The sequence below is a fragment of the Balaenoptera acutorostrata genome, chromosome 1, assembly GCF_949987535.1.
Source record: "Balaenoptera acutorostrata chromosome 1, mBalAcu1.1, whole genome shotgun sequence".
Lineage (NCBI taxonomy): Eukaryota > Metazoa > Chordata > Mammalia > Artiodactyla > Balaenopteridae > Balaenoptera > Balaenoptera acutorostrata.
In genome coordinates this window covers 161386326-161626620 of record NC_080064.1, presented here as the reverse complement: position 1 = coordinate 161626620, position 240295 = coordinate 161386326, and the positions used below count along the sequence as shown (strand labels likewise).

Below are 240295 nucleotides of genomic sequence, written 5' to 3'. Positions count from 1 at the left end.
TTGAGGGGTTCAACAGCAGACCAGATGAAGTAGAAGGATGAATCAATGAGCTGGAAGACAAAGCAATGAAAATCACCCAGAGCAGGAAAATGAAAAAGAATTTTAGAAAGTGAAGATACTTGAGTACCTCGGGTCCAACATCAGGTGGAATAACATTTGCATTAGAGTGATCTCAGAAAGAGAAGACAGAGAGGAAGGGCCAGAAAAATAATTTGAAGAAATAATGGTTGAAAACTTCCCTAATCTAGGGAATGAAATAGATATCCAGGTCCAGGAAGTCCAGAGAGTTCCAAGTAAGATGAGCCCAAAGAGAACCACACCAAGACACATTATAGTTAAAATGGTAAAAGTTAAAGGTAAAGAGAGAATCTTAAAGGCAGCAAGAGAAAAACAACTTAGAATGTATAAGGGAAACCCCATAAAGCTGTTAGTAGAATTTTCAACAGAAATTTTATGGGCCAGAAGGGAGTGGCATGACATAATCAAGGTGCTGAAAAGAAAAACTTTCCAGCCAAGAATTCTCAACCTGACAAGGTTATCATTCAGAATTGAAGAAGAGATTAAGAGTTTTCCAGATAAGCAAACGCTAAAGGTGTTCATCACCACTAAACTGGCCCTACAAGAAATGTTAAAGGAAATTCTCTAAGCTGGAAAGAAAAGGCACTAATTAATAATAAGAAAACATACAAAAGTAAAAATCTCACTAGAAAGGTAAATATACAGGAAAGATAGTAGATCAACCACTTACAAAGCAGGTATAAAGGTTGAAAGACAAAAGTAGTAAAATTAACTAAAATTACAATAATTAGTTAATAATTAGTCTGACCACAATGACCACTATGAAACTAGAAATCAATTACAAGAAGAAAACTGGAAAAACCACAAAAATGTAGAGCTTAAACAACCAGTGAGTCATTGAAGAAATCAAAAGAGAAATTGAAAAATACCTGGAGACGAATGAAAACAGAGATACAATGTGCCAAAATCTATGGAATGCAGCAAAAGCAGTTGAAGAGAGAAGTACATAGCATTACAGGCCTACCTCAAGAAACAAACAAACAAACAAAAAAACCTCTCAAATAAACAATCTAACTTTACACCTAAAGTAACTGGAAAAGGAAGAACAAATGAAGCCCAAAGTCAGTAGAAGGAAGGAGCAGATCAGAGCAGAAATAAATGAAATAAATACTAAAGAGACAAGAGATCAGTGAAACTAAGATCTGGTTCTTTGAGAAGATTAAAAAAAATAGAAAATAGAAGATAAAAAATATTGAAAAGCCTTTTGTTAGACTAACCAAGAAAAAAGAGAAAGGGCTCAAATAAATAAAATCAGAAATGAAAGAGGAGAAATTGCAGTTGCTACTGCAGAAATACAAAGGATCATAAGAGAATACTGTGAACAATTATACACCAAAAAATTGGACAGCATAGAAAAAAAGGGACCAATTCCTAGAAACATGCAATCTACCAAGATTGAATCATGAAGAAATATAAAACCTGAAGACTGATTACAGTAGTCAAAAACCTCCCAACAAACAAAATTCTGGGACCAGACAGCTTCCCTGGTGAATTTTTCCAAACATTCAAAGATTTAATACTTATCCTTCTCAAACTCTTCCAAAAAAAAATCAAAGAGGAGGGAATGCTTCCACACTCACTTTATAAGGCCAGCATTACCTTGATACCAAAAACCAGATAAGGGCATCACACACACACAAAAATTACAGGCCAATATCCTTGATAAGTATAGATGGAAAAATCCTCAACAAAATATTAGGAAACCAAATTCAATAATACATTAAAAGGATCATACACCCCATGATCAAGTGGGATTTCTTCCAGAGATACAAGGGTGATTCAACATCTGCAAATTGATCAACATGATACACCACATTAATAAAATGAGAGATAAAAATTATACGATCATCTCAATAGATGCAGAAAAAGTATTTGATAAAATCATAACATCTGTTTATGATAAAAACTCTCAACAAAATGTGTATGGAGGGAACGTACCTCAACAAACAAAGGCCATATATGACAAACCGAGAGATAACATCATATTCAATGATGAAAAAGCTGAAAGCTTTTCCTCTAAGATCAGGAACAAGACAAGGATGGATGTCCACTCTACCAATTTTATTCAACATAGTGTTGAAAGTCCTAGCCACAGCAGTTAGGCAAGAAAAATAAATAAAAGTCATCCAAATCAGAAAGGAAGAAGCAGAACTATCATTATTTGCAGATGATATGATGCTATATATAGAAAACCCTAAAGATTCTACCAAAAAACTCTTTGAACTAATAAATGAATTCAGCTAAGTTTCAGGATACAAAATCAATATAGAGAAATCTGTGGCATTTCTATCAGAAAGATAATTTAAGAAAACCCCATTTAAAATTGTAGCAATAAGGATAAAATACCTAGGAAGAAATTTAACCAAGGAGGTGAAATACCTGTACACTGAAAACTATGAGACACTGATGAAAGAAATTTAAGAAGACACAAATGAATGGAAAGATACACTGTGCTCATGGATTGGAAGAATTAATATTGTTAAAATGTCCATACTACCCAAAGCAATCTATAGATTCAATGCAATCCCTATCAAAATTCCAATGGCATATTTCACAAAACTAGAACAAATAATTCTAAAGTTTGTGCAGAAACAGAAAAGATCCTGAATGGCCAAAACAATCTTGAGAAAGAAGAACAAAGCTGGAGGTATCATGCTCCCTGATTTCAAGCTATACTACAAAGCTATAGTAATCAAAACAGTATGATACTGGCACAAAAACAGACACACTGATGAGTGGAACAGAATTGATAGCCCTGAAGTAAACCCACACATATAAGAACAATTAATTTATGACAGAGGTGCAAAGAACATACAATGGAGAAAGGACAGTCTCTTTGATAAGTGGTGTTGAGAAAACTGGATTGCCACATGGAAAAGAATGAAACTAGACTACTGTCTTACACCAAACACAAAAATCAACTCAAATTGAATTAAAGACTTAAATGTAGGCCTAAAACAGTAAAATTCCTAGTAGGAAACATAGGCAGTAACCTCATTGTCATCAGTCTTAACAATATTCCTGTGGACTGGACTCCAAGGGCAAGAGAAACAACAGTAAAAATAAACAAATGGGACTACATCAAACTAAAAAGCTTCTGCACAGTGAAGGAAACAATTATCAAAACAAAAAGACAACCTACTAAATGGGAGAAAATGTTTGCAAATCATGTATCTGATAAGGGTTAATATCCAAAATATATAAAGAACTCATAAAACTCAACAACAATGAAACAATCCAATTAAAAAATGGGCAGAGACACTGAATAGAGACATACCCAAAGAAAACATACAGATGGCCAATAAGCACATGAAAAGATGTTCATCAGTACTGATTATTATGGACATGCAAATCAAAACCACAATGAGATATCGCCTCACACTAGTTAGAATGGTTAGTATCAAAAAGACAAGAAATAGCAAGTGTTGGAGAGGATGTGTTGATGGGAATGTAAACTGGTGCAGCCACGATCGAAAACATTTTAGAGATTCTTCAAAAAATTAAGAAAACTACCATACAATCCAGCAATTCCACTCTGGGGATTTATTCAAAGAAAATGAAAACAATAATTCAAAAACATATATGCACTCCTATGTTCATTGCGGCATTATTAACAATAGTCAAGATATGAAAGCAGCCTAAGTGTCCATCCATGGATGAATGGATAAAGAAAATGTGGTATGTATACCCAATGGACTACTGCTCAGCCATGAAAAGGAATGAAATCTTGCCATTTGTGACAACATGGATGGACCTGGAGAGTATCATGCTAAGTGAAATAAGTCAGAAGGAAAAAGACAAATACCATATGATTTCACTCATCTGTGGTATCCAAAACAAAGCAAAACAAAACAAACGAACAAACTCATAGATACAGAGAACAGATCAGTGGTTACCAGAGGGAAAGGGGGTTAGGGGGTGGGCAGAAGGGGTGAAAGGGGTCAATTTTATGGTGACGGATGTGATCACTTTGTAGTGTATACAGATTTCGAATTATGATGCTGTACACCTGACACTAGATAATTAAAAAATGTATTGCTTTGAAATTACCTTTTCTAAAAAGATAATAATTGGGTCAAAAGGTTTTTTCTTCAATGGCTGGATGATAGGTTAAATTATTAAATTTCAGATTTTAGCTTTGCAGTAGAATTTCACAGGAATTCAGTTATTTCACGCCCCACCCCCACTTTTTCCTTACTGCACAAGAATACGATGCCCCAAAGCAACAGTATCTGAGAATACAGAATAGGCCACTCTGTACATGTGCCTATGAGATATGAACTCATTAAAAATACCAGACCCACAAAACAGTGAAAAAAAATTTTTTATGGGAACACCCACGGCAGTGAATGAAAAACTTATGTTAATGCTGTTCTAAGAATGAAACTTGTAGCTTATAAACTTCTTTAAAAAAAAAAAAAGAAGAAGATAGTGCGATAAGGACCTGGAAATATGAAAGTTCCCATGGAAACAATCATTTACCCGCCATGCAAATATTCCATGTGTATGAGAGTAGATATGTGTAGAAACGAGGGCTGACCCATATTAAGTTGGAGCATTGGAGTGTTGCTGTAAGTGCTTTATGTGTAAACCCTACCACAATGAAGTGAAGTAAGGACTGTTTTTTCTTGGGGCACAGAGAGAGAATCAGAAGATCAGGAAGCTAGCTAGCAGTGGAGCCAGAATCAGAACCCTGGCCCTCACCCTAACCTCTACACTGTATGCCCTTCTGAGCAAGTGCAACATAATTATAGTCAGAGAGAAACACCTGTGGACCAGAGAGCAGGACAGGATTTTAAACATTTCTAGTTTTGCTTCATCTTAGCATTCTGATGTTTTTCACATTTGTAACCTTAATGCAATTAAAAGCAGGAGATGGTAATCAACCAATTCTTATGAAGGAAGGAAGGACTTAAAATAAGTACTTTGAGAGCCGAAAGGGAGTTCACTTCCACGGTGTGATAACGGGATGCAGTTACTGGATCACTCAGCACTGACACAGGAACACGAAACTGCGCCATAACGTTATTTATTTTTGAAATTTTATCACAAATAATTTGTAAAGTTAAACATAGGAAGAGGCTTTTCCAATGGAAATTTGCAAAAATAGTCACACTTAATAACTTACCCAATTTGGAATTTCTTCTTCATCCTCAACATAATATAGATATTATATTAAAATTTTTTTAAAGAATGTGCTTTGTTGAAACTTTAAAAAATGTGTGGGGTTTTAAAAGTTTTATCTTTTTCTGTTTTGCTAAAATTGAGCCTGGCATTTTTAACTTCAAAGGAAATTTGTTTTTCCGAAAGGTCTAAGTGAGGGGAGATAGCTCTACAGTACAAGTCTGATGATGGATGGTTTGCTGTGAGTGCTGACTCTGCATGTAGTGTATCAGTAATAATGTTGTGCATTGACTTCTTATTTTAAAAAATTATTTATTTATTTATTTTTGGCTGTGTTGGGTCTTCACTGCTGCACGCGGGCTTTCTCTAGTTGCGGCAAGTGGGGGCTACTCTTCGTTGCAGTGCACGGGCTTCTCATTGTGGTATCTTCCCTCGTTGTGGAGCACAGGCTCTAGGCGCATGGGCTTCAGTAGTTGTGGCACGCAGGCTCAGTAGTTCTGGCTCGCGGGCTCTAGAGCGCAGGCTCAGTAGTTGTGGTGCACAGGCTTAGTTGCTCCGCGGCATGTGGGATCTTCCCAGACCAGGGCTCGAACCCGTGTCCCCTGCATTGGCAGGCGGATTCTTAACCACTGTGCCACCAGGGAAGTCCTGTGCATTGACTTCTTTACTGATGTTATCAGCAGGGTAGGAATCCTCAGCCCACTAAAATTCCAGCCGCCACATCCAGCAGGCTTATCCTACTGTGGATATCACATGGTGTCTTTTCACTCAAAGCCACCCACACACAGGGCTGGAGTAGAATCTCGACAACCATGGGTGGCTTTGTCTGTGTGCTCAGCAAACACTTCTGTCCGCAGGAACCTTACAAAGGTGCCTTTGTCTGCCTGCCTGGGTCTCTGCATGGTCCCAGTTCAGGGCAAAGTTATGAGCCGTTCTCCCTTCTGTATGGATTGGTGCTCCTTCTTCAAGTCTTGGTTTGAGGCACGCCTTCCCTGACCTTCCTGACCAGATGAAATGCCCTGCCATGCCCTCTCATAGCCACTTTAGAGCACCAGCCCCTCTCCTTGGTGGTATGTGTCCATTGCAGGGCTACTCTTGGCAGCTCTGTGATTAACAAAGACCTCTACCAGTAAGTTCCATGAGAGAATGGGCTTGCCTGTTTTTGTCACTATCATTCACTAATGTTTCTCCAGTGCCTGGCATGGTGCCTGGCATGCTGTAGGCACTTGGCAAGTATTTGTTGAATGAATGAAATAAATGGTTGGCTGCACCTAAAATTCAGTATCTAACCACAGCTGAGCCCCCATGGGTGAGCATCAATCATTCTCTATGTCTATATGCACCTCCTGCAGCAATGATTTCCAATCTTTCTTACTTGACTCAATGCCCAAATTTGGCCCGCTCACTCTTTGTTCCTGTTCTCAGCCCCTACGTTTTAGACAATATCAAGTGTTATCAAAGCAAGCTTCGTCACCTTCCCCTTCCTCTGGACCTTCACCCATTTTCCTCTTCCTTTGTGACCCAGAGCAGAAATTGTCCCCATCCCTTGCCAAAGCCAACTTTCCCCGTACCCTGATCCTGCCCCTCCATCTTCCCCCAGGCCACTGCTCCAACCTGCATCCCCTATCTCGACTCTTCTCTCTTTTTCCAACTCCTTCCTCTCACCTTACAGCCATGCTCAGGTGACTCCCATCTTCCCAATACGTTGGCCCTTGGTGGTTTAGCTCTCGAGCACCGCTGTCCAACGGAACTTTCTGCAGTGGGGGAAATACTCTGTATCTCTGCTGTCACATATGGAGGCTACTACCACATGTGGCTATTGAGCACTTGAAATATGGCTAGTGTGACTGATACATGAAACTTTAATTTTATTTAGTTTTAATTAAATTTAACATTAAAATACACACATGTGGCTAGCGGCCTCCATATTGGATCCCACAGCTCTAAAGTGTAAGTTCCAAAATCATATTGTTTAGGTTAAAATAAATTACAGTTGTACCACCTCCTAACCATATGGCCTTGAGAAAGCTACTTAAGTACTAAACTTTTTCATCTAAAATTATGCTAATGGTACTATAGTATAGAGTTGTTATGAATAAGATAATTCATGGTATTACATTTAGTGCAAAGTGTATATACTCAAAATGTATTTGTTTTTGTCATCACCATCATCTTCACTGTTATCCAATCCTATTGAGACTGCTTTTTCAAGCTTCAGGTCAGATGCTTTAATGACCAACAAAATCAGTTCAGTGGGTCTTGACTAGCATTTTTTTAGAGAAATAGACCAGACTACAATAAGAAATATCAGTGCTTCTCATGCAGTAGAAATAGGTATTAATTCGTGAAACATTTGTTTCTATATACGAGTGCATTGTGTACCAGGCAATGAAGTAAAATACATTTCTCACCATGAGTTGCATAAAAAGAGTTGTGTTTCTCTAGAAGTGCTGCTTCCGAGTTGAGAAGGTCAAGACTGATATACCAGAGGCCAGATCCACTGGCCTCTTCTCAACCTTATGTGGATTTCTCAGTCCTATTTGGCACTGAGGTCCACCTTCTGTTTGATTTTCTTTCCTCTATTGACCTTTACTCTTTCCCATCCAGTATTTCTTTGAGGGCTACTTGCATCAAAATAACTCCAGGAGGGTAGGGACATATGGTAGTCAGCCTCCAAGTTGCCCCTCCACCCTGATTTTGTCTCCTGTCACTTCTGTGAACTCTCCTCTCACAGTAAATAGGACTCACCTATGTAACCAATAGGATTTTGCAGAAATGACAAATGTGACTTCTGAGGCTGGGTCATAAAAGATATTGTGGTCTCCGCCTTGCTCTCTTGGATCACCTGCTCTAGGGGAAGCTGGCTGCCACTTGATGAGGACACTCATCTTGGAATCAGAGCCTCAGGCCCAGAGAAGTCTTCAGATTTCTGGCTTACAACTTGACTGCAGCCTTGCGAGAGGCCTCGAGCCACCCAGCTGAGCTGCTCACAGATTCTTGATATCCAGAAACCATGAGATCAAAAATGTTGCTGTGTTAAGATGTGAAATTTGGGGGTTATCTGTCATGCATCAATAGATAATGAAGGGAGTGTTCTCTTTAGATCGTATGTTCCTACTGAATCTGGTTTTCTGGGGAGGTGTCTAGGAATCTTCATGAATGTCTCTGGGTGATTCTTTGACCCTCTAGAGTTTAAGAACCACTGCTCTTTTTTTTACTGACTGCCCTCCCTCTTCCTTCCATCCCTCCATTCCTTCCTTCCCCTACAGTACAGTTCCCAAAAGCTCTGTCCAGGGCCTCTTCTCTTTTTATTGTGCACTCCCCAAGCAAGTACATCTATTCTGTGGCTTCAACAGACAGACTTGGAGCAACCCGTGGACCTACTTCTTCCACACCGAGCCCTCTTCAAAGCTCCTAAGCCCTATTTTCCAACTGCCTGCCTGATATCTGCATGTGTGTTTCCCTCCAGCAAGTCAAACTCAGTATGTTCAACCTTGAATTCATAACCATCCTCATGAAACCTTTTCATTTGTGTTCCCTATTTTTGATAGTAATTTATAGCTTAGTCTCCTAGGCTCTAAATCTTGATATCATCCTTGCATCCTCTTTTTCCTTACCCTCAACACATCCGAAGATCTGACAGTCCTCCTCTTCAGTCCTCCATTCTCCCATGGCCACTGCCACCACTCTGGTTCACACGTCATTACCCCTTACCTGGCCTGTTGTGATGCCTGCTCCATTGCTTTCTCATTCTCCTCTTTCCCCACAACCTCTTCCATTCCAACCTTCAATCCACAACCTCTCCATTGTCTTTTGAATAAAGTTTAAACTCCTTGGTGTGTCATGTAAGGTCTCTAACAGTGAGGACCTAACAGGATGTTCTATGTTTATTATTAATAGCCATCTCCTACCTCACCCCTAAACACACATACTCTCTCGGCACAAGACGTTATCCATAATTTCCCAAACATGCCTTGAAGTGGTCTATATCTTTTCTCATACTATTATGACCCCTAGAGAATTAAAATTCTCCTTTGAGAATAAAAAAAAAATCATACTGTAAAGCCCATTGCAAAATTTATTTGTGGTGCAGTTGCAATGGTAGATGTAGTTCATGTCTGCACCCTCTCATCCCAGTCCCCAAACCAGGTCAGGAGAAGGCAGGGGGAGAGTGTGGGTGCAAACCCCATTGAGCTTGCAGCTACTTTGTTGCCTTCGGACATGAAAAAGGCATTTTCAGCTTCCTGTGGGTCTTCACCTGCTTTAGCTACACAGGTTGTACTTTTGTGAAAAGACGCACTCATTATTCATTTATTGAGCTCATAAGCATTTATTAACCCTGTCCTAGCATCATGGTGGATATCAAAGTTAAGACCTAGTTCCTGCTCTTTGTCAACTCTGGTAGAGAGTAGCAATTGCCAGAAGATACTAAAATATCAGGGGACTTCACAGGTAAAGGAAATCACCTCTGGGTTGGAAGGATGGGGAGTGGGGATAAGTTATTGCCTACCTTCCTCTCCTTGAATGTAAGCTCCAGAAGGGCAGGCATCTTTGTTTTGTTCAAGTCTATATTTCCAGTAGCTAGATCAGCAACCTACACAGAGTAGGACCCAAAATATATTTGTTGAATGAATGGGTGACTGAATAAAAACTTTTACGTAGAAAAAGTGTAGGTTCAGGTTCATAACTGTGAACTTCTTAAAGGCTGAGATGATAGCCATTTGCATTTTTATGGATTTGCATTGTGTTCAGCATACCTTAGGCACTCAATTAGTGCTGGATGAATGTCGAGTGATTCCATAGTGAGGTTTGTTTTCTCCCACCCCTTCCCTGGTGTCATTAAGTGTTAGCCTTCCAAAGAAAATATTTATGCTAAGTTGACAGTGGTTTTAAAGGTAAGAGTCTTTAAGAAACCAAGGAAAAAAGGCAAGGTGAAAGAAGATGAGACAAGATAAAAAGGTCAGGAAAATAACATTTTTAATGTAATTAACTACTGAAAGTGTTCCTGAAAGCACTGGTTTACCTTTACCTAAGAGTCAACTGAAATGGAAAATCTGACTATATGTGACGTTGTTAAACCATTTCATTAGCAACACTTCTTTGATTTAATCCAAGAACCAAATATTGCTATATAGAGGTCAAAGCTTAAAGTTAGTGAAGACTTATCCAATTCAGAAATAAATAAAAAGGCCAAAGGCCCAGAGAATGTTTATGCTGCTGTTCTTTTTCCCCCCCAGTGATCTAAATTTAACTAACTGAAATTATATTCTAAGTATCAGATATTTATGCCAGGCTCTTAAGTGGCAGCTAATTTGCATACTGAAATTACTTGAGACTTGTTTTAGTGAGAAGCCCATTGGGTGCAGAAATAATTGCTGGGGAAGAATCAAAAGCAAGAGAACATGATGGTCTTTGCCCTGAAGCAGCTTACCATGTAAGCAGGAGAAACAGATATTAAGAAAGCGGGGGCTGGGGGGGTGGGGGGTGGGGGGTGGGGGGAGGGAAGAAGTAAAGCAATATTTGAGTTCAGATTCATTTACAGCCTTTTGGCGCAGCCTGCTAGTTGGCCATTGAAATCTGAGCTTTCCTTCTTCAGAAATGGTTGTCCCTGGGACTACATTTCCCAGCTCCCTTTGCATCTATGTGAGACTATGTGACTAGTTGGCCATGTGACCTCATTCTGGCCAATGGAATGTGGGCAGAAAAGATATGGACCACTTTTAGGCCTGGACCTTATGCCTTACCCTCCTTCTTCTATGGGCTGATATAACTTTTTTTTTTTTTAATTGTACTGTCTTTTCCCAGTTTTGAAGCCCTGAATAAGAGGCTGGTCAGTCAGTTTCCCTTCTTAAACAGCCAATTAAGTCCACATCCCAAACCACTTCATTGTTGGGCCCTAACACTCTGGGGCCACGAAACATATACCCTAATTGCCCCAGAGCCAGGTACCGGACAACTAGGGATAACCCCTATGCCCAGAGCCCTGCCCCCAAATTATTCAACTTAGCCAATCCACAGGAAGACCATGAAACCTAGCTAACCCCACCCGGCTTGCCATAAATCAGCTGCCCCCTAGAGCCCCAGCCTGCTGTTACTCTGTTCCTGGGTACAATCCCCTGTGTGGCCCTGCCTAGCAACCTTCTCTTGTTCAGAGCTCTAAGAATCAAAGAATTTTGCCTTTCATTTATCCAAGTGTCATTGTGTTGGGTCTCACCATCTTTAAATCTTATAAAACAGCTGAAATGGCAGTGATCACAGATTCTTGGAAACTATGTTGATGATGACAAAGTTGCCTTCTGTCTGGTCCTGAATGTCTTCCTCTAACTCTCCCATCCCTGCCCCACCGTCAGTGCCCTGCACTGTCCTAAGAGAAAGGAACTTCTCTTATGTTGTTACTTGTTTTGGCTTATCGGTTATGTCAGTCTAGCCTACTATAATTATTATAGGAAAACAACCAACCCATTGCTAGGGATATAGTATGAAATGAGGAAGCCTCCAGAGAAAGACAAGGGAAGCCAGTATCTCAATAATCTCTATGAGGAGGGGAGCTCAGCGTTGATCTTTTACAAAATGGCAAACTAGTTTTGCAGTTAGTCCTTACAGGACATCCCTCCACTCCTGTCCAAGGAAATGCTTCAGTCAAAAGATGCCTTATGTAGATAGATCTCCATTATCTCTAGTTTCAAAAAATATACCATCAGTGCACAGTATTCTCAAAGTTAACTTCATGTCCTTAGGCCCCAGGTTCATTCCGACCTTTTCCTCTTCTATGTTTATCTTTTTCCCCTCCTATCTTTTCCTTTGCCTTGCAAATTAATTTCTAACTATCTAAGCATTACATAATAGTATTCTCAACAAAATTATATACAAATAAATGAATAATGAAAGTAAAATATAAATTATAGAAATAAAACTATTCTTTGATTAATCCTCCCCAACAATTCCATCTGCTCTCACCAACCCAGATGCAACCCCACTGTCTTCTGTGCATGGTTTCAGGCATTTTCCCTTTTTATTCACATTAGTTGATAGAAAATCTATGGTATTGTTTTTCCATAAATCATGTCTTACTGTCCATTCTGTCCCACAATTTGCTTCTTTCACCCAACAATGTTTTGGAGAGCTCTCCATGGTCCTACATGGAGATCTAGTTTATACCTAATGACTACATACTGTTCCTTAGTGTGACTGTACCACAATTCATTTAGTCATTCCATTATTCAGGGTGTCTCCAATTTTCCACCATTACATAAATATCTTCAGTGAACATCCTGGGACATGCTTGCCTGAGTACTTACTCAGTGCTGGGTGCTCTTCAGGTGCTTTCTAGGAGATCCCATTTAAGCCTCTCAGCAGTTGTATGAGGTAGGTACTGACATCATCTTTGCTTAGTGGGTGAAGTGTTTGAGGTGAACTTGCCAGGGCTTCTTTAGGGGTAATAATGAGTGGTGTGTTTGCAGGGCAGTTTACCCTCCTCTAAGTGTAGCATGTGTTAAGGACACCAAAGGCTTTGTTTTAATCAGATACAGTAAGACATGTAGATATGGAAATGACAGTCAGGAAAGAGGTGTTTTTCTTTATACTCACAATTCCCTAGAAGCAGGAGGCATGGCAAATCATGCAGGGCCACTTGGGGAAGCACCAGAACCGGTCAGGGGGCAGAGGGAGTGAGGGGTGCAGTGGGGAATGTGTGGTTTTCATGGGAAGGAATGGGTGAGGTGGGTAAACAAGTTTATAATAGGCTAGTTTGAATAATTTCAGTGGGCTCTGAGGCATAGGGGCTGTCCGTAGTTGTCTGGTACCTGGCGCTGGGGTGATTATGGCAGGGGAATAGTGACTCTAAGTGTGAGAGACCATAAAGGAGGTAGTGGGGTGTGTGGGCTCTAGTTTACTATCTCTAGGAATTGCTTAGCCCTGGGGAGGGCAGTCTCTCCAGGGTCAACAATGCCCCAGGTGTCAAAGCATCAGAATACAGAAAATAAAAGACATGGTTAATACATAGCAATTTGCACTCCTACCAGCAGAATATGGGAATTCCCTTCTCCCTGCATCATCACCAAACACTTGATGTTATCAGACTTATATTTGTAGTCCATCTGATAGGGGAAAACAGTGTCTGTTGTTTTCATTGGCATGTTCTCATTAATTAGTGATGTTGAGTACCTTTCATGTATCCTTGGTCCAATGGTGAATAGTCCATTCCTGGCTCCTGTCTCCAGTTTATTTCCACTCCTCCACAGTCTTCTCTCTTTTTCTTCAGACACAAACCAAACGTCCCTCCATGACTTTCCAAGCCTTTCTCAGTATGGCACAGGTGCTTTTTGGAATTTTTACTTCTTGGCGTCTCCCAACTTGTCTTCTAAATTCTACACTTGGTCTCTTTCCCCACCCCCTCCTTCCTGGTCTTTACAGAAGCTGCTCCCTCTGCCTGGAAACTCACTGCACCTTCTCTTCCTTTTCTTCCCTTTATACACACACACGTGCGTGCGTGCATGCACACACAGACACACACACACACTTCTACTCATACAACATATGAAGTCACCCCCAGGATCCTTTTCCAGCACACTCCATCCTATCTGCTTTACAATCTTAGCACTTAGCCCATGACCCTGTAATTGCAGATTTACTTTTCTACTCTCTCCATAGGTTATAAACTGGTTGAAGACAAAGATTGGGTCTTTTATATTTTTGTATCCTCCACACCTAGTACAATGACTGAAACATGTCAAGTACCTGAGAATACACCTTGAATGGAGGAAGAATGGGTGAGAGGTGACTGAATGAGCACTTTTTAAAATTTAAGTATAGTTGATTTACAATCTCTCAGGTGTACAGCAAAGTGATTCAGCTATACATATACACATATATATATTCTTTTTCAGATTATTTCCCATTATAGATTATTACAAGATATGGAATATAGTTCCCTGTGCTATACAGTAGGTCCTTGTTGTTTATCTATTTTACATATAGTAGTGTGTATCTGATAATTCCAAAATCCTATTTTGTCCCTCCCACCTTTGGTTATCATAAGTTTGTTTTCTATGTCTGTGAGCCTATTTCTGTTTTGTAAATAAGTTCATTTGTATCATTTTTTTAGATTCCACATATAAGCGATATCATATATTTGTCTTTCTCTGACTGACTTCACTTAATATGATAATCTCTAGTTGGACCTATGGCAGGGGGACAGTGCTGGCATGGTACCAGCATGGTACCAGCATGTTGCTGCAAATGGCATTATTTCATTCTTTTTTATGGCTGTGTAATATTCCACCGTATATATATATATATATATATATATATATATATATATATATACACACACATATATATACATATGTATATATATATGTATATATATATATATGTATATATATATATATATGTATATATACGACACATCTTCTTTATCCATTCATTTGTGGATCGACATTTAGGTTGCTTCCATGTCTTGCCTATTGTAAATAGTGCTGCTATGAACGTTGGGGTACATGTATCCTTTTGGAATTAGAGTTGTTGTCTTTTCCAGATATATGCCCAGGAGTGGGATTGCTGGATCATATAGTAACTCTATTTCCAAATGAGCACTTTTATCCTGTTCCACACTCCAGCCTTGGAAGTGTGTCTCCTCACTGAGTGTGTTATCCATCCAGGGCAGAGGTGGTGGGTGGATCATATGCTTTGACAATTCTAGATCTGTACTCAAACCCAGCATCTAGTGCAATGCTAACCTATGTTCTAGCATGTTCTGAGCTCATTAAATGGGTTGTGGTTGATTCTATGTTTTCCTGGATGCGCAGGATTGAGGAAACCCAGAGAGAAGAGAGAAGAATATCAACTGACTTCAGTCTGGTTTTCAATGCCAGGGCAAGATTGGTGGGGAAGGTCTCCTTTCCTTCTGCTATTAATCAGTTAATTCAGAAAATAATTCTTGATTGCTCTACTGTGTTCCAGGCTCTATGTTTAGCAATAGGTGGAACAAGTAGAGAAACACTTGCTCCCAGAGAACTCACAATCTACTCAGAGGCACAGTACCAGTCTGCTAAGTGCAAGCACGTTGGGATGAATGAAAAGGTGTGGACTGTGGGAGGTGCTTCGTGGAGATAATGTTTAGACGCTGAGGGTTGATAGGACTGTGAAGCAGTGTGCCTTCAAAGCTGGCATTCTGGGGTTCAGGGGTGCAGGAGCTGAGAGGTGCTCAAGAGGAAGGATGAAAGGGCCACAGAGCGCAGAGTGGTAGAGTGTGGTTGATGCCATGCTGGACATAAATTCTTTCAGACACTTCCTGTTCAAGTGCCATCGTGTCCTTTCTCTGCTCACAAACCTCCAATGGCTTCTCTTCTCACCCTGAGTAAAAACCAGATCCCTGCCAATGCCTCTAAGGTCCACCTCAGTAGGAGACCTCTCTGACCTCAGCCCCCCTAGTTGTCTGCATCACTTACTCACTCCAGCCTCATTGACATCCTTCCTGTTTCCTGTACACAACAGGCATGCTCCTGCCTCAGGGACATTGCATCTGTTCTCCCTTTGCCTGGAAATGCTTTTCTCTTAGAAAACTGCATAGCTCTCTCCTTCAGGTTTTTACTTAAATGTTACCTTCCCAGTAAGGGCTTCCCTGCCTACTTTATCAAAAATTTAAGCCTTGATCTTTGCACAGCACATGTGATAGACTGCCAGTTTCCCCTGACCCCTTCAGTCCACTCTCTTCTTGCTTCTGGTCACCTGGTTGCCCCATAAAGACTACATTTCCCAGCTTCCCTTGCAGCTAGATATGGTCATGTGACTAGGTTCTCACTAATGATAGGTGAGAGAGCTAATTTTTGTGTAACTTCTGCCTCCCTTGCCTGAAAGGAAATTGTTTGCCTTAGATTCCCTTTTCTTATCACTTTCCCTCAGACTGGACCCCAGACAGATCAGTGACCCAGCTTCTGTCCCACACATGAAGACAGTATCTTAGAGGATGGCAGAATAATGAGGTAGAAGGAATCTGGGTCCCTGAATGACCCTATGGAGCAGAGATGCCCCATCCACCTAGAATAGTAAGACATTCACATAAGGGAGAGATAAACTTCTATTTAAATTACTGAATATTTGGATCACTTGGTTATAACGACTCTGCCTATGCTCTAACCTACACATCTCCTCTATAAATTCCCTGATTCATTATTCTGCCTAGTACTTCACACCATCTAACACTCCCAATGTTTTCTTCTTTTGTTTATCATGTATTCCTTAAGTAGACTGTGAGTTCTTCCAGGGCAGGGGGTTTAGCATCTTTGCTCACTACTGCATCTCCAGCACCCAGTACAGTGCCCAGTTCATAGTAGGTGCTCAATGAATATATTTGGAATGAAATGTTATTGTCCACTGAAAATGAAATCAAAGGCTATGCCATGAAGACAGAGCTTCAGTAAGTTTTGAAAAAGAATCCTAGGGCAAGGTGGGGGGCAGTAAGAGGATGGGAGAGGGGAGGGGAAATGAGTGAAAACAGTGAGGAATGTCATTCATGGAGGGTTGAGAGAAGCATGGAGTCCGAGGAGGGGTGGAGTTTTTAATCAGGTCAGAGAAGCCCCTCAGCTCTCCTGTGTTTGGGAGGGAGACTCTGGAGGCTTTGCTTCAGCATGTCTCCCCACTGGTATTGGTTTTGGCATTGACTTCTATAAGAAAGAGGAAGAAAGATTAAGTTTTTGCCCATTTAGCAGGAAGTAAGTCATGCTCTCTCCTGCATTCCATCTACCCTTATTCTCGTCCTCTTGAGAAAAATCTACATCCTATATTCAGGATAACTTACCTAGAATCCTTGAGGTGGAAGGTGTTCATAGCAATAGCTGTGATGTATTGGGAAAACCATTAGGATGGAACTGAACTGCTTTAGATTTAATCTGATGCCTCCACTGGCTGGGTGGTCGTGAGTAAATGGATTGAACTCCTTTGTCTTTAGCATCCTCGCCTGTAAAATGAGTGTAACACTGGACACTGAATTGTGTCCCCCCCCCCCCCCCCCCCCAACCTCCAGTACCTCAGAATGTGACTGTATTTCAAGACGGGGCCTTTAAAGAGGGAATAAAGTTAAAATGGGCTTGTTAGAGTGGTCTCTAATCCGATATAACTGGTGTCCTTATAAAAAAGATTAGGACACACACACACACACACACACAGAGGGAGACACCAGACACTTGCACACGCAGAGGGATGACCATGTGAGCACACAGCAAGATGGTGGCCATCTGCAAGCCAAGGAGAGCAGCCTTAGAAGAAACCAAACCTGCTGATACCTTAATCTCGGACTTTTGGCCTCCAGAACTGTGAGAAAATAAATCTTTGTGGTTTTATGACACCTAGTGTGTGATATTTTGTTATGACAGCCCTAGAAACTAATACATGAGATAATGTGGAAAGCTAACAGAATGGTGTGCTGTACCTGCCCTCCAAATGCTTGTCTTCTGACGTTGCATTAATAGAAGCAAATTATTTAACATACAGGATGTGCCAGTCCTGCCGTGTGCTGGTCGGAACCCACGGAGTGAGTGTGGAATCCCCTTCTGGAAACGAACTCTGCTTGCTGGGGGGTGGGTGGCCATGGGGAAACTGGGTCCCATCCAGAGAAAGGCTACAAGGCTGGTGAGGAGTCTAAGCACTGCCACACTGTGCGAAGTAGCTAAGTTTAACCCGGAGAAAGGAAGAGTTAAGGGGACGTAAAGCCATCTCCAAATGAGTAAAGCTCTGTCTTAAGGAAGAGGAATCCCATTTAGCTGTGTGGGCCCAGATGGGAGAGCCGGAACCAGTGTGTAAAAGTTTCAGGGAGGTAGGTTTCAGTTCAGTACAAAGAGGGCTTTTCTAAGAGAGCTGAGGGCAAACATTACAGGCTTCCTCAAGTATTCCATGAGGCTGCATGACCACTTAGCAGAAATGTCGGGGGGCGGGGGTACTCAAGCACAGGTCCTGTGTTTGCACCAGATAAACTTGGATGTTTCTTTCAATTCTTTTATTCTCTGTACGACTGGATTGTATTTATCAGCTGGAGAACAGGTCTCAATAGTGCTTAGACATATCTCTTATGATTGTAAAGACATACACATGGTCAACAAATGTTTTTGAGTTTGTTGATTTGACGGCTTATTAGAAAGCTTTAGAAAATTTACTGAGAAAAACAATTACATAAATATTCAAACTCTAGAGGTCAGTCATAGGACCTTGGAAGCGTGGGTACCCAACTAAGATTCTGGAGCCCCAAAGCACAAGCTTTAGCAGAAACGAACTTGTGCTAGTCAAAAATCTTGAACTTATTCTATGCAAAGCTGCCATCTCAGTTTTACAAAGCAAAAACAAATAAAGAGAAAAAATGCTGAGTTAGATTTATCTACTAAAAGTTAATCTATCCTGACAGAATTTGTTAAAATTACTCCCAGTAAGAGTCGACACAGTAAAAGCTGTAATTTCCTGACTACCATCAGTATGTGAGATTTGGGGAAAGCCGATGGAAGCAGAAGATGATTTGGTGGCGGCATCCGAAACGTGGTTTTCATATCCACAAATTGCTACAGAATAATGGGGTGCCGCTGGTTCTAAAGTGCCGCCTGCCTGCAACACCTCATTAGCTCACACCCCTTAACTACCGTGGCTGGGACGTAGGCCCTCGGAGCCAGGCAGGCCGAGGAAGGCCAGCCTTGCGCAGGGCCAGCGGGCGGCCAGAACCAGTGGGGAGTGAGTTGCACCCTTCTGCGGGCTGGGCTCGGGCACCAAAAGGCACAGAGAGACAACACCGACGAGGCAAACTCTCTCCACCGGGGGCTGGGAGGGCAAACACCCTCGACCCCCTTGGGTTCCGATCCACGACCCCAGAAGCCCCCCACCCCACCGCCGCCCCCTCCTCCGTACTCAACCTTCTGCAGCTGCACCGAGGACCCTCCCTCTCCCCGCAAGGAGAGCGCGCGCCGGGCGGACGTTCGGAGGGGCCAGCGCATCTCCCAGACAGGCTAAGAGTCCTCCCGCATAACGCCTGTGGCTCGCAAAAGGGCAAATATCAAGGGAGCGGGGGAGGGGGAAGAGTGTCATTCGGGCTCTGAGGGGACACGCAGAGCCTTGGTGGGACGTGGTGAGGTGCGGAGAGCTAAACGCAGGAAAGGAAGACTTTGGCAATTGGCCGTCCCCCCCCCCCGCCCACGTGAACCCCGTCGGTGGTGAGGGTCTTGGGGTGGGGACCGGCCGCCCTGTGCACTCTTGTCCCACGGGTTGGAGCCGCCACCGCGGCAGCAGCCTAAAGCGGAGCCCTCTCCCGCGCCGTGCCGCGCTCTGGGGGCACCGGAGGACGCGCGGAGGCCGCGGCGGCCACCCGGAGTCGCGCGCAGCGCATGCGGAGACCGCCGTCCTGCGCCAGGAAAGGGGCGACCCGGCCCTAGGCCTGTGCCGACACGTGCAGGCGCGCGGGCTTCCGATTGGTTGCGGCGGCGGAGGGTCCCTTCCCCCTCCCCGCGCTCGCGGGGCCCCTTCCCCAGCCGCGGCGCTGGCTGGGTCTGCGGAGGCGCGTGCCCGCCTCGTGCGTGTCCGGGCTGCGTGCCTCCGCCCCGCCCCCGCCCCCTCCCTCTCTCCGCGCCGCCGCCGCGCGCTCGGGAGCTCAGGTAGCGGGCGCGCGGGTGCCTTCTCGGGGGACTGTGGCCGGACTGTCGTCCTCCCGCCTCCCCGCAACTCCAGCACGCGTCCGCTCCCGGAGCCTGGGGAGGGAGAGCGCGGGCGCGGGGAGCTGGAGCCGGGCGCCGCCGCCGCCGCCGCCCCCTCCCCCTCCCTTTCTCCGCGACGCCGCCGCGCGCTCGGGAGCTCAGGTAGCGGGCGCGCGGGTACCTCCTCGGGGGCGCGCGACCGGACTGTCGTCCTTCCCCCCGCAACTCCCTCACGCGTCCGCTCCGGAGCCTGGGGAGGGAGAGCGCAGGCGCGGGGAGCTGGAGCCGGGCGCCGCCGGCGCCGCCGCTGCCGCCGCCGCCGCCGAGGCTTAACGTCTCGCTCGCTCGCGCAGCGGCGGCAGCAGAGGTCGCGCACAGATGCGGGTTAGACTGGCGGGGGGAGGAGGCGGAGGAGGGAAGGAAGCTGCATGCATGAGACCCACAGGTAAGACCGAGAGCCCCGGAAGGGGCTTTCCATTCCGGGGAGGCGCTCGCAGGCCGAGGAGGGGGAGTTGGTGCCTGGCTCTGCTCCCCGAGGGAGGAATTTTTTGACAGCGCAGAGAAATCTCACTGGGGACTGGGCAGTAGGACCCATCCCGATCCTGGGGAAAACCAGAGAAGTAGCTGGGGGGATCCGGTGCCACCTCGTGAGATTCCTAAGAGTGAAATGTATAGGCCCGGGGAAAAGTGTTTTTTCAGCCCCGAGAGGCTGGAGGGCTTTAGACTTTCCTGTCGTGGTCACAGCCGCTGAATCCGGGGGACCGGCGCGGAGCCAATGTGCGCTAACCCCTGCCCTCCCTCCCCTCCTCCATCGCTCCCGCACGCGCAGCATCCCGCGGCGGCTGTTACTCAGTGTAGCCCGCGCTGGGGAGAAGCGGGGGGAGCTCGCCGTGGGAAAGGGGGCGGGGGCCGCGCGGGGGAGGAATGGGGAAGGAGCAGGGGAAGCCGGGGGTCCCGGTCCCAGGGCGGAGGAGGGGGAGCGTGGCCCCCGGCGCCCCGGCAGCCTGGGGTATCGTCGTGTTCGCTCCTGGTTGCAGACTCTTGCAAGCCGGATGCCCTCTGTGGATGAAAGATGTATCATGGAATGAACCCGAGCCATGGAGATGGATTTCTAGAGCAGCAGCAGCCTCAGTCCCCCCAGAGACTCTTTTGGCCGTGATCCTGTGGTTTCAGCTGGCGCTGTGCTTCGGCCCTGCACAGCTCACGGGCGGTGAGTGACCCCGCCGTGGCGGGGAGGGCCTGGGACGGCAGGGAAGGGGCGCCTGGCTGTCAGGATAGCCTTGCCACTCCGCCCCCCCCTACACCCCAGACTTCTGGGGTACCCGAGAATCCGAGGAGCCCCTGTGTCCCAGCCTGAGACCACCCTTCCTCAAAACCCCTGGAGTTCCCAGAAAATTCCTCTGTGGAGCCTGTATAGATTCACACGCCCACATTCTGTCTGGAGCTTCCCACCAGCCGCCCATCCTGGCTTCTCTGAAGGAAAGACAATAAGCCTGGCCCATTATTCTCACTTTGGTCAAAAGAGAGAGAGAGAGAGAGAAAGAAAGAAAGTGGTGTATTTGTGGCGAACGTGTGTTTGTGGACCTTTGACCCTGGTCTGTGCCCTCAGCAGGCAGAGGTCAGTTTTCAGCTTCTGGATTTAGGCCAGAGTTGCAAGAACCACCTTTGTGAATGTGAAGGGTCTGGAAATGTGACCAGACTGGCTGCAGGACAGCTTTATTTGAAAGTTAACTTTCTCTTTGCCTTGGGAGGTGGTGTGTTCAGGCATGCCCGTGCATGTTGGCGGTGGGGAGGGGATGCAGAGGTGTTCCTTCAGATGTGTTTCTGGAGAACTGCTTGGCTTATCCAGGTCTGAGGTACAGGGGGAATAAAGTCGAGTGCTTTTCTGTGAAGTGGAAGTTAGCTGAAATCAAATTCAGAGCCTCAGTCCTCAGGGGCGGCTGATCTCTGATGCATTCGGTTCTGGTGGGGGGAGGGCTGTCTTTTGGTTGTGGTGGAGGAAGATGGATGGCATTCCTGTCTGGATTTCAGAGCCTGAGGGTCTTTCTGCCACCACTGCCCTTTGCTGTCCATTCCAGACTTCCTGTGAGAGCTTGCTGATGTGGGCATATTAAGAGGACAGAATCATGTTTCTGGAGCTGAAAAACTGTTAATCTACAAATAAATTATAATTGGTGGAAAAGCAGGTATTGATTGATACAAGTAAACCATTTTAGTGTTTTAAAATATTGCCGTTTTAGAGAATTCAAAGGTGAAGATGGAAATAATGGGTGAAAAATTAGTAGAGGTGGGGAGGGCACTACCAAGTTGGGCTTTAACACAGAGGAATCAATAACCCAGGTGTTGCACTTAGAGGTCTGAGAGATGCCAGGAGTCTAAACGAGCTTCCTGTGATGTCCATATTTATCGGAATTAGTGCGAAAACACTCACTTTGGGTGGGGGACCCGGTTTTGGTTTTTCAACAAGGGGTAACTTTTTTGGTGCTCCCTTTTTTTACAGAAATGTCTCTGAGGCAGGTGTCCTCTTCATCGAGGACAAGGTCAAGTGGGATGCCAGGCCAGCACCTGTGTGGCCTGCCAGGGCTCTGGTCACAGCCTCTGTCCGCCCGTGAGCTTTAGCTCCACTTGGAGGGTGAGTGGGACCAGGTGGGCAGGACAGCCTCGAGCAGGGCCTGGTCATCACCTCCCCTCTTCTCTTTTCTTGCCTCCAGCTCTAGCTGTCATTTCCTTAAACCAGGTGCACGTGATTCTCCATCCTCTCTGTTCCTTTCTCCAGTGTAGATGGCAGGTTAGTCTGGGTTCATCTGTGTGTGTCTTGACTGTTGTTATTGGAAGTGTGAGGTCTGAGCACAGCCTGGACTTGGTTGGCCCTTGGTTCTGCCATTTGTGTTTACAGAGCATCCCCCCACTCAAGGATCTCAGAGCTCAGTACACAGCACAGCCCCCTCAGTCTCACATTAGTCACCCGTGCGGTTGTACAACACGTCTTTCGCTCCCCTCTTCCGAGAGGCAAAGATATCAACAAAAAGATCCAGGGCCTTAAAGGAGGCGGGACGAGGGTCGCCTATCACCTCTCCCTTCTTAGTTCCCACAGGCCGCAGAAAGGCTGGCCATCAGCTTTGTGTCATCTGGAACTCCCTCAGGCTGAGTGTGATTTCTGGAAGATGATTTATCATTTCAGAAGTCTTCCATGAATAAACAATTTGGGTGGAAAAGGGTGGTGGAGGTTGCTCTATGGAGTTCACTGTACAGAGATTTCTTTCTTCGGAAAGAAATCCACGTGGAGGCTACAGGATGGTTTCATTAAAGCAAATCCCTTTTAATTCTAGACCAGTGCTTCTAAAATTTTAATGTACTTACGAATCACTTGGGATCTTGCAAAACGGCAGATTCTGGTTCAGCTGGTCTGGGGTGAGCCTGAGAGTCTCCGTTCCCAACAAGCTCACAAGCGATGCAGTTGCTACTGGTCCCAGGACCACACTTTGATTAGCAATGCTTTCGACGACGAATTCCTTAGAACAAGTTGGTTCTGACTCCAGACTTTCTACCATCTCTCCCAAATACCCAAATACAAATGGCCTGTGAAGAGGCAGAAGTCTCACCCAAGTGTCTAATCTTTAGGTGACACACAGAACTGAAACTCAGCCCTCAGAGAGTGCTCTTTTTTTTTTTTCCAACCATGAAAAGGTGCCTATTTAATAGACACTGTTCTGAAATGTGGATTTTCATTTTTGATTGCTTTCAATGGAAAAGGAACATGACAATAGCAAGATATAATAGTCCCAGCTAGGAGGAAAAACTAGAAGGGCATGTGCCCAATACAAGAGTTACAGAAAAAGCCTGAACGTGAAAGGGAAAAATTGAGAAAATGATCAGATGAAGAAAAGGGGGGAAAAGAACTCTGTCAAAAACGAAATGCTTTCTCCTAGAAAGCCAGAGGTTCCATTCAATTCTCGGAGCCCTAAGGGAGCTTTAATGAGCCTGAGTTGGCCTGAGGTGACTTTTGGATGGCTCTTTCCCGGTTGCCGTTTATATCTTAGGACAGAGGGCCCACATTTGGGGCCACTAAAACCATGTACCGTGAGAGGAGTAACATCAGGTTTATAGGGAGACACAGGGCCTCGCTGTTCCCAGAATCTGCACGCAGCACAGCTTCGGCTGCTTCTCTCTTCTTCCCTCGCAGTATGTGTTCCCTGAGATGGTTTTTGGGTATTTGAGGGCTGCCCGGAGTGGTCCACCCAGGCTCAGAGGAAGAGAGCTAAGAGTTTGCTTTATATTTAGGTCCTTGAAGGCGAACTCATTAGTACAACCTTATAGTATCAGGAACACCGGCCACGCTCTGCTACTTGACAGCTTTGGGGCTTTGGGCATTGGAAGCCTCAGTTTTCTCATCCATAAAATGAGGATGGTGCTGCCTAACTTCCGGGGTTGCTGTGAGGGATGGGAGTCGTGAACACACTCAGTAAATGTAGACAGTAGTGAGCAGGGAGCTAACCAATCAGGAAGGAGCTAACCTTCCCGGCCTTTGTTTTATTCATTCAGTAAAACCTGTGACAAGCACTGCTGTATATAATGTTCTTTTTCCCTCGAAGAACCCTTCCTCCCTCTCTATTTTTTTGCCCAGTGAACACATTTCTCTTTCAGACCCAACTTAAAATGCCATCATCTCTCTCATATTTCATTTCCCCCCTGCACTAGGTATAACTCTTTGTCCTAGTGTCATCTCATCCACTAGAGCATAAGCCCATTGAAGGCAAGAACCTTGACTTTATTTATTTTCATGTCCCAGGCACCCAACACAGCATCTGACACACGGAAGATGCTCAGCTAATGCTGACTGACAGCAAGAAAAAACATTCCCAAATTGCTGCCACACCGTTTAGAAAATAATTACCATGGGCGGTTACAAAAGGACTGCAAGAGTGTCATGGCGATTGAGGCCACTTCCACTTGGGGGAGGCCTGGGAGGTTGGAGGAGAACTCAGGAAAGGTTCTAGAGAAGAGGTGGCACTTAGGATGAGATCTGAGGGAGGGAGTGGTTGGAGCATCTCAGGGGAGAGGCACCTTGTGCAGAGGTGTGGAGGTGGTGACGTCATTGAACTGTTCAGGGAGATAGAACAGTCTGGATCATCTAGAACATGGTAGGCCTGCAGGGAACCAGGAGGTAAGGAGGAGGAATAGATTGGGACCCAATTGTAAGCCCCGGTGAGGATTCTGAGTGTCGCACAGCAGGCAGTGGGAATCACTGAAGGGTTTAGAGCAGGAACGTAATATCATCTGAGCTATGCTCCGTTTCCTTTCTCTGCTTCCAAGTCTCTGACCCAGGGCACTCCCCGTTGGGCTGCCCTGTCTGCACATCAGAGGTGTGGCACTGGTACCGCTGGCTTAGGCTCCTGGAGCTCTTGTTTGGGCCATGTGGCCGTAGCATTGAGCTGTGTGCCAGCAGGCAGGAACAAATGCTGTCTGCCCAGCTCACTGATTTGGAGGTGCCAGTCTCTTGGAGTTTGAGAAAGATTTCTTACGTGGTAGAGCGTAAGCTTCTCCTGCAGTGTTATGTCTAAAAGCCACAGTTTCAACCTGTACTTAATTCCGTCTGTAAACAAAAGTCCCAGCGCCTGAAATTATAAAGCATGTTTCTTCAACAAAAGGCCACTCTAATATAAACAGCATGGAAATGCTTTTGATTTATCCCCGAGGTGAAATCGGAAAGCTTTGGGAGACAGGAGAAGGATTTCATACCACAAGTAGCGAATCTCTCATCTCAGAGGCCTGAAGTGGCAAGTTGGAGAGAGAGTCAGTGGTTCTTTAATTCCTGAGAGTAACGAAGAGTGTAGGTGAAGATTGCTCTGCAGTAAATATTGATTAGATACGTGAAGAAAAGCACCCATGTGACACTTTCCCTGGTGTCAGAGGCATATTTCAAAAGCTTCCAAAAGGCCACGGAGACTTGCCCTTAGCTGGGAAGCTCTGGTACAGCTTGAGAGCCCTGCGTTCTTTATAGGGGTGATAGATCAAGTTCAGTCTCTGCTGTTAAATAGCTACGTGGCTTTGGGCAAGTTGTGTAACTTCTCCTGAGCTCAATTCCTTCCACATCACTAACATTCTTTAATTCTGTGATTATAGGAATTTGATGGGTTCTGAACAATGTGGGTAAAAGGCAGCTCTGTTTTTTCCATCTATGCATCCATCTTTTGAGAGTGTCTGTTGCATGCCCTGGGGATATGAAGATAAGGGAATGTAGTCCTTGATCCTTAGGAAACTGACAAGTAAGGGCTGGTTTCTTCTCGAAAGTTTGAATGCAGAAGGTTGCATCAAACTGTTTTCTTCATGTACATTTTAAATTCAATTGAAAATTTAGTGTTATTTATTGATACTGAAGAGGAAGGTGATTTTTCCAGACTTCTTCTTTTATCCTTGTCTTATTTTGCAAGCTCATTTGGTGTTTGATAATTGAAACAACCACACTTAGTAACAATATGTCTAAAGAGGTCATTGGGATCATTGTCTCTGAATTGAGGGAAAGAAAGGGGCGGAAAAATAGGTTTTCTAATGTGTTTATAAACACAGTTGCATTTCGCCAAAACCAACCACAGCACTTAGGACAGATGCATCCGGTGTATATTCTCGTGGATCAGATACAACATTTTGTTGATTTATTGGTCCATTCTCACAAGAACAAACTGTCAACTGTTGCTAACCATGGAAGATTGGAAAAAGATGGGACAAGTTTTATTTATTTTATTTTATTTTTGGGGGGGGGACAAGTTTTAAATTGGCCAGCACCTGAGTGATTTATAAAAATTTGTCAATTGTTGTAACAATACTAATGGCAAACCTTTAGACAGTGCTTCCTCTGTGCCAATGCTCTTCTCCACATTTACATATATTAACTCATTTAATCCTCATGACAGCTCTACGAAGTAGGAAATATTATTGCTCAGGGTCACCCCGATAGTAAGGCATGGTGACCCATATTATCCTTTTAATTGTCAACTTTCTCCATAGGCATGGCAATGCTAATCTCTAAATGCATTTGTTTGCTTTTTGTATTTCAACCCAAATATTTCTCTTTAAGCCACAGTTATCAAATATTTTGGAACTGATTGTGTCATTTAAAGCTTCTGTTTCCTTATTTATTTTCATTTTGGATGATCTGTCCATTGGTGTAAGTGAAGTGTTAAAGTCCCCCACTATTATTGTGTTACTGTCGATTTCCTCTTTTATAGCTGTTAGCAGTTGCCTTATGTATTGAGGTGCTCCTATGTTGGGTGCATATATATTTATAATTGTTATATCTTCTTCTTGGATTGATCCCTGGATCATTATGTAGTGTCCTTCCTTGTCTCTTGTAACATTCTTTATTTTAAAGTCTATTTTATCTGATATGAGTATAGCTACTCCAGCTTTCTTTTGATTTCCATTTGCATGGAATATCTTTTTCCATCCCCTCACTTTCAGTCTGTATGTGTCCCTAGGTCTGAAGTGGGTCTCTTGTAGACAGCATATATATGGGTCTTGTTTTTGTATCCATTCAGCCAGTCTATGTCTTTTGGTTGGGGCATTTAATCCATTCACGTTTAAGGTAATTATCGATATGTATGTTCCTATGACCATTTTCTTAATTGTTTTGGGTTTGTTTTTGTAGGTCCTTTTCTTCTCTTGTGTTTCCCACTTAGAGAAGTTCCTTTAGCATTTGTTGTAGAGCTGGTTTGGTGGTGCTGAATTCTCTTAGCTTTTGCTTGTCTGTAAAGCTTTTGATTTCTCCATCAAATCTAAATGAGATCCTTGCTGGGTAGAGTAATCTTGGTTGTAGGTTCTTCCCTTTCATCACTTTAAGTATTTCATGCCACTCCCTTCTGGCTTGCAGCGTTTCTGCTGAGAAATCAGCTGTTAACCTTATGGTGGTTCCCTTGTATGTTATTTGTTGTTTTTCCCTTGCTGCTTTCAATAATTTTTCTTTGTCTTTAATTTTTGCCACTTTGATTACTATGTGTCTCGGCGTGTTTCTCCTTGGGTTTATTCTGTATGGGACTCTCTGTGCTTCCTGGACTTGGGTGGCTATTTCCTTTCCCATGTTAGGGAAGTTTTCGATTATAATCTCTTCAAATATTTTCTCTGGTCCTTTCTCTCTCTCTTCTCCTTCTGGGACCCCTATAATGCGAATGTTGCTGCGTTTAATGTTGTCCCAGAGGTCTCTTAGGCTGTCTTCATTTCTTTTCATTCTTTTTTCTTTAGTCTGTTCTGCAGCAGTGAATTCCACCATTCTGTCTTCCAGGTCACTTATCCGTTCTTCTGCCTCAGTTATTCTGCTATTGATTCCTTCTAGTGTAGTTTTCATTTCAGTTATTGTATTGGTCATCTCTGTTTGTTTGTTCTTTAATTCTTCTAGGTCTTTGTTAATCATTTCTTGCATCTTCTCAATCTTTGCCTCCACTCTTATTCCGAGGTCCTGGATCATCTTCACTATCATTATTCTGAATTCTTTTTCTGGAAGGTTGCCTATCTCCACTTCATTTAGTTGTTTTTCTGGGGTTTTTTCTTGTTCCTTCATCTGGTACATAGCCCTCTGACTTTTCATCTTCTCTGTCTTTCTGTAACTGTGGTTTTTGGTCCATAGGCTGCAGGATTGTAGTTTTTCTTGCTTCTGTTCTCTGCCCTCTGGTGGTTGAGGCTATCTAAGAGGCTTGATGGGAGGCTCTGGTGGTGGGTAGAGCTGACTGTTGCTGTGGCGGTCAGAGCTCAGTAAAAACGCCGCGTTTGTTAATCGAAGCCGTCCTGAGTCAGTGGGCTCTGTAGAAAGCCCGTGTTCGTAAAATGCCAGTTCAGTTGGCAACTCGGTTTCACCGGGTCGACAGTTGACTCATTTGATGTATCGCTCAACGAACTTAGTTTCACCCCAATTTTTGACCGTTTTTTATAACTGAATGCTCCTCCTGTCTTGCCTTCCAAAGAGTGTTAGTTTCCGCCTACAGTTTAACCATAGCAACCCCCGGGGCCCTGGTCCTACTCTCAATAAAGAGCTGTGGCTGTGTCTTGAATGAGACTCGAGGACACATCACCCCTCCACTTCCTCATCAGTAAATTAGGTACCGAACTCCTCCCTCCCACCTCTGAGGCGCTGGGATTCAGCAACTCGCTTTTCTCGCCTGTTTCTCTCTTCCACGGCAGGAGTTTCCAGGTTTCCCTACTTTAGCCAACAACAACGCATAAAGCACGATTTTCTCATACAAACTTGAGAGTCACAAAGTGAAGTACCACGGTCTTGATTTGATGAAGATGATAACGATAGTTAACATTTGGCAAACACTATGCGCCCGCCCCCGTTCCAAGTGAGGTACTCATTTAACCCTCGGGAACAAAATCCTCAGAAACCTTCATTTTACAGATTTTACAGAAGCTAAGTAACGTTCCCAAGGTCACATGATTGCTCAGGGGTGTGGCCAGGATTTGATCCCTGATTGTGTGGATCCCCAAAGGCACCTTATTGTGATCATCAGAAAATAAAGGTAGAAGTCAAATTTGGTTGGAAGTGGCATAGTGTATCAGGATTTTCTTTTTTTAAGGAGGAGCAATTTTTTGATGTGGATTTTAAAATACTTTCCCTTCATTCAACATTGATTAGTCCCTCCTACATGCCAGGCACCCGTGTGTGAAAAATAGTCCTGCCCTCAGTGACCTCAGGCACGGTGAGAAAACAAAGGCTTAGAAAGCCCAATAGTCTGAGGTCACACTGCTGCAAAGTACTTAAACCTGAAATTCAAACCTAGATCTATTAACCCCAAGTAGATGCTGGGGTAAAGAGCTTGGTTTTCTTCCCAGAAACATGAGAGCCATTGAATGTTGTGAAGTTAAGGAGTCACTATCAGGTGGTTTGTAGTGAGGTCACGCTTGAGAATAAGTAGGACTGATGGAAGCAACAAAACCCATTAAGAGACTTTATATTCATCTAAGAGAGGAGTGAGGGTTCAAACTAAAGGCAGTGGCAGAGATTGGAGTGGAGGGAAAGGATCTGAGGTCATTTGGGAGGTAGAATAGAAGTGCTCAGTGACTAGATATGGAGCGGGAAGGGGAAAAGAGAAGCAAAAATGGCTGCTAGGGTTCTGGCTTAGGGAACTATGTAGAGTGTGGTTACTTTTTCTTAGATAGTGCAGGAAAAGGAAGAGGTTTGGGAAGGAAGATCATTTTGGCTTCTGTTAAGCGGAACATGGAAATGGAGCTCTCTGGTTGAAAGTAAGCCTCTGCAGGCTAAGTCCATTTTGTGATATCCCAACTTATGTTTTCAAAAATAACACATTAAATCAATTTAAAAATGTGATTGGGGAAATTCCCTAATGTTGACAGCTAAGAATATCACATTTTTCATGGAGCAACTTGGAATCTATGGTTTTAGTAAATGAGGCATCCTATGTAAAATAAAACTGGTAAATGAGAGCTCTACCCACCACCAGAGCCTCCCATCAAGCCTCTTAGATAGCCTCAACCACCAGAGGGCAGACAGCAGAAGCAAGAAAAACTACAATCCTGCAGCCTGTGGACCAAGAAACACAGTTAGAGAAAGATAGACAAGATGAAAAGGCAGAGGGCTATGTACCAGATGAAGGAACAAGAAAAACCCCCAGAAAAACAACTAAATGAAATGGAGATAGGCAACTGCCGCAGACCGGCTGCAGAAAGCTAGAAGTTCCTGGCGGTGAGGGGTAAGGAACTGAAAAGCACCAGTATGGGGTCAGAAGGGCCAAGACAACTGATGGTTGCAAGGCAAGTTTATTCAAAGAGCATGAATGTATATATAGGTTTAGTACGGAACCAATATCAGACAATACATCAGTAAACCTTGTATTTCCACATAATTCCGTGCCACTATCTATGCGCCACTATCTATGCACCACTATCTATGCACCACTATCTATGCGTCAGCATGCCTTATGGGCCATTCTTTGGAGATACAGACTTCCCCCTCAGGGCAGCACGTCCTTCTTCTGGGGAACAACCAGGGGCTCTTAGATGCAGAGCAGGCACCTGGAGCGAAACTAGCCGCAAGCCATTTTCCTTTTTTACGCTCAATACCGCAGCGTCAGGAGTGCATACCAAGAGAAGTTCTCCGGAAAGCAGAAAGCTGAATAAGCTTACAGCTTGGGGGCCACCACAACAAATGACACTCATAGTTGGCTCTTTCTGCATGTTTCTGACCCTCTGTTCTGGGGCAGCTCACTCTGGTGGGTCCTTCAGGGGAGGAGCTTGCCATGTGGTCACAGTCTTCAGCGTTGGGCTGAGAACTCTTAGACAGTAGAGCCCGTGGTGTCTGATTAGCTCTGCCCAGCCTCATGAGGAGAAGGGCCTGGCCTGCGTCTCCTGATGTTCCAAAGATGGCTCTCCTGAGGACAAAGCAGGACGGGCTGGAGGGCAGATGCCACTGGTAGAAAGAGCTGTGGCCAGAAGGGGTTTTGCATAGTAATCCAGTACTTGGTCCATTTTCATTCTCCTGCCGTTCAGAGGCCTGGCCCCCGGGTCTGCTTTCACTGTGCTGTTAGTGTCACAGAAACAATACTTTGAGTAAGGAAGAGAGAGCTACAAAGGCACAAAGATCTTTCATATTTGCTTTACACATGCCCTCCCCTGAGCTACCTGCAGACAGGTTGAATATGGGGATCTCTCAGAGCAGGTGCAATAGCAGACAAGGATAGATGGGGAAAGAGAGGGAGGGAGGGAGGAGGGGAGGGAGGGAAGGAGAGGAATGAAAAGTCCCGCTTCTGAGAAAAGAGTTCTTTACAGCCAGATCAAACACAAAACTAGAGGAGCAGCAAACAGGACGATTTTTATTCTCATTCAACTCTCACAGGAGATAGGAACGCACATGCTAAAACAGCATTTGCCGGTGTAAGAGCTCACAGTTTTCCACAAAGTCTTTACCCGACAGGATTGTGCAGTTGAGTTGATCTACAAGTGGTTCATAAAGAGCTCCCCCCTCACCCCGCCACACACACGGAAAAGCCAAGTTTCATAACGCCATGACCCTGATCCCTGAAAAGCCCCCTGGAGGCTGACCGTCAGGCCTCCTGCCTGAAGGTGGTTCATCCCAGGGCGGCTGCAGGCTGCACGCGGGCTCAGTGTGCTCTGGCCACAGGCGGCTGTCCAAGCCCATGCAGCTGCTCTCCTCCCCGCCCAGGTGGGGGGACCCTCCAGGCCACCTGGGGTAGCGCTCCCTCTTGGGGACCCTAAGCATCCAACAGAACCGGAGGGGCCTGTGCTGGGCAACCAGCTGGCTGGAGGGAGGGCATAGCTGGTGTTCTGTCATGGTCTTCCTTGGCCCTTTGTTCTCCCAGCTCAAAGCTTTCGTGATGGAGAAGCCGTCCCCATCTTTAGGGGGAGATCTGGTCATTAGAGCCCGGGAGGAGGAAGCCCTTCGCTTCCTGCGGACCTTGCAGCTTTGATGTCACTTAGGTTTCTGTTGAACACCTGGATTTGGATGCAGTTGGAGGAGTGCACTTAGGGATTGGAAGTCATCCAGGAATTTCAAGCAATCAGATGCACCCGGAATGTCAGTAGTTTAAATCAAGGTTTGACAAATTACAGCTCATGGGCTAATCCAGCCCTCGTCCTATTTTTATACGGCCAGCAAGCTAAGAGTGGTTTCTATATTTTTAAAAAGTTGTAAAACAAACAAACAAGAATATGCAAGAGAGACATATATGACCTGCATAGCCTAAAATACTTACTATGTGTCCTTATGTGATTTACAGAATCAGCTTGCCAGCCCCTGGTAAATGAAGGAGCTAGAGATGATAAAACGTCTAAAGTTCACGAGGAAAGGTAAAGACAGTGAATCCCTGGTGGCAAACATTCACCTTCACTGGAGAATGACACTAGCTGAGCAGGCGCGTGGCTCCCCGCTCACCTGACGGTGCCCGGCCTGCTTATTATAGGGTGACGAGGGCGAAGTTTCCTAGATGGAAACTGCACAACACGGAGGGATGTGATGGATAGTTTTATGTCGACTTGGCTGGGGCATGGTACCCAGATATTTGGTCAGTCGTAGCTGGATGTTGCTGTGATGTCATATTTCAGATGAGATTAACATTTAAACCAGGAGACTTTGAGAAAAGCAGATTGCCCGCCATAATCTGGTTGCATCTCATCCAATTAGTTGAAGGCCTTAAGAGAAAAAAGATTGACCAGCCCCCCCACCCCCCGGGGGAAAAGGGAATTCTGCAGCAGACGGTGTTTGGATGGTCTTTCAGCATCTCCAGCCCACCAACCCACCCTGCTGATTTTAGGCTGCCTAGCCTCTGCCATCACATGAATCCTTAAAATAACTCTCTCTCTCTCTGTCTCACACAAACACGCACACACATACACGCACATACCTACTCGTGTGTGTGTGTGTGTGTGTGTGTGTGTGTGTATTCTATTTCTCTGGAGAACCCTGACTACTACCAGGGGGCTGACCTATATACAAATCTTGATAAAAAACGCTCTCTGGTTACAAGCAAGGCCTCGGTGAGACTTGTTCCCATGGTACAAGTCCATCGAGGTCAATAAACAGCCCCAAATGTCTGCAAGTCAAACTAGACTCTGCTTTTTCTGTGTTTCCTAAGACTCCGCATGGGGCTGAAGACACACAGAAGTCAGGCTCCTGGCGGCCGCAACACTCTCTGCCCAGGGCTCCCCCCGCCCCGTTCTTTGGACACATCGCCAAGGCTCTGGAAGAGTACTCAGGGCAGGGCTCATATATGAGGGTCCCAAGGTTGGCGGCGGCCCTCTGGCTCTGATCACCAACTTTCCTCCCACTTAGGAGGTAGTGCAGTGATGGAGACAAAACAGGGCTGGGCTGTCCTAGCTCAGGAGCCCGAAAGGAGACTCTGAGGCCGAGCTTAGCAAGCAGGAGTTTTCCTGGGCAGTGCTCTTGGGGCCAACACCTTTGCTGGGCGAGTGCGGGAAGCAGGGCTGGGCGGAGGGAGCAGGTGAGCCTCGATGCCACCCCGCAGAGGCATCCGGCAATCCTGCGGGGAGCTGTGCCGCTGGGAAGCCCTTCAGAGTTGTTCCCGTTACAGAGAGGGGGTCAGGCCTTCCTACCCACTCAGTGACCACTCGTCTCTCTCCCCAGCGAGGCTGCCCAGGAAGAGGATGTGGTCTTGGCTGCAGGCAATTCCCAGAGAGGACTGAGCTGTGAGCCAGAAGGTGTTGGGAGAACGGGAGACTCTGTCCTGGAGGGGAGTCTGAAGGAGGCAGCCGGCATTCACTACAGTGAGCTCAGCAAATAGCTTCCCAGTGGAGCCACCTTCCTTATCTGCAGCTCCACTTTCCCTGGGCTTCACCAACCTATGCAGACAGATGGGGTCCTAGCAGCGGAAACAGCCTGAATTTGCAGCACCTCCCTCAAATGAACGTAACTCAGATGCCTCCAGGTCTTACCCGCTGGCGTCTGTCAATGTCACATCTGTAGCACTGACCAAACCCACCATTTGTTTGATGAGCAGAGATTCCAGTGTTTGGGGCGGCAGATGAACTCTCCAGTCATTCCCTCTAGAAGCCCCTGGCAGAGTGGGCAGGGGAGAAGGTTTCACATACGATAGAACCACTGCCTCTATCTCCGGTCCAACCCTCCTTCTGTTCTGTGCAGTCTCTTACTGAGCTGCCCATGGGCTTCTAGCCATGCCTACTCATGCCCAATGCCTGGGCCACTTCTGACCATCTCACCCTCTTCCACCCCACCTCTGGCCAGCAGGAAATTTCCATCCTTGCCCTTCTCCTGACCAGCTGCTTCAGAAGGGTTGCTGGGTTTCAAGTGACAGCTCTCTCATTGATGTCCCAGCCGGTCACCTTCCTGGATCACAGGGTCTTGGGGGGGGGGGGGGGCGGGGGGCGTGGTCAGGCCAGCCTCAGGTCATATCTGGAATGTGTACACACATCTCAGGCCCTGCTGCCAAGGCTGATCCACGCTGCTGGACCTTTGCTACGGCCACTGTGACTTCCTCACCGAAGGCTCACTCCATCTTCCAAGTCACCCAACTTTGGGGAACCCATTCCATCAGATCGTTCTCTATGTCTGAACCCTGATTATGAGCTGGCTTTAAGTTTTTCCCACTAGACTCTTAGGATGTGTCTGAACATTTATTTTTCTGTCCAGAACTTTCCAAGAGAGTCGAGAAGCTTCCTCTCATTTCTTGACAATTGAAAAGTACCCACTCATGGCAAGCAGGGGAACTCTGAGGGGTTTTGCTATTTAATTCCAGAACCATACTAAGAGAATCATGACAACGTAGCCCAAAATGACAGCACACAAGACAACTGGTGTCCTTTCAAGGTCTGTTTGACAAAGGGATAGAAGAAATGCTTTGGAAATGCACATTTAAAAGTGTCCCACCTAGGGACTTCCCTGGCGGTCCAATGGTTATGACTCCATGCTTCCACTGCAGGGGGCACAGTTTCTATCCCTGGTCAGGGAACTAAGATCCCACATCCCATATGCCGCGTGGCGTGGCCAAAAAAAAAAAAGTGTCCCACCTACACTTGGATGATGGCCCAGCTCCACTGGTCACCCTCAGCATGATCTAGACTGGGATGACCACAGCTGTGTGGGTCAGAAGAGCTGGATTCTTACTCTGGCTTATCCTTTCTTTGCTGTGTGCACCTGTCCTACCTGGGCCTCAACTTTCTCATTTGTAAAATGGAGATACGGCAGCCTTGACTACCAGAGTGTAACCTTGGATGTCAAGTGAGGTGATGTCTGTGAAGAAATTTGTCAGGTATGAGTTACACAGATGTGGAGACCAAGATGGCTGTGAAACTCACTGCCTTCATCAAGAATGCCTGGGCCGAGGAGCCGGAACTGTCCCATCCTTCACCATTTGGGCCTCGCTATAATTCTGCCCACACTCGGCCCCTACACCATGTACAATGTCTTGGTCAACCAGGCCACACCCTACAGCCACACACAGCTCCTCCGAGATGATGGGAACGTGCTCAGTTACCCCCAGGACACCAAGGCCCAGCTTGGAGTGGAAGGAGGAAGTGTGAGCACCCCGTCCTCAGTGGCCCCCAATAAAAATGTGAAAACGGAATAAATAAATAAATTACACACAGAAAACAAACTAGTGAATATAACAAAAAAGAAACAGACTCACAGATACAGAGAAGAAACTAGTGGTTATTGGTGGGGAGAGGCAAGGGGGGGAGGGACAAGATAGGGGTAGGGGATTATGAGGTACAAACTACTGTGTATAAAGTAAGTAAGCTACAAAGATATATTGCGCAACACAGGGAATATAGCCAATATTTTATAATAACTATAAATGGACTATAACGTTTAAAAATTGTGAATCGCTTTGTTATATACCTGAAACTTACATAATACTGTACATCATACCTCAATTAAAAAAACGGGCTTCCCTGGTGGCGCAGTGGTTGAGAGTCTGCCTGCCAATGCAGGGGACATGGGTTTGAGCCCTGGTCTGGGAAGATCCCACATGCCGCGGAGCAACTAGGCCCGTGAGCCACAACTACTGAGCCTGCACGTCTGGAGCTTGTGCTCCGCAACAAGAGAGGCCGCGATAGTGAGAGGCCCGCACACCGCGATGAAGAGTGGCCCCCGCTTGCCACAACTAGAGAAAGCCCTCGCACAGAAACAAAGACCCAACATAGCAATCAATCAATCAATCAATCTTTAAAAAAAACAGAAAAGAGAATGTAAGTTCAATGACGATAAGGACATTTTACCCTTTACATATCTTTGTATTCTTTGAGCCTGGTAACTACCCTGCACATAGTAGAAACTCAAATACATTCATTGAGTGAAAGAAAGAAAGAAATTACACAAAGGTGGGGTCCACTTTCCAGCTTCGTGGTCTAGCAGCTGCAGCCACACTGGGAGGTCACTACCACACGCTGTTTATTCTCTATTCTTGAGTCCACACGTGTGGCCCTCAGCCAGAGGCAAGATGTGTACGAGCTGTATCAACACAGCCCCTCCCCGATAGGTTCCCAGATGCCCTGGTCGGGGCTGGGAGAAGACGTAGGTTTTGAAAAATCGCCTCAATAAGTTCCACCATGACCCCCCACCTCCCAAGTTAAGCCCCCCAGGCTCAACTCCTTCAAAGAACCCACTGAGGATCAAAGGCCCTGGAATTCCCGACACCTTTAGCTCATTCAGAGCAAGAAGTTCACCAGACCTTCTTGAACTGTAAGCGATGTCAGACACAGCACCCTCCCCTGTGTTTTCCTAATGTGGGTCCTCACTCCCCAGCTCATTCGCTGGCTGCCTGGCCCATCTGGAGAGGTCTGGGGTGCAGCAAATGGTTTCCAAATGTCTGAATTTAATGAGACACATCTTTTCTAAAGCCATTCTAGAAAGAGATAGTGGCTTCCAGTGGGAGGTAAAGAGACCCCCTGGAAGCCATTAATCTTCCCACGTCTTAGGGCATGCTAGGCAAGCAGTTTGGAAGGAGGTCAAACCCAACTGAGGACCCAGGGAGGCTCACTTTGGGGTGAGCCTGGCAAGTCGACTCTCTAAGAATGTGTACCTCAGCTGCCACCAAGGCCACTGCTGGATCCCAGCTTGGGAGGGGAGAGGAGACAGGGATAAGAGTGGTGACACTCTCTCAGCGTGTTCTGCACCCCAGGCCCAGCCCTGTCCAAGCTCCACCTCATCCAGTCCTCACAACAACCCGATGAGGTAGGTTCTTTTTTTTTTTTTTTTTTTAATTAATTTATTTATTATTTATTTTTGGCTGTGTTAGGTCTTTGTTGCTGCACGCGGGCTTTCCTTAGATGTGGCAAGCGGGGGCTACTCTTCATTGTGGTGCGCAGGCTTCTCATTGTGGTGTCTTCTCTTGTTGCAGAGCACGGGCTCTAGGCAAGTGGGCTCACTAGTTGTGGCTCGCGGGCTCAGTAGTTGTGATGCACGGGCTTAGTTGCTCCGCGGCATATGAGATCTTCCCGGACCAGGGCTCGAACCCGTGTCCCCTGCATTGGCACGCAGATCCTTAACCTCTGCGCCACCAGGGAAGTCCCCCAATGAGGTAGATTCTTTATTAGCCCACTTTACAGATTGGGAAGCCAAGGCTCAGGGGAGGTAACTGAAGCCAATAGCCAACAAGTGTCAGGACTAGGATTTGACCCTTGCTGTCCAACCACTATGTTATGCCCCCAGAGTGAGGTTGAGGCATTGTTTCTCAGAGGAAAACTGAATGATCCCCCAGATGAGAACTCAGAAAAAGGCCTTCCTTTAGGCTTAGCAGGCGTGGGGTGAGTGGCATGGGAGTGGGCTGGGGATGTGGGGAGGAATGGGAGCACCCAGACCTGAGACAGCCCTTGGCACCTGCCTGGGCTTTCCATTTGGTGGTGAAGTCTCTGCTGCCATCCCCAGAGCTGCCCAGCCTCCCTTTCCTTGGCCTCTTCCTGTCCATCTTTTCCTCAGGGTGGGGGGTGCCCCACAGTTCAGAGCACAGCCGAGCTGGTCCTCTGGCCTCGGCATCCCATCTCTTCTGCTCTCCTCCTTTCTCCAGGAGGAGGAAATGCCCATTTTACCTGAACACACTTGGGCATTGAGCCTCTTAGGAGCTGTCTGCGGGAGCTGCAACCTGAAACGTGAAGCATGGGAAAGGCTGGTCCCCCACCCTGCCTCACACAGCTGCAAGTCAGTAGGAGGCCTGCTTGAGACAAGCAGCACTTTGTCATTTATTTTTCCTTTCCTCTTTTTTTTAAACACTTATATTCCATAATAGCTGGTATTCCTCAGTGTTTACTCTCATCATTATAAAGCCCTTATTCCTTAAATGTTTGCTTAACATTTTTTGCAGAGCAAAGGAGAAAGCTCCATGGGCCTCTGCAAACAGCTGCTTCCCAAAGACAAGGGAGGAAAATACCCAAAGCAATGATGAGGTAAAAGGGTCCGTGAGCCCTGGGAGGTTCTCCTGGCAGTCCGAGGGCTGCGGCTCATTGCCAAGGCCATCATATGGCTGCCTTTAGAGCCCACTCACTGACCAGTCTCTGGGGCCCATGAAGGCCACGGAGGTTATGACAAAAAAGTCATCTCGGAACTTCCCTGGAGGTCTGGTGGTTAAGACTCCACGCTTCTGGACTTCCCTGGTGGTGCAGTGGTTAAGAATCCACCTGTGAATGCAGGGAACACGGGTTTGATCCCTGGTCCAGGAAGATCCCACATGCTGTGGAGCAGCTAAGCCCATGCACCACAACTACTGAGCCCGCGAGCCACAACTACTGAGCCCGTGTGCCACAACTACTGAAGCCCCTGCACCTAGACCCCGTGCTCCGCAACAAGAAAAGCCACTGCAATGAGAAGCCCGCGCACCGCAACGAAGAGTAGCCCCCACGCACCGCAACTAGAGAAAGCCCGCGCACAGCAACAAAGACCCAACGCAGTCAAATTAATTAATTAATTATTTTTAAAAAAGGACTCCGTGCTTCCACTGCAGGGGGCACGGGCTTGATCCCTGGTTGGGGAACTAAGATCTCGCATGTTATGTGGCGTGGCCAAAAGAGAAAAAAGAAAAAGAAAAAAGAAAAGGGGAGAAAACAGTTTCCAATTTATTAAAAAAAAAAGAAAAAAAGAAAAAGAAAAAAGGTCATCTCACCTTCCACCCAGAAGCATTCAGTGGGGTGTCCCCACAGTGCTAGAACAGTTCAAATGATCCACACCCCAGTGGGGCCTCTGAGTTCAGGCCCCAGCAGGGTAGAAGTTTCTTTGGGGAGCTCTGAGACCAGGATTGGCTCCAGAATAGCCAGATAGCACCCCCAGCCAGGCATCTCCAGCGACTTCTTGGCAGGTCAACGTCATGGTCTCTCCTGTGGCCCCTTCTCCTTGAATTAACGCCTTAAATTTTCAAAATGCCTTGTGATTTTCAAAACACTTTCACACACATTTTTTATTTGATCCTCACATTACCCTGGAGGAAGGCACCTGGCAGATGAGTAACTGAAGCATTGGAAGCTTAATGGCTTGCCTAAGGTCACTTCGTGTTATGGACTGAATGTCTGTGTCCCCTTCCCTCAAATTCATATGAGGAAGCCCTACCCTCCAATGTTAGGTATTTGGACATGGGTCTTTGGAAGTTATTACATTTAGATGAGCTCATGAGGGTGGGGTCCTCATGATGCGATTCGTGCCCTTATAAGAAAAGGTACCACAGAGTTTGTTTTCACTTTCTCCCACCATGTTCATGCTCACACACACAGGGAAGAGGTCATATGAGCACACAGCAGGATGGCGGCCATCTGCAACCCAAGGAGAGAGCTCTCACCAGAAGCTGACCATGCTGACACCTTGATTTTGGACTTCCAGCCTCCAGACTGTGAGAAATAAATGTCTGCTGTTTAAGCCATCCAGCCCATGGCATTTTGCTACAGCAGCCCGAGCAAGGAATACATACACTTGGCTTCTAAGATCCTGTTGGAACACCAAGGTCTATGGCCTCAGCACCTCTCAGTGAATGGTCCCATTCTCCAGCTCCTAATCCCAGAAAACTGGATGCCATCCTGATTCCTCCCCTCCAGTCACCTCCAACCCACCATTCTACCCTAAATATCTCTGCAGCCCAACCCTGACACTCTGTCCCTATAGCCACTGCCTCCATTCAGGTCTTTATTTCTCACTTGGATGAATGTAATGCCCTCCTCCCCATTCTCCACCTGGCATGCAGAACACACACACCTGGTTATGATTCTCCCCCAAGTCACCTTTTAGTGATCCCCCACGGCCTTCAGGGTCAAGCCCAAGCCCCTGGCACCTTCAGGGCCCTCATGGGTCACCTGATTCCTTCTGAGCAGGCATGCTGCTCCCAGGGCTGGGCATGGCACCTAGCTCCAGCCCACCACCCCTCAAAACCCTGCTGGATGACTCCTAGCCACCCCTCAAGATTAAACTCAGCCTCACCTCTTCTGGGAAGCCTTCCCAGAGTCCCCCAGTCTCAGTCAGGGGCTCCCAAAGCCCCAGGTGCCTCCTCTTATCATGAAGCTGCTCCTCCTGGGATATTCCTGTGTGCCGATCCTCTTTCCCTCCCACTGGACTCTGAGTTCCATGGGACACAGGACTGAGGTCTAACCTCCATATTACCTGGCTCTGGCTTAGGATACAGTTTTTGAGGGACTGAATAGGTCCAAGGACTTCAGTTGGATTCCTGAGATGCAGACTCTGTTTAGGATAGGATTTTAGAATTCCTTCTCCAAGTCTGTTATCTTCACTCTGTCTGGCTCTAAACCTGGCTTCTTTGAATAAGTGCCCATGCTGATTCCAGCCAGACTTCCCAGCTCCCAACTGCCTCATTGTCACCTCCACCCACACCCACCCACCTCCAGGGGTGAAACGGTACACAAAGGCAGAACCAGGTGCCACCTGAGAAACAGTCCTGAAGATACGTCCCAGGCATCTGCTAGTTAAAGGACATCCAGCCTCCTGGAGGAGGGGACAGAGACAAGGGATAAAATACAACTGTTTTGCCTGTTTGGGGGTTGGTGGGGGTGGGTAGTGTATACTTGCTTCTGTGGTGACTGTATGCGGGTAAATGGACAAGGTCTGTCATCTGTTTAGGGACCTGTTTTGTATTCTCCCAACCCTACACCCATTTTTCTTTTCTTTTTTGAATGTACTTTTTTTTTTTTTTTTAAACCAAGGTTGTAGAATTCCAAATTTTTTTTCAACCTTGGAACCTGAAGTAGAATGTCCTCAAGTGGACGGATTTTAGTCCTTAGAGAGTCAGTGTGTGTGTTGCTGCTTATTTAAATACAGTTCAGTTGGAGCCCCAAGAGTGCCAAGGTCCTCCCTATGCCTTCCAGATGCCCTTCTTCTTCCTAAAACCAGGAGAGGTGAGCACCTGAGCAGGGAATCTCAGGTGACTTAATTTAGTTCACCAGTGCCTACTCTGAAGTGCTGGGTGTCCGTTCTTGAAGAAACAAACTCACTGGAAGGGCATGTTTTCTTATTATATACTAATAACTTCTTATACTAATTTGTACCAGAAGTTCCTTGATTGTGACTTATGCCAAGTAATTATGAAGTTTTTTTTTTTTTTCTCAGTATTGCATGAAGGCTACCAAGTTGGAACAGGCAAGTCCTGGATGTGAAAGCTTTAATTTATCTACCTCATTCATGTGTTATTTTTGTAGCTATAGTCTCTATTTTCTTATTTGATGACTGCTGAAGGATTCCTAGGCCCTGTCATAAACCTAAGAGTTAACGTATTGGTGGGAGCCGCTGGAAGTTCAAGATGTTGTTGTGATTCTTTTTTTCTTAATTCCCCTTTTGTATATGTGATATTAAACAGACGATGAGGCGTTACTCTTGAGGATTTAACAAGGAAGGAGAAAGAAAGACCCACATTTCTGGGTGAAGTCTTTGCCCCTCTATGTGGAGAAGTCGATTGCGACTGTTCTCAAGTCTGTCTCTCGGTAATTGCACCTGACTTTAGGACCCCCCCAAAAATTTTTTTTGCTTTGCCAAGTTGTGCCTTTCCTTCTGGAATTGTAAGTGAACACAATAATAGTGCCTGTTTACACTGTGAAGTGGATATTGTTACAGAAAACACACCAGAGGCTTTCTCACTTGTTAAGCTAATAATGCCTTCTGAATGTATGATCTATGGAGAAACCCCTGTAGTTTTTACCTGCTGATGCTGTCTGTTGGAGAATAAATTTTGGATGGTTCTTTTTTTCACACAAAAGAAAAAAAAAAAAAAAAAAGGCTCAGGCCCCTTGGTCCTAGGGGCCTGAGCTGACCCCTAGGACCAAGGAAGTGGTGCAGGTGGCCGTGTCAGAGGCTGTGAGCCCTACTTGTGGTTCTACTCTACTCCGCGGAGTCGAGGCTGGGAAGCATCTGTGTAGGCGGGGTCTCCCTTTCCCAGTCTCCCGAGCATCTTGGAGGGGCCTGTGGCTGGCTTCTCACCTACAGAATGTGGTCGAAGTGGGGTTCATGGCTTCCAGGCCCAGCCCCTACCAGCCTCCTGCGGGACCCTCCACTTCCTTGGGGCTTCCTGGGAGCTGTCCTTGCAGGATGGCAGCGTTACCCTCAGCCCAGGCCCTGAATGGGACTCGACTCCCCTCCCGCCACTGCCAGCTGCACTTCATGTGAGCAAAACAGAAACTCCTTTTGCATTAAGCCCCCGAGATCTGGGGCTTATCTGCCATTCACGCAGTGGGAAAGCCAGAGCCAGGCAGAGAAAAGGGCTCGTGGGATCAGCCAGAGCTCCTGGAAGGAATCAGAGTCTGCATAAGAGCCAGTGGGTGGGTGACTCTGGGGTGGGCATACCTGGTCCAGGTCCTGCCTCTACCGTTTACCGGAAGGATGTGCTTGGGCCAGTCGCTTGCCCTCTCTGGGCCTCAGTTTTCCTCTGTAACATGGGGATTAGTCTTAGTACACACCTCAGAAGGTTGTTCCAGAGGATGCTGTTGGAGACTCACCCTGCCCCTCCTTCCCAAGCTGGGCTGCTATCAGCTTCCAGCTGTACCCTTCTCTGTCCCCCTTCAGCCACCTCCTCACCCGGAGATTCCTTCGAGGTTATACCCCTACTCCCCACCCGGGGTCGGGGAGAGTCAATCTGAAAAACATTGAGGAGAACAAAGCCCTTGCCTTCAAGCAGCAACTCTGTGATGTCAGAGCTTCTGTGGTATCAGGCTGCGGTTACACTCCAGCAAGACCGCCCCCCGGTTTCCCCTCTTCCCCTGCCCCATCCTTGCTTCCCTCACATCTACGATAGTGCCCACTCATTAAGTCACCTGCCTAAGAATCCTCATCTCAAATCTGCGTCTGGTCAACCCTCTCTAAAACAGTTGTGAGATTATGCGGGTCAGACAGTGCCTGGCATATGGCAGGATCTTACGAGAAGGGAGCGAGCGTGATTACTATTCCTGCCAGAGCCAGTGCTGGTAGGGCCAGCCCACGGCTGCAGCGCCACGGCCTCAGGCTATGACGGCACTAAAATGCACCGCCTGCCCTGCACTGAGCTCACCCCACCAGGCCCAGAGGAGGTAATTCAAGCAGAGAAGCTGAGTTTGTACACAGCTCACAGCCCCCAGTGCGAGGGGTCGGTGAAATACTACCCATGGCAGCTCTCTTGTGAATATAGAGCTCTGATTGTTCCAAGCAACCAGAACATTCCTTTGTAATAAATAAGCTGTCAGCAAGAAGGAACAGAAAGTCTGGAAACCTGGATGACCGGGGACAAAGCTGATCTTATGAATAGGCAATCAAGTATGATTTGAGAGACGCCAAAAATCTCAACTTTCTAAACTCACAGCTTGTCCCAAAGCCCCTGCCCTCCCCAACCAAGGTTCCTGAAATGCCCCCATTCAAAATGCATTCCTTAGAGTTTTGAGCACAGGTTTAGAGTCAAATGGACTTTGGGGGTCTGTGACCCACAAGAGAAGAAGTGTCAAATTCAAGCCTACGTCTTAAGCAGAGCACGACTGGGTATCAGAAGTCTCCAGGTGGTGCCGGGCGGCCGGTGCCTCCTCCAGGTGCGCATCACACTTCAGTGGCTTTGTTCCATGAAAACGATCAACTGCCAAGTTCACAGACACAGAAAATAGAATGGTGGCTGCAGGGACTGGGGGAGGGGAGAGTGAGGCGTCGTTTAATGGGTACAGGGTTTCAGTGTGGGACGTGAAAGAGTTCTGCGGATGGATGGTGGTGATAGTTGTACAACAATGTGAATGCATTTAATGCCACTGAACTGTACCCTTAAAAATGGTTAAGATAATAAATTTTAGGTTATGTACGTTTTTCCACAATAAAAAACGAAAACAAAAAACCACTACAATCAGCCAAAGACAAAGGTAGCTTTGATGCTCACTGTGCCGGAAAGGTTGAAGGGCCCTGGCCCCAAGCTCCCAAAGGCCTTGAGAGGCAGCACCTGAACCAGGTGCTGGGCCAGGCCTGCCTCCCCAGGGCGTGTGCAGTGCAGGGTGGGGGGCCGGGACAGAGCAACAAGTGGGGAGGGGAACACAAGCCCTGCGCTCCCGGAGAGCATCGGGAAACCCTTCCACACCTCCCACGTTTCAGATGAAACAAGGCAGATGGGCGGCGGGGTGAAAAGGAGAGGCTCTGGGGGCTCGGCTTCCTGATTCTCTGCAAGGACCACTGAGCATAGCGCCCGTGGGTAGGTCCCGGCCAGGCGGGCTCTGATAGTCAATCAATGAACAAGCATTTCCGGGGCTGCACCAGGGCACTGGGGATGCAAGGATGAGTGAGAGCCTCTGTCCTGCCCTGGATCCCAGCGGGAAGCCCGAGAGGTGAACGGGCAGGTTCAGCCCTGTGTGGTGGGGATTCGGGTGAGGGAGCCATTCAGGGTAGGGGTGTGTTGAAGGAGTTGGGGAGAGCATTTGAAGGGAATTGGGGGCCAGGGAGTAGGCTCCCAGGTCAGGGAGGAAATCCATGCAGACCTCTCACGTTCTCTCCACCCCGCTCCTCATTTGTCTGGGGTCCTGCTGACAGACTACAAGCTAAGGGAAAGACAGACTGAGGCCTTGATGGTCCACATGGTTGCCCCCTTAAGAATTCGCCACATTATTACTAAGACCGACCTGGCAAGAAAATGAAAGCTCTCTTGGGGCCAGGTGGGCATGGGGGACAAATTCCCCATACAACGAAAAACGTGTCCTGGGTGCCCTCCACCCTCACCCCCCCTCCGCCATGACAGAGGGACAGAGGGTGGCCGTGAATGATGCCGAGCAGTGTGCCTTTGTTTCTGCGGCATGTGGTTTCCAGGGAGACCAGGGTCACTGCCTACGGGTAAACACCCACCCACACAGCTTGAGAACGGGATGTATCCTCTGAGCCCTCCTGCGATGGAGGCCTCAACTACTTATATCCATAATTGTGTCCCCATGGGGATTTCAAGTGATGCTCTGACCCAGACATCCAAAGGATAGCAATGGACGCTTCTGGAGACGAGAAGCCTCCTGCCCTGCATCACGTCCTAGGCCCTGCTCTCTCTGTCTGTCTGTCTCTCTCAACCATCTCTCGGCTGGTTCTGAAGTTAGGCAGGGAAGAGAGAAGGGTTACACCCTGACGCCCTGGAACCTTCCTCACGGCTCCTGTTGTGTATCTTCCTTTCCCAGGGGGGTCCTGGTGTGTGACTTTCAGGACCACGGGGGAAGGATGTGATCTCTCCTTCTGAAACTGCTGACTTTAGCCTGACTCCTCTGGCTATGAGTCCAACCCTAGGGAAGGTGGGGGGAAGGGGAGCGGGGGTGGAGAAATGAGGGGCGAGGCGGTTGTCGTGCATTTATTGCACATCTGTGAGCACTGCACACGCTCCTTCATCCTCACGCCACCCTGGAGGCTGGGGGTGTGCACCCTTGTTACTGACTGCAAGGAAACCCACACGCAGGGCATCCCTTGACCACATCCTCACCGCTGGGAAGTCGGGGGCAGGGCCCTGCTCAGGTCTGGCTGAGTTCAAAGCTCTTAACTCGCTAAAATATACTGTCCCCTTAGACGGGGAAGGACCTTCTGTGAACACCTAGCAGAAACCAAATTCAAATAGTTTTGGGGGTGTTTTGTTTTTCAGTAAACATAACACCCCGCTGCCTTGTGGAGACCAGACAGACGCCCCTCCGGGTCTCCCAGTCTAGTAGACACGCTAGTCTGTGTGTCCTCTCTCTGTCTCTCTGTCTCTTTCTCTCCCTGTCTCTCTCTCTGTGTGCCTCCTTCTCCCTGTATCACTCTGTCTCTGTCTTTCTCTATTTCCATCCCTCCCTCCCTTCCCTATTCACCCTCATCAAGTTTGATTTCCCCAGTAGACAGCTTTCCAGCTGTAATAATATAGTCCATCTTCTGGAGCTTAAGGCACTTTTACATATTATCTCATTTGTCTTCACAGCATCTCTGTAAGGTGAAGGCTTGACAGAAATAGTGAAACAAGAAACGAGAGCTATAAAAGAACTTACACAGTGTTCTGTACCAAAGCAGGGAGGTGCTGGGGGTCCATGAGAATACCCACTGGGCCTGGCATATGAGGCTTCATCGCCACCTGCATCGAACTCCTCCAACAAGCCAGGAAGTGGGTCATTTTAAGAACAGAAGATGTGCTATGGAATCAACGTGAAGGAAGGAATTAGCTCCGCCTGGAGCATACTCTCTGAAATGACCATGTGACATTTGTGCTCAGCCTTCAAGGATGGGTAGGATTTTTCTAGGTCAACTACAGGAAGAACAAGAATGATCTGGAACAGAGAGGTGCCAGTGTCCTGGCTCGTTTGGGCTTGTGGGACTGGATAACCAGGTACCTGATGTGGGCAGTGGAATAAAGATGAGATTCCAGAGGCCACGGTGATTTTTCCTTGGGCCAATGCTGTGAGTGTACCAAGGGGTTTAGGACACAGTCCTGCCCACTTGGAGCTTATAACCTAATTGGGGAAATAAGATCAGTAGGCATTGAACCATTGAAGCCATTGCCTTAGAGGATGCAGCTCTAAGTCCAATTGAAATAACATTCCAAAGAAAGGAAAGATCACGTATGGGCAAGGTAAGTCCAAGAAGTCATCACAGGAGAGGGAGGAGGTGAACTGGGGGGAAAGGGAAGTATTTAGGGAGGCAAAGAGGAGAGGGACCTGTGGGGAAGCCAGAGGGAAGGTCGGGGTGGGAGCCCGTTAGGCCTCTGTCCTCTCAGCGTCACATTTGTCCCCAGACCACCCCCCTTTCCCATCACCCTGCCCCGCATGATCCTGACTTGATCCACGGGTTGATACTTCGGGGGGAAATATAATGGGTCATTATATCGCTCTCTTTTTTACGTGAAAAGTTTACCACAGCTCCTTTTTTGGTGGAAAGTAAGTAAATCAAGGGGCAAGGGGTATCCAGTTCCCTGAGGGGGAGGATGGAAATGTTGTCAGCCCCTGAACTGGATTTTCTGCCTGCCTAGTCCTTTCCATTGGCAAATTCATGTCCCAGCTTTCTTTCTCATGCCTGGAACCTCTAGAGAGACACTGGCTGGCCCAAGGGACTCTAGGAAGATTGAAGCATATTGGTCCTCAACAATCAGTTTTTGAACGAATGAGTGAGTGAATGAATGAATGAATGAGAACCCGAACTCCCTTTCCTTTCCCTTCCATCACCCATCACAGGCAGCTCACCAGGGTCCTGTGTCTGATATTTGTCATTCCTTGGTATCTGCGGGGGACTGGTTCCAGGAACCCCACAGATACCAAAATCCACGGATGCTCAAGTCCCTTATATAAAATGGTGTGGTATTTGCATAAAACCTACACATCCTCCTGCATACTTTAAATCATCTCTAGATTACTTATAATACCTACTACAACATAAATGCTACATAAATAGATGATCCAAGCAGCAAATTCAAGTTTTGCTTTTTGGAACTTTCTGGTATAAACACATTATCCCATTTAACCCCGTAACAACCCTATGAGGTAGCCATTTCAAAGATAAGGAAACCAAGAAAGCTAAGTGATGCAGCAAGTTCACACAGCAACTGAATGAATGAAGGAGAAGATGAATGGACACTAAGAAAGCAGGTGGGATCTTAGTTTCCTGACCAGGAATCGAACCCACGGCCCTTGCATAGGAAGCTTGGAGTCTTAACCACTGGACCACCAGGGAAGTCCCATCACATTTCTTTAAATAAATAAATAAATACTAATATAAAAGAAAAAGAAAAAAAAACCTTACCTAACATAATAGGATAACATACATAAATTGCCCAATTGTCCAAAACAGTCTTACTCAAAAAATACTAGCTTCCTTCCCTATCTATAAAATAGAACTATTTTATAGATGCAGTCTTGCCTGCCTCTCCCTACCTTACAGGGGTTGGGTGCCAGTGAGACGAGGTATCAAATATGAAGACATTCTGTGACCTATATCTCTATGGGACACAGCTTCCCCCCATCATTCTCCTGGGCAAAGTGCGACGTTGATTTCCCAGCACTCGCTGGCCTCCCGTGGCATGTGTCAATGACTTAGGACCCAGCATGATGATTTTGCCAGTTGGCTCCAAAGCAGACAGGTCAGTGAGGCCTCTGACATCTTACACTCTCATCTGCCTGATGGTAAGTGAGCTGCCTCTAGCTCCAAGTAAAGCTCAGGAGAGTGGACGGACCACCTCCGTGCCCTTCGGGGAAGGACTAGGCCCCGGGAAGGCAGCCCAGAAGACCAGATGTCAGAGCGCAGAGTCCATGAACCAGACGGGTGCAGAAGGGAAAGCCTCTCTAAAGACCAGCGCCCCTACCAGAGACGGCTGGAGGCTGAGCTTCCCAGGAGCCCGCGGTGGAAGGGAGGCTCTGAGCAGAGCATGCGTCTCACCCGGTGCTGCGGCCCCTGGGGAAGCTGGGGTCCAGGGACAGGTCCTGGGAGGCTGATGAACACCTAAGATGGCCCAGGTGTGAAGACAGGGCCACGCTTGGGGGCTGTTGAACAGGATGGTGGACGGGGTGGGTGGCTGGATGGGAAGGAGATTGGGCCCAAAGTGCAGAGCAGGAACCAGAAAGCCAGAGGGCGTAAGGCCAGAGGCGGAGCAAGCTCAGAGATCTGCACCCACCTCCTGACCTTCCTGATCCTCTTTCTGACAGCCAGCCCCACAACCAGACAAAGGCACTCACCCTCCCCTCTTAGCCCCATTTCCACATTAGAAAGCCCGAAAAAACATCAATTATCTGCTTCCGTTTTAGAAAGTCTTTAAATAATTAACGATTATGGGATGGCTTTGAACTCCTAAGATAGGAGCTGCTATGGTAATATTATTATTGTTTTGAAAAATAATATGTCTCCAATCACTAGCTGTTGCTAAAGGGTCTGTTATCTTACCCTTGGGGGTAGCTGTTTGCAAGCTGATTAATTAGAACTCCATTTTTCAGACTTTTTAATTTAGATGTTAATAAATTCAATACTTTTATCCATTTGTTGTCCCAAATAAGATCCTTTGGGAATAACTTCTCATTTACGATAGTGACCTGGGCAAGACGGCTCATAAAACTGTATTAAGAATGCCTGGGGCTTCCCTGGTGGCGCAGTGGTTGGGAGTCTGCCTGCCGGTGCAGGGGACGCGGGTTCGGGCCCTGGTCTGGGAGGATCCCACATGCCGCGGAGCGACTACGCCCGTGAGCCACAATTGCTGAGCCTGCGCGTCTGGAGCCTGTGCTCCGCAGCAAGAGAGGTCGCTACGGTGAGAGACCCGCGCACCGTGATGAGGGGTGGCCCCCGCTTGCCGCGGCTGGGGAAAGCCCTCGCACAGAGGCGAGGACTCAACACAGCCATAAATGAATAATAAATAAATAAATGAATAAATTTAAAAAAAAATTAAAAAAAAAAAAGAATGCCTTCAAGAAACGATGAAAATTGCATTATGAATATACAGTCCTCTTGCAGGCCTCCAAATTACTAGACCCAAGACACAGCCCAAACTCCACCATTAAGTTGAATTAATATTCCTGTAAGAACCGTAATCCTTACACAGTCTGATTTTCTGTTTAATTTCTCAACCCAAGCATACTGACTTTTCCATTTAATTGACTTTGCCTCAATCTTTACCCAAAGGAAAAATAAGATACAGAAGCAGAGAGAAAATGACTTCGATTGCGTCTCTCTGCCCTTCCGCTCAGAGGCTGCCCCACTCCACGCTCTGGGCTGAAAGGCAGCCCACCTGGAAGGAGAGACACGGCCCTCGTCCATCAGGGGACCTGGGGACCTGCACAGGGGGCAGGGAAGAGCCCATGTGACATTGGGCACCCTTTCTCAAGATGAAGGTGCCTGGAGATGGCACCCAGGACAAGGGGTGGTCAGAGATTTGCGGGAAGAGAGGGCTTCAGCCCATCCAGGAGGGCCAGCTCCCAGCCCTGATGGAAACGACAACCAGCAGCCTCTCTGGGTCTCGGGGCTCTGTCTTGGGGCTGCACAGCAACACAGAACTGCTCTAGATATTTACCGCAGGGTGTAACCTTTCTCAAAAAGCCCCGCTGAAGAGAACCCCACCCGTCCTCTGGGCATCACGGTCCAGCCCCCAACTCTGCAGGGGGCCACAGCCTGGTCCCTGCACTCCCCGTCTCTCCCACCCTCCCCTCTTCTCTGCCCTGCTCCTCTCTGTCACCTGGCCTCTGCTTCCCTTTCCTCCCTCACCTGCTCCCACTCACCCTGCGGGCTCTCCTCGAAGTCTTGTTTCACACTCCCAGTAGACCGTCATCGCCGAAACAATAGTAAAGATTCACCCATCACCCCTCAGTTACTTCAGGGTGATCAGAGGCAGTGGAACGACCCCCAAACCACATCTGGAATGTGGGAGGATGGTTTCATAAGCTGTATAGTCCCAGCCGCGCCTCTGTTAGCTGCTATTCGAACGAACCTCGTTCCGCGAGCGCGGTCCCTGGCGTGAGGTGGGCGCTGTGTGGGAATGAGCAGGGTTGCGGTGACACACGCCTGTCCCCCCATGGAGTGCCACAGTGGCGGGCAGGTCTGGAGACGGCTCTGCCCGGCTAAGCCTTTCCTCACGGCTAGCTTCACTGGGGAGGCAAAAATGGCACCAACAGACCCAGGATGGGTGGATGGAAACATTTCCCTTCAGGAGGGAGCAGCCTGGGCTTCCCTGGTGGCGCAGTGGTTGAGAATCTGCCTGCTAATGCAGGGGACACGGGTTCGAGCCCTGGTCCGGGAAGATCCCACATGCCACAGAGCAACTAGGCCCGTGAGCCACAACTACTGAGCCTGCGCGTCTGGAGCCTGTGCTCCGCAACAAGAGAGGCCGCGATAGTGAGAGGCCCGCGCACCGCGATGAAGAGTGGCCCCCGCTCGCCACAACTAGAGAAAGCCCTAGCACAGAAACGAAGACCCAACACAGCCAAAACTAAATAAATAAAGTAGTTATTAATTAAAAAAAAAAAAAAAAGAGGGAGCAGCCTAATCGGACCATAAGCTGGGAAGAGAGGTGAGAAAAGAAATCCCCCTGGATCCAAACACAGAACAAGCAGTCGGTGTGCGTGGAACAGGCAGCTCTGAACCCCAGTCACGGGGTAGCTTCCCTCCCGCTGTGTGTGCAGGGCCTGCTTCCTCGTGTCTGGGTGAACCGGTAACACCTATGTCCCACGGCCACCCCCTTACAGCGCCCCCATCATGTCACACCGGGGGCCCACCCTCTGTGCTCACCTGCCTCCCGTCTCCCTTCTGTTACCGACCCAGGTCCTTGGACTCTTCAATCACTAGAAATCGGTAAGAGTCCTGATAAGAAATCCAGGTAAGGCGGTACTGGGAGCAAAAACAAGTAACAGGTGCCCTCGCCCGCTCCCTGAGGAGGGTGCCAGCTGGCTCCTTAGACGGAGTTACGACAGATGCAGGTCCCTGGGTTGGGCAGGAGGCAGAGCTTAGGTGGCCTGCCCACCCCCTTGGCGGCGCTGTGTGCAGGGACCATGCACAGTCCCCTGCTTTCGCTCCTGGCACTCAGAAGTGACAGTTGGTTTGTGGCCTTTTTGTATCTTATTGCTTATTGTTGCCCCAACTGCGCATACCTGCAGTTACTTTTAGTTTCTTTGTATTTTGTTGCTGGAGGAGACGTTTGTCCAGGTGCAAGCACTCTGGTAAAGGGTCCCAGGTCTCAGGGCCCAGGGCCTGTCTCCCTTCCACTCCCACAACGTTCTCAACTGTATCCACAGAATCTGACCCAGGGTGGGAAGAGTTCATTTATGTTTTTCCCCCCGTCACCAAAGCAGAGAGGAGCCTGGTTGCACCAAGGTGAGAGGAGGTACATCAAGGGGTTAAGCCTGAAACCTGGCCCTGCCACCTTCCAGCCATGTGACCATGGGTGAGATACCTCCTCTATACCTCAGTGTTCCCCTCTATAAAATGGGGCTAAAAACAATGGATTGCTTTTGTACAGATTAAATGACTTAATATGTATAAATTGCTTAGAACATTGTCTGCACACAGCAAGTTCCATGTAGGTGTTTGCAATTATTGTTAATAAGATGTTTAACCCCTTGAGGGTAGGGACTGTACTACTTTATCCCCAGATGTACTGCATCCCCAGATCTCCATCCAGTTTGTGGAACATAACAGCAAAATCATCTGGCGGAAAGGCATGGGAGAGAAACGAAGTTAGACTCAAGTCCCAGCTGTGTGATCTTGGATGAGTTATACGTTACAATGACATTCATTTTCGTGAAAAGCTTGCAAGTCTGATACGAGGATTGGAATGATGTTCATAAAACCCTTATTAGCATAGTGCCTGGTGCTTCAGGACACTGGATAAATTGGTGGCCGTAATCTTTGTTATTATTGTTGAATAAATGAGCACAGAGTGAGCTGCAGTCCCTCCAAGGATGGAATTACATCAGTAAATCTTCAGGAAACCTGCATCCCCATGGGCGGGTCCAGCTATATAAATTGTGGGGTCCAGTGCAAAATGTAAAGGTAGGGCGCCTTGTCCAAAAATGATTCAGTATTTCAAGATGGCGACAGCAGAGCATTGCACCAAATATGGACCCTCCTTAGGGCACAGGAGTCATGCCCATGGGACCTGACCAGGACTAGTTTCAGCCGAAGGGACCAAGGCCTTCTTATTTTGTAATCAAGAGTCTCGGCCCAGAGAATTCGGGGGCCTCATGTCACTTCTCTTTTGGATCACTCAGCAGGGCGAGGCTGAGAGCTCAGAGCTCCCAAGGCCAGGCCAACTGTCCTCAATAACTATCAGTTCCCAGCAGGGGCCCGAGCACTCCCTCCTGCAGCTGAGACCCCAGATCGCAAAAAGTGAATGACTCAAGGCCATCCCTTATCTTTGATTAAGTGTGGACAAAAAAATGTACATGGTACCTGCAGCGGATTGAATTACTGGCCCTAATCTCTCACCGCCCCTGCCCGCCCCCACCCACCTCCCCCCGCCTCCCCCCACAATCCCCGCCAGCGTATTGACCTCCACAGTAAGCTGGGTGCACCTCACTGCCCCTTGACTTTCGGCACGTCCATGTTACTTGCTTTGGTCAATGGGAACAGCTGGGCTTGCCCTCTGGCACACCTGCCTGTCACCATGGGAAGAACACAGCCTGCGTGGCCCCTGTCTCAAGGAAGAGGAGAGACACGTAAAGCAGACCTGGACCCACCTCGCAGTCTGCAGTCAAGCCCAGCTAAACGCACCCGAGATCAGCTGAACCCATCCAACCTGTAGACCCATAAGCGAGAAATATATACTCCTTGTTTTGGGCCAGTAAGCTTGGGGTATTTTGTTAAGCAGAGTCACTGTGGCAATAGCTGGTTGATATAGTACCTTGCAACCCAAAGAAACTGTCACTCATCCCCCAGACACTTATTGAATGGCTATAATGTACCAGGCACAACTTCTGGGGGTTTGAAAATGAAACACACACACACACGCACACATACACACACACATACACACATCCTCCACCCACAGTCAAGTAACCATTTAGAGGAGAGAGCAAATCTGTGTAACCATTACATGGAGTGAGCAACTCTATTTTTATCTCCCAGTTTTATGCAAACGTATTCCTGGAAGCCCATTTTCCCATGGCAGGCCCCATGGCTCTCCTGGTCACTCCTGCATAATACAAGAGTTCTCCAGTCCTCACAATCACAAGTCTTGGTTTAATAATTAAAATTCCAGCCCAGAGGAATAGTCAAGACTCCACTCTTGATCCAAGCTGGAGACCCCTCCCTCCACTCCCAGATCTCACGCCTTGGAGGCAGCGAGGCTGGCTGGGTGGATGTGGTCACGGTCTTCTCTAGCCCCCCAACCATGGGCTTCTACTCCTCCTGTCCAGCTTTAGACCCACTGGAACTGGACTGAGGTGGGGGAAAGAGAAACAAGGAGCGGAGAGCAGAAAGTTCTCCCGTGACTGGCACTGCTGGGTGATCTAGCACCAACTTCCTCTTACGTGCGGGAAGATTCTTGTCTCATGTGCGTTTATGAGGGCACATCTGGAGACACCCTCAAAACTGGGGCTCTCTGGCCATCAGTTCCCTTGACCTGTGTCAAAGTACCTCTATTCATGTTGGTTCCTTACTCTTTCCTCAGCCTCTAAGCTATCAGTGATCCCTCCAGCTCCTTTCAGCTGTATCTCTCTGACCCTCCAGGTGACCCTCTAGGACAGGTCCTAAGATGGCCCACACTAACCCTCTCTCACACATGGTCCAAAGTGGTCCATGGGCATCACCCTGCACCCTTTGACCTGACAGATGCCAGGAGAGCAGGCCAATCCCAGTGTGGCAGAAACTTCTGCCTTGCTCCTCCCCTTATTTTTATGTAGCAAAAGCAAGTATACAAAAGTACCTTCCCAGGAGTGCAGAAAGGCTACTGATCTGATCTTATATGCTAAACTTAAGTTTTAAAAAGTGTGTGTGTCTATGTGTGTGTGTGTGTGTGTGTGTGTGTGTGTGTGTGTGTGAGAGAGAGAGACAGAGATTCCACAAACTGAGAGCAGCATAAAGAGAGCAAAGGCTTGGATTTTAGTATATTTTAAAAAAAGATTTCACTTTAGTTTTAACAGAAGCATTTAAAAAAAAAAAAGCAATTTTGAAGTGAAGATTAAGACAGGTGAAATTTCAGTTCTGATTTGGCTTTAATTCCAGCTCTGACCCCGGTTATGAGGACTAGGTCATGGTATCAAAAACACATTTTTACTTTTATCAAGGCAGAAATGAGACTTTAATCTTTATATTCTCTTTGGCTTTACCCCCTCCCCATCCCACGCTCCATGTTGCTGCCGTGCCCAGTCTCCCTGAACCCGGGTATATAGACCAGCACGCTGGTATCACAGCATCTTTTACTTCTACCTCCAAACACTGCATGGCACGCTTACTGTTATGAAATTTAAAAGCATTTCAGTGAATTCGTGTTTTGCTAATCCCTCTCTGAAAAGCCAAGATACTCCTTGCAATTATTTAAAGCACCCTCCGGGTATCACGGAAACCAGAGCTGTGAATCATCACTGCAAAGTAACCTCCTCTGGCATTTGCTGGGGAGAGAGAATAACGTCAGCCCCTACCAATTCTAAGCCTCAGCTTAAGACTGAACACATAATCGTATAGCAATTGTTTCCACCACTGGAAATGCTGTTACTCATAGTTATTTAAAGTTACTGTCTTCACAAAGGTCACCAAAGCCCCTTTACTGTGACAAGTTCCTCTGTAAGCTGACATTTCTACTTAGATACACAACTGGACCCACAAATTTATCACTGACTTTTCCTCACCAGAGAGCCGCAGAAGGAGTTGGTTGACTTCTCTTGATCGTTATTATGGAACGTCTGTACGATAACAAAATATGGGCTTAACAAATTTCTTAATTCAGGGAGAACTTGGGCAGAATTCTCTGAAATAATGGGCGGTTTGGAGTCAGAGTGACATAGCCTTTTATGCTGTTGCGATTCATAACGCTATCATTTTTATTTTGAAATAATTCTTTCAAAGGTAGTCAACTGGGGGACTAAACTATCCTGATTCTATTCCAGGAAGCAATGTTGAGTGCGGGCTTTGAAGGCTCTGGATACATTTGTGAACTTGTGCAAGTGTTTTTACCTCTCTCTGCCCCAGATCTCCCTATCTTTGAATTAAGGATAATAATATCTGATTCCTGGGTTAGAACGATGGGTCTCAACCGGGGAAGACGGGCATGATTTTGCCCCCCAAGAGGACATCCGGCGATGTGTGAAGACATTTTTGTTTGTTACAACTCAAGGATGCTAATAGGTAGAAACCAAGGATGTTGGTAAATACCCTACAAGGAATAGGACAGGCCCCATAACAAAAGATTATCTGGTTCCAAACATCAATTGCGTCAAGACTGAGAAACCCTGGGTTAGAATAATGCTATTTTAAATCTGTGAATATGTATGTCTGTGTACGTGTGTGTGTGGATAAATGTAAATGATATAATATATATTGATTATTTTTAAAAGTTAATCTGTGGACACTTCAACAAATCTTAGTTTTGTTTCTTTCTAAAACCCTTCATAACACTTTCCTTCCAAAAAAGTTTTCATACACTGTTTAGGCAAATTCTGGCTGTTTCCACCGCTACAACTTCCAATGTCTTACCGTCTTTTAGCATATTCTATTTCTATTTTTTTTGCTTTTTCTAAAAACCTTATAGATATGATTACAATCCAAATGCAAATCAGCTATCCACACAATCAAATTCTCATCTTTCTTTTAGACGTAGTGACCCTTGTGGAGGTATCTCTTAAAGAATACACTCCAGCTCACCTATTTAACTAGTTTTGACTTAATTTGGGGTGCTTTATTAGCAAACAGTGTAAGACAAAGTAGCTGGTATAATACAGAGTGATGTTTAAATTAGTTTACAATTTGCTTGGCCTCATCTAGAACTGCAGTGAACAAAGCCATTCAGAAATGTCAGCTGTGTTCCCAAGCACTGTAACAAATTGTCGCCTGAACGCTGCACACCTAATGACTTCAAATTAGCTTCACTGCGATATCGCCTGACAGTTCGTTACGACTGTTAGCAACATAGCTGGCGTATCATGACCAATAAATTGGTTTCAGTGTGGGCTGGGAAAGGGACTGCCATCAATTTGATTAAAGAAATTACTGTAGCATTCAAGGCATAAAGACAAACTAGTTTAAGGAGACAGAAATAAGTTCACTGTACCAAAGAAACACGGCTCATTGTCCAAAAATTTGTTTGTAAACTATTTGAAGATCAAAGCTCAAACAAACAATAATTCAAGTAGACTACTACAATTCTTAAACCTTGTGATCAGGTATATGTTCACTGATCTAAGGACAGGTCTGGAGAGAAAAATAATTGGATACTTTAAAATACTACTTTTGGGACTTCCCTGGGGGTGCAGTGGATAAGACTCTGCACTCCCGATGCAGGGGGCCCGGGTTCGATCCCTGGTCAGGGAACTAGATCCCAAACGCATGCTGCAACTAAGAGTTCGCATGCCACAACTAAGGAGCCCGCCTGCCACAACTAAGACCCAGTGCAATCAAATAAATAAATAAATAAATATTAAAAAATAAAAACCTGAAATACTACTTTTAAGGCACCATATGAGAATATTTACAATGTCAATTGAACATTTATTTTCATAATTTATGTATAAATTCATGGTAAATATCTAATTGTAAACCAAAGCAATATGCAAATATGAAAAACAATTCAGTATAAATCGCCACTACGAACAACAAAATAAGTGATTTTTAAAAGGAAAAAAGGTATCTAGACTACTCCTGACAAAAACTTTTTTTTATTACGATATTATAGCTTTATTTAGAGTTTAGGAAGCTAAGATAGAGTAAGTTCAGGAAGTTGTCCCATTGGCAGGCCAGGCAGGACTTATACCCAGGCTGTCTGCCTTAAAGCCCCCAATTCATAAACATTTATTTAAAGTGAAAAGAAAAAAACAGCAGTATTTCCTTAGGAGAAAACTCGGACTTTTTAAAAGAATAAGGAAATATTTTAACAAGTTATATTCTCTTTATCTTAGGTTGGCAATAGTACCTTCATATGCGAAAAAATAATTAACAAGCATTCAAGATGGTACAGTTATAAAAATGGCATATGATTCTATTAGGACCAAGAAAGCACTAAATTAAGTATGACAAAAACAAATGTAAAGGTTTAAAAAAATCCTAATGAACGGGAATTCCCCGGTGGCCCAGTGGTTGAGACTCTGCGCTTTCACTGCCGATGGTTTGGGTTCAATCCCTGGTTGGGGAACTAAGTTCTCACAAGCCGTGCAGTGTGGCCAAGAACAATCAATTAATTAAAAAAAATACAAATAAAAAAAGTAAATTAAAATAAATAAATAAAATTTAAAAATCCTAATGAGAAAATTGTGAATTTGCCTAAATCAACATACAAAGCCTAGGGAATTAATGGCAAACTTTTCTTTTTCATTTCAGAAAAGGTACCTGGAATATGCTTCGCCCATCCAATGATAACCACCAATTCTCGATCGGCCAAGTCGCACAGTGTAGTGAGGGCTTTGATGTCACTGTCGGGAACAGTAGGGTCAGGCATGGCATAGATCTTCTCCGGTTCAGCCACCAATAAATGTGAGACAATCTTGTTATCTGCAGAATCAGACCAGAGCACAACAAGATCACTAGTAGTATCATCCCTCTTTCGCACGTTCTAAACTAGGTGGTATTTTGAGCAAAAACAAAAAACAAAACAAAAAAATCCCTCAAACACCTATAATCAACCCCAAATATTCCATTTACGGTTCAACATATATATACTAAACAGTGTTCTGGAAAACCCATAGCAGTTGTAATAGTTCTTTGTTTCTTCTTGGCTTTATCTGCCTTTGCTGGAATGAAGCATCTGTCCTGCAATGAAATTTTTTATAGCAAACAGATAAGAGAAGTTAGATGCTTTCTGGGTCTGCTCTTTGATTCTTAGGTGGGATCTGGGGAAGCAGATTAAATAGCATACAACAGCTTTAAAATAAATATCCATATAAACCATTGAAATATAGAACATAATGTAGGAGGCAAAGAACTCCTACTGCCCGTAGACATAATGGGCATGAAAGTCATTAACTGTCCTAATTCCTTTAAAGAGGAGCAAAGGTCAGAGCCCTTCTGCCGGGGTGAATTACTGACTGTATAACTCTGTCTCAGTGGGATGCATTCAATATGAATGTCTTGCCTTTCTCCCCCTCCCCACATACCCAGCCCATCTTCCAAATATAGCCAATGTCAGTTTCCAGAAAAATACTCCAACTTAAATGTGACCGTATTTCCACTTTGGAGCATCTAATACTTTAATCCTCTATTTTCATCTGTTGTCTTTAGCTCATTCTCTGGCTCAGATTTATCTGTCTGAAATTTGTGATATATGTTTTTAAAATCCTTCATAAAATAAACACTAGAGACAAATGGAAAGCATCACATCAAATGTGTTTTATCACTCAGGGCCATGTGAGAGTTTATGGAAGGGGTTATAAAGCCTTGCTAACGGAATGATTTTTCTTGTTGGCCCCATTTTCAATTTCTACATGTAGCTTTAGATTTGATACTTTCTTCTAAGTGAGGAAATACAAATAGGTAAGAATAAACTCAGATATTTCAACGTCTGTGTCCTATTACTCTAGAAAACTGGGGTATTAAATGGGATCTTTGTGAGCCAAGTCAAAGGTTCCTCTACGTTTACTAGACCATTTGCCTTTCCCTATACATTTTTAACTTTTTTAACTTAAAATGAAAAGACTTCATATACCTTAGAATTGAAAACATAGTTCTTTTTTTGTCTGCTGTAACAACATAACAAGGATACTTATCCAAGCTATAATTAGTAATTTTTTGATAGAGTTTAAAATTTTTACTACTATGACTGCCACATGACTTCTGTTCACTTCAAATTATCAACAGATAACCATTCAATGGCAGTAATATTCAATTATTATCAAATTAAAAATACAGATTTGGGAGGAAGTATTCCCAAATATCATATTTTCTAGAAAAGAAATTAAAATCAAATAGAGATTCTTTTTTTTTTTAATTTGTAGGATCTGAAGAGAATGACATTTGTTTCTCGTATATGCTATCGAAACAACACCCTGTTTTTTAGCTACGCTTGGAAAAGTTTCCACTTTCATTGCTCTGACAATGCAGCAAAACCTGTCAGCAACTACTAGATCCTCAGGATTAGAAGAAAATGCAGTAATAAAGGGTACAAAAATGTAACGGAAGGAAATCGTGATTCGAGTTCTTTTAGTACAGGGAAAATGCAACCTGTTTTACCCAAGCCACTGGATACTTGACTGGAGGGGGTCAGAGAAATTTGGTGGAAGCTTAGAAATTCCTATCATTCAGAAAATGGAATAGCCGGCAGCACTGTTTCTAGGTGAATCTTATTTAATGTTTCCCTAATTAGAATCAATAGAACCCAATTTTCATTCTTGGGCTTTTGTAGTACACAAACAATCAGTCAGGCTCCAGAAATCTCCCCCAGACACTTTCTGAGCAAAGCCCATGCCTAGTCTCTGACAGGATCTGAAAATTAAGTTTTATAAATGTTTGTTACCAAAATACACTAATTGGATAGACTAAGGAAAATTAACACAGAGGCCTTAAGATAATGAGTAATGATTTATTAGGAGTCCTCTTTTATCTCAGACAAATGGAGCTCATTGAAATTGCTGTAATCTTCTTAAAGGTACTTGACAAGCCTCTTCCCCTTTTCTCAGGTTTCCGCCGAAAACCATAGATGTTTCTTTATCCATCCTGTGGACTTACGAATGGGCTGGTGCTCATTTTTCTCTCGGTAGAGGATATCATCAATGGTGTCAGTCGACTTCGTATAAAATGAATGAGAAATGGCCAGTCTGGATATTAGTGAATCCAGGAAAACGAAACCTCTAATGAAATTAAACATGAGTGTTTATTGCATTTTATTGTATTATCAGAAAGTTTTTTTATTCTAATGTGCAAAATCTGCTTAATGCAGTCCTAGATTGTATTTGCAGAATGCCAAACAGCTTATGCAGGCTGAGGAGAAGACGCCAGATTGGACAATTGAAGGTATAATCAACATAATGTTTTTTGGAAAGGCAAAAGGAAACCATGCCATATGTTCACTTAAGCTTTAATTTTATGTAAAACTGGTTGTTTTTTCCTTTGACATAGCTAAAATGTCCTTTCATTTACAGTTCAGGGTCTGTTTTACGTATTTAACAGATGCCCATATGCTCACACGGATGATGCATAACAGCGACCCCTCCTGGAGAATCTGAATGAGAAGAGGACACTTTTGTTCTTCCCTTGAAAGCAGATCAGAAATTACCCATGTCTTTTCTAGAACTGCTATAGCTGCAACTTCCTCTGGTGAGGGCTGGTTGTGTCTTCTGAGACAGAGACAGCTAAATGTGAGAATTGTTTCCACCAAAGCACTTTCAGTGCCTCGTATAAACTCTATGCATAAACATCCTAAAATGTTAGCCCTTTTGCACTACAGCCATGAACTGATTTTTCAGAAACTGGAACACAGTTAACTGCCTCAGTCTATATTCTAGCTCTTTTTAGCTAATGACAAAGAGAATGGGGTTTGCATTTTAGCTACATACCTACCATCGTTTCAAATTGCAGCCGGGCATTATCAAACCATGGGCTTTTAAAAAAACACTTCATAATGCCCATAAGGGCATCTGAAATGGAACTACCAACCTATGCTTGTTATCAGTAGGGCCCCTCCTTGTTTTAATCTATTGCTAGCGAGTGCGTTAACCTTCTATAGCTCTAAATTAATGAGGCTCCTAATGTATTTTCATTGGGAGGTTGAACAAACTCATTTAGCTAGTGAAAACTACAAAAATCACTTTCTTGTGAAATCTGAAACTAACAGCTCCAATGAACTAATGATCATGGTACGATCCATTTTATGTACCTCTGAAAATAACCTGTAAATGTAAAATTCGCACTATATAAGCTATGCCTTGGTATGCTTACGCTTCCACAAAATGACTAGGTGAAAAAAGGTAGAGGGGGAGAAAACCATAGGAAAAAAAGTTAATTAGCTGAGTTGTTGTTGCCCTGCAAAGGAAATCCTTGGGAATAAAGCCACATCTCCCCACCCCCGCCAACAAAGAGAAGTCTCGTTGGAGTCAGTAGGGATGGGCACGCCAAAACTGATGTACCTAGAGCCAGCTGGGAGGATGTCATGTGCTGGAAAGCCAGACATGTCTGCTGTACTTACATGGCTTTTTGGCTGGCTGAACCAACTGAGGGTTCAGGTACGGGCTGTTCTCCGCATCTATTCTGCGCTTGTACTTCTGCCGACCTCCACGTACTCTGTCAAGACGCACTCCTGTGGGGAAAGACAGGCACTTCCTTACTGTTGAGGTAACTATCTTTGAGACCAATCAAATACATACAGAGTATCATCCAAGGGTGCTAGGTAAACAGAGAGTAGATTGCAGAAGGGTCCAGTGGAAGTAGAGGAATGTAAAAAAGTGATGGCTAAACCAAGACTGCCACAGGTTGGAAACCAAACCTGGCAGAGATGACCAAGCTGAAAGACATTTATGCAAGGCCATCAGAGTCACCTACATACCAAAGGAAAGGTAGCTTTCCTTGAGAATTAATACAAAGAAACTGGAATTTGGTGCTAACACAGTTTCTCAAATTAAAGACATTGGCAATGTGTATCCTCTTCATCAGTCACCCCTGAAAGCTCAATGTGTGGGCTTGAGTAGATCAGTAGACCCAGAGCTGTTCAATCCACCCCGGTCTATCAGAGGACTCCACGTGGACCTGTGGAACTGAATTGAGTTGAAAACCCCTACATGTTGTAGAGAGCTGGAACCCCACTACACAAGATGAGACGCAAGCATCGTTCCCTGTTCTAAGTCAACATGTCTCAGAAGGAGCATGTTCCTTACATTCTGGCACACGTTTGTATTTTCCTTCAAATGAAAGAAAACTGAGAGCAGGTCTGGACTGAACGCAGGTCAGAAGGAGGAGATTCCTGAAAGAATTCAGGAGGCTAGGATGGTGAAGGAGGGATTTGTTAGGAGGGCAGAGATGAAGCGTGAAGCTAGAAAGTAGGCAAAAGTAGACTGGCATTTAGTAATACTTTTTCCTCATGAGTGATGGACTGGGTCAAGATTCAGGGAGGTTTTGCTGGCAGTGGATCTATAACATTAAGGAAAGGGGCAAAAGGGAAAGAAAGGGATTAAAAAGAAAGAAATGTTTCATTTACATGGGGCAGTGGGGAGGGTGCTTGTTAATAACGTGGTTTCCGGTCTGTAATTGTAAAGTTTAGGACAGAAACTTATAAATCTTTATCAAATAAAGAGAAGATTACTTGGGAGTAAGAGAGAGATGAGATTCGCTTTGTGGTCTTATATTGTACCTTAATTGATAAGACAGTATTAACATTATCCATTAATAAATTCACAACCAAGTAATTCATTGTACATATTTTGGTATTTCTCAAACTGTTCAGAAGATAGATTTGGTTTAACAGTATCCTCAGTATTGTTATTTTACTGAAGGCCCTCTCAGAGCCTTTAACATGCAACTAACTCTCAAATAAAACTCTCAGAGGGAGATACAGCCTATGCAATGTTTTGCAAACCAATTTAACCAAGGATCCTGTTTTGGGAACATTTGTTAATATCACGTGGAACAGGTGAGTTGTGGTGTAACTGAATTATACGAAACAGTTTGGGAAAGGCTGATATATTTCTATGTGAATCCTGAAGGTGAATATATACTCATATGTTAAAGATGACTATCAATCCATGAGCTAAAGAAAAACATAACTTTTCATATTATCTTAATACTACTACTTTAAGAGTTGATTTCCTTTTAGTGATGCACACAAACATACACTTGGTTCTAGATAAACCCTGAAATGTCAAACTGAAACATCAGAGCAGAGTTTAAGTGATATCAGGAGACAACTTCAAGAGCAAGTAAGTAGGTTTAGACAAACAAATATCAAAAAACAAAGAGCTTAGGTACAGTCTCTAAGTATTCAATGAAAATAGAGTGCTTGTGAGTCATGAAGAAACATTTCTTGACTGCTGCTTTTAGAGCAATTTTGCGCCTAGAGTTCCATTCCTTCATTTATCTAATTTCTAATGTTCTATTTTTATTGTGTCTATATTTAATTTACTAAAGTTTAACACCTTCCCCCTTTTCCCCCCCTTTAGTCATGTTTTGTCTTTTTTCATTTCTTTCTTTCTCCAAGATATTTTTCCAGTTTATATAATGTGGTCGCATTTTGTCTGTTCATCTGAGATCCATTCAAATTTGTTTCATCATAAGAATTTAAAATTTTTCATTATAAGAGTTTAGAAAATTAAAAGCATATATAACTAAAAGTGGTATCATAACACGTTTGGCATCCAGCTCCAGCGCAATGTGAACATTAATGTGATATGATTAGTGGTGTGAAGAGAAGGCAGGATGAAACAAACAGAGAGAGAGAAAGACAATGACAGACGAAGGCTAAAAAAAGGAGGAAACATTTAAAAATAACTCTGAAATTGTTAGAACCAAGAAAGCCTGACATACACACACTACTATATATAAAACAGATAATCGGGCTTCCCTGGTGGCGCAGTGGTTGAGAATCTGCCTGCCAATGCAGGGGACACGGGTTCGGGCCCTGGTCTGGGAAGATCCCACATGCCACGGAGCAACTGGGCCCGTGAGCCACAATTGCTGAGCCTGTGTGTCTGGAACCTGTGCTCCGCAACGAGAGGCCGCGATAGTGAGGGACCCGCACACGGCGATGAAGAGTGGTCCCCGCTTGCCACAACTAGAGAAAGCCCTCGCACAGAAATGAAGACCCAACACAGCCATAAATAAATAAAATAAAATAAATAATAATAATAATAAAAAATTAAAAAAAAAAAAAACAGATAATCAACAAGGACCTACTGTACAGCACAGGAAACTCTACTCAGTACTTTGTAATGATCTGTATGAGAAAAGAATCTAAAAAAGAGTGGATATATGTATATGCATAACTGACTTACTTTGCTGTACCACAGAACTAATTCAACACTGTAAATCAACTATACTCCAATAAAAATTTTAAAAATTAAAAAAAAAAAAAAAAAAAACCAAGAAAGCTCACAGAATGCATCTCAATTAGGTTTGTAGACTCCAAAATTTGCTTTTGGTGTCTGTCAGGGCATGAGTTCACCATGAGCAATATAGCCTCGCATGCCCAAATACTGAACAATACACTACGTATTTTCCAACACAGGAGTCAGAGCTGGTGAGTTTCTGACAATGGATTTCGTCCATCCTGAAGGCCTAAGGAAGAGGATCGTGGCTGAAAGATTGGATTCAAGGTCTTGGCTGGAAACAATTCTGACACAGTTATATCACACTAAAGCCACCAATCAGCTTAGCCAACTGGCCCAAGTTTATGGGAGAAGTGCAACACTGAAAACTAGTTATTAAACATCATGAAGAAAAAAATACCTATACTTGATTGACAGAATTTTTATTATGCATTATGGGATATTTTTTGTATTTGTAGGAATAGATCCTTTAAATACTGTGAAATAATTTTATTACTGTGCATTTCATTTCAACTTTGAACAATGAATTACTGAAATATTCATATTATTTTTACGTGCTCCTCCAAAATCTAAAGGAGTGTTCTCACTCTTACGTTCATTCTCGCTTTCTCTTTCTCCTTTTCCCTCTTCTTCTCGCTTTCTTCCCTCCCCCTCACCTCCTTTCAGTGTGTGGGTAGATAAACTACTATCTATCCATCCATCCATCCATACCATCTACATATCTATCCAGTTTCTAAATATTCAAGTACTTTTTTACCAAAGCCATCATTTAACGCTTTCTTTACTTCCTAAAATAAAGATCAGTTGGACAAAGCATTCTTTTATGATTTATAACTTTATGTATATGGTATTCAGTAGATGACTGTAGAGGGAAAAAATTAGATATTAATACTACATAATTAATAATTAATACAATTATGTAGCAAAAGTTGATGGGCAGTCAATATACAGAAAAATTGTTCCTGCCAAGTTTAGATAACAATTAATGGTAAAAATTTCCAGAGTCGATGTATTTTAAAAGATCATAATAACTTTTATGTGAAATTTTTATTCCCATTTTAGGGGGTTAAAAGTAGGCAAATATCAACAATTTCAAGTAAAAAATATTTATACTGCTTTTAATCTCTTTTCAAAATCTGGAAAATCTTCTTTTTATGCATCTTCTAGTGATATGATGATAATGATAATGATTTAGTTTAGCTGACTTCATACTCAGTGAAATGTCTCAACTCAAATCCTAGTAACACACCTGCAACTACTTCTACATCATACTAAAATTATTCATCAATTTATTCAGTTCTGTTGGAGAAAAAACATAGTTAGTAAAACCAGTTTTTTTTTTCCCCCAAGGACAATCATATAACACGGAAATACACAAGTGACATAGGTCTCAAAGTTAAATCAGCCCAAACTATGTGTTCAAACATGTGGACCCAGCTTCTTTATTTGTGCATCTTTGAAAATAAACAGATGTATTCATCTGAGTCATAATAATATATGCACTGAAACTTTAATAATTGTATTTTAAAGAGTCTGATAAAACAATACTATACAGATATCATTAAGAAGTCTATTTTCACATATATACACTACTATGTATAAAATAGATAACTAATGAGAACCTACTCTATAGCACAGGGAACTCTACTTGGTGCTCTGTGGTGACCTAAATGGGAAGGAAATCCAAAAAAGAGGGGATATATGTATATGTATGGCTGATTCCCTTTGCTGTACAGCAGAAACTGACACAGCAGTGTAAAGCAGTTATACGCCAATAAATAAATAAATAAGTCTATTTTCAGTATATTTCTAGTTTTAAAGTTTTTCCAGAAAAATGTTTCCAACTGTAATAATATGATAATTTATTCCTAAATATTATATGAAGAACATGGAAAAAAGCAAGGCATAGTTTGCAAATCAGAATGGTTTCTTTCTGGCTCTTTCATTAACAAGCTCTGTAAATTTTGTTGAGTTCCTTAACCTGTTTGCTTTTCCAAATATAAGATGGATATTAAGACAATAACCTCCCTGGTGTTTTGCTTTAATGATCCAATTATATTAATATAAGGTACTAATATATTTGGATATTATACTAATATACTAATATACTTGGATATTATACAAATGCATTATTAAATATCTTATAAACCTTAAAATCCCAAGGAAATTGCCATTATATCATTATTTTGTTGAAATATTACTATATTATTTATTGAAATATATTTTGCATCGTGATCATTTATTGAAAATCTACCCCCATGGAGTGTGACAGTCTACCCTGCCTCAATTCTGTAGGTAAACACATTTGAGGTATGATTGAATGGTAAGATAATACAAAGGATAAAACCGAAATAATGACATTATTTGATGTCTAAGTGATTACAGAAATATTTGGTATCCCATTCTATTTGCTGCTCATCCCTGTCACTAATAATATCATTTAGAGTTTATTTTAGAACAGATACAGAAACTAACCCAAAGTCTATGAAAAAGAAAAATGCTATCTCTGAGTTTAGCTAGAAACACACAATACAAAGTTAAGTAGAGAATTGATAATTATCCAATTAACCTAATACATTTCATTTAAAAGTCTCTATTTTCAGCAGAAACAAACAAAAAACAACAACAGTATTTACCATCAGGACCTGGAAAATCCAGATTTGCCATAAACAAACATCAATCTAATCCAAATATTTCCACTTACAATGGCAAAGCCTGTCTCTCTACATCTTTACAATCTTAAATACAAACAATTTCTGTTTGGACTCCACTTGTAAACCATTTTTGAAAAAGTTTAAAAAGAAGATTTCTCCCAGTAAATAAGATACCCACAATGTTCAATGTTTGACAGGATTTGAAGTTAATTAAGGCAACTGGATTTTCTATTCATGTGGAGACTGCCATTACCCCTTTCGTTTTTTAAATAAAAAATTTTAATAGTTGACATTACCTACCAAACAGAACGTTTCACATCGCTTTTTCTATCAAATACTGCATGTGCCTACATTGCCACAAGGGAATCACAAATCTCATAAGTTGTCAGAATTTACAAAATTGAGGAAGCAGGAATAGGGCAAGAAGGAAAAAAACAAAACAACAAAAACCGCTATGAGGCACATAAATGCCAAAAGAAGTAAAACAGTTCAGCACAAGGCCTTCTTAGGTCAGCTAATTTTAAGTCTACATTTTATGCCCAAATGCAAATTTTTACAATATTATATAGTCCAAAGACAAAAGTATTTTTCACATTTTTAATAGCACAAAGTCATTTCATAGGATAATAAAAGATCTCCCCTTCAGAGAATTACACAAGGCCATCCTAGCCTACTTCGCTATATTAAAGACAAGCCTTTTTATAACGTTGTTCTTAAACAAAGGTTTGCTAAAAACGTTAATTACATAGACCACTGGAATACTTAAGAAAGATGCAAATAGTCATATTAAAGTAATGATAATTTTTTAAAAGATAGTGAAATAATATTTTAAAAGATTAGTGACTTTAATGACTACTAAGTAAATGGTTGGATTATTTAAATGTTATCCAACACGACTTGTAATTGAGGATGAGGAGCATCCTGGGAAAGTAAAACTTATGCCGCAAGAAGGTGAAGAGGGTGGGAACGTTGTCCTCCACGATGTCTCTGGTACTGCGGTTCCCTTTGCTGCGGAAGGGAATCCGGCTCTTTCCGTTCAGGAAAAGAAGTACCTAGAAACGCCCTTGAATTTGCCCGAGATTTCTGTGAGGGAACCATCATAAACAGAGGGTGGAGAAAATCCCTTTGAGGGGCTGTAGGAAAGGAAGCAAAGGCAGATCGGCAGAATCAAGACACAGCGGCGAGAATTTTAGTGGCAGCCTGTGATGGGATTCTTCCTCGTAACAGCATCCTTACAGAGAGTACCAGCTTTACCTACAGTATTTGTGCATATTTATAGGTACCCCAGTAAAGGGATGAGTGAAAATTATTTGTACATTGACGCAAATACTCCAGGGAGAATCTAACCATATTAAATTCTGGAGGATCATGAGAGACAATAAAACACACCAAGCCCTAGTTATCTTCTCTTACTATTATTGCCCTTTCTCAAAATAGACAGTGATACTGTTCAACATGGCTTCATGATTTCGTTCCTTTCTTCCTATCTCAGCAAACTTTTGACTCCTGATATCTGCATCTCCTGAACAAGCAATGTCTTCATTGATAGTGGAATGACTTAATCTCTGTATGAAGTGTCTTGGAATCAACCAAAACACCCATTGGTTATTGAGAGCTGCTTCTATTCCAGGCAATGGGTTAATTGTTTTACGTACATGAACACATTTAACACTTACAGCAATCCTATGAAGCAGGTGCTATTATTATCCCATTTTACAAATGAGAAAACTGGAACTGGGAAGAGGCTGAGCCAGGAGTGGCAGCTGGAGACCACGGCTGCAGAGCCCACGTTCTCAAGCACTATGTTTATACTGCTTCTCTGTCATCAAATTCTATTTTTGGGAAAGAGCATGTGGTATAGACTCCAAAAGCAGAAGCACGGGCAGATAAAACCCAATTACTGTGGTAAACAATACTCGCACCCTGATAGGGGGTGCATGCAAAGAGCAAGGCAGAATGATGAACTAGCACGAGGAGAGAGGAATACTTTTACTCCGCTGAAGGGCTAGGCATTTTGCATCTATGACTCTATAAAGCGTCTCCACTTAGAAGAAGTTTATAGCTATGAGACTGTGGGCAAACCAAAAATGATAAAAAAGATTCAGTCAGTCTGCTTTTCTCTTGAGGCAGGGACCCAGAGATATTCATTTCCTCGCTCCCTGTTCCTCTTTAAAATGCCACTGAAAGAAAACAAGGACTGTTTTGCCAGGGCCATGGAGGCAAAGCAACATTCTGGCTGAGTTTTACAGTTTAGAAGGAGACCCCGATGGCGGCTTTTCAGTTAGACACCTTGACGAATGGTTACATTTACTTCTGCTGAAATAGCATGACAACAATTCAGGAACTTTGGAAATAGCTTGGTTGCATGTGGAAGCACTGTAAGATCTGCTGAAATAAAAGGGAAAAATCACACAGGGAGAGAAAATGCATATCCATTAGGCGGGCTTTTTTTTTTTTTTTTTTTTTAACTGAGTCCTCAGTCACTAAAAGAGATAAAAGCCAGGACTCACATTAAAGCTTCCTTGCTCTACAGATGAATTAACAATTAGCAAAGGGAAGTCTTTCATTTTGGTCTCTTGGTAGCTATCTGGACTATTAAACATGTGAGGCTTGCACAGGAAATTACAAAGGCTTCCCTCTGTTTCAGATTCAAGCTGCATCCAAAATATATTTGTAGGTTTCTGTGCACAGGACATAGCCACAAAGAAGTCCCTCCTTCTTTTTTTTCAAGGTGTGATTCACTGCTCTTGGCTGGTTCTGAGGCATATGTGCTAAATTTATAATCTGGCTGAGAGCCGAAATCAAAATCATAGAAATCTGAAAAAGACATAGTTTACAAAATATTTTGCAGGGAAAATATTATTCCACCAGGGGTCCAGTTGCTTCATCTGAAGCATGGAGCCCTAATCTATGACACATACAAGTACCAATTAGGTCATCTGCAACAGGTGACAAGTTTTAATTGAATGTCTTCTGTCTGCAATTCTGACAAAAGGTGAATAGAAATAAATGGGTCTTGGCAAGACGGCTCTGAGCCTTACAATACCCAATATCTCATTATTTTTAAACAGCTATCTATAAACTGATGCTGACAAGCCTTGAACCTTTTATTTCTGCTCAAGATGAGGTGGCTGTGAAGGGGGAAAAAAAAAAAAAGGAAAGAAAAAGGGGCATCCAGAACATTACATTAAACATGCAATACCTACCATTATCACTTCCCCAATGTAATTAAAGGAAATCTCCTATTCAAAAGGCACTATTTCTTACTTTGCTTGATGTCAGAGAGAAAGAGAAAGAGAGCGAGCGAGCGAGTTTGCTTGGCCTGTATTTGCTAAACATAGAGACTGCCTTTAAAGAAAAAAATGAAAATCTTCCCTTTCTTTCTCTTTTGCCTGTTAAAAATTTCATAAACTATTGAAAGAGATACTGCGGTGACTTAAACCTATCTGAACTCTATTTTGTCTGGTTACTATTTAATACTGGTGACTCTTCCCTTTATCCTTTTCGAAATTGCCTTCTCATGTGAATAAAGTCGTGAATTAGTGGGTAAAGACATGAAATGTGGTTGCACATCACCATCAGGAAAAGTGATTCTACTAATTCACAATTAAATGTGACACTGGCAGCAATAAGTTTAACACAATAATAACAGTAATAACGGTGCATAGCACCCCATGGGGATGCTCTGTAAACAGAAGCACAAATATTATTTATGCAAAATTCAATGCCCTGTAAAAATGAATTAAAAATGAAATCAACCAGGCTGGTTTATAAGTTGTGGGTTGAAAGTCATAGTCACTGTGTTTCATCCAATGGAGAGGAATACAGTGGAGTCTAGTGAACAAAAAAAACCACACGTGGATTTCAAAGAGAATATAAGTTGTGGGAGAAAAAAAAAAGGAAATAGGTGACAGAGAAAGATGGTGGTGAGTCTGGAGGTCATTTGGTTTTAGCATGTGTGATTCTAGATCACGTGGGCAACCAAAGTAGAGTTCAGCTCAAAAGAGAAGCTTATGGTCACTTTAGTAGGGGAAAACTTTAAGCCCTGGCCAATTTGTTAGGAACTCAGCACAGTTAATAAAAATGCATTACCAGACTCAAGCAGAAATTCCAAGAGCCAATTCTAAGATACCAAAGTGACACATGGTGTTTAATGAATATTTTTCTGGTGATTATGATTTTGCAAAGTTGAGACTGGAAATAAAGTAAATCTAGCAGAAAGAACATATGTCTGGGTCATGTGAAAAAAAGAATTGTACCAAAAACACAAAATACATAGGAAAAAAAAAATCAGTTCAATAGAGATCAAATGTTAACATAACATTAATGTATACACGCCCAAATCTCATATCAGTGAGAAATTTTCTTGTGACACTGTGACGTTTATTTCTTATTTCTTGTGACACCGGCAGCAATAAGTTTAATACAATAATAATAGTAATAACAATGCACAGCACTCCATGGGGATTCTGTGTGTAAACAGAAGCACAAAGAATATTTATGCAAAATTCAATGCCCTGTAAAAATGAATTAAATATGAAATTAAGCTGGTATTCAAGTAGCTGGAATGAGAGCCATAGTCACTGCATTACATTCAATGGAGAGGAACACAGTGGAGTCCAGTGGCCTCCCTGTAAGGTTTTAGTGGAGTAAACAAGAAATGCCATGGACTGAATGTTTGTGTTCTCCCAAAATTCATATGTTGAAACTGAATCCCCAATGGGATAGTATTTGGAGGTGAGGCCTTGGGGGTGATTAGGTTATGAAGGTGCAGCCCTCATGATGGGCTTAGTGCCCTTATAAAGGAGTTCCCAGAGAGCTCCCAGGCCCTTCCCAGCACGTGAGGACAACAAGAAGCCTATCTATCAACCAGGAAACCCTCACTGAACACTGAATCTGCCAGTGCCTTGATCTTGGACTTCTCAGCCTCTAGAACCCTGAGAAATAAATTTCTCTTCTTTATAAGCCACCCAGTCTATGGTATTCTGTTATAGTAGCCCAAATGGAATATAACAAGAAGAAGTGAAGGAACATTAAAAAAAAAAAAGACTCAGCCATAAAAAAGAATGAAATAAGGCCATGTGCAGCAACATGGATGGACCTAGAGATGATCATACTAAATGAAGTAAGTCAGAAAGAGAACGACAAATACCATATGATATCACTTACATGTGGAATCTAAAATACAACACAAATGAACATATCTACGAAACAAAAACAGACTCACAGACATAGAGAACAGACTTGTGGCTGTCAAGGGGGAGGAGGGCAGGAGGGAAGCATTGGGAGTTTGGGATGAGCAGATGAAAACTACTGTATGCAGGATGGATAAACAACAAGGTCCTACTGTACAGCACAGGGAACTATATTCAATATCCTGTGATAAATCATGTTAGAAAAGAATATGAAAAAGAATATGTATATATGTATAACTGAATCATTTTGCTGTACAGCAGAAATTAATACGACATTGTAAATCAGCTATACTTCAATAAATTTTTTTTAAAAAGGAGGAAGTTTAGAGAGATACTCTACAATGGGTTGATTCAAGGTCTAATATGAAATAAAGAAAATACAATGGTTTCCACCCCCTTCTCATCCAAATCTATATACCATCGCTAACCTCCATTCATCTGCCAACTGTGCTGCTAAGTATTTGTGAGGAAAGTTAATGGAGAAAAAGGAAAGGAAACCAAGAGAGAGCATGAGAGCCTGGTCTAAGCCTTGTAGAAATGCAGACATGGAGAACACGCATGGCGGATTCAGAACGCACTGCCAGCTGCCTCGAGTCCACAAGAGCACATTTTCAAGCCAATTAAAATCCAGTTTTCCTCCCCCAAAGTTGACAAATCAGACTGTTGGGGAATTTAAGACCTCGTGAGAAAAACTAGGGTAGAATAATCATGAGTGGCAGTGATCATAAAAAAGCACTTACACATAAATGATATATTCACTAAAATTAAAGACAAATATGAAAAGACTATCAATGACAGACACACTAATTAAGTCATGTTTCCTGTGCAATTAATTTCCATTTATCATCCTTTGATCTCTTGAATATTTCTAGGATCTTCCTTCTAGCTGGTTTCAGCAAGATGACTGTAAATTCAGTTTGAGTTGCTGTAGATAATAGGCATATGAAAAGACTTTTTTAGAAACATCTGGTTTTTAAACCAAACGTTTAATGACACTCTTATGTTACTACTCTGAGCATCTTGGTTTTAATACGGTGCTACTCCAGGTTCATGTTTAATTGATATATAATGTTGAAGATTTGGTGGAGAGTTATACATAAGTAAATGTAAACATATCAAGATTTTCAGTCAAGGAAAATAACAATTAGGAAAGTGCTTATTCTGAGGCCAAAAAAGAAAATTGTACATTTAAGTGCTGTGGCAAGGTGAGGTCCATAGGCTGTACTTTTATTCTTAAATTAGGATGTGTGAAGAGTGTGTAAAAAAGAAAACACCAATGACATTTCTAGATGCCAAACAGAGTGGGTCTTGGCTGAGGAAAGCCTGTATCTGTACCAGGTCATAAATTTCCTGAAAGACTTCCCTGTGTGTAGCTGTTACAGGAGGGGCTCGCTGGGAGGTACTGCCAGGATGCTCACAATGGTCCACAAGGCCAGGAAGAATCTTGAAATCCTAAAGGCGCCAAGAAAAGAAAAACACGCTTTTCCAGCCACAAGGCGGCTCAAGGCTAGATGGTGGGAGTAAGTCTCTAAGTGTCACTGCCTCAGAGAGAAGGAGGCAGAATTTCCCACGAAAATCTCCTTGCAGTATTCCAAACCACATTTTCTTACTCCTTCCTGCCAACAGGCTTGCTCTCTATTTTTAAAACGTAATCTGGGTTAGGGACCTCCCTGGTGGCGCAGTGGTTAAGAATCCGCCTGCCAATGCAGGGAACACGGGTTCGAGCCCTGGTCCGGGAAAATCCCACATGCTGCGGAGCAACAAAGCCCGTGCGCCACAACTACTGAGCCTGTGCTCTAGAGCCCGTGTGCCACAACTACTGAAGCCCGCGCACCTAGAGCCCGTGTTCCGCAGCAAGAGAAGCCACCGCAATGAGAAGCCCACGCACCGCAACGAAGAGTAGCCCCGCTTGCCGCAACTAGAGAAAAGCCTGCGCACAGCAACGAAGACCCAATGCAGCCAAAAAAAAAAAAAAAAAAAAATATATATATATATATATATATATATATATATATATATATATATATATATATAAACGTAATCTGGGTTAAACTCAAACTTCCAAATATTTTATTTATTATGTATATTCATAATTCCACCACAAAAGTTGAGGGTTGAGGGCATGGTGAGAAATGACACTCTAACGGAAATAGCTTCAAAGGATCAAAATACAGCCAGATGATTTTGACGTATATTTTAATTGCCTGTTGCTTTGTCATGGCCCATGCAGTATACGTCACATGCCTGCCACATAGTAGATACTCAAAAATATTGAGTAAGTGAATAAATCAATTTACAACATGCTTTATAGCCATGTACTAATCAGGTTTTTTTTTGTTTTCATTTGTTTTTCTTTTGATATTTCTAAATCTAGAATGTATACACAGAAGGATATGGACCTCTTGTCAATTCTCTCAGTAATTCTTGCTTATCGTGTCTTTCTTAATGTACTAGTATATTGTAACTTTAGAAAGGTATAGAGAGCTTCAAGGTGACAAAACAGCATGAAGCACTGAAAAAAAAGAGCGTTGCTGAAAGGTAGGACATACGAATTTAATTTTTCAATATTCATCCTGGTAGCGTAAGAGGAAACAGCATTTGATTTGCTGGGAAAACCTCAAATAGATATTAAGAAAAATTTACTAATCAGAATTATATTTAGATACTAATTATTGAGCAAGCAAGACCAAGGTCCCTATACTTGGGAAATTTGATAAATGGAGAAAACCATTCTCTTTCCTAGACACTTTGATTACTCTTCTGCCTGGAAGCAGATGAATGAGTTTGATCACGTGTTAAGCTCTCTTCCAGTTCTAAGATTCTATGAATGAAATGGTGTACTTAAAAAGATGGAATTGACCCACAGATTCAGAGTACAACAACTGCCTTGGCAGTGGGAAACATCAACATACTTCATATCTTAAATCAGGAAGACCAAAGCCAAATGGATAGCATTAATGAACCAGAAGAGCAGAAAGCTTTCTGGCACAGGCCTCAGCCTTTCTCTCACACTGACCTTGGCCAAATGCATTTCCTTTTGTTCTTGACAACAATACAGCAAATAAAGCGCCCATGTTTGAAAAACGCTTCTAACTTATTACTGCATTAGGAAAAGATCAATGCCTGTTGCAGATGGCTGTGGAGACTGAAGGATGGAAAATTAGGAACAGCTTTAGATTTGTGGGCATTTTACAACATAGAGACTAGATTATGCTAAGGAGAGGAGAATATGACCTAATAATGGAGATTTTGAAAACAAGCAATGAGTAGCTAATACCTATGCTGTTACTTAACTGAATTTCATCTGGAGTTTCAAAATAAAAAGGCTAAATAGGATCAGATTTCAGTAAATATACCACAAAATAATGTTTCATCTCAACATCTATAGTCACCCTTTTTTTCAGAAATTACAGTATATATATAATGTAAATATGCACACATATACATAAACACATAGATATAGAACTAGATAAACACACACAAATTCTAAACCAATGATACATTTTTCAGTTTCTGTATTTTCCTGATAATGATTTGTCTGGCCAAATGATTCTGTAAGAATTATTTATTTGCAAGATTTTTCCATCCAAAGAAAACCCATGTTACATGAGTTTATACTGATATTTATACCAGGAGTTGCAAATTCAAACAACTACTGCAATGTCAAGTGAATAAGTGAAATGGACTGTGTGTTTAAAAAGTTGGTAGCTATTTAGAAATTATCCTTTTATTTTATTTAGGCCTTCATTATATAAGAGCATAACCTAATTGCATAATTGCTTAAGTTGTTCTATATGCTATACTTTGAAATTCTATTTTAAAAATGCTATTATCCACAGACATAGAAAACAAACTTATGGTTGCCAAAGGGGAAAGGAGGTGGAGGGATAGATTAGGAGTTTGGGATTGACATACACGCACTACTGTATATAAAATAAATAACCAACAAGGACCTACTGTATAGCACAGGGAACTCTACTCAGTATTTTGTGATAACCTGTAAGGGAAAATAATCTGAAAAAGAATATTTATAAACGTATGTGTATAACTGAATCAGTTTGCTATACACCTGAAACTAACATAACATTGTAAACCAATTATACTTCAATAAAAAAATAAAATTAAAAAATGCTATTTAGTAGGGTTTTAGGTAAAATAATGTATAAAGATATTAGGATTCTCATTAGAAATCATTTCAAACAAGAGTAAAAAATGAATCATCGATGCCCACACATAGCACCTGTCAGTTAAGAATGTTGACATGTTTTGATCCACACAAGCCCCCTTAAAGAATCTTGCTTAAATAAGCACAAGTCTCCATTGTGTTTTACAGTAAATGGCAGCAGAGGCTTTCTTGAAATTCATCCATTATGTTTACTAAATATCTTGACTTTTTGAAGGAACATCTTTCTGCCTAGTGAAATCTGTTGGAACCTGCAAAGTCAATTCTTGTAATACAATTGTTGTGTCTTGATTGTCACTAAGATTACACCAAATTAACCATCACTGGGAATTAGCTGACAAAGAACCACTCTTTTGTTGGCCTAGACCCTTCCTCCCCCAGCTTTTTGCGTTATATGGAAGAGAAGGTCTTTGACATGGCAAAAGAGTAAGATGTTGCTGAATGCTTTTTGGAACCGTCCTAGGAGGAATTTGGTTTTAACAGCGTTTTCTTTGGGTTGGTAGGCCATGGAGTACAATGGACCAGAAGATGCTGTTGATGGCCGGAGGCGGTGGGTGTGGCTGGGAGATGGCCAAGACAGTGTTACTATCAAAGATATTATGAGAAAAGAAAGGGAAAGAAATTGAACTTGAGAAGACTCTTGAGTGTTTTAAAAATAAAACCTATACGTTTAAAAGAAGGTGGTCAGGGGACTTCCCTAGTGGTCCAGTGGTTAAGACTTCGCCTTCCAATGCAGGCGGTGCGGGTTCCATCCCTGGTAGGGGAGCTAAGATCCCACGTGCCTCGCAGCCAAAAAACCAAAGCATAAAACAGAAGCAATAGGATAACAAGTTCAATAAAGACTTTAAAAATGGTCCACATCAAAAAAAAAAAAAAAAAATTAAAAAAAAATAAATACAAGAAGGTGGTAACAATCACGTTTCCATTAACTGTTTAAGAACATGCAAGCACATTATGGAACTTTCCATGAGCCAAATAACATAGTACATGGGGCAAAAAAGTGAGTCTTTACACAGGCCATGACATACACTGGACAGCCAACAGTAACATACCATTAAAGCCAGAATCAGTAAAAATATAAACCTATTCATGATAGGGGAAAGTCAAATCTGTATACCTGCTGAACTAAATGGTTATATCATAATTCCTACAATACCATACCACTCGAACAACGGGGGCCTCTGACAGAGAGGTAAGGGCTTCTTCTAACTCTGTGTATTTCAGAAACTCACTTTTACAAGCTTCTTATCTCTGCTGCCAACAAGAGAACTGGATAGGAATCCCCTGGAAGCTGTCATCCCAGTGACCTAATCAGTCAAGAAAGTTGCTGTTGGGCAGCAATGACCTCCCACCCTGCCCACTATCCACAGGGGCTTCCTGCTAAGCCCTCAGGGTCCCTACTGGCCAAGGAAATGGAAGACCTTGAAACTGAAGCCAAGTCATGACATGGCAGGTCAAGAAAGCACAGCAATAATAAAGAATATCCTTTAATGTCATAATAACATTTCCATCACAATGCTGAGACTGGAAAAAAGTACAATACTTAGATTTAAAAGAAAGTTTTGGATAGTCATATATCTTGGTTTACTCATGCCTTTAGCCATGTCCTAAGGGAGATAGTCAACACAGTCAAGAATTTATGTGATTTTGGGGGAGGAAACATAGAAAAGTCACTCTTCTCATCATTCTTCCTTACTTCTCTCATCTGGCCACCCAATTTAATTTTATATGTGTATTCATACACACACATACACATATATACACATGTATGTATTATGTAGATATGTATAGGACCGATCAGAACTTTCTAAAATAAATGATATATTTTGCAAATCAAGGTACTTTGTTGTTAAAACATATTATAAATGGGAGAAACATAAATGCATTAGTAAGCTCTTCTGAGCATTTTTTTTTTTTTTTTTTGCTGTGTGGCATGTGGGATCTTAGTTCCCCGACCAGGGATCGAACTCATGCCCCCTGCATTGGAAGCATGGAGTCTTAACCACTGGACCACCAGGGAAGTCCCTCTTCTGAGCATTTCTTGCCTGGCCACTACTGGAATTATTCCACAGATTTCAAATAATTTTCCAGCCATGATAAAAAATTTGCATATTTTTAAAATGCTTACATTACTTCATGTACTTTACTCGCTACTTATAAAATCAAGGAAAATAACAAAAGTACTGTTTAGTATTAAGATGGGAAAAAAATAGAGCTCAGCTCAGTAATTCTTGGCACATCTTCCATAATGTGATGTGCTTTTTAACTGCTGAGGGTATGATTCAAGAATATCAGCATTGGGCTTCCCTGGTGGCGCAGTGGTTGAGAATCCGCCTGCCAATGCAGGGGACACGGGTTCAAGCCCTGGTCTGGGAAGATCCCACATGCCACGGAGCAACTAGGCCCGTGAGCCACAGCTACTGAGCCTGCGCATCTGGAGCCTGTGCTCCGCAACAAGAGAGGCCGTGACAGTGAGAGGCCCGCGCATGGCGATGAAGAGTGGCCCCCACTTGCCGCAGCTAGAGAAAGCCCTCGCACAGAAACGAAGACCCGACACAGCCACACACACACACACACAAAAAAAATAATAAAAAAAAAAAAAAAAAAAAAAGAATATCAGCATTTAATGGAGTGGTTTTAAGACCAGGTGTATGCTGAATACTTGAAAGACCTCAAGGTACCAAACATACTCAGTAAATGTTCATTGTTAACAAGAATGAAACTAAAAATAACTGCAATTATTTTAATTATTGTTCTAATAAAATGACAGTTCATTCATCTATTAACACGTATTCAGTCAAAAATTGAGATAAATTTAAAAAGTTAAACAGGATACAGAAGGGGTCTGGTACCAAGGTAAAAAGAAATCATCTACAGAAAATACTGCTTGGTATTTTCTATGTTTCCCTGTTGCTTATTATGGATTTTTTTTTCAAGATTGAGATACACTTAAAGAAAATGGGGAAATTAAAAATATGGCATGGACTCTGTAAATCTAAACTGCCACATTTAGTAAACTGCTAATGTGTACTGAATTTTCATGTGAAGTTTTTAGCATAGGATTACACCAAACATTGTACTGTCTCTAAATTTGAATCTTATGTTGCCTATTTAAGAGAACATGGTGGACAAGTCTGGATTTAGAATATAAAATTATAAAATTTCTCTTGAAATCAAGGACTTAAGCACAGAATAAAGGAGTAAATACATCCTAAGATAGTCCCCGAAAAAATGCAGGAGGAAATCTGATCTTTGAGAAAAAATACTTTCAAAAGTGGGATGTTAACAATTTCAAATAATGTCAAAATAAATGTTTGCAAACAGTTATTCATAATCTTAAAAGTATCACCATAACATGTTGCTACTAGATAATGCAACATAAATAGAAATAGAGGACCAATTATATAAATTTTATCAATCCAGTGACTGAATCCAATGAACACACATAAAAATAAAGCTATTTTATATTTTAAAAATTATTTTACTTTTTCAAGAAATTCCAGTAAGTAACAATATTCTACTTTTCATATAATGAAATGTGAATATATACAAAGGATAATTCAGAACCACAGTAATAATTCCTTACACTGAAAATTCAAATCTTTACAACTTTCCCACTTTCCTATATGGCATAAGTATAGTTTCTGAAGCTACCTGGGTTTCAGCTTCTTTAGCAAAACAAGCTTTAGCACAATCTTTCAAGATTCTGGAATAAAAATTGCTTTTAAAACATTTGAAAAGAAGAACTTTGAAAGATATTTTTGTCATGGATGAAATAGCTGTGGTTTTGAAAACCAATAATCAATGTTTTCTTTTAAAGCAAAATAATGGCAAAGTTAAAAGGTACATTAACTTTGGCCATTAGAGGGATGTGTTAATTATTTTTAAAATATAATACCTAATAATGATACAACTATTAAGTCAAATCATAAAGCACTCTCCGTCAACTTCTAATTGTCCAAGGAAGCTAATAGCCTAAGTAACTTTTGGGTTTCCAAAACCTTCCTTTATTAGCACTTTTGTAACACTTGAGACATTTTATCCTACTTACAACTTCTACATCTGCTGTCCAAACAATGCCCATATGATGATTGAAAGTTTAACAAATAGTATAATATTATTGATATTTCAATATGGATTAGGTATTATAAATCTCATATAGATAGCAAACTGGCAATGGAAGTAAAATAACTATATATTTAATGTAAACAATTCAGACATGCATTCCATGGAATTCTGAGCAAGAAAATCATTTTTGAAAAATTATAATGAATTCCACAATCTATAATTTTGCTTCAAATCAATGCTTTGGATCAAACTGAAACTACATTCAGGAACTCTAATGCATTTAGTAATAGACAGACAATCTACACCTCAGTTGCAGTGTCCCCACTCTGAAATTTTAAAAGAAAGCAGTAGCAATTTTACTGTAATCTGATAAAGAAGCATTTGGACCTTTGGGGAAGGAGTTAATGAATTATAGATCTGAAACCAAGTTCCATGGATTCACTGTGGACTTTTATTCTAATAGTTAAAGTACATGTCTATCAAATTGCTTATGAGGACAAATTTATGGAAAATAAGCAAGAGTAGAGCTTTGTTCTTATTAAGAAACATGAATATGTATGTAATTTTCGCCAGACTAAATTAACCCAAAAATGAATGAATAAAAAAAAAATAAGGACAATAATTGTCACCAGAGAAGGCTTGCTTCCCTTCCTGCTCTTACAAAAGCATTTATGTTTAGAGTTTCAAAAAAGAACTCATATTTTTCGAATAAAACTATTTGGAAAGAGACAAAAGAAAAGGAATCTGCGAGGAAACCTTTACAGAGCAAGAAACATGCACAGTGTTACCCCCTTAGTAATAAACCTTTTTGAAGCAGGGGTAGCCTGTAGGCTTGTTATGAACGTAATACATGATAATTAGTGTTCGTGCAAGCAGTATACTATTGCTGAGGTGTGTCGATTTCCTAAGCATGACTCTATTTACAAAGGTTACATTGAGCCATTAAGCCAAATTTTACATTAAACATCTTTTGAAACTTCAGGAACTCTGAATAGAGTAAAATCCCATTTTAGCAGCAACAGTACCAATATGAAATGAGTATGAAATATATCATAGATAGTTGTGCAAATCCCTCCCCGTCTTTGTGGGCATGTTTACAGGTGTTCTCCCTGGCGAATGCTCAATTACCAATTCATCTGAACCAATATCAATACATAAATGGATTATACCTGTGATTTTACCTTTATTTTCAATCTAATGGTTTAATTTGATGTCCGCTAATCATTAGGGATTTTAGAATGTAAAATCAGTACAATTTGACTTTAGCAAACTTGCAAATTATACTATTCTTCTCTTTCTTATCTTCTCGGGCTACTGTTTCTTCTATAACCTTTTAATATGTGAAGACCTGAGAGCGAGGAACTAATATATCAAACAACAACAACAAAATCCAGGCAATCTGGTTCATTTCTATTAATAAATTTATTACTATGATTTAACTCTGGCATTGCCTTATATAAAATAGAAATAAATAGCTATTATTTTAATACCTTTATGTTCCAGACATTTCAAATATATCAATCAACTCTACCTCAAAGACTCTGGAATACAGTAAGTAAAAACACCCAAGTGAATTAATGTCTACAAAGCACTTTCACGTAGATCATCTCATTTAACTCATAACTCAGTGTTGTAAACATACGATTAATATTATTATTAATAATAATATTTCAGGCTCAGAGGAGATAAGCAACTTGTGATCAAGATCTTGGACCTATTTTTCTAATTCCAAGTGTTCTTTATACTCTTGTATATATATCTCCATTTTCCACAACTCTAGCAAATTTATAAAAAATAAGAAGAAATAGAAAAAAGAAAATAATAATAGCAGATAATTTACTCATTGATCTCCCCACCCCTTTGCCCCCCAAACAAGCACTTTGAGTATCTCCTGGGCCCTTCTCTGAGAACTTGCAGTCGATGGGAACAAAGTGAAGGGCAGGAATCTATCTACAGGACATGAAGTGTGTTATCACCAAGGTTCACGACTGAGGTTGTGGCAGGGAAAGAGAAGACAGAGTCAAAGGAAGAGCCAAAATTTAGATCCTAAAGGAAAGGAAAACACTGCTCTTGGCCAAAATGGGGAAGCCGGAAGAGGGAATCAGTTTCTAAACAAAGATAAGAAGTATGGTGTCATACTTGTCAAGTTTCAGATGATTTGGGGAAATCCAAGGTACATCACACGGAACCCCAAACTGAAGTGCAAGTGAGAACGCAGACCTGGTGCTGTAAACTTGAGCCACAATGCAGACACGTGAAAATATAAATGTAGATTTGTTTTTCAGAAAGTACAGAATGGAAGGGCTAGGACCTATCTTGGAAACTTCTCATAAATATAGTAGAGAAACAGTAAGTGAAACCAGAGAAGGAAACAAAGAATGGGTGATTTCAAAAGCAGGAGGGGTAAAATTGGTGACAACTGTACCATGTTAACCAAGGGAGAGCAAACCATTTAAGAAGTGTGATTTGTAAAAGTTTAGCAAAAAGAGTGGAGATGGTAAAATTGAAGACATTATATAATATCAACTTAAGGAACACATGGCAACATAACTATAAGTTATGATAAAATTGAGTATCTTAAAAACAGTGTGAATGTATATACTCTTCTAGATATTTTTTAATCAACCCTGATGAAAATATATGCAGTATCACAGATTCTTATCTAAACCAAAATCCTCCTAAAGGTAATCATTATTAATAGTATGATTAATATATAATTATATTATAATGCATCATATCAAATGGGAAACTATTATATCCTATCATACTGCTCTATTTGCGTCTGTGTGTGGGTGTGTTTAAAGGTGATGTTTAGTGTTTGTAGCATATCTTTGCATTTTCTTTAACACACTGTAAAAAAAAAAAGGAGTAGCTCAGAGTCAAAGGAGTAAATACCAACACAGTTAAACTATAGGAATTTTAACAGTCTTACATCTTGTAGAAAAGCCACAAAGCTCCATGCTAGCAACACTTCTAAAGTCCGCAGTATGGGACTGGATTAATTTTGCTCTTTCTGTTATTTTTTATTAAATCTCAAAAACCCCAATTTCATATGAAATTTCACTCTAGAGTACTTTGATGTACTCTGAAAGTTATGAACTTAAAGAACTGTAAAATCCACACTGATTCGGATGTTGTTTATGTTAAGGATGGGCAAAAGAATTTCGATAAACACATAAAAAGGAGTTCAAACTGGCTTCTTTCCTCTCTGGAGTAAGGAAATAAGAAGACTCCTGCAATCTTACACCACGTTAAACTGTGTTTCACTTACAAAGATCATCGATATGTTTTCTGGGCTGAAGATTCTGTTACAGACTTTTGGAGAAAATGAAAGCAGAGGGCAGTAGATTGGTTCTAATGATGAAAATCCAAGATTGAATAGTATTCTGCGATTTCAAGTCTTTAAACAGATACAGTATTGTCTGATCCCTCAATAGGGAGCATGGAAGAGTAATAGGAAAACTAGAAACCCAACTTCATTTTACCCACGAGAGTACAGGTCACAGACAGCGTCTCCATCAGACTCATATTCAGTAACTAGGGATGGGCTGACAGCATACGTTCATTCTATTGTCTCTTAAAGCTTATGATGCTTTATTGACACACTACTCTTTAAGGCTTAAGCTTTATTGACACATGACCACTACCATGTGGTAAAGTGATATTCCTTTTATACAAACACTCAAACAACAACTGTGGTACCACAGAAAGATATTGTGTCTTTGTCCCCATTCCTGACACACAGCTCCTAAAATCTCTGGAACTGTCTGAGTGATAAATAAGGGTGACAGGAGCCTCTTTGGTTCTAATGGGGCAACTCTTCATGACCCCTAGATTGCTTCAGGATGGGGGCGTGTTGGTCAGAAAGACCAAACCTCGATTAGAAGCTTGGAACTTTCAACCACACCCCCTACACACAACCTCCAGGTAGGGGAGGGCGGCTAGAGATAGAATTCATTGCCAGCGGCCCGTAATTCAATCAGTCATGCTTATTTAATGGAGACCTCCATAAAATACCCTAAACAATGGGACAGAGTTTGGAGAGCTTCCAACCTGGTGAACATCAAGGTGCTGGGAGGACAGAGCACCCAGAGAGGGCATGGAAGTTCTGAAACCCTGCCCATCCCTTGCCCTATGTATATTTCCATTTGCTGTTCCTCAGTGTATCCTTTATAAGAACCTAAAAATAGTAAGTGAAGTTCCGTCCTGAGTTCCATGAGCCATTCCAGCAAATTAGTGAACCTGAGGAGGGTCATGGGAATCATGGGAATCTGTGTGCTGCTTTTTGGCTTATGAAGCACTACACCTACCTTACCTCACCTGATTCTCATATCCACTCTGAGAGACAGGTATTGTGGTTTCCCATTTTACAAATGAGGAAACTGAGGCAGATTCAATCCATTACAAGGTTTGTGGATTCCAGTGACACTCCTACCTCAGTACCACACGGCTGCCTTCCTTACATACAAGGGACTGTCTGCATTCCAGCATTATTAAAAAAAAGAAGAAGAAATCAATTAGACAAAGAGCTGCCACTGAAATAAGTTGGTATTGTTCAGATTGCTCAGTCTGAATGAATAACAGTCACTATGCCATCTCAATTAACGTAGGCAAGGCTGCAGTCATCTATCTTCTTTTCCATTGTTGCTTAGCTTTTTGACTAAAATGGTCAGTCCTCTATTGTTAACTGTGATTGTTTTTAAAGAAGTGAAAAGAGAGAGATTAACCAAGATGGCGGAGTAGAAGGACGTGCACTCACTCCCTCTTGCGAGAGCTCCAGAATCACAACTGGCTGCTGGACAATCATTGACAGGAAGACCCTGGACTTCACCAAGGAGGATACCCCATGTCCAAGGACAGAGGAGAAGCCACAGTGAGACGGTAGGAGGGGCGCAATCAGAGTAAAATCAAATCCCATAACTGCTGGGTGGGTGACTCACAGACTGGCGAACACTTATACCACAGAAGTCCACCCACTGGAGTGAAGGTTCTGAGCCCCACGTCAGGCTTCCCAACCTGGGGGTCCGGCAACGGGAGGAGGAATTCCTAGAGAATCAGACTTTGAAGTCTAGTGGGAATTGATTGCAGGACTGTGACAGGACTGGGGGAAACAGAGACCCCACTCTTGGAGGGCACACACAAAGTAATGTGTGCATCGGGACCCAGGGGAAGGAGCAGTGACCCTGGGGGAGACTGAACCAGACGTACCTGCTGGTGTTGGGGGGGTCTCCTGCCGAGGCAAGTGGTGGCTCTGTTTCACCGTGGGGATAAGGACACTGGCAGCAGAGGTCCTGGGAAGTTCTCCTTGGCGTGAGCCCTCCCAGAGTCTGCCATTAACCCCACCAAAGAGCACCGGTAGGCTCCAGTGTTGGGTTGCCTCAGGCAAAACAACCAACAGGGAGGGAACCCAGCCCCACCCATCAACAGTCAAGTGGATTAAGGTTTTACTGAGCTCTGACCGCCACAGCAACAGGGAGGGAACCCAGCCCCACCCATCAACAGTCAAGAGGATTAAGGTTTTACTGAGCTCTGACCGCCACAGCAACAGTCAGCTCTACCCACCACCAGAGCCTCCCATCAAGCCTCTTAGATAGCCTCAACCACCAGAGGGCAGACAACAGAAGCAAGAAAAACTACAATCCTGCAGCCTGTGGTCCAAAAACCACAGTTACAGAAAGACAGAGAAGATGAAAAGGCAGAGGGCTATGTACCAGATGAAGGAACAAGAAAAAACCCCAGAAAAACAACTAAATGAAGTGGAGATAGGCAACCTTCCAGAAAAAGAATTCAGAATAATGATAGTGAAGATGATCCAGGACCTCGGAATAAGAATGGAGGCAAAGATTGAGAAGATGCAAGAAATGATTAACAAAGACCTAGAAGAATTAAAGAACAAACAAACAGAGATGACCAATACAATAACTGAAATGAAAACTACACTAGAAGGAATCAATAGCAGAATAACTGAGGCAGAAGAACGGATAAGTGACCTGGAAGACAGAATGGTGGAATTCACTGCTGCAGAACAGACTAAAGAAAAAAGAATGAAAAGAAATGAAGACAGCCTAAGAGACCTCTGGGACAACATTAAACGCAACAACATTCGCATTATAGGGGTCCCAGAAGGAGAAGAGAGAGAGAAAGGACCAGAGAAAATATTTGAAGAGATTATAGTCGAAAACTTCCCTAACATGGGAAAGGAAATAGCCACCCAAGTCCAGGAAGCGCAGAGAGTCCCATACAGAATAAACCCAAGGAGAAACACGCCGAGACACATAGTAATCAAAGTGGCAAAAATTAAAGACAAAGAAAAATTACTGAAAGCAGCAAGGGAAAAACGACAAATAACATACAAGGGAACTCCCATAAGGTTAACAGCTGATTTCTCAGCAGAAACTCTGCAAGCCAGAAGGGAGTGGCATGATATACTTAAAGTGATGAAAGGGAAGAACCTACAACCAAGATTACTCTACCCGGCAAGGATCTCATTCAGATTCGATGGAGAAATCAAAAGCTTTACAGACAAGCAAAAGCTAAGAGAATTCAGCACCACCAAACCAGCTCTACAACAAATGCTAAAGGAACTTCTCTAAGTGGGAAACACATGAGAAGAAAAGGACCTACAAAAACAAACCCAAAACAATTAAGAAAATGGTCAGGGCTTCCCTGGTGGCGCAGTGGTTGAGAGTCTGCCTGCTAATGCAGGGGACACGGGTTCGAGCCCTGGCCTGGGAAGATCCCACATGCCGCGAAGCGGCTGGGCCCGTGAGCCACAACTGCTGAGCCTGCGCGTCTGGAGCCTGTGCTCCGCGGCGAGAGAGGCCGCGGCGGTGAGAGGCCCGCGCATCGCGATGAAGGGTGGCCCCCGCTTGCCACAACTGGAGAAAGCCCTCGCACAGAAACGAAGACCCAACACAGCCAAAATCAATCAATCAATCAATCAATCAATCATACGCATCTGATTCAAGATCCTCATTAAAAAAAAAAAAAAAAAAGAAAATGGTCATAGGAACATACATATCGATAATTACCTTAAATGTGAATGGATTAAATGCCCCAACCAAAAGACATAGACTGGCTGAATGGATACAAAAACAAGACCCATATATATGCTGTCTACAAGAGACCCACTTCAGACCTAGGGACACATACAGACTGAAAGTGAGGGGATGGAAAAAGATATTCCATGCAAATGGAAATCAAAAGAAAGCTGGAGTAGCTATACTCATATCAGATAAAATAGACTTGAAAATAAAGAATGTTACAAGAGACAAGAAAGGACACTACATAATGATCCAGGGATCAATCCAAGAAGAAGATATAACAATTATAAATATATATGCACCCAACATAGGAGCACCTCAATACATAAGGCAACTGCTAACAGCTATAAAAGACGAAATCGACAGTAACACAATAATAGTGGGGGACTTTAACACCTCACTTACACCAATGGACAGATCATCCAAAATGAAAATAAATAAGGAAACAGAAGCTTTAAATGACACAATAGACCAGATAGATTTAATTGATATATATAGGACATTCCATCCAAAAACGGCAGATTACACGTTCTTCTCAAGTGCGCACGGAACATTCTCCAGGATAGATCACATCTTGGGTCACAAATCAAGCCTCAGTAAATTTAAGAAAATTGAAATCATATCAAGCATCTTTTCTGACCACAACACTATGAGATTAGAAATGAATTACAGGGAAAAAAACGTAAAAAAGACAAACACATGGAGGCTAAACAATACGTTACTAAATAACCAAGAGATCACTGAAGAAATCAAACAGGAAATAAAAAAATACCTAGAGACAAATGACAATGAAAACACGACGACCCAAAACCTATGGGATGCAGCAAAAGCGGTTCTAAGAGGGAAGTTTATAGCTATACAAGCCTACCTAAAGAAACAAGAAAAATCTCAAGTAAACAATCTAACCTTACACCTAAAGAAACTAGAGAAAGAAGAACAAACAAAACCCAAAGTTAGCAGAAGGAAAGAAATCATAAAGATCAGAGCAGAAATAAATGAAATAGAAACAAAGAAAACAATAGCAAAGATCAATAAAACTAAAAGTTGGTTCTTTGAGAAGATAAACAAAATTGATAAGCCATTAGCCAGACTCATCAAGAAAAAGAGGGAGAGGACTCAAATCAATAAAATCAGAAACGAAAAAGGAGAAGTTACAACAGACACCGCAGAAATACAAAACATCCTAAGAGACTACTACAAGCAACTTTATGCCAATAAAATGGACAACCTGGAAGAAATGGACAAATTCTTAGAAAGGTATAAACTTCCAAGACTGAATAAGGAAGAAACAGAAAATATCAACAGACCAATCACAAGTAATGAAATTGAAACTGTGATTAAAAATCTTCCAACAAACAAAAGTCCAGGACCAGATGGCTTCACAGGTGAATTCTATCAAACATTTAGAGAAGAGCTGACACCCATCCTTCTCAAACTCTTCCAAAAAATTGCAGAAGAAGGAACACTCCCAAACTCATTCTATGAGGCCACCATCACCCTGATACCAAAACCAGACAAAGACACTACAAAAAAAGAAAATTACAGACCAATATCACTGATGAATATAGATGCAAAAATCCTCAACAAAATACTAGCAAACAGAATCCAACAACACATTAAAAGGATCATACACCACGATCAAGTGGGATTTATCCCAGGGATGCAAGGATTCTTCAATATATGCAAATCAATCAATGTGATACACCATATTAACAAATTGAAGAAGAAAAACCATATGATCATCTCAATAGATGCAGAAAAAGCTTTTGACAAAATTCAACACCCATTTCTGATAAAAACTCTCCAGAAAGTGGGCATAGAGGGAACCTACCTCAACATAATAAAGGCCATATATGACAAACCCACAGCAAACATCATTCTCAATGGTGAAAAACTGAAAGCATTTCCTCTAAGATCAGGAACGAGACAAGGATGTCCACTCTCACCACTATTATTCAACATAGTTCTGGAAGTCCTAGCCACGGCAATCAGAGAAGAAAAAGAAATAAAAGGAATCCAAATTGGAAAAGAAGAAGTAAAACTGTCACTGTTTGCGGATGACATGATACTATACATAGAGAATCCTAAAACTGCCACCAGAAAACTGCTAGAGCTAATTAATGAATATGGTAAAGTTGCAGGTTACAAAATTAATGCACAGAAATCTCTTGCATTCCTATACACTAATGATGAAAAATCTGAAAGAGAAATTATGGAAACACTCCCATTTACCACTGCAACAAAAAAAATAAAATACCTAGGAATAAACCTACCTAGGGAGACAAAAGACCTGTATGCAGAAAACTATAAGACACTGATGAAAGAAATTAAAGATGATACCAACAGATGGAGAGATATACCATGTTCTTGGATTGGAAGAATCAACATTGTGAAAATGAGTATACTACCCAAAGCAATCTACAGATTCAATGCAATCCCTATCAAATTACCAATGGCATTTTTTACGGAGCTAGAACAAATCATCTTAAAATTTGTATGGAGACACAAAAGACCCCGAATAGCCAAAGCAGTCTTGAGGCAAAAAAATGGAGCTGGAGGAATCAGACTCCCTGACTTCAGACTATACTACAAAGCTACAGTAATCAAGACAATATGGTACTGGCACAAAAACAGAAACATAGATCAATGGAACAAGATAGAAAGCCCAGAGATTAACCCACGCACCTATGGTCAACTAATCTATGACAAAGGAGGCAAAGATATACAATGGAGAAAAGACAGTCTCTTCAATAAGTGGTGCTGGGAAAACTGGACAGCTACATGTAAAAGAATGAAATTAGAATACTCCCTAACACCATACACAAAAATAAACTCAAAATGGATTAGAGACCTAAATATAAGACTGGACACTATAAAACTCTTAGAGGAAAACATAGGAAGAACACTCTTTGACATAAATCACAGCAAGATCTTTTTTGATCCACCTCCTAGAGTAATGGAAATAAAAACAAAAATAAACAAGTGGGACCTAATGAAACTACAAAGCTTTTGCACAGCAAAGGAAACCATAAACAAGACAAAAAGACAACCCTCAGAATGGCAGAAAATATTTGCAAATGAATCAACTGACAAAGGATTAATCTCCAAAATATATAAACAGCTCATTCAGCTCAATATCAAAGAAACAAACACCCCAATCCAAAACTGGGCAGAAGACCTAAATAGACATTTCTCCAAAGAAGACATACAGACGGCCACGAAGCACATGAAAAGATGCACAACATCACTAATTATTAGAGAAATGCAAATCAAAACTACAATGAGGTATCACCTCACTCCTGTTAGAATGGGCATCATCAGAAAATCTACAAACAACAAATGCTGGAGAGGGTGTGGAGAAAAGGGAACCCTCTTGCACTGTTGGTGGGAATGTAAATTGATACAGCCACTATGGAGAACAATATGGAGGTTCCTTAAAAAACTAAAAATAGAATTACCATATGACCCAGCAATCCCACTACTGGGCATATACCCAGAGAAAACCGTAATTCAAAAAGACACATGCACCCGAATGTTCATTGCAGCACTATTTACAATAGCCAGGTCATGGAAGCAACCTAAATGCCCATCAACAGACGAATGGATAAAGAAGTTGTGGTACATATATACAATGGAATATTACTCAGCCATAAAAAGGAACGAAATTGAGTCATTTGTTGAGACGTGGATGGATCTAGAGACTGTCATACAGAGTGAAGTAAGTCAGAAAGAGAATAACAAATATCGTATATTAATGCATGTATGTGGAACCTAGAAAAATGGTACAGATGAGCCAGTTTGCAGGGCAGAAGTTGAGACACAGATGTAGAGAATGGACATATGGACACCAAGGGGGGAAACTGCAGTGAGGTGGGGATGGTGGTGTGCTGAATTGGGCGATTGGGATTGACATGTATACACTGATGTGTATAAAACTGATGCCTAATAAGAACCTGCAGTATAAAAAAACAAACAAAACAACTAATACTAAACTTTCATTGGGTTATTTGTATGGAAATATGTTAATATAAATGTTTCAGACATTACATGAAATTTCTAAAAATCTTATATTTGTATTTGTATGGAAATATGTATGGAAATATGTTAATATAAATGTTTCAGACATTACATGAAATTTCTAAAAATCTTATATTTGTATTTGTATGGAAATATGTATGGAAATATGTTAATATAAATGTTTCAGACATTACAGGAAACTTCTAAAAATCTTATATGTTCTGGTATAAGGTTATAAGTAATAATCCTAGTTATTACTTTAAAATGTATATCTCAGAAATAACTAATTTTCTTGTCAACTGTATTATTATGAACTTTCATCAAATCTTTAACCATGGTCATTTTTAAGTCTTCTGTCATTTACAGACAGTTCTGGGTGTACTCTGATGATTTTGCAAGTATGTTCCTATAAAAGGGTTTCATCTTCAAGAAATTCATGGAAAAGACTCTGACAAGTACAGGTTTCTGGTAACTGACTGTACTGCTGAACTGAATGAATAAGCATTTTCAGAACTCTAATGAAAAACTGATGAACTCATAAAAGTGCTAACAAAAGATCAAGATGAAAAAAAAAATTAATTACATGGGACTGAGTGAACTGATGAGGATGAGTATAATTTTTGTGACTTTCTGTCTGAATTAAAAAAAAAAAAATCCCACAAGGACTCAGAGGCAAAGAATATACAAATCAATTTTCACTGCAAAGTAAAGGAGCTGTTACAGTGGAGGATTACTGGACTGAATGTCAATATTATGACATAGTATGAGTGTGTTTCATGTTTGGTAATTGCAATCATTGTTGCTTTTGTTGTGGTCATCCATGTACAATGCTTGGTGTCAGTCTATTTATCTCTTGTAAAAATAAAATACAGTGTGTGTGTGTGGAAAAAAAAAAAAAAAAAAAGAAGTGAAAAGAAAAAAAAAAAAGAAAATGAACAAAATCAATTATAGTTGTGGGTGAATTCCATATACATGAGGCCCAACTTTACAGTTTCAATTAAATGGAAATACAGGCCCATTGTTTTAAAAGCATTAAAAGACAATTCTAACACTGACACTGGCCCTCACCCACACCCCAACCTTGTCTTCTTAAACTAGAACACCTATGACAACCAAGCCCAACACTGCCTAGAAGACTGGATACTGATAATGGCCAACTGTAAATAACTATCTGCATTTTAATTATTCCTCTAAAAAGTCAACTAAGTACAAGTCAACCACTTTGTACATTTCTATAAAGTATGGAAATTATCTAGTTTAAAGCAACTTGATAGAGTTCACAGATGTGAAATCGAAAGTAACTATGTATAAGTCTGAGTAAATTCCCAGTGAATAATTCAAAGATTTATTCTACTCACACTGACTGAATCTCAATAGGAGTTCGAATCCTGAAACACAAGGGAAACCTCTTAAAATTGGTGTAAGGAAGCACTTCATGGGAGTGGCATTGTGACTTTAAAGTTATGGAACTGGATCCAATCCCAGCTCCATCACTTCCCAGATGTGTGATCTTCATCTCTTTTGGGGCCTTATCTAGCTCATTTGTAAAATGGGGATAAAGCCAGTATGTATCTCCCAGACACATGATGACACAATGAGATGATGAGTCTCTGGTAGAAGACACGTCAGCCATTGTTAGTACTCACATGTGCATTACAAATACACTTTACTATCCTTCAGACTTTTAGTTTTTCAACTTTTAGCTAGAAATTAATGCCTTTTAGGGACAATAATATTACTTATACATTTTTGAATACTCTTTTAAGTAGGAATATTTTGAGGATAGCAAAATGTCCACGAAAATCTACTTGCTCAATGGTTCCATCAGTCCTATTATGCGGCCAGCCGTCCAGTCAAGAGGGAAGACCTTGGGCAAACTGTCTTCCATCACGCCCGCCTTTCAAGACTGGTCCTCTCCCTCCATCACACCAGCTGACCAGAGCGTTCAGTATCCTGGAACCAACTAATGAAATCTGATCACTCAGTTCACAAGAAAGTGAAGTGGAAAAAAATGACTGGTTTTAGCTTGAATCACAGCTCTACCACTTTCTTGTTGTGTGATCTTTGCGCAATTCATGATCACCTTTTAGTATCTTTTTTTCCTCTCCTGTAGAGTTAAGAGTGAGGAATTAGAAAAACAGCATCTCTAAAAAGCCTAGCACAGTACCGGGCACATAGTAGGTGCTCAGTAAATATTCTTTCTCTATGGCCTTCATCTAACTCTTTCCTAGGAAGAATGAACATAGCATGTAAAGGAAACAATTGCAAGGCAAAAAAAAAAGAGTCTTTATTGGTGGAATTTCAGGACTCAGTAGTATCTTGGTAGAGAAGCTATTTTGAGACCTGGGGCATTTTTAGCATCTGTCACATCACAATAGGCAACCACTTAATCTGAGCTGCAGAGAGTAGACTATGGCTAGAGGTGATGTTTCCATAAACTCCTCTAGGAAAAATCCTGCAAGTACTTGTGTGAGAGTGAGAAATCTATCTCCCCTCTTTCTAAGAAAGATGAGAGGGACATTGTTTTCTAGGCAAATGTTTGAAAAGAGAAAACTAGTATGATTAGAACAAAACAGTATGTAGCACAGTAAACAATGTTTAATGATAGAAAACATGGCTTTTTTTCCAAGGTTGATATTATTACTTGGGAAGGCTTACTTGATGTCTAAAATTCTCATGGCACTCAGCTCTCATTACTTTAGGAACTCAGGTTAGCTCAAAAATGACAGGGCCATGATACCTATAGAAAGAGGAAACTCCAATTCGGCACAATTGCTAGTCTAACATAAGCAATCATAATTGGCCTTATTTATTTTTTCACCTGATAAAATACATTCTGAAAATCTGTGGAGAAGCATGTATAGTAAGCACCTGTTTATTTCAGAAAACTAAATTTCAAATAATTTAAAAAACAAACTGCTAGTATCAAATGTCAAATGCATAAAATGTCAATTTCTTGGGAAGGGTGCAGCACAGATTTCATTTCTGTTATGCTTTTAGTACCTTTCCTCTATTTCTGGAGACAAATAAATTTTGAGAGAGCCTAATTAGCTGTCTGTTCAGGTACAACTCAGTGAAAAAGCAGACGGCATTCCTGGCCGTTTTTCCCCCAACTTCAAATTTCTTAGAATGCTGAATTTCTGCTTAAACTGCCTCAAAGCCCTTGAGATCAAGTGACGATTTTATTTTCTGCAACACCAGATTATGAAAACAATTATACAAAGCATCAATAGCATTTCTTCTCCACATAATTTTGGTAGAAACATGGGAGGACATTAAAAAAAAATCTGTAACAAGTTAAGCGTTTTAGTAGTGTAGGGGAAAGACAAGGGTTTGTTGCCATGTTTCATAGGCATTATTTTGACGCACGCCGCCCAAAGCCAATTCAAAGAGCAATCAGGGATTACCCGCAGCTCCGTTTTCTCTGGAGAAGAACACACGTTCTTACATTGCTTCCAACCTTTACAAGCCCCATCCCTGGGGTCAACTGACTCACGGAGAAAGTCAGATGAGGAACAACATAAAACACGATTACTGCTCTAGTTTTCCCTAAATGCTCTAGGTAGCCGTCACTTTACCCTGTGTACACCGCATTCCACTACTGCCCAAAGTAATAAAGACTTCTGTCACCGTGAGAGCTTTTCATCTTCAGAGCTCCTTTCTCCTCTCCTGATAAGACTGCCAACTCCACTCTCAGTAAATGAGCTCATGTGAACACTTTATTTTCAGTGCGTGAAAACAAGGGCCACTGCCCAGATTCAGAGATGGAGGGGGTGGTGCTCGGTCTTCAAAGTCAGATGAGGATGTTTGAAAGGGATTGAAACTGACCTAGGCAGCCTCCCTTGGAATAAGGAAGTTAAAGCTGAGCCATTATGTTCCTCCACTAGCCTCGCTTCTATTTTACAATGAAGTAAGATTTGGGCGGGAAGGGAGGGAGGGGGACAGAGCAGCTACCTCGAAACCGATTTCTGTTTGTGAACATTAAACATTTGCATTCACTTTGGCCAACACCACTAGCCAATATCAATGCCTCCGCAAGTATATGTGAGCTGAACGTGTGGCACAGATGGCTAAACCGTCACAATGCAGTCAATTCCGAAATAAGTGAATCGCAGCTTAGGCTTCCTCGTCCAAACAGTAACTAAATTTAATTTTTTTGCAATCAGTGGCATATGTTTGCATCTGTGTACAATGTGACTTGGGCCAAATCTGATATGGCCATGGCATCCTGAGTACTAAGGCTATATAATTCCTAGGGTTAAACGTATTGCAAATACCAGAGGGGTACATGTTAACTAATTAAGAATATACATGGCTTTTTTGGTCCCTTGGATATCTACCATGTTTGTATAAAGGTAAGAGCTGCTGACCAGCGGGAAGAGCTTCACTGATGTATTTCTAAAATGTTTAAACTTACCCCATCTAAGAATAATAATAATATTTCTAAAACTTTTAAACTTGCCCCATCTAAGAATAATATGTGGAACACATTTAATTTCCTATTTTTTCTAAAAGGGATTGGCTTTATCTGTCTGCCTCATTATATTCACCCAATTCAATGTATTCAAATACGTAAAAAGTACTTATTATGTGCCAGGCTCTGAGGCAGGTATACAGATAAATAATTACAGCTGTGTAATGTTTGTTTTCTAATAAAAGCATGAACTAGACCCTAGAAGGAACATAAGGAAGAAAAGTTCTCTGGGGAAGTCAAGGAAGGTACTTGCGCATAACTACATGCGTCCCACAAATAGGTAATATGGCATTCATGGAAGCGCCAATAAAAATCTCTTGAGTCACATGAATGGGAACTTCTCTCCATAGAACATGCAACTGAAAGCCCTAAAATAAATTGTTCATATTGAAAACCCACAGTATAAAACCTGAAGACAACAATTAGAAGCAACCACGAGCAATGAATTCTCCAGTGACCGGCATCTCGTTTAAATGGTGAATTGAGGTGGCTGGGTGTCTAGCCAAATCATTTTCACGTTCTTCATTTTCTTGGGTAGGGTGTTTTGCTCAACATCTGTGCCCCACAGTAAGCTAGCGAAATAGGCTTTCTTCCTCAATGGCCAAAATCTGATCCAGGTTCCAATGGAAAAAAAGAGGCCTCATACAGTCCGGGGCCTGGATCTCCTTCCAAGCTAGACCCTTAAAGCCCCTATCACTTTCCTGTAATTCACTGAGTGGATCAGTCAAAAAGAACTAATTCAATGACTACTGTGTGCAAAGAAGAACTCATGGCATGTAAACTTTCTGACACAAAGTTTTTAAGCTATAGTTAAAAGAGACAAAATATAATAATAATATGACAACAATTAAAATAGAGGAAATAATATGACAACAATTAAAAAGCCAACAAATATGACAACAATTAAAAAGCCAAAAAATAGTCAATGCTGAAAATAATATGTTATAAGCTAAATCTTTGAGTGCTATGGAGATTTGGGAATTTAGGAGAGAGTGATGAATATAGTGATATGGGGTTAAGAAAGGAAGACTAGGGCTTCCCTGGTGGCGCAGTGGTTGAGAATCTGCCTGCCGGTGCAGGGGACACAGGTTCGAGCCCTGGTCTGGGAAGATCCCACATGCCGCGGAGCAACTAGGCCCGTGAGCCACAACTACTGAGCCTGCGCGTCTGGAGCCTGTGCTCCGCAAGAAAAGAGGCCGCGACAGTGAGAGGCCCGCGCACCGCGATGAAGAGTGGCCCCTGCTTGCCGCAACTAGAGAAAGCCCTTGCACAGAAACGAAGACCCAACACAGCCAAAAAAAAAAAAAGTAAATAAATAAATAAATAAATAAAATTTAAAAAAAAAGAAAAGAAAGGAAGACTACCCGAAGGAGACTGATTCTGAACCAGGTCATGAAGGAAGCGTTGGGGAACTAAACATATTATGTTTATTATAATGGTTCCCAGTGACTTCTTTCTGATTGATTTTATAAGAAAACCACAATCAAAGGTTTTTAATACCGAAAAGAAAAATAAGAGATAAAGTATATGCAAGCTAGTATTGGTTCATTAGTCATTTTTAAAGAAAGAAAGAGCACATTAGAACTTACATGGTCTTAACATCTCACAACAAGAAAGAGAACTTTACATGGTGTACTTTCCTTACAATTTCTTAAAACTTTGCTATTTACAAATTCTAATATAATTAATGGGGAGTGTTTATAATGCTTAATGCTGAAAATCCTCTGATCTAACTCATTTTTAAAATGAATTATTGCACTTAACAAGGAAACAAAAAATCCTTTCGATTTTTCCCCACATGCTACAGTTCTCCAAGTATTCCATATTTTCAGCTATTATCCCTTTCTTACAAAGAGCCCACTTAATAATGTTCACTCTAACAACCTCATTTATTTTCCAGAAAATTAACTCAGTTTCAACCCTGATTAATGATTTCATCTAAATGAATCAAATTAAAAATTGAAAATTATATTTCAAAAGCCAAAGAAAAAAAAATTGACCATTTCCAGTTAACAAATGATCCTTTCAAATATTAAAAGATGACCATGAAGAGTGCGTGATAGTAATGAAATCTGGCTCGGGTCTGCTGCTTATCTGGAGTTCATAGAGGAGGAGAATTAAAGGAAAAAAAAGAAAGAAGAAGAAAGAAAAGGGAAAGGTACCCTACGCATTTTTAACACTGAAATCCCTTGGGAATCCAAACTGACTTCTGCTTAGGCTTTGCCTGTAATCAGTGTACCAAAATTATATGAGCATTTCCCTCTTAATTAAAACTGGTTGGGCTGAAGATGCCCCTCAAGCAGAAGGGGGATTAGGAAGTCACACACACACTAATAGTCCCTGCTAACAAAACCTAACTCGTGAAAGAACGCTTCATACTACACTGTCTTCTCTATGAGGCAGAAGAAGCCCATAAGGAAAACAAGCAACTAATTAGGGAGAAACTTCTCCGTTATTTTAAAAAAGCTACCTTGGGCCAGGGATTAAGGAGGAGGGAATAAATGGGTGAAACACAGAAGTTTTTAGGGCAGTGAAACTATTCTGTGTGATCCTGGAATGGTAGATAAACCCAGAGAACACTAAGCATGAACCCCAATGTCAATATGAACTTTGGGTGATCGTGATGTGTCAGTGTGTGTCAGTGTAGGTCTATCGTAACAAATATATAACTCCTGTGCCAGGTGTTGATAGTGGGGGAGGGAATATATGGGAACTCTGTGCCTTCCACTCAATTTTGCTGTGAACCTCAAACTACTTTAAAAAAAATAATGTCTATTTAAAAAAAAAAAAGAAAAGATAGAATTCTCTCCACAAAATCTACTTTTGGGGTCTATGGGATTACTGACTTTACCCCAAGTCCTGTGAAAGAACTTTAGAATAAAGGATCATGTCACTTTCAGCTAGATTTCCTTATTTAATTCAATTGTTTAAATGTATGCACATCGAGAGTAACCAACACAGAACGAACGGCCTTCAAGCAGGTGTCAGAAAACAGAACGGAGGCGTTCTGCTTGTACACAGGATGCATCCTGTTTCTTTGACGGATATATTCACTTCAAGCTCTCCCTTCGGAGCGCAGATTGTTAAAGACAGAATAGCCTCTCAAATGATGAGGGAGAAAAAGCTGCTTCTGCATCCCTCCCCAATTCTCCGCTGGGAGTTGACTCGCGGAGGTCGTTAAGGGCTTCGCAGAGGCCTCCCAAGCCGGCCAGCGGAGGCGGGAGAAGGGAGGCGGGATGAGGGATGAGGGATGAGGGATGAGGGATGAGGGATGTGGGATGCGGGTCGAGGGACACGGCGGCTGCAGATGCGGGCGGGGGATGCTCGGCTCCGACTGCCAGCTCGGCCTCCCGCCCCCCCTCGCGGCCCCCCGGCCCCCCGCAGGCTGTCGGCCCGCCCCAGATGGGCGCGGGGCCAGGGGCTCTGCTGGGTGGAGGGGCCGCCCTGGGAAGGAGCCCTGGCCGGCAGCCCGCGCACCCCGCCGCCGCCCTGGGGCCTCCCCTCCGCACACGTGCCCCGCCTCCGTCCGGGGCGCCTCGGAGCCACCGCATCGGGAGCCAACCTTAGAGGCAAAACACAAACGCAGAACAGGGAAGGCGAGGATCTCCCAGAAACCTGGAGACCAAAACTATACGGAACACATCTCGAGTGTTATGGGGAAACAAGGGGATCTGTGACTGAAAACATTTACTAAACAGTATTCATTCTCATGACTTGTTTGGGTTCGGACAGAGAAACACGACTTCAAATGGAATAAGCAAGGATGGACTTTTATTTAGGGCAAGAATGTGGTGGGTTTGGGAGTTACAGGTTTACTGCAAGTTAGCACTTCGCAGCCGCTTTCTCTTCAGTGGCTTGTTTCCCATGTCCCTTGTCATAGCTGTTGTGCCCACACCCCCCGTGCCCCCAGGTTGGAAAATTATTTCATTAATCACCACAACAGGAGGCAGATATTACTACCTACAATTTAGAAGGGAAAATAAAGACACAGAAAGAAGTGACTTGCGTCATGACCCACCCCCCCCAAAAAAGTATCGTGTTATATGGCCCCTTAACTATTAGGAATCTGCCAGACTTTCTGTAGCAGACTTCATAAAATTCTAGAAAAATTTTCAGTACCCCGCATAATTTTAAAAACTGAAATCTATTCAAAGCCCTTACAACTGAAACGGGCCCTTGGGAGATTACTAAAATGCCTTCATTTAACAAAGAAATAAATGAAGGCTCAAAATGGGTGAATGACTTGCCTAAGGTCACACAGCTAGTAAGTAAACATAAGATAAACATGTATGAAAATGTCTGAATCAGTCCTAGTCTTTTTGCGTTCTGCTTAAACTCCTGGTGCTTTCAAATAGAGTAATTGTTTAACACACAGTGAAGGCTACAATCTGCGTTAGCACAGAAAGTGCTGGCTTGAATGAGCCTTTGACATCTGTAGGGATTTCATAATGATTAGTGGAAAGGATGAGGAGGGCCTGGCTATGCCTGGCTATGCCAAGAGGAATGTGATTCCTTTTCCATTACATTTTCCCGAGGAGTCTAAACGTTCTCAGACCCTACCTAGCTTGTCGTGAGCCTGCCAAGGCTTGTGACTATTCTAGGTACATACCAGCTTTTGTGATGAAACATAATGCAAAAAATAAAATTTGGCTTGTGAAAGCAAATATTCTTCAACACCAAATATAATCTTTGCACTTTTCAAACAAGAAGGCTGGGATAAGAAAATCAGAGCTAGGGCCAACTATAACAGGTGCTAATAAAATTTTTCCATGAACCATTGTGTCCGACTAATCCCTACCCTGACCTGGAACACTTTGGCCATTTTAATGCCAGGCCTCTCTGGGTTATCTATTCCAGGTTAAACGTTCCCAAGTGGATTGCTGATTCAGTGCAATGGAGAGAAGTTCTGCAGGGATTATTCTAAAACTGTGCAAGAATTTCTCTGACAGTCTAGATGAACCAAGTTTTCAAAATGATGATCCAATGAATTACCTAGCTGAGTAACATCTTCCCAGCTTAACAGGACACTGAAATGATTTCCTCATGTTCAAGGTTCAGGAAATAAATGTAAACTTGCTGTAAATTTAAATTTGTCTTTAGTAACTGATCAATAATCTGACATTGTTTTCATTGTATACATGAAGAAAATGAAGACAAAATAATTTTTCAGCTGTATCATAATGGTGTTAAACTACATCTATATAGCACGAAAGAAAACAATAGGTGGAGATAATCTTTAATTTGGTTGCTACAGATAGCAAAATCTGATAATAAAGATTTCAAAGCATTATCTTTTTGAATTACTGAATTTAGCCACTATCTATATTAATCAGAATAAGCACATTAATGTCTTGCTTTTATATTTGATATCACTTAAAATCCCATTTTAATCATTGTGTATACTGAATGACATTTTTAAAGGAAATTAATCTATGTAGTTCTTAAATATCATTTAATTTTCATTAATAGTTCCTCTTGTTCATTTTTCACACTAAACTCCTCTGCTTACTTTAACATGTAACTCAAAGCCCACATTCTACACAAACTTTTTCAAAATGTATCTTATTCATCCATTCTCCAAAAGACTGACACAATCCATGAATCGACCCTAATTTTCACTGAAGTAGTTTGCAAATATTTGTTATAACTTTATTTACCTATCTGCTTTATCTGGTTTGACTACTTGCCGGATGAAGATAGATTTCTATTTAATCCTCACCATAAAAAGACACTATTGAATGCTAAGGAGCCTGTGAATACTCCACAAAAGATCACCGGCTGCAAATCAGTTTAAGTCACAGACATATAAGAAATGAAACGCAAGCACAGTGATTCAGCGATCTCAGTCATTTTCAAACGATTCTATAAAACGCTGAGATTTCCAATAAAGAAAACAGAAAATTCTTTAATTTATGCCATAACATTCTGGTTACAAATTCTACCACCCAGTGAGGAAATGAGGATGTGACATTAAGAGAAATAATGCATATAAAGGAGGAAATTGTTGTTCTACTTTTGTCAGAGTCCAGATGGGAAGACAGAAACCATACTAGGCATTTCAACAGGGAGAATTTAATATGAGAAACTGGTTCAAAGGGTGTTGGAGAACTGCAAGAGCAAAAATAGGGCAGAGATCCTAACTGCAGGAAGCTTCTGGAAACTGTGGGAGCACAAGGAAGATTCAGTACTATCAGAATCTGGAAGCCCAGCAAAGAGGTCCCCACTGGACTAAGACTCAGACCTCTGAGCTTATGCTAATGGGGCTTGAGCGGGAGTGCCAGAAAGAGCTAGAAACGGAGCCAACTGTCAATGCCAGGACAAAGGGTCTTTGATGGGATGGCACTGTCAGGAAAAAGTCAACAGGAAGCAAACATAAAGATCCAATTTCTTCTCTCTCCTCCTGCCTAGAATCCCAGCCACCACATCACACACACAAAAAAGAGTGGGCTTAGAGCTGAGAGACAATAGCTTGATAAAGGGCACTAGGCTTAAGCAGGCTTTCATAACTGGATCATCAACCTCATCTCTAAGAAACAGTAAGCTTTCTATAGAAGTGCATCCTGGGGCATTAGAAAGGGATCGGGTCACTTGCATGAGCCAATAATCCGTTTCTAATACCTAGCGTTCACCCGCTAACTTCCGCATTTACACTGTTTTCCATGACCTGTATCACCTAAAATATTTAGCTGTTGCTCCTTGATCTAAACCATTACTCTTGACCTTTTCACTTTAAAAAGGCAAATTATATCGCTGTTTGTCACCAAAGACACAGTAGTGTTTCTGTGCAGGATAACTACATCTTTGGAATATACTGAAACCCTACCCCTGTGGCCTTAGGGCTGCTTTGGCTTGTTACCAGGAGGACAGGTGGATGGAAGGGCGGGGGGAGATGCCTGTATGTGAGGGGCAGATGCATATGTGTGTACAAGGAGGCCGCTATTGTAAAGAGAAGCACGGCACAAAACTAGGCCAAAAAAAACGTAACCAAGAAACAAAGCTCAAACAGGAACTTGATAAAGAAGTTACTTGTTCTTTTCTTCTTCTTCTTCTTTTTCTTTTTTTTCCCATTAACGTTTTTGGTCAGATCCTTAATGTTATATGAAAACAGAACTATTGCCTGTGAACCAATTTACTAAACAAATAGCAGCTGTAGTAAAACATCTGTTTGGGAAAGAGGAAATATAAACTCATAAAATCAAATGAAGGCAATGCGATTCGTACTTTCACAAATATGTGAATGTTGGACATATGGTGCAGTTTGCAAAAGATTATCAATCATTCTATTAAAAAACAAAGTGCAAAACAGGTATTACTGTGATTTCCACACAACATAATAGCCAGTATCTGAATAAGATTTTAGAAAATGGTATATGAATAATTCTCAGGAATGAGAGGCACCATTCCCATCTCCCTTGCAAAAGAAGTGTTTAAAATGAAAGATAGCATTATATCTAAAAACATTTCTATATATCTATACTGTCACCAAAAGTGGAAAGATTGGTATAATATAAGTAACATAATAAGTAACGTAATATGAAGACTAAATAAAATAATAATAACAATAGGAACGAAAAATCGTATGTGGAACTTGGGAAAGGCATTTGCTAGATTATGCACAGACTTGCCCTCTAGTTCATTAGGGTCAAAGCGATTTGCTTTCTGAGATCAATCATTAGAGGACCTCTACTAAAAATTTCAATGAAACTATGAAAAAGAAAAGTAAGGGAAAGACTGGGTTTCATCCTTATGTACCCAGCCTGGAAGAAAAGCACAAATCAATAAAGAGAGCTTAGATTAAAAAAATGAAACAAAACAAAACACAAAAACATCTTCTGAAGAAGTTGCTGTTATTTTCATAGGAAGGGAAAAGCTGATCTTCTGGTTTGTTTGTACCGCTTTGCTGCCCCTGCTCTCCTTCCTTCTCTTTGATTCACAGAGTTTAAGTTAAAACCAAAGAAAGACATAATACATCCGAAACCAAAATCACATCACTAGTGTATAGCAGATCTGAGAGTGGTAATAAATGTCAGAGCTGTAAAAGCAAAGGCAAGCAGCTAGGTTCCTTTTTTTTTTCTTCCTTTCTTTCCATACTTAAAAGTGAAATACCTAGCTGTTATCTTGGTGCCTGCAGAGCCTCCCCATTGTAGATTCAATAATACAAGAGGCTTCTTATCAGCAGCTGGGGTGACTGATTGGAGCTGTGATATGTTTAGACAATGCACTGTATTTAACTGAATTTACAGATGCCCCAACTCAGGCGTGGTAGTAAACGCCAGAGACTAATAGGAAATTAAACATGTACAATGGACTAACTCCATTTGCTCTCACAGTGTAATGTGTTTAGTTAACTTACTCATAGTCACACTTTATCTTTTTCTCTATGGATTCCCTGGGATATGTTTCAAATTGGCCAGAGGTTAAATCTTCTTTTCAATTTTTTTGTTACCATTTTATTGCCGCTTTCCCTTATTATGGGGCCCTCTTTCTCTTGCAGAGATAAGCTAAACAAGATGACCCTCAGTCCTCCCCCACCGACCCAATTATCAGATAGTCAGCAAGGAATGCCAGGTTACAGGATTCCATAATATTAATATTAATATAACATGAGAGGAACAAAAATCAGTCACTTATTTGAAAGCAATGGTGTATTTAACTCATTTGAAATTTAAATGTGAATTTTAATGTACCTGGTATGTAACACATACATACAGAGTGGGAGCAGCATGCCCAGGCCATTCGGAGAATTGTTTTAACTCTTCATTGTTTCATAGATTTGCTCACAAAAACAGCTGCAAGTAGACATGTGTCTACGTGCACGCACAGCCCAACTGTTGAGGGGGAAGGAAGAGTTGTCACAGTGCTCTAGTACTTTCCATCTGGTTAACAGAGAAAGAGGATTTATCGTTAGATAAATCCACAGATGGTTCTGTAGATCTTCTTTGAAAGAGGTTGTTCAGAGAGAACCCTCTCGTTATACGAGAGCCACTGAATCCATAATGGTTTTGTTGTCCTTAGGAAACCGTAAAGAATTTCTACATTCATGAAAGCATGTTACCTAGAGAGCATAAAGGAAATCTCTAGTCTATTCTGATCACATGTGGACTCCTGAGAGGGTTCAAGATAGTCCCATCTCAACGCTGACCACATCCCCACCTGCCCATGACCCTGACCTTGAGAAAAGTGGAGTTACATACTGAAAAAACTGGCGACAAAGGTTGACATGAGGCTACATCATGGTGACCTCTGATTCACTTGTTTATATTTATTATGCGGACAAGCAAAAACATTTTTTTGCATCAGTCTTTCTTACAAAGCCAAGAAGTAAGGAAATCTAGAGCAAACACGATGGTCTGGAAAGGTGGACAGAGTGGATGGTTTCCTGGCAATTTACATGCTTCAAAATCTAAAGAATGAAACTGGACAGAAAGAAGGTACAACATAAACCCTATGTGTACATATTCACACCTACTTCTGAAAGACCAACCCCTGGACCCTACCACTGAGCAGCCCCATTCTGATATACAGGAGACCCAAGCCAGTGACCGTGGCCTTCATTTTACATCATCTTCTCCATTCTCTATTTCCGCAATAGCCCTTATTACTGAGTGCACAAACTATTTTATCAGAATCTTGCATCTAATGAGACGTATAAATATTTAAACAAAATGGAAAAGAAACATGTGACTATGATGATCAAATGCTAAGTGCCTGAATATCAGAGTCCTTTCAATCAATTTTTAAATCGGCTTTTTTTAAAGCAAGGATGGAACCAGATGAAGACACTAAAACCACACATATCCACACAAAACCACTATAACCCCGGCTTATAGAATTAATCATCCCAAAGCATTACTACCCCCATGCCCAGATCCAAACTTAGCTCTGTGGAAAGAGCAAAATGGCATGGAGTACTAATGTCATTTGAAAATCAAGTAATAATCAAATAACCATTACTCAGTAAAACAGACTTCATAGTATTATGAACTGAGCAGTCCAATAAATGTTACTTCTCTTAATCAGTTCTGATTGGTATTTGCTATAGGAGACACAGACAAATCTTTGACCAATCTTTAATTAGTATCACTGATGAAATATTTATTCTTTTAATTTGAATTTAGAAACCCAATAAAGCCATGTTTGCATCTTTTATCAACTTAAATATTATCCTCCTTTATTGCTTTTGTCATGACTGCAGATTCTGAAAATGTTCTCCCGAAACAATGCATATTTCACATATGCATAGTTGCCCTGGTCTCATTGTTTTTAGGGCAAATATTTAATATAGGCATTCAGGTCATAAATTCATTTCAGTCCTCTTTCTGAGGGGATCATGCAGTAGATTTCCTCTAAGTGTCAAGAGAGAAAAGGAAGATATTTTTAGACATCCGAAGACCTTCTTAGGGAATCATAGATTCACCAAATCGTACCTAATCCTCCCTGGAGTTCCGGGGGTTCAATTCACAGAAACGGTGGGGCTGGACAACATTACCGGGCCCTTGTGTCTAGGGCCCAGACACTGAACTCAGAAGCCAGTGTTCTATATTTGGTTCTACAACCGATGGGCTGCCACCTTTAGCTTAACCCGTCTCCCAACCACAGACACAGTTACACAGTTCCCAAGTCTGATGGTTCAATGGGGATTGGAGCTCATTTAAAATAGCAGAAATCACCAAGCATATTATTAAAATCTAATGAAGCAATCAGATTGCACCTTGTTCCAAGAACACCTTTACCAATTTCCTCTAGTCCACAAAACACCTCTGAAATTAGTAATATCCAGAATACTCTAGGAAACAAAACAAAACAAAACACAGGAGGGACTGTATCTTCTGAGAGTTACACAAACAAATAACATAGATGTCCTCTGTATTGCTCAGAGGAATTTGCAGGACTGGAATATCTCCCCTAGTTATTGGTTTTGAATTTTCTTTCACCTTCTCTCTTGCATTCTAGAATCTCCAATGAAAGCTACCTCTTTGTGACAAATCTATTACAAATGGGTGTTTGTAATGTGTAGAACATCAGATGTTCAAACAAGCTGTGCTTTTTCATCTATTACATGTACTTGATAGCACCATCTACTCTGCTACCTAGAAGTTTCAGGTACACTTACTCCTGAGATTATTATGCATGAGATTATCAACTTTTTCTCAGAAACTGGGTCATACTAGCTTTTGTTTGCTATTGTATATTTAAAACCCAGCACAATGCCTGGCACATAAACATCAAATGAGGAGAACACAGATCTTTTCTCAAGGAAGCCAACACTTAGTGTGTACTTGTCTCTAGGGAACCTTTGATGGCGTCTACCTGGGAGACTGCGCTTCGTCCTTGACACAGCTTCTGCTGCAGAGTCCTGACCTCCAGGTGGGTGCAGACTCTGATACTCCTACATTCTTACTTCTATCCAGAAACCACAAAAACAACAACTGAGGTTTTCATGTTTCCGCAAGATCTGTTTTGTGAAAAAATGCCGAGTAGGATCCCTAACGCTTTTAATCAGGTTCAATAAAACAGAATACTCTGGGATTCAGGACATAATCTTCACTGAAATCCATTTTAGAAGTAACAAGCCTACTCTTTTCTTAAAATAATCTGCCATGAAAAGATAGGAGACACAAATATAAAAATAACCTTATTATTGATACACTAGCTAACGTGTATGTTGTGTATGCTGCCATTTCCTGTCCAAATCTTCATTAGTCGCTAATACTGTCAAACAAAATCTGGGCCCACAATTCTATTTGGTGGTGGCTGTCAGGTTATATTTTGCACATTTCAGTATTATTTAAAAGTACTTTTCCATATTTAGTATATGATGGCTTACTGTACCTTTCCACCGGCATTTATCACCTCTCAAGATTGATCAGTCTCCACGAAAGTGAAGTTCACTGTCACAGAAGGGCCTAGCCCTCATTTATTTCCCTGTACAGTATTTGGTACAGAGCGGAATGTACAATAGTAGATGTGCCTTCAATGTAAAGGTCACACACTTAGAAATAGAAATATAAGTTATTAAAATAGACTTATAATCTTTAAAAACATCAAGTGCCCTTAAAGTCTACATAATTGTACAAAATTCAATGTGTATATTTTCTTTTGCTCCAGGTTCCAAAATGATCCTAAAGATGCTGCCGTCTCCCAAACCAGAATTCCAGTTGTTGGCAGGATTCACCATTGAGTTTAGAAAACTACAGGCTTACAGATCCCCATCAACCAACTTTATCCTTGCCTAATTTACCCATCTCTGTAGTAAGTTAAGTCAATGTAGCTTATGGGGCCTTGAAGGCATTTAAAGGATATTTAGAGGAGTATTTTTTTTTTCTTCATTTGATTTAGCTACAGCACGATAAGACCATGTTAATTTGTTTTTCTTCTGCATCTCCTTACTAATGATTAGGACAGGCTCTAAACATGAATGCTGGAGAGAGAGGTGTGCTGTAAGTGCCTAAAGCGGTGAATTTGGTTCCCACCACCCCATGTTCAGCTCTGCCACTTACTATCTATGTGACTTTGGGCAGGATACCCAAACACTCTATCTCTAAGGATATGAGGATAATAAGTGCTGCTGAAATACACACACACACACACACACACACACACAATCTGTTTACAGTACTGAGTACTTATCAGGTGCAAAGCATTGTCTTAAGATCTTTACATTTACTAACTTATTCCTTACACCAATCCTATGAGGAAAAAAGCAAAGGCAACAGAGCACATAGTGGCTAAGTAAATGCCCAGGTTTTCTCAAACAAAAGTGGTAGAACTGGGATCTAGCTGTTTTACTGCCTCTGAGGGATATAACTAAGATTATAAAAAGCATCTAGGACCAAGTTTGGCACACAGTAGGTCCTTAATATAAATGGTAGGGTCTTCTTTCTCTCTGTCTCTCTCTTCCTTGTGTTTCCTTGTCACAGAAATCAATCGCCAGATTGTCTTAGACGAGCCTGAAGGATAAATTCAACTGGTATAAAGAGCCTAGCCTAGTCACTAGAGATAAAATCTCATGAGTAGGGGCTTCCCTGGTGGTGCAGTGGTCGAGAGTCCACCTGCCAATGCAGGGGACACGGGTTCGAGCCCTGGTCTGGGAGGATCCCACATGCCGCGGAGCAACTAGGCCCGTGAGCCACAACTGCTGAGCCTGCGCGTCTGGAGCCTGTGCTCCGTAGCAGGTGAGGCCGCGATGGTGAGAGGCCCGCGCACCGCGATGAAGAGTGGCCCCCGCTTGCCGCAGCTGGAGGAAGCCCTCGCACAGAAACAAAGACCCAACACAGCCAAATAAATAAATAAATAAATAATAATTAAAAGGTGCTAATAATTAAAAAAAAAAAAAAAAAATCTCATGAGTATATATAAATATTAAGCCTACTAACAAATATAATGCACCTATAAACACACACACACACACACACACACACACACGCACACAATTCAAGTTAAGCCTCCAAAGAAACTTCCTGGAATAACCCTTGCCAATGAGTTTATCATCAATACTGATGGAAAATGGACTCAGGTCACAAACACTATGCTGGGTTTAGGGGCAGGAAGAGAGGAGGTCAGACAAGAATAAAACTTATTGCCTGCCTTCAAGGGCCCAGAATCCACTGGGGGACTCTTTTTAATAACTCACTGTAATATATTTTGTACTACACTAGAGGTATGTAAAAAAAAAAAAAAAAAACCTATGGGAATGTAGAGCAAGAAACAATTAATTCTGCCAGAGGATTCAGGAAGTCTTCACAAAATGGAAGTGATTTCTTTGAGATGTGTTGAATTTCTCTAGGCAAAGACACAGGTGAGAAGGGCACTCCAGGTTGAGAGAATGAATAAGCAGAGACACGGAGGCATGGAGAGCCTGCGACGTGCCAGCAGTCGTGAGAAGAGCGGGGTGGCTAAAACATACCGCAGCTGAAGGAGGCCAGGGAGGTCAACTGGGTTCTAAGTGTGAATGGCCGCTTAGACAACTGGTAGGGGGTTTGGACTTTATCCTGTGCAGTGCGAAAGTCCGGAACAGAAGGCACCGTAGACACATAGACCAATGGAGATTACTTCATAGCCTGGGTGATAAAGGAAAACAATCTATACTAAAGTAGAAGCAAGGGGAGACTTCCCTGGTGGTCCAGTGGTTAAGACTCTGCGCTTCCACTGCAGGGGGCAGGGGTTTGATCCCCGGTCAGGGAACTAAGATCCCTCATGCCCCATGGCTCAGACAAAAAAATAAAAAAATACAGTGGCAAGGGGGGATGAGTAGAAAGAGATGCAGTCAAAGGATCTTCTGTAGGTAGAATCCACTAGGCTTAGTAACTGAAGAGATGGAGGGGTTAGAAAAAGACGAATGCCAGGAGGTGTCTGATGACAGTAGTCTATAAACTTGATGCTCTGAATATTTACTCTTGCTTGAAAAGAAAGGAAGGGAGAAGGAAGGAAGGGAAGAAGGAAAGTAGGAAGGACTTGCCTTTGAGGAACTGATGCAATTCTAAGGTGCTGTAAAATGGAAGCAGAAGAGTAGACATCCTGAGTTACAGTAAAGGGCACCTAAGGGCACTTGTTGGTGGCCCTACATCACTTCCCAAAATACATACACAATGTAACACAACACCCTTTATCTTCTTTTCTCCATTCCTCTTTCTTCTACCTCCTTCTTCTCCTTCCCTCTTTCCCTTCCCTCTTCTGTGTAGTCTGTCCTAGGCCCAAATACATCAGCAGAGCTTAGCTCTACAAGGTGGGAAGAATCCATAATACTCTGCTCTCTCGTTTCCCTCACACTAACATTAGTGTCACAACCACAATTTACTTGACACTCCTCAGAATCCCATTATAAAAATTCAGGTTCTTCCAAAACTGCTTTGTGGGACTTATTGAACCTAAAAGCTCAGCTATGTTTACCCCTGAGCCTGCGGCCTCAAAGTGGAATAACTTAATAAATGGACGCGGCAGAGACACCTTTATGCTTCCTATGCAAATACTGCTTAGAAAAGCCATTAATGGGAATTATGGAAGGAGAAAGCCAACTAAATACATGGGCCAGAATAAGCAGGATGACTCAGTTGGCCTTCAGGGCCCTTCTCCTCTGCTGGTAATTTTATTAGAACCATTGCCAGTGAAGAAATTTGGAGCTTTTCGAATTGAACTGTAAATTGTTCCTGCTTTCCATGGGATCCTAAAGCAATTTCAGGGGGAATTTTTCTTTGGTTTGTGGAGTGATTCCCTGTGGACTGGGGGAAGTCTTTTGGAAATTTCTGGGTTACTCCTGGGGATTTTTCCCAAAATGGATTCTTCTTTAGAAATAGTTTGGTTATTAATTTTTAAAAATATTGGAAACTTTTTGTATAAAAATGTGTAGCATGTCCCCAAGTTTCTGTTTACAGGAGTCATAAAAACACTATTATAATGGTAATATCTTATAATGGTGGAAACGTTTATACTCATGGTTATAAAACCCTGTATTACTGCTTTGATCTCTGCAGTAAGAAGTTATTGTTTTAAAAACAAGACACTGAATGTGTTTTTGACAATTCTTCATTACCCAATTTATTTTTGGCAGAAGTGCTATAAAGTGTTTCCTTTTTATTTATAAAAATATATTATTTGTGATTCTGGGAAAAAGACTATGAAATGACATGGAAAGCACCTTAAAATGTTTGTCTGTGAGACCACTTAAAGGCTCATAAAAACTATTTTGATGTAACGTTTATTGTGTTCTATCATCACGTCATTCATTTTATTTAAAAGTGCATGCCTCTTTCCACATCCCAATTTTAACAAAATCATCTTTTACTGTTCACATCATGCTCAGAAAACTTCAGGTGGCATTAATAATGCCGCCCATTCACACCTGAAACTAACACAATATTGTAAATCAACTGTGGTTTAATAAAAATAATAAAATAATGCTGACCGTTCACAGTGGCAATATAAAAAAACTCCTTTAACCTTCTCCTCTGTTGTTTCTCTTGCAGCCAAAGTTCCAACACTAACAACAACAAAATGTTGTTTAAAAGATGATAGATATGGGGAATGACACTCGATACTTTGTAATAACCTATAAGAGAATCTGAAAAAGAATATATATACACACACATATATATGTAAAATTGAATCACTTTGCTATACGCCCGAAACTAACACGACATGGTAAATCAACTATACTTCGATTAAAAAATAAATTTAAAAAAAAGATGATAGATATGAATGGGAGAATTGTTTTTCGTTTTCTAAGAACGATATCTCATTACACTCATAAGCTTTCATTTCATTGTTAGCCTCTTAACCCAAATAGGTTTCCTTTTGCTATTTTCCCTGCTCTGTCACAAGTTTCCCAAGAGAGTCTTTTCTTGGTTTGCAACTCCTGTACAGTAAAATATCACTTCTGGTGTCTCCACAGGGCCACAATGTCCAGGCTACACGAAATTTGAAGTCCTTTCTCCCTGACTCCACACCCTGCTTTACAAAAACACACCATTTGCAGATCAAAGAGAGACGATTTATGCTTTCATCCAGCTGACGGACAATTAAATTAAAACAGATCAGCAGTGCAGTGCACGGGCAGGTGGCTCCCACCACCACTGTCGGCCTCAGAGCGATTAAATTGTGGCGGAGATGGAGGGTCTTCCGCTCCCATTCCCGCACTTACAGATCAAACGGTGACAAATGAGATGTTACCGCTCTTGTAAAGCAGGGCGACAATCTGTCAAAATCCAACATAATTTGTGACCCTCTGTGACATCCTCTTTCTCTCTTTTTTTTTTTTTTTTGACATTTGAATACAGTGATTGTACTTGAGTCAAGTCCATTTAAGTGAATATAGTCAATTCTATCTAAAGGAATACAGCCTGTTAGCGCCAACATGGTAGCTGAATATGTATCTGGTGAGTACTCCAGCGACCCTTTGTGTTAAGTGCATACCATTAACAATGAATTCTGATTTTTTCCAAGTTATATAATTTGATGTCTTGACAGCCCAGACACTTAAAGCACTACTATTTGTTTTAAATGGCTTTATTTTATTGTTTAAATGTCAGTATCAAAATAAAGTAATGCATACAGCCTTGTCAGTTCTAGTACAGGGGGAAGTATTCCCGTTGAGGAGAGTCTTGAAAGAGTTTGTTCTAAAAATGGACTCAAAAGTCAATTGCAATGTCTCTTGGCTGAATCCTTAAATGACTCATGAAACATATTTATACCACATTTTCTGTTTAGCTGGTGCATTTAATAAGGCACTGAAGCATAAACAGCAAAGGGAGCATAGCATCTTAACTTACTGAAGTTGACATCATTGCCAGGTTAAAAAAAAAAAAAATTACTGACTATGGAAAATGACTGAGGGATGTTTGATAGAACCCACAGCCCAGATAAATGAACAGACCTCTCCGTGGGCTTTAATTGTAACATCTGCTGAATTATTATAGGTGGCTTAGTCTTAAAGGAAGAAAATAAAAGATTCAAGGCACTGATGGAGGATAGTTTCCAATATTTTTAACTACTAGAATGACAGGGAGAATTGATTCTCTCACCCCTCTACTCCATTCAGACCTGTTTGGGGTTTACGAGCCTGTCACATTTCGGAAAAGCCGTTGACTTTCTACGTCAAAGTGGCTAAAGACTTTTCCCAAAAGACTTCTGTTGACCACAAACTTTTAGGCAGGGTAATGCCAACCTTCAGGGAAATCACTCTGAAATAACTTTGTTTACAAAGAATAAAAGTATATCTAGACTCTTTGAGCACTTTTTTTTTAGGGTTATACTTTAAGGTTCTCGGGCATAAAATGTTTTTCTGCTGTGTAGCTCACTCTGTGATCTGCCAAAGTGGGTGGGCTCAAGTTATTCTGCTCATCCTGGTTTATTTCCTTACCTCTGGACTTGTTTGCCCACATTTTAAAGTAACTGTCCAGCTTGATTACAAGCCCTGTTGATGACTTGGCTTCAGAAACCCAGCTGGCTAAAGAGTAGACCCCAGTTTATGGGATTTCAGAGTAATGAGCTGAGACAGAAACTTCACCTCCATTTTTGGCACACGGCATTGTGATATACACTAATCTACCCTTATTATGATGGACCTTTATATCCTCTCTAGGTTTTAATGCCTGTCATCACTCTATTGTTACCCAGATGAGGAAAGGGAGAATATGAGCCTCAAGACCTACAGACCTTGTCTATTAAAGCCAGGGTCTCAAGCCAGTCTGAACACATAAGAAGAGCCATGGATTTACTTTCTACAGCCAGGAAAAGGCATTTCACCCCCGAAAAGGGATCCAGCATCTATGGCCAGCAGCTCTACTGTGTCAGGAGTTACTAGAGGGTCGCTGCAGTGGATGATCACAGAAGAAAGTCTACAGTAAGTCCCCTACACACGAACCTTCAAGTTGCGAACTTTCAAAGATGTGAACGTGCATTCGCATGTCTAATCACGTATGGCGTGAGTGAAACTGCAGCTTGCCCTCTGTCTCCTATCGTTGACGATCCTTCAGCTCTACCATCTCCCACCTTCTCTCCCTCCTCCAGTCAGTAACTCTTCTTGCCTGTTCACTCGATGCCAGCCCCTATATGCCAGCTGTTGTATCAATACTGTGTTATTGTACTTTTCAAGGTACTGTACTGTACTGTAAGATTAAAAATGTTTTCTTTATTTCTTGTGTTTGTTTGTCTTTTATGTATTATTTGTGTGAAAAGTATTATAAACCTATTACAGTAAGGTACTATACAGCCAATTGTGATACCTGTTGGGTACCTAGGCTAACTTTGTTGGACTTATGAACAAATTGGACTTACAAACGCGCTCTAGGAAAGGAACTCGTTCATATGTAGGGGACTTACTGTATTGGGGTTTGGCTCCACTACTGTGTGTCTGTAGATTTCTAGACTGTAACTCCCACAGAGTTACCCTAACCTGCTGTGTGAGTGGCTTTTGTTATCACTGAAAGCCTACCAACAGGTTGGTAGTTAATATCGTGCTTAGTGAAATAAGCCAGACAGAGAAAGACAAACACTATCATGTCACTTATACGTGGGATCTAAAAAAACAATACAAATGAATGTATATGCAAAACAGAAACAGACTCACAGATAGAATAACCCAGTCGTTATGAAAGAGGAGAGGGAAGGGGGAGGGGCAAATTAGGGGTATGGGATGAAGAGATACAAACTACTGTGTATAAAATAGTTAAGTGACAAGGATATACTGTATAGCACAGGGAATTATAGCCATTATGTTGTAAAAACTTTTAATGGAGTATAATCTGTAAAAATACCAAATCACCATAGTGTACACATGAAACTAACATAATATTGTAAATCACCTATACTTCAGTTTTTATAAAAGTATGTTCTTCTCTGAACCAGTTGGAAAATGGGTATAAAAAAATAGAAAATGCAGGTTTGCCAAATGTCCTCTTCACAGTAATCCTTCCCAAGTCAAAAAATGCCACGTGAAAAATTTTAGAAAGATTGACTTTTATTTTCCCCTTCATCCCATCTAGCACTTTCTCCATATTGTTTATAAATGCAAATAGGTTAGAATTGTACCTATTGTGATTGACAAACAGCAGTCATTGGGGTGGCCAACTGGCCTGCATTTGTTAACAGATTACTTCTACTCCTGTGAGTTCTGTCTGGCTCCTGGGTCTGCAAAGGCCTTTGCTGATTTTATAACCTGCCACAAAGCAACGAGCTGATCTCTATTCCTCACTTTCCTCTCTCTTCTCTCACTTTCCTGCTTTTGATGTAGATTCTCTATTAGACACAGGGGATATAAAGCAGGTTTTCACCTTTGCCTGGAAGTAAGCACAAGGGGAGGAAAGAGGAAGGTGGCAGAAATATTCTGAACTTTAAAATCTTCCCTCTACCTCCAAGATGAGGATAAATGTCCCCCAAAGATTCCCTGAGATACACGCACAGACAGCTCTCCCCCCACAGGGATCTCCTGGCACCTCAGGGCTTTTTTGTTTTTTTTTCTTTTTCTTCTTTTGATGGAATATAAGACTCTCAGTGTATGTAGAGATCTTTTCAAGCAAGACTACTGTTCTGTATCTGTCAAATGACATCTTTATAAGATAAAACTCATCTGATCTGTTTCTTTTCAACGTCTTCAATGTTTGCTATAATATGTTAATTATATGTGAACTTTCCTACCTCTAACAATTTCTCAGACTTTCCTTAGCTAAAGCTCGCATCTTCCCATGTAACTTTTCCAGCAACAGAACACAAGTGCATCTGAGTGGCTGATGTTGACCAAACTGGAGACCACTTGAGAATGTCACTAAAAGAACAGTGGCTGAAGCTTATAAATAGGTGACACTATTGATAAAGCATCAACAAAATGCTTCATGCTGTGAAACATAAAGCCCAAGCAGTCATATTGTTAAAAACCTGTTCCTGTGTCTAATGTCTACATAAATAGCATGAACGCAATCTCATGAGCTGCTTTGTTTGGTCTCAAGCTAATGACAGGCGCAGGAGAGGAAACTTTTCCTACTAATTGCTGGTCTGCTTTAAAAACAACAACAACAAAACAAAAAAAACAAAAAAAACTTCCGGGGTGTAGGAGACTTACAATGTGAGCAAACATAATATCACAGAGCGGAATTCAAAAGAATGCCAATTATTTGAACATTCAGCAATGATCACATATTGTGGTCCTTAAGTTTAGACCAATAACATTTTGATAACAAAAATGCTCAACTCTTGGCCTTAACCTCACCCGGCACTTGTTGCTACTGAAAGATTAAGGTTATCTCTCTATGTAAGTAACCCACATTTATGTCCAAAATTATACTATAAAGCAGGAGACTTCTTGGCTAGAATAAAATGGTTTTTAACATCAATTTATTAGTACTCTGAAAATGCAGGTCCCTTTCCCTCAGCTGAATGACTAATGCATTACAAGATTCTGTGATACCCAAACCATTGACTGTGAGAAAGATTTAAGTTCAAATCAACATGCATTTATTCTTTGGTATAGCAATATGGAAGGCTGATGGCATGAATATTTTACAGTAATGTTTCAATATTAAAATCCCCATATTGAGATTCTGGAGTAGCATACAAATTATATTTAACTATCAAAAAATTCATTGAAGTACTTATTAGAGTATCAGTAATAATAGTCATTAAAATTTTATGATCACTTAAAAAAGAGCACTAAATAAAGACAGTTTAGCAAATGCCCTATTTACATATTTTAACAAGACTTACATAGTAATATCAAAATCACATTGAATGTGAGAGTAAAATTAAACTTGCCCTCAAAAGAACAGATACATTATGGATCTACCCTGATAAATTTGCTTGTTTTCCCAATAGTGGGGTGAGTTGCACTCATTCATTCACTCTGCCTTTTTGGACCAGCTGGGATATTACACAAAATATGACCAAGGGTCAGGGGTTCAATCTATGAATTAAGGACAGAATTAACTAAAGAGGCTGTATAGGAATTGAGTCTGCAACCTTAGCCTCCTTTAGCACCAAGTCTGATTTTGCTCGGCTAAACACTTACACATGGACATCACCTGATTTACATATATGTAAGTAAAGAATATGTATATAACTTCTCCCACATATATATGTATATATATAGGTGGCTCACTTTCATTTAAAACCTTTTAGAATATTTATGCAAGTTCAAGTCCTTAAGCATTTTGATATATAAAATATGAAGCTGATTTTTCACAGCATTTTAGAAAGCTGATGAAAATCATTTTCAAAACTATGGGCCCTCACACTTTGCACCTCGATCCAGTGTAGACCATAAAACTAAAATATTAGTGGGATTTGCTTTCTTTACCTTACATGTGTAAGGTTAAGTGTGATCACTGTAAATTCAACGCACTTGAGTAAACAGTAGGCCAGCAGAAATTCTCAAGGAGAGATATATGTAGGTACTCAGGAAAGATGGGTGGCCTGGGGTCAACAACCAAGTCTGCTGAGAGTAGCCGTGCCATTGACACAGGTCACTTTGGTTTCCTTGGGACGAGTGATTTACTGGCAAACACATTCAGTAGAACCCGTTAGGATCTATCAGAATTTGAGGCTCATGGTGGCCAATTCATTTGACAAGACATGCAGCACCACAAAATCCAATGAGGAATAAATAGGCCACGCCATATATGAGTCCTTAGCTATTTTCCTTGTTTTCCTGTCTAGTGACTTTACAAAATGTCTAACACTATCAAATCAGAAAAGTGAAAGACTTCCTAATATCATACCGTTCTGATTGTGTGTGTGTGTATACACATGCTCATGTGTATGAGAGAGGAAGATAATTATAGAAATTATAGATTCTTATAATCAGAAATTTATAGAAAATATGAAATACAAAATGTCAAGTGATGCATTCTGAAGTATTATCTAAAGAAAAAAAGAAAAAATATCAGAACTTTTTGGGACCGCCTTCATTCTATGGTGGTAACAAATTCATCAAAAAGCCCATGATCACCATTGTTCCTGTTTCCCTTCTTCAAAGAAATAGGAATTAAGGTCTCTCACTGTCATTGGCTGCCAAATAAGTTTCATGCACCTTATATGGCAGCTATATTAGCTTTAGAGGTAGGACATTAACTTTTTCCTGCAAGAGTCTAGCTAATGCCAAGCAGGAGTTCTGTATTCTGAAAGGCATGACTGGTGACAGAGGACAAAAGACCACAAACAATAATTTGCGATGTATTTGGGCCCTTCTTCTGAAGTATCTTCAGCTTCCCAATGATCTTTTTTGAGCTTAATATCAAAATTCAATTACATCTTTCACGACACAGAGTGGTTTGTTTAGTTGAAGAGTTAAAAGATACCCAGAATGACCTGATAACTGAATAATCCACAGAGAACACCCAATACATGTGGCTAGCAGAGAGTCAAATTTAACTCACAATATCTAGTCAGTAAAATACCTAAAAATGTTTTTAAACTGAAAAGCTCATTCAATTTGAATTAGAGAAACCTTGAATACGTAACACTGACTCAAGAAGATCCAAAGCATACAACCTTCTTCATTTCATGGTCCTTCCCAACGTTTCAAAAATTAAAGAATAAGCCCTTTTGATATTGAAAAAGCTCTTCATACATGTAGAATTGGTTTTTTTCATATAATTAGGAATGCTCTACTCTATAGTAACAGATGGTAGAATATAGTCTTTAAAAGCCTGGGCTGGGAAGTCAATTTCTGGTTTGAATCCCAGCCCTGTAATGTACCCATGTGATTCTGAACAATTTACTTAATATCTTTGTTCCCCAATTTTCTCATCTACAAAATGGGTTAAAAATAGCACCTAATCCTTAGTGTAATTTTGAGGATGAAATGACTTAATATACATAAAGCTCTAATTGTAAACCATCACTATTTAATACATTTTAGATCAGCCCATCACAGAGCCAATTTGCCAGTTTAAATGCTATGCTGCCCCCAGAAAGTCCTACTCAGTCTTTTATATTCATTCATTCAATTGTTCTTATTCTCAAAGAGTTTGGACAAGGACACACCACCAAGCTAATGTCGAACCAAGAAAAAGAACTAATGAGGCCTACTCTTGACAGTAAGTGTGTACTTTGGTGGGGTGGAGTAATTACTTAAATAATATAAGTCAATCCTTCCTTCACTAATTCTAATTCATTCACATTACGCTCTGGCACAAAGTGAATAAGGAGTTTAATCACTTATATGTGACCTAGGAAAATGTTGACAGTGTTTGACCTCAAGGACAAAAAATATAAATATTTACAAGAATGTACACTTTTATAAGATAGTTATCTCCTCTCATCCATGGTCCTTTGATCTGTGACTATAGTTACCATTTGGAACATCTACTGAAATATCCTCCATTTTCAGAAAATAGTTCAAGGCAGAGCAGTATTTTGAATGATGCAGAAAAGAGGACTGATCTTTAAACACGTTTGGCTCACCAATCTGAAATCTGCTATTCCTTGAGATAGTATCAATATTGACATGAAGTTTGGACACCAGATGTCAAGATGCAGGGTGTTTTCCAATGAAGACTCCCATCTTATTTTGCTTTTACATCAGCCAATGAATATGGATTAGACTGGAAGCAGCCCTGGATATGTATCCACAGCAGAAACTCACTGTAAGTGGCATATAAGTGAGATTTATGTATAAAATTTTGCATACTTATTCTAGTCTAAAGCACTCAAAGCACTAACCTTGACCTACCCTATCCAGTTGGGCAAAAATCCAATGTATTATTCGATTTCAATAATTTTCTTTTCTTTAAGTTTCATTGGAAAAGTATGCCTGCCTACCTCATATAGTACTAAAAGATACATCCTAGTGATATGTGCTTAAAAGGCTTGACAAAGAGGTACAATATTGAGGGCCACATACAGTAATTATTCCATACATCCAATCAAATATACCATTGGTCGCAGCCTTGTGTGTTGTTACCAGGTGAGGGGAAAGGAGATGCAGAAGGACCTTAGCCCACACGTCCAGGTAATGTTATGATAAAGCCACGCCCCTTAGAAAAAAGGCTTCCCTCAGATAGTTCTCATCTCTAGTCAACACCTGAAGTTCTCAACAATGCCATTCCCTCATTGTCCTCTTGAGGAAGCAGAATGTCTCATTATTAATCAAGCCATTTGGGGCCAGGTCACCAACCACAGAAGACAAAATTTCACTCTCCCAAGTCATCTTGGCTCTGTTGTTCAGAAATAGAGATTGATGGCACACAAGGATTAATCAATTGCAGTGGACGGCTCCACTGATTTTTCTGATGAAGTGATTATTACTCCTTCCAATAATATTCCCAAATCCCGTCAGGCTCTGAGGGGGGTGAACTCTGCCTCTGAAATGCTTCTCAAGTCCATCTCTTTCTAGGCCTACTGCCATCACTCTCGTGTGGATCCTCACTGTTCGACCCTTGAAAAATCCACAGTGATGTGCTGACTAGATTCCATGCCTTCCCTCCATCCACGCTTCTCCCTTAAACACATCACTTCTCTTAAGGCACAGAAGCCTTAATTGATGTCGACTGTCTACAGGATACAGTGCACGTATTTGGCCTGGAATTCTAGCAACACCTTCCACGATCTGGGCCTTATCAACTCCATCCTCATCTCCAAATTCTGCCTTTCCCAAAACTTGATTTGAGCCAGAATGATACTTACCGTACCCTGAAAATCACTTAGACCTGTGACTTAAGTGACACCTGTATATAACTGGCCACAGTTACTCTTCTGTGGAAGGTCTTTCCTCTTGACTTCTGAAGTTCTAAGAATTAACATTTCTTTAAGAATGGGAGAAAGTCCACTTCTAAAAGATTTCTTAAAACACTCTGGTCATCTTTAATTAGTTAGGAACTCAACTCTGATAACTAGTGTCTGGCTTATTTATACAGGACCTCTTCTATGCTCCTGAGAATTGTTATATTTCCTTTTAGGTGTTCTTTGATCCTTCTCAACTAGATCAACAGCCCTTTAGGGGCACAGACCCTATACCTGAAATTCCCTGAACATATTAAAGTGATCTATACATAATGGAAAATTTGTTCACTATGATATTAAGAGAAATGTGTGTTTCTCCCTTCTATTAAATAGCTCTGATGGAACACAAAGAAAAAATATGTATATTTATAATATACAATTATATATAAATATAATATAAATGTAAGAAATTATATAATACATAGTTTTATTTATAAAATATATAAATATATTTATATATTTACATATATTATTCCCATAAAATAGTGCACACAATCATTTCCTTAGTAGGCCATGCTTTTTATTGGTGTTTGCATCTTGTAAGCTCAATTTATAAGGTCAGACTTTTCCTGAAGAAGAAATTTAGATGCATATGAATCACTCTGATTACAGGTTTCTCTTTTTCAATATGCTCTACATTGATTTGAGCCTTTTGAAGTCTCAAAATAAATAAATTACTAGTATATTTGAAAGGAATTTCCGTATTTCTAGATGAGATTGGCACTTTTAAAGATATGTAAACTAATCTAAATCCCTCCTGTAGAAGATAGCATTTTAACAATATTATTCTTTTTTTTTTCCTAGGAGTTCAAAACATTAACTTTCATAGTCACAGTTCAATGCAACTTATGACTAAACTTGACATCCATCAAAATCAATTAACTCTACCTTTTAAGAACAGGGAACAGGGCAGATTTTGTTTGCAGCATTATATAGATTAACATTACCCACATAGATGATATCATTATTATCTAGCTAAATTCCTACATCCTATGAGCAATACATCCATACAATGAGGCCAGAAAGTACTAATGTAAAAGATTCCCTGCCCCTGTTCTTCTGACAGAGCAGGAAAGGTGCCAGGGACAAAGCTCTGCTATTGAGTGTCTAAGGAAATTGAAGAGTTACTTTACCAACTTTGGAAGGTACAGGGAAGGAAGCAAGACATCTGAAAACTAGTCAGATGCTTACAAATCCTTACAAGGATAACCTTACAAGGGTCACTAGACCGTATAGTTCTGAAAAGGTACCCATGTCTCATTAACAGACAGAAAGATGCTAAAGTTAATAGTAACTCAATATGACAAATATATTGAGGATCTGCTAGGATCTCTGCATGCTGGGATGGCCATAAATAACTTTTGTGTGCATGTATAGCAAAATGCACAGAAACACAAACAAATATGTAACAAAGGCAGTATATAACAAAGGCAGGTCTACATAGAGAGTATACATTTATTGTGCTCAAGGGTGTATATCCACGTGGTCAAATGTACTGTGCTAGCAGGAGCATCATTTATAAATCAAACTCTACTAGCCAAGTCCATATTCCCAGACTACTATTATTTGCAAAAGATCTGAAACACTCTCCCTTTCCCCAAAATACGCGAGGTCAATATAGTTTCCACTAAGACCTAGAAAACAGCCCAGAGAGATATAAAAACCCCATGAGTGACCACCAAAGGCCAGCCTTGGTCTCTTTCTCCCATAAATCATAGGCAATAGGGTGCTAAGCACTAACAATCTAAAGAGGAATAAATTCCTAGAACCATGAATAGAAACTTGCCTTTGCTCATTTCTAGCAATACTGTGAGTTTCTGTTCCTGTGTTCACTTATCGTTGCAAAGATGAAAAAGTATTCAGATACTTAACAGTGTCTAATAATAGGAGACAGTTTAGAACAGAAATAATTCCAGACCTCTAAGAAACCTGTCAAAATTTCCCAGAAGTAAGAAACAATGACTTACAGTAGACTCTGGCCATGACCCTGGGGTCTAAGTGCTAACTCTAAAAAAGTGCCATGAGATATTTGATGGCAGGTGATCAAGACATTATTTTTCGCCCTATCTGGAGCAGATAATATACTCTGAAATGAATATTCGGCATACCCGCCTTCAATACCACGTGGAAATTCACACAGAGACACAAGAAAAAAATGACATTCTTTTTCAAGGCTCTACTTGAATCCATACAAGACCCAACCTTCATCTTTAGGCTACTGTTCTCAAGTTAATAACTCGGTCCCTGAAATTCTTACCCAGACTCCAGCCTTGTGGTTTTAACTGCTGTGAGTCATTTTGATTTGGATACCCCAATATTACCTGAAACCCAGCATATCTGAACTCAACTCATGCTGAATCCATGTTCAGTACTTATGAGAGGGCTCGGATCACAGGTCAGAGAAAGCACCCAACACATATGCGTTTGGTGGATTATTTCTTCTCATACCAGTTTCCATTCCACATGTCCCAATTCCGTTTTTTTCCACCCACTGGTTTCCTACTTTGCTTCTGTGAAATAACTGAGTCTTACTGAGTTGTTCCCCACCTTCCCCCCGCCCAACTCTCATTCAAACACTCACCAAATCCCTCCATCCTTTCTTCACAAACTCTGTCAGAACTGCCTCTCTGCACACACTACAACCCTCAACCAGACGCTGTGCACCTTATACCTGGGCCGATGGAACTGTCTCCCAGCCTAGCACAATTGACATCTGTCTCTTTCCCCTCTCATCTGATCTGACTACTTCTACAGGATTAGAATTCATAAAAATAATAGCTTTGGTCCTTTTTTAGGAACACATACTGGCTCCCCGCTGTTTGTTAACATTAATTCTAAACTACCTCAGCTGTCTCTCAACGTCTCTCTAAACCGAGCCCACCCTACCTATCAATCCTTATCACATAGAGAATGTCCCCACAGCATCCTTTGGTCACTTTGGTCCTAACTACACTTAGGCAAACTCTGTACTGTGGTTTTATAGGCAAAAAAAAAAAAAAAAAAATCTATATTAACATTTGTTCTCTATATGAGGTTCATACTTACCATACCATCTTGCTTCTGATTTTTTCACCTGAGAACATCATGCTTCCCTAAACAAAATTCTGGGTTGCTAGAGATGGTAATATCAGAGGCAATATTCTCTAACGATTAAGATCTGAACTCTGGAGTGGACTTCTCAGGTTCAAATCCCCGCTCCTGTAATTAAAAGTTACGTGACCTCCGGGAAAGCCTTTTAACTTCTGTATCTCAGTATTCTCATGTGTGAAATGAAGACAATAACACCTACTTTATAAGGTTGTTGCAAGAATCAAATGAGCATACACACACACACACACACACACACACGTACACACACACATACACACATACACACACACACATACGTACACACAGACACACACATACACACACACATACATACACACAAACATACATACAGAGTGCTCAGAAGAGTACATGAATGACATGGTTAATAACTCAATTATTTTTTGTTATTATTACATTTCTTGTAGCCACTATTCTACCTTCCCCTCCCTTCCTCCCTTAATGTCAAGATGGGGGGACATCTGTCCATGCTCCTTACTTCTGTTTCACCCATTCCATGCAATCCTCAAAGTGCCACTACCTGATTCCTGCCCACACCATTCTAATAAAACTGCTCTTGCCCAGTTCAGCTTTGACCTCTTTGTTATCAAGCCCAAAAGTACTTTTCAGTTCTTTTAATTGAACATTCAATGGCTTTTCACTTTTTTTGACCACTCCCTCCTTAAGCCTCCACTTCCTTGGCCTCTGTGATGCCACATTCTCCTGGATTTCCCTCCCACCTCTCTGATCTTCTTAATTTCCTATAGATTCCCCTTCCCCTCTCCTTGACTTAGTATCAGCAACCCCAGGATTCTGTCCTGAACTCACTCTTCTGTTTTAAAGAAATTTCCCCACAGCTTCCATTATCATCTGTACCCTGACAGCTCCCAGAATCTCATCTTCAGCCCAGATGAAGATCCATTCTGCCTCCTGGATGTCTTTGCTCATCCATCCCACCTCAAATCAGCATGGCAAAAGCTATATGCATCCCTCTCCCACTTCATCCCCAAGTACTGCTCCTCATCTTGGGTTCTCTAGTGCAGCACCACTGACCCAGTGGCCTAAGTCAGAGATGCCTGTGTAGGTCCCTGCCTGGCATCCCTCTCATCACGTTCTGTCCACTGCGTTACCTTCCTCCTCCAGATTCTGTTCTCTTCTCTCCCAACAGGACTGATCTCTGATTTCACTCTGTCATTGTTTCTACCCGGGATTACTGCAGCAGATTCCTAACTAATATCTTTGCAACTGGCCTTGCCCTTGGCCACACTATATATAGTTCGACGATCTTTCTAAAACTGGAAATCTAATCATATCAGCCCCCAGGTTAAACCCTTCACTTTGTTTCCCTACTGTCTGGATAAAATGGAAACTCTTTAGAGACAATCTTTCTTTATTTTTAATTAAAAAAATTTTTTTTTATTTTTTGAGGATTTTCTTTTCTTATTGACATATAGTTGCTGTACAATATTATATAAGTTACAGGTATATAATATAATTATTTGCAAATTTTAAAGGTTATACTCCAATTATGGTTATCATAAAATATTGGCTATATTCCCCATGTTGCACAATATACCACTGAAGCTTATTTTATACCTAATAGTTTGCACCTCTTACTCCCCTACCCCTCTTTTGCCCCTCCTGCCTTCTGTCTCCCCACTGGTAGCCATTAGTTTGTTCTCTATAGCTGTAAGTCTGCTTCTTTTTGGTTATATTCACTAGTTTGTTGTATTTTTGAGATTCCACACACAAGTGCTATCATACAGTATTTGTCTTTCTCTGTCTGACTCATTTCACTTAGCATAATGCCCTCCAAGTCCATCCATGTTGCTGCAAATGGCAAAATTTTGTCCTCTTTTTAATGGCTGAGTGGTATTCCATTGTATATAGGTACCATATCTTCTTTATCCATTCATCTGTTGATGGACACTTAGGTTGCTTCCCTATCTTGGCAATTAAAAATAAGGCTGCTATGTACACGGGGGTGTACATATCTTTTTGAATTAGTGTTTTTTTAGGGATATACTCTTTAGGGTCAATCTTCAGCAGGACCCAGCTTGTCTTGCCAGCCTCATCTCTCATCATTCCCTTCTGAGATCCTAAACTGAACTACACGTGGTCCCATAAAGGTGCCGTTCTCCTTCATAGATTCTACTTCCTCTCTTTGGAGTTCTCTCACATCCCCTTCTCTGCTTCCCTAACTCCTCCTTGTCCTTTAGGGTGAGATATGGGTGTCACCTCTGCAATAAGCCCTCCCTAATTTTCCAAGATTAAATCAGGCCATCCTTCTTGGTGTTTTGTTTGCACATTCTGCATACATACAATATCCCAATTCTTGTTGTCTTATTCCTTGCTGTCCATATAGACTGAACTCTTTGGGGACAGGATTCATGCCTTATTCATCTTATCCCCAGAACTCAACAGAGCAACTGGTACCTAGTAGCTAATAAACATGTATTTATTAAATGAATGAATGAATGAAACTAGCTGCAGTTCTCAATGCATAATGGGCATCGTTATCATATTTTTGGTCTAAAAAATGTTTAAATTCATGACTAGCTTGCTGATAATGTCATGTCTCAAGGAAAGAGGTAATATTATGGGAATTAACAGTGCCATTCTTTACATTAAAGAAGCGCTGTTGGTAGAAATATTGGTGGGTGTGGAAGTGAAAGAAATCTCAAGAATAAGTGGTCATGTAATCTTGCAGTTTACAATAGTGAAAGAGGCAATGCACAGCCATGTACCTTAAACTCTAAGATATGTATATATAGACATAGATGTAAAAAAATTCAGAGAGATAATTATGTCATATTAAGAACTACAAAACTGCCCATACAACTTGACCCAGTTTTCCCTTCCTCATGGAATCATCTTAAAAGAAATGATGCAAAAGAAGAAAAATGCAGGACTTCCCTGTTAGTGCAGTGGTTAAGACTCCGTGCTCCCAATGTAGGGGGCCCGGGTTCGATCCCTGGTCAAGGAACTAGATCCCACATATGTGTATGTGTGTATGTATGTGTGTGTATGTGTGTGTATGTATGTGTGTGTCACATGCCACAATTTAGGAGCCCATGTGCCACAACTAAGGAGCCTGCAAGCCACAACTAAGGAGCACATCTGCCACAACTAAGACCTGGTGCAACCAAATAAATATTTTTTAAAAAAAGAAAAAAAGAAGAAAAAAATGCTATAAAGTTACATAGGATGATCACATATATAATGGAGGGAAAACAACAAATGACCCTCATGAAGCAAATAATTAGGTGAATGATAACACTGATTTTTTAATGACATGGCATTTAAGAATGCTACAGAAGTATATGTAAGAAATAATGTATGCACTATGATTATAACTATGAAATATATGTGTGACTAAAGGGATCACAGAGAAATAAAAATAAAAATTGTATTTGCTCTAAATTTGCTTTCAAAATGGAAAAATTGAAAGATTAAAAACAGAGCTGACTCCAATAAGAAAGTCAGGCTTTAGAGAATTAATTAGCCTTTACATTCTTCTTATAAATTGCTAACAATCTCAAAAGGGAAGAAAAGAATATGGTATCTTCAGAACCCAACGCGGCTAACAGTAATGTAAAGCTACCATTTATTGAACTTCTGCTATACACTAAATCCTTTGAAACATTTTCTCTTTAGTTCTTACAATTACTTTACAAAGTAGGTACTATTATTTCCATTTTATAGATGAGGAATTTGAGTCTCCGAGAGGCTAAATGGCTTATTCAAGGCTCAAAGCTACTAAGTGGTACAGTCAAAAGTCAGACCCAAGTACACTTTGGTTCTAGCCCAGAAACTTTCTAATACGCCATCCCCACTGCAGGCCATTCTTTCACAAATTTAAATTTTAAAAAAACAAACACAAAAACAAATAGAAGTAAAAGAAGAGAAAAATGGAAAAAAAAAATCAAAAAGAAATTATAAATAAGAAACACATACTCCCAAGCTAGCCAAGGCTTATAAAGGATGTCCAAGTACCAAATATCTTTTAGTTTGTTTTCATTGTCTTGCTTTCCATTTGCTCAGGAATGATGGTTATAGTAAGTATGCACTTATTTCCCAACGGCTGGTACCAGCCACTTATATTTCAAGCATCCACTAGTGTGTGAATCTTGGGGAAGAGGAGAATCCCAACTCCCAACATAGGACAATTAAAACTCCAGACAATTTGCTAACCTGAACCCCAGCAGTAGGGGGTGGGTACATGCTCAGCCAATCAGAACCCCTGCCTGATCTCCTAATAGGGAATATGATTCAAAGAAGGGACTGCTGAGAAGTCACTCCAGGGCCAGTGCAGCAGCTTCCAGTACCTGGTGCGAGCAGCTCCTGTGGTGGCCACAGCAGCGTCCTTTAGGGGATGTTCCCGGACATGAACTTGGCTGTGGTCCAGTCACTCCACTGCCCATTTCCTGAGCCTGTTTCTCTAGCATTCCCATTGACTGTTGAGCTACCGATTTCCCTGCCTATGTATATTCCTTTTCGGTTTAAGTTCACTAAAGTCTATTTCTGTCGATCGCAACCAAGTGCCCTGGCTGGTAAAATAATGTAACAGGAACAGATGACCAAGTGACAGTAAACTATATTGCTGTTGCTTTTGTGTTTGTTTGTTTGTTTGCTTTTGCCTGTTTCCTCCATCAAACAAAATGCTCCTCTAACCAGGGCAGGGTGAAACTGAATACACCACAAAATAAAATAATAAGAGAGCATTTACACACTTTAATAAAAGTCAAAATGCTAGACCCAAGGAGATCACAACCAGACTACCAGGAAAGGGTCCTTATGAAACTAACGATGCAGCTTCTTTAATCTTTGAGAAACCAGGGAACTAGAAGCACCCCATCTATAGATGTGAACATGTCTAGACTCTCCAGAAAGGGGAAACAGAGGATTTTAGAAGCTACAGATCCTGATGTGTATCCCTTACTAAATTTTAGAGAGAATTAGGTTCAAGGCCCTATAAGCAACCACATGCACACTCAACCACACAATATAAACAGTAGTTGCCTTTGGGTGGTGAATTTTTTTTCCTCCTCCTATTCTGCACTATCCACATTCATTTCCTATAATGAACAGTTAATCCTTTTAAAATGGAAAAATACCCAAAAAACAAACTTAAAGGTCAAATCATGTCCTACCATGAAAAACCTCATACCCTTCTTTGATGGGGTTACTCTCCTAGTAGGTGACAGGAATTCCACAGACACCTTGACAGTGCTTTCAACAAAATACTTAACAAAATCACCATGAAAATCCTGTGGACAAGACAGAAACGTGTGGGGTGGATGATAGTAAATATAGGAGAGTTTGTGCTGAATGACATTAGAGTTAGGTGAACTCACAGCTGGATGTACTATCATACTCAAATTATGTGTATTAATGAATTGGTGTCAATTTACAAGGAAGGAGAACTCCAGAGGTGGACTGGGAATTTTTATGGTGAGTCCTACTCAATGTTAGTTACAATGGCGTGAAGACAAAGATCGCAAATTTATTATAGTATTTACAGGTGAGCCAAAGAAGATGTGTATAGGTTATACAGGATGACAAAGTGATTCTATAAGATCCAATTCAAGATGATATTTTTCAAAAAATCTAATAAGGCTAGAAGTAAAATTCACGATTAGGCTGAAAAGTCAGTTAAGTACTAAAGGCTAAGGGAATCAAAACTAGATAATGATTTATGAAAAAACACCTGAGGATTAGAGCTGACAAGAAGGTTAACAGTATCAGTGGTCTGGGAAGAGCTTCTATAATATCCAAGGGATCCAACAGATCTGGTGGTCAGTATTTAGTCGTAAAACATCAGCACTACAGGTCTGAGAACCATACTTTTAAGAAGACGCTTATGATTATTTTTACTTATTAAGTAAAAAATAATTTCAAAAAAAGCAACCAGAATGATAAGGGGCCTGAAAATTATTTTAGGGAAGAATTAAAGATACTTAGCCTGGAAAAGTGTGAAGGAGGGAAAAGGAAGCACTTTCACATGCATGAAAGTATCAATATAAACTTCTGTGTGATTCCACAAGGCAAAAGCAGTGATAATCAGCTGATGCTCAAGAGAGGCGGTAAAAGAGCTACTAATATTGAGACAGAGTCAGGGCAAGGAGAGACAGGTAGCCTGTAGCTAAAGCAATAATGCTGTACCATAAGTTTATTCCATGAAGCTAAGCTTTCTTCTTCCATATCTTTGTGCCCAGTGACCCGGCTAGAGCCTAAAACACTTAAAGCATGAGAAAGGCAGTGCGTTTGTGGCCACTAATATATATTGAAGGTCAAGGAAATCCTCAAGAGTAGATTTTCTAACCCATTTCCAAGGCACTGGTTCCCAGAACTGGGATATTACATTGGGTTTTCATGGTATGATTTCATATAGAACGACTTGTTCCTTGTGGATGCCACTAAGAACTAAAATGTCTCTAATCCATACAAAAATAACTAGTTTGTGGCTATGGATTTTAAAACTGGAAGTCCCTTCATTCCCAGGTGCCATTCTTTTTTATTCACAAACATCCTGATCACTCATAATGCTTCCTCTTTTACCACTTCCCTCTACCTCTAGCTGCCATGCAACCTTACCCCCACATTCCCTTCCTTTCCATGCTGGTCACATTGTGGCTGGTCCTCGCTTTCTCAGATGCCAACTCAGCTTGTCTACACATCCCACTCCTGCTTAGTTCTCCTTCTACTCTGCTCCATCTAGTGGAATGCTTTTCTTTACAGCACAGTGCCAGCTTTAAGAAGAACGAACTCAACTTTGCTGTGAAGGGTTAAGAAATAAATGTAGGAAGCAATATCTATATAAAGGTATGAAAGCTTTTATTTTGGTTAGGTAACTTATGTTTTCCCAAATCCCTGGACAGAAACCTAGAATTCTGACAACACGTTTACTTGAAGAAAGTGGAAATGTTCAGTATAGTAACGGCATAAGCATTACGGTCAATGAGGGCTATCCTGTCAAGAAATAAAAGACAGGCAAATGACTATTTTCTCTAGTATGGAAGCTTCGTTAGTACAGTTTTGTTCAATCTAAATTATTATTTGATAATTGTGAGATATGCTCTACGGATCAAGAAGGTTTTTTTTCCTTATACTGGGTGATAAAGTTTAAAATATTAGGGAAATGAAAACTGTCCTATGTTTTCTTTTATATTTACAGAATAGAAGGTGTGCCTGGAATTATGTGAAAATTTCATCACATTAGCATGAGTATGATTCTCTGGAAAACATATTATATATTCCTGTGGGAGGATAATTATTTTACAATGTTCATAGAATATGAACTTTACTATAAACCTAGAGCCTGATGGTATACTTTCTTCAGATATACTGATTAATCTGCATACGATATCCTTATGATTAGAATAATGGACTTTTAGAGTTGGAAAGGATCTTAGAGTCTAGTGCCACAAATGTTAATCCGTGCCCTTTCTACACTCACAGGGACCACTCTGTGAATACAAATAATCCATTGAGCCTGACAGGATCAGATCTTAAGGACTCAAGCTACAAGCCAATTTGGAATAGGCTCTGATAACTTTTGGAGTTGAGAAGCACATGAATGAGCATGAGCTTGAGTATTACCATCATATGAATAAAAATTCCTACTTTTGAATTTGATTGGGTAAAGATCACAGAAATAAACAGAATAAAGGACATGAACAAAATGCAACCTTAAAAGTGACAGCAAGGCTAGGCAACACCACTGGCTCATTCCTTCATTCCCCAAGATGTAGCTACCGAGTTCTTTCTGAAACATACATCTAATCCTATGCAAAACAAGGACCAAACCTTCAAAAACTCATTAACTTCAGTCAAAGTCTAAAATCATTAACGAGATTTCAAGATCCTTCAATATCAAGACCTTGACTCCATCTTCAACATGACTAGCCTGCCTCTGTACTGGCCATGAGCCTTTAGCCATACTTAGCAACTTTCACTTCCTCCAAAGAGCAAAACTCTCTCAAGGCCTCTGAGCTTTTGCATCAATGGACTCTCTACGTGGAGCTCTGTTCTCCTGTCCCCTATCTTTCACCAGGTGCGCATTACTCTGATATCATCTTATATATCACTTTTTTCAACAACCCGAAACTGGATCAGATACTCCACCCACGTGCTCCCATGCCCCCTTGCTGCCACCAACCCTCCTTCCCACCACCAACCCTCCTTCCCACCACCAGCCCTCCTTCCCACCACCAACCCTCCTTCCCACCACCAACCCTCCTTCCCCCCACCGGCTAGACAGTAAAGTCCTTCACCTCCTGTTCACTGTTGGTCCTCATCACCTAGAATCCTGCTTGAAACAACAGAGGCAGTTAATACACCATTGTTAAGCGGGTCAATGAATAAACGAAGGAATGAAACTAAGACACCAGGGAAACATTGGCACATAAACCAATGAGCTGACAGTGGGCATTTCAGGGTTCTGTTTTCTTAAATATAAAAATAGGAAAAAAAGGTATCTTTTCCCAAACATGTTTGGATGCCAAATAATTTTGCTCATCGGGTATGTATGGATATAAGATAGCACTGTGAGAAGCAAATTTAAGACATAGTGAGTTAAGTCAGAATGGAGTAACTCTGGGAGGGAAGTAAAATTCCCCTATGGGACTTATTACCTCCAAGAGCTAAGTCACCCCCTGGGGAGAATTTGGTTCTTATATAAGAATGCTAATTTTTTTTTCACCAGAGCAGAGTCTAATCAAGTGTGTAAATGCTGCAATACACCAAGCCGCAGAAGAGAATTAATGTTCCTCTTGTGGGTGGGTTCCTGAAATGTCTTACCACCAGGAAGTAACACAGGCACTGAACAGAAACAGAGATCATTAGAAACAGTTATACAAAACTTATGAAGAGAAAGACCCTTGCTTTATGTGAACGTAAGAATTTGATCCTCTTTTTTTTTTTGGTGCCCTTAAAGTAGAGACTTAGGTAAAATACCAAGTCATACCCACATTCACAGGGCTCAAAGTAAGAAAAAAAGTCAGTTTACAATTCCTTTGGTTGTCTCTTGTTGTATTCGAACACTACGTGAATAATAGTATCTTAGATACTCTAGTGAGTTCATTCTTCCCTTGCTTAAAAAAAAAAAAGAAAAAGGTCACACATACCCACAAAAATGAAAAATCTGACACCACTATTATAAGCAAAATCCTGGTGAAGTGGTGAATGGTGAAGTCACTGGAAATATTGGGGAAATAACTTGACTTTTAAGCACATATTGTTTTATCGTGAAGTCAGAAGCAGATGACAAACGAGACGAGCGCTGTGAAAAACGATTTGCTTCATTCTCTGTGATCAGAGAGGGTCTCTTTCATTCTCTGTGATCAGAGAGCCTTGGATGTCCCAAATCACAATCATAATTTATCAGCTTGAATTATTCTTCCAACACAGAACGATCACTGAATTATAGTAAGACTTCAGAAGTTCTGTCCACCTGCTGATCAAATTTCATTTTTGGCCTTTTTTTTAACTGTTAGTAAAACTAACACACACACACACACACACACACACACTTAAACCTTATAGGAAACGGCTTTCACCTCTGCCAAATTTCAGCTGGGAACAAATTTTTATGGCCAGCTAATAAACCTGCTGAAAACAGGGCTTGATAATGAAAACCCTCCCGAGCCCTTAACCACAGTGTGCGCGGCTATAATAAAAAGAATTAATGCAGTCAATTTGTACTAGTGTTCTCAGAACAAAAAACCCTATTTCAACCACAGCCTTTTCAACAGCTGATTGGCAGCCCTGCCCATTTCCCCTCTGCAGTGTTGTCAGGAGTCTTCAACATGATAATGAGCCTGTCACCATATTCAAATAGCCCTGTGACAGCAAGTTTTGTGAGTGTGACGTCCACTGCAAAGGGTCTGTCAAAAAGCACCTTTCAGAAAATGAAAAGAGAATGCTTTCCTGATGATAAAACTAATTTCTCCATAGATAAACGAGTGAGATTTTTCATCAGATTTTGTCAGTGTTGTGTTGTGATGCATTTATCCCTTCAAATGTTCCTGTTTTCCTTTTTTTTAAAAATATACCTAGATTTAGATTTGTCAGTGACGGGGAAAAAAAAAATGATGATGAAACACAACTTTGGTTCCAGGAAGCTGAGTCCATCAGGTTACCACAGAGGGGGAAAAGGGGAAAAGGAGAAAAAAAAAATGGATGCTTTTTCTAAAATGTTAAAAATTGGAAAGAAGAGGGCTTCCCTGGTGGCGCAGTGGTTGAGAATCTGCCTGCTAATGCAGGGGACACGGGTTCGAGCCCTGGTCTGGGAGGATCCCACATGCCACGGAGCAGCTGGGCCCGTGAGCCACAATTGCTGAGCCTGCGCGTCTGGAGCCTGTGCCCCGCGACGGGAGGGGCCGCGATAGAGAAAGGCCCGCGCACCGCGATGAAGAGCGGTCCCCGCACCGCGATGAAGAGTGGCCCCCGCTTGCCGCAACTGGAGAAAGCCCTCGCACGAACCGAAGACCCAACACAGCCAAAAATAAATAAATAAATAAATAAATAAATAAATAAATAAGAAAAATCCTTAAAAAAAAAAAAAAAAAAAATTGGAAAGAAGAGTGAGAGGCTAACTGGTTTCCAGTTGCCTAGTTGGCTTCCAAATTCTGTAGGCCTCCCTCACTGAGGCCAGTTGTCTCCCCAGAAACACCCACAGGAGATTGCACTGTTCCAAATGTCTCCCAAATTCTGTAGGCCTCCCTCACTGAGGCCAGTTGTCTCCCCAGAAACACCCACAGGAGATTGCACTGTTCCAACTGTCTCCCACAGAGAGATTGTCTCTCAGTGACTTCCTCTGTGAGAATCTGTGACTTCACAGCAGAGAGAAAGCTCCTACTTCAAGATCTGAGGGTTAGATTACTTGGTACATTGTGTTGGCTTGCCAACAACTGGGAAAATGTGTTTTCATCACACTTGAACACATTAAGTAATTTGGTGTGTGACAAACATGTTAAAAAGTATTATTGTTGTGGAAAAAGCCGTTTTTCTTCAGTTATGAAGAATGATTTTATAAAGAGCCCAGGCCTCTAGTGCATTATTTAACTTCCTGCTATTTTACCCCCCAACCTAGACCAAATCTCAGTGTGTTCAGCATTAAGACAAAACTCTAACTCAGGTATTTTCTCAGAAGGGGTTGGTACATATATATGTATATGTGTAGGTATATTAATGTGTATATAAAATACATGCCCCCTATATATACAGTGTATGTATATAAAGCACATAAACATACATATGTATATATATTATACATGTATAAAATCCGTGCACCATACATACATATTGGGTGTATAGAAAATGCATACACATACATATATATGTATTATATACATACATAATGCAAATATGTACACATGCACATATATACACACACGAAGTAGAAAGAATGTCAAGCTGTTACTCTTTGTGAGACACTAACAAGTGTCTCAGATTTTAATAAAATTCACACACTTGTACCCAAGAAAAACAGGATGGCTCTCTGGCTTTGATAGTGGAAGAAGTATAAAGAAGATGGGGATGAGGAAGCAGGGGTACAAGAAGCCAGCAGAGAACTGTCATTCTCTTACTCCTGAGGTGCCCTGAACACCACCTTTAGCAAATAAACACATGCAGGAGGTCCCGAAGTCTTCGAAGAAAGAAAACCGATGTCAGAATTTAAATCCAACACCTACTTCATCTCAGGCTCTGTGACAGTAAAAGAACCTTATAGAAAAAACATATACTCTGCCCAGTAAACTACCATATGATTTAATTCCTTAATATTCTTATATTGAACTATTTTCAAACATTTAAAAAAGATATTACAATACACACATAACCACATGTTTCACTAGTCTGACTTTAGCTGATGGTTTACTGATACAAGTCCCATTTTTAAAGCAATGTTTCCTTTCAATCCTCTGATCTCATGGCCACTTATGTATCTAGATGTGATGAGAGCATTTGTGAAACCCTTTGGCTATTCAAAAGCAGTGGAGTCAGTGGAATTCTCATTCTCTCAGTTTCAAGTGAATACAGTCCTAGTTATGTCTCGATTTGGTTGAGATCTGAATATGCCAAAAAGGTCTACTAATTAAGGAAGCTGACAACTTCATGTTTTTATATGTATCATATATATATATATATATATATATATATATACACACACACACACACACACACACACACACACACATATGTCAGCTTACACGACTAGAGAATTTTCCTAATTAAAAGTTAACACGTTTTGGTGTGTGAGTTGGTGAGGGAGGGTAGAAACTTAATCTTTGCATAGAGGTTATTCTAAATACACCAGGATGATCAAAATTAAAAATACAAATTAGAGGTATTTAAGAAAACAAAATAACATGATTCACCTTTACTAGTCAACAGATAGGGAAGCTGAAATTATTAAAGAGTTTCTAGTTTTTAAAGCCCAGAGTAAGAAAAAGAGGCAAAGGGGAAATGTGGGTGGAGTAGGGGATGGGGTCTCCCCAGTACGTGTAAAAGCAACTCCTGAAAGAAGATAAAAGTAACTCATGAAGGATCAGCCACAAATCTGACTGATCTTAAGTTCATCAGCTGGACGGAACTATTATAAAGCCGATAAATAGAGCTGTAGACAGCTGGCCGTGTGTAATACCCTGCCTCTTTGCCTAAATGTTTAAACCATGATTTACTTGGGATTTAAAAAAAAAAAAAAAAATGAAATCTCAAACTCAGCTCTCCCCCAACATACAAAGCAAATTCCAGAATCTTGAAGACTTTTATCGTCTCTGAAAGTCATTGTCACGACCCTAATCCCCTCATTAAAGCTAAAGAAAGGCTGGGATGGCATTAAAATGAATGCAGACGATTTGCAGCAATCTCCTGCTCTCACCACCTCCAAATGAAGGCAGGCACACTGCATAATCCAGGCAGCAAGAGCTCCTGACAGGTGGATGATTTATGCTCATAGTCAGAAGAATCGGAGGGCCTGCAGAGGAGACAGCATGAGCTAGGCGGTGGCGAGACAGATGCTCTCAGTGGGCTTGCGGGGGCTGGCAGGTTCCAGCTAGTTCAGGTGCAACCTGGACACTTTAAGGGCTGAACTCTGATTGCCTAGATTCCAACACTCTGATGTGCTATTTGCAATATGATACGCAATGTACACAGTGAATAAACGGTCAACTGCAGGCAGGCACTGTATACACGCATGTACCCCTTCCGTGCATAGATGTTATGGACACAGGCCCCAGCACATAAGAGAAAGGAAACCCATTTTTTTGTCAAACGATTATTCTAGTGCAGATGTAAATGTTATGAAGCGCAAGGATCTTTAGTCCTGAAAATGTTTAGCCCAGGTAGGGTAAGCGGAGAGTGACAAGATTCCCTAACAATTAGATCAATATTAAAGATTGCACAGCGGGATTAGGAGAAACACACCTCAGCAGAAAACCGACATTCCTGTCAATTATATTAATTATTTTTCAGATACATGACATGCCTTCATGACATTTCCTTCTGAGAAGACATTTGAATATTTGAGAGGAAAATGAATAAGGGGTGGATAAAAGGAAGGATCCCTAAAGGGTTGAACTGCTTTGAAATCAATCTTTAGAACAGTTTTTTCAGAATTTCTCTCAATAGCCCCAAACAATAACAATCTGGTAAAGATTATGGTATTGGTTAAAAGGGTAGATAAACCTAATTATAGCTATCGACGACAAATTACGGCCACTCCGATATCTAATAGAAGGTATTAGCCAGCATTTGACTGGTCAGCAGTAACCCACCAATGGCTGGAGAAATTCACTCCATAGATCTACACGGAACTGTATAGATCACTGTTTTCCTGCTCAGCCCAGTATCTCTGAGGCCCAGAGCTCCAGGCATCAGTGAAAGGGCTAAGTACCCAAATGGACAAGCTTCGGGTTATCTTGGATGAATGCGACTTTACTTTTAACTCCTAATACTGCAGGGTCAAAGGTAGAACTGCCAATGAGAATTAAAGACACAGCCATCCCTTTAATTAGATAACAGTATTCAAAGACTGGTAAATTCCCAAGAAGCCACTTTGCAAAGCAAGAGTTACAGTGTTCTCCTGGGGGGTAAGGGGGAAGGTGGGCACTGGGCTTTTTTCACCTCTGCACCACTAAAAGAGAAATTTTTAAAAGAACAAAATGGAATACATTGTAAGTAATTCAAAGTGCCTCCAGACTTCACAGTTCTCCCGAGAGAAAAAACTCAAACAATTTGAAGTCTTCACAAACTGCATCCAAATCCTTTTTCTAACTTCATTAAGCTCCGGTGCTTAAAAATCGTTCATAGCAAGTACTTTAATTAGAGACGAGCCAGTGCAGGAAGCACTGGACAGGCAGTGCATCCGCCCAGTAATAACACTGCCTGGGGTGGCAGTTTCTTACTCAACGATGCAGCTTAGTAAAGGGACAAACCAGGGGCTGATACCTTTCCTCCTCCCCCAAAAGGAAACTGGGGATGTGGGTAGGCGGGCGACAGAGAGAGATTCAAATGTCGTTCTGGCCTCATCAGTATTCCACCAGGTTACCATTGTACGTACAGAGAAAGAATGGAAAATGTATTGAAGAAAGCAAGTTTTAAGAGAAGCAGAGAACTAAGTCATCTGTACTGTGTAAGCCTATTTTTCCATTTTTGTTTCCCTTCTTTCCTCTCTCCTCCCTGCTTTCTCTTTGTTTTCTCTTTTTCTCCACGCCAAACCTTCCAACCCCCATACTCTGGGACCAAAACCATTGCCACGAGATTTGCAGTATATAGGTACAAAACCAGCATTAAAGCTGTGGGTGCTATATAGAACTCTGAGCTGCTGCCGTTGATGGGATGTTCCAAGGTCAATAAAGGGTGGAAAGGAGGTAGGGAAAGGGGAAGGAGGGGAGAACATTCCTATGCAGGAGTAATTTATACTCTCTACTTTCCCTGCTGGAATAATGGCTTTGAGGCAGAACTTGGGAAGACAAGTAAAGAACTTGCAGGCTCCCAGCGACCTGCAGCCTTAAACCCAAGTTATTTAGAGACCTAAAACCACAAAAACAACAAACCTAAAACAGCACAGTTTTGAAGGGATGGCATGATTGTTAAAGCTCGAGGTGGAGGCGAAAGCCCTTTCTTCACTAATGACTCACATACTGTTTACCCTGAAAAGCTAGAAGTGAACGAACACATTAGCATGTCCAAAAATAACTGTAGATGCCATAAATTACACTCTGGAAAAAGTTAGCCATGATCTGGATGAGAAGTGATTCCATGGCTGCAAGGTCATTCGTTTCTGGTCCATGACAGACTTGTGTGCTGTTCTCCCACAATCCACAGAGGGGTCTCTGTAATTCTGGCAGGTTCTGCCGACCCTGCCTGTCACCTTCAGATCTCATACCCACAGGGGAGGGTCTGGGGCTGGAGTCACACAGAGCATTACTGAGGACCTCTGACCCCAGTAAGTCATGGAAAGCAGCAGTGTGAAGACAACTCAAACCTGCTGTGAACGCAGCACTTGGTCATTTGGAAGGGAAAAAAATTCCAGGAAGATGACATTTGAGACCTAGCAAAACAGATCTGTTTTGGGTTTAGCTAGGCAGTGTCCTGAACGCTTAGACAACACAATAATAGTGATGATAATGATACTGATAACAGCTGACATTAACCAAGGGCTGATATTTATCAGACGGGGTGCTAAGTATTTTAAACTTGTTATCTTATTTAATCCTCACAGCAAACTCCATAGGGAAGGCATTATTATTATGATCATTGTTTTATAGATGAAGAAACCGAGGCTGGAGACATTAAGAAACTTGTGAGTAATCAGCCGCCTAACAACTCAAGGCTGCCTATCAGAAAATTCTATGATCTTAACACGCTATGTCGAACGATGTGTTTATAATACAATTCCAAACGTATTCTCTTTATGTTGCCCATATATGAAACCCGTGCCTTTTTTAAGATATCACACTACCTAATGGAATTTTGCAACGTTAGACACTAAGGATTCAGCATTTTCCACTCTACTTTCCTCAGCCTAGAATTTCTTTAAAATATCCAGCCATGAAGAAAAAGGAAAGTGAAAATAAAGCAAAAGAATGAGGTATAGGTACCTTAGCAGGTCACATGAGAAGACTTTTTATCTGTGATCTCTCTCACTGTGATGGAGGGGAGGCATAGGAAAGGCCCTGCAACTAACCTCTGCTTCCCTGGCCCATTAGCTGTTTTCCAATGTGCAAATGACTCTGGTCTCCCAGGACCGTTTAAGAGTTCAGCCGACTTCAGCATTCACTCCTTCTGGGTTTCCAGTTAAAATCAATGCATTAACTGCAGTTGCTAGTGAGATTCTGTAACTGCAAGTTAAGTCAGAAAGGTGAGGAAGGGAAGAATTCCCAGCTTTATAAGCTTAGGAACTTCCAAAGAGGCCAGTTCCCGAGTGGCATTAAAATAGAAGTAGAATTACCTGTAAAAGCTGGGGGATTTTGTTCTTTTCTACCTTAAAAAAAGTTTTGATAGATTTTCTCTGCTGGAGCACATAACCAAATAGTTAAAGATTTGTGAGATAATCAGGAGATTCTCTAGCTAATATTTCCTAGGCACACAGAGTTTGAATTGAATCGCTGTTCCGTTTACTTTGTCACCATTAGTGGAGCTTTATTTTTCTACACCATCCCCTCCAGATTCTAATTAATGACTTCTCCGGAGACCTACAGACATATATGAAATCGTTGAGAAATACATTTGTTCACAGACCACAAATTTGGACCTGTTGACTGCAGAGCAGGAAAGTGATGCTACCAACAGAAAATGAAATCATCAGACAGTGACCTGGACTGCCTCTTGGGCACAGATGCTAGGCACCGGCAGTCTCTTCCGCTAAACGATAGCCCGTGACAGCCTACCTGGAAAGGGTGTAGTTCAGAAATACCAGCGGTTCCAACATGAGTCAAACCATTTCTAAGAAAAGGTAGAAACAGTCTACATGGAAACATTAAGAAATAATCCTGTGGTCCTACAGAGAGCAACATCTACAGAAATCAGAAAACAGTCCTGTGATTGCATAGACCTCTTATTTTAGAGTATCTATAACAAGGAATGATTCTGGAATTCTAATAGTTCTGGCACCAAAACCGTTCGCTGAAATCAAGGTCTCCTTGCTCACAAAAGGAAGTAATAGCAGAGAACGGTGGCTTCCATGTGCCAGAAATAATATTTCGCCTCAACACTCTGGTAAGATCAACTAATTAAGAGAAAAACCAAAAGACTTCATTATGAATATCAGTAGAGCAATGGGCTTCAGCATCTAAGAAATCAGGAACAAATTCTGGCTTTGCCATTTACTAGTTGTACCACCTTAGGCAAGTTATTTATATGAGTTATTTAAAATGGGTCTTATATAGAAAACAAACTTATGGTTACCAAAGGGGAAAGGGGTAGGGGATAAATTAGGAGTTTGGGATTAAGAGATACATACTACTATATATAAAATAGATAAACAGTAAGGATCTACTATACAGCACAGAGAGCTACATTCAATATCTTGTAATAAACTGTAATGGAAAAGAAGCCGAAAAAGTATATATATGTATAACTTAATATTTTGCTGTACACCTGAAACTAACACAATATTGTAAATCAACTATACTTCAATTTAAAAAATAGGTCTTACTTTTCTCATTTATATTCATTAACATATGAAATGTCTATGGGCAAGACAGGTGAAAAACAATGGTATTTCTCATCTTCTTTTCTTTTTTTTTTTTGAGACAGGATATATCTATTGCTGTATCATCAGGGTATTCAATATAAATTCAGTACAACGTGACTTCTGAAATACTCTTCTGTCATGGTCACACACATATAAAGGAAAATGTAGAAATGACTTATATATGATGATAGCCCAGGAATTGTTTCTAAAATCATTATTTATGACAAAATTATTTCTATATTCAAGTTTTAATAATGGAACTCAAAGCCTACTAAAGTAGACTGAAAAAGAAGAAATAATTCATCAGTTATATGTTACTGAGCAACTACTATGTGATCGTTGTTATGTTAGGTGCCATGGTCGACTCAAATATAGACAGATAGAGTCCCTGTTCTGAAGCTGTTTATGCTTTGCTCTATGGTAAATACTAAGTGACAAATAGAATAAAAACAATTAATATTGATATTAACACAATATTTTCTGATTTCTTATTTGTTTACTAGGCACTTTGCCAAAGAATATTACAACTATTACCTCATTTAAACCTCAAAACAACCCTCTGAGGCAGTGAGAATTACAACCCCCCATTTTACAGATAAGGCTTAAAAATTCGGGTAAAGCAACTTGTTTGAGATAAGTAATAATAATAAGCAAGTACGTAATAAAGTTTGGATTGAACTCAGATTCTATGTCTGCACTGTCCAGTAAGTTGGTCACCAGCCACATGGGGCTATTTAATTTAACTAAAATTAAGTAACATTAAACATTCAATTCTTCTTTTGCATTAGACACGTTACAAGGGCTCGATCCACAGTCACAGACCCCATCTGATCTGAGACACAGAGCTTTTCATCTTTACACTCTACTTCCCTACATGAAATTAAAATGCTAAGTTGTATGAAACAACATAAAGGCTGGTAAAATTCAGAAGGGAGAAAAATCTATATAATTGTAAATAATCAGGCTTATGATTATTGATGATGGATCATAAATTCCATGAGGGCAGAAACTTGTCTGTCATGTTCACTTTTTTAACCCTGGCATTAATAAAGTGATTGGTATGGAGTCATGCCTCAAAAATATTCATTGAACGGGTGGATAAAAAGTGGATGAATAAATGTTTGAAGATGGGTTTGGCGAATATGTATGATTTTGGTCCATAAGTTGCTAGAAAGCAGCTTCCAGAGGAATAACCCGACCCCAACTCTAGATGTTATAATGAACAGGCTGTATTTCTTGGACAGCACATAGAAATATTTACACCGATTAGACCATAAGGCCAGAATCCACATTCCTTCCAAATATTTCCAAATTATGCATGAATTGATAATAACCTAAGACTGGCTAAGGTCAGAGTAATTGCCACTTAATTGGCTTCAAATATACTAATGATTATGATAATGTTGATACTGAAGAGACTTAATAGGCCTGGAGATAAATGTCTAAGGGAGCAAGGGGTGAATCCGGGGGAGGGGGGGTGGGATAGGGAGGGGATAATTATGGAGGTCATAAGCTTGGAAACCACCAAATGGCAACTCACTATGGTGGTGAAGAAACTTCGCTTTTAGAAGAAATTTTGGAACAAAAGAATGTTCAAAAGGTGGGGCAGGGGGTGGGCAGAGGAAGGAAGAGGAAGTTGTATGCCCCAAAAAAGTCAGGTATGAGGGAAAAGTTTAATTGGGGGAAATTAACTGGACATAGAAAAGCCACTACATAAGGGCTCAGGAGGCCACAAGGAAAACACTTGTAGCTGAGAACTGAGAGGCAGGCCGGGCAAAATGAACTTCACTTCCTAAGTGGGTAACGTGCTGGCTGGAACTGAGAAACAGAACCAGAAATCAGTACCGAGCTAAGCAGAAACACATGCTAAGTGAAACAAGGTAATGCAAATGATCTCATTCTTACATAGTCTACTCCTTCAATTCCCCACATCCCAAATACACCTAAAAAATGCTAATCCAACAGCCCAGGCATCTAAAGCTAGGACTACGCAGCCTATGTAGAAAAGACTTCACAGTTGAAAATGTAATCGTTGAGAATAATAGGGAAGGGATTATGACTTTAGATACACATCATTTTTGGAGAGACAGGTTAACCCAAGGGCAATCACTAAGAAACCCTCCCTTTGGGTTCTGACATCGGGCCCATGATATCCCGACCGCCGTGTAGAAGCAGGGGCTCTTACAATTGGGGCTTTAAGAGTGGAAATCCTAACACTCCTGTCAAAGGTCTCTATAAAGCTTCCTGCTTCCAAAATCATTTCCATGTGCTTCTCTTTTAATGGCATGATTCACAGTCACGTCAATATTAAAAAGCATATAAGCTGAAGTCAGGTAAAAACAAAATGAGGATGTGGATACTCAGCTGAGCTCCACCGCACCTGGCAAGCAGCTTCGAAGGCGCCTGGGCTGTGCTGTCTGCCCGGGGAAGGCTGGGTGGGAGTGGCAGGGCTCTGATAGTTGTTCTCGTGGCCACAAAGCCACACTGGCTCTCAAACAGCACAATCTGCCATTCACTTAAGTCTGGTTTGCCAGGAAGCCCAAGGATGGACTCCCCACCAGTACCATCAGGCTCAGGGAATTTGGCTAGCACCAGGCACCCCAGACTTCTGCCAGCTAATTGGCTTTGGGGAAGCCGCTGACCTACTCTCCACTGAGTGGGTTTTGTGAACCTGGAACCCAGCCTGCCGCTCATCATTGATCAACCTTGGCCAAGCCAGCTGGCTTATTCCTTTGCAGACAGCTTGCCTCAGGGAAGCTGGTTGGTGGCTCGACAACCTACTAAGAGAGAGAGACGCAAAACTCCAGAACAATCTCTCAAGAAATAGCCAGTGCTCGATTTCTTTCGAGGGAGACTTCAAAGTGAACGAAATCATGTCTGATGCCTTGGATAACACAGAGGGAGCAGAATTCTGCGTAGCCTCAACAAGCACGGTAACTAACACGTTAGGAATGGTGCCCAAAGGAAATAAAACCATGGAGCTCTTCATTAAACGGGTCTTATTCAAATATATACCAGAATTCCTTTACATTAAATTTAAGCACAATGTCATGAACAACAGGGTCACGTTGATATATGCGGGGATTGGTGGAAAGGAACAAAAATCTGTTGTCTGGAGGCTGGTGGGGAAAAATTCCACATCCAACAGAGTCCCATATGGCAGGGACCTCCCCTCCCCACTTACCATGCTGTCACTAGACTTCTCGTGTAAGAGCAAATGTTGAAGCAGGTTCTTTCCCCCTTGGGGCAAAATCCATTGGGGATTTTTAATAATCCAAAAGGTATAAAAATTGGTAGCATATTAGATAAATGCTGGCTTCCTATTTCAAATTCACAAATGGAAATGACAAATGAGGACAATCAAATAAATGATTAACTATTAATAGTATTCCCATTAAAGCACGAGGAAGGGAGCTAAGAGAACCGTTCCTTATAATTGCAATCTTTCTGTCCTCTCTCACACTAAGGTGGCGAGCAAGGATAGATGTATTCAGTTCCAATAATTCTCAGTGCTGTGTTTGGTAAGTTCACATGAGAGAATCTCTCCACTTCATTTCTAATGTAATTGTTATTTTCAAAAAACATATAAATATAAAATGGTTCCAGAGAACCAAAGGTCCACAGGGAATACGTGATAGACTAAGACTCACGTGGGTTAGATACAGAGTCATGGACAAATCTTTAAAACATTAGTATTTCAATTTTCCCCATTTATAAAACAGATAAGATTGTAATATCCCAGAGGTCCACTATGGCCACATCCTCAAAACAACTGAGGCAGATGGTATTCAAAGTCAGTGACTCAGATTCACTGCTCTCTACAAAAGCAAAACTTATAAGGAATTTGGTTCTGAACTTCACTTAACTAAAAACTGGAGCCAGAGAGTAAAACTATGTCACGAAACAAAACGTTCCTCTCTGCTCCAATTGGGATTTAAATAAGATGTCACACACTGCTTGACCCCCGAAATCGGGTTCCCAGGAACTGAACAGCTTAAGTGTTACTGATGTTTATTCACACAGTTTATAACTTTATTCCAAAGTTTATGTTGAGATCTCAAGAATCTCATAGTGCGAAGTCACCATGAAAGATCTTCTAGTCTAATCCCCACATGACACTTGAAATTGTTCTCTACATCATCTCTCATAGTGATGGGAAACTTAACTGCCTTTCGACACAGTTCATTCTCTTTCCGGACATGAAGTGAAGAACTCAAAGCGATCAAGTGAGCCCTGGTTCGGAAAAAAACTGGTTTATTTAAGTAATCTTTTAAGAGCTCAGTATCTCATAATACCCATAGCTGCTGAAGAATCCCAAGCTAAATATATAGTAGAATATTCCTACTGTATTAAACAAATACAGAACATAAGCAGTAGAGCCAGAACGCCTGCTCTAAAATCCAGACTCCATCATGCATTGTGAGAACTTTGGCAAGTAACATAATCTCTCTAAGCTTTTCTTTCCTCTGTGAAATGGGGAAATACCCACCTCTGGAGGTCACCATAAGGATTAACAAAAAAAAAATAAAAATCCAACTAAAGCACATAGTACATAGCCTAATGCACATTGAGCTCTCACGAATAAGTGTTATTACTCCTACCCTCAAAATCTTTGCTATTCATTTTAAGACTATTCAGGCTTTCATACCAACAAAGCATGACAAAAAAAAAACCCCAAAAAAGTCACCATCTGGTAGTGCAGTACCTGTACACGAAATAAGTCTTCGTGGCACCTTAAGTATATTCCCAACAGCTTAATGTCAAGACAGAGCTCACGAAAACAGTGCTCTTTGCTATTGCTTACATTATACCTTGAGAGTTTTAATACTCTGCATTAATGAGGGAGCTTCTTAGGATAATATTACAACAGAGAGTGCAAGAAATACCAGTGAGGTCAATGCAGTTCTATTAACTGTCATCTAACAGAGAAATATTTTCCTTGAATACCATTAAAGCTTTCTCCTTTTCTTTGTTCTCCTTTTTGAAGGCAGTAGGAACCCAAATTTCCCTACCAATAATTTCTGTTTTCAACTTGGTAGCATAATGATATTAGACTTGGGGGAAAAAAAATTCACCTTGGCAATGTCTTCTTCAGAGGTTTTTACAAAAGATATTTTGCTAGGATAAATTGCACTAAGCAGGTTCTTTAAGTAAGCAAAAACAAATCTGTTTGTTAATAAATGGGCTGAGTAGTTTTTGTATTTTTTAAAGAGAATCTACCTGGAAAAATGCTACAGCCTTTAAATGAACATTTTATTAAAATGGAAGATATGAAACAGAAGGGTAATTAGGTAAGTAAGTTGCTCTTTGCTGCTTCTGCTGATAGGGTAAACCCAGAAGACTCTCAGAGTTCCCACTGCCATATATAAATCAAAACACAAGCTGGAGTTGCAGCAAAACAGTTCTGGGATAATTTTTCTTTATAACCTGGGGGCTCAAGACAACTGATTGGAGAGATGTAATGGCAGCTAAATGAATAAATGCATAATCTGTGCTCTGTCTCATATGTATGTATATATGTGTACACACACACACACACACACAATGCCTTCTCCAAACTAAAAAGTAGAAGTAGGAAGTATACACTATGGATTATGATAAGATAGCTCAGAATAAATAGGGTCTCTGCACAAAGAATCCTCTACTGCGGAGGGATCCTCTATACTCCTATCATTTTTTCCACTCAAAGATTCCCTAAATATGAGGTAGGTCTTATTAATCGATGAGAGAGAGCAAAAGATGAGGGCCTTCCCTTCTACACAGACTGGCAATGCTCGATGGATTTTAAATGATTTGGCAAGCCAAAAGATTTAAGCAGGGCATAGATGGCATGAGCCTTTTAAGGTACTAGAGAACCAAGAAATGAAAATGAAAGATCATTCTAGATCTTCATACTTTTTCAGGTTAATTTCTTTCCCAGGGACCTATCTAGAAACAGACACTAACTCAGCTTGACCAAAATGAACGGACCTGAATGCATTGTTCTATGCAGTATCTTTTTTTTAAATTAATTAATTAATTAATTTTATTTTTGGCTGCGTTGGGTCTTCGTTGCTGCGTGTGGGATTTCTCTAGTTGCGGTGAGCAGGGGCTTCTCTTGTTGTGGAGCACAGGCTCTAGGCACCTGGGCTTCAGTAGTTGTGGCACATGGGCTCAGTAGTTGTGGCTCACAGGCTCTAGAGCACAGGCTCAGTAGTTGTGGTGCACAGGCTTAGTTGTTCCATGGCACGTGGGACCTTCCCGGACCAGGCCTCAAACCTGTGTCCCCTGCATTGGCAGGCAGATTCTTAACCACTGTGCCACCAGGCAAGTCCCTCTATGCAGTATCTTTAACCTTGCCATTCTCACCTCCACAGCTCCTGATACACAATGCCTTCTCCAACTCACTCTATGCGCAATATTCTAGCTGCTCAGTTATCCTGTAAAGACCTTTCCCGGGCCGATCCCCACCATTATCTGTATCTGCAGTGGCCTCATTAAACTCCAGGTGAAAAGTCTGGTTTCCCCATTCAGAATCCTAAGGAAAAGCCCCTTCCTTAGGAACGCCATTTATGCATGTATCTTAGGCACAAACCCCTTGTTAAGCCCACAAGTTCTGCTGCTTCCTGGGAGTGCCAGCACTGTTTCCCATTTTCTCCACCCTTAAATGAATATTTCGGGCCACTACTGGCCTGCTATACTGAGATGGTGGGCAATCGACCCACAGCTGGAGCAGGAAAGACCCCTTTATGGGCCAAGCCTGCAACATGGCTTGATAGAGCTACAGGAGGAGCCTGAGAATATGACATACCTGACTTTCATCTCACTCCCACTGATATGCAATGGGACCTTGGGTAAGTTACTAAAACTCTCTGAACCTGGAGTTCTTCATCTGATTAATGAGAATCTGACACCCAGGGTCCCACTATTTTCCTCACAGTGAGTATTAAGGTGATAATAAAACCGTAATATCCTGTGCCTTTCCACACTGAATAACATTTCAAATGCTGATTCCCAACCACTGCTTTGACTTTACCCTGAACAGGAAGACTCACGATTATACCATATCTTGTAAATTGCCAGCCTAGAATCTTCACCCTTCTATTTTTTAGACTTTTAAAAAGTGGAGGAAAATATTGAGCACCTCTGGAATAGAAACTTACTTTAAAGATGTCAAATCAGGTATGAAAGGTAAATACGGTTATCGACAAAACACATAACATAGTTATGTGTTTTGTTTGTTTTAATGACTCATTTTCCCCCAAAGGAAGTATTCAGAAGGCACTTAAAATTATATAAACTCGCTCTTCTCCTTTCCCACTTATGGCAATGTTTTTATTTTAAAAATCTAACAACAAAACTTCAAATATATCTGACCAGGAGGTATGTACCTCCTGCTTTTCTAGAAAGATGCAAAGCATCCAAAGAATTATTCAGTTAAGACAAAATTGACAAAGTAGCACAATTCACTCGCCATGTCTATCGAATCATAGTTCTTATTGTATTTTCAAACTTATGGATACAGTTAGCAGCAGCAGTAATAATTATAAGTATCTTTGTGTCATATATTGGTACTATGTTTCTAGAGACATTATATCATTTTTAACAAAACTTATAGAATTTTAGAATAGAAGAGATGAGAAAGAAAGTAGTCTAACTGCTCTCCGGCACATAAGGAAATGAAGGCAGAGTTGAATGGACTTGCTTAAAATCACAATGCAAGGTTGTGGAAAATCAGAATTAAAAGTCAAAACACAATGTTTTGCCAGACACATGGGAGAAGCTCACTTAATATTTATGGAGGTGTGCTAAAACTTATTTCTCTCCTCTGATTTTTTTTCCACGATGGTCTGATATCAATGTCACCTCAGTAAAATTTAATGTACCTATGAGGTTAGTAGAATTCTTATATTTCTTCTTGCACGTTTGAAAAGGTGTGTGATTTGTCCATTTTCTTTGGTAGACAAAGGATTAAGTTCCATATTTATAAATAAATAGGTTGAAGCAAGTGAGTCCTAGAGGTCATATACCTTGCCCCAGGTCCAGGAGGAGACAGAGCCAGGGCTTGAATCTAGCTCCACCTGACCTTAAAGCTTGACCCCTACCGTCGCCAGCAACAATAGCTAACCTTGACCTGGTCCTTGCTCTGGGTCACATGGTATGCTGAGCACCTAACCTGCAGTATCTTATTGGCTATTCACAACAACATTTTATTTGCAAATACTATTATTGCCACTACCATTTTGCAAATGATGAAAGTGATGATTAGAAAGGTTAAGTAACCATCTTTTTAAAGGCGAAGTGAAAAGCACAATTTCTTGGCATGAAATAACTAAACCAGTCCGCCAGCCTGCCTGGATTCATCTGTACTATGGCATGCAGGCTGGCCTGGCTGGGGAATATAATATTGCACACAAATGTGCATCTCTTGCTCTCATGTGCAAGAGTCAAAGAAAAATACTTGAGTTGCCAAGGTGAAACCCATCACGCCAATAAAGAGCAAAAAGCCTTTCTTCAATCTTTTGATCCGTGAATTCTATACATAAATAAAATAATTATTGCTTTCATAAAATATCTGTTTGCCACTGACAGAAAACAGAACCGGTATGTCCTACAATAGCCTTTAAACAACTAAGGAGAAAGATCAAAATAAAAATAAATCTTGACCAGATTTATAGGTGCACGCTGATTAGTTCTTGTTTTTTCCTTCACATAAACAATACCTGAAAACAATGAGAAGGGAATGTTGAGACTAGGTATCTTGTAACAGATGGGTTTTCTCTGACTTACAGTATGGTATCATGCCGAAAAAATAATGCTGGCCCATCATTCGTGAGGCTTGGCAGAAAGTAGAGCCCAGAAAAAGCGAAGGGGATTTTTCAGGATGCGGAATGGTGCAACCACTTGGATTTGAACAAAGTACCATTTTTTTTAACTGTACTTCTCACAGTTTTATGTTGTTGCATTTTGTTGTTTTCCCCACACAACTGTTTCTTTGCTTCCACTGGTAACAATTTTTTGATTCAAAAATTCTAATATTAAAACCAAACATCGCTCATCTGGATATGATCCTGGTGCTGACTAATGAGAAGCCACGTCTTATAGGAATTTAATAACACACACTGTGATGTAACTGGAGTTGTTTACCCGCTAAGCCACCACTTCCATTTTGTACCTCACATCCTTAGTAGAAATGCCAGTCAGTAAAACCAAGACATTATTTTTAAAAGAGTAAAAGTCTCATCTTTCTATAAACGCCCTTTTTAATGAAAACATCTTCATTTCCCTCAAGCAGCACTTTATCGAAGATGCACATGGCTAGGTGAATAAAAATACCTGTGAAAGGAAAGAAGATTCCCATCAAAGCTGTTGAAATCTGATTTCATTTCAGATTCTGGAACTCATGTTGTTTTCTGTTTAAATAGATTTGGTCTGTCAATTTCCCGACCTGCTGTACCATCAGCCTGTATGGACTGCTGTGGCCGACACGGGGGTTGTAGAGACAAATATTATTACGGACCGGTGATCGAATTGAACAGGTTTACACTGGAATAGATTTACAACATCATGATCTCTGACATACTGCATGGGACTGAAACCCCTCTCCATCCATAAAGATACATTTAAGACAGTATCATTCTCTCCAGGCTGAGAAGGTAAGCCTTGAGCCAAGGAGATGGCCAAACGTAACTGTGCATTTATATGCAGGGTGTAATGCAATATTTCACTGTATTTTTTTAAGGACACAAGAAAAAGAGTATTCCATATTTACTCATAACTATCATCTCCTTTCTATTTGGGGGAAGGGGCTTAGAGATATTTTTCCACCAAAGTGGGCACGAGGAAGTAAAGGAAAATAAATTATTTTTTGAGTATATCAGCAACAGCAGCAATTCCCTTGAAAACAGTCCCTCTAAAGGCTTGATAACAGCAACTGAAGAGGTGTGAATTATAGATAAGCACCCGTCCTATTTACTTTCACCAACAGTGTTTAATTAAACGCAGTTCACACCTTTTCAGTCACTCTAACCACCCTTCAAGATTGTTCCTGCTTGAAAACACAATGGGGAAAATTATTTAGGGGAAAATATGTTTTCTACTTCCTCCTTAAACCTGGAAGGGCAAATAGGTGAGTACACTGTAGCAGCAAAATCAAACTGATCAAAACAATCCTATTTCCCTGGACATGGAGGCGTATCTCCATGTATTTTAGTTTTTGACAATAAAATCCAAATCTAGGACACACCCATTCAAAGTGTTAATTGATACATTACTTTTATAACATTTTTAAAACATTGATTTGCTTTTGGAAAATAACGATTCCTCAAGTCCAAACTCTAAATTAAGCCTTTTCGAATGAGTGTTAAGTTTGGTTTGAGTCTCTACAGCTCAACTAAGTGGCAATATAAAGATAATTAAGACCAAAAATATGATTGTCAATCACTTGTTACACTCTGAAATATGTTTTGTTTGCTACTCTGCTATGGGGTTTAAGGCAATTACTAAGGTAATGTTTCCACCACAAGAAAGTCAGCTATCACCACTGTCCTAACTCAGAGGAAAACTCTTTGTCATATGGGTTGGGCAGTTATCATTGGATTATTATTCATATGTTTTCCTTTGTTAAAATTGTTATCCTTTTAGTATCTTCCACATAAGCTTTCTTCTAGCAAGAGGAACCACGTCTGTCGTTTTCACTGCGGCATCACTGGAGCCTAGGATAGTGCTTGGCACGTGAGAGGAACTTAATAAATATTTAGGAAATGGATTATAAATGCAAAACATGCTCACTGTGGAAAAATCCGAACAGTGCCAAAAGCTATAGAGTAAACAAGAAAAGTACTCCCTACCCTGACTTTTTTTCACTAGTGTTAACACTGGTACCAATCTTTATCCTTCCTTCTGTTTCTCCATGCATATACCATCCTAATGTGTGTGTATTAATATAAATTATTACAGTACAAATTTGTATAATTTTTTTATTTAATATAAATGCAATATAAGCATATTTTATATAAAATATATTTATATGTAAATTGAATCATCCTACTAGGCAATTTGTTTTCTTTTTTTAATTATTGAATTAAAGTTGATTTACAATGTTGTGTTAGTTTCAGGTGTACAGCAAAGTGATTCAGTTGTATATATATATATACATATATATGTATATATATATGTATATATATATATATATACACACACACATATATATTTATCTTTTTTAGATTCTTTTCTATTATAGGCTATTACAAGATATTGAATATAGTTCCCTGTGCTATAGAGTAGGTCCTTGTTGTTTATCTATTTTATATATAGTAGTGTGTATCTGTTAATCTCAAACTCCTAATTTATCCCTCCCCCCTCAATTTCCCCTTTGGTAACCGCAGGTTAGTTTTCTGTGTCTGTGAGTCTGTTTCTGTTTTGTAAATAAGTTCATTTGTGTCATTTTATTAGATTCCACACATAAGTGATATATCATATGATTTTTGTCTTTCTCTCTCTGACTTACTTCACTTAGTATGATAATCTCTAGGTCCATCCATGTTGCTGCAGGCAATCTGTTTTCTATTTTATTTTTATACTTGGCAAAATATCTTGGTCCTCTTTCCATAAGGCTTTAATGATAAAGTTACACGCTTGTTTACAATTATTTTTCAACTTGAGGATGAGAAGACTTTGGGAGAATCTTCTTAGTTCCTAGTCAGTGGAGGAGTTAATTCTTAGTGGACAAGAGAAAAATAGCATGAATTCCACGTACCCAAATATAATCTGATTCATTCATCTTCCTATGACATTGTTCACAGTTAAAATCTTGGAATAAGAACAAGCCAGGGGCTTCCCTGGTGGCGCAGTGGTTGAGAATCTGCCTGCTAATGCAGGGGACACGGGTTCGAGCCCTGGTCTGGGAAGATCCCACATGCCACGGAGCAGCTGGGCCCGTGAGCCACAGCTACTGAGCCTGCGCGTCTGGAGCCTGTGCCCCGCAACGGGAGGGGCCGCGATAGTGAAAGGCCCGCGCACCGCGATGAAGAGCGGTCCCCGCACCGCGATGAAGAGTGGCCCCCACTTGCCGTAACCAGAGAAAACCCTCGCACGAACCGAAGACCCAACACAGCCAAAAATAAATAAATAAATAAATAAAGTAGCTATAAAATTTAAAAAAAAAAAAAAAAAAAAAAGAACAAGCCAGGAAAAATTATGAGATCTGGTGATGCCATACCTAATTGAAGCTCTGGTTCATTCATGAGGAATAAATACTTGGATCTACTTGGATTCAGAAGTTAAAAAAGAGGTGATCTCGGGACTACGCTGGTGGTGCAGTGGTTAGGAATCCGCCTGCCAGTTCAGGAAACATGGGTTCCAGCCCTGGTCCGGGAAGATCCCACATGCCGTGGAGCAACTAAGCCCGTGCGCCACAACTACTGAAGCCCATGTGCCTAGGGCCTGTGCTCCACAACAAGAGAAGCCACCACAATGAGAGGCCCGCGCACCACGGCGAGGAGTGGCCCCGGCTCCCCGCGACTAGAGAAAACCCACGCACAGCAATGAAGACCCAATGCAGCCAAAAATAAATAAATAAATAAATTTACTAAAAAAAAAAAAAATAGCCTATAAAAAAATAGGTGATCTCCAGTAACAACAAATTATACAAACTCATAAGGCTGACCCCAGGAACAAGGTACAGTCTATGACTCAACAGAAACAGTACATTTAAATATTTAATTTACCTCATATTCTTTCAAACTTCAATGACCATATTTCCATTTTGTTACTGTATAAAATTATCATATTTATTTTAAACTCTGGCAAATTTTCTGAAGAGAAGGAAACAGTAAAACCTAAATGCAGTATATAAAATGCACATCTACAAAGCACATACATATACAGAAATATATTAAAAACAAACCAAAAACTAAACCTAGGCCTCCCACAGAGAAGAACAATTTTTCTCCATCTCCAAGCTAAAATGTTAGTTTCACTAGACATACTGAAATATACAAAGATTTCAGGAACTTTGATTTGGGTGGGAGACTTGAGTGAATTCTAGAATCTATTTGGGTTCAGTTCCTGGCTCTGCCCTCATCTGCTGTGTGAACTTAGGCAACTCGTTTAGCACGGAATACATGCTCATTGTTATTATTTTGTGTCTGTTGTTGTTATCCCCAACTGAAAGCAACAATTTTAATACCATTGTTACAAACTCTTTATAATAGAATTTAAGTCCCAAAGAAAAGACTAGAGAAGAATAAAGAGTGCTTTAAACCTAAGATGAATTTTTAAAAAAGAAAGAAAACGGTACCCATATGAAGTGATGGATGTGTTAATTACCTTGATTGTGGCAATTATTTCACAATATATATTAATGAAATACAGGTCATCTACCTTAAAAATACGCAATTTTTATTTGTCAGTTATACCTCAGTAAAGATGGGGTGATCTCTCTGTAGACCTAGTAGTGTAAAGAAAGCAAAAAGACAATGACAGTAGCCTCTTGGCTACCCTTCATCCTTTGCCTTCTGCAAATTGTAAAGATGAAAAGAACCCGAACTGCCAAGCATACCTGGTGGGTTTAGCTACACATCAGATGTGTCCTACCTTGTCCCTTCCTGTTGATGTCAAGCAGTTAGCCACGAGAGATCAGCAAGTCCGGGTATAAAGGAGGAGTATTCTGCTATCAGATTCAGGATACTTACTGTGACCCCAGAGTTGCCTGGTTTCTCTAATATTTTTGTAATTCCCTGTGCATCCCACACCCCCAGCCTAAAGTACAGGAGCACTAGCACACAGCCTTACCTTCTTTGAGCATGCCCACTTTTAAACACTTCATGAAGCGGCAAGCCTGGCAGGATTTACGTCTGCGCTTTGTGATTTCACATTCATTCGTGGCAGGGCAGCTATATTCTATATTACCTAAAACACAGAGTTTAAGAAAAGAAGCTGTTAGATTTGCAAGACCCAGGCAACCCTAGCATCCCCAAGGCAACACCAACTCTGCTACTCCTGCCGTCCTCCCTCAAAAAAAAGTCAACGGCAGTCATGAGGATGTCACAAATATGAAGCCAGATGCTCGCTATAACCGCTGAAGATGCATCAAATAATGAGAAGATATATGGTGAAGCTCTTCAAAAGATTAAGCTTAAAATCAGCCTTTAAAATTATGCTTCATCCACTCATACAAAGTAGCGGTCTTCCAGAATTTGAGGATCCGAAAGAAATTTCCCAGCGGATTATTTCCATAAAAACACCAACATCAAAACCGTATTACAGTACCATCCATCCTGGACTTCTTTTGGTTACTAATGCCCTGATGCATCAGACTTTTTGTCTCTCTGACACTGAACAGTACAAATCTCAATGTGAAAAATGGTCAGCAGGCTAATTTGGGACTGCGCAGTAAGCTCCTTGAGGGCAGGGACTGAAGTTACATGGTTCTCGCTTCATCACTTACCAGAGCCTTACAATACAATTTTACTCTTGGAAAATGTTTACTGATGATGATGATCACCATCATCACCACCATCATCACCATCACCACCGTCATCATCACCATCACCACCATCATCACTATCTTCATTACAACCATCATCATCACCATCTTCATTACAACCATCATGACCACCATCATCACCATCATCATCATCATGTTTATTCAATTACTTGCATAATGAATTCCAAACACTCAAGCTGCATGGAAGTGCTATAAATCAAAATAAACTGCTATGAAATTATATTTTTAATATTACAGTCTACATCATTTACGTTAGTAACAACACATTTGAAGTGATAAGGATGTCGCCAGAAGATCCAAACTTTAACTTGCAATTTTTCAATTAGTGCCAAAGACTATGTGTGGGAAGTGCTCTGGGGCTGCCTACAGCTTTGTAGAGAAGCTGCCTTTAAAATAAAGCCTCTCTCCCCTATCAGCTCTGTCACATAGTGCTTGAAGGTCTTTCGTTACTTCCTAACCCTTTCCCCTTGTGATTAAGTGCATTAGTATCTTAATGAAAATGCATTCTGTTTATTGCCCTCTTGGGAAGGGGGAGGTCATCACACCAAATGCATAAATTGTCATCAGAGACGGTCCGAGCATAATTGCAATTTTGCTGCTCCATGTTTGCAATACCCAGGGTCCATCCAAGTCCCCTGAAACATGCACAGATTCTAGTAATTAGCATAGAGTCTGCCTGGGACCACAGCATTGATGAAATATTTCAGAGTTAATCACACTTTGTAAACACTGATTTATATTGACTACCTTTCTCCAGACTGATGTCTCCTCATTAAATATCACATTAGTGGATTGCAGGATTGTACAAAGACTCAACTACTCAGCAACTGCTAATTCAACAGGAAGTAATACCTAACCACTCTTAACTACGGAGAACTGGTTAAGTATGCATGGCTTCAAAAAAAAAAAAAAAAAGCCTGTGCATTATAACTTAAGATAATCCTATCAAAATTGACTAAATTAGCATTCTAATTCAGGGTATTTATAATAATAAAAGCACCTACTTTTTAACATAATAGGTGAAATATTAAGAGTAATATTAATTGCATCAACAGAAGCACACACCATCACCTTCCTCAGAGATATTATTGTGTTACTGTATTATTACACTCACAGAAAACCAAGGATAAGTCAAAGGAACCAAACTGGCTGGGTCACGGCTGAGAATAAAAGGATTTAGAATCTGAACTTTAGATGAATGATTTTTCACTGCGATTTTCACTGAAAATTTATTTTGCATCAAGAGAGTGTTGCTAGTCATTTTCTAGGGGTTAATTAGTATTCGACTACCAGATCCTTCCACTCTACATGGCTCTCCTTATACTTATGTAAAAAGAAACCCAAGCCTCTGCTTTCTCAGGAAGAGTGGAACAATAACTAGTTAGAAAGAGAAAAAAAAAAATGTTTTCCGAACAGCATTACTTCCCTTTTTTTGTTCCTCAAAAGTCAATACGAAGTCATCATTTGTTCACTTTCTAGTATCAAGGCATGAGCACAAGTTCCCCTGCCCCATCCCTTTTAACCCAGTGCTGGAAACTTCTACTGGGATGACCCAGCATCACACACACACAAAATAATCACCTTCCTTTTCAAACCAGTTCCTCTTCTTCTTTGAACATTATATCCTCATCCTTCGCAACAAGGCCCTTCTGACAGGCCCCTAAATGAGGCCTGTGTGAGCTCACACCTGAACTATGGTAGTTATCGCCTAACTGGGCATTTTGCCTCCGTCCCGTCCCCCTCTAATCCACACTGCATACCACGATCATATTCCTCTTCCTATGACGGCTTTGATCATGTCGTTAAATCAACTTTAAGAAACATCAATAGATTCCTATGGCCTCTGGAATAAACATAAAATATTCACCTAGCCCACAAAATCCCTGCCCCATGTGACTCTCATCCACTTTTCCAGCAACATTACAATGATTACCTTATATGAACTTCCTGATGCACCAATTTGATTTATTCAGTTTTTGCTGTGTCCTTCAGACGTCCCTCTGAGGATGATCTATCTTTGCCCCTCTTTTCTTCTTAAAATTACTTCCAAGGCTCAACGTTCAACTCAAATTCCATTCAAATCTTTCATGAAAACTTCTCAAACCACCCTAGCAGAAAATGATTTCTTGGTTCTCATATCTTTTCGGGTACTCTCATCATATACAGACGTGCCAGATTCTTTTATACCTTTTCACGTGCATATTATCCATGAGATGGTCAGATCCTGGAGGCAAGGATTATTGCTTATGCGGAATAGAAATCCTCCACCCAAAAGTAGTATATAAGTAAAATAATACATTTTAAATTACGTGATATTTTTTGGTGTCTCAAGGTCATTTTTCTGAACATCAATTATGATGCTGTCACATAGTACTGTCCACAAGGTCAGGTGAGCTAGATGGCCCATTAGGAAGCAAAATGAAGAACACAAGGAAAACCATTCCACAAATCAAATTAAAAAGAAAAAAAAGTAGAAGAAAATCTAGTTAATTTTTCAAAACCTTACAAAAATACCTTTGACAAAAATGGAAATCCATGGCAAAACCAGGAGAGCTTATCAAGGAGAAAATAGAAAAATACAAAGGTTTCTGGGGAGTTAAGTGTGAAAAGAGAAAAAAAAAAACAAAACAAAACTGTAAGAAGTTTTAAAGGAAATAAAAGTACATCTTGATATAAATAAGAATAAAAGTAATATAAAATATGAAAATACAGATGGGTGGCACTAAAAGAGCTATTTAATGTTTATCTTATCATAACACTTACTATCATTTACAAAATGGGTGCCCTAAGAATTGGAGCCATGTTGCAGAAAACACTCAGGAGTGATTCAATTATAGCAGCTGAATCTATAGACGCCCCTTCTCTGAATGACTGTCTAAAGATTTTTATATTTCTTCAGAAACAGAAGGGAAATTGTCAAATTGCCATATGAGAGTTTTAGATCACATATAAAGAAGGATTCCAGTTTCCTTTCTAACCACTACATTCTATAATTCTTCAATGACAAAGAGATACGTAAAGGCAGAAGAATTTTTAATAGTGACTTAGGATGAGTTCTTGAGGGCAGAGTTCTGTCTCATTTATAGCTGAATCCTCAACGCTTATCAATAAGCCTACCATTTTGTACACGTGCAGGGCTGGGAAAGAAAGAGCAAGTCCCTGCCTCTTAAGGAATCTACAGTTTTACAGAGGAGACAAGACATGTCAACAAATCACAATACAACTGAGTGTGCAGTGCAACGGTTCTGGATTCAAGTCAGCACCAGACACCCGTGTACACGGATGCATCCCCACAGCTGCTGAGAGTGTGCTTTGGAAAGTCAGTGAATTCTTCACACAGGAGCAAATGATTGAACTGTGCTGTAAAAAATGAATAAATGACTACATTGGGGTAAAGGAATCTTCCCCAAGCTATAGAAAAAAACACCACATTCTTATAAAAATTTCGCTGTGAATGGAAAGAAAATACACTGGTCCTGAGTATTTTCATAAATGATAGATTTTCAGCTAAGCATATAGACATGGTTTACGATGAATCTGACATCCTTCTGCCAAATGTTCTGTTTCAATAAATTTGTCTTGACATATATGGAAGATAACCTTGATTTCACTAAGTAACACTGGTTTATACCTTGAAAAACAAATCAACATCATTCTAAAGAACTTCTTGGCTGGAGGAAAACCTCTCTAATTTCCAAGCCCTCCCACTGAGTTCCTTAGTTCATTGTTGTTGGCTGTGATCACCCACCCAACAGTCTTTGATTCATGTCAGAGTCTACAAAGATTCTGCCCTTGAAAAACCTTCCCTGGTGCTTTTTCTGTTCAATGAAGAGAGCATTTTATCCTAAAAATATGCTGCCCCAAGCACCTAGGCAACACTGTTACATCTATTTTGATAATGGCTCTAAGACACTCTCCCAATAGACCCTATGATCTCGATGGGGCACTTGTTTTCCTTCGATTCACCAAGAGGAAACAAGGCAAAAATATTTCCAGTAGCAACTGCCGGCTTCTGGAATGTTAACACTGGACAGTCATTCAGGGGAATGCAGAAGTTATTGTTCACAGCCTAGAATTCTCATTTCAGACACGGAGTTTTCTTGGATTATAGCTCGCTATTTTCTGGGCCACGTTTGTTATAAGGCACCAGGGACTGAATTGGGCAGCCGTGGATGACACGACTGGAATTTTCCCAGTTTTGTCAATAGCTGGGGAAATAAGCTCAGCTTCAGAGGGAACCAGATCCACGTGGAAGCTCTGGGTTTTTTAACCAGGCTGACAATCATGATAGAGCAAGTTATAATATCTCTTGGCGTCTTTTCAGAAGGTCCTGGGCTCTGATGACTGACTGCAGAGTCTTCTGTACAATCAGTTTGAGGGCAATATAATCCTCTCACTTACTGCTTAATAGAATCTTGCAGCTAGCTGGTGGATAGACTAACAGGGTGTATGTAAAACTTCAGCCTGGAGCGCCAGTGGATAATTTGTATATTCCTTTCAGTCACTTAATGGACTTTTACAGTTTAGCAGTGAAAGGGCTGAATGATGTAAATTAGCACGGCATCTCAAAATAAAAATATATGTCAAGGGCTTCCCTGGTGGCGCAGTGGTTGAGAATCCGCCTGCCAATGCAGGGGACACGGGTTCGAGCCCTGGTCTGGGAGGATCCCACATGCCACGGAGCAACTAAGCCCGTGAGCCACAATTACTGAGCCTGCGCATCTGGAGCCTGTGCTCTGCAACAAGAGAGGCCACGATAGTGAGAGGCCCGCGCACCGCGATGAAGAGTGGCCCCCGCTTGCCACAACTAGAGAAAGCCCTCGCACAGAAACGAAGACCCAACACAGCCATAAATAAATAAATAAATAAATAAATAAATAAATATTTAAAAAATATATATATATATATGTCAAATCTTTACTTCTGACTCACATCTCTTGCACATAGTAATGAAGCATTGGGCTTTATGTAGTTCCCAAGAGCTGTCCTCTTTTTCATACATACAGACATCATAATTTTAAAGCCAATTTGAAAGCATCTGTCTATTTCCCCCAATTGTTTTAATTTTATTAACAGAACCAAATGGCTTGGGATGACCCAAGGGCACTCCAAGTGGGGTTTATCCAATTGTTTTCCAACATTAAGTGATTTAAAAATAATGGGATTCGCCTCAGTACACAATTACAGAGCATTAAAAACATGAAGGCAATAATCTGTAGTATTTTTGTTTTAAGTGTCCAAAAGCAGGAAAAAGAAAGAAGGAAAACCCTCTCTTTACTGTATGGTAGTAAAGGTTTTTCCATACAGTGATACAACTTCCCTTTCTTTCCTTTTCTTCTCTTTTTTGTGTTTAAAGCTCCTTTGTTTCTAGCTCCTTTCTCCTCATTCTACCTGAAATAGAAAATAACAGTATCTATAGCCGGGATTATATAATGTGAGATAATAACTCATTACATACCTGTGGCAAAAAAAAAGTCATAATTCTATCAATGCATATTTAAGTAAAGGATGCTATTTTATTTTCAAAGAACGCACCCAAAGTTAGACTTCAAAATAAGTTACTTAGGGACGCTATATCTCTTCCCAGAAGAATGCTCTGAATACTTTTTGAAACTTCTTTCAAACTGCCACTAGAGTTATTTCAAAGCTATAAAGCAGACAGGGGAAGGAATCAAATGACACTTTGCTCATACTCACCCAAAATATCTGACTGGCCAAATACAAGACACGATGCCGAACGACGGTTGTCTATTACGAAATGTTAAATCTCCCCTCAAAGGTCCAAGAACTGCCATCACTGAAGATATTTCAAGAATCTGCCTCAAGTTCTCAACGAAGATGCCCCAGACTATGACAAGGAATGGCAGCCCCAGGCAACCGAGGGGACCCCACCCACTTGCGAGCTCGAAGACGTGGCAGATGGAGGAGGTGGGGGAAGAGGGCCACGTCCGGTTAACAGGCACACCGGGCTCTCAGCAGAGCAATTTCCTACACAGGGTTATGCCAGAGCCTCACATTCTTTGCCTTTTGGCTGCCCCTCTAACCCTCTACAAAATGAGGTGGGAGACAGGCGGGTCTAGAAAAGGTCACTTGATATTTGGTTCTTTAAGGTTCTACTGGATTAAATTCTGATCATCACAAAAGCAATTTACAAGAGCCCTAAAAGTATGTGGGCACAAATGACTGCCTTTTCACAGTGAAGATCAGGCCTTGCTCCCAAATGCGAGTGGATGATGCTTTGCCTTTAAGGGAAAAAGATCAGGAAAAAACCCACAAGCAGGCAGGTTTATTTATTTTTTATTCTTTTTTATTTTTTGGCCGTACCACACAGCTTGTGGGATCTTAGTTCCCTGACCAGGGATTGAACCCTGGCCCCCCAGCAGTGAAGGCTCAGAGTCCTAACCACTGGACCGCCAGGGAATTCTCCAAGCAGGCAGGTTTATAAATCCTAGTGACTGGAGACTAAACCACAGACTCTGGTTTCATCCTCCAGCCATCTGTGTTGGGAGGGCCATTGAGCCTACAGTGGGTACCAGCATTGACTGCCTCCATGCAAATACATGTATCTAATCACAAGATTACATTTCCCCATTGTATTCAGTGAACAATGATTTAGCAGGAAAACAATGCTGTACAATGGGGAGGAATTATTTAGTCTTAATTTTTTTCCAATTTAAACAAGACATACCCTGCCTCAGTTTCCCCCAAACTTGTAAACATGGCCACTCCTTTATTGCTTTAATTGCACAACTGTTAACACTGAGCACGGTGCATGTTCATCTCAAAGAGAAGTTGGGGAAAAGTTCTTGTGTGCCCATGTATATCCATCCTTAGCATACGGCCTTGCATATGGGTCAGGAAAACGTCTGAGGATGAATAAGTGAGGGAAGAAGGAGAAAGGAAGCGGCAGATCTCAGTTCAAATTCCAGCTCTGCACTTTCTTAGCTGTCAGAACTCAAACCGGTCACTTCACCTTCATACTCCCAGTTTGCTTACGTACAAAAGAGGAATCATCACTCCTGCTTTATAACATTGTAAGCATTACATGGAATATAGGTATTAAAATCATATACAGTTTTGTTCTCCCTTCTGAGAAGAAAGGGAAGAAACACTGTAAGATTTTCATCGACGATGAAACATTATGAAATACTCTGACTCAAAGACCTAAGCGTGGAGTTTGGGAATAGTATAAAAACAGTCTTCTGCAGATTTATGCAAGAGTGTGAGAATGAATATGCCATTCACCCAGAGAACTGGAGAGAGGATTTTGTCTTGCCAACAACTCTCGTGTACACAGCTATAGTTTACAGATACCAGGAGGAGAGGAAGAAGTGTAATAACTCAAGTCATTTTTTAAAGCACCAAATTGTCTACGAAGTGAATTTCCAAGACATCAACCACCTCTCCTCATGAACATTTCCTGTCACTTCCCTGGAGCTTGTTAAACTGCCCATCACTGGGTGTAATCTGATTATAATTGAGGGCAAAACATTTGCAAAGCTCTTCAAAATCTCACCCCAGCCTTATCTCTTGCCGCAGTTCCAGGTCAATCCCTACCCCTATCCCAAGTCCACCCCCTTGTCTGACACCCACGCTGAATTACTTCCAGTTTCTAGAAAGCAGCATTGTCTTTCCTGCTGGTCCTAGATGTGCTTCTTTTATCATTTCTTCAATGAAGCTCTCCCAGGGCCCACAAGACTGGGGTCCAGGGGTCTGTATGGGTATAACTAGTTCATCTCGCACTTACCTTCAAGCGAACTTTTCTCCTAGCCTTTAAGGCACTTTATTACATGTGTCTAGTGAATTGCCCACCTCTTGTCCCAACTGTACAACTGTCCATTCCTTGAGGACGGGGACTTACTCCCCTGGAGTCCCCAGCAGAACGTTTCATTACCCGTCCACTTGATTTTTACTGATCCTATTTCTCATTCCTTCATTTTAATGTTTAGCTCCAAAGTACGCATAAAAATAAACTAGGTACAGTCAATTAGACAGAGCATAACTGATAGCAGCCCACCAATAATATACCATTTGTCATAAAGCAACACAGATTTTTAGGCTATTAGACTTAGAACAAATCCCAAATTCCAGTAGGTTCAGGCTCCTGGTTTTATGTAGACCTGAAAGAGGTGGATGGGTACTGACTTATCTATGATCACTCAACCCTCTTTACAAGGATAAGTGCTAGTTAATTGCAGAAAAGAGACTAAAACTCAAATTCCTGACAACCAGCCCAATGCTCTTTCAATGCACCTGTTAAAACTTACATACCAACACCTCTAATAAACACTAAGAGTGTGGAGCACTCTTCTATGTGCTCTACATCTATGAACCCCCATTTTGCAGATGAGAGAATTAAGGCACAGAGAGAAGAGGTAACATGCCCAGAATTACACAGCTTACAAGCGCCAGAGCTAGGATTGAAACCCAGGCACTCTGGATCCAAGTCTCTCCTCTTAACTAAGATGCAATGTCGCCTGACTCTAATCTCCAAAAGAAATTAAGTGAGTGCTGTAACTGAGTGTTGTTTAGAACAGAAATGAAAAATGAAATCGTTATCTCCTGAGAGGGTGCTTTGTGTAGCTGTTGTTGTTGCTGCTACTGTTGCTGGTTGCAAAGGAAATTTTGATGCCTGGGAATGTGGTAGGATAGGGTGGATCTTGGCATTGTCATTTGCTGTTGTCAGACTTGTGGTGCAAGACCAGCTGTGGGAGAGGATAGGGTTGCTCTTGGAGAAGGGAATTCCTCAACACCTCAAAAAGAAATCCCTCAACTTGTCTCTGTACCACTATGGTTTGTGACCAGTTTAAGTCCACAGAAACCAAACAAACCGTGTCACCAAAGCAACAGGTGTCAGGTTGTACACATGTATTTTATAGATCCCCAAACACAGCTATTGTTGATGATCGGAAAAAACTCAGAATCCAGAATCGGCAGGGTGTGCTTTGAAATGCATTTAAAAGGGAATAACAGTATACAATCAAAAATGCTTACTGATGAAAATGATGGAGAATACAAATCTCTCTCATCAAGGTATGCAGAAATTTAACGTTTTTAGCTTTGACAATGACATCTTCTTGGAAAGGGCTACTGCTCTTTTGCAGTGTAGAAAACATCCCCTATGTGATGTGTGCAGACACTTCATCTTTGCCTTTAAGCTCCTATGGTATAGGGATCGTGTCACGGTCTTCATAAAAGAGCTCAAAAATGACCACTGCCACCTGAAAGGTGTTATATCTGAGCTAACCGTAACTCCCCAAATTTGCTGTGCTCAGGATCCAACTCCAATTCTTATGTGTTCTTTCTCTACTTAGAAATTTTAAACAGCCTTGATATGAGTCTGCCTGTGTCTCTTTAAACATACAATTAAAAAAAAAAAAGCTCTGTTAACATAATACTCTTGGTGAAAGGAAGAAATGCTAATTAAGTCTAATGCAGCCACTCCATTTGGATAGAAAGAGTTTCAATGTGCGCATTTTGCAGTGGCAATTACCGAATGGTACAGTAAGTCCGTATGACAAGTGTGGAGGCATTAGGATCCTACCCTATGTGACAAAAACAAATGACTCAAAGAGGAATTTGACTTCATGCCAATCTTGAGATTTTCCTTCTACCTTAAACAAGTCAAAACAAGCATACCCTTTCCTAATACTGCCCCTAAGTGCTTTGTTCTTGAATGCTACCAGTGTGCCCAGAACTCCTAAGAGACATTGGTATTAGATTCTTCCTTCCGGATCAAGTTCACGTATTCAACAAGTGTCTACCTATGTCCTCCAAAGCTGGTATGGATTTGGGGAAATCCTGCTTGACACAAGTGATGGTAATTGATCTATATTTAAACTGTAGAATGTGATATAACTGTGATTACAAGATGCTAGAGTCAAATGGGTTCAAGTCCCAGTTCTATCATTTTCTGTCTGAGTTGGGGCAAACTTTTAAACCTGGAGTTACTTTCTTTGTAAATGAAGTGGTCATGGGACCTAGCAGTTGATACCTCATGGGGTTGCTGTGTGAAGCAAGTGAGATCGTGTATTGAAGGTACTGAGCAGAGTGCCTCATACAGAGTGAGCCTTGATTATCAACCATCATCACAACAGGGTAACGATACTCAGGAGCGGGATGCAGAAGAAGAGCCAAGAGGGACTTGCGAAGGGCCCGGTGCTGGGCCTCAGCCCAGAAATGAGGAAATGCTGGGCAGAGAATTCCTCCTGGCCGGCACTAGGAAGCCAAAAGGCTAGGAGCGTAGTAGGTCTGTTAAATCAATAGGCACCATTAGGAGAAGCATAAGCCAACGTTCAAAAAGGAGTAATGACTAGTCACCCCAAGAGTCAGGGGACGCCAACAAGGCTGCCAGCTGGATTTAGAGTAAAACAGAGAAGCTCAGAGGAGAACCAGTAAAGCTCGGACCGTGTAGCGTGTGTGCCTGAAGATTCTCCTCTCGGAAAGAAAACCTGGGCACCTAAACTGTCTGCTCTGACAGGGTGGTCAGCAAAGGACCTGACGTCTCCTCAGGGAGGAAAAGTACAGAGGGAAACTTAGCAGGGGAGAGTGGGGGGGCTTCTTCCTGTTGGATGATGATCCAGGGGAGGCAGGGTCAGGATTCCTCTTCCTGGAAACACTTAATTCTTACCCCTTTATAAAACAGCAGGGGTCCACAAGCTTTTTCTTAAAGGCCCAGATAGCCAAGAGTTCAGCTTTGCAGGTCCTTCAGTGTCTGGTACAACTCCTGTAGAAGCAGGAGAGAAGCCACAGACAACGCAAGAATCAGTGCGGCTGTGTTCCAATAGAACTTTCTTTAGCAAAGTGGATTTGGCCCCCAGGGCCTTGGTTTACTGATCTTGGGTCTAAAACATGTGGACAAAAGGCTGCAATGATAAGAAATACTTTACAATCTCTTATCCATCATTTCCTCTTTTTTTTTTTTTTTTCTCACAACCCTGTAAAGTAGCTTCTTATAAGTTAGGTTCAGATATTAAAAAAGAAATCTCAGTAAACTGAGACGAACAGGTGGCAGGATGAGTTGGAGGGCTTTTGCTTGAAATATTTGTAAAATTTGAAATTGTTATCCACGTAAAACATAGTCTGAGGACTCTGGGGACAGCGAGGGTGTTCCAGAAGCAAGGAAGCAGTGCAGACGCTTTGGAAGCGAGGGAAAAAAAATACAGGCGCAGTCAAGGACAAAATCTTGGGCTAGATTCGTTCCTTTGAAGATTCTTGTACTTGCCTCTGATCTTCCTCAAATGGAAACTATGTTAATAGTATGCGCTGAAAGAAAATGGGTATCAGAATGCAGATGTAGGGTATGCTTTCAGATTCACGCTAAAGCATTCAGATCTCAAGCTCTAAATTTTAAATTAATCCAGATTTTCTTGTACTAAATTCTCTTGTTTTCTTTCTAGGATGACTCAGTGATGCCCTTCCAAAAAAAAAAAAAAACATATAAAAATATGGCTGTTTCTTTAAACTTTTTCAAACCAAAATAAAACAAGAGTTAATTCCAAAGAATATAATTTTTTCCTATAAACATCCAGATGCATTCATATAATCACTTAAAAGAAAAAAAAAACTCCTTCTGACTAGTATTCATCATAAGAAAAAAAAATTGATTCTGAGCTGCCTTCTATTGTGGTCACAACGTTTAGTAAGTGGACAGGAGAAGAAATAAGCCTCTTCCCTCCTGAAATCAAGAACGAAAGAGTCTGGGAAGTGTTATCAGCGGTGAGTGTACACTTTTAGGATCAACCTAAGACCAGCAACTAAAAATCTAGTAGCAAAATGAGTGTCAGCAGATAAAATCCAAGGGAACTGAGACAGAAAACTGATATGGTGGTACTGAAGGGCTGAACTCTCAAACTTTATATTTAGGGGATTTCAGAAAATGAATGATAAAAAATTAGATATTTTTAAGACTTACTTCTGCTGCCTCCTTTTTACAAACCTTTAATATCATCTAATCATCACTGAAAATATTAATTCTCCTTTTTTATTATATTTTAACAACTTAATGGAAAAATTTGCCCATGAACTAAAATCTCTTAAGAAAAATTCAGTCCAAAATTATTCAATGCTTGAAAAGCTTTTAAAATATACAAGGCAGGGTAATGAGGGGGTTAAGAGAAGAGGCTCTGGGTTCAGACTGAGACCCAACTGTGTCTGGGCAATTTCTTCTCTGTGCCTCTCTGTGAACTTTATAGAAGTTCCACATCTATAAATAATATAGTAATATTATAATGGTAGTATCTGCTTTAACGCAATGGTGGAAGAATTAAATAAGATAATTAATGTAAAGCACTTAGAATAATGTGTGGCACATTTTAAAAACAAATATATTCATTATTATTATGACAAATTAACAAATTCTTCATCTATTACTGGTATAAAGGCATTGTATTCAATTCAAGAGGATGAAACCAACTATTTACATTGTCCACCTATGTAATTACTTATGGATAAGCATTGGCAGGTGAAAGATTAGAACTTCAAATTTGAGAAACATCCAGAACGCCTCAAAAATATTTAAACATTCACATCATACTCATTATTAGAATGGCCATTATTAAAAAAAAAAAAAAAGAAAGAAAGAAAATAAGCATTGGAGAGGATACAGAGAAATTAGAACCCTCATTCACTGTTGGTGGGGGTGCAAAATGGTGCAGCCTCTATAGAAAAAAATATGGAAGGTCCTCAAAAAATTAAAAATAGAACTGCCATATGATCCAGTAATCCCACCTCTGGGTATTTTATCCAAAAAATTGAAAGCAGGATCTCGAAGAGATATTTGTACACCCATGCTTATTGCAGCATTAGTCACAATAACCAAGAGGCAGAAACAACCTAATGTCCATTGATGAATGAATGGAAAAAGGAAATGTGATGTATACATCTATACATATAATGGAATATTATTCAGCTGTGAAAAAAAAGGAAATCCTGACATATACTACAACATAGATGAACTGAGGACAGTATGCTAAGTGAAACAGGCCAGTCACAAAGACATAAATACTACATGATTCTGTTTATAGGGGGTTCTAAAGTAGTTAAACTCATAGAAACAGAAAGTAGAATGGTGATTACCAGGGGTTGGAGGAAGGGGAAGATGGGGAGTTGTTATTTAATTGGTATAGAGTTTCATTTCTGCAAGATGAGATAATGTTGAAGATCTGTTGTACAATAATATGCATATAGTTAGCACTAAGGTATTGTACCCTTAAAAATGGTTACGATGGAAAATTTTAACTTATATATTATGTTATGTGCATTTTATGTTATGCTTTTTACCACAATAAAAAATAAAATGAATTGGACTTCCCTGGTGGTCCAGTGGTTAAGACTCCACGCTTCCAATGCTGGGGACGTGGAGGTTCGATCCCTGTTCGGGGAACTAAGATCCCACGTGCCGCATGGTACGGCCAAAAAAGAAAAAGATGTGAAAAAATAAAATAAATAAAAAATATGCTGGAACATCATTTCTTTTACATATAAACTTATATTAACTTTTCGTATAAACCAGAATACTTTACCAGCATCCATTACCTAATTTTGCTTTCAGGTAAAACTTCTGAAATGGTGTAATAAGAGAACTCCAATGACCAGGCCTGTTGAATCCCAACAACTTAAAGCAACTTCAAAAGAAACTTAATTAATGCCCTGTGTATACTTTATCACTTCTATGATGTTATCTAAATTTATCAAGTAATTATCAGAAAAATGAATCATTGCCTTGGGCTTTACCAGTAAAGAAAAAAAATTCTGACCCATGCCACTGAACGCCACCCTGCCATTCCTCACAACCTGTCTCACAGCTTCCAAAACCTGAATTCTAACAAGTAACAAATCCTCAGGATTCAAATCATATTGAGACATATACTCCTGCAACTGATTACCCAAAAAAGTGACCCACATTCGCACCAATAGGAACTTCAGACAGCAGAACTCTCATCACTCAATTTTTTTGTTTTCTTTCCTACCTTTAGGGTGAACATTTTAGTGTATCCTAACTGGATTCAGCCAGAACCAATTCTGAATTTAGGGGAAGAAGGATTTTATCATGTAATTACTTTAACATATGTTAAAGCATGCACTTTGAAAAATATGAAGTACAATGTATCTTTCCTAGTATTTGCGCTCAAGCATTTAATATGACGCTCTGTAGACGGTAGCCATTCTAACAAGGTAATTTATTGGTTATTCTCTGAACGAAACAGCATTATTTGTCAGGGCTTGGTTCTGAGTGAGGGAGAACCAAGAGGAAAGAATGAAAGCTATTAGAATGTTAAGAGAGGTACTGATACCTTTTCTTGGGAGTTCATCTTGTTATCAAAGGACAGCCTCCAGCCTCTTCATCAAAACAGTCATCAGATAACACTAGGGTGACCTGGGTGCAAGTCCAGCTGTCTGTAGGCAAAGTATCAGCCACACCCTACTACCGAAGAAGTCCCATCACAGATGCAAAAATCCACCTAGCTAACAGACGAGAAAGTAAATGGTTTTTTTAAAGAATTAATTGGAACTGATCCGTGAAGTCCTTCCGACCTGAGCATGTGAACAACACAAACTTTCTTCTCACCAGTGATTTGCTGGAAGAACTGGTGTGGAGTGCTGGGAGAGGTTGTGGATTTGACCAGTGGTAGGCTGGGCCAGGCTAGGAAAAGAGAATTACTCGCCAACAAATTCCCTGGAGGAAATGGCAATGCACGTGCTTCCTTTCCCGTAAGAAAATGACTTTATCCGGAACAGGTAAGTATGGATGGCGCAGGTGGACCAGGACAGTGGAACCACAGAGGGCACCAATTCTCACGCCAGCTCCACCTACAATCAGCACCTGGGAGTCCCTTTCCTTCCTGGCTGCTACTTCTGAGGACACTGGCTCAGGTGAACCATGGGAAATGGATTTTATTTTCTGAGTACAGAGGGTTTTATTTAAGAAAAAAAACTTCACAGAAATTTAAAAAAGAGAGAGAGCATAGCCTCTTAAGTATGCATGTGTAAAGATAATCCAGAATAACATTCGTATTTTTTTTGATTCTATAACGTAGGCCGTATCAGAGTAGAGTCAATGGAGAATATACTAATATTACAGATATATTAGAAATTTAGTTAAAGTGTGAAAATAGAACTAAGTTTAAAAAAATTACTAACAAGCTTGTCCTTTTATTAATTGTAACTATTGCACTTTTAAGAATTAGCGATATTACTACATTTTTTTAATAAATAAAAATAAATGCAATATCATTTACCAGAGGATCATAAAATGCATACTATAATTTCTTCCCAACCACTGTGAAATAACATAGACAGTAGAAGAGAGGGTCACTCGTTTTGCAAATATATTGCTTAGGAAAGTGAATTGTGTCTGCCTAACTTGACTAATTATCCAATCTCACTAATTTGACAGTGAACTACAGTTGGACTTTTTACCATGGCATAAAAAAGTTTCATTGCAAATTCTTTTCCTCCTTGAATGCCACTGGCATATACCCCTTACATGGGATAGGTTCCTATCTACTGTCACCCAACTGGACAACATACCCTTTCAGGAGGTTAAAATATGTTGATTTTAAATGACTTTCAAAATACAGTAACATAATGCAATGTGTTTAATAAACATGCAAATGATACCAGAGATGCTGGTGTTGCAAATGTGAGTTCCTAACATCTGAAGGACAAAAAAATAGTGGGGAACATTAAATTTTCTTCTCTTTTCTTTTCCCTGATCAAAGACCAACCATGCAATTTAATCTCTGAAAATTAATCACTCTTATTTTATACAACCAAGATCCAACTTTTTGTCAGTGACTCTAAATGTTACTTTATTTTCACTTACATTGATTCTGTTTTCTGATTAACTGGCTGATACACACATGTGTATGTCATAGTGAACAGTGAAAAGAGGCTAGAAAATTCTAATTCCTGGAAAAAAAATATTCTGAAAACTGAGATAATAGGCTAAAAAATATCATCACGATAGAGACCTTGCTTTCAATTTAAATAAATGATATGCATGCAAAGCTGTCCAGAAAGTCCTCTGATATGAAAATCCTGGCAGTCATTGTTGCCTACAAGGAAGATGAAGTGAGGGTGTTTTAGTCTAGCAGCTACCCAAACTAGGGCCAGCCTTCAAATCTAGCCCTAGGTTTGTTTTGGTATGACCTCAAGCTCAGAGTGGTTTTTATATTCTTAAACAGCTTAAAAAATAAAACAAACCAAAATTGAGTACATGACAGAGAAGGCATGTGACCTACAGATCCTGAGATATTTACTATCTGTTTTACCCTCTGGTCCTTTACAGAAGAATTTTGCTACCATTAGCTCTTCAACAACCTCAGAAGTGATGACAATTTAGGCCAATTCCTAAAGGTCAGAACAAACCATGAAAAAGGAATCACTACTCATTTATCCTGAGAAGTGGGTCCACTAAGTCAAAACTGAGAGAGATCAAACTGTAAACTGTGCTGTTTCCTAAAATAGCAATTCGCATAATACATATTCTTTACCCACAAAGAAAGCCTGCAATACTAAATTTTACTATTAAAATAAACACTGAAGCTAACACCTAAAGTAGCAGGAGAATAATATTTCTCATTGATAACTTGGCAACATTCATGCATTTCAAAAACTCAGACAAAATTGGCATCACATGCAAGGAAAAGTGGACAAGTCAGTTAAACATAACAAAAGCAAGCTCGGAGTTAAAGCAAATGAGGTTTAGACAATATTTCTTTTGAAAATATCACCTCAGTATTTAATTTAACACTGCATCCAAACTGATAATCAATGAGATTTGTTAAGTCAATTTAGACAATTCCATATTATTTTGAATTTTAATTTTAGAACATATTCATTTTGAAGATGCTACATACAAACCGGGATAGTTATTTTCTCTAAATGCTATTTAAGTTGAACAGATAATACCTTATTATTTTCCTTGGTAAGGTTCATATGATGTACAGACACTCCATTTGTAAGTTATTTCCGCCAGTGCTGCAAATATTCTATTCTGAGACTAAAATAGCACATGATGGCAAAGAAAATGCTACATCCAGGAAAGGTCCTCTAGGACTAAGCCGTCTACTTCAGGAAGGAGTCAACAATTCAGGGTGGAAAATAGCAGACACATAGACTGTGCCCATTCACCTTGAGCATATGCCTTCCTCCTCTTAATGCCCTATGATTAAGGTGAGATTTAGGCTCTTATCAGTGTCACCTTTGGACTCAGACTAGGAGGGCCCCCCACCCGAAAGCCCTGGGCTTTAGAAAGTATCATGGTGCAAGCCCTTCCACAGGCTAAGGACACAAGCCCCGTTTGGACCGCATGATCCCCAGTACCCGGGACTCCTGAATTCCCAGGATAAGCCCCTACAAACCCCGTTCCAGGACCTGCGTGGCCCTCTCCCCTGGGTCGCTCCTCTGAAAGATGGCCTGGGCTGGACCGCAGTGCCAGAGGGCACATTACGAGGCCTGTGCGTGGTCAAGGTGCAGCTGTTAGGAAGGGGTGGATGGGCCTTGGACATGGGGGCAGGGGTGTCCACACTACGTACCAGACATGATGGAAGGCAGAGGGGAAGGAAGAGAAATGGGCTGGGCTGCAAGCTAAAAGCTGGCTCTCCTTCTACTGCCTCTTTCTGACACAAAACTCCTAAGAGTCTAAGAATTAAAAACGCCAAGCTAGCCTCCCAGGCCACAGTGAAGGCGTATTTGTCAAATAAGAGAACAGAACATATTTGACTTAGCAGTTTGTTATCTTAATTTACAAACGCTTACATATTTACATACACAATAGGTGGGTGTACACTGTCTCAGGTCCCACGAGCATCCGCAGTGGACTTGGTTCTCATGATGGTCCCTCCTAGATTTCACGCTGCAAAGACATTCTGCTTTTTTATTTCCTGAATCCCATATTCAAAGCTTAATTGGGATATTTTACTCAAGTGATAAGATTCAGGTTCCCTTTCTGATTAACCTAGTTTCCCATCCACAGTCACAGAAAAAAAAAATTAATTGATCACCACAAAACTACATAAAACCAGGGGAATTCTCTGGTGGGCCAGTGGTTAGGACTCGGTGCTTTCACTGCCGAGGGCCTGGGTTCAATCCCTGGTCAGGGAATTAGGATCCCACCAGCCGAGCAGCACAGTCAAAAAACAAAACAAAACAAAACCAAAAAAACTATATAAAACCAATCAAATTTCCAATCGGCCCACCTAAATGCCCTCTAATATAAAAGGGCACTATTGTGAAAAATGGCTACAGGGAGAGAAAGTTTACTATCAGAGCAAAAGGGGGGTAGCTGTGAGCTGAGAAGCTCACAGGTCCTTCTAGTTTAGCATCAAAGACATCTATTTGTCCTAGAGTATTTGAACCACCCCGTGCTTGAATAGTCCAGTCATACTGCCAGTATCAACCAGAGTCAATCAATTATTGAGCCCTTACTATGGGCCAGGTGCTTTGATAGTCTCTTCATTTAATCCTTACCACCTGGGGAAGGGAGGCACAGAGAAGTTATGGCCTCTCAGCAGGTAAGTGGCTAAGACTTGAACCTGGTTTTATATGAATCCAAAACCCATGCTAGAAAGAATATCTTTAAAAAAATAATCTCCTATTTTTAAAATATATAATATCCTTTTTAAAAGAGGGGGGAATGCCATATTTCTAGCACAAGAATGAACGGTTGAAATGGTTATATTAATAAATATATACAATTTATTTTCCATATTCTTAAATAGACATAAAAACTTCACGGGGCTAGTGTTTTGTGAATTAAATAATGAAACATATATTGACTTTGGGGGGATATAAAGATATTTTCCTTCTCTTACCTCCTTAATAAGAATCCAGGGAAAACTCTTAATGAGAAGGTACCACAAAAAAAAACCCACAGAAGTTCCCGCTCATTTATGAATTAAGGCCAAACTAGAATTAGAAAAAAAAATCAGAATAACGATATCACACACAAAAATGAATAAGCCTAGAAAATGACAATGAAATCATTGCTGCCATTGTAACCCTGTGGGATGATAGAACAGTCAAAATCCTCTAAAAAGTTTTTGGTCAGGAAAAAAAAGAAAAGAAAGAAAAAAGCAAACTAAAACCTTCCAAAACTTTGACTTTTACTTAAGTGTTGACCTAATTCAATAGTTTTCCAATGATAACTTGGAAACAGTCAATAAATAAAATATGCCTTTCTGGTTGACTTTCACTGAAATTTATGATTAATTGCCTTTCGCAACTAGAATACCACATTCAGCTTTGAAAAGAACAATTCTCATTACTTTTCGCAAGAGGCGCTCTGAATATATGTTCTTTTGGCTCTAAATTTAAGAAGTATTTTGTCCAACTATTAAAATGTATTACATATTGGATAACCAATCTTAAATTATTATCACAAGAAATAAAAATTCTAAAGAGGAAATATTCCCATGACTATGGCTTTGAATATATATGTCCCTTAGTCAAGTCAATGAGACCAGAACCAGGCAGCCACACTTACCCCCTTGGCCATAGCGGCTATGAGATGGTGGGAAGACTTGTTCTTAAGGGCAGTTGCATAATCCTTTCTCATTCTGCAGGAGAGCTTTAAGGGAGGGAAGGGAAAGACTACCATCGGTCAAGGAGAGTTTGGCTGCAATGCTGCCTCAAGGCATGAGAATGGATTCTATGGTCCCTTCCACATCAGACTAAGCATCTGTGATGATGCAACAGATTCGGCCACTTTCAACATCTTCCGAGTTGAATCGCTATCACTAGTTGGCCAGAGGAAGGAGGGGCCGTTCCAATCTCCCTTACAATTACCGCCCTAATTATTACATTACACTTTCACAATTTAATCCCTTTATTTGCCTCACTGCTTTTTGGGGGCTAAGTGAGTATCACGGCGTGATGCCCGCTGATGTAGCTAGCAGGGTAGCAGGGCAGCAGGAGTGCCACCCAGCTGCCAGCTACAAGCACAGCCAGGTGGGCAAGCCCAGAGTGCTAATCCGGACAGTGACATGTCTGCTGCTCAAAATCCTTGAAAGTTGCTGTCTCCAATATGGAGTAGAACTGAGCACTATACATCAATGCCAAGAATCACCCTGTGGTTCACCCTGTGAGGCTTTGGGTAGCATTTCAGCATCCTAAGGAAGAATCAGCGATAGAAGTGCAATTGTTCTATTCCAGGGATCGCTCGGTAAGTAACTATTGCACGGCTATTAATAGCTAAGCGATAGGATTTCTTTTTCTTTTTCTTTTTTTTTAAACAACTGTCAGGAAATGTTTTCACATAGTTGTCCTATCTTTGGAAAACATACTGAGGACCACGTTGTTTCAATCCCCCCCCCCCTCCCAAAACAAAAAACTTTGGTATTCCCTCAAAGCAGGAGACATTTATAGGAGGAATTCACTGCAATCCACAAACCTTTGGGAACCAAGCTTTCACACAGTGTTGCTAAGCTGAAACTCAGGCCAGCACAGTGCCAGGCCCACAGTAGGTTTTTAGTCAATATTTGTTGAGTAAATGGGAGTGATTTTCATTTTGAGACCATTTTGCTTATACCAGTGTACACAGTGTTTGTTAATTTATCCCCAAACACTCCTTTATCTTTGTGTAGTTAGACCCCGAGCTGTGTAAACTGAATTAACAAAACCAAATTACTAACAGTTTAAATTTGAGATGTTCTGTAGCATCCATATTCTAATACTGTTGGACAATGGGTGGTAGGAACCCGAAGATTTGAAGTGTGTTTTCATTCTCAAGTTTTGCAATCTAGTAAGTAGGCTGAAGAGATACTTTCAAATGCCCCAAAGTGGGAGGAAGCTTTGCATACAGATCATCATTGTTTATTTACTCACTTTACATGTGATTTTGTATTTCACTTTATCCAGAAGCATTCCTTGAGGTAGGTATTAACGCCTTCAGTTTATAAATGAGAAGAAGGAAAATAAAGATCCAGTGGATGAAGGATTTTTGTAAGAAAATGCTAATAAAATATGGCTATGGTGATCAATTAAATATGAAGATACAGCTATTAAAATATTTAGGTAATTCATACATACGCCACACTAACTTGGCTTGTGTTCTTCCGTTAAAACTATGAAAGGCCGTGAAAAGATTAGGCTGATAGATCCACTCTATTATGTAAGAGTTATGATATCTTGAACAACTGTGCACTTTAACTCTTTAACTGTGTATTCATCAGCCATACATCAAGGAAGTGATTATGTAATAGACAGCACAAAAGCAATGGGAGATGGTACCACCTGTTCCACTCAGGACAATCACTGATCTTCAGTGCTACTGGGTGAAAAGACTTGCCCGCCCACATGCTCGTAAAAGGAAAGGGTAGAAGATTACTCTCTGTGCTCATAAAGGGGTTCAGAATCACCTTTTGTTAAAACATTTAGAAGGATTAGAGTTTAACAAACATCATCTCCTTTGCACTTTAAAAACCAGTAAGCATGTCACACAGTTATTAAACTGATTTCAGTTATGTCCAACAAGGGACCAGTAGACGACAAAGAAGAGTTGTCAGCGGTAAATCAGCAGCAACACGGTAATAGAGCTGTGGTTCTCAAACTCGGGTGAGCATCAGAGTCACCTGGAGGGCTTGGCAAAGCACGAATTGCTGGGCCCTCCCCCAGGGATTCTGACGGAGGTAATCTGGGATGAAGGATGGGAATCTGCATTTCTAACAAATTCCCTGGTGATACTGAGAGCGGCCACACTTTCAAAAGCACTGTCACAGAACACAGCACAGTATAGTGCAGTGGTTCTTAACCTCGGCTTTAGATGAAGCATTAACTAGGAAGCTTTCATAAATCCCCGCTTGCCCTGGCTGCACCCAAGGCCAATTAATTCTGAATTTGGAGGTATGAGCCTAGGCATCAGTATTTTTTTTATGTCTCCAGGTGACTCCTGTGAGCCTGCAAGGTTGAGAACCACTGACATGAGGGAAAACACACTTGTATCTATAACTGGTTAAGAAGATACATTTTGGGTATTTTTGTTTTGGCCATGCTACGTGCTTTGTGGAATCTCAGTTCCCTGACTAGAGAGTGAACCCGGGCCCTCAGCAGTGAAAGCGTGGAGTCCTAACCATTGGACCGCCAGGACATTCCCAGAAGATACGCTTTGTAAACCACGGAGCAGAGCAGAATAGAATCACTGGTGTGCTGGGGATCCTCAATAAACAATGATTCTTTCCTTCCTCTATTTTCTTCCAAAGTGTATCACAAAGGATCTAAACAAGTGAAATGTAATTTTCTGTAAGATATATATCTATAGCTTTGAAAAGGAGCTGAGTTTTGTATTTGTGGATTCCTAGTTTAAAGGGTCACATACAAATTTTAGTCATGTTTTTCTACATTTTTCGGTGGGAAATAATCTTGTTATTTATAAATCCGGAGATCTATAAAGGTTTGGGTATGTCTTACATACGTTGGAAGCATATTTTATATTTTGGTACAGTTTGGAAGCTTTTTCATACAAATTTATTAAAAAGGTGGGGAAAGTACATCCAACCACAGGAAAAGAAGGAAGGGCGTAGAAAATTAAATTTGTTTAGAGACGTGATTCTCAAAAGTGTAGTTCCTGGACCAGCATCAGCATCGTCTGAAAACTTGTTAGAAATATAAATTTTCAGACCCCCTACCCAAGACAGATCTAATGAATCAGAAGCTCTGGGAGTGGGTGATCTGCATTTTCACAAGCTCTCCAGGCGAGTCTGATGCACACTCTACTTTGAAAACCACTGGTCTAAAATATTTATCATTTCAGCTATACGAAGAACAGAAGAGGTAAAAGCACTATTTGTCCAGTGCGCATCGGTTCAGTGGCTATCCAGACCCCCACTGCTCTAATAACAGCTGTGCTCTTTCAAACTCCACCCATAGCTTATTATCATTCCATCTTTAGAGCTTGATAGTAAACGCGGAATTGATAGGGAGCATATGCGGGGATGGGGGGGTGGGGGGGTGGGGAGTCTATTCTACAAACCCTCCACTATCAATTTTCATCTATTTCTATTTTGTACTCAAGATAGAATTAAGAATGCACAACTTGACTAACAAGGGCCAGAACCACGAAAACCAACCAACCAACCATCACATGAGGCTGGAGGAGGGTGGGTATCGCCAGGTGCAACCCTCACTCACCTTGAATCGTCCTCTTGAAGAATGCCTTGCAGGCTTCACAGGATGCTACCCCATAGTGGTACCCAGACGCGATGTCACCGCACACTAAACACAGTCTCTTGGGCATCGAGTTGAGCATGTATTCGCACTTGGTTGGTCTGGGGGTCTTCAACAATGGTGCTGGAGCAGTCATCGTACAGTTTCCGGACAGGCCCACTACCTCCTAGGATAGGAGCAGAAGGGTAGAGAGGTGGCGAATCAAGTCCGTTCTGATGGCCATTCATGGTTGAACTGTAGCTCCCGCTGGCGTCTGAAGAGCCACCTGGGCTGTGGTGGTTGACGCTGTCCGTCAGGGTGGCCGGGCTGGAGGGTTCCGTCTTGATGAAGGACGAACAGCTGGAATCAATGTGTCGATCTTTGTTTGACATTCTGCAGAGAAGCCTGAGGTTTAGGGAGGTGCAAACAGAGAGAGAAAGAGGAGAGAGTGTCAAACACAGATACCAAAAGAGGTAGAAACAAAGAGAAGGTGAAAAAATAGAGAAAGTGAAAAAAAAGATCGAAAGGAGAAAAAAAAAAAAAAGAGAGAAGAATTCATACGTTAAAGACATTGCTCTTTGAGAGTGCTGCATAAGAACTAGGGACTACACATCATTCTCTAGTCAATATCTCTTGTTCTACAACAAGGTAATCAGCATAAGGGCGTGACAGGGTTACATCAAAGTGCCCAGACAGGCCATAAACAAAAGCTCTAACAGATCCAGTTCCTTTCATTTTACCTTTCTCTTCAAGAACCACTGTCAATATCTAAATCAACTCTCTAGATTCTAAATTTAGCCAGGGAAGAGGAGTAATTTGCAAAGTCCATATCACTTCTAAAATTACCCTTATCCTCACTCTACTTTTCTCTTCCATTTTCTGATGTTGCAGTCATTTTATTATGAGCAGAACTAAACTTTTATTGTCAAGACCGAACAGATGATTCCTCAGCTCTGTAATTACTGTTTGTCAGCACGCTTCCATAAGCATAACTGTGTCTTTTATTGATCTAAGACACACAGGGAATATATCCTCAATCACGTTGCCTCTTTAATTAAATTGCTCTATTTCCTAGACATTTAGCGATACAGAAAGACATCAAGGATAAAATGCTAGCCAATATTTAAGGATTATTTCCTAGAGCCCACAAAACAGTGAAATGATCACCAGCATTGATTAATAAATATGTACATGTGTTTACATGTGTCCGTGTCTGCATGTGCGATTTGCCACTGTTGAAGAGAGGAATCACTAAAAGCCATTTGAGCCTTCAGTATACCTGTGAATCCATAAACCTGATACTTCATATTCAGCAAAGTAAGGATGTATCAAGTTTTGCCCTGAAAAAATGAGATTTGCGATGGTCTCTTTTTCTCCCCTTCCTTTGGTCTTTTAACATCATACCTCCTAAAAGGAAATATGATGAAGCATCTAATCTAACAAACTCTCTCTCTTATCTAGAAGAAACAGACTGCCCCTCTTACTTTGTCAGACCCGTAAGTGATTAAATTTCGGAAGAGGTAATTAGATGAAAAGATATAATTGGTCCTATTTTCTTTCCGGTTCGCCATAGTGCAAAACCCCTTTTAGCAAAGTCTCTAGGAACCTTCTGAGAGCCCACTATAGAAAGAAGAGGTGACAGTTGAGAAACAAACTTAGATAATTGCTTCCCAGTGGAAAGTTGATTTATGGGAATCCCACAGGGTAATGGTCATTCACTCGAATTTGGGGGAGTAGTCACAGGATAACCGAAGGGATGCAATTATCTCTTTCACTATAAATCTAATGATATTTTATCACTGCACAAATTTCATGCTCTCCTCCGGGTGCCCCCTTCCCCCACTGTTCTGTTACTTTCAAAAGAAGAAAAATATGGTTATTTCCTATCAGGGAATGTTCACTGAACGGTTCCGAGAAGGCGGTCTCAAGAGCAAAGCATCCAGAGCAAGAATTTGCCTCTTTCCTAGCAGATTCCCCATTGGAAGTTTTGTGCCTCTTTCTAAAGTAAAGCAAACTCAGGATGTGAAGAAAGCAAACAGGAAGGAGAAATCCACAAAAATATCTTCTTGCTTTCGCCCACCCACTTGTGTTGTCCTTTCATCAACAACTAGTGAAAGAAAAAATAGCCCCCTCCAGCCTGAACCGGGCGTCCGCTCCCTCCCGCAGCATCTGCTGCCTTGTCCCCGTCACTGTTAATGAGCTCTGTAATTAATAGATCGCTCTCCTTGTCTCCCAGCTTGCACCCTGGGCTGAGCACTTTTCCTCAAGTCAACGTTTGAAAGAAAGCGGGTCGGCACTGACTTACAGCAGCCCTGCAAATTCCTTTTAATTTAAAGCACTTACTCTACCACTTCACTTATTACCTTATAATTACTGGACTGCTCGCACATACATTATGATCTTAGACTACAGTTAGAAGTTGTTAGGGTACTAAAACACGGTCGCTCCCCTTTCCTCTCTCCGGCACTGAATCTCTCACAGCCACGACAATGAACTCTTTCGCCATCTGCCTGCGAGGCACCATTTCTTAATCATTTTTTCTTTTTCCCAAGGAGAGTTGCTTTGAGCTGCTTGATCACAAAACAGACCACGCTTTCCCTGGGCCTTCTTTTCTCTCTCTCTCTTTTCTTGGATTGTCTCTGTTCAATTTTATCCCAATTTTCTTTCCCTCGGGCGTTTTCTCATGGACTTCTAAAATGTGCAGAACTCTTGACTGAGAAACAAGGCCAGGAATCACCCTCCTATTTATGGAAGGGTTATTTGCAAAGTCACCAAATGTTTATGTGTCAAATGCATGTTGTTAAGGTCTTTGAAAAATTGGGTGTCTCCAGCCAGCTGTCTCCTCGAAAATCTCAGCCCCTAACTTTGCAATAATCTGGATGGAAGCAAGAAAATTCAGGAAGTTCAAGTGGTCGGGGAAGCCTTTGGACAGTGGCAATCTCTTCTACACAAGTCTGGCCATTGTAGCTGTAAAGGAAAGTGAACATGCTGGATCGGTGCTGTAGGTTTTCTATGTTTCTTCTCAGACATGAACTGCTTCCTTAATGAATACCTTTTTGCCCAGTGGAAATAATAATAGAGTTGCCATTTATCAAGTGCTTACTACATGTCAGGCATTGACCTGAGTACTTTCCAAATATTACCTCATTTAATCCCCAAGACAACCTTGTGAGGGAGGTATTACTCTTTAGGAAACAGAGCCTCAGACATCAAACAATTTCCTGAAAGTCATACAGTTTGGAAGTGGAAGAGTCGGGATTTCAACTCAGGGCTGACTCCAAAGTCCAGTGCGGAAATGTCCTGAAGCCAACAGAGAGTTTTTCAAGGTGTTCACTGATGATTTTAAATAGCCAAGCACAGAGGGGTAGAGCTGGCACACACAGAGGCTCTATGACATTCACACTCACCCATGAGTGGAAAAGTGGCTGAAGAAGCCACCACGCTGGCTACAAGGCCACCCCGTTGAGTCACCCTCCCCAGGGTTTGGAGTGACACCGAAACAGAATCTGAAAGAACACAGTTGTCTCCTAATTACTACTTAGCTCATTACACTGAACATTTCCTAGACACCATTACATTATACCCTAAAACTACAGTGGGTCTTAATTCTCTCCCTCTCTGTCTCTGAAATTCTACAGCTCTATTATTCAAGCCTGAGATATTCACAACTATCTATAAATTCAATTGTCAGCTGGTGGGTTTTATTCTAGACTGCACTTCAATCTAAAATTAGAGGCACTAAAATTCACATTAACTCTAAGAGGAATGTAGTGAATAAGACTTTATTTCAAAAGAACACCTTTTTGTCAGAAAGAGCCATTTCCAAGATGATGGCTTTATCTGGAGCCAAAGAGAATAAGCCCAATTCCACATTGTGCTGTTAACGCAGAAATTTTAGGTCACATTGGATTAATAAAAATCTAAATTTAGTTAAGAATTATGAACAGAAATAACATGTGTTGGGAAAATGTGGGAAATATTTATTTTAAAGGCTCTGTAGAGTTGCTTTTATTTTATTATTTTAAGAGAAATGATGGGAGACACAAGGGAAAAAGAGAAGCAACTTTCTAAAAATCTTCTCTGAGTGAACACCCTGAGAATAAACTGGACGGAGAAACAACCATGTCAAGAACAACATTTATGTTCTTTATAAGAAACTAAATTTGAGGGATATAACAGCTTTCCAGAGGCCAGGGACATTGCAGTGCTTTAGAAAGTATTTTCAATACAGTTTGAGATATAGTCTTCTGTATTCTATATATATTCTATATATGTTCTATTATATATATTATACATATATATACATTTATATATAAATTCTGATGATCCTGCTTCAACATAGGAACTTCTCGCCCAGCCTTGCTTAAGGGTTATTAGCAAGAGTAAAATTTATCTTTGGTGTTAGATACTAATGACCAGGCAGATAAAGCTTCTTGGTTGCTGGACTATTTAAAAATGTAATTTTTGACAGTTGATTAACTGTACGTACAGGTGTTCATGTATAGGGAGAAAGTGACAGACAAAAATAAGAAGAATCAATAAGTTGCTGCTGGAGGGGGAAAACAAGATAATCTGTAAGTTAATATTCCATTTATATTATAATTATCAAGCTTGTTTTCAGAGAGAGGCTACCTAGATCCAGGTAAATGTATGACTGTGAGTGAATTGCTGTGAATTTCTGGGCAATGTGTAGGTGTCCAGAGTGGTCTACATTTCCCAGAAGGGACTTAAGCCTACGTTCCATAGGCTTATATATGATTAAATATTATTAACCCTTTCACCAAACTATTGGGTTGCCCAAAAAGTTCGTTCGGTTAGTGAATACGTTGTTCAACAGTTCTTCGTGAAAGTTAAAAATGTGTCTTTTAGTTTTACCTAAACCCGAACGAACATTTTGGCCAATCCAATAAAAGTTTGTAATAAGCAGCTGCATTTCATCTTTTGAATTTTATACCAAACTTGAGTTCATTTGCTACTTTATTTCCCTCCTAAAAAAAGTGGTGCATCAATGCAACACATGTGTACAGATCTTCTTCTTTGGCCTTCCTGATTTTAACACCAAGGAAAGATTTTTTGAAATTTTATTATACCTATTTCAGTGACAGACACCTAATAGGCTAAATAAATGACAACTAAACAACTCACTAGTTTATTTTCTTCCTTGTCATCCTTAAGGGCCCGAAAAGGTACCCATCATCATTATAAATTCCAAACACTTTATCAATTTATATCTCAAAGTTTTACATAACAACAATGGAGCCAGCAAACCTGCAAGCTTACAAATATGAGAAGACAGAGAGAGAGAGAGAGAAGACAGAATCCTTAGTTCTCTCACTGAATCAGAGAATTTCAGGGTTGGAAAGGAAGGTTATCGAAAGTCCTATCGCTCATCACTTAACCTATCCAAAGTAGGAATGAAGTTATAAGGATTGGTCGGTTTTCTACCTGTCGAAATCACCAGATTGAATATTTAAGTATTTTTGTTTCAAAAAATAAGAAGCTTTTATTAGCCTATAGGTTTTGGGTTTTGTTTTAATGCTTTAAGAAGAAAACCTCCAAGACTAAGGCAGCAGCTCCCCGAGGCCCAGGCTTCCAAGCTCATGACCCCAGCAGCTCCGCTGGCAGTCTGAGTTACAACTCCAAGCACGCCACTTTACAATGAGCTTTTTTTTTTTTTCTCCTGCTTCAACTAATTGCACTCTCGTAAAGTGGCAAAACGTGAATCACTTAGTAACAAAATGGGCACCAGCTGCTATTGTCAAAGAATGGTGATGCTGAAGAAAGAGAAAGCAACCGAATGAAGTGTCATGTCAGAAATCAACGGTGCAACGTGTGATTTGAGAAAACATGACTACTTTACAGAGACAGGGTGTCATTATGGCATCACAGTAATACGCTGCTTTGACAACTGCTGGGTCTAACATATCATCATTGCATTAAGGTACACTGGCTTAGTTGGGGAAGGAAGAGAGAGGATTTTTTCTTTTAATAAGAAATATCTTCAGGTCTGCCTGGTTAACCTAACAGAAGGAGACCATTAATTGTAAAGAAGGAATTGTAAATCCTGACCCACACGCCAGAAAGATTAAAACACATGCGCACATATGCACACACACTTAGATACTATTTTAGGTCTTCTTTAATAAACGTGGAGGCCCATCTAATGGAACAGAGGTCTGCATAACATGATCACAATGATTTAGTGATGCCGCTTCTTGATTCTTTGAACAAATAACTTGTGCGTTTAGTCTAAAAGACTCTTTGCAACTCACTCTGTCAAGAACCAGAGTAAGCAAACAGCTCCCCACAAAGCTGATGCTTGAGTTGTTGACAAGAGATGTAGCTAAGTTGTGTGGGAACCAGGGGCCAGCTCCTTCAAGTAACAAATCGGAGCCTCTATCTAAGCTGAACGCTTTCCCAGTTCTGTCAAGGGCCACGCGTGCTACACTAAGCAAAGAAGTTTAGGACAAATAAAAACAGGAGACTTGGAACTCATTTCTGGCCAGTCGTTGAAAGCACCCCAGGAATATAATTTCATACCTAGGGCTAAACCATGACCAGGAAGGACCTTGCTGAAGCCCTATCTGCTTTTAGGGCTCCAGTGTTCAATTTTGCTCTGAAATTAGGTTGGTCGACTATCCTGATTTAATCACTGAAGTCTCATGTCCTGGGACTTCCTTAGTCCAGACAATCCAGGATGGTTGGCCATCCAATCGGATATAGAGAAAGACCTATAAAACCTTGTGCCTTTCCTCCTGCTGTTGTCCCTAAAACAAAGGAAGGGAAATGGATTCCATTCCTTTTCAGCAAAGAGAAATGCGCTATTCACACTGGGGGTGTTCTAAGTGTATGCGTTAGAAAGTGCCTGCATCCTATCTTACTGTATCATTCCAGCCAGAGGCCACTGCCCAGTGCCTTGTTAAGCTATCCAGACTATTTTAGATGTAGGAAATTGCAATTGCTTCAGTTTGCGTTACCAGGTGATTTCTGATGCTTCCTGGTTGATAAACTTTATTAATGGGAAAAGAAATGGTCCTGTGATATCACAATGTGTTGCTCATTACAGTTGTTGACAGTTTCTGTATTGAAGGATTTGATCTGATGCAGGAGCGCTTACTAGTGTAATTCATCCTTAGCTTGTTTTCTTGGACCTATGTCAATCTGGGGGTGCGCCTCCCTTGTTTATAGCTCTAAATACAGTAAGCGAGCTACTGGCAAATCAATAAGACTGTTAAATGCATAATAATGCTGGGTAATTGCATACATGATGTTTTGCATAATTAACCGTCTGAGCTTTTCTTTAATATAATGGGCTCTCATGTAATATAGAGCAGCTATAAGTCTATAAAATATACACAGTTTATATGAACCATGATTCTGCTTAAAACTCTGGCTAATCACCTACATTGGCTTTGAAGGGAGAGCTCTCCTCCACTGCCAAGTCCAAATCAATTCTTATGACATTACTTTACAACTAACATGATATTTAACTGATGATGGCTATTAGCTATTATACAGATTGCACTCAAGGACTGTAACAGTAGGGGAAAAAAATACCATTCAGTTTAAACAAACTTCTGCCATGTAATCAATATTACTGAGGCAAATTAAGTGTTTTAACAAGTGTGTATATTTGCCCTAATGCGGCTTAATTAACTATATCCTCACAACTGCCCAAGTCCAGGACACCTATGGATATTAGAAGACAACGTCAAGAACTGTCTAGTCAGCGACTCAGATGCACAAGAGATGCGAAACAAGCATTTTATCTTCAATCCCTAAGGACAGTTCTTTCCTTACACAAGTTACTCCCCTGGGACCAAAAGCCAGAGGCCCAGAAGGGCTTTAGAATCGTGTACTCTACATCTTGATGTAGGAAATGCCCAAGTGTTGACCGGATCACTATCTCCAGGGTAGAGTGAAACAGCCCTGGGCACAAGGTGGGGACCCTGCCAGAAAAACAAACGGTGAGTATGGGGTAAAAAACTACCTAAGATCTAAGATAAATCATCAAAATGAAGCTTATGATATATGCTGAATGTAACATTTATTCGGTCTTAGAGATTTACTACGCCATGAGCAGACCTCCTCTGCAGTAAGCTTTCTAGAGAAAAAAAAATAGTCTCCTCCTTCTACAAATCTCTGGTCTTTCAAACAGAAATATGGATCAATAAAGTTTGCTTGTGTTCAGACAATTCCGTTTTCAAGCAGTCAAGGAGCACGCCGAAGAGAAAAAGCCGACACGCCAGCGGGGGGACTGACAGCTAAATGAAGACCTTCTAAAGGCATCTCGCTAGAGGAGAAATAAATAGACATTCAACTCATAGAAAGTCTATGCACTGATCTTTACAAATTAAAAATCGAATATAGATGCTTTACACACACACTCCAGTGATGGAGTTCACAAATCAAATCCAGGTCAGTGAAAGCTCAGGCTGCCTGAATCTCCCTTTCCTATTCTCTTTGCTACGCTGGAAGACGAAATAAGAATGCTACCAGGAGTTGATGTAAGGATATTGAGATCATCGTATTGATGTCACCCTTTACTCATTAAGAAAATGTTTTGCAAAAGCAATTACAATGACCAATAAGCCAGCTGCCTCCATAGATATAGGCCAGTTCCTCTGGAGTGGAACTCTGAAACATTCCCGGAAACTGGGTGAATCACAGTGGTGAGAAAGCTGAGCTGCTGAGGAGGAATCACCGTTGAAATAAAGGTTGCTTCGAGCATATTGGAACATTTCTATGTTAGAGAGGGAGATTCATCGTACCGCCACAGATAATAAACCACATCTTTCCCTGTTGGACAGCGGTTAAACTATATTTATACTTTTAACTTAATAGCTTAGTTTGCAGTAGTTAACATCTGGATGCAAAAGCAGCTGGTCTGGGGGTGATCTATGATAGCAGAGGTTAACATGATATTCTGTTGGTACGAGGTGTTGTTCAGCTGAAGTAGGAGAGTGGGGGGGCGGTGTGGAGGAGGGGAAATCAGCTAATTATTAATCCTAAGACTCCTTCCTCTGTCTTCTTTCTTTAAAAGAAAACATTTCATTGAGCTAGTTGCCTGAAGAGAAGGTGAAGCTTAAACACCCAAGCCACTACTTGCAGGCAATGAAAAATAACATATATATTTAATTCAAGCCATGGAAATGACGAAGGATTTGTTCTGCAGCATTATGGGTTTTGTAAAAGAGATTATTCAGCAGTGGGACACCATCCAGCGAAGACAATGGAAGCCACAGAGAGGCCGGGATTTCAGATCGGAAGGACTCGCTTGTGGTTTGTCATTCAAAGGTCCAAAGATAAACGTGCAGAGAAAAATTTCTGACTCTTAGTCTCAATTCTGAAAAACTGATTAAAAAATGTAGGACACCAGGGTTCTGACACCTTGTCTGTCTTCTCCTCCATTTCTCAGCAAACTGTGTCTTCTTAACAGCGCTAGAGGGAGGAGCAATGTGGTTCTAGCCGGGGACCCAGTGCTGTGTGACCTGAGGCCGGTCTCTACCACACTCTGACCCTCATCCTCCCTGGTCAAATGGCAGGATGCGCCCACGTGCTTTCTAAAATAACTGCTGCCATTAAAAAAAAAAAAAAAATTCTACTGGGTTGGCCTAAAAAAAAACCCAAACGAACTTCTTGGCCAACCCAAGATTTTACTCCAATAAAACCCATGCTGGCTTGTGACTCAGATGAGACTGAGAGCAAGGGCTATTGCATGAAAGCACACTTCCCAAACTTCCTTTTGTTTCCTTGGCTGCTACTGCACTTAGCCAAGTTTCACGGTTAGGGCAGTGCACGTGTGTGTGCGTGTGTGTGTGCGCGCGCGTGCGCGCGCATGTACGTGCTTCAGGAGAAAGAAAAAGTACGCAGCCGACAACCTGCTACATAACAACACAACCACAGCAACTACAGTCAACTGAGGAATCCTTCCCAGCGGGTGACCGAAGGCCAAACAGTGCCACGATCATCTGGTGGGATCCAGGAAGCAGGACTCTTGGTTTTTTCCTAGAAATGGTTCTCTTTTTGCTCATTACGTTTTTGGTGGGAGGCGTTGGCAGAAAGGGCAATTCTCTGCAATCAGCGTTTAAGTGAATGTTTGTCCCAGTGTGTGACACCACGCTGTCAGCAAGCAGCGGGGAGCCCTTGAGTTGTTACTACATTTGATTTGACTGCCAGTAGGAAGCTTCATTTCTACCAACTCTTAGTTGCTCGCTCAAAGAATCTTCGTTTCTGGAGTGATTTTTTTTTTCCTCCTCTCTTCTATGTCCTTTTCCTTGACAGGTTGTGCGCCCAAATGCCACGTGGATGTGTCAGAGGCAACTTTAGTTCTTTTCTCCCGAGCTGGTCAGACCTGAGGGCCTGGCTGTAAAGAGTCCACCCAATGTGTTTGGAATTTCTAGTCTCTCATTTAGATTCTCTGAACTTTAATTCACATTTCCTAGATCCTCACCAGGTCAACACAGACGCAAGCTGGTTCGGCCACATTGTGGTCACATGTTTTTACTTGGTGGGGTTTATTTTAGCTGATGGAGCAGACATTTCTGCAGCTCTTATCAGCCAAAAAGAGAAAGAAAAAAAAAAAAAGGCTGGTCACTCACCTTTTCGTGCAATTTTGTTGAAATAACTGCTCTTTGGGTGACTGCTTCCGACACCTCTAAAAATTTTTCTGATTTGATAACTTTACTACTTCCCGTGAAAGCTTTTCTCTTTCCAAATAATGATTTTGGTAATTAGGATTCTCAGATAGTGTCTCTGATAAGAACTTCTGACAGTGAAAAGCATCTTTAGAAACAACAAAAGCATATGCATGAGTAAAAACGGTGCGGAAAAAAAGAGAAGGAAAAATCCCTCAGAGATATTATGAAAATTCAGGCTGAATGGAAAATTAATTAACACTAAAGAGCTAAAACTGTAATTAAGAAAAATTTCATTAAGGAGAGGCAGGTGAGTCTGTTTTTCTAAATATGACAAGGTGCTGTGTAAAAATAAAGTAGAAGCAGGTTTTGGGGAGTGGAGCACGAAAGCCATGTCTTTAACCAGATCAAATTCTCGAAATTGGCTGTCAAGACAGGATTGTTGTGATTTATACCCGTCTATCAAGTGCATGAACAGAGAGACTGAGAGAACAGAAACAAGCTGCTGTCGCTTCCATTCGCAAAGAACCTTTAATTTCCACAGCACCATCTGTTACCAAATCTAATTCACATTCCCCCCTAATCTGGTTTAGTTCCATAATACTAATTCTTCCCCAACCCCTAGGAACACAAACCACCAAAAAAAAAAAAAGGCTGTGGTTCTTGGTGAGTGAGAAATTGAATATTACAGAGTTAAGGTGTAAAGGCTCTGGTGACTTAAGGGAAGCATGCTCTTCTCCATTAAAATGTCTTCCTGGTAAAGGGATTTGTTTTCAACCAATGCAGAGATACGAAATTGTTCATATTTGGGGTAAAAAAAAAAAAAGCTGATATAAAAGTAGGCCGGGGACACGAAAGCAGAGGTTGTCATAAAATACAATTGTCAAGTTTAGTCACTTTCAGAACTGGCTATAAAATCACTTTGTCATGGTTTTCACATAGAGAAAGCCTGAAACTGTAATTTTGTTAAGGAAACTGAGAGTGATGTATAAATTCAGAAAAAGTAGAGAAGCCTGGGCGGGGGTGGGGAGGGGAAGCTGGGGGGAAACCTAGGAGGAAATGAGAATGGCAAAAAATCATATTTAATTTAAAATAAAGGGATGTATATGGGTAAACACACATCCATCTCTCCCAGTCCGAGATTCTATTAGCACATAGTTTTGATTCAACATCACTTCTGCTCTTAGCCAATATAATAACTGGCATTCACAATAATGTGGAGCTATAAAATTATAAAGTGCTTTCTGCATCAGAGAAAGATTAAACTACACTCAGTAAAGATTTACTGTTAAGTGTATTTTATTGCTTTCTAACTCTGTGAAAATTTGTTATCTCTAAAGGCAATAGTACACAAAGATCCACAGGCATACATTACAAAATGAGAAAAGCCATTGTTTGAATCCTAGGATGAGAAGTTTTGATTACACGTTTAGTCAACTAGCTTACTACCTAATTCTTCCATGAATATTAGAAGCATTACCCTTTTGATCTCTAACCCAGTCACATAGAACACTAGCTGGGTTACAGGATATCAACCCCTCAATGTCAGTAAATCACTGGAGAGGTTATGATCAAAATATTTATTTTCATGATAGACATGGTTATCACCCATAAATACATTTTTTGTAGAAAAGACTTTAACTTGTAAAGTCCATCACCGAACTGGTAGTATCTTTATACCCAATTTTAAAAATCCTAAATCTGTTATATAAAGATGTATATTTTCAGGAAAGAATCTCTCATTTTACTGATATAATCCTCTGATTAACTAGGTACACAGATATTTTCAACTATTAGCAATAATAAGAGCCTGCTTTTTAAGAGACATGGTAGATTATGAAAGAAGATAAATCGTTCAGGACATTGTAATAAACAAGAAAACTGGAGACGAGAATAAATATGCATATACACACACACATGAGCATATATATATATATATATATATACGCATCCTATAGAAACATCAGTGGGTGTCATACACACATATCAGTGATTAGGGATTCTAAAAATGGTAAAATATAAAATAACACAATATTTTCAATATTCATTAAGGAATATGCTAATTCTGATATCCCTAAATCATACACAGTAATTTGTACTGTATAATTTTTAGAGTTTCTAATACAATTGCAAATTAAAGAGACATTTTTGTTTTCTTCACACTCATAAAAATGGCTGACATTCCAAGACTGACAACACCAAATGCTGGTGAGGATGTGGGGCAACCAGAACTCGCATACATTGCTGGCAGGGTATAAAATGGTACAACCTTTTTAGAAAAACAGTTTGGAAGTTTCTTATGAAATTAAACGGACACTTACTACGTCACAACAATTCCCTCTTAGATATTTACTAAGAATGAAAACATATGTCCACAAAAAGAACGATACACAAATGTGTATCATCACTTATTCATAATGGCCCTAAGCTGAAAACAAATCAAATATCCATCACTGATGAATAGAAAAACAAATTGTTATTATATATATGTTTGTGTTTATGTGTATATATGTGTGTGTGTATATATATATATCCTGGTCAACAATAAAAAAGAAGCAAACTGTGATCGTCCACATACAATATCAGAGATACCCTGGTGAGCAAAAACTAGGTAGATACAGAAGAGTACTTACTCCAAGATTCTGTTTATGTGAAGATCTAAAACAGGCAAAACTAATCTCTAGGGACAGAAATCACCAGTGGTTGCCTGGAGCAAGGGGTGGGGAATGGCTAGAGCCATTAAGGAAATTTTTCCTCCTAACACTTTTTACTTTGTTTATACTTATGTCTAAACCATATTTTTGTATGTGTTATATGGATTACTTTTGTCAAAACTCATCTAACCATGCATGGAAAATATGTGTTTTGTTATACGTAAATTTTATTGATAAAATTGATCTAAAGAGAAAATTTTGAACAATAAGTTTAAATATAATGGGAATTCCCTGGCGGTCCAGTGATTAGGACTCCGCACTCTCACTGCTGAGGGCCTGGGTTCAATCCCTGGTCAGGGAACTAAGATTCCACAAGCCACTCGATGCGGCCCCCCCCCAAAAAAAGTTAAACATAATAACTTTATATTACTAGAAGTTTCTATCGATTCCTATGCCTTGTACCAGGTGTTAAATAGCCAGACCTAGAAAATTCTTCATCAACATCTAGCTGTACTTCTGATTTACACACAAGGACCCAGGGGATCAGGGAAGAGAGACAGATGACTTATTCAAGGACACCCAGAATTAGAGGTAGAACTCAGTCCAAATTCCAGCTTTCCATCTCTGAGGCCAGATCTTTTTCTAACCTATTAATGGGGCAAAGGATGAAATCAAGATTAGGCCCATAGTGAATAATAGTCTACTGATCTGAATGATAACCACCCCTCTGTATTCTGTTTTGAAAAACATGAAATATTTGTTACTGTAAACACCAAATAATTCTGTGCATATTTGGGAAGTAAAGAAAGCAAACCTGACTTAATTCTTCATTTTCTTCATCCAAACATGGAACATGATAGAATGGCTTTAGTAAATAGGCAATATGTAAGCAGCAATGTGGTCATGTGTCATTGTAAGTAATTCACAGTGGGCTTTTAAACTTTTTTGGTTTGTTTTGCTTTTGTATTTGGAATAAGGAAGTAGATATTATGGGAGATAGAATATGGAAACAGGATTTAAAACGTGGAAATCAGAAAAAGAGGAGAGTCACCTGATTTTTAAAAATATGGTTTAGATATCAGTATAAACCCAATAAAAATGTGTCAGGGGAAAAGTACAGTATATAAAACCTGAGGTGGTACATATCAAAAGAAATGTATAATTCTAAAGGAACTTCCAGGAAAGAAAACTTGCAGAGTAACTTAAATCAACTTAAAAATTATTTCATCACCAATTTACCAGCTGCTTCTCAAGTAGGAAGACAGGGATGGCATTCCTTAGCAGGAAAGGAAATAAATCACAGAGCACATTTCTTTCCCTTCTTTAACTTTCATACACATGAAGCTTACAGCATTTAGTACTTAGCTAAGGAGAGATGACATGATTATATAGCTAATTCATGTTTTCCTGAAAAGAGGATTCTACAGAATAATAAAACTGTGTACATTCCTGAAGACAAATCTAGCCAAACTTATAATCTCTCTCTTTCAAAGGCTCCACACACTCTACAGGTCGACAACCAAGCCCCTTAGCCAAAGAGTCCAGACCTTGCCCTCACTGGCTGGCCATCCTCTCTGACCCCAAATCTCACTCCTCCCTGCCTTGTACCTCATATATATGCAATGCTTGCCAACTTGTAATTCCTCCTACCAACCAGCTTTCCCTTCTCTCTGGGATGCATCTCGCTTTCCCTGTCCCCCTAACAACTAGCCATCTCCTATTCATTAGTAAAACCTCAACTGAGTTATCACATGTCCAGCGAGTCTTTCCAGACACCTCTTTCCCTAGATATTCCCATAATTCCGTGAGCCTATTTCTACAACCACACTTAACCCACTGTCTTTCCTGTGTATACTTATACTAGCGACCCTCCACTTCAGGAGGACCATGCATTGCTTTCTCTTCCTAAATTTAACCCTGTGCCCGGGCTGGTGAATGAAGGAAGAAACCATGAATTCACATCCGCAAAAATCGGTGAACTTTAAACACTGGGGCACAAATTTTCTAAATTAGAGTGTTGTTCACACAATCTTGAGAATCTGTGAGATACAGCATTAAACACGGAAAAGCTATTTTTATATCTCCTTAGGTCAAAGTAAACCTGCTAAGAGATTTGATCTAAACAAAACAAAACAACCTACAGGGTGAACTAGTAAATGATTATAAGAGCTTTAATTAGATGCCCTGGCTTTGAGTCCACCAACATTGTTATTACTTACTTAGTGTCAACTAACTGTGGGCGCTGACATGTTATCTACAAGCCTCAGTTGCTGAATCTGTTAAATGGGAACTGTATCTCATAGTATAGGAAGAGTGAATAAAAATTATCTGCAAAGGTGGCACTGAGTTCAGAAGGATATCAATGAGCAAGAATGAGAAAGGCCATTTTAGGATGAAGGAGGGTGACCCAGAAGTGGGCGCATGCAGGGGAGGCTCGGAGAGTGAAGGAGGGGGTAGCTCTGCGGAGCGCTATAGGGGATCTGGAATTTGCTATGGGTTCAGAGAGTAGGTTGGGGCCACACTGTGGAAGGTTTGAAATACTAGAATATGCAGATTAGATGTTATTTTGTAGGTGATGGGAAGCTACTGAAGATCTCTGAGGAGAACAGACATAACCCGGTTTGTGCCTTCATTAAACACAGCTGTGAGTGCAGCAGCGCCCGTGTACTCACTCATTCACCCCTATTATGTTTCAGGCGTATAACCTGATAAAACAGACCAGACCTCTGAACTCACAGTGTTTAAAGCCCAACTAGGAAGCTATTCTATCCAGCAAGATAAACGATGAGAAAAACCTGCAGTAAGAGGGTAGCAAAGAAAATGAGAAAAAGAGGAGATAGATATTATAAGCATCATCAAAAGAGGTTTGGGGCTTCCCCGGTGGCGCAGTGGTTGAGAATCTGCCTGCCAATGCAGGGGACGCGGGTTCAAGCCCTGGTCTGGGAAGATCCCACATGCCACGGAGCGACTAGGCCCGTGAGCCACAACTACTGAGCCTGTGCGTCTGGAGCCTGTGCTCCGCAACAAGAGAGGCCGCGATAGTGAGAGGCCCACGCACCGCGATGAAGAGTGGCCCCCCACTTGCCGCAACTACAGAAAGCCCTCGCACAGAAACGAAGACCCAACACAGCCATAAATAAATAAATAAAAATTGTATAACTTTATTAAAAAAAAAAAAAAAAAAGAGGTTTTTACACCCCCAGTGATCCCTAAATAATACATGAGAATCGGTCAAGCTAAAATTTCTTTGACGAAGTGTAATTTTTTATAAAGTGTAATATCAAAACAAACGAACACCTTATGATGGAACTGTTCTTGATCTTGACTGCGGTGCTGGACAGAGGAATCTACATAGACAGTAACATAGAACTAAACACACGAACTCACACACACAAGCACAAACGCATGTGCAACTTGTAAGATCTAAGGTCTGTGGACTCTATCAATGTCAATTTTCTGGTTGTGATATTGTATACCATAATTATGCAAGTGGTTACCAGTGAAAGAAACTGGGTGAAGAGTACAGCGTTTCTCTGCATTATTTCATACAACTGCATGTGAGTCTACAATTACGTCAAAAAAGTTTTTTTTTTAATTAACATTTTCCTTGAAGACGTGGGCTACAGCCTATTTGACTTTGTATCCTCAGCACTTTGTACTATGCTGAACTCATATTAGCTACTTGAATTTGTCACTTAACAGACGTTTGTTGAATGAATAAATGACTGAACTGCAAGGCATTATGTCAACTATAGGCATCATTATTCTTTATAAACGTTGTTATAAACCTCATCACAATAATTTTCTATGTCTGACTTACATGTGTCTGACATTACTTGAAATACCAAACCTCTGACACTAGACACCAGTTAGTCAAGGACATGAAGCTGATGGCATAGATGGTCCTCCATTCTGCCGCTTCTCAAAGAATATGGTGAATTCTCAAGATAATGTTCTTAAGAAACATTGATATGACTTCATATATCCCAAGAAGATATCGGGATTTCTTTTCTTTTTCTTTTTAACAGTGAGAAAAGAAGTTAGAGTCACACACTGATTCTCAAGACAGTCTTGTGAGACAAGTGTTTTCTCCATTTTACAGATGAGGAAACAGAACTGTGATAGAACCGGAACTTGAACTTGAATTTTCTATATCTAAATTCTGTCCTCTGGGCTGCAAAATGCTGAACCACAAAGATTTAATAACAATACTTTACAGCAGCCAATTAAATATGCCAACTGTCGTCACACCTATAACTACTATCTTCTAAAGATTTTATTTTTCAATGCTTTAATTTTCTTAAACAACTGTATACTCAATTAAGTGCTATGCTCTATCTGTGATGACTATTTGAACCCACAATACCAAAGATGGGACCAAGATAAAATAAAAAGAAAAAAAAAGTAGCTCATTCCCTTAAATGTCTAAGAACAAAGGATAATAATGTTGAAAAGTCAAAATCACTAGCAACTTAGAAAATACTAGATTATTTATATTATTATACCATAGAAGGGATGATTATTATTTAATTGAGACAGGTTTAGAGCCTTCTAATAAGGAGAAACTAACTTATTTCACAGCATGGAAAATTGCAGCTAGATACTAGGTAGAACTTCCTGGCCAATTAGCTTTTGTCATTAATTAACTGTATCAATACATATAATTAATATACATTAATTAATTTGCTATGTCTCAGTTATCTAATAATTAAAATGCAGGTACTCATTAATGCCCACACCATCTAATGCACATGAATGTTGAGACCCAAAAGAGAAAATAAATACGAAAACCTCTGAAAAGCTTAAAGTGTTATGCAAATCCAAAGTGTTACTATAAATCTGTGGGACAAAATATTTTAATTTTTGGAATAAATCTGAACATAAATCTGCATCCAGTTTTGAAATATAAATCCATACTTACCTGGGCTTCCCACAAAAAAATTATTCAACTTTGGGGATTTGTTGTGAGTTACATTTGTTTAAACACTTTGATAATGCATTCTGACTTCTACTGATTTTTCACCAACATTAGCTCACACTATCACCCAAAATGAGCTCCTTAACTTCTCAGTACCTGAGATTAAGAGGTGATGCTAGTTGTTTATAGCAAAGCTTTAAATGAATCAGTTCACAAACTTTAGTGAGTATCTACTATGTGAGCATCTACAAACAAATACCGTATGCTAACACATATATATGGAATGGAATCTAAAAAAAAAAAAAAAGGTTCTGAAGAACCTAGGGGCAGGACAGGAATAAAGACGCGGATGTAGAAAATGGACTTGAGGACATGGGGAGGGGGAAGGGTAAGCTGGGATGAAATGAAAGAGTGGCATGGACATATATCCACTACCAAATGTAAAATAGATAGCTAGTGGGAAGCAGACGAATAGCACAGGGAGATCAGCTCGGTGCTTTGTGACCCCCTAGAGGGGTGGGATAGGGAGGGTGGGAGGGAGACGCAAGAGGGAGGAGATATGGGGATATATGTATATGTAGAGCTGATTCACTTTGTTATAAAGCAGAAACTAACACACCAGTGTAAAGCAATTATACTCCAATAAAGATGTTAAAAAAAAAAAATGAATCCGTTCACAAACTTTAGTGAGTATCTACTATGTGCCAAGATTGATGTGGGCGCTAAATAATAAAGAAGTTTTTCCAAGGAAAATGTGATGCGTTTCAGAGGTCAACATACCATGCTAAGAATGAAGGCTGCATGGAAGTTACGCAAGAAAATAATGAGGTTCGATCCCCCCCCCCGATTCCGCCAATCAGATTCCCCATGGATAACAATTAATCTAACACAGGTCTGGGGGAAAATCAAGCTAGAGATAACTTCTGAAACTGCTTAACTACATTGGACCACCTTAGACACTCACCACAAGAACAAGACAAGAGGGTGTAGATAAAGCGATTATGACCACTTCTGGGGAAAAAAAAAAAAAGTGATTCCTATAAATAGAGGCATAGTCTTCACGCAAGAACCATGGGAAACGTCTCTCTGGAGTTACATCAACCACGCACGACATTCATCATAATGGTTCTCAAGTCTCAGCAGCCGCTGGGTCGCACCCTCAGAAACCCAAGTCCCTGCCTCCTCTGTTTGCTGCTAAGGCAAGGCTGTCCTACGACAGCTCATACTTCCATCTTCCAGAAGGCAAACAGACAGGGCAGGATCAGTTCTTGTTCTTATCCGAAGTCCAGGAAGGAATATTGTGGGAAAACAGGAAAAGGGAACAATTAGTGGTGCCCATCTCATAAAACACTCAGTCATTCTTACCTAGTAGCTAACTAGTTAGATGTATAGGATTTCAAGACTCCTTCTGGAGCATCTATGTCTGCATGTGAACCCCACACTCACATCTAGGCCTATTTGTTTACCGGAAAATCATAAAACTCACAGTAACTGATGGTCAGTTATAGGCATGAATTTTACAGACAAGGAAGCTAGGGTCCACAGTGAGAAATAAACTTGAATGGTGGGGAGATCCAAGAAATGGGAAATGGAGTAAGGAGTTTGGTTTCATCACTTCAGAAACCTCTATAGGAGAGATGGAGTGATACCTCTCTTCCATTCCTAAAGAACCAAAGATTCTGGTGACTCAGGGAACTGAGGTTTAGCAAAAATGGATCTCTTGAGAAATGGTCACTCCTGTCCTAGGCTTCCCCCACATGTCCATATTTCTCCCCACTCTCCAAAATTCAGCTGACAGGTTATCAGGCTCTGATAATAACACTAACTGACATTGGAAACTTTATTCATTCATCCATCTTTCTATCCACGGAACCTCACAAAGTTGAAGGCCGCATGCTGAGGTCATAGGTAGCACAGAAATAAGGTGATCTGCGTATCTACCTGCACTGCTGTATCAAATGTGCTGTCAAATTTAAACTAGACGGTCTACTAAAATAGCTGCCGCAAAAAACCCAAATAATGATAGTCAAATGATGGCGTATGATTGGTTAACTATACTGAGTACAGGTGGTTGCTACCCTAGTCGTTTCATTAAGTATGAAAGCCAAAGATTTATGTAATGGGTGATAAGGGCAAGAATGCTGTAAAAGTGAGAAAATACGGCAACAGTATGCTGTACATCAGCAGTGGGATAACTATTTATCTAAAAAGTTGGCATTCTTAGACTTCCAACAGGCAGCGTATGAAATTCATATATTCAAAGGAGACATCGTAATAACCTGCCGGCTGGTGGTGATGGATATGTTTTTAATCCAAATGGCCACAATCTTCAGTCTGCCTGTCATGGAGGGCCAGGAAAAAATGGAATTTTCCTTTCATAACGCTTGATGTTGAAAGAGGAAAAACCTGGAAGCATGATAAGTGGCTCATTCCAATGGACAAATGGACATGGCGCTGAGAGAATGACTGTGAATAAAAGTCATTGTTCCTGAACTAATGCCATTTTCAGTCGTTACACCAAGAAAACGGAGCAAGGGATGATTTCTGCCTCCTTCCCGTCTGGAAAGCACAAGTTCAAACTGCAACAAAAGCTGGAAAATCTTCAACACCGTGTGGATTCATTTACAAATTACCTCTTGCTGGAAAAAGTCAGGGGGAAGGCTGGTATAATATTTGTCTATTAACTAAAACTTATTGTACAAACACAGCAAGAAGAGTTGATGCTGTAGTGCTTTATTGACTCGAAAGCCTCGCCTATGGATTTCCTCCTTTGAGGTTTAAAGGAATTCCTATTTCTCATTCACAGTCTATCAGAAAAGGTATATGACCTGTATTTTTTAATTTATATAAATCCACTCAGTCAATCAGCCTGGCCTGAAATTTAATGGATGTATCAGTCATTGTTGGTCCAGGGAGAGAGAACAGGCAGCAGATTCCACCATTCCATCTCTCTTCTTCCATTACCTTCCTCCCCATCCCCCCCCTTTTTTTTTTTAACCTCACCAGCTCCGATGTCTCCCTTAACTTCAAGCAAGGAGTCTTTCAAAGCTGTTGTTTTTAAAGGGAGAAATTCAAGTAAATATAAACTGATGGAAATACAGGAAGACCCTTTGGCTATTTTGGTTTTAAAAAAAAATCTTCATTTTCCCCATCCGTGTTATGGCAATTTTATTACATATTCAGCAAATTTACAGGAACATGATGTTCCCCTGACAAATTAATCACTTTCCAAGCATTTTAACATATAAATAAAATATCACCACAGGAGAGTAAAATCATCAGCTCAACTAGTTGATATAACCCTTCCTTCAGGAAAACTGACCTGAAATAGATTAAAGACCACCTCCCAGACACACACACAGACACACACACACACACACACAGACACACACACAGACACACACACACTCTCATAACTATGAGCTAGGCACTCAGACTACTGCTAACAAGGCTTTTAGGGACTTCTAACTTCAGAAGCCAGATTGCAGTGTTTAAAAGATAGGAGAAACGGAAGACAAAAGGACCTCTTCAAATATCTTTAACCTCACAACAATCTGCTAGAATCGATCTTCTCTCCTTCATAGTTTTATTTCTGCATTTCCTCTAATAATAATCATCAAATACTATATTTTTATAGTCCTATTCTTACCCTGCCATTCTAGGCAGGGAAGAAAAAATGCAAGGGGCTAGGTCTCTGTCTTTGCTTTGCGTTCCCCTCTGCTAATTTCAGAAAGTGAATCCAGCAATTATAAGTAGTAGGAGGCTGATAAGGAACCACACGTGCAGGAGAACTAGGTTCAATTCAAGCTTCCCTGACTAATCCTTATTATGACTCATTTCGACTTCAGAATTTGTCGGTTGAGGCAAGAAGCTAATTTGGCTTTGAGAAGTGAAATCTCAGTTTTGTACTTTCCTTCTACTGCTTCTAACAACCCATTATTAACAGCAAAGTAGGAGGGGGCATGAAGTATTTATGGAGTGCCCACTCTCACCAAGCTTTTTTTTTTTTTTTTGGCATGCTATTTTATTAGATCATTAAACTTGACATACTTTAAGTAAGAGCATTAATTTCTTTGGCTTCCAAACCCAGTCTGTACCATTGTATCTTACATCCGAAAATAAAATGCATTATTTTTAAAACCGATACCCAACATGACTCTCAAACTCTGATCCTGAGATGAACAGTAGGACATTCTGCCAGATCAGGAAATAGGAGCGGAAAGGCCCTGGTAGATTTCTCTGAACTGCTTCATCGCTCTGTATGCACAGATGATGCGTCTTCTGTTTGCACTCATCAGAAGACCTGTTTCCTCTCTCATCACGGGTTCTCTCACATCAAATACAACCAAGGTTTAATCTATATTTTAAGAAAATAAAGAAATCTGGCATCATGCCTGGGCCCGTTGTGACACCCCAAAACAAAAGATAACCAGGCCATGTTGACTGTCTTCAGTGCTCATGTAAATACCATTCTATTTATTAGCTCTGCTTTGGGGAAACCCCAAATGGTCACCTTACCTCCCTACTTATGAGCCTGTAAAAATACTGGTGATTTATTATTACATCCTTCTTCTTCCCTATGAATGGGGTAATGAAGTTTTTTACGGAGGCTATTAAGAAGCAACTGGGATGCTACTATTTGCTACTTATCCCATATAATCCCATATAATAACACCATAACTGCTATCAGAGGGCAACACTTAAAGCAGCTAAGCGTTCCGTAACTATAGCTGATTTGACGAAACTGTCAATAGCAAATTTCAAGGATAACCACTAAAAGGAGATTTACTTTTGAAATACATAATGTGTTACACAAAGCCTTTTATTAACATTTATTTATTTTTTGGTTCTAATTAAATCATTAGACTTACCAACTGACTACATAATTACAAAGTCAGCATTCTTAAAAAGAAAGTAGTAATAACACTAATTAATTTCCTTCTGGGTAGTTCCTTGACAAATTATGAAATTTCTCTTTTAAATTTCCTGACAAATATTTGGGCACATAAGATTTCTTTAACAGTTGATGCTCATGTCTTTAAATAACACCTTCAGTGAAGATGCCAATCAAATAAAAATAAAATTAACATCCAGATTATGGATTTTCTGAGAGAAGATGAAAGAATACATCTGTAAAATGCTAAAAAGAGATGTTTAGAGCAAGTACATGTTCATTTACTAAGCTTCCATTGACATTTTATGGAAATAAGCATACTCTAAACTCTTCCTATCAAAATAAGTATACATTTTTTCATGATCTTAAGAAAAGTAAGTTATTACATATCCCAGGCAAAGCTGACACAGGTACATGATCTGATGAAATCATATGAATGTAAATTACTCAAAGATAATATAAAGCTGGCCCTGTCCAGATTAGATCAGAGATGTTCTAACACCCGAACCTCAGAATACAAAAGGAGATAAAACATGCTCAGGAAGCCTCATGCCTTAAGTCTTAAATAAGAACAAAACTTAACAAACAAACAGGCAGTCAGGGTGAATAAAAGCAATTAAGGTAATATGTAAAAAGCCTGTGTTCTTGTATAGATATTTACATTTTTTTCTAAAACATTTCATTACTTTGTACATTGATGGAGCCTAAAATATCTATAAGCGTTCCCTGAAGTTGCCAATTAAACACTGTGTCAACTCCTGTTCTTGTAGTTAAACCATTGCCATCACCATGTACATGTTATTTCTAATTAATTCATGTCTCTCTTAACTTTGTCCTTCTTTGCCTGTCAAAAGAGTAGGCATTCAATCATCAGCCAACAGTATCTAAGTAACTCCAGGAGCAATAGATTACTTCCAGGAAAAGATAATTTAAAACGTTACAAATTCTGGGAAAATATAATCTTGGGGCGGGGGCTTTATTTCTATAATGGTATGATGCAAAGCTGGGGGTGAATGTTGTATTGTTCAGTGTGGGGCTGGGGAGAGAGAGAGCTGGGATGTGAGAGGAAGAACTGCGGCGCAGAAGAAGAAAGATTAGGGGAGAGGACAAACCAGGTATGCTCTAACGCTCCTGAATTTTATTTAATGCCTTTAAATTTTATGGAGTTACTTGGCTTACGACAAATAGCTCATTTTATCTGGCCCTGGAAAATGGATTCAAATGCAGATAAAAAGGAATCATTTCAAATACTTTTTGGAAAGTGACTGGTTATAAATACATTTCCTTGAAATAAAAAGTGTTTTATTTGAACAACTATGAATTGGGCTGCTGCTTATATTTTGAATTAGCAGTATGTTTCATTTTCATGCATATTTCCCTCCAAATAGACATTGCTTATTTAAGTGAGGGCTAGAGCTTTACTGGCTCAAAAAAACAGCTCCATTAAATTTACTTTGCAACTGAATTGAGTCAAGTGGGATGGAGTAAAGACACCCTAAAGAATGTAGTCTATTCTAGAACACAAACACCACATGCCTTTCTGGACAGATACAACCAGGGGAATGATTCACAAACACATTGTTTTTTTTCATGGCTCTATCATAAGCTTGTCCATTAAAACATAAAGAGGTTAGATGTAATATGTAACATTATCCATGTATCTGTAAGAATCTATACAGTAAAAATGAGGGGAGTGCATAAAAAAATCATAAATTAATTTAAATGAAGCTCCTACCCCCTACCCCCAAATTATATTACCCCCTAAATGATTCTCAGGAAAGAAAACAGGAACAGTTTGTTTCAGTCTCCATACTACTAATGACATTCATAGTTCTAAACCTTCACTTAGAATTTAGAAATCATTTTCATATAGACTAGCTCTTCCTAGATTTCAATGACAATTTCAGCCTGGTAAATTTATCTTGTTAGATACCAGGAAGTCTTTTAAAACCATTTTGTTAAAACTTTCCTTATTTCAGTATAAATGGTTTGTTTAAGTCCAGTTTACAATTTCTTTAAGTATTTAGTTTTTGCATTCATCAGGTAATTCCTAGAGGACATGCCTGTCCATAAGGTTTATCTAGACCCAAAACACACAGAGTCCTACAAAGATTCCTACGATTGAGGGCTTTCATTGCATATTTAGGATATATTAATGGATATGTTGAATTCCATAACAGGGTTTGGTATACAGCAACTAACCAAAATATTTTTGACTGGCCACCTATACAAATAAAATTAACCTAACATTTTTTTCTACTTGTTTTTATCTAGTAGAAAAAAAAGAACCCAGTATGTATAAATCGCAATTCACTAAAAACTCAAATGCATTATCCCCGCCTGCCCCCACCCGCCACAAACAAAATCAACAGTTTCAGAAAGGACAGAGTTGTTTTATTTCTGTTAAATCAATGCCTAAAAATATTACATTTCATCAGTTTCACTTATCCTGAAAAGTCCCCAAAGGTTCCCTACCCGAAGCCGGCCATATTTTCAGTGCAAAACAGGCTGCGCACTGCTAATCTAAATCTAGATAAAACTCATGGGTTTGTCATCTGCACGATGATCTATACATCTCTATGTCTATGCAAATCAAATGCTTTTCTGCGTTCCTTTGAGCATTCCAAAGCACCCAGGGCTAAGGGAGCTTGAGGTTCTCGCAGATTCTTCCCCTGCTCCTCCTCTCCTTTCCCTCTGTGGATTTACACTAGCTACCTAAATAATTCACACTGCCTGCTTTTCAGCCCGAATGTTCCTCGGAAGAGGCCTACAATGAGCTACTGCAGTCACCAGATGGACCCATGGATGCAGCAGGTGAGGCAGTTGGCAGGACGCCCTGTCTGATGCTGCTTGCTTCGGCACGGGCCGCCTTTCTTTCCAGGTACATTATCATCATCTGAACACTGAGCAGGAGTGCAGTTTGGGGGTGGGGTGGAAGTGGGGCACTGGCAAACCCTCTACAAGCATTCCTAGAGGAACCGTAAATTACCAGCTGCCCTCCTCCTCCCTGCCCCTCCACCTCCAGCAACCCCGGATTCTTTACGCTGTTGCTTTGTTAGTGGGTTTTCGAAGACCATGGTGAAGGTTTCACAGTGCCTTTTGGCCCTATGCATAAAGAAGGACGCATCTGTTTGAAAATTCCACCTCGGCTTAACAGTAAGTGAAGAAAAGAGGATTCAAGGGGATGGATACCGGAAAAGTCAGGAAAACTAGGAGGGAGAAATGTAGTCTCATAGACACTTTGCAAAAAACACAAATGAAGGGAAAACACAGGTGAGATGATTCAGCTCATGTCTGCAATGCATTTGTATCAAGGTAAGCTGCCCTTTGCATCTAGTGAGTGGAGAGAAAAACTGTATTTTTCTAGCTTTTCAGTGTTGCAGAAAATATCAGCTGTGCCCAAGTTTGAGACAGTTCTTTGTCTCATATTTCTAGTGCCATTTCCAAAAAGCGCAGCATTTCCCTTCCAAAGTTCGTAATTCTATAGGACTGGAAGACAAAAACTGCCATGCATATCACTTGAAATTGGAAGTTTGCAACCTCATGGTGCCAAGCTATCATGAGACGATCACTCGGTAACACGTCGTATAAATTTTAATTGAGTATAAACACTTGACAAAAATTCTCCTGAGTTATTTCTGGCATATTCAGATTGGTAATGGTACCATGACACCATGATTTTAATCTTTCTATAAACTTAACTGATGCCAGTATAAATCTTATTACCTAACTTCACTAATCATCTAATTATAAACATCCAAAACTGCGACAGAGAATCATTTTAATGACCTGAAGCAAACCAAGCTGTATCTTCCAAAAAATAAATAAATAAAACACTTGAATAAAATGCATTCACTGAAAAGAGGCTGCAAAGACAGAAAACTGCTTTGAATTCCATCATCGAGTCCTCGGGCAAATTGAAATCCCAGGCTTTGGGGAACAGCACTGGGTAGTTTTGCAGGACTGTTGGACAAAGACAGTAGCTGTGAGATTATCTCGAGATTAAGGGCAAGGTTTCCTTAGAAAAATTACCTTTCAATAGTCATTTACTTTGATTAGAATGAATTTACTAATGCACACCTTTCCCTCAAAGTCAAACTACACAAACCTTCTAGAGTTCAGATACATCCCCCTTCCTTTTCCTATGACCTCGGAAATATCTTTTCTTACCTGATCTTTTAAAGCATTTTCCCCCTTTCACTTCCAGTCTAAGAAACAAACCACACACAAGTCATTTAGAGCATTTTAAGATGTAATGGCAACTTTCGGGATCAAATCTTCAAAGGCTTCACAAGGAAGCAGGCAGGACCAGACTTGACTGCTCTAAGACCCCCAATCACACTTTTGCAATATTTAGGATCTAAATGTACCATTTCTAATTGTGTTCTTGGGGGCTAACTTCCTGTCAGCTCTAGAAGGCCCAAATCAGAAAATCAGAAAATCAGAATGGAAGCTCCAACTTGCTTAAGTTTTATGTAAAACCTCTGCTACCTAAATTCCTGAAATCATTTTCTGAAGATTGACCCAAGTATAAATTGAAAACTTAAGTATATAAAGTCCCATTTTAGAGTGGTTTTTTAATGCACTCAAGATCATTTTATATTTTTATCATTTATTTCAGGATCTTCGTGCCCAGGACAGGGCCTGCACATAGTCAAATATTTTGCAATGAATGATCAAGAAAATGCAGTTTAATGCACTAAATATTGATTACTTTAATGATTTAAAAAATTGCAAAGGAATGCATGTAATCATTTTGATGCAACGTGAGAAGTTACTATAAGTAATCAATTGGATGCCAGAGAGTTGGTTATAAAAAATTCACTTCAAAAATCAATTTTAAATTGGTATCTTCTAAACTCGATTTCATTAACTCTCATTAAGCTATTTGCCCACAACCTAATTAATGTACATAACCAAAGGTACTTAATAATACTAAACAGAAGGGACTGGACATTTCTTAGAAACACATGAAAAGGCAAATGGTAATAAATTAACATTTAAAGATAGTAACTGTAAAATTAAATATAATATTTAGCATTTATATATTTTATAATGATGTAGATGTGTGTTCAGATTGCCACAGTTAAACTGGCAGGCAAGATTACTTCTAAAATAAAAGTAGTAGCAAAGTCTCAGCTAAAAAATAACTGCCATTTAAAAAATTAAAGAAGAGTAAGTATAAGCAAAGGGTGAAGGAATGAGTGGGTAATTACAGTTTAAGCCCTGGATATAAAAGACAATACGGTAATGTATGGTATAAGATGCTGCTGAAAATGAATGATAATTAAAATTTTGATTTCTGACATTGCAAAATTATTCTTTTAGAAAGTCTATATGATATTCTCAAACAGATCCACCTTATATAAATATCTATATTTGAACATACTTTTGGAGTATCAGAAATTAGTGTCATACTATTATATACATATGCAAAAAACATTTGCTTTTCCTGTGTTTAAAGAAGAGTCAGTACCTGTGTGTGTCTGTATTTGTGTGTATGTGTGTGTGTGTGTGTGTGTGCAATACAATTTCTGTAACTGATTTAATTGTTATTTCCTTTATTTCAGATGCCTTTCTGGATGTGACTATCTTAAAGTTGCAAAATGCAAGTTAGTCTAAACCTAATAGAGAAAACATAGATATCTAAATTTTAGCCTGATATACAGTATATACTAGAATTAGCATAATTTAAAGAAAAACATATTTATAGGTGACCTTTCTCTTTCCTAAACAAAATATCGACAAAGTGATTCAAATGCCATAAATTCAATGCAATGCCCAACTGGTTAAACTCATGCAGTCCCCTATGTTAACTATGATCTTTTTTTTGCCAGCTTTCTTGCCACTATGTAGGTAGTGCTGACTGAAAAAAAAAAAAAAAAAAATTGGGGGCGTTGTGGTTATGATCTCTAATGAAATTACTTATTTTATTTATTTGTGGTTTACCTACCTAGGTGAAAGTATACATTGAGTCACATAATTAAACACAAAAAATATCTTAGAATAAACCAACCAACAATATTCTTAAGAGGTGGGAAACACAGCACCCTGAATGACTATCGACTTTAAATTTGAAGTCAAGACAGTATGTTTGCAAAATTCACCTGTAATCCTGGTTCAAGATTTCCCCAGACCACGTTTGCTCTGCTCTGAAAGTCTGAGAAGAAGTGTCGACATAAGTTTTGCATTTACAGTTTAAAAACAGAGAGAGAGAGAGAGAGAGAGAGAGAGAGAGAGAATGAGCACAGATCCCTAGCACGCCTCCTGGGCACCTAAACAGAAGTATTTGCATAGCCCTTGAACACTGTTTAGCAAACAAAGAGTGGACAGGACCAGAGTGGCTTCTATCTGCCAGTCCTGCCGTCCTTTTTCAAAGCAAGGCAGGGGTTCTGTTTTTAGTCCACACTCTGGTTCAGCGTTAATCCTGTTTTATGTTGTTCACACCTGCCGCTGACTAGCAGCCTGCTGATGGGTCGGAGCTCACGCTGCTCAGACAAATCCCACTAAACTGAGAAGCCGGACAAAAGCTACTGGACAGAGCTGGAAACAAAGCCTGATCAGAGTCGTGAATACAGGAGAAGCAGACCCCACCAAAATCTCTCCTCTCATTTGCAGACAAGCCTCCGATGTCCCAAATTTCCCACCCAACAGTAAATGCAACCAACTGGTCTTTTTTGAAAGCCTGAACCCCATTGGCTTATTTATATTCCTTGGCTTTTTATGTCTTTTGGTAAAATGAATGCCAATACAGTAAAAAAAAAAAAAAAAAAAAGAAAGAAAGAAAGAAAGAAAGAAAGAAAAAGGAAAAAGGATTGCTAGAGTCAGATGTACATGCTAGCCACTCTTTGTGTCCTTACCAAAAGAATCTGTATGTGAAACAAACCTCATTATTAATTTAAAATATCCTATAGCTCACCTCTCTAGTCATAGAATTCTACATCCAAAATGAACAGAGATAGAAAATATATATTCTGCCATCAGTGGCCACCGGGTGACCAAGACAGTGACTTGTATGCTAAGACGGCTCTGCTCCCTCCCCATCCTGCACTGCATGTGCCTAATAGCACACATCAAAAGGAATGAATTCTTTTTTGATCTTAGTACCAGCGATAAATCAAATTCAGTGACACAGACAGGGGGGAAATGCACCACTAAGGGAAAACTCCAAGACTGACAGTGGGACCAGTCGGAGGCATCCGCTCCATCAAGTTCCAGTAAACGATACCCACCCTCCCTCTCTCGGAAACAAGATGTAAGCTGTCATATGCTTACCCAGAGTGAGAAAAACTTACCCGGTCCTGATGCGACCCTAAGTCAAGATGAACTTTCTGCTGACATTTCCAGCGGTGGCCCCGGAGCCCCTCCCTCCCACCTAAAGAGTCAATTTCCTTCCTTTCTGGGAGCCGGGTTCTTCCCGCTGGTGGGCACCGAGAGCTCCTACTGGCCAGCACAGGGTGGCTCCAAGAGGAGCTGCACATCTGGGGGGGTCAAATGAAGACTCTGGGATCATTTTATTACATCTCCTGAAGCACCTTTCCTGCCTGCACACAGCCAATAAAGCATCAAGGGCTCCACTGCCGACACTCGGGGAGCTGCACATCTGCCTAACCCACAACGGTGCATAAATTTAATGGAGCACAGTTTTAATACTTCTCTGGTGGGGGGGGGGGGAAGCACGCAAAGCGCTAACTAGCCAACTAACGTTCTGTTAATGGATGGATGTGGGGATGCCATAGTTGAGGTGTTGGCATCTTCTTCCCAAATCGCTTTCCAACTATTTACCCTGAGCAACGTGCTGTTTTGGAGGGTCAGTCCTCGCGAAGCCTGACTCACTTGCGTGTGCCGTACTCTTCCTCGGCAGGTGAGAAATTTACAGGGCTGCTCAGAAGCAGCTTGGCTACCACAGGTGAGAAGCCACATAAACGCACACTTTTCCAGTGTGTGTAAGACTGTGTTCTTGGGAACTCTCTACTGGCGCTAAAGAAAAGAGTCGTCGTCAAAAAATGATACTGTAATATACTTGCTATGATTGCAGACAGAATTCATGTGTCTTTCATGATCGGACACAGCCCATCCTAAAATTAAAAATATAGTTTTTGCTTTCAATTTGTTTATGGGATATGGACAGTATAGGAATAAATTCAATTATTATGTGGAATCACACAAAATTGCTTATATTTGACCATTCCTTGACCTAGAAAAATGGCCATTTCATGGGGTTCAACCTAATTTAATTAGAATCCTAGTATCTCACTTTCATGCAAAAAAGCCTGAAGTTTTGTCAGGGCATTTCGTAACTCCAAACTTGACTTTCCTCCTCATGTTCCCTCAGAAAGCCACCTCAGATTCATTTTGGGTTTTTTTTAAACCCACTATGAAAATGAGAAAATTTATTGAAGTGTATTTCAAGACTTGAGCCTATTAAGATTTGGGGTACACAAGCCCTAGCTGTCAAAATTTCACTGAAAATCAAGTTTTGCACGTTAGACCATCCACTCATTCAATGGAGTGTTCACTCTAAGGCTTGCCTTTTTGAGAAGCAACTTGGTAATCCCATATAACAAAAGAGTAAATGCTTCATCCCACGGACCAAGACTACACACTGATGGAATAGGATGGAAGATCTCATCCTTGAGGTCCTTCGCTAAAGGACTTGAATCATGGATGATCTTTTCTTCCCCCAGCGACTTTGTAAGTTTGCTCAGGACAGAAAGATTTCAGTGTATCAGCAGCAGTAGCAGCTCTCCGATCAGAGGATATTTAATGTTTTGCATGTAGTATTGGCGATGGGATGAATACCCTCCGATAAGACGGGGAAAAAAGGAGCCTCGGCTGTGCAATTGATAAAGGTGTGCTACCTGCCGCGGCCTCCCAGTGCAGCTCCTAAGTTTCCCCACTTCTGAAGAAAGTGAAGACCACCTTAGTTGGAGGATAGTGCTTTCCTCGGGCAGGAATTTTCATTTCAGTTTGAATCTTAAACCATTACATTGCCAGTGATGCATTTTTATGTTGACAATTGACATCTTCGTAAAAGAATGAAACCTTCTGAGCGACGGCTCAAAAGCATGAAGGTTGCCTGCAGTAAGTACTTAATTTATTTTACATCTAAATGGAGCCCAGCTGTTTTGAGTTAAAATTTAATAAACCTTAAATGGATGACCTTTCTTGCACAGAAAGGCCCAGAGTTGCAAAAACGAACTTTCCAATGAAATATAGTTTAAGGAACTAGTGCTGAACAAAGGGCTAGTTAAAGCTGAATGCTTTGTCAATTTATCAGCTTGTGAACATTCTGTTCCTGGATTCCCCACCGCTGCTGGATGTATAGAACGGTGGTGCCTTGCTTAATCGAATACTATTGATTCAAGTGTGTCACAGTGATCTCATGGAGAGTAATCAATAGTAATCCAAAATCAATCAATCTGCTCTTGCACTATCATTTATCAAATCTGAATACACCAAATTATTTGTAGGCATCAAATTACAAAGAAGAGAAAAGGGGAAAGCCAGGGAAAGTTCATGGTTTATACTGAAGCGCAAAACCAGTCACTCTCTTTTTTAAGGGGAGGTGCTTTAAAATGGACAACTATTTGGCCAAATGCATTTATCTTCTCATTAACCTATCCTAAATTTATACTGAATCTCATTCCATTTCTGGGGAAAAAAAAGTAAGATTTCTTGTTTAGGAGTTGGCTGCTTCAGCACAAGTGATAGAAACGTAAAGATGCCCCAACTTACATAGTAGGTCACACCAGCATTTTCCAAGTCTGATAAGCTAAGTTTCAAATGCCTGTCACCCATCTGCTGGTAAACAAGGAGACTCGATTGGCACAGGACATAACTGCATCTTCGAACATCAGAAATGATGGTTAATGGAATTGGAGTGGAAAAAGAAATACTTAATTTCTCCAGAGAACGTACACATAGATGCACCTGCTTATCAGAGAAGCTGCTGTTGACGCTGAGGGTTCCTTTATCAACAGATTCACCTGTAATTTCGTCCAGGTAATAAATCCTTCTATTCATTATAGCACACTCAAAAGCACCCCTACTATTTAACTTGAAGGAAAAAAGGCACAGAGTGTCTAGAACATTTACTTTCGCTAATGTAAAAGTGTTGGGGGCTTCCCTGGTGGCGCAGTGGTTGAGAATCTGCCTGCTAATGCAGGGGACACGGGTTCGAGCCCTGGTCTGGGAAGATCCCACATGCCGCGGAGCAGCTGGGCCCGTGAGCCACAACTACTGAGCCTGCGCGTCTGGAGCCTGTGCCCCGCAACGGGAGGGGCCGCGATAGTGAAAGGCCCGCGCACCGCGATGAAGAGCGGTCCCTGCACCGCGATGAAGAGCGGTCCCCGCACCGCGATGAAGAGTGGCCCCCACTTGCCGTAGCCGGAGAAAGCCCTCGCACGAACCGAAGACCCAACACAGCCAAAAAAAAAAAAAAAAAAAAAAAAAAGTGTTGGCATTTTACTTCATTCCCGATAAGCTGGTGCTAGTAGAGGTGATTATCCTTTTCTTATTCAAAGCCTATCAGCATTTCGAAAAGCTCTCTCCATCTTATCAGGTGTATGAACAGCACAGTTACTGAAAACAGTTTCTACGGCTCCTCTCTCTTTCTGCCAAGCTATCTGATAAACCCCCAACTAACTGTATTTACACACAATCAAACAGAAGTTGTATCTTCCGCGCGCTGTGGCCAGATTCCAGTTTGCCATAGGTTTTTCTGCTGTGACATTAACTTAACAAAAATGTCAGTAGCAGTACCCCAAACTGACAACAATCAAGAAAACACTATAAAAGCACTCAACTAGAATGCACGACAAACAGAGACGAAAGAAAAACAAATACGAAAAGTTGAAGGCAATCTCTTTGGAATTCGGGGTGGGTTGGGGGAATAAAGCCTACTGTGTATGCAAATCGGCATGAATATCATGCACTTACCTTTCACTAAAGTAAATGGTCCTTTAGCAAAACAGATGAATAGAAAAACAGCAATTTTAAAAGAAAACGCTGCTGGGATGGAGGGGGTTCAGGAAAGTTTTTAAGAACTGAACGGGCACTTCCTCATATTTCAGGTTATTTCAGTGTGGGGCAGAGAGGTTCTATAACGTAAGCAAAGTAAGACAACAGACAGTATCATCGAACTTACCCCATACACTGAAGACAAGACAGAAAGCAAGGCTGTAACATATGGTGACCACATTCTCAGGATAGATTTTCCAATCATTAAAACCCTCATAAATGCTCTAGACATTAAAGTTTTGTTCACTATAAGGAAATTAAAAAATACAAAAATACAATTTGAGTGTTCAACCTCATCATTTTTCTCATTCTTCAGACTTAACCCACTGAACAGTTCCATATAAAGGTATGAAAAAAGAATCACCCTCCAGACTAACATAAGTGGATGATCTGCTCTCCATTTCTATCTGGTACAAAATGCTTACCCTAGTTCATGGTTCATACAAATTGAGAGACATCCCTAATCGTTTCTGGGTAGCTCTTTGGAGCATGAAAGACAACAGTGATATTTCTCGAACATAAGAGAAATATGAACTTTACTTCAACAACTGAATAATAAATTCCTGACCCTAGGAAAGAATCTCTGCTTGGGCTTCTGTGCATAAATTGCACATTTGTTCCTCACCTCCCTTTGCTGAATGGCTAAGAGAGAACAGAAAACGGCAGCCACACGCTCCCACCTGAGCCCAACTCCTGATTCTGTCTAGACTCCAAGAACAGAATGAGCCTTTCCTTAGATGAGGAGGGCAATAAGATGAATTAGCCAAGTGTGCAGCTCAGTACAATTCAGCTGATGGTTGCCTTTCCATCTGTGACACTATGATCCCATGACTGATGAGGCAGGTCTCATTTAAGTCTGTGGATAAAAGGGATGCTTCTGTCATTTCATAGGACCCAGAACCAACTGTATACAATCACTTTCTCATATACATCTTTCCCCTTCTTTGGCCATGAATAGTTGGTTATGGGTATGATATTCTTCCTCAAAATATCTGATCTGTTTTAATAGATTAATGGCTGTGAAGAAAGCATTGTTAGAGTATTCTTTCATTTATGGAAAAATGAATACAATTTAACATGGCCATCTTACGTTTTTGGAGAAGTGAAAGTACTACAATAATTTGGAATTATGGAGGGCAAAGGGCCATTGATTGAACAACCTCACATTTGAATTTTTCTCTTAAGTACCTTAGTCTCTATAATTTTTTATATGACTCACTATTTTTGCTCACTCTGAACATAACTTTAGATATTCTTTTCAAAGCAAAAGAAATTCTTATAAGTATGAACTGTAACAACATTTTAGCTGCCTTGAAAAGGACACCTTTTCAAACATTTTTACTCATATTGTATTAAAAAGAAAGTAAATGTTATTTATTTAACGAGTCCTTTGTTTAAATTCTCAAAAGCATTTTCAATGAGTCAAATCTTCCTAGAGCAGATGAAAAAGGAATTATCACATACAAAGATACCATCCTGATCATGGAAGAGAAAAAAAGAATTCAGTATGCTTCTGCCTATTTTCTGTGCCTAAGTTCTTGATTTACTTTTTTAAATTTCATTTTTTTTTTTTTTTTTTTTTTTTTGCCTATTGAATAAGCCAGATAAAAAGAAAGAACAAGATTTTTTTTTTTTCTTTCTCAGAAAATGTATGCAAAGTGCAACAAAGAAGAAATGTCCCTTGTTTCCAGCGGACTGGCAAGGCTGCTGCTTCAGACTCTCCACTTGTTAAAGTCTTTATATACATCACACGTAAGAGCAACCGAGGCTCCCCACTTCAGACTTTTTAAAAAAGTAAATCCCATTATTATCCCATTACTTCCAAGACAGTAAAAAGATGTGAACAAGCTTCAGTTATACTCTTTTTTTTTTTTTAACAAAACTCATTATCGTCTACGCTTTCTGTATTCCCACAGTTAGAGTTTTAAAGAGAAGTAAGCAAACACGCTGGTTTTCATTGCACTTCTACTAGCCATCAATCTCTAATACAATATGAGAATTTATTGGGTAGCTTCCCTTTTATTTAGTACCATCTTAAGCAGCTGTTTGCGGAGGTGTACGAGGAAGCAAAGTTAAATTGATATGTCTGTGATATGCCTGACAGCCCTTAGTATGGCTAATATTAATTTGTTTTCTTTGGCTAGGTAACTGCTGCCAAAGCATATTATACATAATGTGTACTTCCAATCAAAATGATGAAAAGTATATATGCAATTTTGTTTCACTCAAAGCAAGAGGAGAAGGCACAGAGGAATGTATATGACAGAGACTGCCTTTGATAATCAAAATATAAATTTGCTTCCAAGTTCATTTTTTACAATGTAATCTGATCTTAGGTAGGCTCTCCATGAGTTGAACACTTTAAACAACTCTTTTAATAGATTTTAAATGCCAAAAGCCAGTGTTTTTATTTATTATATTGTGTGAAAGAATTCCATGTAGCCAGAGGCTGCATTTCTAATGGCTAGTGTTGCATGCTATGTATTAATATTCAAATGCACATATAGATCTATGCCAGTATATTGAAATGGACTTTAATTGGCCCGTGAGAAGCCAATTTATTTAAAACTGTACTTTTTCTTTTATTGCTTTGCCTTAGTGAGTTATCTTCCAAATATACATGCATTGCCATCAATTAAAATGGCAAAATATTTGAAAAATCAAAACATAAAAAGCAAGTTCCCTCCAAACATTCAAAAAATTTTTTTGAAAATTAAAAGGGGGGATGCAATAGTACACATACACAGCACACACACAATCTAAACCTTCTCAATCTGATGGTTTTGTATAATTGATTAGAAAATACATTTGGAAAATACTGAGAAATAGTGTCCAAATCAGAGAAAAAGAAACATCTGGCACTTCTGTAAAGAAAAACATAGAGAGGAAGGATGTGTTTGTTATAATTGAACGGAAATTATTCTTATTAGCTATGTTTCCCAGACTTCGAAAGTAGAAGTCTAAAATGAACTTGAAACAAGAATAAGATGCCAGGTAAATCCTTCAAAAGGCAGAAGGCTGTCACTTGACACCCTCAGATAATAAAGGAGCTAACTTTCAGCAGACGGATTGGCATAAAGAAACAGCAGGATTTTTTTAAAAACGAGAAACATTAAAATCGCTAAAGTACTCTACAAACAAATAAAGGTAGGAAATGAATCTAGGACTTTAAACAAAATATGAATTAGAACAAGAATTTGAATAGAAAGAGCATTTGGATAAGTGGTTTCTCTCAACACTCATTCAGATTCACTGAGCAAAATCACAGACCTTTAAACTTACCTCTTAGAATAAAATTCAGAAATTCAGAAATCTATGATGTACTTTATATGGATATAATACTTATTAATTTTCTTTATGTGTTTTTAGCAAAAACAAAATGACATTTACGTAGTGAGGATAAGTGAAATTTATATTTTGCATTTATTTAAAAGCTATCATGTTTACATTTAGATATATTTGTCAGGCCCAACTGTATAAGAAAACAGTGTAGCCAAGAGCTAATTCAAAACTGTTTCTTGGATATGGGCCCAAACCATTAAATTATGTATTTAGTACTAGTGGCTTATTTCCTATTTTACAAATTATTTATGATTTCTAGATATTGAATTTTAAAATGATAATAATTAACAATTTATAAAATCAGAAACAAATTAATGTATTAGGTGACCTGTTACCTGTCTGTTACATAGTAGTTAAACCAATTTAGTTGAAAATCAGACTTGGTAAATACCTGAAATACTAATTCCAGGTTAAAATTATGCATGGCAAATTTAACTGGACACTAACTGATTAGAAAAATACTTGAGATCTACTTTATTATATAAATATACATGATCACTCTCGCAGCATACCTATATTCTACATACATCTCTTCCCATGTATATATATGTATTTCACATGCATACTATACATGCACACAAAGGCACACACGTGTGTGTGGTATATTCTACTGACTGCTTTGGATTTTAAAGTAGCGTATGTGTATCTGTATTTATAATAATGGTATAGACCATGGGCATCCGTATACACATGGCTATGAAAACAATAATCAACAGCAAAACACACAAAATGCAGTAAGAAAAAATGTCAAGCGGCAGAGATGCTGGATGTCATCCCTGGGCTATCAAATACACACATAAGTATGATTGGAGAAAGAGAACCTAAATATTTCACTGTCAGAGAATGTAGAAAACAGCAATTCATTTCTATCTCATGTGCTTTAGGACAATGACAATTTAATACAAGGCCAGTGGATGTAAAAGAGATAAAAACTGAACAAACTGGGCCAGGGTAATCAAAGATTTTCTCCAGAGAGCTGACTAGGGCCGGAGCTCATATGCACTTATACCAGATCAACACTGTATTGTTTCTTTCTTCCATGAATTTGCTAGGAAGCAAAATTCAGAGCATAGCTTATCTGCTGCAATGACTTAAAAGTTCTAGTGAGATGCTGTCCTCTTATTTCAAAATGCTTGATAGGTGATTCTCAAAAGTTTATTTGATATTAATTGGTGTCATAGAAATCACGGCTATCAATTGCCACTTGTATGACAAAGTATCGACCATAAGCACAGATTTTAATTTATTTTTTGAAATAATATAAGCAAAACATTGAGTGCTGAAGAGCACTTTAGAAGTCAAACAAAGAAATACTTTGTTTAGTCACTAGGCTAAAACAAATGTTGAGGAATTTTTCACAAGTGATACAGACTTGAGGTTCGGCATTATGCCTACCTTCCCAAAGAACGGCCTCTTCTTTGTCTGCAGTTCTTGCAAGAGTGAGGTATTGTGAAAATATTGTTAAACAGACTCATAGAGAAGTTACCTGCCCCCTTTGATGAATAGCACCACGGACCTAAAATTAATTGCAAAAGTATGGCCCCGGCTAATGAGATGGTCCTTATCTTTTTTCAGCACAAGAAGCACAAGTATATTTCTGTTGGCTCGATATTTTACAAAAATGCCTAAAGTATTCTTAACTCAGTAGAAATCTGATTAAAAGACTTCAAAGGCACAAAATAACATAAATTCTAAGATCTGGAAAATTTGAAGTTAAAACTAATTTCCTGCATTATTTTCCTTTTAAACCTTTATTTTCTTTTTTGCTTTGAAAAGAAGAACAGCAAAAAAATCTTTTCTCTGGCTTCTATTAGCATTTTTTTTAAAGCTGAATTACAATACCATTCCTTATAAGGTGGCCAATATACATCCCAGGTCAGATTAAATCAAATAAATATATCAAAGGCCATCAATTTAGAATTAAAAAAAAGAAAAAAGAACAATGATACTGTATTGGGGGGAAAACACTGGAAAAATGATCATCCATGCAAGAGAATTAATGGATATTCACAAGGGCTTTGCTAATAACATGGGTTAATTACCGCTGCAACACACTAGGCTCAGTAAATAAAGCAGCAGTGCCATAAACACATGAAGATGAGAAACCCATCTCTATAAGAACCAGCCAACATCATCACCCTTGCCTCTGACCAGGAAATGGGAAGCTGTTTTCCAGCCCTTTCTGTAAAAGGAGGATTTCTAAACTTACCACCCAATCTGTACAGGGTAATACATAAATACACTGACACAAAGGGCTAGTGAAGCATGGGGGTGCCCAGCACTTACTCACCACTCCCATCCAACATTGATTCCATTAACTCAGAACACTTGTTTTGCTTACTCCAAGGAGAAAAATCATATGTTACATAATGCACACTGTCTGGCTATTTTGACTATATATAGTTTGGGATATGTACAGTAGTTATTTAATTTTTAGAGAAATAGAATTAATCTGTTCACTTTAGTGATGTGATGGGCAAGGTTACGAGACTCTACAGCTTAGGAACACTCACCCCTAAGTGCAGCTGGTTGTCACTTCCAGCAATTCACAAAGAAATCATCTGAAAACCCCTACCTTTAAGGCTGCAGGTGTTTTCAACAGATTTACAGAGAAGAAACAGGAAGGAAAAGTAATATGAGCTCCAAGTCTGGAGTTTAAGGATTCCTTCTTAGAAAAATAAACTTAAAGACTCTGTTCATAGTTCTCAAAGAAAATCACATCTAAAGTGACGTAGGCAAGCTCCCATCTTTTTAAAAAAATTGCATCCACTCTGGTTTAGGCTTTTTGTCGTTGTTGTCATTGCATACATTTTTCCTTCCTGCCTATTTTTATCCCATGTATTTTGACATGATAGTATTACTTTTGGATAGTTGTATTTCAATTTACTTTTAGCTTTTAGCAGGGAGAGATGAGGCAGAGAAAAGAAGCAAAACCCTGAAAAAGAAAGAGCAAACCTTACAAAATAAAACTTGCATAGCTCCAAACAGGAATCTTAAAACACAAATCTGTTTAATTTTGGATGTCTGGCTTTCCATGATCAGGCTGAAATTTACTGAACTGTTCCCTCCTCGCCTTGCCTGTTTTGGAGTGTTTCAATTGCCTTTCCTTCTTCCAGCAGCTGTGACAACTGTTAAAACAGTCCGTAAAATTAAGTCCGCTCTATAATCCTGTAGTCAATGTTACATTTTCATCAGAGGTTGAAAGGGAAGCATGTGACGAGCACACTCATTTAGAATGATTAGACTGACACATATGTCAAAATGAGCAGATATACTATTTTCATCTATTTATGCTATCAGTTATTACTGCTATTAAATGTGAAACAAGCTTTCAAGTATTATTCTCTTTAATGTGCTAGCACATTTCCTAAAATAAAAAATACATAGTTATAGGTTAACATTTTAGGCTCTCCTAATGGTGGTCAATAAATGGCACGAATCTTTTTAACAGCTTCCAAAGCAGAAATTGTCCAATATTCTCCTCTGAAACTGCATAACTCTGGTTTCATTTCAATGTATACTCACACGTGATGGGGTTTAACCCAGCACATTTACTATGAATATTAATAGCATGTATAAATTCTGTGGTTTATTAATTGAGACAGAGAGGCAGATGCGTTACTAAGCATGAGATCTTTCTGTCTGTCCGGTGAACCACGTAACCATCAGAACTGCATCCAAACAATAAATCTGTATTTTTTAAAGATGACTTTTAATTGAGCCAAAAAGAAAGCTAGTTTGAATCTTGCGCCAAAGCCAAAAGGACATGTGTCCTGATTTCATTTAAATGCGTCTGCTTTAAGAGGCTTATCTAAACTAATTATTCAAATTAGCTGTAAGAAGTTAAATTCAAGGAAACTACAAAGAAGCCTGGGGGTGGGGGTGGGGGGGTTAAAGTTTGTTTTGTTTATTTATTTATGAGAGAAAGTTTCGAATTGGGTGAGCTTGGATAATGCATTCTTCCTGACATGAAGACATATGAAATTCTCCAGTGGGACAGCCTCCGGCGCGCGCTCACCTTCAAACTTCACTTGAGTGGGCAGTCCTACCTTTGTTTATTTTTCATTTTTATTTCCAAACAATTTAAGGTTGTTTCTTCCTTGGAGTGTTTTCTACTGACGCAAGCACTGCCTTCCAACCTTTCAGTTCTTCCTAAATCCATCCCTCGGCTAATATCCCTTGCGTGAGTGTGTATGTGTGCAAGCATGCACACATACACGCGCACACACACTCACACTCACACGCACGAGGAGCCACTGAGACTGCAAGTCACTTTTCATCTCTTGCTTAGTTACAAACCAAGGCAATATGCAGTCACTAAGGACCGCTAGTGGACATCTACCTATAATGCACGACCTTCTCCTCTGGAGAGTTTTATATTTTCTTCACTGTCTATAGAGAGAAACGTTTGCCAAGAGCACTCTTTTCAGAATTATAACAGTTGGTATTACTGTAATGGGAAAGCAAAGCCATACAACTGACTCAACAGAAAGAGGAACCAGTGACAGCTCCCGTGATAAACTAATATTTCAACGGTGGGTTGAAATTAAGTTTATGACCCACTCATTTACACAAGAATGCCTAATTTACTCCTTTTACCCCCTACTCATATGTCCCCCACCTTGAGCGATCCAAATATGTATATTCCCATGTGCATAAAGATATTCATAAGTACCAATTAAACTGCATCTAAGGACAAAAGTACTTTTCTGCATTTTCTGGACACGATACATGAAACAAATCCACAGTCTCAGCATTGTCTATTCAAGGGGAAATTTAGAAAGTCACTACTGTTTCTTCTTTAGTGTTTTTTTTCCTCCCCTTAAATATTTATAATGTGTGAAAATCTCATGTTACTTAATGGACTGATTTGTCAGTTAAGTGCTGACTTAATGCTAACCATGCAAATAACATTATTCTAGCCCCCAGACGGCACAGGGCTAGTTTTTAAATTGTTCTCTGAAGGAGAATTAGTAAATGTGCAATTCTGCCTCTAACTCTGCGCGGTAAGAAATGACAGGGAGCTGAAAATATCTGTCAAACTGCAAATACATAAGAGGCACTCAATAGTATAAATCAGTTTGAATCCTGTATTTTAAAACATTTTTCCTTGGGAAAATGGGTCCTAGTAAAAGATGCATTTTAACAGTTCACTAAGCATTTGTGCCAAGTGCCTATTCTTAGCACCTGAATAAGAAGTGACTGTCACCCAGCTGTTTTACTGACAGTCACTGAGCTTTGCCTCAAAGGTAACATTGTAGTCAGAGAACAATTCTCGACTTACTGAATTAGGAGATCACCCTCAACACAAAAGGCACAAGACAGACACAAACAAGCGCTCGTGCGCACGACATACCCAGGGCATTACCTGAATCCGTGCGCCAAGATCCATTCCGTTCACCCCACACTCTCACCCCCAGGACGAGTTTTAAAAAGGAAAGAAAAAGGTACCTACTCTTCCTCGTAGTGCAGGGAAAAAGATTCAGGAAGGCAAAGTTCTACCGAATCCATGTGCGACCGGCAACCATTATTTGCGCACCCCCGCTATAAATCAAAGTTTCCTTGACAGAGCAGAGCGCAATTAACACAAATGTTCTCCTGGTGACAAGCCTATAGGCACAGCCAGTTGGGACCAGAGCTCTCACACTCTCCTAATCAAGGACTTAAAGCCCCGATTGGAGCTTATTAATATGAAGTAGAGCTTAACATATGCAGTCCCACCGGCCCAGGCGCGCAGCCGATTGGGGGGGTCTCCGCCCAATCAGGACGGAGGCGACTGGAGGCTGCGAGGAGCCGCGGAGCCGGGCAGGTACTGAGGGTGCAGAGACGCGAAGGGGCTGGGAACGGAGCGGGAGAGAAAAAGAGAGCGAGGACCAGAGACCGAAACGCTGCCCGTAGATACTGGGCTCTGCCTTTTCTTTCTTTCTTTTTCTTTTCTTTTTTTTCTTATATTTTTTTCTCCCTCCCTCCCCGCCCCCCCCACCCCGCTCCGGGAAGCGAGAAAAGAAACCTAACTAATTTAACCCTCTAGGCACTAGAGGGATGTGTGTTGGGTTTCTCACCTAAGATCTCTTTTGCCTCGCACAGAAGAACTCACGCAGACTCTCAGTTAATTTGGGAAAGGATTCTGCGGAAGGTAGAGAATGAAGTTTGTCCTGCCGTAGTCTTGTGTTTTATTCCACGGGAGGGGGGCTCCTTCTTATTTAGTGCTGTACTTTCTCATGGATCCGTCATCATGTCGTTGCCTGTTTCCCTAATCTCTACTGGGCATTAAAAAAAAAAAAAAAAAAAAATCCAAGACATGCTTTCTAAATTGTTCGGGCATGTGAAGTGGGATCGTCATCTTTGAGGTGGAATGCAGTTTTACACAACTACAGAAGAGGAAAGCGTACCTCAAGGCAATTTGCGAGAATGGCTATGTAAATTCTATGTGTAAACATTTCTTTACCTGCTTCTATCTCTCTACCTATAGATATACAATGCATAGCTTTTCAAAACAAAGGTAAACAACTGCAGAACAAATTGGCTGCTCCAGTTTCAGGGGTGGGACACTGAGGGCCGTAGGGTAAGTAGTACATTGAAACCATCTCAATGCATTTTGACAAAATAAAGACTGCTTTTTTTTTTTTTTTTTTTTTTTTTTGTGGGGAGAACATTACTAAGTGGTGCACTAAAAGTGTTCTTAATCATATACTTATTTCAAGGTAAGCTTCCAAACTGGGAGACATATACAAGTATATATGATTTTTACCCAAAACGTCAGCTTTCAAATAAAATGCAGTTTATATAATTATAACATATAACACACGCTGTTACGTATAACACACGCTGAATGCTTTAAAAAATCAACCCAGAAACATTTTGTAAATCATCACACAGTCTGGTCATTATAAGGACTAGTTTCAAACAGAAGTGCTTTTTAAAGAAAAGAGAATATAAGAGAAGGGTCTTTTTTCTCCAACAGTGTATAAGCCTGTTTTTAGTTTCCATATAACAAAGAATTTTCTTAAGTCCTATTTTTAAATACAGGATTTTTTATACTAGCAAATGTACAATGGAATAGCTACCAGCTATTTATAGCAAAGAGATAACTGCTACCTTATGACCCGAAATTTTGATATAATTCAGCTCTACTGCATATTAGTCCTACATGATATAAATGGTATAATCTTTGAGATCAAAATAAATTAGTTGAGATATCCAATCTGTGTTAAATTTACTAGATCAGAACTCAACTCAGTCTTTCAGCCTCTCAAATGTTCTAGGCCTTTAAAAAACAAAACACTAAACTAGAACAGCCACATTAACATTCAGAATATAAAAATGACAGATATGATTTGGTCCCCCCAACAGAAGAAAGCAATTTCCCTGCCATGTATTTAGCCATATCTAAGATATGGGCCTGATGCCTTTTATTTGTGGTCTAAATGCATACAAGTTTCTAGTGGAGAACTCACATAGCAAAAACTGTGCCTAAGAATACTGTACAAAAGCAGGTAGTAAAAGCTTAATTACCAGTAGCATTATGCTGTCTATATTGTTAAATGTGAACTCAGCAATTAAGATGTAAATTTGGTTGTGAGCAGTGAATTAAAAGAGCTTTGAGATGTAGAAAATCCAAGCATTCTGCAGACACCTCGGAAGGAAAAAAGAGATTTGTCTATTCAATTGAAAATGAGACATGTAATCATTCCATAATTTAAAAAAAATAAATAAAAAGGCATTTGAAAAAGAAGCATGATTTTTCTAAAATACAATAAAAGAAGTAGGGAAATATTGCTTCACAAAGACAGAAAAACATCTTTGGTTCAAAGATTCCTACCTTGATTTGTGAATAAACTAAAATTCTCAGGGTAATTAATAAATCCATATACAGCAAATAAAAGTTTCATTCTTATTTTGTCCAGGGACATTAAAAAAAATAAAAATTATTGAATGTACTCAATGGATCTTAATGTACTCAGCACATTCAGATCTTGTACCTGTGCAGAATACTGTACTCTATTCAGTTTCTTTCCATTATCATCCTGTGACAGAACCTGCTTATTACTCCTTTGAAATGGCCTTTTAAAGACAAGATTTGTAGTCAGTTATTTACTGATGGACGTTAAGTCACCACGTTTCATGAGAGTTATCTTTTATTTCCTAGAATTTTCTTATTTCTCATAGGGTACTTATTTGACCCATTATGAACCATTTGACTGTGTTGGTATCTACTTTTAAACATATTTAGACTCATATTCATGTGTAAGTCTTTTTTCTGTGCTCACAGAGATCCATGTACAAACATACACGGTGTGATCCCCACAGATCTTTCGCTAACCGTATTTCATCTATGCAAGGTGCAGTGTCCACTGAACTAGCTGCTTTCTGAATGACCAAAAGTGCACTAGGTTTGTAGAGCTGGTTTATTTTCCCTCGGGATCAATGTGTCACCTCTACAAGTCAAGGACCTAAGATTACACCTACTGTCTTGAATCCAGTTTAACCAATTTAAACTAATATCTACTGCACTAAACTTGTGAGACAGCTTCCAGAATATTTTATAAACACACAGCATAGTCATCTCAAGAATCTTCCCTAGTCACAGAGCTTTTTTCACCTTGAAGGAGGAAAGAGTGGATAATCACAGGAAATAAACACACCATGTGCAATATTGAGCATAAGGCTTTAAGAATCTCAACTACAAAGGATTTGGGGGGGAAAAAAAAAAAGCGAAACAAGTGAACAGATAAACAGCCTAGAATAAACACTTTTGCCCACCAGTCTATACACTTCACAATCTTACCACAAGGAGTCTACCCAAAGCAGGACAAATGGAACCAAACAAAAGGATCCCTATGAGTGTTTCACAAAGAATATTAACAAATTAGTTAATATCAGCCTATTAGGCATCAGGCCCAGGGTCCACACGCATAGTTTCAATCTCTTCTCCTTTAAACAATGCAGCTTAATACCCAAACAACTTCATTCTCAGGCCCCAATGAAAGCACAGACACCAAGAAGAAAATATCCTTCATTTCCATTTGAAAGAATGAAATGGCAACAAACAAAACTCAAGTGGAAACAAAAGGTAAATTCCTGTTGTCTATACCAGACATTTTACTGTATTTGAGTCCGGAACCATTTCCTAAAACATTCTAACAGTGAATTCTTATGCTGCTAGAAGGGAATGAGAATGCTTAGTCCTGCTATCACTGCATGCTAATAGCTATTTTTAGTCCCCATCTTCCTTTTCTGAAAATTAACAAGACTCATCTGTATGAAAATGTTTATAGCTGCCACACTATTTCTGCAGCAAATCTTGATTTTATATTGCACATCTGCCATTTGTTAAATATTGCAAACTAAACAAGGCATCACAAATCTAGATTTTCAAATTGCCTTGTAATCTACTTTTGCGTATCTTTTCAAGACCATAAAACCTTTGAAAAGCTATTTAACTTTTGGAACCATCTTCCCTGCTGCCTGTGATATATCGTGTATAGTATAATAGACTATACTACAAAAAGCAAACCTAGACTTTTACAAACTACTATCTTTAACTCCAAAAGAAAACCCACAAGGAACATCCCTGGAAAAAGAACACTGAAGGACAAGCAGAGGCCTGGACCCCAGGTTCCCCTCTGCCCCCTCATGAGCTGTGTGCCTCTGTGTCACTAGTTTCCTCATCTGTGCTTTGGGATTTTTCTTTTTATGCTATAAACCTGCTTAAGAAGACACCTTCCCACTGGGAACATAAAGACATCTTTCGAAGTCAGTATGACTACTTTATATCACCACCAAACCTCTATCAATTCATCAAACCTCATTTTCTGTTGCCTTTCATTTCTAGGGCACAGGCTTTGATATTTAAATTATTGTCTCGATTGGCAAGAAGCAATCATTTCTACTGAAAGTGATCGCTTCCACAGAAACACTAATAAAAACCTTTCCTTTTGACAAATCTCTTGCCCTATAAATCCATCCCATTCCCAAATTACTGAGTCTATGTAAAAAAAGCCCATTCTCTGGGGAGCGATTACCTCACCTCCATAATACACCAAACTCTTTTCCCAGTGTGTTTGTGAAAGTGAGGTGGGGCGGGGGGGGGGGGGGGGGGGGGGGAGAATCAAAGGAAGACAGAGAAGCTAATAGAGGCAATTCGGTTTCTGTTTAATTAATTCAGGATTACTTCATTTTCATTTTGTCAAGCTAATCATATACATGGTAAAATGTCAGTAAAAATTAAAGTATAAACTACAGTAGCTCCAACGGGAAAACTGACTCTAGTTATGTTGTATTTCCAACATATTTACCCTGATAAAATACCAACTGCATTTTTTCGTATCCTACAAGCTTTCTATAATCTGCGTGGCATGTATATCCAGAGCAATAGTTAACATTTTGAGATTACACGTTAATAAATGAGTTGCAGTTGTATTCTTTCCTGAATGTTAAGCACCATGAGCTAAATGCAGAAAACATTCAAGGTCAATGTCCCATTTTAGACCTTTTCAGGCAGCTGTAATATTATGATAATCAAGCTTAAAATATTCCTATAGAAAGAGTAAATTAGCCTTTTCACTTGAAAGATGATTATGATAAACAATAAACCTAAGAGAGGACGAAATCCCTATTTTTAAAAGCCATAAATTGTTGACTCAATCATGTGTGTGATCGTGTTGTCCAAAATAAAGGGTAGCTTAGCTCTGAGAGGAAGGCAGGGGGAGGGATGGAGAGAGAACAGGAGCAGAAGTGGAACAAATATGACAGATTTCAGAGTAAGCAATACTTGCTTTGATGCTAGTAAAGCGATCAAATTATCCATCTTAATCACTCCATTCAATGCATATTTGAAGCTAAAAAATGGATCTATCCATGACACATCAAAAAAGCACAAAAGTATTTTTTTCCTGATGTATTTGAACAACAACACTGTTTGAAACTTCTCTTTTCATTATTTGCTTCCATGAAACTTTTTGTCCATATTTTCCAAGGACCAGCAATTTTTTTTTAAAAAAGTGAGATATTCAGCATCTGGTGTCCATATAAAGAGGCTTAAAGAGGTGATTATGCTTTTTTTTGGATCTTAGAACTCTCTGACACACTTCTGAGGTTCTTTTTCATAAATGAATACATTTGATAAAAATCTGCTTCCCCCAGCAAATGCGAATGAATTAGGGGTGTGTGTGTTTGTCATGCCTGGCAGAAGTCAGGTGACTGGAAAGCCTCTGGCCAGGTGGTAATGACCTACTCTGGAGTCATGCCTTGGCTTCAGATTCCAACTATGAGGGATAAGGCTTTGGACTTAAGAGTCACATCACCCACCTAAGTCTCAGTTTCTTCAGCTATTGAATGGGAGGAACAATAACAGCACCTTGTAAAATCATTATGGGGATTAAATGAGTTAAACCAATTTAGCACAGTATCCAGTCCTACTTGGGGGGACCAAATGACTCAGTGGGCCAAGGACATTCTGGCTTGGGCCAGTTTTCCTAGCTTAAAAATTTACAGTACTCACTCCCTACACTTTCAAAAGTGCAGGGAACTCTGCTCAATATTCTGTAACAACCTAAATGGGAAAAGAATTTGAAAAAGAATAGATACATGTATATGTATAACTGAATCACTTTGCTGTATACCTGAAACTAACACAACATTGTTATTCAACTATACTCCAATAAAAAATAAAAATTTGTAAAGAAATACCCAGCACCCAGCCAATAAATAAATCAATAAATAAATTTCTATCAAAAAAGAAGTGGCTCAGTTTAGAGTATACATTTTACTGTCATCCTACACACAGTAAGCCCTCCATAAATGTTAACCATATTATTTTTAAATCTCACTAAATGCAAAAAGAGATAGAAGAGACTGACATTGACAATTCATTTGGCCTTCATCTTTGACTAGTTCAAGGTACTTCATAGGGAAAAGAAAATGAAGTGCAAATATTCCTCCAGTGACACTATCAATAACTTTTGCCATAAAATGATATGAACTGCTTGCTATAATACTGCCACATATATATTGTTTCGATGTAATAAGTGGGAAAAATTAAGGTTGCTCCTTAAAGCTACCATCACGTTTTGGTCCTGAATATGAGGAAGACAGACTTGAAAAGTTAAGTCATTCTGCCGACTCGCCAAAGCATTCAGTTGTACATTGTTTACCAGCAAGAAGGGGAGAGAGAAATTGCTCCTACTCCTTTTCTCTTCCTTTAAGACCCTTCTTCCACAACCCTTCTCTCTAGCGGGTCCATCAATAACAGCTGTTGATTTTATTACTATCCCTGGTACAAGCTCATTCACCCAGGAGTTCCTTTGATCAGATACCCCAAGGACTCAATTTCTTCACAAGGCTTTGCGCTTGTTACATTGAATGGCCACTAATCTACAGCGGAACAGAAGGTCTGGGACACAGGGAATTATAGGCAGGGGGGTGGGGAGACCATAGGGATTTCAAGTTTAACCTGGTTACCTTACAGGTGAGGAAAATAAGGCTCAGAGTGGTTAAGAGCCTTAACCCAGGTTACATACCCAGGTAGTAGAAAAGCGCCTATTAGAAAAGATTACATTTTCTCCCCTTTCCAGTGCTAACATAGTAACAAGCTACTAAGGTAACTCTCACAATTGTTGACTATATACCAGTGCATAGAACTCTGGCTGAGAGCAGAGCCCTCTAAGGACAAAGGTCCCAAGTAAGAGCCAAGGGACATCTGATCCCAAGAGACAAATACCCAAGTGTATGTCCAAATTGTCCTCTACTTTCTCCAAAAGCTTAGAAAGATAAAAAAGAGTCACATATTAAAAAAAGAAGTGGGGATGAAATAGTAGAGAGAAATTCTCTTTCTTCTCCCCAGGTAATTAGGTGTCCTTTTAGAGAAAATTTGACTATCATTTCTTTTAGGGATTCAGTTTTTATTAAACGGCCACTCCTTTTCCCACTCTAACCCCTACCTAACTCTCATTAGTGGAACTGTACCAGCTTTGGTGGTGTCCCCAGGGCCAGTAATGGAACTCGGTAAACATTCCTGTCAATGTTATAGGAACACAATGAATATGTTTTGGATGAGCGAATGAATGAATAAACTGATGACAAATGTTATTAGTCAGTTTATTATTATTCAGTTTAAAAGAGGCTGCCAAATGGAAAGATTAGTGGGCAAAAATGCATGCTGAGGAATGCTTTTCTGTACTTCTTGTGTGTCTTAATTCAGTTGGATTATTAGAGTAACGTAGGGAAATTTAAAGAGATAAAGTGATTTTAAAACAGTAAATGGAGAAGAGGGAGGTAGAAAAAGACAAAAGGGAAGAAGGGATGAGAGGTCACAGCCTGCTCTACCAACGTATTCTAGCGTTTCTTCACCACTTATTCTTCGAAGAGTTAAGAAGGGGCAACTTGGAATGATCACTTTCTTTCTCATCTTTCTATTTTTCTGTTTTCCAAATATTCATATCGACTAAGTACTGGACAGCGAAAAACAATATTTATTATCAAAACAAAAGCAAGCAAACAAACAAAGCTGCCATATTAGTACCTGAAACTGTGACCCTTACCAGGGTAACATGAAAACATTTTCTTATTTAACCTGACAGAAATGCATTTAGAAATCATGATATCCCAGATAGGTCCTGAAAACAAATACTTCTTTTATAAAAGCATTCAAAACTGGCCCTTGTATGCAAGATACAATTTTCGATATTAAGGATTCTAGGGTTTCCTTGGTTGGTTAAATGTGGACAAGGATCCCATGAAGGGCCACATATCTTCTATTTCTATGTGGTCTTATGCCGGAGCAGCGCAGAACACTGAATACTTTCAGCAAGGATTTCTCTTCTTACGGGAGAGGAAGAAGGGAATTAATTCATCAGCAGAAAAAGGCAAAGGTCTTCCCTCTAGGCCACTTTCTACCTCTCTTTGCTGCCCGTAATTCTTTATCCAAGTCCTGTGTGTTCTGTTTGGTGGTTTCATTCCAAGAGGAAGACATAGATGAGAACATACAACTTTGCATCCTATCAGGGAGAGCCAAAAAGAATCTTCTAGAAAACCACACTCTCGATGCAAAAGAGAGTGAGACAAAGAATTCCTTTCTCATCTGCTAGTAGATGATAATAACAGGAATGGTGACAGGGAGGGGGACATGAGGACAATACTCACATTAAAACCCCGGGGGCTCTTATCTCGCCTGTAGTTTGTCCCTAAGTGCACAGCTATTAGTATCACAAGCTTTATCCAATCAAACCTTGTGTTACAGAAAAGCAAGTAACATAATTAAAGACACCATTTTTTTCTGGCGTTCAGTTACCACTTGAATTAGAAAACTAAATAAATCAAAGACGATTTTCATTAGTGAGAAAAGAAACAGATTAATTCGCCCTTCGATAAATTGGAACACCAAATAAAGAAGTAACATTTAACAAAGGAAGAAGGTTTTTCAATCTTCACAGCTTTAAAATACAGCCAGGTAGAAAAGTTTAGCTGTTTAGAAAATTTTCTAATATAATAGGTAGAATAGCTAATATTTTTGCTATAATTTAACATTAACAAAAGCTGTTTCACACAAGCATCTTTTGTTCCTCACAGCAACCCTGTGAAGCAGGGAGAAACTCTATTATTATTATTATCCCCATTTTATAGATGACAAAACTGAGGTCTGAAGAATTTATTTGATTGCCCAAAGACATTTGGTTGTTAGGCTGCAAAGTCAGGACCTGAATTTCTTGTTTTTTAACTTCTACATCTCTTGTGCTCCTAATCTCTGTTTCCCATAAATCTTGATGCATCCTCTTAAAAAAGACACGCAGAAAGTATGGAAAAGCATTCGCTAGTATGCATTTTTGTCCACCAACAAATAGTTTTGTTTTAGGAAAGTGGAATAAACCTGCTTCTACCAATTATACACCTTATTCTTCCTTTCTCACTGAGGAAACACACCTTTTGGATGCCTGACCTGTACTGCCCTGTGTAAGTTTCCTGGGATAAACACATATAATGCTGGTGAGAAATTAAAGTACAAAAAGGAAAACTGAAGTGTCATTTTCCCTTCTCTGTCAACTGGTTTCACTGAGAAAGCTTTGGTCTACCTCCTCATTGATTAATTTCTCTACCCCAAGTTTCACAGTAACGCAACCATAGTCTAATTCTAGAATATCTAAGCCAGGGAACAGAGACCTAAGAAGGAGCAAAACGATTCTTCATTTAAAAAGAAGCAACAACAATTTGTAAAGATTTAAATGAAGTTTAAAAATCACCTTACTTGCCTGGAATGTTTCCAAGATTTCCTCATTAGTAAAAAAGAACTGTGATCAACCTATATAACGTAATAGCTTTATAAACATCAGCGTTCTTTTCTGAATTATTCTATTTCATCTCTCAAATCTTTCCAGAATGCTGTAGAAGGGGACCGCATTGCATACTGCCAGGTGCTCCTGGGCCTGCGTACATTATTGCTAAGAAGATCTTGGAAGGAAACATGGCCACATTTTGTTTTCTCTATTAGCAAAGATGATTAAATGAGACAATCTTAGCTTTAATGGGCTCTTTCTGTGGTTAGAGCTTTCCAGTTCCGCCCCACCATTGGCCTCATTTCCATCCATTGAGCAGTTAGTCCTATTCAATTATTCAATCCCAATCAATATTTTGAGATGTACAGAATGTAAATATAAACATTCTGTTTATTTTCCACCAGACTTAATTCCTGTACTCTTACTGGGGGAGAAAGTTACATATTTATAAATAAACTCTCTAGTATTGCGAAGAAAGTGTTCCTTTCCTTTAATTCTGGTTCTCATTTGGTCAGCTACGGTGTTTAGCAAAACAATCCACAGGGTAGACAGAACACCCTTCCAGTCCTTTGAGGCTACCTGATATGCCTCGTCCTCTCTAAGCCTCCTTCAGGGGTCCCCAGGCAGAATCAATGGCTCTCTTCTCTGTGTCCCACAGTGCTTTGCACTAACGGGTCTAACTAGCTTGTATCAAGGTAGGTTGTCCTATGTCTCTATGCTTTCCATTTAGTAATCTTCTTGATGGCCTTTAATCATCTGGGCTCTGTCTAGTACTGTAATCCGGACATTTAAGGTCTCAATAAATATTTTCCCAAGAGATAGCTGATTTGGGCAAAAATTGTCACATTCATGCTGATTTTTTTTTTTTTGTAAATGAGTTTCAATGTTTCTCTAAAGAAATCCTGCCACTATTTTAATGGGGCTAATATATTTATTCTTCCACAATGAACTACTCATTAAATGAAACTGTATTTTGACTTATGAGGGAAGGAGTATTGTTATTGCTGAATTCTATCCCCCTCACTCCACCCAGTAGATAAAAAGAAAAGGTTGACGGTATTTTTTAGTATTCACTTTTTACTTAAGAAAGGATTGCACAGTGATGGCAAAACCCTGCCTTCTCCTCACCTTTGTCATCCACGAGAAAGCTTCTAGAACAACTGTTTACAAGTTTTGAATCCTTAAAAGCATATTGATAAATAAATCTACAACCTTAGGTGACACTGAGTGGTCTCAGTTAAATGAATTATTTACCTAAGAGCTTGATTCTCTGCGTCACTGTACTCATCTCTTCTTGAGAAAGGCAACAGGAAGAAAAATTCCCAAGGGGCAGTTCCTGGTGTATTAATGAGTCACCTTTCTAGACTGTATAATCCATCCAAAATCTGATGCTTCTAAAGCGCTGAAGAGAATTTTAACACCAATATTTATCCCCTCAAGTTAAAGTCAAGTTGAATTTTAGGGGAGGAGTAAGAAGAAAATCTCTGAAGTTCCCCCATCTTGCCCAGAGATGTGAGATGTTGTGGAAAGAACGCTTGAGGAGCAAGCGTTCTTCTCCATCATCGGTGACCTTGGGGTTGGCCTTTCATCTCATTGGGCTTCCGTGAATAACGGGATTGGACTAGTGCAGTGGTTCCCAAAGTGTGGATCCCAGACCAGCAGAATCTGCATCAACTGCAAGCTGGCTAGAAATGCAAATTCTCAGGCCCCGCCCTGGACCTACTGAATTGGAGATCTGGTGGGGGGGGATTGGACCTGAGAAATCCGTGTTGTAACAAACCCTCAAAGTGATTCTGGTACCTAAACGTGAGGACCACTGGGCTAGAGGATCACTATTGGATGCACTGAGCCTAATGAATAAAGTCACACAAAACAAAAGTCAAAATAAGCAAATAAATACACTGCTGCTGACTACTAAGGCTAATTCCCAGACATGACCGTGGCTCTTGAGCTTTTAGAATACGCTTAATTCGATTCTTTTTTCAGTTAGTATAGGTAAACTTTTTTTACTCAGCAGTTTACGCTGCAAGATCTGCAGTAAAAACCTTAAAATTGTGAGAGAACAATATGGTGACTCAGAGAGCTACAGACAGTGGTTCATTCCTTGCTTTGGGTCTGGCTTCTGCCATTCTTTAGCTGGAGGACTGGTGGGCTGCTGGATTAAATGCTTCTCTGCCTCAGTTTCCTCAGTTTTAAAATGGTGATGACTCTGACCTCATATTGGTGTTCAGAAGATTCAGTGGAAGGGTCTATATATATCAGTGGTTTGAAAACTCTTGATTCCCCAGGCTACACTTCAGCCAACCAATTTATAACCTCTGGCATCAGGAGTTTTTAAATCTCCTGGTGAATTCAATATGCTGCCAAAGTTGAGACTTGAGAACCACTGGTAAATTGCTTAGCACAGGACCTGGAATCATTATTTTACCATTACTGAACCATATAAAGGAAGTGTAAGTGAAAGCATCCAGTTGCCTATTGGATGGCTTAGGTGCAGTCCTGGTTCTTCAGCTTATGGGCAAGCACCTGAATTATTTCGTCTTAGCGTTACCACCTGCAAGAACAATTAATAAGAGGGGAAAGAAGATAAAAAATACCTGCCCTGCTTACTTCACATGGTTATTGTAAACACAGACGAGATCATGTAAATCCAAGGCCATTGTAAACTACGCACATGTAAGAAAAGATTATTCTGACATATACCCCGTAAACACTATTTCTAACCTACAGACATCTCAGTGGCCTACGTTACATGTCAAGTCACTAAATGCAAGTGACTTCTAGACCTTCAACTGGTCCTGCCGAAGAGGAATCACCTTTTTTGTTGTTGAGGCCACGCTAATATCCCAAAGCCCAAGGGTAATCATAGAATGAGAGAATCTGGATCCACACTAAAATCACCTGGGGGGTTGACAACTACAGAAGCTTGAGTCTCACCCAAATGCCCTGAGTCAGAATCTCTGAGGCCTGCACAGTGCTATTTTGGGGAAGAGGTCCACTGGTGATTCCAAACTGCAAGCAAGATTGAGGAAGAGAGAAAAAAAGAGGTGACATTAGCAATGGGAAAGTGGCTTAGGGTACGCTGAAAAGCATTTGCGGGCCTCGAATTTTGTGTGACGTAATGCTGAGGAGCTAAATTTTCACAGATCCATCCGTTTATGAAATTTAACTAAAATGAGTGCAATACCGCCAAGCATCTAGGAAAAAACAGTGAACCATGAGTTCTGTCACTGAGGTGCTCAGTATAATTTAAAAGTCTACCTTAACACGGTGCTTTAGAGTAAAAACAGATGTGAAACGCTTAAAATATTAACGTGGGATCATAAACAATAAAATTTATTCTTCATTTTCTTCCTTAAATTCGTAGGCATCATTTGAATGGTTTCACAGCAAACGTGGATGATTTTTCTCACAGATGATAACGGTCAAATGGAATTTAATGTGGGAGAAAAAAAGTAGAATGAGTGGGGGGCAGAGCAGTAAACAGAGATACCAGATGCCAGAGCTGAGAGGAAAAAAAAACAGCTCCCTTATAAGGAAAAAGTTCTAGAACTTTCAAACTCCTGGCAGATTCCTGAACATACAGCCCCATATCTCACTTCTCTCTGCTTTTCCCCAGTCCTTCTGTTTAGCAAAATCCTACTTATCCTTAATACTTAGTTCTCCCTGGGGAGGTCAGAGGAGGCTTCTTATGGGACAGAGACCCCACCATCCTTCTAGCACCTCCACTAACCAAATGCTATTGACTTTTTCCTTCTAGTTGCCTGATTTTCCCATGACTATAAGCTTCTTGAGAATAAAACTTGTGTCCCGTTCATCTTTATAAATAATCCCAGCTTCTTAGGACAAGTGCACAAAAGGTGATCTCCAAAGACTCATTAAACTGAACTAAAAAGCTGCCTGTCTGTGTGAAACATGAAGGAATTCCTAAAAAGGCAAGAATAAGATGTCATAAAATTATAGCTTTAATTTTTAAAATAATTTTTAATTATTAAATTAATAATTTTAAAAGATTTTTTTTGATGCGGACCATTTCTAAAGTCTTTATTGAATTTTGTTACAATATTGCTTCTGTTTTATGTTTTTTTGGATTTTTGGCCATGAGGCATGTGGGATCTTAGCTCCCCGACCAGGGATTGAACCCGCACCCCCTGCATTAGAAGGCGAAGTCTTAACCACTGGACCGCCAGGGAAGTCCCTAAGTTAAATTTTTAATAATTTATTTAGCAAAGAAGCTTCCTGTATATAAACTGCCTTCGGTGATCTTTCGGACTTTCTACTTGAGGTTGAGCAGCAGAGCTGCCCAGGGCCCTTGCCCAGTGGACTTAAATGGTAGGTGCTTTGAAATGCTAATTCTTGATTCTCCAGGGACTGGCATATGTGATCTATACAGGTGGTTCTCAAAGTGAAGCATCCCTGTTACTTGGAAACTGATCATGTCCATTTCAGACCCCCAACTGGAGAAACCCTGAAGGCGGGGCCCAGGAATCTGTCTTATCAAATCTTCCAGGAGATTTTAATGCATGTTCAAGTTTGAGACCCCCTGGTCCAAACGAAAGGATTTAGAAGAGAAATGAAAAAGCAACCTCTTTTCAAAGTCAGTTTCTATCTGGGCCATGGAGTCCCAAACTCAGATGAGCAAGTGTTTCAGAACAGATGAAGACACAGCTACACTTAAAGTTCCCACTTCTGGCCCCTTAGGAGAATGCAAATAACAAACCTGTCTCTTTTCGGCACTCTATCCAGCCAGCTGCCCTCATCCTTCACTATTTTTCCCTGTAGATTGTCTTGTAAATGTGGCCACATCTTAAGTCTTCACTGACTGCTGACCTCGGGAATGTTAGCCCCTTCCCGGCTGAAGAACACCCTTTGGATCACTGACTTGCTATATTATTATTCTATGTTTAATAGGCCTGACCTGTGCAATATTTTTTATCTGGCTATAGTCCTATCTCTAAATTCTCTATTTTGAATGAATACTGATTTTGTGACATGAAGTCTGCTATATAATGAAATGCAAACAATGAAAAGACTAAATCAGTTTACAAAAAATCTATTTGTCAAACAGTGTGACAATGTTCCCAATTTAGCCCGGGCCGTTCATGCAGCTCTTGATAAGGGAGTTAAAAACGTAGCTGTTCGCCAAATGAAAATAAAAGCATCTGCACCACAGATATATTTTCCTTTCAAAAGTCTTTGTTGTAACTTGTAGCTAATTAAATGCCCTCACATGAGATGCACACACACAGCAAAATCAGAGAATTTTCTTAACAAGGGAGCTTGGGTTAAGAAAGAGAGCAACGCTAGCTTGCTACATACATCCTTATATTACATATACATTTCTATACAGCTTCATCAGCCTGACAGAAAAAAGCAGAAGGGGAGAGCTTTTTTGTTCAATTTTGGACTAGAGAGATTTCTAAGCCCTGCAAAGGAACGTGCTTAACATTTAAAAAAAAAAAAAAAGAAGAAGAAGAAAGAAATAGTAACCCTGCCTTAGATTTTTGTAGAAAAATAATGCTTTCCACACACCTTTCTATATACTCAGCTGAGTAACTAAAAAATGATTGAGAACTTAAAGGGTTCAAATTTTTATTTGTAACTATCTTCTTCATTCCTAGAGCTTATTTGCAGGCAGAGGTGTTCCGTATTAAACTTGACATTTATTGGAGTGGTTTTGAACTTACCATGTCACACTTATCAATATGGGATTTAATATAGATTGACATTCTTTAGTTTTTCCACCTTCTGAATGTAACTATTTCATTGGTCAGAATTTAAAGTGTTAATTTTCAGTTGAAAAATATTTGAATCGTATAAAAAATGGATTCTCCAATATAACTGGCACTGAGTTATCACAGTTTCTAGCCTGTGCCTTCTCTCACAATCCTGTCCCCCTATGGGACGGCTTTCCCACATAACAGAATCACATGGAACATGAAAACAGAACATCATCCACACAGACAAGCTGTTCCTAGAGAACTGAATGCTCTTTGGGGTCAGTGTAATATATAATTATTTCTTTATATCTGGTCACCATCTTATGTCACGACACACGTGGATGCCCACAGCCCTGGCCCAACACACCTACACATCTTTTTTCATCTGGAAACTCAGAAAGATCACCTCCTCCCTGGAGGCATCTCTTATTGTGCCATCCTTCTGTGTTTTCATATCTGTTTGTACATAATTGTATCTCTCCCGTTAAACTGTGAGCTCCTTGAAGGCAGGAACCCTGTCTTAATCATCTCCAAAATGCTTGGAACACAGCTCAGGGCCTGGCAGAGAATAGATGTTCAACAGCTGTCTATGAAATAAATGAATAAACACAAGCATAACAGGGCGCCTGCCCTTTGAGCTTTGAATTGTTACTGTTACAAGAGACAGTAATTTATATAAACCCTTTTAGTCATCAAAAAAATACCACGATTTTGCATATGAGTGCTTGGAATAAATTTGTACGTTTGTTAAGACCTATTGGTTCTAACCTTAAATCATCTCTGTGTTCTCAAAGCTTTCTGCCTGAATCTCCTAACTAGTGGTTTAACTGATCTCCCTCCCTCCATTTTTTTACATCTTTCTAATCCAACTCATGCTGTTCCCAAGCATTGCACCCCATGTTATCCATGGCTACAGAACAATACCAAGATTTCTGTAACCTGAAATTCAAGTCTGTTCACAATCTGACCTAAATCCTCTTTCCTAGCATATTTCTCACAATTCTGCTTCTAGAAACCTAGGGATGATAATACCGGATTAACCCGGACATACGGAATGCACTCCTATTTCCAGGAGTTGTTTTTTTTTTCTTTTTTTAAAACTTATTTATTTATTTATTTATGGCTGCATTGGGTCTTCATTGCTGCACGTGGGCTTTCTCCAGTTGCAGCGAGCGAGGGCTACTCTTCGTTGCGGTGCGTGGGCTTCTCATTGCGGTGGCTTCTCTTGTTGTG

General features: G+C 40.5%; 2 long non-coding RNA genes and 1 pseudogene across 4 annotated transcripts; 2 read left to right on the top strand and 1 right to left on the bottom strand.

Moving 5' to 3' along the window:
• Positions 1-20033: 20033 nt before the first annotated feature.
• Positions 20034-26642, top strand: LOC130708316 (uncharacterized). The gene is made up of 3 exons (XR_009008525.1): positions 20034-20310; positions 20903-21075; positions 21897-26642. It is a non-coding gene; the product is annotated as an uncharacterized LOC130708316 (long non-coding RNA).
• Positions 26643-31582: 4940 nt separating this feature from the next.
• On the bottom strand, positions 31583-223733 carry LOC102999705 (estrogen-related receptor gamma-like; annotated as a pseudogene).
• LOC130708317 (uncharacterized) lies at positions 62629-115607 on the top strand. Of its 3 annotated transcripts, XR_009008529.1 has the most exons (6): positions 62629-62643; positions 107933-108082; positions 108269-108346; positions 109088-109231; positions 113752-113850; positions 115056-115607. It is a non-coding gene; the product is annotated as an uncharacterized LOC130708317 (long non-coding RNA). The 3 variants fall into 3 exon arrangements; XR_009008528.1 differs by lacking the exon at positions 62629-62643 and having other exon boundaries at positions 107872-108082; XR_009008527.1 differs by lacking the exons at positions 62629-62643; positions 107933-108082 and having other exon boundaries at positions 108119-108346.
• Positions 223734-240295: the final 16562 nt, after the last annotated feature.